At 40.9% G+C, this 264,838-nt stretch overlaps 2 protein-coding genes across 13 annotated transcripts; one reads left to right on the forward strand and one right to left on the reverse strand.

Annotated features, from left to right (window-relative positions):
- Positions 1 to 23,078: 23,078 nt before the first annotated feature.
- ETNK1 (ethanolamine kinase 1) lies at positions 23,079 to 104,772 on the reverse strand. 4 transcript variants are annotated; one of them, XM_044993389.1, is made up of 11 exons: positions 104,259 to 104,772; positions 91,796 to 91,948; positions 91,020 to 91,182; positions 72,776 to 73,106; positions 49,881 to 50,140; positions 48,428 to 48,568; positions 47,699 to 47,841; positions 38,972 to 39,055; positions 35,241 to 35,401; positions 31,873 to 31,946; positions 23,079 to 30,805 (listed from the first exon to the last, which is right to left on the reverse strand). In XM_044993389.1, the coding sequence occupies exons 4-11, from the start codon at positions 72,929 to 72,931 to the stop codon at positions 30,733 to 30,735; spliced, it is 1,092 nt and encodes a 363-aa protein (XP_044849324.1). In that variant the 5' UTR covers positions 72,932 to 73,106; positions 91,020 to 91,182; positions 91,796 to 91,948; positions 104,259 to 104,772; the 3' UTR covers positions 23,079 to 30,732. The 4 variants fall into 4 exon arrangements, with proteins under 4 accessions (XP_044849324.1, XP_044849335.1, XP_044849345.1 ...); XM_044993400.1 differs by lacking the exon at positions 104,259 to 104,772 and adding an exon at positions 103,761 to 104,149; XM_044993410.1 differs by lacking the exon at positions 91,796 to 91,948.
- On the forward strand, positions 103,537 to 223,908 carry C2CD5 (C2 calcium dependent domain containing 5). 9 transcript variants are annotated; one of them, XM_044993309.1, is made up of 28 exons: positions 103,537 to 103,886; positions 104,307 to 104,410; positions 113,706 to 113,792; positions 116,496 to 116,667; positions 118,755 to 118,850; positions 120,175 to 120,330; positions 128,024 to 128,219; positions 129,743 to 129,952; positions 130,902 to 131,053; positions 137,806 to 137,891; positions 151,954 to 152,062; positions 171,812 to 171,926; positions 176,082 to 176,270; positions 178,145 to 178,336; positions 188,333 to 188,519; positions 191,573 to 191,737; positions 194,707 to 194,847; positions 195,956 to 196,019; positions 199,787 to 199,848; positions 200,789 to 200,887; positions 201,352 to 201,441; positions 203,650 to 203,737; positions 205,350 to 205,436; positions 214,592 to 214,642; positions 215,645 to 215,746; positions 216,677 to 216,867; positions 219,694 to 219,840; positions 222,458 to 223,908. In XM_044993309.1, exons 1-28 carry the CDS (start codon positions 103,868 to 103,870, stop codon positions 222,584 to 222,586), a joined length of 3,486 nt encoding a protein of 1,161 aa, XP_044849244.1. In that variant the 5' UTR covers positions 103,537 to 103,867; the 3' UTR covers positions 222,587 to 223,908. The 9 variants fall into 9 exon arrangements, with proteins under 9 accessions (XP_044849244.1, XP_044849271.1, XP_044849312.1 ...); XM_044993336.1 differs by having other exon boundaries at positions 103,538 to 103,886; positions 176,082 to 176,177; XM_044993377.1 differs by lacking the exon at positions 129,743 to 129,952 and adding an exon at positions 135,317 to 135,511 and having other exon boundaries at positions 103,538 to 103,886.
- Positions 223,909 to 264,838: the final 40,930 nt, after the last annotated feature.

Raw genomic sequence — 264,838 nt, forward strand, 5'->3', positions numbered from 1 at the left:
AGGGGGGAATATCTCCCAGGAGGAGATGCTGCTCAAGCAGCAAGAGGAGCCCAGCCTGAAGCAATAGATAGCCTTTCCTTTTCTGCTCCCTTGTATGGGGATAGACTGACACTACCAACCTGATATGGGTGAGGGGCCCTGGAGGGCTGCTCCCAGCCAGCAGCTTGTGGCAGGACTTGGGGACTGCAGCCAGGGACTAGAAGTGATTGGACCCAGGAGTGAGCTGAACTCCTGCTGGGAACAGAAAGATTGCCCAGGATTAAGCGGCTCCTGTAGGGAACCCAGGGGCAAGAAAAACAGAGAGACTATAGCTGAGCCCAGGCTGAGGGTTGGCCCACAACAGAGTGAAGCTGAAGATGTTTGTAAAACATTTGCCATTGCTTAGGGAGGACAACAGAATAACTATGCTGTGACATCATTCTAGCAGAATTATGAACAGTTCATTTCTAGTATGAATAATGCTTTTTCTACAGGGACAAAGCATGGAATCCTTTATCAGAGCCCTACCTGAACAGAAGTAGCACTGGGACTTTGATATCCGTGAGGCAGAACACATAGGAGCATGTCTAACAGTTTGGATTTTTAAATATGAAACATTCAAAGCAATTAAAGTTAATGTCTGAGTTCAGAGAATAGTGAAAGTACGTTATGGAGACTAGCAAAGAAAAAAATGTCATGGGAAAAGGAGAAGCACCATATGAAAATATGGAGTACCCAAAAGTGTGGGAGCATACAGGAGAGATGACATCTGTCCAGCCAGTGGAAGGGTGTGCAGGAAATGTCAGACTAATGGACAATGGGAGTGTATCTGTAAGGAATAAAGGAATCAGGGAGACTGTCCGTGCAAAGCTGAATGAAACCTATTTCCTGGGATACGAGTCTAAAAATAGTGTTTATAAACAAAACTGAGTAAAATCGAGACTTTGTCCTACATGAAATTCTGATATTTCAATTTTCTGTTTTTTCCCCAATCAGAAACATTTGGACATTATAGATTGAAACAAAACCAGGGCTGTCCTTAGGCATACACAGCATACGTGGCTGTGTAGGGCACCCAAAAATTTGGGGCACCACTGGGACAGCAGGTAAGAGGTGGATCAGCTCCCGCACACCCAGCATGTGCTGCAGTCTCCTTAGGCAGGGGCTGTATGCACCAGCGCACAGAGTCAAATGCACCAGCGCAGCGCATTCTGCGTGAGGGAGAGGTATGGGGGTCTCTGCAAGGAACTGTGACTCTCCGCTGCCCAGAGGCAGGCTGGGTGGCTTGGTACCCTTTGCTGCCTCCTCCCCCTACCCTCCGGCTGCGAGTCCAGGCTGCCGTACGAAGCTCAATGTGTCAGCAATGGGGGGAGGGTCTTCTGGGGGTCCAAGGGCAGGGATGGTCACTGTGTCCCAAGTCAGGCATAGGGGCACAAGTTTAATACTGCATAGGGCCCCATAAGTCCCAAGGGCGGCCCTGAACAAAACTTTGACATTCCTGAAATCGAAAGGTTTTGGTTTGATTTATTGAACTGATCCAAAACACTTCATTTCGAGTCAGAGCAACATTAAATTGCATTTCCCCATTGTGGTGCATAGCCTCAGGGGAGTGGAAATTCATGAGTCTGATGACCCCATTCTCCTCTTTCGGGTAACTCCCTGGCCAGATTGTATTTCATGATGAACCCAGAGTCATGTGACACTAATGATGCACCAGCTTGGTCAGAGGGATTTTGTGTTGCATTTCAGAAGATGTGGTTCTCCAGGGAGTCTGTCCCACAAGAGAGAATTGGGCCCTGAACTGTAAAGCCCATGAATTAATGTGCTGATAGGGAAATGAACTTTAATGCTTTGCTGAATTGATTTGAAACAAAACACTTCAGTTCAGTTACACAAACCAAAATATTCAGATTTGGACTGAAATGACTTGAAAACAAAATATATTGTTTCCATTTTCTAAATAGAAAATAAAATTTTCAGCAAAATTGAAATGTTGATTTTGTGAAAACTACACTTTCCATTAGAAAAAAAAATCATTAAGGTAGAAAATTTCCAACCAGCTTTAATGAATGGGCTTGGATAACTAATTTCAATAGTCACATTAATATGATCAAATATAAGTTAGATTTAGGGTCAGAAATGACTGATTTGTAAAGAAAATTCTAAGGAGATAATCCCTAGCTTTAAACTGGAGCAGTCCAGGGTAGTGCTCCATAGCCCAAGGAGGAAGAATAAATTCAATTCAAAGGCATATTAACAGAACAAGCAATGAGTGTGTTTGACATCTTTATTGTGAATGAGGCCACTGCAAGTAGCCTGCTAGACTGAACCAAAGCCATTGGGATGGGGCTTACGTAACTGATAATGGGACTGTGTTCATCTGCTGTCCTGCGGGCTAAGGGAGAATTCCTTTACCTGTGAGATTAGAGTAGTTTGTATAGCCACTGGGACCAGCCCCTAGAGCAGGGGTGGCCAACCTGTGGCTCCGGAGCCACATGCGGCTCTTCAGAAGTTAATATGCAGCTCCTTGTATAGGCACCGACTCCGGGGCTGGAGCTACAGGTGCCAACTTTCCAACATGCCAGGGGGTGCTCAGTGCTCACTGCTCAACCCCTGGCCCTGCCCGCTGTCCACCCCTTCCCGTCCCCTCCCCCGCCTTTGCTCCTCCTGCCTCCCCCCCAGAGCCTCCTGCACGCCACAAAACAGCTGATTGACAGGGCTGCTGGTAGGTGGGAGGCACTGGGAGCGGTGTGTGGAGGGGACTGCTGACATATTACTGTGGCTCTTCGGCAATGCACGTTGGTAAATTCTGGCTCCTTTTCAGGCTCAGGTTGGCCACCCCTGCCCTAGAAGGATACACAATCGCACACACTAGGCCACTGTATTACAATGCCACACACATAAAATCTTCATTCTCCCTTATGCTGGGACACAGAAGCAGTAACAATGATAACAAATATTTATACTATGGTAGCATCAAAAGCCCCAGTTGGGATGGTCCTCCAATTATGCTGGATGTTGCACAAACTTAAGAAAGACAATCCCTGCTGTGAAGGCTTACAATCTAAAGACACAAACAGATTAAGGGTATGGAATGGGGATACAACATACAAGCAAATGAATAAGGTGAGAATTGATATATCATAGCCTTACTATCCACTGCTCAAGCATTTACAGGATGTAGATCAAAAGGCGTCTCTGGATTATAGAAAGCAAAGTAAAAAGTATGTTTCAAAAATAAGTTCAAAGTAAACTAAGCCCAAAGATGGAGATTCATATCTACACCTTACTGAAACAAGAGGAAGAGCAGCCTTCCCCAGGCTTCTGTTTGCTTAGAACACCCTCCTTTTTGTAGATTAATCAAAGAAGAAGCCTCACCTAAACAAGCAAGAGGATGAAGTACAAACACAAGCAATGAGGGGAGATGAAAATTTACCTCTAGAAAAATTTGCTTAGCGGTGAGGGGAAATTTTGTTGTTCCTTTCAAATGAACAGAATTATCCATTCTTCAAGTAATGTTTTCTTTCTGTATCAAATAACAACACGTTTTTCTTTGAAGAGTAACAATCTTTTTAAAAAGCAATCATCTTTGGGCACAGATCAAGCATGGAAAAAATTTAGCCCAATAGGTGAATATGTCAGAAAGTTGTGGGCATTAAAAAAGGTCTATATTTATATATTGGAAACTGGTTTTCAACCTTAGCTAAAGCAGATGCAACCATCTCTCTCTAAAATACCGCATAAAGCTATCAGGACCCACAGATTTCACCTTAAGCTTATGAACTGCACTTCTACTCTACATTTTTTAAAAAGAAATATTTTTCTTCTTTTGAAGTTTCTTGATTATGGCTCCCAGTCATGTGATCCTATCTTGGACAACTGCAGAGCCGACAAACATTCCTAGACTAATTAAATAGAAAATCTCCTCCATTTTGTAGCTTCCATCTGTCATGGACATTTAAAAATATTGTTTTTACATTAAGCCTCCTGGCACCCATAGCAAGTGTTTGGCAGTACTGCTGTTTAACTTCATGCTATTCATCCACAGTTTTTGTTTCCTGGGACAGGACCTCAAGCCTAAAGGGCAGAAGAAGAAATTGTGCTAAAAATACTACACATAGACCCCAGGTCTGCAGCTGACTCTGCACCGGCTGAAACCTGTGAGCCCTACTAAAATAATGAAATCAATAGGGCTATAGGCATCCATGCAGGCCCGGCTACAGAACTGGGGCCTAAATGTGGGATACGTTTTAATATTTCAGACACTGGATTGTTGGGGGTTTTTAGACATGCTGTGACAGAATTACCATGTCCTGAGGCTACCAGGTCCTGTGACCCCTATTTTACATGAAAGAAGCTCATATACCTATTTGATCAGACTGGAGGTAAGTAATGAACATTGGCTGTCATGTGGCCCTACCTCAGCTAACTGAAGTTTACTTTGGCAATCAAAAGAGGGCAACAAGCAAATGTAATTGCAGTATGCATATGTAATACGTCATCACTAATACACACAGTATACACAGATATTACTAAAATAATAAATCTCTAGTCTAATATATAAAGAAGATAGCAAAATAAATCATGGTTTAGCGTTCCAACCGTGCAAACATAAGCCATGAAATATTGAATTTTAATAAAGGAAATGTAATGGGTGTGGAAAGGGCTAAAACGTGATAGTCCTGGAGCCACAGAAGAGGCAGAGCCTGGGCGGCAGCAGTGCAAGGATTCGTGATGTCTCCCCCTCCTACTCTCTCATGTTTCAAATGTGTTCTGGAGGGACCTCCTGTAGATATACTTAGATTGTAAATTCCTTGGGGCAGGGACTGTCTTTTAGTTCTGAGAACAGCACTTAGCACAGTGGGGTCCCTGGTCCATGACTAGGGTTTCTAGGTGCTTTGGTAATACAAATAATAATTAATAACAACAATTCCAGATTCATTTAATCTCCATGTTAATTCAGGATGGAATTTTCACAAGTGTCTGTGAAGTGCAAAGTTCCCTCTTATTCCTTATTGTTTGCTATGCACCAGTCCAGGAAGGAATTCAACCCTATAACATTGGTAATAGAGCTAGTAGAAAAATAGAGGGGGTGGGTATGGAAAATATCAATGAAAATACAAAACAATAACAACAAAATCCACATTTTTATCTAAATTTTCACAAGAAAGCACTTTACACAAAAACATTCATTTAATCAAAAAGCCAATTTCCCACAGAATGACAGTTTTGATGGAAAAATTTTGACCAGTCCTAGTGGCTAGAAATCCAAACAGCCTCCCACTTTCTAAGTGTGACTCTCCTATCCCCCAATAGCAATCGTCATTTTCTCAAATAGTCCACACAATACCTATACCAAAGCTCCAAATCTGTCTCTGTCTCCCCTTCATACCCTTCCCAAGTTATAAAGAGTATTATATGAGTTTGTCCACATTATATAACTAATAACAAAGCACTGACTGCTGAGGACACACACATTCTGTATCAGCCTTTGGAATTTGTCCTGCTGGTTACATTTTCCCTGTTTATTTTATATTTGCCTACAGTTTTATTCTCTACCATTTCTTCTTTCCCTGTGTTGTGGCTCAATGGAGACAATTCAGGCAGGAAGTATTCTGAGGGGTGGGAAGTGCCCCTTTATCTTCCTGAGACATCCTCCTCTTAAAGAGGAGTTAGCAGTTAAGCTAAGAGAGGGCTGGATAAATTTGGACAGGGGCTATTTCAGATTGGTCACAAGAGCCTGGAACTATCACCCCAAAACTTAAAGACCTTGATTGACTAGAAGCCAGATAAACACTGCACTTTTCCATACAGGACGTTAGCCAGCCACCAAAGAGTCAAGAAATAGCCAATGAGAAGAGGATTTGGGGTTTTATGAAAGCTAATCCTTCTCATCTGTATAATATAGCTATCACATTGTATTCCCATGTCACAGTATATCTGAGGTGGACATTTTAACACATATAGTTGTAACCCTTTAGGCAGGTGTTGTCAGCAGCAAGAAGTTCTAGGTTTAATTCTCTAAGGGTTCCTTCTGAAAACTTAAACAGCAGCAGCTTGAGCCTGCATCCAGAAACCTGGCAAACAATATATAAACCACTCTGGGTGCCCTTGAGAGGCAATACTTCCCCACTTGCCAGTGTTAAGTCCAGAGGGTTTAAAAGAAAGAGAACTTCATTAGGGGGATGGGAGAAGTGGGGAAAATAGAATAAACAGGGTGTCTTAGTGATAGTCTCCATTCTCCTCTTACACCAGGAACTCATTAATACATTCTAGCCACTTCCCTCCTCCCAAGGTTTCCCACTCACAGTTTGTTGTCTAGGGTGGGTGGAGTTCAAGAACTCCGGCAGATCAGTCTCCAGCCTCTCAGGGAAGAGTCGCTTGGGCTACTCCAAGAGCTCTACTACCTGACCAGCTGAACTGATTTCAGCTTTGATTGATGGTTAGGGAAGTCTACACTAGAGTTCCTCGGATAGGCTGCTGATCTCTGCAGTTTCAGTCCAAGACACCTCAGTGCCGCTCACTGTTTGGAAACTGCCTCTGTCCTGCATCTTTGAAGAGAGTTCAGTGGTGTTTATAACCCTTTACATAGTCCTTGCTACCACAAAGTCACTGCTAGTAAAAGATAGAAGTCTCTCTTTAGCACCACCCAGGTTCCTTTACCCAACTAAGCCTGAACTACTGTCTCGGTCAGGGTGACCTCAGGTACATTTGGTGTAGTTCTGTCTTTTCATTTCCCAGTAGAGATAATAGCATTTCATTGCCTCCAAACTCAAAATTTCCCTGAATTTTAACCAAATGCCCCCAAACGGTGACATAATTGAAATGTAAAGGAGGTTTGATCCATTCAGTTATTTCCCCTTGCTCGCCAGCAGGTGCCAGCAGAGAGCTCCCTCGCCTATGGAGCCCCTGTCCACCTGAAGTTTTAAAACAGCTTTAGGCTGCTCATCTCCCTTTTTACCAACAGGTGTCAATAGTTAGCTCCCTACAAAGGGCTTATATAGTTTTTTTTACTTTTTTTTTTGTTTGGCACTTAAAGTCTGCTCTGAAAAGCAACTAGTTACATATAGTATTATGGGGCTCCACTTTTATTGTGTTTTACTGATTTCCATATCAAACATGCTGAGTTCACAAGTACACAAAGATTTATTTTTCAAACTTCTATCCTGGTAAACTCAGGCTGAGCACTAAGCTGCAGGTCCACACAGGTATTTAGTTTCCTACGTTCACTGATTTCAGGAGATCTGAGCCTATGTTTTTGTCAGACAGCGTGATGATTTAAAAACAAAGCATCCTTTTCATGCATCAGTAATGAAAGTTTTGTAGGAAAAATTAGATCCGCCATCATGAAAACCGTGCTTCAGTGGGTTTTCACAGGAGTAGCAGAGTGGAGCTCAGTAAAAATTCTGTTGCTGATATAGAAGAACATTTAAAATTCAACTAGCTCTCTCTCAGCTATGCTGGCTGTTTTACAATGAGAACTTGAGCTCCAATTTTGCATTTCATCTCCTTTAGCTGCCCAGAGTTGAATTTGGCCACTTGTATTATAGGTGGCTGCTTGACTTATACACCAACCTCTGCTTTGTAGCGCACATAGCTCTGCCAGACCTTTAACAAGATGCCATTATTGTTAAGTCTGCCTGGAGAGCTGTGACACATTAAACCAAGCGATTACATCTCTACTTGACTTCTACCCCATTTTCAGACAGGAAACAACACGCAGCAACAAGTTGAAGGACTGCTCATGTTCCAGGGAGGAATCCCACTCATGTTGTCCAGATGTGACACCACAGATGATCTCCTGATACATCTTTGCTACTGCAGTTCACTCAGTCATGGAGAAGAGTACTACTGGCCCTTTACCATGAACAGATGATCAGTGCTTCCAGGGAACTGAAAACTACTTTCTTATAGAGTGGAAGCATTAGTGGGAAAGAGCCTAACACACTAAGTAAATTCAAGAGTCTACCACAGCACCTGACTCACTTGATCAAAGATCCTGGGCTGAGTTCCCACAGTCTACTCTCTGGCTTGTCCAGAGTTGCTGTAACTATTCACCGGATTGGCCTGGTTTCTGTCCCACTCTTTGACAGTGGAGCAGCATGGAAAATGTTGACCAAAAAAACAAGCAAAATGTTCTTCTACGTTCTTTTCTTTTGGAAGGATGGGGGGAGGGTGTCAAAAATCAAAAAGATTTTGGGATCTGAAGACCAAAACATTTCAGCCAAAAAGCATGTTTTGGGTGTTCAGTTTTTTCCTTTTTGTGAGGAGTTGTGCTTTTTTTGAAGGAAAAAACAAACCTGAAAAATTGAATTGAAAAAAGCCATTTCCCACAGGAATTTCCATGTTGACAAAAAAGCTATTGACTGGCTCTGTTGGTGTGGCTGGAGCTGTGGTACACAAACACTAACTGTTGGTAAGAGCAAAATGACTTTACCCTAAGCATATTTGGGACACTAAACCGGCAAAGCAAACCAGCATCAGCTACAGCATTATACAGCGATGCTTTCTCTAATGCAGCTCTTTTGTCATCAGACAGATGCTTCCAACAGCTCCATGCAGCTGTAATCTCTTGTTTATTCCTAACTCTATTGTCACGTTAAAACATGAGTTATTTCTAAAAGGCTTGGTTTGTAGGTAGGTATTGAATTCCATACCCTACTGCATCCTTATTTCACTACAGCAGTGAGGCCATAATGTGGAAAATATCAATAATTCTGTGGTCAGTTTAGCCTGATTTGCTAGTGGTTACTGGGACCGTTCTATACGAGCAGGAAAAGAGAAGGCTGTGGTCCCATGCTGACCACATGTAGGAAGACTGCCAGCACCAGCTGTGCAGTGATGGATTTGGAATGCCACCATCTTATGCTGACTGAACAATGGCATTATTTGCTTGTGCATGTGCTGATATTAAACCACCCTGCACAAGGGCGGCGGGAAGAGAGAAAGATTGAAATAAAGAACCTACACTTCAGCCAGAAAATGCAAGAAAATACAGAGTTATGGCTGAAGCCCTGTTTTTAAATCGCTGACAAGGTTAGGATGTGCTGCTTGGAACAGAGCATTATATGGTTCTAAATATAAAGCCAGTCTGCAGACTATTGAGAGACCAGTGCAGATCCATATTTTTGCTTCTTCTATCCAATTCCATTCAGATTCTTATGCACTAACCTTGGTACCTAAGTTCCTCAATAAAGGCCAAAATGATGGCAGAAAAGTTTTGGAGTCAGATCCTCAGGTGGTGTAAATCAACATGTCTCCATCCATTTCACTGGATCTTTGCTAATTAACATCAGCTGAAGATGAGGCCTTTAATTTTAATTTATTGATTATAACAATTTTATTATTGCAAAACATTTCAAAGTTAGCTAAGCTGCATTTTTCAATGGAAAATGGTTCAGTCAACATTTTTTTGGCTGTCTGTCATTAAGAACTGGCTAAGTGACAAATCTCAGAAGTACTTGTTGATGGGGAATCATCATCAAATGGAGGTGTTATCAGTTCAAGGCCTGATGCCATACAGAATTTTCACCAGTGATCTGGACGTAAATCTAAAATCACTGCTAATAAAATTTGAAGATGACACCAACACTGGCAGAGTGGTAAATAATTATGGGGGCAAGGCAGTCATACAAAATTATCTGGATTGCTTGGTAAGTGAGCCCACTCAAACAAAATGTGTTGTAACACAGTCAAGTGCTAGGACATACATGTAGGAACAAAGAATGCAGGCCATATCGACAGAATGAGGGTATGAATGGACAGCAGTGACTCTAAAAAGGATTGAAGGGTCATAGCGGACCAACAACTGAACATGAGCAACCAGCGTGATGCTGCTGCAAAAGGGGCTAGGAGGACGATCAGCAAATATGCATCTAACTGTCCATGAATTCTGAAAGCTTCACGACTTTCAGCAGAAATTATTATTAGTATAAATGCTTGTGGTTAGGGCACTGGAGTGGGACTCAGGACATCTGGGTGGGGCTGGCCAGATAAAAACAGCTCTATTTGCGCAAAAAAAAAAAAATTCAAGGTTTCAAAATTGGTTTCATTCTGATGCAGAATGAAACTGAAAACTTTAAAAAAATTTCACAAAAACAAAAAGAGAAACATTCCAGAGAACCTCAATAGTCTGGTAGGATAGGGCATTCCCCTGGGAGTGGAGACCACATTCATGTCCCTGCTTTGCCTGTCTGAGCAAACAAATATGTATGCCAGCTATTTAATGCAGGCAACCTGGCATACATATTTGTTAACAGTGCAAAGCTGTATGTGAATCAACAAAAATGTCCCCATTCAGTCTGGCAACGTCAAGAAAAAATATATGAATATTTCCCTACTGAGAACTGAAATGAAATCACTCAAGTAAAATTTAACGTATTGCATATTTCTGGCACTTAAAGTACTTTTCAACTTGCAACCTCCTAACACAAGCATATGACTTTTAAAGTGAAGTAGCCATAAATCAGCCTACTGTAAGACACTCCTTACAGAAAGCCTGACATGACAAATGATTACACTGGCCTTGATCTCATCAATTTAGTGATGCATTTCATTTATTTTTCTTTTAATCTGAATTACTCAGTCTCCTCCCCCAGCTCCCTTCTCCCACCTCCCTCTTCAAGGACTCAGTGACATGGACTAGGCAGTGACAGGGAATATTTACTGTCCCACTAAAACCGAATATGCATTAACCAGCACCTCATTGTAGTCTCTACCACCCATCCTGATCCACAATCCACTGAAGTCAGCGGTATGCCTCTTGCTGATTCTGATGGGCCTTGCCCCCAAATACTCTTGGTTTGCCTTCAAACTTTTCACGTGGCTCTTACTGGTGTGTGTTTGTTGCCTTTCCCCATCTCCCTCCAAACATAACTGACTCATTTTAAATAAGTAATGTCCAGTGGCGAGGTTGAATGGAAATCTTCAGGCTCACACCAATCTTTTACTGCAGAGCATAAATACCAATGTCTGGTTTTTATTTAATGGGCAGTTCTGTCACTAAACGTGGGGTTATCCTGCAGAAGTTTTGAGGCACATTCCAGTAAGAACTTTAAAAATGTGAAGGAAAAATGACAAAATAACCTAAACTACAGAATCCTGGGTAGCCAGAAGTATTAGTGTAACAAGTGCCAAAATCAAGAGGCTTCTCTGTCCCCAACATTTAGAGATAAAGGGACATCTTCCCAAGTGGCTACCATTTTTGGGTGCCCAATTCAGGACACGTTAATATTCAGTGGGTTCTCAGCACTTTCTGAACATCAAAGCACCCAACCACCAGGGTACCCAAAATCATTAGTCACCTTTGAGAATGTAAGCCAGAGAACCACCATGAAATTAAGTAATGTTAAATAAATAATTTAGTTCATTTATTAATTTTCCCCCACCTAGGGTGACCAGAGAGCAAGTGTGAAAAATTGGGACGGGGGTGGGGGGGGTAATAGGCACCCATAGATGACAAAGCCTCAAATATCCAGACTGTCCCTATAAAATCAGGACATCTGGTCATCCCACCCCCACCTTTTTTTCCTCTGACTCATTCTTTTAATCTTTGTGCAAATTTCTCTTCTCTTTCATTTCCATCTACTCTTTTCTCACTACACTCTCCTTAGGTCTTCTTTCCTTGTTAGAGAGCAGCATCTCCATTTCTCACAAAGGTTCACTCTACCTTTTTCTTCACCCCATTCCTGTGGGGATGTTGCTGCCCAGGATAGGAAGGCAAGCTCCCTTCTACATATGCCTTCCCTAAGCCAGCAGCTAAACCAGTTGACCAACATTTGTAGTTACAAAGGCAAAAATGAAGGGAATAAAGTCTCTTGAGTCAGCATATAAGATGCAGAAAGTCAGGAGGGACAGATTTTTTTTCCTCGCTGTGGAGCATTGTAGTTAAATAAAACCAACCATAACGAACCTGTTTGTTTTAACCTTCTGAAATCATGGGTACCAGCCACTATCTAAGAGGATATCATACAGAGTGGGTCACTGATTTGATTTATCATGCCAAATCCCATGTACATCATGGGAGAGCAAGGCTTTTGTTCTAGAAGTTTCTCAAGTAGCATTGACAGTCAAACCCACATCACAAAGTTAACACGTTCATATAGACAAACTAACAGTAGATTACAGGGTAGTTAGGGGTGAACCTCAGATGATCTGTTACTGATAATCATTCATGGGCAGAGAGGCTTTTCTGAATGGACTAGGGTGTGGATAATTGGGCTGGAGAACAGCCCTTCTGTGTTTTGACACCCCCAGCTTCAGAACCCAGAAATGCAAAAATTATTTACAAAAATAAAGTTATTCAACCATTTTAGAACCTGAAAAAGGTGCAGCTCTAAAAACGCATGAAGGCTCGTGCTGGAGGTCAGGTGAGCGGAATGGCTCCTCTCTAATTGGCTGCGCCAAAACCCTGCCTTGCAGCAACCCTAAACAGTGTGTTATTAGGCCCAGCTTTATTGCAGACCAGCTCACTCAACTGTATATAGATACAGCCCAAAGGGAAAACAGGGCAGCAGCTGCTAGAAGGCTGAGGCATGAGGCCAACTTTCAGAAGAGAATCTCAAGTATTTAAAAGGTCAAGTAACTGGTTAGTTTCCCTCTTTACATAGCCTTTTTTGTTGTTTTATTGAGAGAATATTGCGGGGGGAGGAGGGGAGAATATGCTGCTGTTTTTATAGTGCAGCACAATTGGCAAACCCTCACTTTAAAAAAGTGTAGGTTGTAGCATGCATGACTAACAATTAATGATGCTCATTAAAAAATGAAGTTCTGGTGAAATTCATTAATGCTTGGCTCAAGTCTTGCTAACAGTTACGCAACATTAAGAGCAAGGCAATTACAGATCTTGGCAGCAACTTGTTGAGAGATAAAATAATACCTTTTCCTGTTAACTCAATGTGGGACATGCTGTATTGCAAAAATAGGCTGGGTTGGAAAGCGACTGGAACAACAAGACACACTAACTGCAGCTCCATTGCCACCTGGGGGTTAGTGCTGGCGTTTGCGCTCTCAAATGCCATCAGCTTCAATGGCAAGGAGAAATAAGGCTCTCAAAGAAAATAGCTGGTTTAAAATAAGGGCTGGTTATAAACCAAACTATTTAGAGAGGGAGATAACTATGTCCTTCTCCTGCCCTGTTTCAAGTGCTTAAATATTACAGGGGGCTGCCTAACATTTGAGGGCTTTGAGAAAAAATAAGTGTAGAAATTTTCATCCCAAAGGCTCCAAAACCAGACAAGAATCTTTATTTGCATAGCACCAGAGAAAGCTTCTGCTGGGACAAAGGGCAGGCAGATGGAGAATGCAACAAACTCAGGAGCCAGGGAGGAAAAAACTTGGGTGTAATCCCTTTCTTTTATTAAGAATTCCATTGTTCATACATAGCAGGAAGGATACAGATGATTATGGTCTCATCCACAAGACCTATAAAAGAGCTGCACGGAAAATGGAGTCCATGCTTACTGCCTGAGTGCTAGTTTACAGCTAAAAAGATTTCTCTCCCTAAATGCCAGTGCTACAAAGCCAAGCTGTGGGGAATATTTTAAGAGTTCCTACTTCATCCCCAGTAATAGATATTGATTCTGAAATGAAATCTTAGTTAGTACATCTGCCGATGCACAAACCAAACAGACTCCAACTCACTCTGCTGTAGCTGCACTGATTCTGCTGTGCTAACAGAAGTTAAACAGTACGTCAGCTTATTTGTCACTCAAATAGATGGCTCTGAATACAATTAGGGAGCAGTTCTGCCAAATAGCAAATGAAGGGTTTTTTATTTTTATTTTTTGCCATAGCTGCCCAAACATTTTGTAAATATCCCGTTTAAATTTTGAATATAAAATCTAGTATATGTCCCTCTGCTCTCCCCCTCAAACAGAACAAAAAACCAAGCTTCATCCTCTCAAGGAAAATCCTTAGTGTTACAGAAATCTTTTGACATTGTGCCCTGTTCATATCACTTTATCACACAGATCACAGCAGTTACTAACTGAACTGCCCTCACACTGTACCTTTATCAAGGTACCTCCCCCAACTTTTGGCTCATTAAGGGCTCCTGCATTTTGTGTGCACCTAAGGGTATGTCTACACTACGGGATTACTTCGATTTTACAGAATTCGATTTTTGGCAACAGATTGTATAAAGTCGAGTGCATGTGGCCACACTAAGCACAGTAATTGGTGGTGTGCGTCCATAGTACCAAGGCCAGCGTCAACTTCCGGAGTGTTGCACTGTGGGTAGCTATCCCGTAGCTATCCCATAGTTCCTGCAGTCTCCCCCGCCCATTGGAATTCTGGGTTGAGATCCCAGTGCCTGATGGGGCAAAAAACATTGTCATGGGTGGTTCTGGGTACATGTCATCAGGCCGCCCCCTCCCTCCATGAAATCAACGGCAGACAACCATTTCACGTCTTTTTTCCTGGGTTACCTGTGCAGACGCCATACCACGGCAAGCATGGAGCCCGCACAGCTGACCATCGCCATAAGTCTCCTGGGTGCTGGCAGACATGGGACTGCATTGCTACACAGCTGCAGCTTATTGCCTTTTGGCAGCAGATGGTGCATTAGGACTGAAAGCCATCGTCAGCATACAGAGATGGGAGTGATTCAGCCAGGTCATTTCCCATCTTCTGCCAAGCACCCAGGAGATGATGATGGCTAGTAGTCATACTGCACTGTCTGCTACCGGCCAAAGATGTAAAAGATAGATGGAGTGGATCGAAACAAGAAATAGCCCAGATTTGTTTTGTATTCATTTGCTTCCCCCCTCCCTCTGTGAAATCAACAGCCTGCTAACTCGGTGGACATAGTGTACTTAGATTTCCAGAAAGCCTTTGACAAGGTCCCTCACCAAAGGCTCTTACGTAAATTAAGCTGTCATGGGATAAAAGGAAAGGTCCTTTCATGGATTGAGAACTGGTTAATGGACAGGGAACAAAGGGTAGGAATTAATGGTAAATTCTCAGAATGGAGAGGGGTAACTAGTGGTGTTCCCCAAGGGTCAGTCCTAGGACCAATCCTATTCAATTTATTCATAAATGATCTGGAGAAAGGGGTAAACAGTGAGGTGGCAAAGTTTGCAGATGATACTAAACTACTCAAGATAGTTAAGACCAAAGCAGATTGTGAAGAACTTCAAAAAGATCTCACAAAACTAAGTGATTGGGCAACAAAATGGCAAATGAAATTTAATGTGGATAAATGTAAAGTAATGCACATTGGAAAAAATAACCCCAACTATACATACAACATGATGGGGGCTAATTTAGCTACAACGAGTCAGGAAAAAGATCTTGGAGTTATCGTGGATAGTTCTCTGAAGATGTCCACGCAGTGTGCAGAGGCGGTCAAAAAAGCAAACAGGATGTTAGGAATCATTAAAAAGGGGATAGAGAATAAGACTGAGAATATATTATTGCCCTTATATAAATCCATGGTACGCCCGCATCTCGAATACTGTGTACAGATGTGGTCTCCTCACCTCAAAAAAGATATTCTAGCACTAGAAAAGGTTCAGAAAAGAGCAACTAAAATGATTAGGGGTTTAGAGAGGGACCCATATGAGGAAAGATTAAAGAGGCTAGGACTCTTCAGTTTGGAAAAGAGAAGACTAAGGGGGGACATGATAGAGGTATATAAAATCATGAGTGATGTTGAGAAAGTGGATAAGGAAAAGTTATTTACTTATTCCCATAATACAAGAACTAGGGGTCACCAAATGAAATTAATAGGCAGCAGGTTTAAAACAAATAAAAGGAAGTTCTTCTTCACGCAGCGCACAGTCAACTTGTGGAACTCCTTACCTGAGGAGGTTGTGAAGGCTAGGACTATAACAATGTTTAAAAGGGGACTGGATAAATTCATGGTGGCTAAGTCCATAAATGGCTATTAGCCAGGATGGGTAAGAATGGTGTCCCTAGCCTCTGTTCGTCAGAGGATGGAGATGGATGGCAGGAGAGAGATCACTTGATCGTTGCCTTTTAGGTTCACTCCCTCAGGGGCACCTGGCATTGGCCACTGTCGGTAGACAGATACTGGGCTAGATGGACCTTTGGTCTGACCCGGTACGGCCTTTCTTATGTTCTTATGTTAACCCCAGTTCAATCCTTGAGGGGGCCATTCTGCCTTTGTGGATTTTAATTCCCTGTAAGCCATGTCTCAGTCGCCCCTCCCTCCATCAGAGCAATGGCAGACAACCGTTTCACACCTTTTTTCAGTGCAGACGCCATACCATGGCAAGCATGGAGCCCGCTCAGCTCAACGCAGCAGTCAAGAACATTGTAAACACCTCGCACATTATTGTGCAGTTTATGCTGCACCAGAACCTGGAAAACCAGGTGAGGAGGCGGCAACAGCAGCGTGGCAATGAGAATGATGAGGACATGGACACAGAATTCTCTCAAAGCGTGGGCCCCGGCGCTTTGGGGATCATGGTGTTAATGGGGCAGGTTCATGCCGTAGAACGCCGATTCTGGGCCCGGGAAACAAGCAGAGACTGGTGGGACTGCACAGTGTTGCAGGTGTGGGACAATTCCCAGTGGCTGCAAAACTATCGTGTGTGTAAGGGCACTTTCATGGAACTTTGTAACTTGCTTTCCCCTGAAGCGCCAGAATACCAAGATGTGAGCAATCCTCACAGTTCACAAGCGAGTGGTGATAGCCCTGTGGAAGCTTGCAATGCCAGACAACTACCGGTCAGTCGGGAATCAATTTGGAGTGGACAAATCTACTGTGGGGGCTGCTGTGATGCAAGTAGCCAAAGCAATCACTAAGCTGCTGCTACCAAAGGTAGTGACTCTGGGAAATGTGCAGGTCATAATGGATGGCTTTGCTGCAATGAGATTCCCTAACTGTGGTGGGGCGATAGATGGAACCCATATCCCTATCTTGGCACTGGACCACCAGGGCAGCCAGTACATAAACCGCAAGAGGTATTTTTCAATGGTGCTACAAGCATTGGTGGATCACAAGGGACGTTTCACCAACATCCACGTGGGATGGGCAGGAAGGGTTCATGACGCTCGCGTCTTCAGGAACACGAGTCTGTTTAAATGGCTGCAGCAAGGGATTTACTTCCCAGACCAGAAAATAACTGTTGGGGATGTTGACATGCCTATAGTCAGTGGTGAGCTGGAGCCAGTTCCCACAGGTTCCCAAGAACCAGTTGCTAAAATTAGACCTCTGTGGAGAACCGGTTGTTAAAGGGCCAGGGAGTGGGCAAAGAACTCCAGTCTGCGGGCTGGACCATCCTGTTGCTCCCAGGATTCCCAGCTGGGGAGGCTGAGGCTGCCCCAGCCCTTTGCCCGCTTCCCCCCAGCTGCAGCGTGGCCAGCCGCCGGCACCAGCTGGGCAGCTCAGCTGAGCTCTGGAGTCGTCCTGCTGCCACTTTTTGAGAGGCCCAGCAAGGTGTGGGGGGGGGTCCTGCTGCAAGCTCCAGGGCTGGCCAGAGGGGAGGGGGCAAGTGGAGCAATTGGCCCGGGCCCTGCAGGGGCCCCTGGCCCCACAAGGACGTCTCCCCCAGGCCCTCCCCTGCTTCCCCCACCCCGAAGAGCTGCAGCATGGCCAGCAGCTGGGCAGCTCAGCTGGGCAGCTCAGCTGAGCTCTGGGCTGCCGGCAAGGTAAGGGGGCTGCAAGCTCCGGGGTCATGGGGGGGGGCAAGTGGGGCAATTTGCCCTGGGCCCCTGATCCCACGAGGATGTCTCCCCCTAGTCCCCCCCCAGCCCCCGCAGAGCTGCAGCATGGCCAGTGGCTGGGCAGCTCAGCTGAGCTCCTGAGTCGTCCTGCTGCTTTGAGCTGCCGGTAAGGTAAGGAGGGAGGGGGCTGCAAGCTCTAGGGTTGCCGAGGGGCAAGTGGGGCAATTTGCCCCAGGCCCTGCAGGGACCCCTGGCCCCACTGGTATGTCTCCCCCCCTCTTAAATCAGAACTTTTTATAGGGAACCGGTTGTTAAGATTTTGGCAGCTCATCACTGCCTATAGTTATCCTTGGGGACTCAGCCAACCTTAATGCCATGGCTCATGAAGCCATACACAGGCAGCCTGGACAGTAGTCAGGAGCTGTTCAACTATAGGCTGAGCAAGTGCAGAATGGTAGTAGAATGTGCATTTGGACGTTTAAAGGGTCGCTGGCGCACTTTACTGACTCGCTCAGACCTCAGCCAAACCAATATTCCCATTGTTATTGTTGCTTGCTGTGTGCTCCACAATCTCTGTGAGAGTAAGGGGGAGACGTTTATGGCAGGGTAGGAGGTTGAGGCAAATCAGCTGGCCCCTGATTACCCTCAGCCAGACACCAGGGCGATTAGAAGAGCACACCAGGAAACGCTTCACATCAGAGAAGCTTTGAAAACCAGTTTCATGACTGGCCAGGCTGCGGTGTGAAAGTTCTATTTGTTTCTCTTTGATGAAAACCTGCCCCCTTGGTTGACTATTCCCTGTAAGCCAGGGGTCCCCAACCTTTTGAGGACCAGGGACCGGCAGAGGGAGCGCTCGTCCCGCGGCTCAGCTGGACCGCCCGCAGGCGTGCCTGCGGGAGGTCCACCTGCTCCGGTTGAGCTGCCGCAGGCATGACTGCGGACGGTTCGCTGGTCGCGCGGCTCAGCTGGACCGCCCGCAGGCACGCCTGCGGCAGCTCAACCGGAGCCGGTGGACCTCCCGCAGGTGTGCCTGCGGGCGGTCCAGCTGAGCCGCGTGACCAGCGAACCGTCCGCAGTCATGCCTGCGGCAGCTCAACCAGAGCCCCGGGAGCAGCGGACCTCCTGCAGGCATGACTGCGGAGGGAGCGCTCGTCCCGCGGCTCGGGTAGACCTCCCGCAGGCACGCCTGCGGGAGGTCCACTGGGTCGGTTCGCAGCCCGGTTTGTAAGAGGCCGCGGACCGGTACCGGGCCGCGGACCGGGGGTTGGGGACCCCTGCTGTAAGCCACCCACCCTCCCACCTTCAATCACAGCTTGCTTGCAAAGGAAATAGTGTCACTATCATTTAAAAACCATGTATTCTTTATTAATTGATTATAAAAATAGGGAGATAACTGACAAGATAGCCCGGGTGGGGTGTGGGAGGAGGGAAGGAAGGAAAAGGCCACTTCAAAACTTGTTGAATGACAGCCTTTTGCTGCTTGTGCTGTCCACTGGGGTGGAGTGGTTGGGTCCCCGGAGCCTCCTCCTCCACATTCTTGGGCATCTGGGTGAGGAGGCTATGGGACTTGGGGAGGGGGGAGGGTGGTTAAACAGGGGCTGCAGGGACACACTGTGATCCTGCTGCCATTCCTGAAGCTCCACCAGACGCAGGAGCATGTCAGTTTGATCCCACAGTAGCCCCAGCATTGCATCCTGACTCCTCTGATCTTCCTGCCACCACCTTTCATCTCAATCGTCCCTCCTGTCCTCACGTTTGTCCCTCCTGTCCTCGTGGTCATTGGCCGCTTTCCTGTAATGTGATACTGTGTCCTTCCACTCATTCAGATGAGCTCTTTCATTGCAGGTCGACTGCATGATCTTGGAGAACATTTCATTGCGCGTGCATTTTTCTCGCTGCCTAATCTGAGATAGCCTTCGGGACGGAGGCTTAAAAAATTTGCAGCTGTGGGAGGGAAAAAAGGGAGAGAAGTATTTAAAAAAGATACATTTTATAGAACAATGGGTATACTCTTTCATGGTGAACAACACTATTCACATTACATAACACATGTGATTTCGGTACAAGGTCACATTTTCCTTCTTAATATTGAGTGCCTGCGGCTTTGGTGTTAGAGATCACAGACGCAGGTCCACGCAACAGAATTCGGCTTGCATGCGGCCATGGTAAGCCATAGTCTTTTGGCTTCTGCAACCTTCATAAAAGCAGCGCCCTCCTTTCCCATACCAAGCAAAGCCTGTTGAGTGCTGCGGTTTTCTTGTTCACGTGCAGCAGCAGAAACCAAAGTAACCCCTCCCCATCCAATTCTCTGGGATGATCGCTTTACCCCTCCCTACACCACGTGGCTGGCATCAGGGAAGATCCCTGCTAGGCAAACGTGAACAGCTCAGCGCCAATGCCTCTCCCGCCCCCACCACTTGGCTAACTGTGGGGAGGATTTCTTTTCAGCCACAGGCAAACAGCCCAGTAGGAACGGCCACCTCTGAATGTCGCCTTAATTAAATTCCCGTATTTCAACCAGGTTACCGTGAACAATATCACTCTCCTGAGGATAACACAGCGAGATAAAGATGTTGCTTGAATGCCAGCAAATACCAGGACCATATGCTGCCAGGCTTTGTCATGCAATGATACCAGATTACTTGCTACTAGCATGGTGTGGTAAAGTATCCCACCATCGAGGACGGAATAAGGCTGCTCTCCCCAGAAGCCTTCTGCAAAGGCTTTTGGAGTACCTCCAGGAGAGCTTCATGGAGATGTCCCTGGAGGATTTCCGCTCCATCCCCAGACACGTTAACAGACTTTTCCAGTAGCTGTACTGGCCGCGAATGCATCCCAAGTCCTCAGGGCAAATTAATCATTAAAAAACGCTTGCTTTTAAACCCTGTTTTATATTTACAAAGGTACACTCACCAGAGGTCCCTTCTCTGGCTTCATGGTCTGGGATACCACCTTGGGAGACTATTTCAGTCAGGGTGAGAAAAAGATCCTGGCTGTTGGGGAGAACAGTGTGCTGTGTGCTCTCCTCAAGCTCCTCCTCCTCCTCATCTTCCCCGTCCGCAGAATCCTCAGCCATGGCTGAGATTACCCCCCTCCTCAGAATCCATGGTCAGGGGTGGGGTAGTGGTGGCGGCCCCCCCTAGAATTGCATGCAGCTCAGCGTAGAAGCAGCATGTCTGTGGCTCTGTCCCGGAGTGTCCATTTGCTTCTTTGGTTTTCTGGTAGGCTTGTCTGAGCTCCTTAACTTTCACGCGGCACTGTGTTGAGTCCTTGTTGTGGCCTCTCTTCATCATGGCCTTGGAGATTTTTTCAAATGTTTTGGCATTTCATCTTTTGGAACGTAGTTCTGCTAGCACGGAATCGTCTCCCTATACAGCGATCAGATCCGGTACCTCCCCTACGGTCCATGCTGGAGCTCGATTCTCGGACTGCATGGTTACCTGTGCTGATGAGCTCTCCAGACTGGGCAAACAGAAAATGAAATTCAAAAGTTTGCGGGGCTTTTCCTGTCTACCTGGCCAGTGCATCTGAGTTCAGACTGCTGTCCAGAGCGGTCACAATGGTGCACTGTGGGATAGCTCCCGGGAGCCAATACCATCGAATTGAGTCCACACTAACCCTAATTCGAACCGGCAATGTCGATTTCAGCGCTAGTCCCCTCATCGAGGAGGAGTACAGAAATCGATTTTAAGAGCCCTTTATGTCAAAGTAAATGGCTTCGTTGTGTGGATGGGTGCAGGGTTAATTCAATTTAACGCTGCTAAATTCGACCTAAACTCATAGTGTAGACCAGGCCTAAGACACAAGTTTGGGGAAGGCCTGCTCTGCAGAAGTGGGCCCTCATTCTAGCAGATTTTTAAAGCTTCCTCTGGTCCACGATGAAACTCACTTTTAGTAAAATCATGGAAGTCAATAGAAGACAAGGCACAACTGAAGGATTATAGAAAGCCATGAGGATTCCAGACGAGAGGAAAAAAAATCAGTTACTGATTTCATAAAGCCCTTTCATGTGTAGATTTAACTCTAGTACTTAAGTTTATTATTAAACATAATAAACTTTAGTTTTAAGTTAATAGTTTATACTACTTAGAATAAAATGTTGAGTTTATAAAAGTTACCCACTAGGGAACTGCAATATCACTACATTTGCAGCAAAGAACTGGAGGTAGTAAATGGTTTGTTCAGGTCAATAAAGGCCCAAGTGAAGCTGACAGTTGATAATCTAAAACCATTTACCTCTGAGTATTTATTACCATGAGCATTATTATTGTAAAAGATGAGGGGAAATTCATTGTCACGTGAGAACAGTTAGGCAGCACTCCTTTATTGTATTCCTGTCACTGATTTGCAAATTGCATTTCAGAACATTAAACAATTCTCTCTGCGTGGTAAGCCCATTGTACAGTGGGTACAGCTGCAACTATAGCATTCACTAGTGTGAACATACTACCACTACTTTCCTAGTTCAAAGAAATATTCTGAGAGTTAATGTTCTTTTTGAGATCAGATGAAGAAGGGCAAATAGAATAAAATATACATTTAAATTAAGTTTAGTGTCCACTGTAGGGTCATATACACAGCTCAAATACTGGACTTTGCATTTTTTAAAGACTCATCTGTTTTTTATATCTCCCCCTATTGGCTATACATAGGAAGTGTCAGACATTATTTCAAATGTACATGCATCTAATCGGAGGACAAAATGTTTCCCTCTTCAATCTTATTCTAAATATAAATCCCATTGACAGCAGTTGGCATTGCATGTACAACATAGAAAGCAGAATTTGGCTCAAGGAATAGTCCCCCCCCCCCAACCGCATATGTTCATTGCAGAGAGTTTGATATAAATAATTTGGCCACAACTGAAAAAATCATGCCCCATTTTTAGGATGGAACAATGACAGGGTGTTATTTGGTGTGTGAGGGGATGCCTCTCCAGTAAGATGATGTCAAGCTGCATTTTAACATCTCAACCGCTATTAGAGCCTCGGAACACAAAGGGCCAAGATTGTGTCATCAGTTTGGGCAGTAATCCCTACAGATATCAAAGGGGATTTAACATGGGTCTGATTTTTTTGGTGATAATCCAGCCCTAAATATGCATAGTAAAATCTACAGCATGTTTCTTGGAAGGTAGTTAACTATTGTATGTGCACTAGTCAGTTGCTTGACTGCTATTAGCAGCAGCGGGAGTTATGTGGTTCATTCATACCTTCTCCACTCCCTCCCCCTTTTAAAACATGTACTGGTTAATGGCCCTAGCAATGTTTAATTTGTAAAATAGAAATGTTAATAGGCTTATAGTTTTTGTAAGCCAAGTACCAGCCCCAGGGAATATTTATTTCCAGATGAGTCATGAACACCTGGAAATGGGTGTTTATAATAGAAATATGTAGTCTCGACAATAGTTAAAGATAGCAGCATGCGGTAGCTCAGGTGAGAAGCAAAATCAAAATATATGCTAATAATGCAGTTAGAAACCAGCTTTATTGTTACAACCAGTTTTAAATTATTTACACAATATAAATCTTTGAAAGATACATTCCTTCATTTAATCAATGGTAGAAGGCCTTTATTATAACATAGCTCCAACAACGTTTCATTCAAAAGAAACAGTTCACTCCAGTGAAAACTGATGAATGAACAGAACATATGTTAACTCTATGACAAAGAAATGTTGTTTTTTAAAGATTGGGAGCATTTTATTCACAGGACATATGACTTAACAGAAACCTAAAAATGAGAAAACAATGAAAAAATGTTGTGGAACAATGAAACGACATTGGAAAGTATTCCTATTATCCCATAGTCCTATCTTTGCAAGTGTTACAGGGCTTTGGATAGCTGGCTAATACAAATTTGTGAACCAACAAATCTACTTCAAGTTATATTTGTTTAAGATACTGATACATTCTCAGTGCTGAGACTAATCAAAGCTCTTATGTACAACACTGCGTTACACTACCACAGACTGTATCTGAGATACACAAATGAAAGAAGGGTCATTGCAACAACAACAAAAACACTTCTGACTGAAGATTTCACAGCGCTCAGAAGAAGTAAACAACTAAAATTGTAACAAATTATATTTTTTGTTTTCCAGTTTATTTTGTGAATTTGATAATATTGCGTTTGGTAATTTACACTTTTCCCCCCTGTAAGTCAGTTTCACATTTCATTTTGTGTGCGTTTCTCCCCAGTTGTGTGAAAAAAAAAATATATACATATAAAGATAAGTGATTTTAAAACAAAAATGGTCGGGGCATTACATGAAACCACAACTCCTATCATTTTGCAAACATTAAGTTAATGCTTACACCATCCATGGGAGACATGTAAATTCTTCTCCATTTTTACAAGTTGAGGACACTGAGGCAGAAAAGCTAAACAGCTTTCAAAGGCCACAAAGGGAATCAGTATCAATTCCTGAATTAGCTGGTATTCATGGCTCTCAGTCCCGTGCTCAGACCATTCCTCTGACACTACAGGACTCCTTTCGATCAACTTTTCTCTTGACAGTGAATGAAGAAGCTATCATTAAAGCATCTGAAGTAAGAGTATCTTCTAGACTATTCAGCATTTTAAAGAATCAAATACTTCATATTATGCAAACTAGCCAATTATGCACAGACAAAAATACAGTACAATACAGTTTTAGAAGATTCCCTCTGTTACTGTAACTAGGAAACTGAAAAACTACACAAACAGCTCATTTGGTAAAGCCACTTGAAGTCAGACAATGGAATTTCCAGTCTCATCACACCACTAGAGCAGCACCACACAACTGGCACGTGAAAGCAATTTACACATTTTCTTTTCCATTCCAGAGGTCTGTAGGCCACAAGGTTAGTCATATACCCTCTGGACTTGTGCGGTTCTACCACCTTGAAGAGCCTCCCTCATTCTAGCTGTGCAGTTAGCAAAAAGAACACCTACATGGCACAAGAACACGGTCAGCCTTTTGTCATATCCTTCATAACCAGCATCCACAGTAGCAAATGTATAAAAAAAAATCCGCTGTGATAATGCACACCACCAGCACTAGAATCTCTGGAAATATGATCCAACTCTTCCTGTTCAGCAACTGTAATTACATCCTGCATGGTATGAGGAATGGCGTAGGACTAGGTGCTAACTTTGCAAGTACTAAACTGGTACATTTTTAAGAGCCTTTAACAAAAAAGCATCTAAGAACCCATTAATCAAAATACAAAACATTAAAACCCACTGAAGAACCCAACTCAAATTCACAGCCAGGTAGGATGCAGCCAACCTTCCCGATAGCCTTCAAAACAAGCCTCCCCAACAAAAGGAATTACATTCCAACTGGTACAAAGAATGAAGGTTTTACCAGGAAATTGCTGTTCTATTTCGTGACTATGTCTATTTTTTTTTTAAAGTTGTTTTGGTGGGAAGGAAATAAGGGTATACTTTAACGTCTCTTAACCACCAACCACCTTCTTAAAGAAATCCAGACTTCATCATGCTGGAATGAACTCCCTTTCCTTTATAAGCTGATCCAATCAATAAACTGCTTAAGTATAAAGAGATCAAAAAACAAAAGTCTAAACACGTGCTTCAATTGGATTATTTCCTCTTTCCTGTATTTATTCCCTTCCCCTCCAATATTGACCTTTTGACACTTAGGCCTTTGGGATCTAATTACCATCAAACAGCAACATTGAAGATCCTAGACAATATTAACATATATACCTTTTAAGTGTGTATGTGTCTTTTGTCTGGTATATTTCTATTTGATAAACAGGATAGAAGACTTGCACCAAGATGTGTTTGTGAACTTGACAACCAAAATATTTGAATACTCCTACCCTCCATATTTTATGTACCAATGTTTTCCAGCAAATCTATTACACATAGCAGTGGCAAGAGGCTCAAAGCTCTTCTGCTTTCACTGTAGCTAGCTAAAGAACTTAGTTTAAAAATAAGATCGATGGCAGTTTATATATAACAAGATGTTCAGAGAAGCTGGTGTACAGAACTTTACACTTCACTTCTGAGGTTAATTCTCTAATCTCCAGGGGACTGCCTAAACCAGAAACTGATTATGATACTAAGTTTTTATTTCTTTGTATGGTGGATACAGTGGCCATTAATTATTTGAATAAGGCTAAGTTTGATGGGACTAGTTCTGGCTTGCAAACAGTGAAAGGATACTGCATCAAGAAAAAAGGAATTACTGTCCAAGGGAATTCAGTTAATAGATTACAGTAAGCACTCAAAGGGAACGAAGATACCTGTAGGTTGCCATAACTTTCCTTCAAAGTTGAAATACTGGCATCAACAGCTGATTATTTTATTAAAAGCGGTACCAAGTCTGCTTCAAACTATTGCTTTTGTTCAACTCGCATGCAAGACATGAATAAACTGTTTAATTTTACTACAAGTCCAGGGAAGGCTGCTTTTACACTGAGAGAGAAGTTGTGTACTAGTCCTGTATTTTATCCATCTAGGCTTAGAAAGGATTTGGTGGAAGAATGTACCCAGCGGACACCAGTTTCCATAAATATGAATGGGCTACTAGTTAGTTGGTACCTTAGCTAATGTAGCATTCTGGAAACTGATAGTCAGAAGTATATTAATGATTTGACCTTTTATTATACATACACAGTTGCACAACACTAATTAATCCTCCTGTCATTACACAGCTTATGTACGCTGGAAACTTCTAATTTAGGAATTTGTCTACATGTTCCCTTAACAAACTTCTGTCATCACAGGAACAATATGTCTTAAAGAAGTGTACTTAAAACTTCCATGTGTGTTCAGCAGATACTACTGGCTGCCAATGACACATGATGTATGACAATATTTAAGATGTGAGTATCCGATTTAACAGTTTCCCTATGTTGAAAGACAATACATTTACCACTAATTAGCATTTTTCATTTGCCTTGTTACTAGAATAGCTCTTCCCCACAACTAAGCGTATTACTATTCATTTATCCTCAAAAGCAAGGGAACATAAAAACACATGGAAAGACAATGGCGGCAGTAGACTATAATGGATACCTTATTAACATGAAACATAAATATGCTCTATTAAAGGTAATGTATGTGATTATCACACAACACAGATGCCTTGAATATGGTCAATTTAACAAAAAAGTCAGCACACACAAAGTTGGACTTTTTTCTTTACATCAAAATTTCTACAAAATAGGAGAGAGTACAATGCAATACACAAGTCCATAAATGCAAGATACGGTACAATTCACATTAATTTACAAATGGTTATTTACACTGTTGTATATACATATCCAGTCAGACCCGGTTAATGTGAGTCAGTTTGACAATTCCTTTTTCAAATGCAGAAGAACACTAGATGAATGAGTTTAAAATTACATGACACTGGTTATTATTTAAAAAGCTCTGATGCTTAAGTGTCTTATTAAATCAGACATGGATTAACCTGGTCTGATTGTAGAAATGTGTCAGAAGAAAAAAATTCACACAATTCTGCTTTACAAAAGCAACCAGGCCACTATGGTCTATTGACTGATGCTGCACATGCATGAATGCCATTGCTAACAACCTTCTTTATATTTACAATATAGGTTTAACTATACAGTAAAAGTTCTTAATTTTGGCATTCAAGCCTTTAGCTTAACAGAAAGGCAACAGAGTATCTTCTTGGCAACACAAAGCCAGGATGGATGTTTCTAGAGCTCGGAGACATTTTCCTTCTTTTTAAATAGCCTCAAATTACTAAGAATGAGGAAATGAATTAACAAAACGGGAGTTCCCTATTTTGAGGCTTCAATTGTTCACCCATGTTCAGGCAGTAGGGTATTTGCAGTGACAAACTCAAGTTTGCACCCTGCCATCCCACTTGAACATGTTTGCAGGATACCCTCTAAAGGAGAGGAAATTCTGAGTAGTTATGGATAAAACTGTTGAGGTGTGAGACTCCAGGTGACTGGCATTTCATTTTGGAAAAAGTAACTACTTCCTAATAACATCTCTCATGAACAACCTGATCTAGGAATTTGAAGTTTGTCGCATATGCTAGTCTTAAATGGAAGCCATTGCACAGCCATGTTTTCTAAAATGGATTTTAATGTGCAATATGAAAATGCAAGTCTCTACTATACTGCAAAGTCTCCTATTATAACTTTGCGATCAGTCTCGTGCTGCTTAAAAATGGCTCAAAGATTACTGTATTTATAATATCTTTGCCTCAAAGTGTTTTTGAGGTCTGTGAAAGGAGTTCGGTGAAATTTAGCAGCTCAACATGACTGAGGCTGAGATCCAGTCACAAAAAGCTTACGTTCTTTTCCCCTGCAGAGATTATTAGCTGCACTATATAAACAAACACCTCCTTTAAAAAATTACAGTACAATTCCAAACTGAAATAGTACCAGCACAGGAAGAGCTACTAGGGCAGGGAGACAATGGAATTTGTAAACTGCACAGGAGACACCCTAGCTCTGCCCTCTCCCTCTTGCAGAAGGAATGATCTGCAGTGTCACCCTCTTTTTACCTGAATGGTTAGCCAATTTTCAAGTTCTAGCAGGCAGTTTCCAATAGGAGGAGAGATTGATGATGTAATCTGGTATTTCTTTGATGCCATCCTGTTTGTACATTCTTTGTAAAGTCCTGCTTCCCACAATAGGAATCGAACAACAGCTGTTTCTTTGCTCACAGAATTAACAAGCCTCTTTCAGCCAGCACTTTACTCAAGAAGCTCTCATTCAGCTGTTTTCTCTGGGTCAAACTACCAGGGCTTCCTTGGACCTTGTGGTTCTCTCATCAGAGAATATGGGACACCACTCTTGAGTAGCCACAGAGTTTGAAAAGAATTAGGGCTAATAAGAGCTGGACTGTACTTCAGAATAAACAGACACGGCTGAATATATTTTAAAACAGTTCCCTTTGGGATAGTTAGAAAGGGGGATCTGGTAAGTGTTCCAATTTACCAGGTTAAAAATACAATTCTGAAAGCTCACTCTCCAATATGTATGTGTTAACAACACCAGAAATTAAGTTGTCACTTTACTCTATCAGGAAAGGGGTTTTTGTTGTTTTTATTTTGAAATAATTTTTTTCAGGATCCAACACTGGTACTCACACTAAATAGCACCTTAATCCAGGAGATGTCTTGCTGAAATTAAAGGGACAACTTATGGACCAAGATACTACTAAATGTGGGTAAGTGTGGCAGAATAATACTCTTTGCGAAGAGAGAACTTTTCAGGTACAAAGATTAAAAAGCTGTTCCCTGTCTGTCACTTTCAAAGCTCTAGCAACATCCTTGATAATGCTACAGAAGGAAATGCCATTTCAGTTGGTCAGTTTTATTTAGACTATGAAAAGAATCTGTCCAATTTAACAAACTAGTTTAGTAAGTACTAAATAAGACTTACTCACTTTCAAGTTTTTTTTATGAAAAGTTTATCCATTTATATTAAAAATTTAAGAATGTGATTGATTGTAAGAAATCCACAGTTGGAACCCCCAGGTGATAAATGCAAACTAGTTTTAAGGAATAAAACTTGCTTTTGTAAAATAACAGAACACTATTTAAAATGGTGTATACGGCGAAAGTTTTTCATCCATGTCATTGCTTTAAGCATTCTGAAACAAGCTATGCTTTTGTAAAGCCCATTTGCATTTGACAATATGCTATAAAGCAATTTTGAATAAATATTCTTGCCGAGTCTGCAATTGGCTCCCCATAAAATCTACTCCCTAAGGTGAGTGTGTGTTTGCACATACTGTATGTGCATACACGCAGACTTTGTACGTGTGGGCACTTCAGTGACCAAAAGTGCAAAGTTTTTTCAGAGTAATAATCAGAATTGATTGACTGCTCAACGACACAGCAATTTCCAAGATTTAAAGCATCATCCCCTCTCTCAACCTCTCTCAACATACAGTCACAAAGTAAACATTTTCTTTTCAATTCACATTTTGTACTTCAAACCATTCTTGGTATAATAGCTTTTTAAAAAACATTGAGGATGATCAAAGCCCCACTGTTCAAACCTCACACATTTCAAGAACATGAGACTTTGGGCTACTAATATTTTTGCCATTAGTACAGCAAGAAAGTCAGAAAATGTAACAGAATCTATAACTACTGGACCTAAGTATTTAAAGACAAGAATCCAAGCTGGAAAGATGAGGAAGGAAGGAAAAAGGTTTAAAATCTATGTATCCTTTAACTGAAGTGGTATTGTTTTGCTCCCAAGAGCAACAGGGTTTTAAACTCAAGAGTCTATCCTGCTGCAGTATTATATATATAGTTCAGAACATAGAAGAGTTAAAAAAAATTGAAGATTTATTCCCTTCCATAAGGAATTTCTTGAGATTTTGGAATAGTGGTCTTTAAAATAAATGGAAAAATTTAACAAACAAGAAACTCTCCCATACAAGTTAAGGTTGGTATATTTCCTGTCAGATACTATGCATGTTCCTAAATAATCAGGTGGCGATAAAGCCTTCAGATTTCTACTATGTAATAGTAGCAGAAGGAAAGTCAAAATGCTGATATTTAACCCTAATAAGTAGATAGGCCTTGCTATAAAATGTAAAGTACTGTGATGTGGAAAATTGCTTTTATCCTCAGCTTCCTTCCCTCAATTACGTGGTACCAGTGATTGGCATTTCAAGAGTAAATTACCACTACTCATTTTTTTTTTGTATACAGTTAAAGATTAAGATTCTCTACTGACCATGTACAGTCTTTATATAAGTTAATGTCACTTCAATAAAATAAGTTGTGAAAAAACAAGTCCTTTGGAACAGTTTCACTGCCTGAACTCAACCTTTACAGAAATTGATGAAAGCAGCAATGGAATCATGTTAAACTCATAATAAATAAATCACATACAACATATGTTAAATTACTTAGGTAAGGATTAAATTGCCATCTCTACAGCCTTATAGATTTAGCAAATTTCTAATCCATTCTATATCAACAGTAGGTATGCTCTTCTTATTAGATTTAACATTAAGACTTGTTTAGAGGCATCATTTGTAAAGCAAAACAACCAAGTGAACATTACAGAACTTAAACAAAATGTTTAGCTTTTTCGGTATCTGTTCTCAGAAAGGATTTTAAGGATTGCTTATCCACTTGAGGATAACTGAAGTTCTTCATTACTCGGGAAGCTTTAATGCTGTGACCTCTGGCTTCATTTTGAAATACTGGTTAAAACGAACAATTGCGTACCTATTAAAAGGACAGAATTGAAACAAAGTTACAAAGAGCTGAGAATTCCTTAAGAGTCTGATCATGTTTATGGCAAGAGTCTTGAAATCTTATTGTAAAATTTCACAACAGCAACATGCTTTTGTGGAGTATCATGTGATGCTTTTGTTTAGTTTATTGTGCCATCTACTGGTTACTATCCAGTGTCTTTTACATTTGAGAATCTTATGACTGATTCACTAGTGTGTTTCAATACCACATTCAAGCGAACAAAGTATGATCTTAACATATTATTTCATCAGCTTAGTCACAAGTTATTAGTCTGAGTCATATTAAGTATGAACTATGCTAGCATCTTAACTGCTACAGCAAAATTTCCAAAAAGATGCTCAATTTTGTCATGATAATAGGTTCTTCTTCATATTGCAAGGGGCATTCATTTGACAATTTTAAACATTTTTCTTTTGATGAAACCCTACAATAACATCAGCTAGTATCTCAAGAAAGGACACTAAAAAGAAAAATATTCAGAATTTATTAGACTAAATGTCCCTTGCTATTTGGAAGGAAGGATTTTTATTTATTTTTTAAATAGGAACAGATCTCCTGGTTCTTAAATCCAAGCTCCATTCCTTGCTCTGCCATAAACACAGTGTATGACCAAGAGCAAGCTTTTGTGCCTCTGCTTCTCCCACACAAATGCCACCTACCAAACACATGCTCGTGTGGCTTAATCCATTAATAATTGTCAAGTGCTTGGATAATGCATGCATGGAAGACACTATATACTGGAGTACAAGAATTTTTTTTTTTTAAACAAAATACAGGGTTAACTTTTTCCCCACAAAAAGCAAAATAAATAAATTTTAAAAATCCAGACTTATGGATGAACTGACATTACCCAGGCATCTTGATTGTCTTAATAGAATCTCACTATAAAAATAATTGTGTACTGTCATCTCTGGAGCATCCTGCTTGAACATATTAACAAAACAGGATCAATTCACTCAGACCTAGTGTAGTTCTGAAAGTCAGGATTTCAATGGAGGAAAATAGATTAGCTATTTATAGACAGTACAGTCACTTACCCTAGAAAATCAAAGTCAATGGTGGAATATTTGGCTTGAATCAGAGCCCACAATCCCCAAAAGAAATGAGAGGCCTAAAGAGAAAATAATTGGTGAAAGATTATTAGCTTAATGTTCTGTAAAGCAAGTATATGTTAAAAGGAATGAGCAAAATAGTCTGAAGGACTATTCTATAATTACGAAAAGAAAGCCAAAAATGTTATTTTATAATTAAAGATTTTGTTCTAAAAATGTAAGTTTTCTGAAACCAGATACCAGCAAGTGTTATAAACCCTAATGCTATCAATGAGATGTGTAGAAAAAACACCTTGACATGGGAATCACTTTCTAGAAAGGGTCTTGTTCAATAGCGTTAACAAATGACTTATGCTTCAGTTTGATAAAGAGAATTCCAGCAGCGTACAACCATTACAAATCTACACACTTGTTTGATTGTTTCAGATATTAGATATTATTTGGCACCAGAATGCTTCACTTTCCAGTGCTGCTAAGGAGACTACCCATTTAAAACTCAGCATTTCCATAAGTTTCAAATCTATTCTTCCTGTTAAAGTTTAGATAAGCAGTTTGTAAGCATATGTTCAATGTCAGACTGAGGCTATGGATTACATGAATTATACGGTTGCTAATGTGTTTTAATAAACATTGAAACTTGTGTGTTGTGGCCATCAGCTTCACAATCCCCTTGTGAAAGATGCATATGATTTCTGGACCACCCATGTTGCAAGTGACACTTCATACCTCTATTTATGTTCTGTAAATAAAAGCTTACAATAATGACCTAAATTGTTTCCTGAAGCATCCACATAATCCAAGTATTGTACTTAAATTCCTTTACTAAGGCTGTACAGTGTGAGTGCACATCTGAAAATATCTCAAAGCACAGGCATGTTAACATCTCACTAATGCATTTATTTAAGTTTTGATGAATTTGTCTAATGGTAGCAGTTTGGAGTTTTACACTAATACTCATTCATTCTAGTTCCTGTTTTTTCTAACATGACCCCACACATTAATGAAGTTTAGTCAACATTAAAGGAACCCTTATTTTTTAACTTTTACAGTATTTGTACAACTTGTGTGGTCTACAGATCGGTCTTAAGCTGTTCAGTAAACAGAAACACCCCCCTACCCCCAGCATTAATATGTACAAAGTTTAGAGCTCATGAAACAATGCTATATAGTCTGTGGGGGGGAAAGAGTTATATAGCTGCAAATCTAGCTTTACTAATTGAAGTAAATGGGACAGCTGAATATAATTACCACGACTGGTACTAACAGCGCTAACAACAAATGAGCAGTATTTTCTAATAAAGACTCGTCTAGTGGATCATCCTCTCGGAAAGCCAACCAAAATTCCTCACTGTAACTACCAGCCTTTGCCAGAAAATTGGAGAAGCCATGTATAGATTAGTCAGATATATATGGGCCAAAAAGTCAGAAAGAGTACTGGAATCATAAGGCCATACTAGCTGTCCAGAGTTGCACATCCACTGGCATACCAGGCATTATAACTACACTTGTAAAGACTTTATTTTAGCCTAAGTAAACGCAGGGTAAGAGGCACTACTGCCATAACACCTCATGCCGTCATCTCCTATACATAGCATGAACACGCCTGGACAGTACTTAAACTGGACCAGGGATAATTTAGAGCTTTAAGAAGTGGTGTTGGGAAGTCAGTTCTAAGCAATATTCCAGCACTGTGATAGCAGATACAGCTTTTCAGAGGCAAATCAGTGGAAGGAGAGGAAGGACGGAAGAGCATCTAGGACCAGAGAGCCAAACATTCAGCTTCTTGCTATACATCAAGACATGAGTGTCCTATGTACAGTCTTCAAAGTATGTTTGATGCAAAGAACTTCAGTGTTCCTTTTATTTTTCAAACACAGAATTTTGGTCTTTGACAAATTTTATTTACTGTAAAGTCCTATATACACACACTTACGCTACAAAAAAAACCCCAAAAATCAACATCAAACTCTTGAGGCAAAAGGCACATTAAACTTTCCTCAACATTTACAAACCAGAGTGCTAAAATTATAGAAAAATGAAAAACTGATGTTGATTTGTTGAGGAGGAGGAATAGCTCAGTGGTTTGAGCAATGGCCTGCTAAACCCAGGGTTGTAAATTAAATCCCTGAGGGGGCCATTTAGGGAAGTGGAGTAAAAATCTTTCTGGGGATTGGTCCTGCTTTGAGCAGGGGGTTGGACTAGATGACCTCCTGAGGTCCCTTCCAACCCTGATATTCTATGATCAACCTTTCAAACTATCTGATTTCAAACTATCAAGTTAAACCTTAATGCTATTTAGAAAATTTCTATGGAAGAGACACACTTACTGCTCCAGATACATGTTACACAGTTCAATATTCTATTACTCAGATTCTTCGATTCTCAAATTAAAAATAATCTAGGATAAGGCCTGGTAAGGCTCATTTCACTACATATGGGGTCAGTTCAAATCCTGATATCTATTCCTCCAAAGCCAGGAGGACTGGGGTGTGTTGAGAATATATCATGTCAGCCCACCTTTATTGGCCAATATGAAAGATCCCTCCATGACTTAGGCCTGGGCTACACTAGCGGGGGGGTGGGAGGGGGTTGAACTAAGATATGCAACTTCAGCTACGCGAAGTCGAAGTATCTTAGCTCGACTTACCTGGCCGTCCTCACGACGGTGAATCGAGCGCCGCGGGTCCCCCATCGACTCCGCTTACTCCTCCTGCTGAGGTGGAGTACAGGCATCGATTCGGGGATCGACTGATCACATCTAGAGGAGATGTGATCAATCGATCCCCAATAAATCAAACACTACCCACTGATCCGGCGGGTAGTATAGACGTATCTTTCTTCCTTGAGACTGAGAAATCTCTCAATCAAATTGACTTTACTTACACTACTGCTTGAGGAAAGCTATATCCTATGAAGAACAGTTGCTCCTCCACAGAAGAGGATTAAACAGAGGAGTGAAAGGAAAATCTGCAGTGAACTTAAACGTGTTGCTTCTAGATGATGGATTCTAGTTGGCTTTACCTCATCTCAAAGGCCCTGCCCTAGGGAATAAAGCCACTAAATGTATCCAGATAGTAAAGGCCTAGCAGTGAGTCCATTCACTTTCCAAAGATCTACACTGAGTTAGTCTAACACATAAACAAATAGAAATTGAACAATATTCATTGCATAATGGTTTCCATCAGTAATAGTAAGAAAAGCTGACACTTATATTGTATTAAAGATTTCCTGCAGGTATTGCATAATCTTAAAACTGCAAGTTTCTTGGGACAGGGAACTCAGTTTTATTTGGCTGGAAAGTGGTAAGCATACCTGGGGTGTTGTATATACATTAATAATCTTGAGAAACTTACCAGTGCAAATTGATTGACTTGCACATATAGGATTTCTACCTCTTTCTCAGTAACATCTGTACCGAAACCTTTATATTCCTTGTATGCCTCAAGGTAAGATCTCAGCCACTGCTCTTGTAATTCTCTATCTGGATAAAGGCTGTAGTCTACCTCACTCACTCCTTCAAAAACAAAAAAAACAAACAACAAGAATTAACATTTTTATTTTTTTTAAAGTCGGACGTTTGACTTCACAATTATAAATGACCTATGTTTTCAGAAACTTTGCAAATGTGTACCATACGTAAACTAAATATGAACAGATTCGGATACGCATATCAGTGAATCGTTTTTCATTTGGATTTGAGGGATAAAGAGGACACGAACATTATGAAAGTTTCTGTGCTTAAATATTTGACCATTGCTAGCATACATGTATACCTGTGGCCTGGTATAATCTGAACATCAGCAAGTTACAATTGTATGAGGAAAGTCCCATGAAAATAAAGCATCTGTATTATGAATTTTTTCCCCCAAAATCTTCCCAAGGAAATTCAAAGAGGGCTATAAGTTCTAGTGAAAGAAGAAAATAGATTTGCATGCAATCTGAATCCTTGTTATAAAACATGAGACATTCAGGTATACTTATATTTCATCACAAATTAAGCTAATGTTTCAGAAAGAAGTGTATTCCTTACACAAAAGGAACCTACTCAATCACGACCCTATTCCCTTTCCTTCTCTCTCTTTGGAACTGTGAAGTTTCATTTGTCTCTATTGTCTAACCTTCTCATCATCCTTGATCCAAACCCTACAATTTTGCCTTATATACTACTGCCTCTGCCTCAACTCCGCCTCCGCTGAAATCCTCCCCCACACCTTCCTCTGTCCCCTTGACTAAGTCCCCTTCTCAAGTCCAAGTTCTCTGGAATTCGTATTCTGCACATGGTAAAATATACTCTTCTGTATATAAGAATGACAACACAACTCTCTTCCATTTCAGGATCCAGTTCAACCTTTTTAAAGCCCTCCTTGGATTTGCTCCTGTTAAGTTCCTGACCTTTGTCAATCTCTGCTCACCCAGCATTAGCCTTATGCAATATTTATTCACTGGTGGTAGAAAGTGGTTCTCTGCATTTTTTACCATGTGTTAAAAACGTCTCCCTACAGCACTCCTTCACCTGAAATCTTGCCTATACCTCTTCAAGAACAACAATGGGCAAGATTAACTCTAAAGTGTTTGGGGGACAATTTGTATAAAATACTCAACAAAACAAATTGTACAAACAGGTTCCAAAAAGAGTAAGCTACATTGTCATCAAGGAATTAAGAATTTTGAAAGTGAATTACCATGACCACTTTAGAAGTATACAACCTGGAAAACACTATGACAAATAGATCAAGATTACTTAAACTTTTTGTACTGCATTTACATTGCTGTACTGTAATCATTATGGTGGAATTCCCCACTACAACCCCATTCCCAAAGTAAATAGCATACAGGGTAAGGTATGTCAGGCACGCCTATTTAAACTCTCCAAGATGAGAGTACTGTAGAGGGACATTCAATGAACTAGACTTGACTAGATAAGCCACTTTTTTTAGCAAGTATAGTCTTTCCTATGTTCTTAAACCTTAACTTCTCCCTATCACACACAAATCTGCACATTAGCTTTGATTTCTGTTCTGCTCTTCTCAGTTTGTCAAAAATCAAGTTAAAGCCAAGACTCAACTGCAAGTTGTGCAAGGAATCACAAGACTGTCATTTGGCAGTAGAGGTTATTACATATGAAGGCCACTGTGAATTTTCCACACCATATCTGCACTGGGAGGGAAGGAGCATCAGTGCCCCATGATATTGTTTTTAATACCACAGAGAAAGGATGATCTCACAGTTAAGGCAGAACTCAGGAAGTTGGGAGTTCTAGGTCTATTTTTGGCTCTGCCAGACTTCTTGCATGACTTTGACAAAGTCACAGCCTTCCCACATCTTAGGCTATGTCTACACTACACAGCTTTTATCAACATGGCTTTGTCACCACAGCCATGCCACTAAAAGTCGCACGTTGTAGCTGCTGTTTGTCGACTCTCCTGCCAACAAAAAACTTCTACCCACAACGAGCGGTGTTTGTGCTGATCACACTGGCATTTGCCGTAGCAAAACTTTTGTCTTTCGAGGGGGAGAGGGGACTAACACCTCTGAAAGACAAAAATTTTGTCGTTCAATTGCCAGTGTAAACATAGCCTAAGTTCCCACAACTGCAAAGTAGGGACATAACTAGCCCACCCCACAGAGATTTTAAGTTGAATTCATCAGTGACCGCAATACATTTTTGTGACACTTTCCTAGGGAGCCCAGGACTGTGAGTGACCTTGTTATCTGCTTGCCACCAGCGAGAACAAGATTTGCCTGTGCTCCCTGACCTCACCAGTCTGTTAGGAACCCAAAATATTTCCTCAGGCTATGCCAGCTCTTACTTTGTCTTGCAGGTTATCAGTAGGTGCACCCCAGCTCCCAAGCTCCACTGAAAGAGTCCCTCTGTAGTATCCAGCCCTTATCATAGGACACTAACAGAAATTACCAGCTAAGATGTTCCCAAAGGATCAGTGTATACCCAGGTTGACTGGTACAACTCAGGATCAGATTCTTTATAAAAAAAAATCACAGAACTGAGATATAGGCATAGTGAAACAATCGTAAGTATATTATCAAAGATTAAGATTTAAGACATAAGGCTAATAAGTGGAAACAGAAATGGTTACATATAAAACAAAATATAACACGCTTCTTACTAGACTAAACTTAACTTTAACAGGCTAACCAGCTGTCTAAAAGCAATCTTATCTCACTCAAAAGCTATCTTGAAGAGTTTCCAAACAGGACAAGTTGGGATCCTGTTTTCACAAACGTAACTGCTCTGCCCGATTACTTGCTCAAGTACAGGATAACAGGGTGCTGTCCCTGTCCCCTGTTATACTCCAATAAACCTTTAAAGTGTGCAAGACAAAGCTCTTCCCCCTCCTGCTGTTCCTCTATTTTTCTTAAATCTCACAAGCGTCTGTGTGCATTTGGCTCAGACTGGTGATTGTGGATAAGACAATACTCAATTTACATTTCAAACGACAGATGGATAAACATCTCAGGTCTGGCAAGAAACCAGTTTCTCACTTCTCCTGGAGAGTAACCTTGCTACAAAACTATACAGGCTAGTCTACACTGGCAGTGCTTTAACGTGCCTTGTGTAGTCGTGGCGCAGCGCTGGGAGAGAGCGCTCTAAAATACACCACCTCAACAAGGGGCGTGGCTCCTAGTGCTGGGGCACTGTTTACACTGGCGCTTTTCAGCGCTGCAGCTTGCTTTGCTCAGGGGGGTGTTTTTTCACCCCCCTGAGCAAGAAAGTTGCAGTGCTGAAGAGCGCCAGTGTAGACAAGCCCTAAGAGCATATTTTCAGTATACAGACATATCACACCATTTCACACCATATGTGACCAGCAAGATTCGGACTTTCATTTGAGATCTTATGTGACAATATTTAGGGATAAATGTTATAAAACAATGTGTTAATGTGTAGTGAGTTTGACAGGCCTATGGGAGTTGCTATTACAGAACAGTGAAGCCTTTGCCAGTTGGCACTGAGGGGTTCATTATGGTCACAGTTTTGAGATCCTCAGATGAAAGGCACTATATAAAAGAATAAAAGACTCACTGTTTTATTACCAATTAACTTTTAAATGGGCAATTCATTTTTTACCTGCAAACTCATTGAAATGATTTCCAATATCATAAGCCAGGTAGTTGTATCCAGAGTACTCATAGTCAATGAACTGTACATCACCTATATGAGACACAAACATGAAAACGTAAGAATCCATAACCAACAAACCAATGCCCTAATTCAGTGCTGTCCCTAGACATCTGCCAACATTTCAGTCTCACTGTTTGTGCCCATTTGCATGCACTCTTGAGACACTCCAGGGTAAGGCTGTGAATTTTATGGTATGAGCTTCACTTGACAGAAGATATACAGTCTGATCAACAGCTTGCTTCAGTATTTTACTATGTAATTTAGAATCAAAATAGCTATTTCAGGTTTCCATTTCTACCACAGGAGGGCGTCAGTTACCTTAGAAACTCAGATTCCATTCTAATGAGAAATACTACATAAAATGACTCTTTTAGTTCTAACAGTAGCTAGAAATACAGATTACTTTCTATCTTTTTAACTAGCAGAGTTATAGGTACAGTATAAGTAATCCAATCTACTTTCTTGACAAGCAAGTAGTGCAACCTGACTACAGAATACATGTAGCGCGCGCAGTCATTTTTTGCAAGACAGCCTCAAAATTATTCAACAATCTTCTGATTTTGATGATGGCGTTATGAATTTAGTGTTATTTCAAGCAATGGCATGCCATGTTTGAATACCCATCTCAAAAACAAAGTGCCTGCAGATATTAAGTAACAGAAGCCTTACAGCATAAAGTAAGCGTGGACAAAAGGAATAGCGCTACCCCAAATGCTCCCTTGTTGCTTAATGGCTTTTTACAAGAAGTTTATCTGGCCAACTGGGAGGGCAGTTGTGGGAAGTGCATCACATCCAGATTGTATGGCTTTTGAGTCTCCTCTGGTAAATCCATTCCACAGCAATAGTCAAACGGACACCTGGAAGTCAGGTTTTAATATAAGCTAGACAGGATTGCTACTGCTCTTGCAGTCTCAGAAAAAAATATACTATAAACTACTATAACCATCTGAGTGCAGGGGGTATATATTTCTGACTACTCAATAGTACCTACCTCAAACGTGTTCAGATTTAAATTTTGTATTCCTCCATATTGAGCATTAATAACTACTAATGGTCATTCAATTAAACTCTATTCCTGAAATATATTGTAACTATTAAACTCCTTCCAAGCTGCATGATTATTCCTCTATAGGTATCTAGTCGTGCTGTCTTTCTACAAGCTTACCCTTGCTAAAAGGTTGTACTACAAATTTCAGAGACTCTGAAGCAATTATTTTAATACATATTAAGCCATAATAATGAAGCAAATCATTTTACAATTACTAATGTTAACTATTCTCTCTCGAAGCCAAAACTGAAAGTTTAATCCTTGAGCAAATTTAACGCTAATCTTAAATTAGAAAAACATTTTAAGTTTGATCTGAATTATAACCTTTTAGGAGATATGGGGAAATATTTTAACCCAACTACATTGCAGCTGTTATTTCCTTAAAAGACTGGAGGAGTTTAAAACTGGACATTAAGGACAAGTTAAAATGTGTTATAAGTATCCATGAACATGCATCTCCTGAGTTACCTTCTGCACAGATAGAGTGCTTTGGTAATTTTTGTCAGAAACAGCATGCAGCAGCAAGTATTAAGTATTAAGATTTCAATCAGTGCCATTACACGTTGCCACATATTTATTTACTCAAATGTATAAAATGTGTTGATAAGCACCCATCCTTTAGTCTAGGTATCTATCTCATACAATTAACAGATGATAAATATAAGAAGATTACTTAAATATTCACCAACCCCGCAACCCTCACCTCATGCTTGGTGGGGGGGGGGGCGCAAGAGGGGGGGTGGAAGAGGAGGAGAAGTGGGCTTTGCAACCTGCCTGGAAGGTTAACTAATATGTTCCCGGTCAGACCAACCCAGGGAAGTGACTAAAGCAGAGCACCCTTCACAGAGAACATCCAGCCAGCAGTACATAAGAGGTTCCCATGACTTAAAAGCTGTTAAAAGTATTGAAAGCACTGGAAATTGATTTTACAAGGGCTGCAGTCCAAGATCTCATAGCAATGTCACAGCTTAACTGGAGTTATCTGCGTGGCAAGTCCATGTAACAGATAACATGTTTCTTGCTGGTTCCTTAATAGTGCTGTAGATTTAAGCACATATAACCTCTATAGCTCATCTGTTAAATATAAACCAATAAAAATGCACAGCCCAACCCTGGTTAATGTTTGTTTTGTCATATGATTGAATTAGCCAGTACAAAATCCAATCATTTAAAAAGTCTCTTATATTCAGGATTTTGCATATAAAGCAGATAAAAATAGCAGGTAAAAAGCCTGCTTGCAAAGTGTCAACTTAAGACATACTTTAAAAAGTTTTTTTAACTCAAAGTTTATCTCAGACTGCAGTGCCATTATTTTGATTATAGCTAGCCTTTATTTAAAAATGTTATTTCCAGTTATAGTTAATGGTTTATAAAGTAAGAATATGAAGCTAACAAGATACAGATGAGGCTGTTACCAGGCTCTGTGCTCTCCTTTGGGGGAGGTGCACGTGAACAATTGATGCGATAAACCTCCAGTCAGTGCGTTTAAGTAGCACGGTGCACGCCGCCACATGGCAGCAACAATGGCATACCTAATCTGTAGCAGACGAAGAAAATTTGGCACACTCACATTTGAAATGACACAAAACTTTAAAAAGAAAAGTTCTGCATTTTACTGCTCTCCTTTTTCAGACCCATTCTGCAGTGGAACTCAACCTTAAATTTAATTTTTGCAACAAGTATTAAGGTTAAAGATGCACAGTTCCCGTCAATTTTCTGTGTCAAGAAAGTATGAACAGACAGGATCACTTCATTAATTTTATTATAACATTTTGCTATAAAATAAGGCAGATGATAAAGAGAAAGTGAACTGACTTGTATGATGTTATCACTGCATTCTTTCGATTAATTTATGTTTAAAATTATAGGAATACACTCTAAGAATTAGTAAAGATGAATTCATCCAGAAGAGCATACTAGTTCCCAGTATGATGAACTTTGAGCTACTAGGAATTTATTAGTCTTTTAGATTTTTAAAATGTCTAAGTCTACTCCCATTGACTTCAATAGGAACAGCTAGGTCAATGCTGACTACTACTAAAAACTCCTCCCTAAAACAGAAATCTAATACATGAAGTACACTTGTGGAATGTGCAACCTAAAAAAGTGTTATATCATAATTGTGTACTATTGTCCACTGTGGAGTTCATCCAGACAGAAGATATTTCAAATTGAAGCATACAGTAGTTAAGCTCTCAAATTCTCCACTCTATATCTGAAAGGCAATTACATGTATTTTATCCAAGCTTTAATGCTGAAAGCTACATACTATTTCATTGTTCATATAAAAATGAATGTATGATCTGCAATGCACATGTCATGCGCGCACACCTAATTGGAATCGATATGAACAAGCACTCGAAGAAGAAATTGTGTTTATTAACTGAAATCAGAGGTTGAGTGATCCACAGGGGATTTGCTGACAGTCTTCAAGCAGATGACAGTCAAGAAATGATGACTCTCCTGTTTCTAGCTGCTCTTTATTGCACTATAGATAGTTCAACAAACTTTACTGCTCCCCTGACGTAAGCCACTGCTTTATGAATATTATGTAATCATGAACTGAAAAAGAGATAATTTGTGATAGTAAATGTGAATGGAGGTGCCCTGCAAGATAATCTCTTTATTAAGAGCGAGTGATACTATGAAAAGTAGTGAGAAAGCCTGAACTAAACAAAGCTTAATGTAGCAGGGTGCATCACCTTGCTGTGATGAGAACGTCACTACAAAACCCCCACCATAGAACAGATACCATCTCCGAGATGCACACAAAAATACGTTCACCCAAAAGTTTAAAACAAAAAAAAGCAGAACACTTAACTTCGGCACCTAGTTACAATGACCTGATTTCCAGAAGTGCTGAATAACAACCGTCAGTGGAATCTGTTAAGCGGTCAGCACTTTTCAAAAGTCAGGCCGCTTATGTAGGTGCCTAATGTTAAGCTATTTTTAAAAATATTTGCCACGATTAAGAAAAGTGAGGAGTAACTGGAGATATTCTAGAAGTGTTGGAAAGAAATCTGATGCTGACAAGCATTAGTAATAAGGTATCTGAGCATACTGGGAGAGTCTAGAAGAGACTTTGGAAACTCCTGCTCAAGTTTAAAAAAAAAAAAGTCAAGAGCATCACGACAAAAGGGTTATAAATAAATGCCTTCCAACTGTCAGTTACTTAAATTTAAAACCATAGTTCACACATTAAGATATATTCAAGGGCAAGAAATGAAGTGCAACTGTGAGCTATTTCTTTCAGAGAACAAGTCTTCTAGGCAATTATAAATCTGTTATGTAAGGTAACACTATTGAAACTTTTCATATCCGGAGTGATTAAACAAAGCAGCAAGAGGCAGATTTATCTGAGCCACAGCATGAGCAAATTCAACTCATCAAATGAGTGATGTACTCCATTTAGCCATGCTAGTGTTCAACATTTTATTTCAGTTAAGACCAAAGCAGACTGTGAAGAACTTCAAAAAGATCTCACAAAACTAAGTGATTGGGCAACAAAATGGCAAATGAAATTTAATGTGGATAAATGTAAAGTAATGCACATTGGAAAAAATAACCCCAACTATACATACAACATGATGGGGGCTAATTTAGCTACAACGAGTCAGGAAAAAGATCTTGGAGTCATCGTGGATAGTTCTCTGAAGATGTCCACGCAGTGTGCAGAGGCAGTCAAAAAAGCAAACAGGATGTTAGGAATCATTAAAAAGGGGATAGAGAATAAGACTGAGAATATATTATTGCCCTTATATAAATCCATGGTACGCCCACATCTCGAATACTGCGTACAGCTGTGGTCTCCTCGCCTCAAAAAAGATATACTGGCACTAGAAAAGGTTCAGAAAAGAGCAACTAAAATGATTAGGGGTTTGGAGAGGGTCCCATAAGAGGAAAGATTAAAGAGGCTAGGACTCTTCAGCTTGGAAAAGAGGAGACTAAGGGGGGATATGATAGAGGCATATAAAATCATGAGTGATGTGGAGAAAATGGATAAGGAAAAGTTATTTACTTATTCCCATAATACAAGAACTAGGGGTCACCAAATGAAATTAATAGGCAGCAGGTTTAAAACAAATAAAAGGAAGTTCTTCTTCACGCAGCGCACAGTCAACTTGTGGAACTCCTTACCTGAGGAGGTTGTGAAGGCTAGGACTATAACAGTGTTTAAAAGGGAACTGGATAAATTCATGGAGGTTAAGTCCATAAATGGCTATTAGCCAAGATGGGTAACGAATGGTGTCCCTAGCCTCTGTTTGTCAGAGGATGGAGATGGATGGCAGGAGAGAGATCACTTGATCGTTGTCTGTTAGGTTCACTCCCTCTGGGGCACCTGGCATTGGCCATTGTCGGTAGACAGGGTACTGGGCTAGATGGACCTCCAGTCTGACCCGGTACGGTCGTTCTTATGTTTTATGTTCAGTCTCTTTTTGGAAAGAGGGTTAGATGTTCCAGTTTAAGAATTCTTAAAGCCATCGGTGACAAAGTATGTTTTTTCTGTATGTATATATGTCAATCTTTTTTTAATGTCTAGCAAGTTTTAAGACCCTGTGTAGACTGGAAATTAAGTATAGTCTTTGAAAGAGTGGAGTTAAAAAGTTGGGATAAACAATGGTCGGATTATCTACTCTGAGCGAGCTAGTGTAAACTGACCACCTGTAGCTTTTTAAAATAGTATGATTTATATACTACATAGTTTGATTACACTTGGCCTAAGCATGACTAGACAACATGCTGATGAAAGTGCTACAAACATCAATGGTGAATTATGCATTCTGTTTGTGCGGGTTTAGACCCAGACTCTTTAGAGAGCAGATCAAGGTGATATTGAAAGGACTAATATGAATACTGCTGCATAATCTGAACTTTTATCTATCTTCCTATATTTAGGCCAGTAACAACTCCAGAAAGCGAACTGCATCTTTAATATTGTTCTCTGTGCTCTTATTAAAGCAGCTTCAAAGAAGAATTCATTGAATGCCGATACTTAATTTTTAGAGTTTTTTTTTTTTTAAATGATCTTTATTTGGCTGAACATACTTGATCTGATTCATTTTTATTTGCAGTTAAAGTTAAAGCTGAGTTTCCACTTCAAAAATAAAGATGAAGCTCCTCCTTCTAAGACTGTATTACGTAACACGGGTTTATAAAGTTTTGCACTGTAAAAGTGTATGGTACAAAATACACAGCTTTCACAATATACAAATACTTATTTTGCAGATGGCATTGAGGTTTGGTTACTATAAGAATAGTACCTGTTGTATCTCGGTATTGCAGAGTTCTTACAACAACGTACATGATGTGCTGCAATATTCAAGCATGTAAGCTTTAATGGACACAGTCTAGCTATTGCATATACTTTCAAATCTTTTCCCATTCAGTTATTTACAACCAGCTCGAAGCCTAAGTGCTTTACATTCAGATTCCTCCCTCCTCCCCACCTTGTCCCCAAACACTAAACACTCACACACTGGTTATTGTAGGTTTGCTCAAAAGTGATGCACTGCTGGCATTGTTTTTTTCCTCCACTCTGTTTATAAAAAAGAGAAGCATATAGCATTTGTTTTCAAAGTGGGAATGTTAAGCTTATCAACCGTGATAGTGAACATTTAACTGAATTATAGTTTTTGTTTAAGCATTTTACCCTAAAGCATGGTTCTATTATGAAAAGTGACTAAAAATAGTATCTTTTCTCAGTAGGTCTGATCTGTGTATTCAGAATCAGATCTGTTTACTTTAGTGACAAAAATAATTTTTACCCCCTTTTTAATTGTTATTAGCACTGCAGAGTCAACAACTGAAGTTTTTTCCCCCCCTTTCAAAAACCTCAACAAAATTGCTTGCTAACTCCTACTCAATAGTTAGAACTAACTCAATAGTTAATTAAAATTAATAGACTTGCACAGGTATCCAAGAGTATATACTGGAAGGTGATGGTGCTGCAAAGGTGTAGCTGATGGCTACGCTAGCCTGCAGAACATATAGCACTAGTATTTATGTGCAAGAAGGAAAGACCAAACTCAGAAGAGAGGTCGCATATATACAGATTGCAGCTAAAAGATCTTTTACTGGTACACATCGAAGGAGCACAGTTGATGTAGAAATGATGTACACAGCCACTTTTCAAATCAGAAACAACTTCAATATTTATTTTGTATCAAATATTATGTGAGTTGTAAAGCACATAAACTAAGACACGAGGCCTCAATTACTGCTGAATGTCTGATAGAGAACACCTTAAATGCTGTTCACATTAATTTTAATGATTTCAAACAAATATGTTGGCTTTAGTGATAAGCTAACTGTCAATTAAGTGATAAGTTACAAGATAATATTAAATTACTCAGACAAATCTGAAATTAAATACACCTCTACCCTGATATAACGCAACCCGATATATCACGAATTCAGATATAACGCAGTAAAGCAGAGCTCCAGGGGGGCAGGGCTGCGCGCTCCAGCGGATCAAAGCAAGTTCAATATAATGCGGTTTCACCTATAACGCGGTAAGATTTTTTGGCTCCCGAGGACAGCGTTGTATCGGGGTAAAGGTATACTTCTCTTTAAAGAGAAAGTCTTCACTATCTCAATTGTAAGCTTCCCTGCAACTACCAACATGCTTCTACAAAATTAACTTGTTACTTTCAGTTCAGCTCACAGACTTCTGGGGATTTGGGTTGAGGTATGGGAAATTGAGTTATTAGTCTCGTTAAAGCATTTTTCTGCACCATAATAGCCATGTTTTCAATGTCCCAAATTTACTGTTGGTTCACCATGTTTGCCTCTTGAATGTATCATTTAGTAACCGAACCTCAAACCACTAAACAACCAAACCTTAAAAGGAATTAAGGTTTTCTATGAGAACTTTTGATAGTTTCTAGTTTTTTGGTTTTGTTTTGTTTTTTAAAAACAAGGATTTCTTTCAAGGGTTCAAGTATTTACAAGATCTGAAAATAATTAACAAAAATTTGATTTGCCATTTCCAAGATAAGCCTACTCCCTCTCTCTGAGTTAAAAAATAATCTTTACAAAAAAATCTTCAACATTATGATGCCTGTGTACCTCATATGCAGGATATAAACTGAGCCATTGAAAGTAGCATAAGTATCATTATGATACTTCACCCTGGGGAACTCCTCCTTGGCACCAATGTATCTGACAAATCAGAACAATACATTGATAATACAAAGTAACCTGGAGACATTAGCACCTAAGGTTGTTGAATGCATGACAACCTTTTATACATGTATATGAGATTTCTATTAAATTACAAAGACAAAAAGACAATTTGATAGTTTGAAATCCATTTTTACAGACTAAATCATTACAGTGAAAATAATATAAAGATTTTTTTCCACATGCTAAAAACATTTTAGAATTAAAATTATGGTTATAGCTGCTAAGACAGTTCATATATTTATACAAATACTGCTACCATTACATTGAACTTTGATTTCAAGCAGCAAATTTACTTCACTTACTACCATTAGTAAAAAGTCATAAGTGATTTAATGAATTTGAATTATAATTCTACACCCGCCCTAAGACAATTGCCACAGAATACAAATACAACACAGGTATGGAATGAAACATTACTTACTGCTGTGTTCAATACCTACCTTGTTTCTCGTTGTAGATAATATTCTTACACAACAGGTCATTGTGGCAAAGCACCACTGGGGATCCTAGATTTGACAGTCTCTCCTTCATCCAGGCCATCTCCTCCTGAAGGATTTGAGGACTTGGAACATCACTTAAGAACCTTTTGGGGTTCAAAAAAATTGAAAAAGTTTCTCTTCTGAGCATAGTGTTAATAATATAGGAATCATACAGAAATTTATACATTAGTGTACTTGGTCAGTTATTTTCTGTATTCCCATTATTTCAACACATAATTGAGTAAGCCATCTTAGTCCAGATTTCACTGCTCACACTTGTAGTGAAGTCACGGAAACATAAGATGGGAAGAAGGAAAGAATTCCTACTACTTTTCCAAAGGTGACGTCTTTAAGAACAACTTGGCTCTGAGACATGACAATATCATAGTCCTAGTTGTGGGAGAACACAAGTCTAGTAATGTGTACTCTTTTCAAGTGGAAAGGAAAAAGCAGACTTAGAGGAAGAATGTGGCTAAAAAAAATAGAAAGGATGGTCAAACCCATCACTTTATCCTGCTTCTTAGAAGCATTTACAAGGAAATTGATATGGGGTCGGGGGGTACAGGGTGTCTAAAAACACTCCAGTTATGTTTTCCCCCCTCAGCTGGTTAATAAGGTATGTGATGAAAACTGAGACAATTAAATGAGTTATTAAAAAAGTAATCAAATATTTAATAAAATAACACTTGCCGTTTATTTACTTCCTCATCTGTAAATTCTGTAGGTATGAGTGAGAAATATTTCCCCATCTTCAGCCACATGTTAGATTTGGGGATCCATCCATTGTGTGCATGAATAGCATGGATTTTAGCAAGCTGCCTTGCTATGAGTCTGTAAAATATAAAGGTTACTGTATTACTACATTCTTACTTTTGAACTAGTTACAAACAGATTGCCAAAAAGCATTTGGTAGTTAATTATTGCTTTCTTGACATTTAAATCTCTTTTTTTAATATTTGTCTTATTGGTGACTTTTTACTTTAAATTTAAAATTTCTTCACGGAATACACAGGTCACACAATTTCCTTCAAAAAGTTTGTTTCCACAAAACATATATGCTTTATAAGTGAGAGGAGCAAGGGAGTGTGGGAGGCAGGCAGGATGGCTAGAAAGAGCTAAGCACTGGCAGACAAAGCTCAACAGCACTTCCTTACTCCTAAAATGGTATCCTGTGGCCTGCTGGAGGAGGAGGGAGTAGACTACCTACAAGACCCAAGTCCGATCCTTCCAGACTGGATGGGAAACACTGAGCTATAATGGCCACCTGGAGGGAGAACACTAGATTGTTGCAGACTACATGCAGAAGAGCATTTGGACACTAAAATGTGTACACAGTCAGTCACCTCCATAAGTTCTTCTGTGTATGGTTATCAATAGCATGCTCCACATTGACAACTTTCCTGCATAAGGAGGGGCCCTACCAAATTCATGGTCCTTTTTGGTCAATTTCACGGTCCAAGTATTTTAAAAATTGTAAATTTAATTATTTCAGCTATTTAAATCTGAAATCTCATGGTGTTGTAATTGTAGGGGTCCTGACCCAAAAAAGGAGGGTTTTTTTGGGGGGGGGGGAGGTCCACAAGGTTACTATATGGGGGAGGATGCGGTACTGCCACCCTTACTTCTGTGCTGCTACTGGTGGCGGCTCTGCCTTCAGAGCTGGGCAGCTGAAAAGTGGCAGCTGCTGGCCAGGAGTCCAGCTCTGAAGGCAGAGCCACCATCAGCAGCGCAATGCAGAAGTAAGGGTGGAATGGTATGGTATTACGACCCTTACTTCTGCATTGCTGCTGGCAGTGCGCTATCTTCAGAGCTGGGTGCCTGGGCCAACAGCCGCTGATCTCTGGGCGCCCAGCTCTGAAGGCAGCGCAGAAGTAAGGGTGGCAATACCGTGACCTACCTAAAATAACCTTGTGGCCCCCCTTCAACTCCCTTTTGGGTCAGGACCCCCAATTTGAGCAATGCTGGTCTCCCCCATGAAATCTGTACAGTATAGAGTAAAAGCACACAAGAGACCGGATTTCATGGTGGGAGACCAGATTTCACGGTCCATGACGTATTTTTCATGGCCATGAATTTGGTAGGGCCCTAGACATTAGTTTCCCAAAATGCATTCTAGAGTTTTAATATTTTTGAAGATGTTTACCTGAATATATCTGGACTGCAGACGTGCTCTGGATCCAGTGCTTCTCCCTGCATGAACTCGTAGCATAGACCATTACTGAAAGTACAGTAGAGTTGTGGCGCACAGCCATGGGCCTGCAACACCCGGAAACTTTTCACTTCCTCATCTCGATCTACTAACAGCTCGGTCTTGTTTCCATAGATTCTAACTAAAACCACATCATCCATTGCGTCACCCACATAGCAACCAATAAGCTTGTTGGTGATTCCATCTGTGAACAGCTGCAATGTAAAAATAATGCGTAAGCTACTCAATGATTCTATGTTTGCCCATTTGTATGTACTTCGGAAAGTTGGGTGGAAGTTTTTCCACTTAACGGATCACCCTTAATCCTGTGGATTTTTTTAGTGAATTATTTGACTCACGTTGAACAGAAACAACTGTTATAACCAAGATATTTGCTAGTCCGTACATTTTAAACAATGTTTAAAAAACACAGAAGTGGAAAACTAAGTACTGTGGAAAGATGCATATTTCTTTTTTAAAGGGCATTTCAAGGTATTTTCTGAGTAACAAGCCATAAGGAGAGAGACAGGAGAAAGACACTAGAATTAAGAAATGCTATATACATCAAAGTAGGTCTGTAATGAGTTTTCAGATAAGCAACTGATTTGAGATCTTTCAGCAACACAACCCCCCCCCACCAAACAAAACAGGATTTCAGGACATTTTATTGAATTTTTCAAACAAATAAATAGAGCTAGGCAGAGACCAGTAATTCCATTTTGAGGAGAATTTTAAGATTTCAAAATTTGGTTTTGTTCTATGTCAGGACAAAAAAACCCTGTTACTTACATCTAGAAGGACTGCAGTTACTGTAAGGTGTTGTCCATATACATTCCACTTTGGGTGTTCATGTACCCCAGTTCAGATTGTTTTGGTCAGCAATGTCTCTGCTGGGGCCCTGCCTGCGCCTTAAGTGTCCTTATGCCTCCCACCTGAAGGATGGCCCCAACCAATGCAGAATGCTTGTGTTTTAGGACTCTATTAGCAGGGAAGGAGGGCAGGTCACAAAATACATACAGACAACCATTCATTCAAGTGCTTGTCCACATTATATTCCGCTGCTGTTAACTCAAGCAGCAACCTAGATCATAAGTAGTGGGTGATAGGAGACTACCTGAACTATGACTATAAGACAGCCATGAAAGAGTGAGCATCAGATCTCGATGCTGCTATTATGGAGTGATGTTGGGTGAACATACGTACTGAATCGCAAGTACTTGTCTTACATCTCCAGTATTGGAACACCCATCAAAGAGCTTCAGAAGCTGCTTGAGCTCTTGTGGAATGAGCTGTAACACTCAATGGAGGGTCTTTGTTGGCTAAATAATAGCCATATTTAATGCAAGTAGAAATCTAAAAAAGTCTTTGTGCCTGACCTTTCATCCTATCTAGAGGATATCAAAAATGGCTCAGGTCCTGTCAAAGTAGAAGGCAAGTGCTCAAAGTACATGGAAAATGTGATGCTTAGCTCCCCTTTGCTGGAATGTGGTTTGGGAAAGAAAACAGGCAGACATATTACCTGACTGTGATAGAAGTCAGGGGCTACATCCGGCAAGAACTCTGGGTGAGATATCAAGGTGACGCTGTCTTTATGAAATTCTGTGCATGGAGGTCCTATCGAGAGTGCTTGCATCTTCCTCACCCTCCTAGCAGATATTATTGCTACTAAAAAGGCTGTTTTGATCAATAGATGAAATAGAGAACACGCAACTAGAGGCTCAAAATGGGAGGCATGCGGACACTCAAGATATAGGTGTGACCTCAACTGACATGGATGACAAACAATAAACAAGTGCTTGGGGTAAATGTGCACCAACATGGATAAGCACTTTAAGAACCACCAACCATTTTCAGAATTCTCCACGAAAAAGGAATTACGTTTTTCTGTCCAGATCTACTGGGATCCCCATTGCCAGAGCAGGCTGCTCAGCAGGCTGCCCTGGCTCTGAAGTAGCCCACCTGGCGGGAGTTGTGTGGGCAAGCTGGCCAAAAACCAGGCAGACAGGTTTCCAGTGGAATCTCATCAAAATCAACAGGGTTACGTGGAATACTTCGTCTGACAAATCAGCAAACTCTGGCAAGATGTTTTGCTGACATTTATAATGACTAACTCTATAAATAAGGCTTGCTTCATTAAATCCAACTCTCAGGGAAATGTAAGAACTGTTTGAAAAGTAAAACTTTTAAATTCTCAGGTGACAGGCCTAGTTTTAGAAAAAAATCTGCACAACAAATGGAAAAGCAATTGGAAATAGGATTTTACCATGAATACAGAACAACTTAGTGCAAAGTTACTGCAATTTTAAATGAAAAAGAGAGGCAAGAAATTTGAAGTCATGGGCCCACAGAAACCATAATCTGTATGTATAGAGAATTTTGTATTGCTGTTTATGCCATTACATTTATATCTTCAGTTACCCCCACCCCTCAAAAAAGTCCAGTTTACCATAGTTAAGCTTGCTACAATAAGCATTGATAGAAAGGTTTTCGTGAATTTTTAAAGTGAAAACACATTGGTCTGAATTCCCCTGTAATTTTTGCAAGCCACCTTTTACACCATTGTGCAAATGCAAAAGTTACAAGAAAACTGATTACTAAGCTATTTCATTTTCTAAGATGAGCAAAGTGCAAAAAAGAGTAAAGAGCCAGCACAAGTGATGTATACTAATCAAAACTAAGAGTTTACGTGTTACTAATAACAACTGACATTCATTTTAAAACAGTAACCTGACAGTGTTCTCCTTACAATTTTCCATTTTAAAAAAAAGCCTTTACTCTCATACTGGTTCCCACATTCAAATAGAGGAATGCAGCTGCATACTAATGCATACTACTTTCCTACACAACTGTGGTGCTCCACATGTGCGTGTTGGTATGTACACTTGAAGCCCACCAAAGCACAAAAGTTTCAGCCCAATAAGTAATTTTCTCAATATGTTCCAAGTGCTTGGAGAAATAACCGTTTATAAAGCAAGTGTCCTCTCAAACGTCAATACAGTATCTCCAGAACACTACAATAAAGTGTTAGTTGAAGACTTTACAGCTTTCAAAATGAACAGCTTTACTTAATTCTGAGCATTGTTTCAGAATAACTAAAGGCAGAACCAACCTTACAATACTGTATGTTATAGCAATATGCCTTAGAGACTAGATTCTTGTACAATTTTTTAAGTGGAAAAAATTAGGGCTGTCAAGTAATCGCAGTTTTAATCGCATTGTTAAACAATAGAATAGCAATTGAAATTTATTAAATATTTTGGATGTTTTTCAACATTTTCATAGATATAGTATTCTGTGTTGTAACTGAAATCAAAGTGTATTTTTTATTATAAATATCTGCACTGTAAAAATGATAAACAAAAGAAATAGTATTTTTCAATTCACCTCATACAAGCACTGTAGTGCAATGTCTGTTGTGAAAGTGCAACTTACAAACGTAGATTTTTTTTTTGGTCAGGTAACTGCACTCAAAACCAAAACAATGTAAAACTTCAGAGTCCACTCAGTACTTCTTGTTCAGCCAATTGCTAAGACAAAAAAGATTGTTTACATTTACAGGAGATAATGCTGCCCGCTTCTTATTTACGTCACCAGAACATGAGAACAGACATTTGCATGGCACTTTTGTAGCTGGCACTGAAAGGTATTTACGTGCCAGATATGCTAAACATTCGTATGCCCCTTCACACTTCAGCCACCATTCCAGAAGACATGCTTTCATGCTGATGGTGCTCATTAAAAAACCCCGCATTCTGCCATATATTTCATGTTATAGCAGTCTTGGATGATGACCCAGCACATTATTCATTTTAAGAACTTTTGTTGTAGATTTGACAAAACGAAAAGGTACTAATGTGAGATTTCTAAGACAGCTACTGCACTCAACCCAGTTTAAGAACCTGAAGTGCCTTCAAAAATCTGAGAGGGACGAGGTGCGGAGCATGCTTTCAAAAGTCTTAAAAGAGCAACACTCCACTGCAGAAACTGCAGAACCCGAATCACCAAAAAGAAAAATCAACCTTCTGCTGGTGGCATCTGACTCAGATAATGTAAATGAACATGCGTCGGTCTGCACTGCTTTGGATTGTTAACCCAGAACCCGTCATTAGCATGGATGCACGTCCACCTGAATGGTGGTTGAAGCGTGAAGGGACATATGAATCTTTAGCACATCAGGCACATAAATGTCTTGTGATGCTGGCTACAACAGTGCCATGAGAATGCCTGTTCTCACTTTCAGGTGACATTATAAACAAGAAGCGGGTAGGATTATCGCCTGCAAATGTAAACAAACTTGTTTGTCTTAGCGATTGGCTGAACAAGAAGTAGTACTGAGTGGACTTGTAGGCTCTGAAGTTTTACATTGTTTTGTTTTTAAGTTCAGTTTTGTTTGCACATAATTCTACATTTGTAACTTCAACTTTCATTATAAAGAGATTGCACTACAGTACTTGTATTAGGCGAATTAAAACAAGACTATTTTGTTTTTTTACAGTGCAAATACTTGTAATCAAAAATAAAGTGAGCACTGTATACTTCGTATTCTGTGTTGTAATTGAAATCAATATATTTGAAAATGTAGAAAACATCCAAAAATATTTTTATAGCGTGATTTTTTTTAAAATCACTTTACAGCCATAGGAAAAAAATCAATAGGAAGGGCAAATCTAAATTTTCCAATTCCAAAGGCCTTTGTGCAACCACAGATCTAGCAGAGTTGGGAATTTTAATCCAGATTTTTAAAGGTACTTAGAAAGTTGCTCTATTCAGCATTGCAATGCCCAACTAACGTAGGAGACAAAGTTTCATTTTCAAAAGTGACTTATGCACCTAAGTCAATCAGTCACTGCAATGCTCAGTATTGCAACATCCAGATTCCTTTAAAGTCTGGACCTTTGTACCTTTAAAAAAAAAAGTAAAAATTAAAAAAGGCAGGAAAAATACATTGTCTCTAAAGTTAAGAGATTGTTGTGTTTTCCAGGTCAGGTATTATCTAAATTCAGAACACAACAAAAGGATTATAAATGGACAAAAATGAAGAAAGGGAAGAGGAAGGACAATGGTTACAATAATGAGATCACATGATTACTCTAAGGTGTGTATGTCTTGATAGTTAATTAAATGTCTTTTTTTAATCCCCTTCTTACAAGTGATATTACATAAACAACCTTAGATTCGTTTGCCGTTTCACAACAAAAATTTCTAAAATGCAGCCTATTTAGTTCCGTATACTGAAGATGAACTCCCACCCTACGATAAAATTATAATTAAGGATGAGATGTACTGTTTGCTGGAACAGGGAAAGAGAAGCCATAGCCTAGATTGTTTTCTTATAACTCATTTTCTTATTACTACAGACATACTGTAACTACCAAATTGCATGGCAGCACTTCTAAATAATGAGCAGTATCACAGACAGTACTGGAAGATGCTCTAAAGATGTGGTTGCTTGTATAAGAGCAGCCTCTGTCATGTTTCAGCAGAATCTGAGGGGATGCTCTGACAGCAAGCTTATCACAAAGCTGCAGATATATAGATCCGCATGTATACAAGGGCCACACCTGGGTGGGGAAACTGCATGCAGGGCCATGAATGTAGGGCTGGACAGGGGGTGTGGTGCACAGGAAGGGGCTCAGGGCAAGGGGCTGCGCTGCAGGGGAGGTGCAGCGGGGGCTCAGGGCAGGGGGTTGGGGTGCAGGATCCGGGTTCAGTCCCTGCAGCCCCGGGATTTGGGGGGGGGAGGAGGAGGAGCACGCAGAGGGCATTCTGAGAAGGGCAACAAAACTAAGAGGCTTGTTGGAACTTAAGTAGGAAGATAAAAAAAAATTATATATAGTGAGGCTAAGTAATGTCCAAAATGGGACACAACAGACTACAATTATTTGAAGGGTATAAACACAGAGGACGAGGAATTACTTAAGGCGGTATAATTAGTACTCCTGGGGGAATTCTGTGACTGTGCGCTCGCAGAAAACAGCCCCTCCCCCCCCGCAGAATTCCTGTGCTTCCCTGTAGAAAACAAGGGGGGGAGGGGAAAAGGGGGAGAACAGGATGAGCATGGGTACAGTTTTCTGGGGAGGTTTGCTTCCTCTCCGCCCCCCCCCCTCCAAACAGAGGTGAGGCATGCGCAGAGCTGCCTAGCTGAAGGAGGCTGTGCCTGGCCTCCGCTGACTCTGCGCCTGGCCTCCGCTGACTCTGCAGCTGAACGCCGCCTCCTGGGTACCTAGTGCCAGTCGTGCTCCCCTTCTGTGTGCTGGGAGCCTTCCTGTTTTCTGAGCAACACTGTATGCGGACGGTGGGTCTGGGAGAAATGAGAGGGTGAGGGGAAGAAGGGGGGTGGAATAGGGCAGGGGAGGCAAATGTGGGAGTGGAGGGAGGGGGATGGAGAAGAAAAGTGGATAGGGGAATCGCAGGGGGTGGGGGAGGAGCGGGAGCCTGGCATGCAGCATCCCCTTGGCAACATCTGGGGCTTCCCTGTTAAGCAGGCCCATCGAACCCTCACCTTGAGAAGCCCTACCCCCTACATCTGGACCTCTCCGTCGAGTCCCCCACCCCATTGATCCTCAACAGCTGCACCTGGACCCCTACCTCATCAAGCCCCACTCCTCCAGCACCCAGACCCCCCGCCGAGCCCCATCTCCCAACACCCAGATCCTCCCCCACCACTGAGTCCCAACCGCCTTCAGCTGGATCCACTGCAGAGTGCCATTGCCCCTGCACCGGGAACTCCCCCAACGAGCCCCTTTGCATTCAGATCTCCCACTGAGCTGCCAGCACCCAGACTGCCACACACAGAGACCTCTCACCCCACACCTGGATCTTCCCACACTAAGCCCCTCCACGCTTGGATCCTGCTGGGCTGAGCCTGCTCTCCCACACCTGGTGTGCCTGGTACAGAGGGGTGCTTCTGGGGCAGGCCCAGGCCTTGTACTGTGTCAGGATTGGGTGCAGCCTCACTGCCAAGTCCTCATATTGGGGGAGGTGAGGGCTTCAGGGTGATCTCTCTCCTCAATGCAGCCAGTGGCTTGTGCTCCCCACTGCCATGCTGGAGCCACATTTATGTATTGACAAATAAAATTGGCAGAATTTTAATATATTGTGCACATAATTTTAAATGTTTTGGCATAAATTAATAACAGGATGAAAACAAGAGTGGCATTTGGGCGGAGTATCAAGGAAACTGGCAGTGAGATATGTTAGATCATTGACATGGTTCTCACCTAGATGGCATGAGATGTTTACAACCATACTGGAAAACCACCAAACACTGGAAAAGTCTACTGTAATCCTGCACTGGCAGGGTAATAGACATCAGAGAAAGAACAGACCAAGAAACACATTTGTTCTGGTGCACTGAGATGGATAAAACACTACTGGAACCTTTCTCTCGTCATACGAGAAGCCGTGGGGAAGAAAAAGGGATCAGGGTGGAGGGGGAAATAAAATAAATAAATAAAAATTATGTTTACAAATAAACCAGTTTAAAATTGGATCTGAATTTAAAACAAACTATGTTAAGGCCTAAACTTATAACTTTTAAAACATTTACATAAAAAGTAAATATGCTGAATCCATAAGCCTCTATCTAAAACATTGTGTGTTCTATATAAAGAAAGAATCAGAAGGAAAACATTTAACTTTTGCGGTCAAGCTATATTAATATAGCACAACTGGTCAGATACCGCATTAACGGCTTGTTTTGTTTAATAAAATTAAGTTGTATATGCTGTTCTGTGTTTAATTAAATTCCAGTTACCATCCTAATGCAGCTTGACAAAATCATGAGCAAAAAGTTAATTATCTAGTAAATAAGCTATATATCATGCATCCGATGAAGTGGGTATTCACCCACGATAGCTCATGCTCCAATACGTTTGTTAGTCTATAAGGTGCCACAGAAGTCTTTGCCGCTTTTACAGATCCAGACTAACATAGCTACCCCTCTGATATAAAGAGCACAATAGTAGTCAGATATCAGCTCTGACACACAACAGCATAAATTCCGTTTATGTTACTGATAAAAACAAATTCAGGATAAATTAGAATGAAAACACGGCAACAGATTTTAAGTATGCATTAGCAGGAACACTACTAAGTCTAATGATTTATTCCAAACATTTCATTACATAATGCTATTTTAACTATATTAAAAAACACATGTTTAGTCACATGAATGTCCAGAAGATCCCACAATACATGAGGAAACAGTCTGTGTTGACATTAAGACAGACCAACCGACCACAAAGGTCTTCATATTGCTGTCCTCAGTCTTCTGAACTGCTATATAGTTTTCTCATGAAGTATTTCATACCTATTGTGTATTCCTGCCCCCCAGTGCAAGTCTCATTAATGTTAATGGAAACTACGTACATCAAGGAAATTAGATCTTACCACCTGATAATTTAGAAATTCCACTCAAGGCCCTTATTGGCATCTATTTGTAACATGCTGCTATAAATAATTATTTGCAACCAGAAGTCTTTTAGATTTAATAAGCATTCCTCATGAGCTCTTGTTTGACAGTTTTAGAGGTAATTTTCTTGTCCATCTGAATAATACTTTCCATTTTGTATCATGAAATGAAAGTAAAAATTAAAAGGCTGCAAAACTAGTACGAACAAAAATTAAGTGCATGGAGACAAAATGCATTTTATATACAAGTTTCTTTCTTTAATCATGATGTCCCTAATATAGTATTAGGAAAAGTGTCATTTGTAAACAAACAAGAGATTTTAAAATGAGGTGCAATGAGGAAAAAGGATTCCATGGCAAAGAAAAAGCATGAGATGGGCATCACAAATGAAGAGAGCAGTCTGTGACTAAGGAGAGACACGTAAGGAACAGAGGCCTACATAGCAATGCAGAATGATCAAGACAATGCATGGCCTAGTGTGGGATGAAGTTGAAAGACTTCACAGAACGTCCTGTCCTGAATACCAGGAAGGAAGTTCCAGAGGTATATTCTGAAATAGGAAAGTCGACGTAGGTGACAAAGTGGATGAAATGCAGTTGATGCCTATAGCAGATAATCTGGCAGGAAGATTCTGGATCCCTGGAAGTATTTTAGTCAATATGAGAAATTAAAAATTTCAGCTGAAGGCCAAGATAAAATCTGACTGCTTTTGGAAATAAGTAACAAGTGGGCTCACGATACCACACAAGAAATGTGTTGGGGGAAAAGAGTTTGAAGTAGAGCTGTTGATTTAATCAGTTAACTCACATGATTAACTTAAAAGATTAATTGCGATTAATTGCAGTTTGGATTTTTTTTCCCCTACATTTTCAAATATATTGATTTCAATTACAACACAAAATACAAAATGTACAGTGCTCACACTGTACACCAACGTGAGGAACCTAGGTAACAAAATGGAGGAATTAGAGTTACTGGTGCAGGAAGTGAAACCGGCTATTACAGGGATAACAGAAACATGGTGGAATAGTAGTCATGACTGGAGTACAGGTACTGAAGAGTATGTGCTGTTTAGGAAAGACAGAAATAAAGGCAAAGGTGGTGGTGTAGTATTGTATATCAATGATGAGGTAGACTGTAAAGAAATAAGAAGGGATGGAATGGATAAGACAGAGTCTGTCAGGGCAAAAATCACACTGGGGAAGAAAGCGACTAGAGCCTCCCCTGAGATAGTGCTTGGACTGTGCTACAGACTGCCGGGATCCGATTTGGATATAGATAGAGACCTTTTTAATGAAGTAAATACCAATGGGAATTGTGTGATCATGGGAGACTAACTTCCCAAATATAGACTGGAGCACAAGTGCTAGTAATAATAATAGGGCTCAGATTTTCCTAGATGCCCCGCTCCGTGCAGCTCCTGGAAGCAGCGCCATGTCACCCCTCTGGCTCCTATGGGTAAGGGCACCCAGAGGGGCTCCACACGCTGCCCCTGCCCCAAGTACCGTCCCCACAGCTCCCATTGGCCAGGAACCGTGGTCAATGGGAGCTGCAGCGGTGACACCTGCAGACAGGGCAGCGCGCAGAGCTGTCTGGCCATACAGGAGCTGGAGGGGGGGTTATGCCGCTGCTTGAGGTAAGTGCTGCCAGGAGCCTGCACCCCTGATCCCCTCCCGTGCCCCAACTCCCTACCCCAGCCCTGATTCCCCTTCCGCTCTCTGAACCCCTCAGTCCCAGCCCAGAGTATCCTCCTGCACCCCCAACCCCTCATCCCAGCTGGAGCCCTCACCCCCCCACACACTCCAACCCCTGACCAGAGCCTCCCCCACACACCTTGAATTCATTTCTGGCCCCACTCCACAGCCCGCACCTCCAGCCAGAGCCCTCACCCCCAATTTCATGAGCATTCATGGCCAGCCATATTATTTTTATACCCAGATGTGGCCCTTGGGCAAAAAAGTTTGCCCACCCCTGTTCTAGATCCTCTCCTTGTATAAGGGACAGACTAACATTAAAGCACAGCTCAAAAACAAAAACAAACAAAAAACACAACTCAAAATATTAAGGTGCCAGTTTCTATAAGTTATTTTTCCTGATACAGTGATTTAAAAAAATACTTTGAATTTAAGCTACAGTGCAACAAACCATGTTTTGTAATTTTTATAATACTATGCCATGAGTGAGTGAGCCATTGGTGCATAGGGCCAAAGTCCTTGTCAAATATAATACACCCAAGCTACACAGTAATGGTCTAGGAATGCACACCCTGATGTGGCTGATTTTTTTAAACTGAGACTACAAGGCATGTGTAACAGTTGCTGCTCCATCTGGTCATATTATGCAGGGTTTTTTTTAACTGTAGGCAATTAAGGTATTCATTGTCAGGTGATCAGAAAGTACATGCTAACTCATCCTGAAAGATATCATTTGTTGCATAAACAAGATGCCACCACGGGTGTGTCATTTAAAGCACACCTTCGGTCATTAGTGCTTCATGAAAAAATGTTCTGTTTAGAGGTGATTCAGATATGTTTTCTATTTTCTTCTCCATTTTTCTTCAGTCATCTTTATCAAAAGTATTTGAAGGCAGCCATCACTATGATATTTAAGTTCCTGAAGCAAGCCACAGTCCCTTTATAAGTAATATCTAATTCCTCCACAACAACTAACTGTGCTGCCAAGAAGGGCATTATGACTAGGGATTATAGAAATCAGTTTGCCATGGAAAAAACACAGCATGTGTGTTTTTACAGAGAATCTTCGGTTTTTATATTTTATGAAAAAATTAAAACATTAGGGCTGCCAATAATCTCAGTTAATGCATGCGAGCAACGCAAAACAAATTAACTAGATTAAAAAATAGCCATGATTAATCTCACTGTTAATACAATAATTTAAATTTATATAAATATTTTGATGTTTATCTATTTTCAAATATATTGATTTCAATTACAACACAGAATACAATGTGTACAGTGCTCACTTTATATTATTTTTATTACAAACATTTGCTCTGTAAAAATGATAAAAGAAATAATATTTGTAAAAGTCACCCTAAAGACAATTTCACTGAGTTTGGTGAGGTCAAATTTCATGTTGATAGTAATATGCTGTTCTGTAGATTACGTTTGAAGGCAGACAACTGTAGAACACATGGAAAGCACTAAACTGAATGAAAATTAACGAAAACAAGGAGGCTAAAACAGCATGGCCATCAACAGAAGCAAAAAACAATACACTGTGTCTGGTTCATTCTAATGACTGATGGCACTGGCAGGCTTCAAACTTGCTTAAAACTGTAAATATATCAATAAAACACGTACAACTGATATCTGTGTGTGTGTATATATGTAGTGACTAAGGAAACTAAAACACAGCATTTCATTTTAATTGTGGAAAAACATGGATTTTTATGCTGTATCAGATTTTGGAGGGGGGGGGTCGGAGGGGGTGTTAAATCACAAAAAACTAGGATCCCTGATTATGACTTAAGGCGATGGACATACAGATGAACACATAGCCTATAATAATTTGTTCTCATAAAAATGTCCTTAATAGTAATAAAATGGGAAATATGATCCATTAGTAGAAATGTTGCTATTTAGAGTTTAGATTTCCCAGGAGACATCAGCAGATCTTCAAGTGCACTGCAAGGGACAAGACCAAAAATATTACCAACAATCAAAACAAAACATGCTTAATATCATATTGCAAGCTGTTTAAAATGTTTTAGTATTTCATTGATATTCACTTATGAAAAATTAAAATGAAAGTCTTTAATTTTTTACTATATATAAGGGCTGTCAAGCGATTAAAAAAATTAATTGTGATTAACTGCATTGTTAAACAATCAGAATACCATTTCTTTTAAATATTTTTTGATGTTTTCTACATTCAGATATACTGATTTCAATTACAACAGAATACAAAGTGTACAGGACTCACTTTATATTTTTAATTACAAGTATTTGTACTGTAAAAAACAAAATAAATAGTATTTTTCAATTCACCTAATACAAGTACGGTAGTGCAATCTCTTTATCATGATAGTTGAACTTACAAATGTAGAATTATATACCAAAAAAAGGGCACTCAAAAACAAATAAAGGTAAAACTTCAGCGCCTACAAGTCCACTCAGTCCTACTTCTTGTTCAGCCAATGACTAAAACGAACAAGTTTGTTTACCTTTGCAGGAGATGATGTTGCCCGCTTCTTGTTTACAATGTCACCTGAAAGTGAGAACAGGCATTCTCATGGCACTCTTGTAACCGGTGTTACAAGATATTTATGTGCCAGATGCACTGAAGATTCATATGTCCCTTCATGCTTCAACCACCATTCCAGAGGACCTGTCCATGCTAACGACAGGTTCTGCTCGATAACAATCCAAAGCAGTGCAGATTGACGCATGTTCATTTTCATTATCTGAGTCAAATGCCACCAGCAGAAGGTTGATTTTCTTTTTGGTGGTTTGGGTTTTGTAGTTTCCACAGAGTGTTGCTCTTTTCAGACTTCTGAAAGCATTCTCCACATCTCATCCCTCAGATTTTGGAAGGCACTTCAGATTGTTAAGCCTTGGCTTGAGCGCTGTAGTTATCTTTAGAAAACTCACATTGATACCTTCTTTGCGTTTTGTCACATCTGCAGTGAAAGTATTCTTAAAATGAGTAGCATGTGCTGGGTCAGCAAGACTGCTATAACATGAAATATATGGCAGAAAAAGGGTAAAACAGAGCATGGGACATACAATTCTCCCCCAAGGAGTTCAATCACAAATTTAATTAACACATTTTTTAAACTAATGTTATAAGCATGGAAGCACGTTCTCTGGAATGGTGACCGAAACATGAACGGGCATATGAATGTTTAGCATATCTGGCATGTAAATACTTTACAATGCTGGTTACAAAAATGCCATATAAACGTGTGTTCTTGTTTTCTGGTGACATTGTAAAGAAGAAGCAGGCAGCAGTATCTCCTGTAAATGTAAACAAACATATTTGTCTTAGTGATTGGCTGAATGAGAAGTAGGACTGAGTGGACTTCTAGGCTCTGAAGTTTTACATTACTTTGTTTTTTAATGCAGTTATGTAACAAAGATTGCACTACAGTACTTGTATGGAGGTGACTTGAAAAATACTATTTCTTTTATCATTTTTACAGTGCAAATATTTGTAATGAAAAATATATACTTTTATTTCAATTACAACACAGAATACAATATATATGAAAATGTTGAAAAACATCCAAAATATTTAATAAATTTCAATTGGTATTCCATTGTTTAACAGTGATATTAAAAAAACTGATTAATTTTTTCGAGTTAATCGTGTGAGTTAACTGTGATTAATCGACAGCCCTAATATATATACAGACACACTTTGCTGTCCCCATTCTACTTTTTAAACTTCAGAATAAGCCTGTTTAATAGAAGAAAATTCAAAATAGTTAGGCCACAGCCAAAATACTTAAAATCTGAAGCCAGACAATAGCCATAACACACACCAGGAAAGCTCCAGAACAGAAGAGGAACACAGATGAAGACAACCAAGGAAAGGAAGTAGTGGCCCAAATCAAGACAGACAATCAATCCCATGGGTGATGGAAGGAGAACAAGGAGGAACAGGAGTACAGGTGGCATGGGGTATAAAATAGAAAGAAAAAAGTTATTTCAGTAACAAAAGTAGGAACCTTACTAGCAGAGTCCTGGCTTAGGTGGTTGTACTTGGTACCTACAATAGAAGAATTACATTCTTGTGCAAACTATCAAGCCTAAAAAAGCAAATATACTGATGAATGCAAGTAATCAAGCATCGGTGGGGGGAGGGGGTAGCTCTATGAAGTAAGCGGCAGATCCCTATAAATCCTGAAGAGATCTAAGACACAGATGCTTTCAAGAAGATCTAGAGGAAAGTGATGATGACTTCATGATACAAGTGCTTAGGGCCTTAGATAGGTGTATCAGGTATCATGTAAATCTAAACAAAAAAAGTGTGTAAATAAATCCATCATTTTGATTTACATTCATTGATGCTTGCTGTTAGAGAGTTCAGAAGATGAGAGGCTTTCATTGACATCCTCACCACCCTATGCTGGAGACATGAGGGACACTGCATTGAAATAAGAGAAATGGTGGATAGATACAGGAGGAGCTACCCACTGCCCCAGAATGTTAAACTGAGTGGTGGTAACAAAGGTAAAATAATCAATTAAATCTTCTAAGGCATCTCTGTTATGAAATGATCCAATATTTATGGCACAGGTCTTCGACAAGGGGTATTATGGGGATTTTGAGTTGGCATTTGTCAGAAGGGCAAGTGGAATTTCCATATTGGAACAGACCCATGGATCCATCCTGAGCGAAGGAGGTAGATCAGTCTCCTGTACTTATTCTATCCTTGGTCTCTGTCAAGATTGGTAACAAGGATTTCACTTGTGGTGGGACACCTGGAAAGCAGATGAGATGACCATCCTTATGTTACATAGGCCACCAAAACCAGTGACAAAGGTTTTCTCATTACTAATAAGGGAGTGACCGAACAGCTGAAGGCATTAAAGAACTTAAAAGGAAAGTGGCAAGATTCACTCACTCAAACAACCACACTGTACAAAGTCTAGGAGGTGAAAAGTTAATACTAGACAAGTGAAACTTCAAGTTTCCTTATGAAGTCATTATCAAATTATCATCTTTTCTAAAAGTCTATAGTTTGTTTCATCCTTAATACTGACTGCAGCCAACTTCAGAATGAAACAAGGAAGACCAAAATCTGCTGTTAGACCAGCAGAACAGGAGAGAATTTAGCTTAAGCAGCATAAATTTTGATGACACTGCTTTGGATTATTGTAACCAAGGCCAATGAAGCAAGAGGAAGAGCAGTCTTAAGTATTTGGAGGCAAAAATAGAAACAGTTCCATATTGCTCCTAGCTTTTTCCCAGGTGCCACTCTTCTTGTCAGATTTAAACACAACAGCCACATGAAGAAAAATCTTTAGTAGAGGAGGACTTTGTCTTTCCATATGCTGCTGGCAGAAAGAGGCAGTTTGATCATTTACTTTGGAATTCTTCCCTGTACGTGGATAGGGACACAGAGAAGCAATACAGAATGATTATTTCCTTATTTCGGAACCAATTCTGTATTATGCAACACTTATCACTAGGCTTTCTGATAAAATTAAGTACCCATTCTGAAGCATTACAGTGCATACATATAAATGGTTAAGCAGGGGTTCTCAAACTGGGGGTCGTGAGGTTATTATGTGGGGGGTCGCGTGCTGTCAGCCTCCACCCCAAACCCTGCTTCACCTCCAGCATTTATAATAGTGTTAAATATTTTTCAAGAGTCTTTTTAATTTATAAGGAGGGGGTCACACTCAGAGGCTAGCTGTGTGAAAGGGGTCACCAGTAAAAAAGTTTGAGAACCACTGGGTTAAAGGATTTTCCTCCTTTGCCCAAATGTTAAGCTAACAATTATTTAGAAAAAATAATTTTAAATGGACACACTAGTATAATATTTATAAATACAACTAATTACAAATCTTAAAAGAAGGAATGATTAAGCAGCAGCAGACTATTCTAAAACGCAAGGCAATTGGAAGACACATTAAGTAACTTGGAATGGTTTTGCCCACTTCACTTTACATTCTTGCAAGTAAAAGTTAGTAAATTTACTAAGTTAAACTTTGGACTTTCTACCCTTCCAACACACTATACTGACAGTATGAATATAAAGAGCAAAGGTGGCTAGATGTAGAGTTCAATTATGAGAAAACCCACATTACTGACTAGTTCTGTCCACTCAACAAGTTCCTAGGCTACTCTGCCACAGTCCTACTACATTTCAGACTAGTCAAACCTGTATTCCACTGAATATATATCTCCAGCATTTATTTCTTTGCAAGATGTGTGGTCCTTCTCTCTCTTCTGTCCCAGTAAAGCCAATGCAGACTTCTACCTCAAAATCTGTTTTGGTCTAGCACCCCACTGCACTGATCTTTGGAGCGGAAGTTTTTGTATGCACATTCTCGCTTCTACTGTTACTTGTGTGCAACATTTTAAAAATATACTAGACTGCAAAAGAAAATGATGACTGAAGGAATCTCAGTATGAATAAAGTTCTTCAGTTGCACAAAGGCACAGAAGAACAAAATGACAAAATCTGCATACCTATTTTTAAGACCACGACTTTTCTACTTGGCTGAAAAATAATTTCCATTAGTTTCTTAGAGCAATTTTTATAGTTGTCTAAATATATATTTATTACATTAGTTATAGCATGTTCATGCTCAAAAGAACCAAGCATCAGTCTATTGGGGGTTTCATTTTGTGAACTCACAGCTTGGAAGAGAGCCAGAAATTATGAATGTGCTATTCCACCGCTATAAACAGCGCTAAAATGTTACCAAGAAAAAGGGTCAGCTTAAGCAATAAGGTTTCAGTTTCATTTACCTGTTCTCCTGTGCAAGAAAACAAATACATGAAACTGAAATGTGGAAAGGCAACTGGACTTGATGGTGTGTCTAATTATTATTCCTTTGGGACAGGAATATAGAAGTGGTTGCTTGTCATCTTTATCTCTTGCATGGAGACAACGCAGATACCCAGGCTGTGGAGCAGACAAGTGGCTGCACTACTCAAATCACATAAAAAACCTTGACTCTGCAAAGAGCTATCACCCAATAACCATATATTACTCAACCTACAAGCAATATGAGAGGATTATAATGCATAGAATATCACCAATAGTGGAAGGGTAGCTGACTGATGACCAAGCTGTTTTCTGCTTAGGATATTCATGCTATGGCAAAGTTGCAAACCTAACCCAATACATCTAAAATGGTTTAGAATCTTGTTCATCTGTCAGCTGCTGATGAAACTGCGAACCATAGTGCACGTCTACTGAAATTGGCAAGAACTCTGAGAAATAGCAAGATGGTCCAGGTCATCTCCTCCCTGCTTGAGGATAGACTGTTAAATGTTGAGGTGGCTGGTCAAAAAATTCAACAGCATGCTCACCAGAATGGACTGCCCCATGATTCTATCAGCCTTGCTGTTTAATGTTTACACAGAATTCCCTCAACATATGAAGATTAATTTATGCAGATCTTTGTATCATCACCCAATCAGAAAGATTTGAGGACACTGAGTGCATTCTAATTGGCTCTCTGAGCGTACCTGGAAAATATTATATCACATGGTTCCTGAATGCCAATCTTAGCAAGCCCCAAGTGTGCACCTTTCACATGAAAAACCCTAGCCATGCAAAAACTTCAGATATCATAGGATGGAACAATACTTGAGCATTATGAGTATCTGGTGTACCTTGGGGTCACGGACTGAATGCTGACATTCAAAGAGCATCAAGAAGCTAAACGAAAAAGGGAATTCCAGGAGTTGTGTACTGCATAAACTAGCTAATAAAAAAGGGGAGCTGACCCCCAAAAAGTCTGAGCAACCAGTCTCACCCTGTGTTACTCAACTGCGGAGTACTGTGGTCCAGCATGGTCATGCTTCAGCCACACATACAAAATTGATACTGAACTCAATCGATCCTGTAGGATCATCACAGGGACTTTGAAACAGACTCCCACACGGTTGATATGCTGCCTCCAGGGGACTGCATCACCATCAGTGAGGCAGGATGCCTTCAGTAAAAAGGAGAGACAAAAACAAGTGCATGATCTAAGACATCCACTGTATAGACACATTCTACCACCCAAGAGGCTGAAATGCAGAAAGATCTTTGCCCTGAAAATCTCTTACCCCAAAATACCACTGTGGAAAGTTACAGTGAAACAAATTGAAGGGGAATATTGATCATCTTGGAGAACCTGATTCCTTTAGAACTCCCTCACTTCCCCCCAGGCACTGACACTGTACGAACATACTGGTGTACTCTAAACTGAGACAGAGCTGGGGTGGCAAAGATTGGTCATAATATGACCAAGTGGAAGCTGAGGAATAGCCCCAATTGTGAATGTGGACAGTCTTGGCAAATACTTCAACATTACCTGATGCACTGCGCCCTGTCAACATCCTGTACTCTTGAAGATAAGCTTTTGAAATAAGTGACACAATCAGGTCAAACATAAGAATGGCCATACTGGGTCAGACCAAAGGTCCATCCAGACCAGTATCTTGTCTACCAACAGTGGCCAATGCCAGGTGCCCCAGAGGGAGTGAACCTAACAGATAATGATCAAGTGATCTCTCTCCTGCCATCCATCTCCACCCTCTGACAAACAGAGGCTAGGGACACCATTCCTTACCCATCCTGGCTAACAGCCATTAATGGACTTAGCCTCCATGAATTTATCTAGTTCTCTTGTAAACCCTGTTATAGTCCTAGCCTTCACAATCTCCTTAGGCAAGGAATTCCACAGGTTGACTGTGCGCTGTGTGAAGAACTTCCTTTTATTTGTTTTAAACCTGCTGACCACTAATTTCATTTGGTGGCCCATAGTTCTTTTATTATGGGAACAAGTAAATAACTTTTCCTTATTCATTTTCTCCACACCACTCATGATTTTATATATCTCTATCTTATTCCCCCGAGTCTCCTCTTTTCCAAGCTTAAAAGTCCTAGCCTCTAATCTCTCCTCATATGGGACCCATTCCAAACCCTTAATCATTTTAGTTGCCCTTCTCTGAACCTTTTCTAATGTCAGTATAACTTTTCTGAGATGAGGAGACCACATCTGTATGCAGTACTCAAGATGTGGGAGAACCAAGAATTTATATAAGGCCAATAAGATTATTCTCTGTCTTATTCTCTATCCCCTTTTTTATGATTCTTAACCTCCTGTTTGCTTTTTTGACTGCCGCTGCACACTGCGTGGCTATCTTCAGAGAACTATCCATGATGACCCCAAGATCTCTTTCCTGATTAGTTATAGCTAAATTAGCCCCCATCATATTGTATGTATAGTTGGGGTTATTTTTTCCTGTGTGCATTACTTTACATTTATCCACATTAAACTTCATTTGCCATTTTGTTGCCCAAGCACTTCGTTTTGTGAGATCTTTTTGAAGTTCTTCACAGTCTGCTTTGGTCTTAACTATCCTGAGCAGTTTAGTAACATCTGCAAACTTTGCCACTTCACTGTTTACCCCTCTCTCCAGATCATTTATGAATAAGTTGAATAGGATTGATCCTAGGACTGCCCCTTGGGGAACACCACTAGTTACCCCTCTCCATTCTGAAAATTTACCATTTACTCCTACCCTTTGTTCCCTGTCTTTTAACCAGTTCTCAATCCATGAAAGGATCTTTCCCCTCTTATCCCATGACAACTTAATTTACATAAGAGCCTTTGGTGAGGGACCTTGTCAAAGGCTTTCTGGAAATCTAAGTACAATATGTCCACTGGATCCCCCTTGTCCACGTGTTTTTTGACCCCTTCAAAGAACTCTAATAGATTAGTAAGATATGATTTCACTTTACAGAAACCATGTTAACTTTTGCCCAATGATTTATGTTCTTCTATGTGTCTGACAATTTTATTCTTTACTATTGTTTCAACTAATTTGCCTGTTCTGTAAATGCCGGGATCACCATTACAGCCCATTTTAAATATTAGCGTTGCATTAGCTATCTTCCAGTCATTAGGTACAGAAGCTGATTTAAAGGGCACGTTACAAACCATAATTAATAGTTCTGCAATTTAACATTTGAGTTCTATCAGAACTCTTGGGTGAATGCCATCTGGTCCCGGTGACTTGTTACTGTTAAGTTTATCAATTCCAAAACCTCCTCTAATGACACTTCAATCTGTGACAATTCCTCAAATTTGTCACCTACAAAGGACAGCTCAGGTTTCGGAATCTCCCTAACATCCTCAGCCGTGAAGATTGAAGCAAAGAATTCATTTAGTTTCTCCACAATGACTTTATCATCTTTAAGTGTTTCTTTTATATCTCAATCGTATAGGGGCCCCACTGGTTGTTTAGCAGACTTCCTGCTTCAGATGTACTTAAAAAAACTTTTTTTTTTATTACCTTTTGAGTTTTTGGCTAGCCGTTCTTCAAACGCCTTTTGGGCTTCTCTTATTAAATTTTTACACTTAATTTGGCAGTGTTTATGCTCCTTTCTACTTACCTCACTAGGATTTGACTTCCACTTTTTAAAAGATGCCTTTTTGTCTCTAACTGCTTTTACATAATTGTTAAGCCAGGGTGGCTCTTTTTTAGTACTTTTACTGTGTTTTTTAATTCGGGGCACACATATAAGTTGGGCCTCTATTATGGTGAAGAGTGTCCATGCAGTTTGCAGGGATTTCACTCTAGTCACTGTATCTTTTAATTTCTGTTTAACTAACCTCCTCATTTTTGCATAGTTTCCCTTTCTGAAATTAAATGCCACAGTGTTGGGCTGTTGAGGTGTTCTTCCCACCACAGGAATGTTAAATGTTATACATTATGATCACTATTTCCAAGTGGTCCTGTTAGAGTTACCTCTTGGACCAGATCCTGCACTCCACTCTGGACTAAATGGAGAATTGCCTCTCCCCTTGTGGATTCCTGTACCAGCTGCTCCAAGAAACAGTCATTTAAAATATTGAGAAATTTTGTCTCCGCATTTCACCCTGAGGTGATATGTAACCAGTCGATATGGGGATAATTGAAATCCCCCACTATTATTGAGTTCTTTATTTTGACAGCCTCTCTAATCTCCCTTAGCATTTCATAGTCACTATAACTGTCCTGGTCAGGTAGTCAATAATAGCTCTTGGGTGCAGTTTTGGAGCAACAAGCTATGATGATCGTGGGCAAGAACAAAAATATCCTCAAAAGAATATTTTTCTTAAGATTCAACCCACAAATAACAAAAGCAAAATAAGGAACTGTAACAATTTTCTTTTCCATTCTTAAAAACCTGAGAGTTGTTTCTTGCACAACTGACCAAAACATGTTGCACTGTGCAAGGATTTAATGAAACGGAAAGGGTTTTTAAATCTTTAAAAATTGCCCATGGGGATCCTCCACTCCTGGAATAAGAATGCCATGTTGTTGCTTGTTGTGAGTGCACTTATCCCAGGAAGCAATAATCTAGAAGAACCACTGTAACTATTTAGTAATTAACTGTTCTTTAAGCAAAAACTAATGTTGAAATTGCCTGCACGTCCACTCTAGTTATTTTCAACAAGTATAGCTGTTATACATTAATCTTTAAATTTACAGCTGATACTATCTGATATAATGCATGTTTGCCAAATTTATTCCCTTCTTAGGTAATTTAAAATGATTTCAGTCGAATTCAGATCCATTACTATAGAGCAGTCAGCTTTTACGGAGATTTATTCTTGCATCTGTTTCCTTGGGGAGTGTCACTAAAATTAAGTAAGAAATTTCCACACATTAACAACATTTGGAAACTACGATTTGAAAATGTGTATCATAAATGCCGTAATATACTCAGGCTGCAACTAGCAACCAGAGAGGCGGCGAGTGTTAAAACAAATCTCCAGCAAACTCCTGAGGCTAGATTAAGTATATTCTAGAAGCATAAGCTTCAGTAAGATTAGCTGGCCCCAGACAAATGATTCGTCATACCTACGAGTAAAGGCCATCTAACTCACTCAACAGGCCAAGTACTGGATTTTTTTAAATCCAGAATTAGGAAAGAGGCTAGGCAGGCTCAGTTAGCAACTTGGTTTTAACCCAGGGACGATACCCATCCACTTATCAAAAGGGTGAGATAACCAGCACTGAGCCAAAACACAGAAACCTTCCGATATCCGTCTAACCGGCCGTTTATTTTCAAGCGTCCTGAAACTGAAAGCGTGTGACGGGAGAGAGACTTGGCAAATGGTGGCGTCCGCTACATCCTGCCTGCGGCTCGGCGCTGGAGGAGGGTGGCTCGGGCCCCGGCTGATGAGCGGCCTCCTTCCTCCCTCCCTCCCCACCCACCCTGCGCGGCTCCGAGGCGCTGGCACCCGCTCGCCCCGCGCCCCGGGCGGGCCGGGCAGCCGCAGCCAGCGGGAGGCTTTGCACAGAACCAGCCCCGCAGGCCGGGGCCTTTCCCAGCCGGGCCCCTCCTTCGTGAAAGCCCCGCACGAAGCGGGGGCTGAGCCACGCGCGCCGGAGGGGCCTTTTAAACGCGACGCCTGGAAGACGGTCGGGGGGGGAGGGGGGGACAAAAAAACCCTCCGCCAGGAAATGGGCGTGTGGGGGCGGGGAGCTGGGGGGCCGATTTGGGGGAGAACGGGGGGGGGTCGGCGCGGATCGGGGGGCTGGTTTTGGGGGGGGAGAAGCTGGGGCGCCAGGAGCTGATGGGGAGGGGCCGGGTCCCGGGGAGGGGTCGGCGCTGCACCCACCTGGCCGGGCTCCCTGGCGAGCGGGACTCAGCCCCGGGCCCGGTACGGGGGGGGGATTCCCCGCGCCCCCAGTGGCCGCCCAGCCTCGGGCCGGGCCCCCCGCTATCCCCCCCCGGCCGATACCTGCAGCGTCACCTCCTCGGGGCTCCACTGGGGCCGCAGACGACGCAGCAGCTGCAGGGCTCCGTCGCGGCAGCCGGGCCCATCCACGTCGCTCAGGGCGATGTCCAGCTTGGGCACCTCGGGCGAGCCGGGCGGGACGTGGATGTAGTTGGCCATGGCGGGAGGGCGGGCGGCGCTGGGGTCCGGCGGCGGCGGCAGCGGCTCGTGACTCTGAGCGGCGAAACCTGCGGCTCGGGCTGGCGCTGCTGGTGCTGGGGGAAATTTCCACTTCGGTCCCGATACAGCGGCTGCGGCTCCGCCTCCCCCGGCTCCGTCTGCGGCGCAGGGCAGCCTGGGAAAGTGGTGGGCGGGGTCATCTCCCGGGGCTACAGCGGCCCCTGCGCCCTCCCGCTCCTGCCCTGCCCCCCCGCCGTCCAGCCTGTGCCGCCCGCAGCGCCTCCCGCCCGACAGTGCCACCCAGAGCCATCGCCCGGCAGCTCCCCCCATCTCCATGTCTGCCTCTTGCCTTCCCCACTCCCCCGTCATCCCTCCCCATCTCCATGTCTGCCTCTCTCCTTCCCCACTCCCCCGTCATCCCTCCCCCATCTCCATGTCTGCCTCTTGCCTTCCCCACTCCCCCGTCATCCCTCCCCATCTCCATGTCTGCCTCTTGCCTTCCCCACTCCCCCGTCATCCCTCCCCCATCTCCATGTCTGCCTCTTGCCTTCCCCACTCCCCCGTCATCCCTCCCCATCTCCATGTCTGCCTCTTGCCTTCCCCACTCCCCTGTCATCCACCCCCCATCTCCATGTCTGCCTCTTTCCTTCCCCACTCCCCCGTCATCCCTCCCCCATCTCCATGTCTGTAACTTGCCTTCCCCACTCCCCCGTCATCCCTCCCCCCTCTCCATGTCTGCCTCTTGCCTTCCCCACTCCCCCGTCATCCCTCCCCATCTCCATGTCTGCCTCTCTCCTTCCCCACTCCCCTGTCATCCACCCCCCATCTCCATGTCTGCATCTCGCCTTCCCCACTCCCCCGTCATCCCTCCCCCATCTCCATGTCTGCATCTTTCCTTCCCCACTCCCCCGTCATCCCTCCCCCATCTCCATGTCTGCCTCTTTCCTTCCCCACTCCCCCGTCATCCTCCCCCATCTCCATGTCTGCATCTTGCCTTCCCCAATCCCCCGTCATCCCCCCCCCATCTCCATGTCTGCCTCTTTCCTCCCCCACTCTCCCGTCATCCTCCCCCATCTCCATGTCTGCATCTTGCCTTCCCCACTCCCCCCTCATCCCTCCCCCATCTCCATGTCTGCATCTTGCCTTCCCCACTCCCCCGTCATCCTCCCCCATCTCCATGTCTGCATCTTTCCTTCCCCACTCCCCCGTCATCCCTCCCCCATCTCCATGTCTGCATCTTTCCTTCCCCACGCCCCCGTCATCCCTCCCCCATCTCCATGTCTGCATCTCTCCTTCCCCATTCTCCCCCGTCATCCTCCCCCATCTCCATGTCTGCCTCTCTCCTTCCCCACTCCCCCGTCATCCTCCCCCATCTCCATGTCTGCATCTTTCCTCCCCCACTCCCCCGTCATCCTCCCCCATCTCCATGTCTGCCTCTTGCCTGCCCCACTCCCCCGTCATCCCCCCCCATCTCCATGTCTGCCTCTTTCCTTCCCCACTCCCCCGTCATCCCCCCCCATCTCCATGTCTGCCTCTTTCCTCCCCCACTCTCCCGTCATCCTCCCCCATCTCCATGTCTGCATCTTGCCTTCCCCACTCCCCCGTCATCCCTCCCCCATCTCCATGTCTGCATCTTTCCTTCCCCATTCTCCCGCCCCCACACACACCCATCTCCTGGGCTGCACCTTTCCTTCCCCACTCCCTCATCATCCCCCCCCCACATCTCCCAGGCTGCATCTTTCCTTCCCCACGCCCCCGTCATCCCTCCCCCATCTCCATGTCTGCATCTCTCCTTCCCCATTCTCCCCCCCACACACACACACCAATCGCCCTGGATGCATCTTTCCTTCCCCACTCCCTCATCATCCTCCCCTCTCACCCTCCCAGTCTCCCTGGCTGCATCTCTTTCTCTGCTCCCTCCCTCCCCCCAATCTCCCTGGCTGCATTTCTCCTTTTCCTCTCCCTCAACTTTCTGGCTGGGTTTACTCTCTGCTGCCCCCAGGGAAATTTTTTTGTGTTCTTCTTTAATGAATAACCCATCTACATAACATCCATCTTTTTACCTGCCTATATCCATATGAAGCATCCAAGGAAATGATTAATGAAAGCAGTTCATTATTTTATGGAAAAATCAAATGCAAAAGATTAACCCTAAGGTATAAGTCACCTTGCCTTTCACCTCTTAGTTTAGCTATGCTTAATGTGAGGTAATTTACAACAGAAGTGAGAACACCATATCTGTGTGGAACAAAGGTCAATTTGTGGTTAAAGGAGGGACATTTGAAACACCTTAGTTTACTTTGCTGTTGTCCTTCTGCATTATGTTCATTTTTGCCTCTAACATGTGTGCCATTTTTCAAACTTTATTTTTCCCTGAACATAAGTTATTTTCCTAACCAACTTTTTCCCCCTCACTCTTTTCTCTTTCTGTAGTTTCAACTGTAACTGTGTGCAATAGCATTTACAGACTTAGGCTTAGATCCTCATCGGTTTGTAGGCTCCTAGCTTCCATTGGTTTTAGTGGAAGTTAGGAGCACAAATACTTTTGAGGATCTGGGCCTTAGCCAACCCTAAAAGCCTCTTCCAGAGAATTTACCCAAATTTAAACATCTGCCTAATAATCACCCTACCTCTCCTTAAGTAACATGGAGTAGTTATGCAATGTGAACCTTGCTTTTGTCAAGGTTTACAAGCCAATTTGAGTTCGTTCCATGCCTTTATGGGTTGGAGTGCACATTTTCAAAGCCAGACTCTCTACCACAACTTGACTCTTTCCCAAATTAGAAAAATTATGCTTTTGGAACCGGTAATCCTGTTTTCCAGCTGACTCTGATGTTATCCTGTAAAGATCACCATAAACAGCAGTCTGCATAACAGTTTCAAAATTAATGATTTAGAGAAACATATATAGGAATTGATCAGTTTCCCAGTTCTTGTTACTATTGTAAAGCCATGGACTATCCCAATGCACCATCTTGCAGCCCAAGGCAGTTTTTCCTAATTGAGGCAGCAGTAGGTTCATTTTAACAGGCCAGGGCAAGGAGAAGCCAACATATACTAACAACATAGCATGTCCTATTTTAATAAAATTTCAGGACAGGAGCAATTACAACACAGTTCATAAGGTCCTCACCTCTGGACCCTCCCATTACCTAAAGTTTGCACAAAAAAGTCTCTGAGTCTAGTTAGGCTGCTCTGAAGCTAAAGAGAAACCACCACCCACTGCAGCCTACATGAGTTCTACTCCCTTCTGTCTTGCTCAGCTTCCTGATCCTGTATAAATACCCAGCTCTAGGCTGAGGTTGGCTGAAGCTACTTGAAAAACTCACGTGAAAAAGTAGCATATACATCTTCACAATTTTATTATAAAGCATGTTTATTACAGCAGTGACTAAGGATCAACAAAGAATAGGGCCCTGTTGTGCTAGGCAGTATACAAACACAGAGTAGTACAGTCCCTGTTGACAGACTCAAGGTACTTTCTTTTCATCATGCTGGACCCTAAACCTGGAACAGCCTCTTTGTCAACCAGTAAGTAACTTCTCCATCCTCTTTTAAATCCTCTTCTTAAATCTTGCCTCTTTTCTTCTCATCAATAATCTTTGTAATCTCCCTTCACCTGAAGTTTTGTTCTTACTTTTCTCTAGAGTTTGTATTGTGTTTATATTGTAAACACTCTAGGGCAAAGATATATTTGTCTATACAAAACATATAAACTAAATGGGCATCTGCTGTGTTTTAAGGGACAACTTAGTGTGTGTGATTTAATGTTATTTGTGTAAACATCTTATTCCATGTGATTGCCTATTTTCCATAAAGTCCTGATAATACATTGAGATCCTTTCAGGGTTGCAGTGGTGGTAACTAGATAGACATGGGCCTGAATCAAAATCCTAAATCCAAACACTTCAGAAGTCTGAGTAATTTAAAATCCATATCTAAATGTCATAGTTTGATTACTGTTAGACTTCTGGCCTGCCCTTTTGGTTACTTCTAAATACATCCACTCACACCTTGATTTTTTTTAAAATGTTTCCTGCCCTTCTCCAGCCCATCTTTTTTTCATTCCTCCATTTTCTCCATTATTCCTCACCATCATTTCTCTTCAGTTTCTCCTCTTTTTCTTTATATCTATTTTCTAAACTCAAAACTGGCTTTAAATTTACGCTGTAAGAAAAACTTTTTCTTCTAAATGACATCAGAACAGCTTTAAACATGTTTGAAAAATCTCATCCTTCACACACACGAAGGTTCCTCTGGAAATGATGGTTGCATGAAGTCATAGCACTTGTTCACAGGCATGCAGTGCATTACCCTCTTCCTCTGCTCAAGCAGATTGGTAAGGTGACAAAATAAAAGTTGTTGCAGGGCTTAAGAGCAGCATGACATTGGCATGGCATGACAAATGTCAAAGGCTGAACGTGCCAGCTTGCTTACATGAGTTCTTAATTTCAACAAGAGGGTTCATTCTAAATCAGGGATCTTGTCCTGCAAACTCTGGTCCTGGTGCTTGGTATCATAAATAGCCCCAAGTTCAGTTGTTGATTATGAGTAGTCTCATTGACTTTGCAAAGTCTCACTGACTTCTCAAAAGTTGATTGTGAGGATATTTTAAGCAGAAGGGATACTGTGAAAGACAGCATGAGAGATCAATTTGTTTGGGAGGTAGGGGAATTGAGCTTCCTCTTGTTAAATATTTACCAGAAGATCCCTTGTTTTCTAGGTGGTATATAGACGAAAGAAGTAAGAAGTTTATATATAAGCATAAAGCCATGTCCCCCTACACTGTACCTGATTTTTGCTTGGGAGTGTTTGGGGTACTCCCCCGTGTTAAATTGGTTAAACTAAAGTTGTGGCTTGGCCCTTGGCCCTTAAACCCATCTTTTGTGTGCTGTGTATATGTAATCTCTGCATGTCCCAGTCAATTTACAGGAAACATTTCCCACAAAACTGGGGTATTTGTCTTAAAGCTTCTAAGGGCAATTTCTTTTGGTTTTTAGCCTAGTCCCAGTGGCCACTACTACAGTCTCCAACCTGTGAAATCTATAAATAAGGACATTTGAGGAAAAAAGTAATGGCACTCCACTGAACTTCACTGGATTAGAGGAGTTTTCCTTGGAGGGGCAGAGAGAGAAGATGATTAATATTTTTTCTAAAAAATAAAGTCTGTCTCATCTAAGCAGCGACACTGGCATGTATGGTAACTATGTGACTGGCTTTTGGTCATAACTTTGCCACTCTCCTTCCCTTCCTCTCCAACTATTCAGAAAGGACCTATGTAAGCACTTATGCATTCTGCTCCCTCCCTCTGCTCATTATCTTTCCTGCTTTTAGGTTACATGACCCCCAACAATAAACATCTGGGTTGTTTTTTGTTGGTTTTTTTTAAAGCAGGCCCAGAACTGGTTTTAGCCTCCCAGACTCAGTTCTCCTGGCTGTTTTCCAACATCCGATAAGGAAGAAATTGCTTTAAAGACAGCCCAATACACAAGATTTGATTGTAGATGGTAAGTGAAGTTTAACCTTTGTAGCCCCAATTAATTATTATAATAATAGTTTGCACATCTGAGGACCTCAAAATGCTTCACATACACTAACAAATTAATCCCCACAACATTTCTGTGGGTTATGGGTAGAGAAGTATTGTCCTAATTTTACAGATGTGGAAACTGGGTCAAACAAAGGTGACCCTGACCCTAACTTGTTATTAGGTCACACAGCAAGTCAGTGGGTAGAACTGGAATAGAACTGTGGGCTTTGACTCCCAGTGCAGTACTTTAGCCACAAGGCAACCTCTCTCTAAAGAACATATAATCTTTATTGATTATTCAGCATCTGTTGCCTATGTCAAGGCAACTCACATCTCTGTACTAACATTTAATTCTCTTACTCAACTCCTACACTTATTATATTGATTTCTAAAGGGCATAGTACCCTAGCATCCATATTGATTTGCCATCTGTAATTCTAGATGCACAGGGATATTATAGCTTTATGATCACTTTGATTGTTCTTTATGATCAAATTTTGATCTTGTTAAATACTAACTTAAAATATATCATTTTATAACTATTACATCTTGTCTGGCTATAATTGTCTCCAACATGGATGCTGCAGGATCCCTTTTCTTGTATAAATTGCCCAAAGGTTGTGGATTACAACTCATGCAGGTACATTTTACAAAAGATACATATGACAGCAGAATAAGACCTTGAACTCTTTGCAGTTTTATGATTTAATTTTGTAGTAGTATAGTAAGTGCCAATAGGATTTGAGACCAATTAAATGGTTCAGTTTTGGATCCCCTATTTCCCAATCTTTTTAGCATAGCTGATCCAATAACTGTTATGTTGAGCCAGTCTCAATTTCTCCTGGGCATGTCAAAGATCCTATTACACACTCAATATCCAAACTCCAATTTTTGTTGCTCAGCTGCCCAGATCTAAACAAAAACTGTGGGGCTGATACTTGTAACTCTAAGCTTTGCCCTGTTAGCTTTCCCACCAATTTCCTGAGCAGGGTGAGGGACTTTTGCTAGACATTTGTGATGCTCTGTCCTGGCCAGCGTTATATTCCCCATTTTTGTCAAGTTTTTGTACAGTACCAGCATTTAGCTGAACGTCTTCCACAGTAGAATAAACTTTCCTACCAAACACGTTTAACTTTTTTGAGTCTTTTGATTTTGGGGTTGCATCCTGATGTCCTGCCTTTCTCTCTCATTGGCAGCAGATGCCACTGGGGGCAGGGGATGGGAGTAAAGAAGCTCATAACTCTGGGAGGGTACATACATCTTCCACTCAGTCCTCTTTGAAGTTGGGAAAAGAGATGAAGGTGTCTGCCACAGTCCCTTAACTGCGTCCATAATGGCCTCATTTAGGGTATGACGATCAGCGGATAGTGATTGATCTATCAGGGATCGATGTATCACGTCTCGTCTAGACACGATACATCAATCCCCGGGCACGCTCCCCGTCGACTCCGGAACTCCACCAGGGTGAAAAGTGGAAGCAGAATCGACAGGGGAGCAGCGGCCATCGATCCCATGCCTCGAGGATGCAAAGTAAGTCAATCTAAGATACGTTGACTTCAGCTATGCTATTCTCATAGCTGAAGTTTTGTATCTTAGATCGATTCCCTCCCCTGCTCCCTAGTGTAGACCAGGCCTTAGAGTCAGAGCCACTCTGGAAGGACCTGCACTGGCTAAAATATTGATCAAGCGGTGAGAGGATTCTTTTACTTCCTCCACCTGTATGCTGAGATGTAAAACAACCCTCTTTAACAATTCCTGGTGCACCATATAGTCATCTGGGGGAGGCAACATGCCCCTCGTCCCAAGACTGCATCATCAAGGGAGAAGGAAGAGAAGGCTAGCACTGGCTGCGGATGCTCTTCCTCCCTTTCTGGAGGGTCCTGTTGAGCAGGCTCTTGGAGTTCAGTACCAGGCATGGTAATGGACTCAGGAATGGGTGTTGCCTGATGGGTAGGTACTTGAATGCCTTTCTGAGGTCACCGAATAGGAGTACCAGGAAAACGATCTAGAAATTGTGGAAAAGCCCCACGGATTCCAAAAAGGCCACTGGACAGGCATGCGCTCCCCCCCACCAACCCTGTGACCACTTGGCCAACCACTCAATGATATTCCTGTGATAGGATCCATGGAAGGCTGGAAACGTTTGGAGGAGGGGTAGCGAGAGCAGCTCTGCGGATGGGAAACTTAGTACCTGACCTCTGATGAGAAGAGATCCTCTCTCAATAAGCTGACCAGAGGTGCAGTTCCAGATGGTGCCAGTGACTGGTGTGGAGGTGGAGAGGCCCACAGAGAAGCGAACATTGCAGGTTTCCCCTCTGAGGGTACTGAATGGCGAGCTGTCAGAGGTACATGAGGCTGGCCTGGTAACAAGCGTTGTAGTGATGTTGCAGGTTCTCCCATGTCCACCAGCACCAATAGCATCAACTCTTGCACTGCCGGTGATACCAGCACCAATAGAGTCAGGAGGTCCCTGGCACCTGCAAACATCTCCAGTGACCAGTACTGAGATGGTGTTGGTACAGTGTGGTGCTGCCGATGTGGAGGAAGCTCCTTCTGGCTCTGGACTTGACGTTATCTGCCTAGGCACTGGGCAATGGTGGCATCTTCTGCAGTACCAAAGCAGAGGTGTGCTTGGGCTTAGACCACACTCTACTCTTCTCCTCATGCCTAGCAAAGTTCGGTGCCAGGGATCTTCCCATTTGGGCAGTCTGCTTCTTATGCTTCTTCTTAGGCACTGGAAATGGTGAGCGGTGTCGGGACTCAGGTACAATAGGAGGAATGCTCCTTATCCATGCCAAGTCACTCTGATGATTTTGACCAACATTGCTCAAATGGAGGTCTCAAGGCTGCCTCTATGAGTAGAAACTTTAGCCTGGCTTCATGGTCTCTCTTTGTGCAAAGCTTAAAAGTCCTTAAAATTTGGCAACACTCTCCAATATGAGCTTCCCTGACGCACTTCAAGCAACTTGAGTATGGACTGCTCACGGTCATCATGACCTTACTGAAGGAAATGCCAGGTTTGAAGCCTGGAGACCAAGAACTGGGAGTCAACCAAAACCCTGAGTTGTCTTTAAAAAAATCTAACTAAATATTAATTATATGCAATAAAAAAGAACACAGTCCACTGAGAGAACTTGCAAATGCAAGAAGAGCAGTTCCAGCAACTGTCACAGGTGGGCTGCTCTCTTCTCACTTCTCCTGCTTTGCAGAAAAGGGGCAGGAGGCTCAGGATCAGCTGGGCCTTTTATACTGATGCCAGCGGCATGCAGCAGCAGAGGGCACTTGAGCCATACTGATGGATACCACTGACAGAAAGAAATTCCAGCAACTGTGCATGGGCACATGCACCTCAAGAGTGGAATGCACATGTGCAATCACTCAAAAAAGAACTTTTACTTTCTTCTTTCATTTTGGTAAGTAAAACCTACTTTAGTAGCAATGATCTATCTCCTCTTCATCAAGTTACTAAGCTTTTTTTAATTTACAAACAAAAAGTACTCTAAAAGGCAATTTATAACCAACTGTGCACTCTCTCATTAGTCTTACTATTCCAGTATGAGCTTGGGACCAAGCACTGTGTAAGCATTCAGGGAGAGACAGCCTGCCCCATATTGCATACAATCTATATAAATTAGCCATAGGATAGATAAGAGGGAAAATAGAGGCACAGAGAGGTGAAGTGACTGGCTACATAGCAGTCTAGTGACAGAGCCAAATATAGAACCCACGTTTTCTGACTCCTGTGCTACTGCCCGATCCACTGGACTATGTTGCCTCTCCAGTTATTATGGTAAAAATGTATATTCTACAACTGGGGCTTCTTTGTGCTGGGTACTGTACATATGCAGAAAAGGGACAACTCCTGCCCCTGCTTCATTATGATGATTTTCAGTCAAACTTGCAGAAAGCCCACTGGATGGAGACTTGTTGAAAGTACATAACTGCAAGCTAATGGCTAATGATTCCATGTTGTTATGAGACGTTTTGCAGCATGAGCTTTTGTGGGTGAATGCCCACTTCGTCGGATGCAAGACGAATTTCACCCACGAAAACTCATGCTGCAAAACGTCTGTTAGTCTATAAGGTGCCACAGGATTCTTTGCTGCTTTTACAGAACCAGACTAACACGGCTACCTCTCTGATTTTGTTATGAGTCATGCTGTCTCTGGACCTCTCAGCATTTGACATAGAGGACCTTTTTTGATCATGACAAAAAATGATTTGGAGTTTTGTGCATGACCTTGAGCAGGCATGAAATTTATTTGGCTAATTGCTTGGCAATAGTTTCACTAGGCTTGCATGATTTAGAACCTGCTTCTTTCCATAGTGGGGTTTCTCAGGGATCTGTATTATGTTGTCTGCTATGCATTTACATGATCCCTCCTTGTGTTATTATATGGAAACCTGAAGTACACTTCCATTATGGACAGGTGAAGCTGGTTGAGCTGCAAAATCCAGTTGTTATGTTGAAGAATTGCCACTTTGAGATCTGTTATTGAGTGACCAGAGAGATTGAAGTGTTCTCCTATTGGTTTTTGAATGTTATGATTCCTGATGTCAGATTTGTGTCCATTTATTCTACGCAAAAGACCTCAAAGTGGCAATTCTTCAACAAAAAAACTTCAAAAACAGACTCCAACGTGAAGCTGCAGAACTGGAATTAATTTGAAAACTAGATAGCATCAGATTAGGCCTGAATAAAGACTGGGAGTGGTTGGGTCATTACAAAACCTAAACTTAATTTCCCCAATACTAATTTCTCCCTACTGTTACTCACACCTTCTTGTCAACTGTCTGTAATGGGCCACTCTCTTACCACTTCAAAAGTTTTTTGCTGTTAATAGATTTATCTTGTTAGACTAACCTAACACTTGGTAAAGCACCCCCATCCTTTCATGTATTTATACCTGCTCCTGTATTTTTTACTTCATACATCTGATGAAATGGATTCTAGCTCATGAAAGCTTATGCCCAAATAAATTTGTTAGTCTCTAAGGTGCCACAAGGACTCCTCATTTTTTTTTACCTAAAACTTGAGTTGACCTAACTGTGTCGCTCAGGGCTCAGAAAAATTTCAGGCATTGTACAACATAGTTAGGTTATCTTAACCCCCACCGTAGATGCAGCTAGGTTGACACAAGAATTATTCTGTTAACCTAACTGCCACCTCTTCAAGAGGTGGATTTAGTATGGCGATGGAAAAAACACTTCCATCACTGTAGTAAATGTCTATGCTACAGTGCTGCAGCTTTGCCACTATAGCACTTGTAATGTAGGCATAGCCACAGAAAGTCATATAGCACATCTCATCCTTCAGTCCTCTCTAAGGCAAAATTCTCCATGAAGTCAATGGGAATTTGGCCTGAGTAAGGACAGAAGGATTTGGAGAACAGTGGGTTAAATTCTGCTCCCAGATACATAAATATACCCCCAAAGTGATTTGCATCTGTGCAGATGAGAGCAGAACTTGACCTTGTGTATTTTAAAAGCTGCAGCACACTGATTTCAATGGGACTACCTACCTGCTTACAATGATGTTTCTATTTAAGTGCTTTGCTGGATTAGGTTTTAAGAGTCTAATTCATTTCCTTTGTAGCTAAATTAACCCCTTGAATAGGAATTAATGTAGATTGTTTTACTAATGTAGCCTCCCTGTTTCTCAAGTTTGGGTTCATAAACTGCATCTTGCTTCTTCTTTGGCTGAAATGCTGTCACTTTTCCAAGCTCTTGATATTTATTGCACTAGTTTTTTGGAGGAGAGAATGCAAAAACTGTATCTTGTTTCTGCCTGATGGGTATGAAGGCTAGTTTGAAAAGACATCACTCCTTTTGGATCTTTTAATGAGAGAAAAAAGAATTAATTCTAGTAAAACTAATGTCCAGTAAACTTAGAATAAATTAAAGGAAAACATTTTTCACCTCTCATAGGCCTGGGGAACACACTGCCCCAGGTGGTTTGTTAAATTCTGTGGCTGGATAGTTTTATGGCTAATAATAACATCTGCAGTTACTGTACACAGCACCTGCTAAGATAAGGATAATTAAATCTCATTCTTTCAGTACATAAACTAATCTCCACAGAAATCAGGTGGGAATTTTTTCTCCCAATTATTTATTAGCTGCAGCAGTGCACATCTGCTTAGGTTCATTATAGGTTTTTCACTTTCTTTTGAAGCATCTGGTCCTGGACACGACTGTAGCAAGTGAATAAATGTGATGGATCTGGTATTTTGGTCTCCTTAGTGGAAATCTTACAAGACCCCCAAAACCTTTGTTAATTTCACAACTAATCTATCTTTGTACACTGTCAGTCATGGAATGTTACTTTATTCTGGCTTCTTGAAGTAAGCTCCTTGCTCCAGAAAGGCTTGCTCCCCCCACCTCACTAGAGGCAAATGCAGACCTATTCTGAAGGTATAGGGAACTAAGACAGATCCTGTATTTAAATATAAAATAAAAAAAAATCCAGGGAAACTAGTGTAACTTTAATGGCATTACCTCTGATTTATACTGGTATACATGAGAGATGAACTAGGCCCATGGTTTTTAGCTCAAAGCACGTTTGTGTCAACACATCAGTGCACAGTGCCAGCTGGTTGTATATTGCACAAGGTCTTCACCATCATAGCTGAGGCTGCCTTACCCGCACCTGTGGGCTGTGCAGGGCCAGGTGCCGCCACAAGCTGGACAAGCAGCCTGGCCCCGGAGGTGGTGATGGTGGCAGCTGCTGCTGTGCTGCCTCCTTGCTTCCACTTAGGATTGCCACCTTTTCCACAGATCAAAAAACCCAGACATCAGGGCTTGTCAAATGGCATCTGGACACACAAGACGAAACCTGGACTGTCTGGGTGAAAACTGGATGGGTGGCAACCCTTCATTGGCCATAACCATATAACAGTGAAGAGAACAGGATGGATAACAGTTTAGTGCAGAAGTTTTACATTATGTGTACGGCCAGGTCTACACTACAACTTACATCGACGTAACTGCATCCCTCGTGGTATGAAAAATCCACACCTACGAGGGAAGCAGTTATACCAACCTAACCCCTAGTGCAGACAGCGCTGTGTTGACGGGAGGGCTTCTCCCATCGACATAGCTAACACCTCTCACAGAGGTGGATTAACACCAGTGCAGCTGTGCTGCTGCAGCGTTTTAAGTGTAGACCTGTCCTAAAATAACGTATGTAATAAACTTCAGAGAAAATGGCTCGGTTAAAGGAAAACTACCATTCTGAAATTGTTTAAGGGTCAAATTCTCTAAATTATACTGGTGTAAATAAGGATAAACTATTGACTTCTAGTGGAAGCACACAAAGAATTCGTTGTGAGAGCATTATATATATTCAAAATAACTCGTAAAACATTTATGTATACATACATACACACACAAGCAAATAATTTTAGTGCAAGCTGATTTTTCTATAGTGCAGTGTGAAAATTAGAATCTATTTCTACATTATGTATTCAGAACACATGATTCCAATCTCCATTTTGAAGACCAGAGAGAGAGACAGTTCTTCTGAGACTGATGCAACTTTACAGTATCTTCCCTAATGAGCTTGCTAGCTGTTCATGTGCCTGCTGGGGAAATCCTGATCGTCAGGGAATTATTTAGTTCTCAGTGTCATTGTGCACTCTATTCCAGTTGTTTAAGGTGATACTGCATGTGGTACATATTAGCTTTCACTTTCTATGCTTTCTTTTCATAATCACATTTCTGTATAATCTTTTGCTATTTAACGGTTAAAGTTGTTATATATCTTTGTCTGGATAAAAGTCACATATACCTTAAAAAATGTAACTGTGATTCCTAGATGTGACTATTACTGGGTGGCTTGCTTGTGGGCCTGAGGGGCTGGGGCTAAGCCAGCCCTGATTACTGAATGAACCACACCTGGGTTGAATCAGGCAATCCTCATATAAAAGAGCAGGAAAGTGTAGGGAAAGGGTAAATCCAGGAGATAGTGGTGATGTCTGTAGAAATTGCAGGGAGTAAGAAGACTCCTGAGTTACTAGGGAAGAGCAGGAGAGCTCTGTCTAAGCAGGGGAGAGAGTGTGTGAGTTTGTGTTTATGTTGTTTTTGGATTAATTAGCAGAGAAACACTGAATGGGGGTTGAGGCCTAGAGGGCCAGAGTGAACCCAGAGGACTCAAAGTGACCCCAGAGGGCATTTGTTTGAACTCCCTGTAGGCTGTGAGTTCTTAAAAGGGCCAGAAGAGGAGGAAAACATAGGCAGGATGCTGTAGAGTGACTTCTAGCCATAAGGGGGCACTAGGATGGTGGCCAGCTGTATTACAGTGACCTTGAGGAATTCTGTATCCCTAATTGCCTTTTCCCCTACAGGAAATGGAGTATGTTTTAACTGTGAACTTGCCCACCACCCCTACAGAAATCAGAAAACCAATGCCCATGGTTACACCAATTTTGTATGAAGTGAGTAGTAGTAAGTAATTTCATATAAAATGCAAGTATCTTCATGCAGCCACTTGGTAGACAATGATGATGATGGATATTAAAATGTTGTAATTTCCCCATAAGATTTTAATTCCAGCACAAATTGTTCTAGGGGGGAGGGATAGCTCAGTGGTTTGAGCATTAGCCTGCTAAACCCAGGGTTGTGAGCTCAATCATTGAGGGGGCCACCACTGCTGAATTGCCATCAAATCCACAGGACTGGCAGCCCTCCTACAGGCATACCACCAAAGGCTGCCTGACTGCCACCCTCACAGGGACCAGCAGGGCACACCCCACCCCCCAGCTTGCCACCCCAGGCACACACTTGGAGCACTGGTGCCTGGAGCTACCACTGTAGTGAAGGCAGGGGGCTGGACTCAAAGACCTTTCAGGGTCCCTTCCAGTTCTACAAGATAGGTATAGCTCCATATATTATTACCAATTTCCTGCAGAAAGCACTGCAATGATGGTCTCCCTAACTGAGATCAAATGTTACTGGTACAACTTCCCATGTCCTATTTCAATAAAAGATGTTATTGTTATGGTGAAGGTTGTGTGAAACCATTGAAGCTGGTGGGTATGATAGCTGCCCTTTATTAAAGATAAATGCAAAAAGCAGATGAGTTCCTTTGTGGAGTAAGAAGCTGAAACAATAAGAGCCATTGCCAAAAACACAAGGCCATATGCAAGGCTGGTCAGAAGCTGAGCTATGTGGGTGGAGGGGTTAATGTGGGGGACTGGCTAGTGTTTGGTGGAGGTGTATATATCTGTGGGCAAAAGCAGACAGCAGGAGAAGCCAAGTGGAAGCAGGGTTTTTTTGGTCAGAGAGCTGGCTGGAAAGAACCTTGAAAATATCAGCAAACTGTCTCCTGCTGTAGGATTTTCTGTACATTCTTTGTAAATAAACAGGCTTGCATCAAATAAACACCTAACTCAATCATTAACTTCTCCTAACAGAAACATCCCACAACACCCTGAATATTGATTAACTGCATGGGTCAAAAAGGGTGAAACTATATTCTAGTCATTCTTTCCTCTTGCCTTAAAGATACAGCATATCTTGAAAATGGAAGGACTGAAATATTGTGGTCAGAGCAAGAGGCACAGTCAAGAGTTATAGACACTATTTCCTGATTCTGCCATTCACTTACAGTGGGGACCTTGGGCAAATCACTTAACCACTCCCTACCACCATTTCTCCATCTGTAAAAGAGGCATGATGCTTACTTCCTTGCAAGGGTAACATGAGAATCCATTTTTTAGCAGTTTGGAATCCTTGGATGAAAGATCCTGTATAAAGTGTCAATCCTGGAAATTTTATTCATCCCAAACTCCCTTTGGTTTAGATTTAAATTTTGGCTCTTAAGCGCAGTAGCATTTTGAAAAGAGGAAACATCTAGCATCTCATTTCCTCTTTTTTTTTTTTTTTTTTTGGTCATCTCTCTCTGTGGTATCCTTTCCTTTCTCCATTTCCTGTGAATGAAATGTGTACTGGAAAAATTCAATATAGTAACAGATTTTTCATTTGAGTTCGATACTGATAAGGAAAAGGGGAAAGATTCCACTCTTTCACCACTCTAAATCTGGAGTAATTCAATTGACTTAATTAAAATATAATGAAAGCCAAAGTTCTGCTGTTCGGTTATACTGTGTAAATCTAGAATGGATTATCTAAGAGTAGGCTGATCGTAGAATTTAAAGTGAGAGCCATTTTGTCATTTAGATTAGTGATGTATAAACCTCAGATGTACTGAGAATTTGTTGTGAACAGGAATCCAAAAGTTAATCAAGCATTTGAACTTTATCTGAACTTGTCTGGGCTGGATATCTTATCACTCTTTCTTGCAAGGTTACCAGTACTGTCTGCTTCTTGCTTATTATGAAATAATAATAAAAAGACCCTTTAGGGATATGCGAGCATTTCTACTTGCAGCTTTCATTGAAAATGAGACTTGTATAGGGTTCAAGTAAACACTTAAACAAATAAGCAATAAATTGGACACCTCAAGGGTTTGGTTTTGGTTGAATTTTGAGTGAAGATTTAGGCTGGCGGTAGTGGTCTTTTTTCCCCAACATTATAATTTAGCATCATTTTTGATAAATTAAACAGATTTTTGCACACATACCACACACAGAGAAGAGAGGAGAAATCTACTAAAGCAACACAATGTTAAAGAGAAGGCCAGACATATTTAGTTGCATAGCTGAGAATTGAAGCTAGAGATCTCCTTGTCTCTCTTTCTCTTACCAATTTGAACATTCACTTCAGTTATCATATCCAGTATCTACCATTTTCTTCAGCACAATACTATAATTTAGATATTTTAGCAGTAGACCTATACCCGCTTAATCCATACATGCTTTGTAGCTGTGTCTATCCTTATTCTTTCAATCCCTAGTAATTACTCAGGGTAGATTCTTTCTGGCCCCTATGCTAGTGTACAGTGGATGGCAAGGGCCCAAGGAACCTTCCATTGTCCTTGCACAGCCTGTGTAAGGGGTGGGCAGAATTGCAGTTCCTACTCTCTGGGAAGCATAAGGACTGCTCCCTCCCTACTTCCCTGTGCTCCCCAAAGACAGCAAGGAGGAAGTGAGGACATGACTCCACTCTTCACACTGGCCCAAAGAAAAGGACCAATGAAGTGAAGGGATTAGGTTGCACCCCATACTGGGTATAGCTTTTCTCCAGCACGTTAGTGAGCTCCTAGAACCGTACTTCTTCCTTGAGGCAAATGCCTCTTTAGCTGTTTCATCTGAAGCAGTGTGCAGCTGCGGATCACCGCTTCCTATGTGCTGTACCTTAAAGGCTAAAGTCACAAATATTTGTTTTTAATGTCTCATCATGACCAGTTACATCTTCATACCCACCCTCAATCTTTCATCAAAGCACACCTAGTAGAAGGAAGGCTGGAACAATGTATCCAGTCACAATTTGAATAATTGTATTCAATATTGTTGCCTCTTTTTGACCTGAGCAGCTACAGTACTTGAATTACAGACTCTGGGGATGTTCCAAAGGGGAGTAGAAATAGGTGACAGGTATTTCTTTGATGCAGCTTTATTGACAAAGAATGTACAAAGTTTGCATTGTAGAAGGAGCCAAGAACAAAAGGAGCAGTTTCTTAGTTTAGCTGCCAAGCCTCTTTAGCCAACAGACCCAAACGTTCTCTCTAGGGTCACACTGTGCTCACAGGCTAATGAGGCTTTTTTACACCCCCCACCCTTCCCCTTTTTTTGGCCTCTGCCTCTCCGTCCCTGTTTTTGTTTGTCTTCAGTTTCTGTGTCTTCTCCCTTGACCCCTACCCCAAACAATACTCAGCCAAAAGCTTCTGGGCAAGTTCACACCCACCTTTTGCCTTAGGAAGGGGCTTATGCTTAAGTAAATTAATTGAAGGGTAAATTCACACTTATCAATCTCAGTGGGATTTTAACTTAATTTACAAGGTTTTATCCAGCTCATAACAACATCTTCCAAAAGGTTTGCAGGCATGATTAAATTACAAGAAACATGATACCTCTTCCCTGCCTTACCCAATACAGGTTTATTTGATACCTATTAAGGCTAAAATGCTCTGTATGGTGCAGTTACTCAAATACATCCATGTAAATCTATTCTAATCCAAGGGAAGCAGTGAACATTAGCCAGCCTCCTCTCTCTTAAATCTAGTGCCTACTGATTGCAACTGTAGCAGTAGGGAATAGGAGAGAGGTGGTCTCTCAGGTAGGAAGGCACCAAATCACATAGATCTCTATAGATTAAAATCAATATGTTAAATTCATTCCAGAAACCAGTGGGCAGCCAGTGCTGGTAGATGTTCTACTCAGAAAGCACCAATTTGTTAATTGTGGGAGACCTGAATATTTCACCATCTTAAACTTCCAGATGGATTTAGAATGTAGCCCTATGTATAGTGCATTACAGGAAATCAGTCTTGAGGTGCAAAGGGAATAGGTTATAATTACAAGGTCTGCATTTTAACAAGACAGTCGCCATCTTCTTGCCAAGTGCACATGGTAAAAAATATTCCTGGACACTGCTGCTCTTTGATCATGCAACACAATCCCAGGTTATGAAAATAAATTACAAATAGCAGGTACACACCCTCAATGATAGGTGAAGTAATTGTCATCACCATCCCTTCCCCCAACCTGCTAGTATCACTTCACTCTTTTATATGGCTTGAGCTTCAGCCAACTATCTTCCATCCATACTCCAGTCTCTCTCAAACATTGGTTTGGGACCTCAGGAACAGCTTCTGGGTCAGCTGCAATAAAGATGAAGACACATCAGCAGATATTATAATGAAATAGCTAATGTGTATATAAAGTTGTTTGTGCATAGTGACAATGCTGAAGCCCACAAATTAGTTCCAATAAAAGATCGTATTAGTTAGTGGCCACAGATTAATGATAATGTATCACATGCTATATAACTACTCCTTTTTAATCCACAAATAGTAAAGTTGTAATAATATTTCAAAAAGGACTATTTAACAAAACAAAACAAATCCTTGACTGCATATTGTGTTTTCATTATCTGGGACCCTTAACATAGGAGATACCACAAGAAAGATGTTTAGGATGTTATCTGCAAAAGTTCATGCCCTTTTAAATTTGTAAATCAATGCTGTCATGCTTTTTTCACACACACAAAAAATATCAAGGGTAAAACAATATAAGTTCTGCTCAAAATCCACAAAAACAGAAACATCTGAATTAAGGCTAAAACTCTGCTCTTAGTTTACCCTGCTGAGCTAGGCACTGAAGTTCATGTGGTATTTAGAAATCATCCTGGTCTCAAAGGATGATCTGTGGTTAAGGTGCTCAACTGAGAGTCAGGAATCAATACCTGGCTCTGCCACAGACTTCTTGTGTTACCTTAGGCAAGTCACTTAATCTTTCTGTGCCTCCATTCCTCAGCTGTAGTATGCGAATAATAATACTTCCCTCCTCATAGGAAATACTTGAGAAGTTGTCAGTTACTATGGTGATGGAGGTCATCTAAAAGTACTTGGAAAGAAGATACACCACCTAGACACAAATAAGAGAGTTAATGCTTTTGTGGCCATTGATTTCAACTGCATGTATTTCTAGCAGCAGACATCATGCTGGGAGAATCTCAGTCGCAAAGTAAAAGAATTAAGAATGGCACATCAGCCTTTGCTCTGAGTTTCCTACCCTTTCAGCTTTTAGATAGATTTAGTGTTTTAACCTTAGCTTCCATTCTTTACATTTAATGTAAAAAAATGTTATGAGAGAAAACAATCTCATGCAAGTGTTTGATTGGACCATTTCTGAAGCTTCATAGCCATGATACTTTCATATTGATGAGTTAAGGACTCTAAAACAAACAACTTCCTTTTTCAATGAAGTAGATGCTTTAACATTCTTCTACAATCATTAGATTTTGAGATGTCTCTACTGAGGGATGTTTTTTAAATTGACTCTTAAGGGCATACACTAAGGTCCTTACCCTTGACCACCCAGGGATTCCATCCTTTGTTCCATTCTTTTTTTTTTTAACTTGGTAATCTTTCTTCTTATTGTATGCATTAATTAGGAATTGTCTTTCATGTTAGTAGAAGCTTTCAGGTAATCATCCTGGATTTGTCCATCTGCTTGATCCTTTGGTCTTGGCTGGTGGCCTATTCACCTTTAGTTTTGGTTTTAATATTTTGTATGTTTTTTGTAAGCCACTTCAGTAATGTCAATCATCACCTTAGAGAGGTATTAAATGTGATAATATTATATTCCTGTTTAGGCTTTTGAAGCAATCCTACTTAATGATGTTTGCTAATAAAATCAAAGTAGGTGTCTACCAACACCACTGTCAAATGGTTAGATAGTCCAAGATCATGCCCATAATTTTCCTGTACAGAAAAGCAAAGGAAGAAAAGATCAGGACTGATGAATGAGCATTTTTCATATTTTGAAAGCAGTTTGGGGGACACTATGCTCATATTTCAAAGTGCTCCATAAATTTCTGTTAACAGGGTCATGTGTATCAATGAACATAACTGTGCCAGGGATGAATTAAGACTAAACAGGAGAGGACAAGCATGGATATTATCCGGGACCCAGGAAGGAACAGTGAGACCAAGGATCCTGCCTTAATCTGCCCAGTAACAAGGTTTATACTGTACAATAGTTTGCAGTTAAGATGTAAGCGTTACATAAATGCCAAGAAGTGTTTACAATAAGAGTTTGAAGCATTGGGTAGCTAGTAGTCAGGAAGGCAGGCTAGATTAATTCACAGTAGCTTAACATGTGCCAATAAGTCAGATCACCCATCTCCTCCTTTCTTTCCACCATGTATGTGATATATCTAAAGCTGTGTCTACCCTAGAATTTTCTGCAATGAAAAGAGGTGTAGTGCTAGTGGGTCTGCTGGGTAGTGGGTTCCAAACTCCCCCTCCCCCCACGCCTTGCCTGAGCATGGAGATGTCTCCTATCATCTTTGGGGAGGCAGGAGTTCATCCAGAAATCACTATATTGTTATCAGCTTTATCAACTGCAGTCACCTTGATCAGCAACTAAGAGTCCCACTGCCAGCATCAGTCATTGGTCAGGGACATCCCTTCCTCTTTGGGCTCCAGCTCAACCTCACTCACATGCCGAGGATGCCCCCTGGGTCAGCTCCCTAATGTAGAGTTCCGATTCACAGCCTGCTGTGTCCAGCAGCAGCAGCTACGTTGCTCTCTAGCCAACCTGCACCATGTCAAAGTTAGACTCAGGACTCACAGTTTGTCAGACCACTCTGTTTTATTAGCACAGCGCTCTGCTAATAACACCCAGATAATGTGAGCGGCCATGCAAGACCCAAACAGTCTTATTTATACAGATAAAAGAGCGGGAATTAAACAAAGGGACAAAGAGAGCAAAACAGTAAAATTAACCTGGGGCACAGCATGCATATCCTACTTCCTTACTAGCAGCAAAGAATCCTGTGGCACCTTATAGACTAAGGCTATGGCTACATTAGCGCTTCAAAGCGCTGCCGCGGCAGCGCTTTGAAGCGCTAAGTGTAGTCAAAGCGCCAGCGCTGGGAGAAAGCTCTCCCAGCGCTGTCCATACTCCACCTCCCTGTGGGGAATAACGGACAGCGCTGGGAGCCGCGCTCCCAGCGCTGGGGCTTTGACTACACTGGCGCTTTGTAGCGCCGCAATTTGCAGCGCTGCAGAGGGTGTTTTTTCACACCCTGCTGCAGCGCTGCAAATTTGCAAGTGTAGCCATACCCTAACAGACGTTTTGCAGCATGAGCTTTCGTGGGTGAATACCCACTTCTTCGGATGCAAAGAAGTGGGTATTCACCCACGAAAGCTCATGCTGCAAAACGTCTGTTAGTCTATAAGGTGCCACAGGATTCTTTGCTGCTTCTACAGAACCAGACTAACACGGCTACCCCTCTGATACTTCCTTACTAACCCTTATCGATCTAAGGCTAATGCTTCACCAATTGCCCTACGTTAATGTCTGTATTCCTGACACCTGGATTGCAGCATTCCAGCAATTTTGCTTAAAGGTACAGACAGCATTTCTTTAATCCTTTCTATTTTTACAATATAATTCATTCTACTTTCACAACCACCAGTGACACAAATGGCATCATACATCCATCCCTCATTGCCCTTTCTTCTTCCCAGGAGCGTCTGCAAGAGGACATCACCCTCCCTCTATTCCACCAGGGATTTGTGATGAAGGGGCCAATTTTTCCAATTTGCTCACTCCCCCAGTCAAAGCTTCTGGGGCAGGCTTTTCAAAGCACTGCTCCAGAGGGGCGTCAAACACAGTTCTTTCCGCTGTCTTCCCCAACTGGTGTTTTCATGGTATGATGTATCAATGCTTGGTTAAAATAAGTGTTGAGCTTTGTTGATCTTTTCTGCAGCAGCAGCAGGACACTCACATTTAACATTAAATTGGAGGGGGGGGGTCAAACGTGTATAATCTGCTGTCAAACACAATTGAAGATTCTAGTATAGACAAAAGCCTACATGAGATATTCCGGTGAAAAGTTGTGACTGGCTGGAGACAAGGCATTGCAAACCAGGGAGTCATGTCTGACGGCTGAAAGTGAAACCTCATTGAGTTTCCTTGATGAATGCTTTTTAAAACATAATAGCTTGACACATCTTGGCTATTCCAGAGGAACACAAGAAGCCCACCCATCATATGGATCTTAAGAACAGCATTAATTGTAAGTTTTAGAATGCAGAGCCTTATTGTTTAGCTTATGAGCCAGCTAAATCTCTTTAATGCTCTAAGAAATAGCCTGCATAACCTGTAAAGCGTCATGCAGACTACAGATAAAATTGTATGTACAGCCACTCTACTGAAAAGAACCTCCCTCTGAAAAAAAACAGGACTGGTTGTCGTGGAAAAGGGGGAGCAAGTTTTTACTCTTGCTGCCCAAGCTATACTTGTGAGCTGGATGAACAAGGGCTGTCCACTTTTCACAAGCACTACATTGTTTTGAAGCTGGGGTGTCATCATCTTTGACCCTGACAACACTTTAAAAATGTAAAACTTCAAGGCTAGTAATACCCCCATCCCCCCCCAAAAAAAGAATTGGGGGGGAAGGGAGAAGGAGGCATTAATTTTTGATTGAATTTACGATAGTGCAGAAAAAGTAAGCATAAAGTACCAACAATGCTAAAGACAGTAAAGAAAAACCTAGCAAATGTAGAATAGTTGTTTTAGTTTGACATATTGTAATTCTCATAAAAGGGTTAATTTCTAGACATTTGTCCTGAGAAGTTGCAAGGGCAACAATGTTAAAGGATCACCAAACAACTAATGAGAATGTATTTGGATGTAAATACTGTTAACATAGTTTCATATGATGTAATTATTAATATAGGTGTTAATTACTGAGAGCTTTGGAAATGTGAAGGGCTGTATAATGGCTATTATTAGTGTATTGCTTGTAATGTCCTTGTTAGACTGTGTGTGCCTGTGCATGGAGAGAATTCAGAACTAGTCTCCCTTGTTGAGAAAATAAATCATCTCTCCAGCCTTCCCATTTGTATCACTGCTCTAATTCAACTGTTCATAAATACAGTGAAAAACAAAATATTAAGTACATACAATATTGTTGTTTGCCTCATACACAGACATAAGACTACAGAACTAGTTCAACTCCTATTCAGCTTCAATATGAAAGGGAAGATAGAAATCAAATTAGTTGTTTACTTATCTACTTATCTTCAAACTTTTCTGTGTTATCTAAAAACGTGAATCTTGTTCCATAAGTAAATATTGATTTATTAAGGCAATCTACTTATTTTATAAGGGTGTAGCTTTTGTGGTTCAATTCTTTAGTGTGTGAGTGGGTTGGTGTATATATAATATTTTGCAATAGCTAACAATATACATTTCCATGTTAGTGAATCATTTTTTAAAAAAAAATCACAATTCTTTGTTCCCCATTCCTACAGGGAAATTGGAATTAAGTAGAGTGGATAACCACAAAACAGAATATTTGTTATTTTATGGCTCTCCATCTTTGTAAAATGCATGGTATGGGCCTAATCCAAAACCTACTGAAGTCTTTCCATTACTTCAATGAGCTATGGACTGTGCTCTAAGAGGATGGGAAATAATCATCAATATCACGTGAGCCTGACTCAAAGCCTGCTGAAGTCAGCAGACTCCCATTGACTTCAATGGGCCACAGATCAGGACCTAGATGCAGGACAGATTATCAAGATAGAATTTTTAGCACGGCTTTGGAGTGAAGTCCAGAGCTGGAGTGCGGACCAGTAGGTTTTTGCCCAGAGCTGGAGCGCAGACCAGTAGGTTTTTGCTCGGAGCTGGAGCGGAGTCGGAGCAGAGCATTTCAAAAATTTGATTGCTCCAAATCCCTGATTTTTAGTATAGTATTGTTCTGTTTGGGTCCAAGTGAAAAACTGATCCCATTTGTTATCCATTTAATAAGATATTCCACATGAGCTGACCAGAAATACAATTGTCTATCTGGAAAATTGAGGGGCCTCCTTGTTTTTTCTCTAAACATAAAGGTTTTCTGTTTTTCCACAAGAAGTCAGTGAGTTTTAATTGATTTAGTATACCAAATAAATATTCCCACAGATTTAAAAGCCAAAGAAAAGCATTTATTTTTATTAGAGCAGCTCATCTCATAAGTATTATAGGGGTATTTGCTCAATTATCTAGATCTGTCTTTATCTGTTGTATCATAGCTTCAATATTCAACTTTTGGAGATTTCTGAGATCTCCAGAAACATTAAGGGAAATTGTGAAGTCATTCTGTATTCTATTCTTCCATAAAATAAAGCTTCTGATTTGGGAACATTTGATTTTATATCCTGAATATGGATCTTAACAATTTTCTCTGTTCCATTCATTTGGAAATTGATTAGAATGGACTTGACAAATAAATTACTGCATATAAGGCTATTTTATTATCCTTATTTTGATTCCATAAAGATTCACAAATTCTTTTAAGGCCAGGAAAGGCCATTCTGGCAGGGGTGGCTCTAGACATTTTGCCGCCCCAAGCACGGAGGGTCCGCTGGTCCCGCTGGACCAGTGGACCCTCCGCAGGCACGCCTGCGGGAGGTCCACTGAAGCCACGGGACCAGTGGACCCTCCGCAGGCAAGCCGCCGAAAGCACCCTGCCTGTCACCCTCGTGGCGACTGGCAGAGCGCCCCCCGCGACTTTGCCGCCCCAGGCACGCGCTTGGAGCGCTGGTGCCTGGAGCCGCCCCTGCATTCTGGTCATCTAGTTTGACCTTGTGCATAGAAAAGGCCATTGATTTTTTTAATTGCTGCATCAAGCCCAATTACATGTGATTGAATTACAGCACATCCAGTGATGAGCTGCCAAAATCTTAACAACCGGTTCCCTATAAAAAGTTCTGATTTAAGGGGGGGAGTGGGGGAGGGGCCGGGGCAGGGGGAGACGTACCTGTGGGGCCAGGGGCCCCTGCAGGGCCTGGGGCAAATTGCCCCACTTGCCCCCCCCCGGCAACCCTAGAGCTTGCAGTCCCCTCCCCTCTTACCTTGCCGGCAGCTCAAAGCAGCAGGATGACTCAGGAGCTCAGCTGAGCTGCCCAGCTGGTGCCGGCGGCTGGCCCTGCTGCAGCTGGGGGGCAGCGGGGGAAGGGCCGGGGGAGCCTCAGCCTCCCCAGCTGGGAATCATGGGAGCAACAGGATGGTCCAGCCCGCAGACCAGAGTTCTTTGCCCACCCCCTGGCCCTTTAACAACCGGTTCTCCACAGAGGTCTAATTTTAGCAACCGGTTCTTGGGAACCTGTGGGAACCGGCTCCAGCTCACCACTGAGCACATCTCTTGGAAAGACATCCAGTCTTGATTTAAATATTGCAAGTAACGAGAATTTACCACACTGTCAGTAGCTTGTTCCAGAGGTAAATCACTATTAAAAATGTGTACCTTATTTCCATTTTGAATTTGTCTAGCTTGAACTTCTACCCATTGGATCTTGTTATGTCTTTGTCAGCTACATGAATGAATCCTATATTAAGAGAAATCTTCTGTCCAGGTAAGTAGTAGCCTCACCATCTCTTAAACTTTTATTGAAGCTAAGTGAGCTTCTTCATTACAGATCAGAAACCTCAAGGGTGAAATCCTGGACACACTGAAGTTGATGGCAAAACTCCCACCAGTATCAATAAGGCAGGATTTCACCATGTTTTCTGATCTAATAAAGATGATCTGGTGTTTCAACACTATATCATATCAAATAGATGGAGAAAAAATGAGCACTAAATAGTGGTTGGGGCTTTGCCCCCTTCTAAATTCTTGAATGAGGGCACAAGGACCGAAACAGTGTGTGTGTGTATGTGTATACACAGACCCAGTAGACACAGGATTTTCTGGATAGGTCATATACTGAAAGCATACATATCACTCAGGATGGAGGTATCTATGCAAGCAATGCATAAAGAATAATAATAGATTTTTAGATTATAAGTCTGTAGCTTTCACTCCAGCCTCATTCAAAACTTATGTAGCTGTGTACAGAAACAGTAGGGTTCAACCAGAAATCACCATTTCTTTGGAATACTAGGTTCCCTGTGCTGATATAGTTGACAAAGGGCTTTTTCACAGGATGTCGCTAACCAAGAGACTGTTAAGCACAATAAAACTAGAAACTGAGCCAAGATCCTCTAAATGTTAACAAGCAAAATTTACTCTTGGGGGAATTCTGCACCACTGTGCATGTGCAGAATTCATGTTTCGAAACAGATTTTTTTTTTCTTTGCAGAAAATACATTCTGCCAGAGACATTGCAGTTACACCTTTCATCCACTAGGGGCTGCTGTGGCACCAGAACAGAGGGCAGCAGTGGACAAGGAGGCGGGGAGGCTGTGTTCTTCACAGCACCCTGACCGGAGGACATGGGATATGGGGGCGCAGACAGAGCACGGCACACAGGATTGCTGGGGCATCACATAGATTGGGCTTCAGAAGAGCTGGGGGGGGCAGACTTGGGTGGAGGCATAGGAGCTAGTGGGGTGAAAGCATTGAGCCAGGGGCTGAATGGCAATGGTGGTGCAGGGAACATGGGGACAGGGAGAGGGAGCAGCTGAGTGGGGGTGCAGGGACATATGGGGCTGAGAGGAAGAGGGTGACTGAGTGTGGGTGCAGAAACACATGGGGATGTGGGGAGCAGGGTGCAGGGACTCATGGGGACAGGGAGAAGGGGGTGGCTGAGTGGAGGTGCAGAAACACATGGGGATAGGGGCAGATGTACCTGATTGAATGGGAGAGGCTAGGGATCAGCCAGGGTCTGCATGGCAGAGGCTTCCCAACTTCCTAACACCCACCTCCTCCAAAAAACCACCCCTCCTCTGTATTTCTCCCACCCACAGCCAACAACCTTCCAGATTCACTCCCAGGATCCTTCCCAACAATTACTTCCCGCTACCTGATCTCCTCTGTTACCCCGACTCTCCCAAGCTTTTGCACTGTTCCTCAGGGGAGTGGGAAATATGTTTCTGTATTGTAGTTTAAATGAACTATTACTCAGAGTTCTATATAAATATGCCTAGTAAGGCTATCTGTCAAAAAATATTTCCTGAATATTTTTGGTTGTCTGTATTGTTACAGACATAGGTGCTGACAGGTATTTTGAAATAAATTACCAAAATAACTGAAACTGGCATGACTATATTATGATATTTTGACAAATAAAATATGCAGAATTTAAAAATATTATGTGCAGAATTTTTATTTATTTTGGCACAGAATTCCTCCAGGAGTAAAAATTGTTTTTAGACAAATATTAGCAAGATTCTGCTTTGAAAGTCTTAGGCCTTTTCTTGATGAGTGAAAAGAATGTTTATCACTACTGTTAGCTTAAGGTGACATGACTGAAAAGCCCTCTTACCACTTATTCAGATACAGCTTTGAAGCCATGTTGTAGACTGGGGGTAACCTTGGCTACAACATGACCTACTAATAAAGCTTCAAAACACTTCAGTTTGCATTTTAAAAAGAGAATTAAGAGGGCATTTCAACTCATGGGAGCCAACATGATTCAAACACATTTTTTGTTTTGTCTGGCAAGATGTACCCTTATGGTGCAAATGACCGTAATTTATTTGGCTAGTACTGCCTCCAGCTATTTCCTTATCTATCTATCTATCTATATATATAAACTAATACAAATCACTGAGTTTTTTCGTTCAGTGGTTTAGAAGTTGCTTGCCCAAATATGAATTGGTCTTTTATTGAAAAAAACACAAAACAAAATAGACAGGGAATTGACAACAGGGCCAATAGTCCTTAGGGAAATATCTTCTCATTTAGTAGAGACCAGCTTTCCTATAGAAATGTTAAGCTTGCCTGTAGAATTTTTTTTGCAGGGATATAACTTTCAACTAAATTCTAGATGATAGAAAAATAATATCTTTCTGCAGAATTTTTAATTAAATTTTAGGTATTTTAGCATAATTTTTATAAAACGATTTAATTTCCACAAAACCTTATTAACGTCTTTTAAATATCATAGATTGTATGTTGCATAAGGGCAGTATTTATAAAAATCAACTGTGTCATATAATTATATAGAAAATATACATGCTGTGACAATAAATATGTATTGAGTATAAGGGTCTACAAGAATTCTTAAATTGATGATGCAGGAGAGTTACTACACACAGGCAGCATGGAACACCAGACTAGGATTCGGGGATATGGATTCTATTCCTAGCTCTGCCATTTCTTCACTGTGTGACCTCAGACACTTCAGAAACAGTGGGTATGTCTACACAGCAGTGGGGAGGTGTAAATTCCAGCACACACAGATATACACATGCTACGTGAAGCAGAGCTAGTGCACTAAAAATAGCAGCGTAGCTGTGGCAGCGGCTCACGCTAGCTGCTCAAGTACAATTCCACCTGACCACCTGGGGATGTAGTCAGGTAGCTAGCCCAAGCTGCCACCACCATACTATATTTAGCATGGCAACTTGAGAGGAGCTAGAACATGTATGTCTACCCAGGCTGGGATTTACACTTCCTATCCGCTGTGTAACACATAGTTGCACAGCAGTGGTATTTTACAACAATATATATAAAGTGCCTTGGGATCCTTTTGGGATAAAAAGTGTTATGTACATTTAAGACTGCATTACATGATATCAGAAACTCTGAATTTTGAAAATGAGATAGAAAATTTCATTCAAAATAATTCACATTTTGGCTCTCTTATTTATTGGTCTACATGGCTTTTGGTTCTGTTTAAGAAATCTGGAGCATCCCATAAATAACTTTTTTTAAAAAATCCATAGACATACAATATTGCCAATCCTAAATGTTCAAAAAATCATGAGATTAAAAACCTCAATAAATTTTAGAATGACAAGATGGGTGAGGTAATATCTTGTATTGGACCAACTTCTGTTGGCGAAAGAGAGACGCTTTTGAGCTTACACAGAGCTCTTCTTCATGTCTTGAAAAGGTACTCAGTCTCACAAGGTGGAACAGATTGTTTAGCATAAGGAGTTAACTTGCAGTAAGACTCATTCAAGGTGAAGTGGTCAGTTAATACCTCTGCAATCATAGGATAAAGGAAGGTTAGGGGGTTAGATTTTTGTAATAAGCCATAAATCCAAGTATCTTCAAAGTCTATGATTTTTAGTGTTTAGCAAAGTTATCAGGCTCATCTTATGAAGGTGTTGTGCAGGTTTCCTTTGAGGATGGGGACTGAGAGGTCCGATATGGAATGACTGTTTTATGCAAAAGTGTCCACCCGCAGGTGATATGGTATTTGTCTTTTATCATTTTTCTATGTTAATTCATTTGACAGCATACTGAATATCTTGTTGTATGTAAAGTAAATAAGGTTTTTAAAATGTTTAAGAAGCTTCATTTAAAATTAAATTAAAATGCAGAGCCCCCCGGACTGGTGGGCAGGACCCAGGCAGTGTGAGTGCCACTGAAAATCAGCTTGTGTGCCATAGGTTGCCTACCCCTGGCTTAAAACAAGCCCAGGCAAAACTCTCCAGGAACAGCTCACACCTCATCAGGGCATATATGGGACAAACGCAGCCCAGCCTCACAGGAACAAAGGACACTGACCTAAGCAGCTGCAAAGGATCTGTTGGACTCTCCAGTGAGTCACCTCCCCTTCCCTTGGTCCGTTTGGGACTGCAATGAGGTAATGCCCACCTGACCCTGAAGGGACGGGGGCAAAGCCAAGTGGGAAGAAAGAACATGATAAAAGGGAGACATTTGCCATGCTGGCTCTCTCTTCCACCACCATCTACAGACACCACCACTAGGCAACTGAAGTGCTGATCAAAGGGGAGAGCCTGGCTGAAGGGCAGCCAGACAGCCTGTGGTGAGACACATGTAAGGGCACTAAAAGTGTTAAGATCAGCTTAGAATGAGTTTTGCTTTTATTTCATTTGACCAAATCTGACTTCTTGTGCTTTGATTTATAATCACGTAAAATCAATCTTTTGGAGTTAATAAAATTTATTTGTTTATTCTACCTGAGGCAGGGCATTTGGTTTGAAGTGTGTCAGAGACTCCCCTGGGGATAACAAACCTGGTACATATCAATTTCTTTGTTAAACTGACAAACTCATATTAGCTTGCAGCATCCAGCAAGCATAACTGGACACTGGAAGACGGAGATTCCTAGGGTTCAAGTATCAGAGGGGTAGCCGTGTTAGTCTGGTTCTGTAGAAGCAGCAAAGAATCCTGTGGCACCTTATAGACTAACAGACGTTTTGCAGCATGAGCTTTCGTGGGTGATGCATCCGAAGAAGTGGGTATTCACGAAAGCTCATGCTGCAAAACGTCTGTTAGTCTATAAGGTGCCACAGGATTCTTTGCTATTCCTAGGGTTGTTTCTGGGACCGGAGATGTTGGGTAGCGTCATTCGGTTGCACAATCCAAGCAGCAGCTGGCTAAAAGCGCCCACTCACCTGGCTGAGAGCAGTTTACATGCCAGAGGCTGTGCGTGAACAGCCCGGGAGTGGGGGGGTCTCACAGCGGAGCAGGGTAACACTGGCTCCCAGAGTCAAGGACTGGAGTGACCTAACAGCTCACACCAGGGGAACGTCACAGATGGATAAAAACTGACTGGATCTTCTGGGGTTTACTTCTGTGGCACCCACAAGCCGAGACACCGCTCCCGGCCTGGCATTTCACGGGCCCTAGGGGCAGCGAGGCTCTTGTGCTACCTGTGCTACCAGCATGCGGGAGGCTTAGGGACAGCAGCGGGCTGGAGCCGAGCTCTCTCTGCCCAGGCGCACTGGGACGGGTACCCAAGCCGGGGTCCCGGGGAGCAGATACGGAGACATCCTTCCCCACCCTTCGCTTGGCCTGGCCGCATCCCACCCTCCGCACCTGCTCGCGTTAGTGGCCTGGAGGCTGAGCCGTGGGATGTTCAATCGATGATGCGGCGTTCAAGCACATCGCCTGTCTACCCAACGGCGTTAGCCCGAGCCTAGCTCATGGCCGATCGACGATTCGGTACTCGACACCATCTAACTCAGTCCGTGCGTAGGGCGGCCGCCATTTTGGTTTAGAGGAGGAGCGGTCCCCCTGCTACTCCTTTCTGCGGAGCACGCCGGGAGGAGGGGGAGGTGAGCGGGGCCTCGGCATCATACAACGGTGCGAAGCAATAACCTTCAATAACCATTGGGCGCGATTAGCAGGTTCTCTTTTAGTATCGCCCAGCAACGCCGGCGCATGCGCCCGGAAGACGACTTTTTCTCCCAGTCGGGCTGCATAGAACGTTGCCACCCCCCCCCCGGGCTATGCGCACGGGCGCTCCGAATGGAGGGGAGTGAGGGAGTTGCGTACCGTTGCCCAGCTTCGCGCATGCGCACGTCGCTCCCTTACCGTTCCTTGGGACACAAACGCGCTGCTGTTGTTGTTTTCTCCTTGCAGCTGGGGGCAGGAAGATGCCGGGGAAGCTGAAGGTCAAGATCGTGGCCGGGCGCCATTTGCCAGTGATGGACCGAGCCAGTGACCTGACTGACGCCTTCGTGGAGGTGTGGGGGAAGGGCAGGGGCGCGGGTTGCTGTTGATCTCTGGGGCGGGGCGGGGTTGTGCCTCGTGCCTCCCACCCCAAGGCCACGCGCCTGTGCGGAGCTGCCTGCTGCTCCCGCGTGGCCTGCGGAGCTGGAGGTCTCCAAGCACCTGCTGCCGGATTCACCTTGCCCAGTCCTGCCCCCCCGCACGGTCACACCTCGGTGTTCCTCCCTGAGCATGGGGCACCCACCCGGTGAAGCCTGGTTGTCGCAGCTCCCATCCCACCCATCGCTGTGTCATGTGGGTGGTGGCAGAAGTGGTGCCCTAGTGTGTCACCAACGGGTGATGCTCCAGCTCAGTCTGTTGATGCCCCAGTGGGCCACAGCGTTTTGTTGTCATGCAGTCAGTGTGTCATCCCACATGGTTTTTGTGATGTGATATCCCCGTGTCACACCGAAAGATGTGATGATTTCGTGAGTCCTGAAAGTTTTTTGTTGCCTGTTTAAAAAATGTGCAAGTTCGGCTGCAGGATGAGACTGATAAATTCAGGATGGCCCTCGACCAGAGGGAATGGACTGACATCTCTGCCTAATCTTTTGGCTTTAATGTGGTATTGATCTGAACAGTGGCTTTAAAAATGGGGTTGTAGGGTTCTAGGCCTCTTATCTTCTCAGTAGTTTCTAGGTTAGTAAGAGGATTTGTTCTTTTAACTGTCAGCCTTAGGGGATAGCTCAGCGGTTTGAGCATTGGCCTGCTAAACCCAGCGTTGTGAGTTCAATCTTTCAGGGGGCCATTTAGGAAACGGGTAAAAATCTGTCTGGGGATTGGTCCTGCTTTGAGCAAGGGATTGGACTAGATGACCTCCTGAGGTCCCTTCCAACCCTAATATTCTATTATTCTAACTCTAAATGCAGTATGAAAGGCAAATTGTGTATGGTTTCTGGCTCATATCTAAGGCTAAGATTTAGTCGTGGATATTGTTAGTCCTTGTCAGGTCATGGGCAATAAACAAAAATTCATGGTCCGCGATCAGTCTATGACTTGTACTATAAATATGCCTGACTAAATTTTTTATTCTCCTAGGGTGCTGTTGTTCTGGGAGGGTCATTGTGGCACCTTAAAGACTAACAAATTTATTTGGGCATAACCTTTCGTGGGCTAGAACCCACTTCATCAGATGTATGACGTAAAAGATACAGGAGAAGGTATAAATACATGAAAGGATGTGGGTTGCTTTACCAAGTGTTAAGTCAGTCTAATGAGAGAAATCAATTAACAGCAGGATACCAAGGGAGGAGAAACAACTTTTGAAGTGTTAAGAGAGTGGCCCATTAGAGACAGTTGACAAGAAGGTGTGAGTAACAGTAGGGAGAAATTAGTATTCGGGAAATTAAGTTTAGGTTTTGTAATAACCCAGCCACTCCCAGTCTTTATTCAGGCCTAATCTGATGGTATTTGCCTTCATGTTTAACTCTTTTAAATCTATGAAATTATTTTACTTTTATAGTTTGTTAGTTTCACTTTTTAGTTCCTAGTGCCGCAATGTTTGGATTTCAAACATTGCATATGTATGATTAATTTATGAACAACTATTTCTATGGGAGTTTAGAACAGTTTGTGAAACATTATTGTTGGTTTTATACAAGCCTGTTTTTGCCAAATATTGGGACAAATTTACATTAGTGTTTGTTTCACTTAGTGGAGAGTCTTATATGTTTTATGATATTCCCTAGTAACAATAATTTCATTAAACTTCATTTTCAACAAGGAAGGTAGGAATAAAAAAATACTACATATATTGAACTTAGCAAACTTAATAATGTTGCTGAAAGCCTTTAGTTTTCTTTTTAATAATTGTATGCTTTAGTGCTTGGTTTTGTGATGTCAGTGTACAGTTGATGCTAGTCTTTTGCTTTTAATTTCTCTGAGGATTTGAATTAATAAAGCGAAAAACCTGGAGCTATTGCTATTCCTTGTGCTCACTTTACAAATTACTTAGACTTTGCAAGCAGAGCTTTTAAAGACTTTTATCTGTGGGTGTTTGGCATGTTTTCTTCAGCAGATGAACTTGTACATTTGTAAAAAAAACATGAGTACTTGTGGCACCTTAAAGACTAACAAATTTATTTTAGCATGAGCTTTCGTGAGCTAAAGAAGTGGTGAGCTTTAGCTCACGAAAGCTCATGCTAAAATAAATTTGTTAGTCTTTAAGGTGCCACAAGTACTCCTGTTTTTTTTGCGGATACAGACTAACACGGCTGCTACTCTGAAACTTGTACATTTGTGTTACTACAAAGCTGTGCAATTAACTACTTGTATGCATCTATGTGGTACATCCATTTTAATTGATAGAAAATTGATTTAAGGTTTCACTGCTCAGTCTTACATTTTCTTAGAACCATAGCTTTAGTTATTTTAAAATCTGTTTTAGAAGTATTTTCTGTTTTCAGACAAAGCCTATGCCACTCACTAAGTCTTTTAGTTAAGTCTGATCTTCCTGTGAGCTTTGAATTGGCAGACCCTGCACCCCTCTCACCCTGCCCGTGAAGCCCCATTGATAGGCGTATGGGTTTGTCTCTACAGAGCTGACTGTGGGAACAAGACCCAATGTTGTGATACTGCATTTATTTACAACTACTGTACTATCAAACAAAATTTGTTTTGAGTTGCCATATAGAAAATGTAGTAACAATATGCTATGCTTTTTTTGGTTTTCATACAAACATTTCACACAGAGATATAGAAAGAGCTGTTTAGACCATTCACAGTGAAGATGAGCAGTTTGAATTAGATGTAGACAACATTGTAAAACCATTGAGGGAGTGAATTGTAAGTGATGACAGAGTAGTGGAAGAGGAAGATGAGTTTAGCAGTGGCCTATTGCAGTGGTCCTCAAAGCCGGTCCACCGCTTGTTCAGGGAAAGCCCCTGGCGGGCCGGGCCAGTTTGTTTACCTGCTGTGTCTGCAGGTTTGGCTCCTCCCTCGTCCCGCGCCGCTTCCCGCAGCCCCCATTGGCCTGGAGCGGCAAATTGCGGCCGGTGGGAGCCATATTGGATGCGGCAGGTAAATAAACCAGCCTGGCCCGCTAGGGGCTTTGCCTGAACAAGCAGTGGACTGGCTTTGAGAACCCTGGCCTATTGGATAGACAGGGAGGTGACAAATGAGTCATGTAAACTAAGGCAGTGGTTCTCAAACTTTTTTTTTCCGCGGACCACTTGAAAATTGCTGAGGGTCTCGGTGGACTACTTAATGATCTTTCCAAATGTTGTTTGTACTGTTAGCTAACTATTGTAAAGTGCTTTGGATAAAAGTGCTGTATTAAAAAAAACAACCCTTAATAATAATTAACATTTTTTTGTTCTACACATAAAACTCATATTTTAATAGCAGCAGTCTTACCTTTCTAATGCGATGGATGTGCCCCTCTCGCCCCCACTGCAGCAGCCCCAGAACTGAAGCTGGGAAGGAGGGCTGTCTCTCTTTGGCAGCCGCAGCCCTGGAGTTGGGGAAAGTCGCCTCTTTCTCTGGCCACAGCCCTGCACATCCCATATGCCCCCCACCCCCTCGTATCACCCCACTGCCCCCTCCCATCTACCCCCATTCCTCCCAAGGCCACCTCACCTTACATGTGCGTCTTCTCCAGGGTCCAGGCACCTAATTAATGGAGCCATGCCTGCGCGGCTCCACTAATTAGGTGGATGGCCATTCATTCTCTTGTGTGTGGTTGCCCAGCGTGCACCTTAGAGGGAACTATCCACGGACCACCTGAATGGAGCTAGCAAACCACTGGTGGTCCGCAGACCACAGTTTGAGAACCTCTGAACTAAGGAATAGGAGGTTGTAGTAGTTCAGGCAGGAGATTACCAAGACATGAATGATGGTTTTGGCAGTAGAGATAGAATTTGGCGAACTTCTAGAAGAAGAAATGAAGATTTAGCAATAGCATTGAAAGGCAGGAGGAGGAAGGAGAGAAAGGAGTTGAAGATGGCATTGGGGTGGTTGCTTTTTGATATAGAAAGGATGGTGTAATTATCTGCTGTGATGGAGAAAGGAGTGGGGTAAGGGCTTTGGGGGAGGTGGATTCTTTCTTTGCCATGTTTAATTTGAGTGGGTGGGCATCTAGGAAGAAATGTTAGCGTGAACTCCTGGGAAGAAGCCATGGGTAGGGAGGTAGATAGGGCAGTTGCCAGTGGAAAAAATGGTGACTAAAATCACAAGAGCAGATATTATTTAAAAATAACAAAATATACTTATCAGAATTAAACACAGCTGTTTGGAATAACAAAATAACCAGTGTGACAACTGATATTCCGAGTTTCAGTTCAGTGTGACTTAAAACAGCTGAATTATAAACCCTTGAAAAAAATTGGCACTATGTCTTTAAACCACACTGTTAGTAAACTGAAACTCCAATAATCAATAGAAGTATAGAGAATATTAGTTGATATTCCAGTGATAGGTACAAATATCTTGCATTCACATGTCCATGGTTGCCCTTTGTCCCTGCTTTTTGGGATAATTAGTATTATGGACAGGTGAATGCTGTCTGAAAAGAGAGTTATAATGTATCTTACTGCTGAAGCAGCAAAGAATCCTGTGGCACCTTATAGACTAACAGAAGTTTTGCAGCATGAGCTTTCGTGGGTGAATACCCACTTCTTCGGATGCAAGCAGTGGAAATTTCCAGGGACAGGTGTGTATATATAAGCAAGCAAGAAGCAAGCTAGAGATAACGAGGTTAGATCAATCAGGGAGGATGGGGCCCTGTTCCAGCAGCTGAGGTGTGAAAACCAAGGGAGGAGAAACTGGTTCTGTAATTGGCAAGCCATTCACAGACTAACCAGACTAACACGGCTACCCCTCTGATACGTATCTTACTGCTGTGACTTTTGTGTTGGATTGCGATTGTATCAGGAGTATAGTTCCAGAGTAATCACTTTTAATTATTTTGGAGCATAGATTTGTGGAGATAATATATTTACGGTCCGCATAAGGGTGGATTTGATTTACTTCACTAGTCAGGAAAACTTTAATCATGGATTTCTACATAAAAGTGCATTCTTATTGGTTGTTATAACCTTAATACATATTCTTCACAACTCAGAGATAGATGTAGGTTTCATTTTTAGAAGGTACACAGTATACATTTTTAAAGTGATTTATTTTGAAAACTTTTCAGATTAGTTTTACAGCTGTATCAAAAAATGAATGATTGTTTGGTTATTTTATTTACCAAAAGTAATTGAAGCAGGTATTTATGAAGTCTTTGGGAGGTGAACTATCTCCAGTTCAACAGGTTAATCATTAATATTGGAGGATTTTCTTGCCATGCTGTATTAGGAGGAGAACATCATCAGACAGACATTTACATTGTTTTATTTAACTAAAACAACAACGTTATGTATTCTGGATTTTTTTCTTCAACAGCAAACATACGATATTTTAAGAAAACAAGCATATGAATTTTTGAATTTAGTAAAACATTCAAGTTTTTTAAAATCATTTGTTTTTGTTTTGTTTTTAATTAAAATACTTAATCTTTATTTTAAAAATTTCATTTAAATCGACTATGTCAGCTAGGTCAACATGAGAAATTTAAAATATTGGCTTCTGCAGCTAACTCAGTTGTCTTCACCTTCATTTTCCTGTTTATTCATAATCTGGCAAAGAAAAACAAGCTTTCCTGCTTTTTCAGATCCCAAACGACTTCTCAATTTGGAATGAACTAGTCCAAAGGAAGAAAATATTCTTTCTATACTGGCAGAAGAAGCTACTGCTGTAAAAAGTGAGATTATTACTTCAACAGTCTCTGAATCCAAGTGCTTAAGTGACTTCCACCAGCTCACTGGTGTGACTTCCTTTAAAACATCATCAGCAAACATATATTTCTTGAAAGGTTCTCCCCTAGCTCTGAAGTTTATTATAGTTGGCATTATGGAGGGATGATTGCTGGATGTCCATGTCATAGCCCACTCCTCTTCTTCAGCAGTTAAGGTTTGAGCCTACTACCGAGTATTGAGAATATTTGCAAGAAAATGAGCTGGAGATAGCGCTTGTCCCATTCGTTTTTTTAATGCTTGTAATTTAACTCTGTCACTGCATATTTCTCTTTTTAAGATCTCACTCAGTTCCTTCCAAATTTCTACAGCATCAGCAATAAAAGAGTTATTTCCCTGTGTTTTGTTCAAGGCCACAGAAATAGGCTTCAGGGTACTTAGCATGTGTTCAATATTTCTCTTAAGCCCAATGTTGAGAACTTTGGCTGTGACAGTGCCATCTGGATACATTTGCAGCATTGTCTGTGACCAAGGAGTGTACTCGGTGGTTTGAGCATTAGCCTGCTAAACCCAGGGTTGTGAGTTCAATCCTTGAGGGGGCCATTTAGGGAATTGGGGTAAAAATCTGTCTGGGGATTGGTCCTGCTTTAAGCAAGGGGTTGGACTAGATGACCTTCTGAGGTCCCTTCCAACCCTAATCTTCTATGATTCTGGACATTTGAATTGTTTTTCACAGTTTGTTACAGCTTTTACTGCTACTGCTTGTCAGTATTCTGTGTGTATGCATTTCCTGATGTATCAAATGTGCTTCTTCCATTGTCACACAAGCACATAAAACAGGATCATTGTGGACATTGCTCCACCCATCAAGACTCGAGTTAACAATTTCACACTCTAGACCAGGGGGTGGCAACCGTTCAGAAGTAGAGTCTTCATTTATTCACTCTAATTTAAGATTTCGCGTGCCAGTAATACATTTTAACCTTTTTAGAAGGTCTCTTTATATAAGCCTATAATATATAACTAAACTATTCTTGTATGTAAAGTAAATAAGGTTCCAAAATATTTAAGAAGCTTAATTTAAAATTAAATTAAAATGCAGAGCTCCCCGGACCGGTGGCCAGGACCTGGGCAGTCTGAGTGCCACTGAAAATCAGCAGGTTGCCTACCCCTGCTCTAGACCTTTTGCACACTGCTCAATTTCTTTTTCATACACTTTATCCAGCAATTTGCCTGCAACATCTGCTCTGTTGGGTGGACTGTATCCTGGTCTTAATGACCGAGCGATGTTAATGAAGTGTGAGTTCTCAATCAGACGGAAAGGAGAGTTTGTTGCATAAACAAACTGGGCAATTTTTTCATCAATTACCTCTTTTTGTAATCTGGTTCTTATCACAAATTTGTCTATGGTTGTTTCTGGATGATGGAGATTTTTTTTTTTTCCTTTTTGCTACAGTTGATATACTGTGGCTATATGACATGCATGATGTGATTGAAACGCTATCATTGGCAGATAACTCTGAAAATATAGAAGATGATAGTGATCTTGAAGGTGGATAGTCTTCAGAATCCTGTATGTTGAGGATGGATTCTCCTAAACAAAATAAGTCAATGCATTTATTTAATTATTATTACCATACAGCTCATTTAGTATTACTCATTGCATTCACTGATACTCAGTACTACTTTAAAGGTGAAATAGTAAAAGGAAGATCTGCCTATTTCAGCGATTTATTTTTTATCACAGCTACATCTAAAATGATAGTACCACAGAGTAACAACTATATATTTTGCTCAAACATGAGAATTCAAGAATAGTCCAGAATGAAGACTGGCATTCCTTAAGAAAGAATATGAAATAAAAAAGTTTACCAACCTGAAGATCCTGGATGTTCAGACATGTTACTTTCATCGTCTTCAACGTAGCTTCCTCCTGAGAAGGAACACTTCTAATGATGTTGTTTCATTGGGGCAGCGAGATCTTGCATTTCTTTGTTGCACTTTTTGCATTTTGCACGCATGCCTCTCTTACCCACAGGTAGAGGAACGTCATTAAAATATTCCCAAACTGGGTCTCTTTTTACGGCTTGTTGCCATTATAGGTTTTCCTATAATGGTATGGTAGATCTCAAATCAGTGAAGGCTACACTCAGAAAGACCTCAAGATTCCTGGAATATGCTGCTCAAACAGTTTCACTTTTGTTTCTACTGCCTGTCCCTCCCTTCTCACATTTATCTCCAGACTTCACCTTGTCCAGATCTATTCCTCCCCAACAATCTCCTATTCAGTGAACTTTTTGAAACTTTGCACTTTTAGAGAGAGGTAAGGGATTGACTCTGTGTACACAAATTTGCAGAGAGACAATAGCGTTGAGGTCTGTTATTTTTCACCTCTATATATTATTTATTTATTTAAAAACATTTTTGCTGTTAACAAGCATGTTATCTCTGGAGACACAAATCCACAGTTTGAGAACTGCAAAACTAAGCATCTTTGATGCTATCTTCTAGACCAGAGGTGGGCCATATCCGGCCCGCGGAACTGTCCTGCCCAGCCCCTGAGCTCCTGGCCTGGGAGGCTCGCCCTCAGCCCCTCCCCTGCTGTTCCCCCTCCCCTGCAGCCTCAGCTCGCTCACTCTGCTCCCGGCGCAGTGCTCTGGGCAGTAGGGCTGTGAGCTCCTGGGGCAGCGCAGCTGCAGAGCCTGGCCTGACCTGGTGCTCTGTGCTGTGCGGCGGTGGCGGCGTGGCCCGTCTCCAGCCGGGCGGTGCGGCTGTAGCGCCACCAGCCACCGGTGCTCCAGGCAGCGCGGTAAGGGGGCACGGAGCAGAGGGGGTTGGATAGAGGGCAGGGAAGTTTGAGGTGGTGGGTGGGGTGGGGTTGTGGATAGGGGTCGGGGCAGTTGGGGGATGACAGAGGGTTGAATTGCGGCAGGGGTCCTGGGGGGGGCAGTCAGGAAGAGGGGGGGGGTTGGATGAGGCGGCAGGGGGCAGTCGGGGGCAGGGGTCTCGGGAAGGGGCAGTCAGGAAGGAGGGGGGTTGGATGGGGTGGCAGGTGGCAGTCGGGTTTGATGGGGCAGAGGTTCAGGGGGGCCGTCAGGAATGATAGGAGGGTTTGGATGGGGTGACAGTGTTGTGTTCCAGTTGAGTAACAAAGCCTCCTCTGTTTTAAAAATGCTGTGTGGTGCCACTGTGAATATTTCCTGAGGTGCATTAGTTCTTGAAGAGTGTACAAGTCGTTAACCAGGAGTCTGTCTAAACTGGACTATCTGGAAAGAGCTCATGCTGTGAAGCAGTAGCCCCGAGTCTCAGTATTGGAGGCAGTGAGGCTGCATGGCCTACTGTGAAGAAAGAGTCAGATGCCTGGGGGGTCTGACACACTAAAGGGGTTCCTCCAAGAGACTGTTTAAAAGCTGAGGTATAGCACAGATCCTGTGGATCTGTTTCAGTAGCTAACTAGCAATATACTTGGGAATAAATTACTAAGTACTAATAAATGATATTCTTTTATTTGTCATTGAATGTTTGCTTGTATTTTTAGGTAAAATTTGGAAATACCACGTTTAAGACAGATGTGTATCCCAAATCCCTCAATCCTCAGTGGAACTCAGAATGGTTTAAATTTGAGGTAAGTCTTTTTGTAAAATGTCATCTGTGTATATTTATATGGATATTTGATTTGGAATGTTTTAGTCAAATAATTCTGGTCTCAAAATAAAATGTGTGCGTTTGGGAGTCAAAGTATTGTAAAAATAGTTGGTAATATAGAAACCTCTACTTCAAACACTTCTAATGGTAGCCTTCACTTGCAGGAACTGTCCCATTGACTTCACTGAGAATTGTTGTGTAAATACAGGTTTGCAGGGTTGGCTCCTTGGATTTTTACCAGTTGAACCGAGCATTATGCAGTTGACACTGTAGTTCTAGAAATGGGTGAAGTTGAAATAGGAAAACAAATTGTAAGATGCTAATTAAATAGGCTTCTTTCAAGTACCCACATAGTTAATAAAAATGCAATAAACAGGAAGATTTTAATTTGAATATGAAAGTGAGTTTGCTTTTGGAATATGTTAGATATACTAACATTATAGTGATATTTCTTTATCAGGCATCACATTTTAAAAAGTTAAAAAATTATAAAACATTGTAATGTTGGGGCCTGATTGCATAAAGCATTGTATTTTCCGTACTATTTATCAAGCACCCTGAACTATCACTGTCTTCAAAAGTTGCTATGAGCACTCAGTACTTTTCAGGAGGTCTTCTTCAACTCGCAGAACCATACCTGTTTACTTTAAGCTGAATACAGCAGCATCATAGTTGGCTTTTGACATTCTGCTCTGAATAAAACACTTGAGTTGCATTCTTCTTGTTTCAGTAATGCCAAAATAAAAAGAGAAAACATGATTACACTTGAATGGCATAGCCAATGGTATTTAACTGTTTAAAAAATGATTACCCTGTAACGTACTTACGTGTTAAGTAGTGTTGGGGAATGTCATTCGAAGATAACATGACATAAATGTCTCTATTGTACTTATATATAGTGAGAGAGTAGTTGGTAATATTATAAATATTTAAGACAGATATAAATTAGTGGGATCAAATAGTGTTTTCCATGGTGATTGCTAAGGTGTAGTAATGTGATGTGGAAGCATACTTTAATTCAGCTTTCACTTTTATACAGTAACTCCTCACTTAATGTCATCCCGGTTAACGTTGTTTCGTTATGTTGTTGATCAATTAGGGAACGTGCTCGTTTAAAGTTGTGCAATGCTCCCTTCATCGTTTGGCAGCCGCTTGCTTTGTCTACTGCTTGCAGGAAGAGCAGCCCGTTGCAGCTAACCGGTGGGGGCTTGGAACCAGGGTGGACCAGCAGTCCCCATATTAGCTCCCCCTGTCAGCTCCCTGCTCCCCTAAGTTCCCTGTGCAGCAGCTGCCCAGCAGGCTAGCAATTGCAGCTGTCCCTCCCCCCACTACCATGTGCTGCTCCTGCCCTCTGCCTTGGAGCTGCTCCCCCAGACTCCTGCTTACTGTGGGGGGGAGGAAAGGAAGAGTGGGCGCTAATGTCAGGGTGTCCCCCTCCCCCCTGCTCCTGCTCCCCACTTACCCCCTCTTCCATAGAGCAGCGGGGAGCACACCAGGGCTCAGGTCAGGACTGAGGGAGCTTGCAGAGCTGCGGTCTCAGCAAGCTGATCTAATTAACAAGGCAGTGTACTTAAAGGGGAAATGCACATATATCCCTCCATTTCTGCTGCCTTGGAGAGAGAGAGAGTTAACCCTTGAGGGCTCAGCCAATTGCTAGTTCATCATTTAGCAGTAAGGGAAATATCCCATCCTCTGACTACTCCTCCTCAACCAAGCTTCACAATCATCATCACTGTGTACCAGTATTACATTTTTGTTTAAAACTTATACTGTGTGTGTGTGTGTATGTGATATATACTTTTGTCTGGTGAAAAAAATTTCCCTGGAACCTAACCCCCTCATTTACATTAATTCTTATGGGGAAATTGGATTAGCTTAACATCATTTCGCTTAAAGTTGCATTTTTCAGGAATATAACTACAGTGTTAAGTGAGGAGTTACTGTACTTTGATTTTGGGGATTTGCTTCTTTGGGGGTGTGAGGAAGAAGAATTGGCTAAGCATTGTGGAGTGAAAACTTATTCTGTGTAACAGAAGTTTCTAAATTCTGTCTTTTTTGCATGGGAAAGTGTGTTCGGCTGAGAAATGCAAAAGAACAGCATTGAAAAAATGATAGCAGAATTCCACATTTCAAAGATTGGAATAACAATAACTACTTTAGACATTAGTAAAGTTTTATGTCCAGCTTACTGAGTTTTTCTGTAGGATGCATAGAAAGCCTTTTACTTACTTATCAACCACTAACCAGTTCAAAAACGCAAAAACACTATGTAAAATCAACGTCAGTACACATTTTTATCTTTATCATGGTGTGTAGTACAGCTGTTGTAGTTGAAGGTGTGAGAGTGCCTATTTACGTTTTTGATGCTTCCTGTCAAAAATAATTTTTGGGGGTAAAGGGAGTGTGTGTGGAGACTATGAATAAAAACGATTAAATGATAGTTTTAAAAGTGTGTGTGATTCATGCCTTACCTGCCTGTGGCTCTGCTGTCCTTTAGTAATGTGGTCACTTTGGGGAGAGAAGAATCCATGAGTGTATTGTTTGTATACAAGACACAATAGTTACAAATTTTATGTGTAAACATATTGTATATAACTAAACTCTCATTCTTTTGTTTTCCTCAATTGTTTTCCTGCAAAGTTTCCTTGTATTGATTAAATACTGAAGTTTTATGCATTTCTAGGTAGATGATGAAGACCTACAGGATGAGCCCTTGCAGATCACGGTTCTTGATCATGACACCTACAGTGCTAATGACGCCATTGGCAAAGTGTACATTGATATTGATCCTTTGCTCTATAGTGAGGCAGCTACAGTTATCTCTGGATGGTTTCCAATTTATGATACCATACATGGTAAGCCTTATTGACTTTTTTTAAAAAGAAAATTGTTTTAGACAGTTTCTTTGAAAGGTGGAATATCTTCTTTTTAAGGATGTCTTCAGCAAGTTTGTAATACCCTAGCATTGCTGCCTGAAGTGCTGCTCCTTTTGACATAACTTGAGACACAGCTCCTGTGTAGTCTTTACAGTCTGGTAAGTAAATATGTGATTTAAAACCAATGACAAATTACATCGTAGGATACTTTTCTTTTCCTTTTTTTATTGCAATAACAAGTATACAGTACAGTTGAGATGTCTCAAATTATGTCACAGAAATTTATTATTGGAAGGTAGCATCTGGCAGAATGTCCTTCATGAAATTTCAGAAAAGTGAAAAAATTGACAGAAAATGATTTAAATGGTCACCACTAAGGTAGTTAATGCTTAAAAAACCACCACCACCACCAACTCAAAAAAAAAACAACCCAACAAACCGTTGCAATTACCAGGCCATTGCTGAAAATGTGTATTTTTAAGAAGGCTATCTGTTGTGTGTTCCTTCTGGTATGTTTGGACAAGCTTTATTTGGGATGAAGGGAGAGGAAGTGACAAATTTTCAACAGAAAGTACACAATGAAATTCCCCTTTCCCTACAAAAAGTATCTTTCTAGTCCTACATGCATCTGTTGAAAATATTTTAGAATTGGGGTGAAATGGAAGTTAATAGGAATTTTGCCATTGATTTCAGTGGAGCCAGGATTCCACACCAGGAACAGAATATAAGCATAGACTGTAGAGTTTTTGTTGTATAATGTCCTTTTTTTTTTTTTTTTTTTACTACTTTAAAAAGTTTTACATGATTGTCAATTTACAGCCAATTATTGTTCTCCACCAAAAATTGGTTATATGAAAAGAACTGGTTTTGGAGATTACTGATGTAAAAGTCTGATACACAGTATATCACTGTCTTTACATTGGAAAATAAGCAAAAGGCTGAGTTAGATTATAACAGTGAAAATTTAATGGAGTTCAGACAGATGTTTGTGCATTGGCCTGCTAAGCCTAGGGTTGTGAGTTCAATCCTTGAGGGGGCCATTTAGGGGCCTGGGGATTTAGTTAGGGATTGGTCCTGCTTTGAGCAGGGGATTGGACTAGATGACTTCCTGAGGTCCCTTCCAACCCTGATATTCTATGATGTCTGGATTTGTGGTCATCGTGAATATGTGAAGAAAAATATATGAAGATGCTATTGTGATGGACGTTCTGTCTGTACCAGTGTAGACTTAGTGACTTCTGAGAGAATTGGGTCAGGAGGCCCGATAGCAAGAAGGTCCCATTCAGTCATTTACATCTAGTGTTTTTGTTCACTTTTTTTTGTACGGTGATGTCTTCAGCCCATGAAAAGCTATAGTGATGTGAAGTGGTATCGCACAAAATGATTTTGATAGTCAAGAAAAAAATTAATAAGAATGAGGAACAGCTCAAGATTGTGAAGTAGGCACTGTAGGTAGGAAGAGAAAAGAAATCAAAGCTGATGATTGTACACTGAAGAAATATAGCTTTAGTAAAAAGTTTATATTATGGCTAAAAAATTAATCTTTGTTTGAAAAACGAATTGCCAAAATAATAGTTCTTTTCATGTTGCAAAAACATGAACTAATTTTCAGTACACCATTGTGAGTAGGTATTATAATTCTGAAATGAATACTGGGTACCTTGACTAGAATGGACTGTGGAGAGTAATTCTATTATGGTCTTGAGACCATTTTTGAAAGGAAAATTCTAATATGGGGTTTGAAAACATTGTAAGAGAAATATTTAGCTTCAAGTTCTTTGGAGAAAAAATATATTAATATTTTGATTTGTTATGGAATATACAACAGCAGCAAAGAATCCTGTGGCACCTTATAGACTAACAGACGTTTTGCAGCATGAGCTTTCGTGGGTGAATACCCACTTCCTCGGATGCAAGTCATATGGAATATATGATATATGGAATATACCTAATTTGAATATATTTGACACTTTAATTATTAGTTTTAAATAGTTGAAAAGATTTTATTCTTTCTATTTCTTCTTTCTGATATAAATTTCACCTTCCACCCCTTTTTTTATGGACAGGTATCCGTGGGGAGATCAATGTGGTAGTGAAAGTAGACCTCTTCAATGATTTAAACCGTTTTAGGCAGTCATCCTGTGGAGTCAAATTTTTTTGCAGTGAGTAAATAAATAAATCAGTAAATTGTTCTCTTGTGTGGCAATGTGTTTTTTTAATTAATATTTATTTTTTATTTATATATATATATATTTTCAATATAAAATACTGGACAGCTGAGAAATTAAATATTCCCAAATTAAAATAAGTGTCTCTTCTAAATAAAAGTATGGATTCATCATTGTTAATTGAGTCTTGTGCTCTGTTATTTGTATCTTCTTTGGAGGTAACATTTCTTGAGGAGAGGAAATGCAAAGTGCATTTTTTTTCCTTCCATCAGTCAGAAAAAGATGTTATTTTTCTTCAATAAAATGTTTATTCACAGTAGTGACACAAATCATGCTGTATTTGCAGTGAAGCTGTGAAAATATGTAGTTTTCATCATCCTCTTATCTTATCCTCTAATTGTTAAAATGTTTATTTTCTGATAGAATGAACCACAGCAGATTTTGACTAGCCAAGTACCAGGTCATTTATGTATCAACAAACTGATTCATGGCTTGATCCAAATCCTGCTGAAACCAAGAGAGAGTGGAAAACTCATTATCAGCAATGATCTTTGTATCAGGGCCCTTATTTGATCTATTGTATAAAGCCCCAATTCAGCAAAGCTTAAGTCGATGTGAGTTAAGCACAGGCTTAAATGTTTTACTGATTTGGGGCCTAATAGTCCAGTGAAATCCCAAGACACATTTTGAGGCCCAGATAGTCCTTGGTACAAGTCTATGTGATATGCCAAAACTAGTGAAAAATAGAGTTTTGAGCAGCTGCAGGTGTGTGTCATTCTTTTCAAGGCTGCTTTTTTTATCTTTCTAGTTTCTGTTCCCTTTCCCCATTCCTCAACTCTCCTTCAAGGCCCAGTCCACATCGCACTAAAGCCAGTGGCAAAACAAAAAGTCTAATTTGAATTCGGAATTGCATTATTGTTTGGTTATATAAGACCATCTGCAGCAGACCATTTCTTTTTTTAAGCAACTCCTTTAAAGTATCTCAAATTAATTTATTCATCTAATATTTTTTTCTGGTTACTTAAGATGCACACATTCTCAGCAAAGCCTGTTTGTGAATATGTGCATGTAACGTTACTTTGTGTGCATATTCATAGGTGTACTATATGAATGTATATGTTGAAACAAGGGTACAACTTCAGGCAGTAATTCCAGCAGGCACCAGTAAGATTCTTAGTAAAACTCTTTAGGTATGCTCTAAAATCTGTTGTGAAGAGAATCACTCAGATGGCTATCTAGGTGTATTTTTTTTATAATTCCCATTTAAATACTTCACTTCTAGACTTGTATATTACATATTTATGTATCTTTTCAACAGCCACATCTATTCCAAAGTGTTATAGAGCTGTAGTAATTCATGGATTTGTGGAAGAGCTGGTTGTTAATGAAGACCCCGAATACCAATGGATAGACCGAATCCGTACACCAAGGGCATCAAATGAGGCTAGACAGAGACTTATTTCACTAATGTCAGGTATTAATAAATGAATTCAACTTGTAATATTGATTTGCTGCTATTTTTTAAAGTCTATAGTTATTTATTCATTATTAAGGGAGAAGATGTGTATATTTAAGTTTTATTTTAGTTGTAATTTATTGACCTTTATCAGGGACAGTCACTGATGGCCATGCCCACTGTCGGTTCTGCTTTGGTGAGAGCCATGTGCCAGACTATTGCTCAGTTTGTCGGTCATTCTCAGTGAGGAAAAGGAAGTCCCAGGAACACCTGTTCAAAGCTATACCTCCTTGAACAATCCATGAGGGGAACTTAAGACACCAAAGAGAGAAGATCCTATTTCTAGAAGATCTGACTCTGCTGAGTCTCTGTCAGCCTGTGCCGCCATCAACTGGCACGCACCTCCCAAGGTCGTTATTGACAGAAGATCTTTGACCCCACCAGACAAAGACCCAGCATTGAAGACCATTTGGTATTGGCTACCACCGTGGCACCAAAGTCTGGTACCATCTTCTCCTGGCAAGGGGGGTTTGACCATTGTGGAAAAATCATTGCTTACAATTCCTTTCTCTCCATAGGGAGAGAGCTAAACCTTTGTTATGCATGGAACAAAGTGCTATGCCCACTCACCAAATAGGGGAAAGTGATGCCTGCTAGTTTTCTGGTTTGGTACTGAAGAAGCATATAGGCCAAATTCAACACCCATGCCTGAAAATGCCACTAACCAGCAAATGTTGGTACCAACATTGACATTGGTACTATCAATGGAATCCCTAGCGGTACCTCCTGATTCTAGGTTGGAGAAGTTAACCACATCCCTGGCACTGTTGTCAGCACCAAGGTCTCCACTCTTCGCACTGGTGCATATTTCTGACCTCAGGACTGAAGTCACCTCATAGGTTGGCACCCTCTCAATGATGTCCTTTCTTCATCTGGGATACACCCTTTCTCCTCTATCCAGTAAGGAGCTGTCTCCCCTCACATCACACAGGATACCTCTGCTGATCAGAGTAATTTTAAAGTTCCAGTGCATCCATCTACAACATGGCAATAGCCTGGTCAAGCCCACCTCAACCAATTTTACCAATATACCACTTTGGCACTATTGGGAACATTGGAGACCTCCTTTGGGGAAATCCAGGAGATGGTCTCATTCCTATCATTCAAGCCCCTTTGGCATCTACTTCCAGGTTATGGGTGTGAGTGACAGTCAAAGTGATGATGTCCATGGTGGTTGAAAAAGAAGGGTGCGGGGAGGGACTGGGGCAGAAAACCAAGAGCTTTGTTTCAGTTACGTTGAGCTTGAGCTGCTGACTAGACATCCATGAGGAGATATCAGAGAGACCGACTGAGATTTTTAGTTTGGATAGAAGACAAGAAAAATAGAGATTTTAGTATTTATAGGGGCTGTAATTGCTGCAAAATCATGGAAGGCATATTTTCCCAAGGATAGATTTCTCTCTCCTTAGAGGATAATCACCATAATCAAATCAAATCCAACTACAGTAAGAAACTGCCTCAAACTTCTAGGCCACACATCTACTTGCTTGTACGCAATCCCACTTGTCAGACTTAACCGACATTCCTTACAAGGCCGGCTAAAGTCAGTATCTCACCCTGCAAGACATCAAATGAGCATGCGGGTTGTGGTCCTAGCTCTCATCTTATCAGCACTGAACAAGTGGGTAGACCCTAAGAATGCCCTTCATCACCTCGCTACTATAAAAAAAGTGATCATAGATGGATCAGATTCCAGTTGGGGCACCTATTGAAGACCTAACCACCAAAAATCTTTGATTATATTCTGCATTTAATAAACTCTGGACTCTCATTCAGTACCATCAAAGTCCACCTTGCAAAAGTCTTGGCATACCACCCTGTCATACAGTCATGCTCAGCTTTTTCCCCCAACACCATGGTTCTGAACTTCTAACTGGGTTTCTGCACATCTTCCCACTAGTGAGAGAGCCTTCTCCAACCTGGGATATCACAGACAACAACATCTCTAAGAACCACAGTTATTATTAGGTAAATAACTGTTTAAAATTACTGTCACCCATGTCTTTCCTCAGCCTTTCCACCTCATTTTTCTGTTTGCCACTTACTATGTCATGTTAAATTTAGACTGTACTCTCTTCAGAACAGGAGTAATGTCTTCACTTGTTTGTGAGGGGCACAGCACATTTTGAGATACCAGAAAAATAATATTGTGATAAGACTAATACATTTCTGCACAGTGTTTTTTGTAGATGTGATTGATATATATAAAGAGGCAGTGTGTGCAGCATTAGAATAGAAAAGGCACTTAGTGGGGATCTAGTCAGTGTTGGTCAAATTGTAATTGTGTCCTATTTGCTTTTTTAAAATTTAAACTACGTTGTGGGTGAATATATGAATTAATCAGTCTTTCACCTGTTAGGATATGGCTCATATCCAGTTTCTGATTAGAGCTGGTTTGATGATTTCAATTCATTTCCTCTGGGATGACCATTTACATCATAAAACGACCATGTATCATTTGGCACTGTTGGAATTTCAAAGGTCATTTTGGATTGCCCAGCCAAGTGAAAGTCCTTCTCAAAACGTCAAATGTAGCTAATGAGGTGTGAAAACATAGGACTAAACTGTTTGCTTAGTGGTGGTCTTTGGCATGGCTGTGGTGTAAAACAGCCCATAATAGTAGCAGTCTGTATTGCATAATGTTTCATAGTGCCATCAACAAGCTACATGCTATAATGTATGTGGTTCAGATGTACTACTACTAAGGCCTGGTCTACACTAGGACTTTAAATCAAATTTAGCAGCGTTAATTCTAATTAACCGCTCAACCGTCCACACCAGGAAGCCGTTTAATTCGACCTAGAGGGCTCTTTAGTTCGAATTCAGTACTCCACCCCGACGAGGGGAGTAGCGCTAAATTCGACATGGCTATCTCGAATTAGGCTATGTGTGGATGCAAATCGAACTTAGTAGCTCCGGGAGCTATCCCACAGTGCACCACTCTGACGCTCTGGACAGCAGTCGAGGCTTGGATTCTCTGACCAGCCACACAGGAAACGACCCAGGAAAATTTGAATTCCTTTTCCTGTCTGGGCACTTCGAATCTGATGTCCTGTTTGGACATCGGGGCGAGCTCAGCAGCACCTGCAACGATGCAGAGCTCTCCAGCAGAGGAGTCCATGCAATCCCAGAATAGAAAGAGGTCCCCAGCATGGACAGACCGTGAAGTCCTGGATCTGATCGCTGTGTGGGGCGATGAGTCTGTGCTTTCGGAGCTGCGCTCCAACAAACGGAATGCAAAGACCTACGAGAAGGTCTCCAAAGCCATGGCACTCAGAGGATACAGCCGGGATACAACGCAGTGCCGCGTGTAAATCAAGGACCTGAGACAAGGCTACCAAAAAGTCAGAGCGGCAAACGGACGCTCCGGAGCCCAGCCCCAGACATGCCGCTTCTACGAGGCACTGCATGCCATTCTAGGTGGGTCTGCCACCACTGCCCCACCAGTGACCGTGGACTCTGAGTATGGGATAGTGTCGACGGGCAGTTCCTCGGCGATGTTCGCCGATGGGGAAGATGAGGAAGGGTTTGTGGAGGACGACGCAGGCGACAGCGCTTACAATACCGCTTTCCCCGACAGCCAGGATCTCTTCATCACCCTCACATTAACCCGGACTCAGAATCAGGGGAAGGATCAGTCGGTAAGTGCTATAAACATGGAAACATTTATTTTTTAAAGACAGGAATAAAAAAATATATAAAAACTATATAAAAACTTTTCCATATAAAACTATATAAAAAGAAGGTCCACACATATAGGGATGGAACAGAAATCCTCCTGGGACACTTCCACGAAGCTCTCGTACAGGAGCTCGAAAAGCCTCCGCAGGAGGTTCCTGGGGAGAGGTGCCTTATTTGGTGCTCCGTGGAAGCACACTCTTCCGCGCCAGGCCATCGTAATGTACAGCGGAATCATTGCCTCCACCAGCATGGCAGCATACGGTCCTGGTCTGTGCAGGGATTCTAGCAGCATCCTCTCTCTCTCTCTCTCTCCGAGTGACCCGCCTCAGGGTTAATAATCAGGGTAATCTCGTTCGGCGACTGCTGCATCTAATTAGGGCAATTAGTGTACTGTTACTATTTTGAATGCTTGACTTTTACTTTGCATAGCAATGACCTTCGTTTAACAGCCACGTGTTGGAGGTCGCAGAGGAAAAGCATACAGTGATCTTTCCCGGGCACAGCCGCGAGGGGCTGGAACAGGGTCAGACTTTATGCTTTCCAGATTGCCTTCAGAGGGAGGGCACAGCTATCCATTAACTGTTAAGCAGCCTATAGTGTAGTGCTTACCAGGCCTGGCTGCTACACGGATTCAGCTGTACCGCCCCGCTTGTCCGATCTCCTGTGCAAGACCGCAGCCAATGAAAGCGTATTCCGAAATCTCGAACTTGTCCTGAGAGCTCGTGAGACTAGGTTCCCTGTATGGTCTTGTTCACAGAAACTGACTAGACTGTGTTCAGTGTTCGCAAACATGTATCTTTTCAAGGAAATCACTTCCTTTTTCCCATCACACAGCTGCGGCTCTTTCACGAACTGCCCCGGCATCCCCCTCACAGAGGCTGGTGCAGATTAGGCGGCGAAAGAAAAAGACTAGGTACGACATGTTCTCGGAACTGATGGCTTGCTCCAGAGCCGAGGCGGCCGAACAGAGACAGTGGAGGGAGACCCTATGTCAGCACCAGCGCTCACACAGCGAACGGGAGGACAGGTGGCGGCAGGAAGACCAGCAGGCGACTCAAACGCTGCTTGGGCTAATGAGGGAGCAAACGGACACGCTCCGGTGCCTTGTAGATGTTCTGCAGGACCGCAGGCAGGAGCAGAGAGCCCCCCTGAACTGTATCTGCAACCGCCTTCCCCCGCCACAAAGTCCTGTCCCCCCCTCACCCAAAATCACAAGAAGGAGGGGCGCTAGGGGCCGTGAAAACTGTCACTCCACCCCAGCAGAGCGCTCATGTACCAAACAGCTCTCATGCCATAAATTTTGAGAAGTGCTTCCCTTCCTGGATCACCCAGTCCCAAATCCAAGTTTCATCCCCCCACTGTGTAGTTGAGTATTAAGAGTAGTTTGTTGTTATTCACTGTTTCCGTCACGTTTTCCTTGTCAGAAGACTTTGTGTGAAGGGGGGGAGGGGTTTTTTAATTGCATAGGACAGCCTCCATTACCAGGGTACAGACTTGGGGGCAGGATCAACAGCAGGACACACACAGACTGCAGTCACTAGGCACCAGGGTCAGTCTGTGAGGTGTATGCTGCCCCAGGGTCCTAGCGCCTGCCATCCACAAATGGCAAGGCAGGCTGCCCTTACCATGCCCTTCCACCCTAGCCACGAGCCTCTCCGATGCCCTGAGCCCCAGCAAGAGCCCTCATCCACGGACACATACTCACCCTTCCCACACACCCCTCACCCCTTCCTACGCCCCAGCCCAGAGCCTGCATCCAAACTCCGTCCCAAAGACGGCACCCCTCACCCCTTCCTGCACACCCACCTGCAACCGTCCTCCCCCCAGAGACCGCTGTAGGAGCAGGAGCCTGTCATTCCTCTAGTGTAGAAGCGGTCTGTACATCAGTGCACACCGTACCCACCACAGTCCGCGTCCATGTTTCAACCCTTGAACAGGAATTCATAATAAAAGAAAACTTTGTTAATAATCAGTGTTCCATTAAATTTATTTTAAAACGTGTGTTGGAAGGGGGGAAACCTGGAGAATGGGGTATATAACCGCAGATCGAAGTCAACAGTCACTGAAACAGGCTCAGGTTCAGCTTCTCTGTAAATCAACTGGAGAGTCATAGGTTACCCTGCTCTCCGAGGAACCTAGCTTTCAAAGCCTCCCGGATGCACAGCGCTTCCCGCTGGGATCTTCTATCGGCACGGCTGTCTGGCTGAGCGTAATCAGCAGCCAGGCGATTTGCCTCAACCTCCCATCCCACCATAAAGGTCTCCCCCTTGCTCTCACAGAGATTGTGGAGCACACAGCAAGCAGCAATAACAACGGGGATATTTTTTTCGCTGAGGTCCGAGCGAGTCAGTAAGCTCCGCCATCTCCCCTTGAGACGTCCGAAAGCACACTCCACCACCATTCTGCACTTGCTCAGCCGGTAGTTGAAGAGCTCCTTCTCACTGTCCAAGGCGCCTGTATAGGGCTTCATGAGCCAGGGCATTAGCGGGTAGGCTGGGTCCCCGAGGATCACTGTAGGCATTTGCACATCCCCAACCATTATTTTGTGGTCCGGGAAGAAACTACCTGTCTGGAGGCGTTTAAACAGACCAGAGTTCCTGAACACACGCGCGTCATGAACCTTGCCCGGCCACCCGACGTAGATGTTGGTAAAACGTCCCCTATGGTCCACCAGTGCTTGCAGCACCATAGAAAAGTAGCCCTTTCGGTTAATGTACTCGCTGGCCTGGTGGGCCGGTCCCAGGATAGGGATGTGAGTCCCATCTATAGCCCCACCGCAGTTTGGGAATCCCATCGCGCCGAAGCCATCTATGACGACCTGGGTCACTACCTTTGAGAGCAGTTGCTCAACGATTGCGTGGGCTACTTGAATAACAGCAAGCCCTACGGTAGATTTGCCCACGCCAAAGTGGTTCGCTACTGACCGGTAGCTGTCTGGCGTTGCAAGTTTCCAGAGGGCTATGGCCACTCGCTTCTGCACAGTCAGGGCTGCTCGCATCCGGGTGTCCTGGCGCTTCAGGGCAGGGGACAGCAAGTCACAGAGTTCAAGGAAAGTGCCCTTACGCATCCTGAAGTTTCGCAGCCACTGTGATTCATCCCAGACCTGCAGCACTATGCGGTCCCACCAGTCCGTGCTTGTTTCCCGGGCCCAGAATCGCCGTTCCACACCATGAACTTGACCCATTGCCACCATGATCTCCACTGCGCGGCGTACCCTGCTTTGTGAGAGGTCTGCGCCACTCTGTGACTTCCTGTCCTCACCGCGCTGACGGAGCCTCCTCGCCCGATTTCTCAGCAGCTGACTGTGAAAGAGGTGGACGATAAGGTGCGAGGAGTTGACAACGGCCATAAGTGCAGCGATGATCGCAGCGGGATCCATGCTCGCAGTGCTGTGGCGTCCGAGCTGTAACCGACTAGAGAAGGGCGCGAACACATTTCCCGCCGGCGCTTTCAAGGAGAGAGGGCGGGAGTGACGGTTGAATGATGACAGTTACCCAAAACCACCCTCGACACATTTTTCCCCCCAGCAGGCATTGGGGGCTCTACCCAGCATTCCACTGGGCAGCGGGGACTGCGGGAAGCTATCCCACAGTGCACCGCTTCCAAAGTCGACGCTGGCCCCGTTACTGTGGACTCAGACAGTCGAATTAGTGTATTAAGTGTGGATACACAAATTCGACTTCATAAGGTCGAATCCACAAATTCGAATTAAGTAGATTCGAAATAGTCTTGTAGTGTAGACGTACCCTAAGATAACAGAATTAAGAGCCTTCAATTTGCAGGAGAAGGTTGTGGCCATGTTTATGGTATAGTCATGTTTGATGTTATCTATTAGCCAGTTTTCCTACCCGGAAATTATTACAAATATGAAGAGGGTCAGATCCGCAGAAGAGAATAAGAAACATTCTCTTTAACACATTTGCCCTATATCTAAGTGAGATGTCCGTTAACTTGTATTTATTTTTTGTAGGTGAACTTCAAAGGAAGATTGGCTTGAAGGTACTTGAAATGAGAGGGAATGCAGTTGTTGGTTACTTGCAGTGTTTTGATTTGGAGGGAGAATCTGGACTAGTAGTACGAGCCATAGGAACAGTCTGTACCTTGGATAAAATAAGTAACACAGCATTCTTACCTGCATGTAATTCCCCATCTAAAGAAATGAAGGAGTAAGTATGAGTTAATAGATTGTAATGAAGTGAATTTCATTTCTTTTCATATTCATTCAGTTTTACATATCCAGTGTGTTTTCCCAGCGTTTATTTCTCCTTTACTGTTTTTTCTTGTCTGTAACTTGGTTTATGTTCTGCAATTTTGAGAAGATGGACATTAGATGTTGCAGCAGTAAATCTTGACGAGAAAGATATTTTTCTATTAATTCCATAACTCTTGCATTTGTGCAGTCATAGCGTTGCACATTCCCGTGTTGTGAGCCGCCAATCTCTAGCTGGTAAATAGTTTGCACATGCAAATAACATATTTTTTGTTCATGGGGATCTTTCACAATACTATGCATTTCTTAAGGGATTTCTGTTTTTAGCACTTTGAATGTCTTTGCTGTATATTCATTTAAGAAAAGATAAGTATACTTGAGTTCAGATAGTTGAGTGGCTCAGGAGATGCAAGGACATCCTTGAAGTCTTTTAATCATTTTAGTCTTTTGTTTTTCTTTGTAAGCAAAACAAATTGTACACTGACTGAAAAAGGTTTCATGATGAGGAGTGTGGCCTAATTCCAGTTGTTCACTTTGGCTAAGTCAACACAACACAGTTTGAATTCAAATTTTTAACAGGAACAAATCAAATAAAATTAGGAAAATTCCAGAGTCATATTATTCTGAGGGCGGAAGCATTTACAGTCCTCAGTTGCCACTGTGAATACATCAATTTATTTGTTATGGCATCTTATGTATATTTTACACAATTACTAGATGAAAAATAGAGTACAAAAAAGTATATTCTATGTCACATGTCCAGACATATATTGTTTGAATTAGGTCATTTTATTTTAGTACACTAGTCTTGTAATTATTATAATGCAATCAGAGCACTTTGTATGAGGCAGCAACAGTACCACTGTAAAACTTCCCCAGCAGTGGGATCCAGTTATTGGTCTTATTTAGAATTATTAATTTAATTTGTATTGACTTGTGAAACATACAACCATCATCACAGAGCTTCTGGGCATATTAACAACATTAAAAACACAATTAAAAACTACACACTGGCTGCAATAGCTAGCAATTTAAACATCACCCATAAATCAGTAGCATTCAATCTTGAACAGACGACAGAAAACATTATCTTAACCCATGTATGTGCAAGGTTGTTTAGCAACTTGCATGCTGTATTTTGATAAGGTTGTTTTAACCAATCTGTATGGTCCTGCCCAGAAGTGTGAGTGGGTTTCAAGACCAGCAGATTCTACTCACATCTTGTTATTATCTTTATTAACCGTAGCCTTTAATGCCAAAGATTCAATAATATGTTAACAAGTTAGTACTTAGCTGTTCCCCTGCTCCTTTTGATTTCGTCTTGACTCTTGCATGCTAGGAATTATAACTCTTAGAGTCTGCTTAAAGAATAAGAGATCTCCGCTAACTAGCACTCCCTGAAATCATTTTTAACATAACTTTGCAATCTGTTGTATGTATTGTTTTCTTTTCTTCCACCTTGGCTGCAAATTCTCTCAGGTCTCCGCTGGTTCATCCGCCAAGCCATGGATGCCGCTCGACTCACAACAGCCCAATTCACACTGCTTCTGGCTCACGACTTACCCAGAACTTCTCTCTGTCTGTTCCCACTCTCATCTACACTGGTACGAGACTACTCAGACTCAAGAGCTGGGGAGAGGCAGGCCACAGGCACAGTGGTCGCAAAGTGCAGGCAGGCAGGCAGTGTAGGCAGGTACCACCCATCTTTTCTCCCTCTTTTTCTCACTGGGAGTCCTTCTGCTGTCAGTGGAGAACTACTGCTATGTTCAGCTGCTGAAACAAACTCAATAGTACTTGGAAGAGTGTGTGTTTCCTCAAAGTCTCTTCCACAGAGCTATACTTCTCATTTCCTTTAACTACTTGAGATTACCTTTAAAAAAAAAACAAAAAACCTACCTCGCAAAAATCATACATCTGAGTCTTTCTTACTAGTCATAATAGGAAACCATGATTGGGCTTCAAATTGCTTTCAAGTGTAATCCAAATGTTACCTGAATTTTTAAAGCGTTAGGAAGGGTTTGTGTCGCTTTGTGGAAAAGACAGTACTGGAGAACAGGTAAGGCAATCTGCACATAACTGACATGTTTGTCAATACAGTTGTATTCCTTAAGGTTTTTCTCTTTGCTTTGTTTTTAGCTGTGGGCACACTGCTGATGCTATAGGATAAGGAAACATTTTTTTTTCTTAAAATGTGTGTGTGTACATAAATATATGTGTGTGTGTGTGTGTATATATATATATATATATAATATTATATATATAAACACAAATATAGTTTGAGATCATTTTTTCTTTAATAATCTAACTCAACAAGTATTGTGTAGTTGAACATTTTTTTTTAAAGCCACGTATTTTGAGTTTTTTGTTTTCTTTTGCATGTATACTTTTTTCCCCCCTTGGTCTGACATTTCATGTCTTTTATTTGGCTTAACTGTTTTAGTGCAGATAATCAGCATCTATCTGTAGAATGCTGAGTGGGTAAACATCATTTCTTTGCTTTTGGCCTCATCCCCAGCAACACACTTAAGGAATAACTGCTGGCCCTACCCCAACCCCATCCTGGTGTTCGGATCATGCTGCTGTCAGCCAGGTCCTTTGGCACAGGATTACTGAATATGTTTCCACCTTCTTCTGGCAGGATTCCTTTCAATGAAGATCCCAATCCCAATACTCATTCATCAGGACCCTCCACCCCTCTGAAAAACCAAACCTATTCCTTTTCACCTTCCAAGTCCTACAGTCGACAGTCCTCTTCTTCTGACACAGATTTGAGTTTGACACCCAAAACTGGTAAGGTGCTTCCACCCACTCTTATTTTTTTTGTTAATTTGTATTTCTGTTTTATCTTTTCATTCAAACCCTTTTTCCTTTTTGGCATGTAAGTTATCAAAATGATGTGGAAATTGGATATTTCAAATAGCGCAATTAAAGCATGAAAGCATTTGCGTAGTGCACTGATTTACTGTACTTTGTTTTCCAAAGCTTTATAACCATGCCATATAGGCAATTTCAGAGTAGCATTTATAATATAACCATTTAGAAGCATCTCAAAATGTTATAAAGAGAGTCCTAAGGAATTGTCTTTTTCTTTTAATTTCCTCCACTTCAGATTATAAATTATGGGGGTACATTTTCACCATAACATGATGGGGAAACGAGTGATCAAGTCTTACTAGTGTATGTGATTTTTCTAAGACTAATCTTCTCTGCTGAAAATGCATCCATATTTTTGTGTAAATCCCACATGTCTGTTTGCAAATTGATTCTAGAAATACAATTGCTAGTGTCTATTGAACTTCTTCAGGGTTATGGAAGTGGCTGTGGTAAATCAAGTATACACTGTCGTGTAATTTTTTAAAACTAGTTTTAAAGGTTATTAAAGAACACCTTTTTAAAAGCTTAAAAATATTTTTCTCAACTGGCTTTTCACAATTTAATTGGACGCTAATTCCTCCCTCCACCCCCTTAATTTCTTATGGAGCCCAACAAACGTGGCTCTGCTACAACAGAGCAAAAATACTGTAGGCCCATGTATAAAAGTGTGGCTGCTGTTTTAAATGTTTTTTCTAAATATGATGTTTAAAAATAGTATTTGAATCTGAGAACGTTCCCATCTCCCTAATCATGACAGTTTTAAGGTATGTTACATTTTTTGGACTCAGTTATTGTACTTGATGGGTGTCTCAGGAATACTTCAGATTCAAGATTTACACATGGAAATAGGTTGTAGATTCTCAAGAGTTAATTTTTCAAACTTAATCCAAAAACCTAAAAATAAGAAGCTATCAAATTGCAACTCTCCCTCTTCATTTTTTTTTTAAAACCTTTTTTTGTCTTTTCTTTCTTTCTTATATTTTATGTAAATAGTGTTTGTCTTGTGGACAACCTAGGGTGACCAATTATGTTTTAAAGAAACTGAGAGCAAGTGTATTTAAAAAACAAACAGGCCAATATTTATTTTTAAGAGATACCACCCTGCAAATTCATACATTTGTATTATTAAATTCCTGATGATTGTTTGAAAACATACATGTTATCTGATTAAGTTCCAGGATAGGTAGCCATCTTAGTAGACATCCCAAAGGCACAGGAGAGTGATAGTAGTCTGCAGTGAAATTGAGACATTTCTGCAGTAGCTACATTAGATTCTGATCCTGCACCATGATCTGGATGGATGGACTGTTTGCACCTACACTGAGCCCCATTGAAACAATGGACTCTGTGTGGACACGAGTGCATCTGTGTAGATCAGATTGCAAGATAGGGGCCTTTGTGGTGAGGAATTTCCTAATATGTCGAGGAAGCTGGGCCATCTTCATCAGCTTCAGTTTTTTGTTTTCAAAGTTAAGCTAATAGCAGTCAGAAGAACAGCCATACTGGGTCAGACCAAAGGTCCATCCAGCCCAATATCCTGTCTTCCGACAGTGGCCAATGCCAGGTGCTGCAGAGGGAATGAACAGAACAGGTAATCATCAAGTGATCCATCCCGTCACCCATTCCCAGCTTTTGGCAAACAGAGGCTAGGGACACCATCCCTGCACATCCTGGCTAATAGCCATTGATGGATCTATTCTCCATGAACCTGTCTAGTCATTTTTTGAACCCTGTTGGCCTTCACTACATCCTCTGGCAAAGAGTTTCAGAGACTGACTGTGCGTTGTGTGAAAAAGTACTTCCTTTTGTTTGTTTTAAACCTGCAGCCTATTAATTTCATTTGGTGACTCCAGTCATTCTTTTATTTGCTAGGGCAGTATCATGTAGCTGCTATCTTTTGGCAATATGTTCAGCTCTCTGTTGCCAAAATGTGTCCCAATCAGAAGGCTTGCTTGTTATGTCTAAAAATTTTACATACACACTGAATTTTGAAAAAATAATCACTTAACAACATAATATATAATATGTTTGAGTCACGTTTCACCTTGACTTTTGTGACTCTTCAACTATAGTTGTTCTGGGAGGAAAGCATAATAATCACTTTATAGTTAGAATTAATTCAGGGATATAACTATAAAATATCCTTAATTTTGATAAGAATTAGTCATCAACAGAAGGAGAGCGAATACTATTGAATGATATAAATTGTGTTAAATATTTTCTTCGTTCAGGTGGCAGTTCTAAACAGACTTTACCAAACATGTTTGTGGTGTTTTAAAATAAAAAAGATAGCATTGTTTTCAAGGATGGCACTAGCATTTTCTCAAGGTTCTATAATCTAAATTAACAACTCAATACAACCCATACGTAGGACACGAACTGTTACAGGATTCTTGGCTCATCAACCCTGATTAAAGCTTTGTCCCTATAAAGGATACTATTTTTAAAAAAAAAGCAAATTGAGACTTAGACTAACTTGGTTTAGTTTTTCTTTTACTGCTTTCTAAAATAAGTTTGATCACTGTTTACTGAAGTAAGTGTAGTATGGCTGAGATGATGTGGCTCTAGTTTTACTTAATGAAACCTGTTCTTACAGATTATTTTAATAAAGTTATGTTTGGCCTTGTCTCTCAGTTTTTTGGGGAGTTTTGCTTAGTAGAGGGTGTCTTGGTGTCAAAGCTCTTTATTCTAGTGCAAGGGTCAGCAACCTCTGGCACGCGGCTTGCCAGGGTAAGCACCCTGGTGGGCCAGGCCAGTTTGTTTACCTGCCGCGTCGGCAGGTTTGGCTGATCGCGGCTCCCAATGACCGTGGTTCGCCATCCCAGGCCAATGTTGGTGGCAGGAAGCAGTGCGGGCAAACTGTGTGCTGGCCGCGGCTTCCCACCGCCCCCATTGGCCTGGGACGGCAAACCGCGGCCAGTGGGAGCCATGATCGGCTGAACCTGCGGACGTGGCAGGTAAACAAACTGGCCTGGCCCGCCAGGGTGCTTACCCTGGCGAGCCGCGTGCCAGACGTTGCTGACCCCTGTTCTAGTTCATGACGATGATCTGATTAATGGTTTGGCACATATAAAAAGATCTGAAATTCAAGGTGTAAACTACTCAAGCCATCTGAAGAAGGGAAAATTGGGATTTTTTTTTTAAGCTGTCTGAGCAAGGAAGAGGAATAGAGTATGACTGAGGAAGCAATGTCAATATCTTGACTTCAAATTGAGACTTTAACTTTCATAAGAAGCACATATACCACAACATTTAGGTATTTATACCATGATATAAAGAGAGAGAAACTTGGATTTGCTTATTAGTCTTCTGGGTTGGAACTGTTGGAAGAAAGATTACCACCATTTCTTTTATAAAGTAGAATGTGATGATACAGTGTGGAATGGGCTGTGTCAAATTCTCTGTAGTAAAAGGTGAGAGGAGGAGTTTCAAAATGCACTGAGAAAGTTAATTCTGGTTTGGAATTGGAGACTTCCTGTTGTGAGTAGTGCTACTTTTCATGTAATTGTAAACTAACAGAAGTACCTGACTGACAAAAGTTGTTACATATTACGTGTGTAACATATATAATATATTTTAATAAGTTTGGGTTATGAGAGAGCGAAGAATTAGTATACATGTGGAGGAAATTGAGAAGATGGGCACTCCTTTTTTATGTGGGAACTAAGTAAATATGTATGTATACACACACCATTATAAGATTTAAGACTTTAAAAATTAAATTTTTAGGTTTCTGGATAATGGTCAACTTAAATTCATAGAACTTTTGGAGAAGAGAAGCTGTTACCATATCAATTTTCCTTAGGCATGTTGGAAGGGCTGTTTTGAATAGATTTTATTTAGAAGTATTCATTTTAAATCTTTATGTAAAATTTAATTGAAATATGAAATAAATACTCAATTACTTTGGCTCTTTAATAAAACTAAATACATTTAAAAACAAAGTTAACAAGTTCATACTCAGATTTTTGATAACGTGCTTCTAATCCACACTGTGGTGCTAAGTTGTCATTTCATTTCTTTGTATGCTGGTAATAGCTTTTTCATATGCTAGCAGTATATATCTGTTCATTTGAAAAAAAAGTCTGTTTTGTTTTTGCTTCATTTTGCTTTCCTCCTCCTATTTCTTTAGTCATCTTGTGAATCTACATCTTTTCTCTCTACTACTTTCCTCCACAGCACCTTCCCCACAGGGGCCTAGGATTTTCCTGTTTCCTAGCTCCCCTACTCTGTCTTGTGGTTCCCCACATCTTAACAAGTCCTGTCTCCTCCTCCCGGGGTCTAGCCTTAACCCTCTTCACTCTAGCCATGTCAGCCCATTTGTTCTGAGGAAAAGTGTCTCTTTCACTGAAGAGCTGCTTCTGGCTGCTTCTGGTAGGATCAATCTATAATCACCTTTTTTAAAATGCCTTTTAAGAAATAAATGGAATGTTGTTGTTAGTCAGTTAGGGGGCATTTAATACCTAGCCTTCTATACCTTTTAGTTAAAATAGTCTCTGAAAACTGCTGGCTACATGACTATTACAGGATAATTTTTTTTCCACCTGGAGGCTTGCAATAATTTCTAGAGCCTCTTCCTTAAGTTGATCAATATTTGAAACAAATAGCCTACCTTATATTGCAGAACTCTTTCCTTTTTCCAAAAACGTCTCCACTAAATATTGGTAATTGGACTTACTACCATTAGACAACTACTGAATACTGATATTCTTTTCATTCTCTTCATTATAATAATGTTCCTGTATTTTAGATGGAACAAGCACTCCATCGTCCTTACCAACTCAATCATATTCTTCTGTTGAAATCTGACCATCATGTGGCTAGCAACCATATTTATTGTACTGTTAAAATTGGTTTGTTTCATTCTGACTGTACACAAACTTTGTATTTGTACTTCCTCCTTTTTATGTTTCATTGACAGAGATCACTAGATTGTCCTGTTAAATTAAATACTAGTAATCACTGCTTCTTTTCTACAGATAGTGCTTTGATTATTTTATGTTTTTTAAGAATGTGTTTCATCTCAACAAATATTCTTCATTTCATGTCAGTGTGTTTTTAGTATTGTATAGTCCCTTGAAAATGCTATTTAGGTCTAATGCAAAATAACATAAAATAACTTAATTTTATTAATGGGACTATACAGATGCTAATCTTTGTTTCCTTATCCAAGAACAGCTAAAAATATTTCATTTCCTGTATATAAATAACATTTTAGACATGATAGCATTTGTCAGTTTTGAAATGAGTGAATAAATGAAGTGCCAACAACAACAGTCCCTGAGTTTGTTTAAAACAAAAAGTCCTCACACATTTACATGGAAAAATATCTTTCCTTCTTTATTGTTACTGGATTTTTTAGCAGAAGAAAGGGGACGGAAAGTAGCAATGTATTGTCTGTTTTAAAATAGCAGTTAAGGTAACTTTAAAAATATTCCCTTCAATCATAACTTCATTCGCCTTGTTCCTGATGCTTTTTTTTAGTTTTGTCCTTCATTTTTATTAGTATTTTCATTGATATCTCAGAGTATTGAAAGGTATAACTGCTGATACACTGAAACCAAATAAATATCGATTTAGTTCTGAGGCATGTAGGCAGATCTGACTATAAGAAATATCAGTGAAGTATGTTCTTAGGTATGAAATACCACCAAGTGAATCTGATTCACCAAAATTATGATTATTGTAGGAAAAACACAGCCTTGGTATATGTTTTCTTCCTGGATTTAGTAACTGCGAAGCAACAAATGTCTTTTAGCAAGCAAATCACAGATAAATTTGGCAGTTTAGAATGCTCAATAGTAGTCCATGGCTGATCTGAATGATTCAGATGAGTCAATGTACTCTACATAAATGTTAGACTGTCCTTCAATTCTAAGTTACAGTATCTTTTTCAGAGTTAAAATTTAAATTAAAAGATGTACATTTGTTATATGCTTGCCCGTACAGTTTTCTCTTTGGGCCAAATTTTATAGTGCATGAGTAGAAGTTGTGTATATGTGGAAACTGGAGGTTTGAGCCCCAACTCATGAGGAAAAATGATTGAGCTACTCTGAAACTGTATGAACCTCACAACATGGAATCTTTTTTTAACTGCTACTGTAAATAATTCTTGGACACAGGTCCATAGTTGGCTTTATAGCAGAAATCTTGGCCAATTGCACTAGTAGGATTACTTCTAGTTTAGCACTTTTGAATTAGGACTGATCCTGCAATACTCACTGATGTGAATTGCAACTTTGGCTGTAACTGCTTGTGAAAATAAGGATTATGGAGCTGATCCTGTGCCTATTGAAACTGATCGCAAAAACACTCTTGCATCCATGGGAAAAAGATCAAGCCATACTGTAGAACTAAGAGCTGCAAGTTCAAGCCCCTAGGCCCTTATTCTTATTTACACTAAGGTCCTGTACACCCCTCTGACACTGTAAAGGGACTTGAAGTGCAATTTATGTTCACTCTAATGCCCCTTTACACTGGCACTAAAGGGAAATATCGTATAAATGTGAATAAGATCCTTAGTCTTCAGTGTGCCTGATTGGTAAAAATAAACTTTCAGAAGTTTCTAACTATAATTTGTATCATAGGTTTAAAAAAAAATCAGAGACTAATAAATACAGTCCATAACTTGTTTCTCTGGATGTTATTTATGTGCTGATTTTCTTTAGGAATGGGCAGTGGGAGTGCTGGAAAAGAAGGGGGACCATTTAAAGCTCTATTAAGACAACAGACGCAGACAGCTCTGGAGCAAAGGGTAAGGAATACGTGATGATCATATTTTATACTTTATATTTCTAATATAAGCCTAGTGGAGATTTAACTTTTAATAAAGGTAAATATTTCCTTTTGACAGAATTATTTTGTAAATATTTGTTTTATTTTGCACCTGCCAAACTTAATAAACCTCTGTTAAACACATTGTTTACTAGCCCTTTTTATAGACAAATTATATTGATTGTAATATTAAATATATTACTGAAACAACATGAAAAAACTGAAACAAATAATTCTAATCTGCCCAATAATGAAATGCTGTAGTTATTGTTATAAGACACAGTGATAACAAAAGAGAATTGAGTGTTTGTTTAAATGCATAGATTATCAATGCAGCTGTTATTCTTAATTGAATTTTGGCAAAAGACGACTTTATTTATTCAGAAATATTTGGCCAGATTTAAAGATGCTGAAGAGGAGGCTTACTTAATTTATAGAAAAAAATGGAACTGGTAGCATGACTTAACCCCTATTGTATTATATGAATGGGTTTTATTTTTTAGTTATCTTTTATAATAAATCCCAAACTATAAAGCATTGCCATTAAAATCACTATTAAGGAGTATTGGATTAAAAATAACCTTCTGCAGTGTTCGTTAACACTGTGCATTCAATTAAATTTATCTTTCTTCTTTGAGTGCTTGCTCATGTCCATGCCAATGTAGGTATGTGGTTACCCTGAGCACCGCCTCCGGAAAGCTTTTCCCTCCAGTGGTATCCATTGGGTCGGCTCTGGTGCCCCCTGGAGTTATATGCTCAAATAGTGTTATAAAGGGTCCCGCCGACCTGCAGTCCCCTCATTTCCTTCTTACCAACCGTGACGGTTGCTGGAATTGCCTCGTCCTTGCACTCTGGAAGTACTCTCTCAGTGGACTTTCTAACCTCATTGTATATTTTATCTTTATTCTTAGTAGTTAAATTTCAGATTTTAGATAAATAATTAGGTTAGCAGAACCCCACTCAATGGTGTTAATCCCTTCTCAGCACCAGGGTATGTCTTGGTCTCTGAGGTTTAAGCCTTGTGCTTCTTGCCACAAGCCTATGCCTGTGAATGACCCCCATTCCAGCTGCCTTAAATGCCTGAGGAAAGCTCGTGTATGGGAGTTCTGTAAGATCTGCAAAGACTTCAGGCCCCATACCAAAAAAGATAGACACTAGGCTCAGATTTATCCTCAGGGAGGCAGCACTATGACCTCCCTTGGAGCCGGGTCACTCAGAGTCTGCACTGAGTACTTCAGCCTCAGTAAGGAGCACCCCCCGCTACTCTGTAGGAGACTCAGCACTATTCCTTATCAGTGGCACTGAGGAAAGACACTCCTGCTTCTTGAGAGACTTGACACAGTCCACCATCCCCAGTGCTGAAGAAAAGTGCTCCAGAGGGGGAACCTCGGCACCACTCTCCATCACCGGTGCTGGGAAAGAAGCAGAAAAAGACTGATAGAGGTCGTTCCCCAACCCTGAGGTTGGTAGGGGAGAGACATACTAATACAGTGTGACCCATGTCAGGCCACTCTGTGGTTCCAACAACCCTTGCGGCGCCATTGACTCAGGCCCTGGAATGGGTACCGTTGAGTCTGGTACTAATCAGCTTTCCACCGCAAGAGAGCCACCAGAGTTCCACTGCCCTGGTGGTACTGTCAACGCCAGAGGAATTTGCAGCAGCGAGAGATTTACTTCTCTACTGGTACTGCCATCCCCAGCCATACGAGAACTGTCAGTGGCAGCGCTAGCGGGAAGGACCTCCACAGAACTGAGGTCTCAGGTGCCTTCAAAAGAGAATCTGGCCATGATGGCCCAGCCCCAGTCACCTCCCTCACGGCACTGGTCGGCACTGTTCCAGCTTGGTCTCTGGGAAGGGAATCTTCAGAGACAGACTTGGAGGTGGAGTCGTATGTTTCTCTCAGGAGCTGGCTGTCACTACAGCTGGCACTGTCCGGCCATAGACCTGAGTCAAGGCAACCCACTCACAGCTTGGCCACAGGGACAGTGGCAGATGCCGAGACAGTGTCCTTTCTGGAAACCCTCGGCTTTCCCTCTGATGCAAGGGTCACATTCCAGAAGGTCATACTCTGTGGTGTCAGAGTCCAGAGTGCCTCCACTGCTCTGCTTTGAGCAAAATCCAGGCTCTGGTACAGAGACTGGTGCTGAATATCAAGATCCAGCACCACCAGACACATCTTGTGCCGAGGGCGAAGAACAGTGTCCTCTAAGTGTACAGGCATCCTTCTCCTCCTTTCCAAATGAGGCTGTCATGGGAGCAGACATAGCACCCTCTCAGGTCAACTACAAGACTCATCAGGAACTCCTTAAAAGAGTGGCTCAAAACCTGAGGATCCAGATAAAGGAGATCAGGGAGTCCTCCCATGCGCTAGTAGACATTCTAGCAGCAACAGACCCTTCAAGAGTGGCATTGCCCCTGAACAATGCTATTAAGGACCCATCAAGGCATTGTGTCAGACCACAGCTTCCCTTCATCTGACGGCAAAGAAAACTGAAAAGAAATACTTTGTTCTGACTAATGGGTATGAATTCCTTTATACACGCCCACCACTGGGATCTTTGGTTGTATCAGCAGCGTAATGACAGTCAGCAGGGGTCAACCCCCAAGGCCAAGGACACCAAAAAAATTAGACCTCTTCAGCACAAAGGTCTATTCAACAGGTGGCCTCCAGCTAAGGATCACAAATCAGCAAGCACTCCTGAGCAGGTATGATTTTAACTCCTGGGACTCATGCTGAAATTTAAGGAGTACTGTCACAGGAGTCCAGGTGAGAATTTGCAGGCAAATCTATGGCAAAGGTGTTCCTGCAGGCAGCTGTGGATGCAGCGGACTCTGCAGCCTGATCCATGGCCTCAGTGGTGGCAGTACGTCGAAGCTCTTGGCTTCAATCCGTGGGCCTACTTATGAGGTTCAACAGACGTTGCAGGACCCTTTGGAGGGTACATCACTTTTCTGAGCAGACAGACTCCAAGCTGCATAGTCTAAGGACTCGAGGGCCACCCTGAAGTCCCTAAGGCTTTATACACCGGCACCCTCAAGGAAACATTATAAACCTCAGCTGGCCAGTCAGTTCTTTCCGCCACCTGCCTGGCAAGACCACAAAAGGAGGAAGAGCAGGGGCTTTAGGAGAAGACCTCCGCTGCAATCCTTTTCTGCGCCTGCTCCCTGCAAACACTCTGTGGCATCTAAGCAGACCTTTTGATGGGATGCGTGGGGAAGACATATCAGGACAGAACTTGGATCCAACTTCCCCAGTTTTTGTGGACTGTTTATCCCATTTTTGTTGGGCATGGGCCTGTACTGCCTCAGATTGCTGTGTGCTACTCATGATAGCACTGGAATACACTCTTCAGTTCAGTTGTGTGCCCTCACTCCCCGTCCCTCTTCAGGGACCCTTCTAGCCCAAGAGGTGCAGTCGCTCCTAAGGGTGGGAGCCGTGGAAGAGGTTCCACTGGAATTAATGGAAATAGAATCCCCGGCCCCTTATTTCCTAATTTCAAAAGTCAGTGGCAGTCTCAGACCAGTTCTGGACCTGTGAAAACTCAACTTATTCATAAAGAAACTAAAGTTTCATGTGGTCTCGTTGGCTTGCATCATCCCCTTCCTGGGGACTGGTACACTGCCCTCGATTTGAAGGACACCTACTTCCTTGTCTCAGTCTTTCAGGGACAGAGAAGATTCTTCTGGTTCATCGTGAATCATGTGTACTACCAGTAGTGGTGCTCCCATTCAGCCTGCCAGGGGCACCTCGGGTGTTCACAAAGTGCATGGCAGTTATTTCAGCTTTCCTGAGAAGACAGGGTGTCGAAGACAGGGTTCCACAATGACTGGCCGGTCACAGGTTCATACCAAGATCCAAGTGGAGCCCAATGTAAAGTTAATACAGTCAACAATCCAGGACTTAGGTCTGCTAAAAAATGTGCAGAAGTTTACTTTCTCCCCATTTCAAAGCATAGAGTTTATTGGGGCGATTCTCAAGTCGATCCAAGCCAGAGCCTTCCTCCCAGAAGCATGATTCCAAGCAATAGGGATGCTTATAGAGAGCCTTAGAAATCGCCCCATCACCACAGCCAGAAACTGCTTGAAGCTCCTGGGCCACATGGCATTATGCACCTATGTGATGCAGCATGCGAGACTTCGGCGCAGATCTCTCCAGGCGTGGCTGGCATCTGTATACTCATGGAGCTGACACCATTTAGATGCAGTCATTGCAGTTCCTTCATCTGTGACTGCCTCCCTCCATTGGTGGCTAGACTCGCTGGCAGTGTGTGCAGAAGTCCCATTTTCAAGACCCCAACCATCAGTGTCTCTTGTCACAGATAGCTCAGCATCAGGCTGGGTTATTCACTTGGGGTCCCTCAAAACTCCGGGCCTCTGATCTCCAGAAGAGCTCTTGCTACATATCAACGTCAGGGAGCTCAGGGCAGTTCGTCTGGCCTGCCAGGCGTTTCAGCCCCATGTGGTGGACAAGTGTGTGCCAGTGCTCACAGACAACACAACGGCGATGTTTTATATCAACAGGCAGAGAGGAGCACTCTCCTTTCACCTGTGCCAGGAAGCACTTCTGCATAGCCCACTCAATCCACCTTGGGGCCTCCGATCTGCCAGAATCACAGAATGAGCTAGCAGATCACTTTAGTAGATACTTCTCCAACCACCACGAATGGTCCATTCGTCCAGATGTTGTGAGAGTCACTTTCCAGAGGTGGGGAGCTCCCCAGATCTGTATGTGACAAAACACAATAGGAAATGTCTCCAATTCTACTCCTTATTGGGTCACAGCTCCAGGTCCCTCGCAGAGACTTCCTCCTCCCTTGGACGGGTCATCTCTTCAACACATTTCCTCCCATTCCTCTCATGCACAAGGCCTTGATGAGGATCAGAAGGGACAAAGCGGGAGTCATCCTGATAGCCCCTGCCTGGCCTCGCCAGCATTGGTTTACCATGATCCTAGACCTTTCAGTGGAAACACCAATCCATCTACCTCTGTTTCCAGACCTAATCTTCCAGGACCACGGCTGCCTGTGTCGCCCGAATCTCGAGTCCCTCGTCTCTTGGCCTAGAAGCTCCATTGGCTGAACCCCTCAGAGCTAGCATGCTTGGGCCGGTTTGTGAGGTACTTCTAGGGAACAGAAAACCACCCGCTAGAGCCACTTACCTGGCAAAGTGGGAAAGGTTCTTGATCAGTACGTAGAAGGGTGTCTGACCTACGCAATCAACAGTGCCATTCATTCTAGATTACTTACTTCACCTGAAACAATGGCTAACTGTGTCATCTATTAGGGTCCATTTGGCTGCAATCTCAGCTTTTCACCATGGGAGATTGGCTGTTCTGTATTCTCAAACTCCATCTGTAGTTGGTTTCTTAAGGGCTGTGAGAGATTGTATCCCCAGGTATGGCAAACAGTCCCTCTCTGAGATCTCAACTTGGAATTGTCAAGACTGACAGGATCCCCATGTGTGTTGCTGGCAATGTGCTCTCTGCTCTACCTGTCCTGGAAGGTGACCTTCTTGGTAGCCATTACTTCTGCCAAAAGGGTCTTGGGGATTCAGGCCCTCATTTCAGAATCACCTTACAGGATATTCTTCAAGGACAAGGTCCAATTGCATCCACGTCTGGCTTTCTTTCCAAAGGTGGTTTCACAGTTCCATACTAACCAGGATATCTTCCTACTGGTCTTCTATCCGAAACCACGTGCCAACAGAGAGGAACAGAGGCTCCATGTGCTGGACATCAGACGTACATTAGCCTTATTCATAGAAATAACTAAATCATGTCAGAAATCCACTCAACTATTTATGGCCATTGCAGAAAGGATGAAAGGTCTTCCAGTCTCAGCCAAAAGAATTTCATCATGGGTCACTTCCTGTATTTGCACATACAACGACCTGGCAAAGATCCCAGCCCTGATGGCACATTCCACAAGGGTCAAAGCATCTTCAGAAGCATTCGTGGCACAAGTTCCTATCCATGACACTTATGGAGCTGCAACGTGGTCATCACTTCACACTTTTGCGTCTCACTACGCCATCACCCAACAGGCTAGAGATTATGCTGGATTTGGCTGAGTAGTGCTATAATCAGCATGCCAGTAAACTCTGAACCCGATCTGCACAACTGCGTAGGAGTCACCTACACTGAAATGAACATGAGCAAGCACTCAAAGAGGAAAAAGGGGTTATTAACCTTCCATAACTGTTGTTCTTTGAGATGTGTTGGTCATGTCCATTCCAAAACTCCTCCTCCTACCCCTCTGTTGGAGTTAGCCAGAAAGAAGGAACTGAGCGACCTAGGGCTCAGCGGGACCCTTTATACCAGCGCTGTGAGTGCACGAGTCCAGGGGGCACCAGAGGTGACCTGATGGTTATCACTGAGGGAAAAGCTTTCTGGTAACGGTGCCTGGGGAAGCACATACCTGCATTGGAATGGACATGAGTAATACATCTCGAAGAACAACAGTTACGGAAGGTTAGTCATTGTTTTGTTGTTTGTTTGTTTGTTTTTTAACTCTGAAAATTGTAGAAATGCATGGGGGAAAAAAAACAGGTGTGTGTATTTAACTGTCAGATTTTATATATATAAAATACACACTCTCTCTCTCTCTCTCTCTCTCTCTCTCTCTCTCTCTCTCTCTCTCTCTCTCTCAGTATAATATATATATATAGAATGTATTATATTGCAATTGTCAAAACATATTTCATAATTTAACACTGGCTACACCTACACTAGAAGTGCTACAGTGGCGCAGCTGTGGTGAAGATGCTCTAAGCCGAAGGGAGAGAGCTTTCCCGTGGGCTTAATTATTCCACTTCCCATCAGATGTGGTAGCTATAGCATTGTCTACCCTGGCATTCAGGTCAGTATAACTTATTTTGCTCAGGGGCGTGGAGTATTCACACCCCTGAGCAATGTAAGTTGTACCAAAGTAAGATCTAGTGTAGACAAGGTTACTATCCAGAGACTCTAGAGGAATAGAGAGTGGAGACCAGTTTTCATTTAATAAGGGCTTTGATCTATCTGAACTACATAATTGAAGCCAAATGTATGTCAGTCAAAACCAGAAATTATAATGACATATATGAAATATACTTTTTTTTAAATGAATAGCTACTTATATGAGAAAGTGGATGATTGTCTTTTCATATTTTGTTGTCCATTGCTAAGGAAGGATCGCCTCATAGGTTCTGTCGAAGGCGGGTATGTTTCAAAATATTGTGTGACCTTTTTCTTTGAGCTCTTTTTTTCTTGTATTGAAGACTTTTTTCTAATTTTGAACAATCATTTTAAAATCGTGTTTTCTTTTTTGCAAGGTTTTGCCAGATTTCTTTGCGATCTTGTTGATGTGGGGTTTTGATATTTTTTATTTTAATTTCAAGAACGTTTAGCTAACCAACATACTTCTGCTTAACTAATATTTGGCATGATTGTACATTTCACTTAAAAATTTCATTTATATTTTAATACAAGAACATAGCTTTTGCTTGTAATGCTTCAGTTTGAAAATAAACTAACACTTTTTAAAAGCTTTTCCCTGAGTGCCCTTGTTTCTGCTAGCATATGAGATATTCTGTGGCTGTAGATCTATCATTTCAATAAAAAAGTGTCTGAAAAACAAGATTTTTAAAAGATCAAGAAAATGCCAGTCACCTGTAGCGTTTCAGTGTGAAAGTTTGTTTTATTATTTATACTGTTTTAATAACACATAGCTTTATAATTTCTAGTGAAGAAGAATCATATTATAAAAAGTAGGGCTGTCAAGCAAGTAAAAAATTAATCGTGATTAATCGTGCTGTTAAACAATAATAGAATACCATTTATTTAAATATTTTTGGATGTTTTCTACATTTTCAAATATATGTCCCTTCATGCTTCTACTACCATTCCAGAGGACATAGACTTTCTTTCTTTCTTTCTTTGGTGTTGCGGGTTCTGTAGTTTCCACATCAGAGTGGTGCTCTTTTAATCTGAAAGCATGCTCCACACCTTGTACCTCTCAGATTTTGGACAGCACTTCAGATTCTTAAATCTTGGGTCAAGTGCTATATCTATCCTTAGAAATCTCACATTGGTACATTCTTGTGTTTTGTCAAATCTCCAGTGAAAGTGTTCTTAACATAAGAACGGCCATATCGGGTCAGACCAAAGATCCATATAGCCTAGTATCTGTCTACCAACAGTGGCCAATGCCAGGTGCCACAGAGGAAGTGACCCTAACAGGCAATGATCAAGTGATCTCTCTCCTGCCATCCATCTCCATCCTCTGACAAACAGAGGCTAGGGACACCATTCCTTACCCATCCTGGCTAATAGCTATTTATGGACTTAACCACCATGAATTTATCCAGTTCTCTTTTAAACGCTGTTATAGTCCTAGCCTTCACAACCTCCTCAGGTAAGGAGTTCCACAAGTTGACTGTGCGCTGCGTGAAGAAGAACTTCCTTTTATTTGTTTTAAACCTGTTGCCTATTAATTTCATTTGGTGACCCCTAGTTCTTGTATTATGGGAATAAGTAAATAACTTTTTCTTATCCACTTTCTCCACATCACTCATGATTTTATATACCTCTATCATATCCCTCCTTAGTCTCTTCTTTTCCAAGCTGAAGAGTCCTAGCCTCTTTAATCTTCCTCATATGGGACCCTCTCCAAACCCCTAATCATTTTAGTTGCCCTTTTCTGAACCTTTTCTAGTGCCAGTATATCTTTTTTGAGGCGAGGAGACCACGTCTGTACACAGTATTCGAGATGTGGGCGTACATTGATTTATATAAGGGCAATAATATATTCTCAGTCTTATTCTCTATTCCCTTTTTAATGATTCCTAACATCCTGTTTGCTTTTTTGACTGCCTCTGCACACTGCGTGGACATCTTCAGAGAACTATCCACGATGACTCCAAGATCTTTTTCCTGACTCGTTGTAGCTAAATTAGCCCCCATCATATTGTATGTATAGTTGGAGTTATTTTTTCCAATGTGCATTACTTTAAATTTATCTTAAAAGGAACAACATGTGCTGGGTCATAGTCTGAGACTGCTTTAACATATATGACAAAATGCGGGTAAAACAGAGCAGGAGCCATAAAATTCTCCCCCAAGGAGTTCAGTCACTAATTTAATAAATGCATTATCAGCATGGAAGCATGTCTTCTGGAATGGTGGCCAAAGCATGAACAGGCATACGAATGTTTAGCATATCTAGCACATAAATACCTTGCATTGCTGATACAAAAGTGCCATGCGAATGCCTGTTCTCACTTTCAGTTGACATTGTAAATAAGAAGCGGGCAGGATTATCGCCCATATGTGTAGGGGTGAAAGTAACTTAAAGGACTTAACAGTACGCAGGAGTCCTGAGCGGGGGCGTGGTCTCAACTGGAGGAGGTGGGGCCTTTCAAGATTTAAAGGCCCTGGGGCTGTGGCTGGGAGACCCAGGGCCTTTAAATCACCCAGGAGCTACCAGCTGCAGAGGTGGCTGGGAGCCCCGGGGCTCAGGGACAAATTAAGGGGCCCAGAGCTTTGGCTGCCGCGGAGTTCTGGGCCCTTTAAATCACTGTGGGAGCCCAGCCGCTGCTACCCCGGGGCGGCAGGGCTCGGGCGGGGATTTAAAGGGCCCAATGCTCCTGCCACTGTGGGGACCTCTGGGCCCTTTAAATTCCCGCCGGAGCTTGGCTGCCGGGCTTGGGTGGGGATTTAAAGGGCCCTATGCTCCTGCCACTGCGGGAAGGCTCCGGCTGCTTCGGGGAGCCTCAGGCCCTTTAAAGCACCACTGGAGCTCTGGCAGCGGGTCTCGGGCGGCACTTTAAAGGGCCCGGGGCTCCCCGCAGCGGCTGGAGCCCTGGGCCCTTTAAATCACCACCGGAGAAGCTAGCCCAGTCTGGCACGGCATACCGGCTCTTGCCGGTACACCGTACCATACCGGCTTACTTTCACCTTTGCATATATGTAAATAAACTTGTTTGTCTTAGTGGTTGGCTGAACAAGAAGCAGGACTGAATGGACTTGTAGGCTCTAAAGTTATACACTGTTTTGTGTTTGAGTGCAATTATGTAACCAAAAATTCTTCATTTGTAAGTTGCACTTTCACAATAAAGAGATTGAACTACAGTGCTTGTATTAGGTGAATTGAAAAATACTATTTCTTTTATCATTTTTACAATGCAAATATTTGTAATAAAAATAATATAAACTGAGCACTATATACGTTGTATTCTGTGTTGTAATTAAAGTCAACATATTTAAAAATGTAGAAAAATATCCAAAAATATTTAATACATTTAAATTGGCATTCTATTCTTTAACAGTGCAATTAAAACTGTGATTAATTGCGATTAATTTTTTAATTGCGATCTTTTTTTTAGTTAATCAGGCGAGTTAACTGCGATTAATGGAAAGCCCTAATAAAAAGGGTTATATAAGATTATGTTTTTAGGGATAGAGCAGATCATGTGGAATATTAGTTGAGTATCGTAACTGTGATAGTATTCTACTGCCATGAGCCTTGGGTTTGAGATGCCTTTAGCTACACAGTTCCCATCTTTCTGCAGCATAAAAAAATGACTCTAGGGCAGGTAGAGAAGGAGAGTTGTAGTTGAAAGGGTTTCAGGAGCTTATAAATTGTCCTACATATGTATAAGATTATATACCTAAATTGTAAGTACTGGTTAGTGTTGCTTAAGATGGCATTAATGTGTTGCATTTAGAAAAACGTGTCACAGTAAATTTGCTATGTACATTGTTTCTTTATATGTTGGAAGTGCAGAAAAGTCTCTTGTGGAAATGTAGAGTCTTTTAGGCTACGTCTATACTACCCGCCCGGGTTGGCGGGTAGCGTTCGACTTCTCGGAGTTCGATATATCGCATCTCATCTAGACGCGATATATCAAACTCCGAACGCGCTCCCGTCAACTCCGGGGGATATCTGTGGCCTCCACTCGAGGTGGGGGGCAATGTTGCGTTCCCTGTCTCGGTGGCATGGTGGCTGGATCAGGCCTGGGACACAGTGCCAGCCTGTCAGTCAGTGCCTCCCTGTGGGCCTCTTCTCTTCCCCATGGCAGGGAGCTGGGGCCTATCCCTGTCACCCCAGCCCTGTCACCCCTCCCATCCCGGCCCTGAGTACCTGTGGCAGGGCAGTCAAGAGGTGCTTGACGGCTCCGCTTACCTGGTGGGCCAGGGCGGGGCAAACAGGAACCGGCAACTGTGGATGCAGGGGAGGGATTAATTGGGGTGCAGAAACCTCTTTTTCTGAGCTGCAGTGTTTGGTACGCAAGGAAAAATCCAGGTCATGTCTGGGAAAACCCAGATGTATGGGAACCCTAATCTGGACATTTCCACTTGTTTTTTTAGGGATCATATTGTTGGGTTTTTTTACTCAAGTAACCTGAACTTCAAAACAACAAAGATTTTGATGGAGGGATAGTCTTGGTAACTATTCTGCTGTGAAAATATATAGCTGTCTTGTATTATTCTCTCTATATACACATATATTAATTTTTATATTATGTTTTTAGTGACAGGATGTATATTCGCAGTAATTGCAACTGTAACACAGCTTTATGTACAAATGTATATACTTTGTACATATTTTTGTACAAGTGTCTGTATCTATTTCTATATAAGGGCTTGGCTACACTTACAAATTTGCAGCGCTGCAGCAGGGTGTGAAAACACACCCTCTCCAGCGCTGCAAATTGCGGCGCTGCAAAGCGCCAGTGGGCTCCCAGCGCTGTCCGTTATTCCCCACAGGGAGGTGGAGTACGGACAGCGCTGGGAGAGCTCTCTCCCAGCACTGGCGCTTTGACTACACTTAGCGCTTCAAAGCGCTGCCGCGGCAGCGCTTTGAAGTGCTAAGTGTAGCCACAGCCTAAGACTTGGTCCTCTTGCCGCCTTCTCAGTGGACAAACTCCAGATGACTTTAATGGTGCAGTATTAAGCACACATTTCTTACAAAGGGAGCTAAATGCTGCTCTCAGTTTCACCTGTGCAATCCTAATGATTAGAACTTAGACTAGCACCATGTTACAAGTGATGTACTATTTGTTTTAATAGTATGTTATGGATTATCCCTGCAGAAGAAATGTCAGGAGACTGTAGATAAACTAAAAATTATCTTTAATAAATAACTTTATCAAAAGGATTTTAAAAAGACAGAAGTAATTTATACATTAAAAGCATAATTAAGGTCTGCTTGTTTTTCAGTGGTGGGTAAGCATAATCTCTTTTGGTGTTTATAGTTTACTGTATTAATATAACCTAAACATGGTATGGCCTTAAATTTATTTTAAAAACCCTTTAAAATGCACATAAAATAGAAATATTTTAAAATATCATGTCCATTCCTCAATAGAAAAGCTCTTCTGCCAGTTTAGTTATCTAGCATCTTTAGTGTTTAAAACCAGTAAAGTTTAACTGAGCAAACTGTCAGTTATCAACATAAAGTTATTAAGAGATAATATTATATAGATTGATATGGAATTATGTTGGAGAAAATAAATATCAATATACTTTTCAACGGTTCACATTCCAGTCCTTGTGTAAAGCCAGAATGAAAGAGATTTGTGAGGGCACTAGAAAGATATTGGTGGCCGGGAATCTTCCCCCTTGCAGCCTACAGGGCTCTGCATGGAGCATCTGCACACACTGTGTTGTAGTAGTGGCTGCCTGGCTCCTCCTTCCACAAACTGTTGTAATCCACTGGATCCCAGCAGGTTCCAATCCCACTGTTTGTACCCTGACCAGTCCTCTGGCTTGTCTATAAGCAACTGTATATGGCTGCAGAGTCACTCTTTGTAATCACTCTGCTTTCTAATGCCTCCATACAACATGCAATATTTTTGATCTTCAGCAATACCCTAGGGTTTGAGTCTTAATCATTTTTTTTAATGCCACACATTGCCTCAGGAGATTTGATAGTCTCTCTTTAAGCTGCACTTTGTCAGTTGACTAGAATCTGAGTGGAATGCTTAATTTAGGCAATCGCTTTAAAATTACAATATTCTTTTTTAACACTTAATCAGCCATAAAAACTGTATGAAATAACCATTGTTGCATGACTCATTTATTTTCTTGCCTCTCTGCTTGTAGAATTGGCAGATGGAAACCCATCTCCTTTCCCCCATAAGTATGCTATATTTCAGTATATATGTCTATAATTATAAAATTAAATCTGTCCATCTTGGGTCCATCTCATTTGAATGTGAGGAATTTATTTCACAGCACATACATAGTTTTTCACAATGTCAAGCCCTTAGCCTTGTTTCTCAAAGAGACTGTCTTGAGTAGGACGTCTGGACATGGAGGAGTATTGCTTTCTCATTTTTGCTGAAGATAGTGTAAAAAAAAAAAAAGTCTCAGGAAAAGAATTTAGAATGATTGGTGACAGTGACTATTTCTTAATCTAGTAAAGAATGGTCTAATAATTGTACTTCAAAATCTTTCACTTTTATTTTAAAGACGTGAATAATTTTTGTTTTATCCAGAGCCATTGGTGCTGTCAGACCAGTCTTTGTTGGCATTTGTGTTAGATGCACTTTATCTAATAAGGCACTCTTCATGCTTGCAGGAGCAAAAATCAGTTCCTCTCAAAATTTGGATACCAAAGTACCCTCAGTTGTAGCAGCCAGCATTAAAAAGTGCAGAGGCATAAGTAAGTTAAATACTAAGCCTCATCACTTCAGAAAATAAATAACATTTTTATTTCACTCTTTTAGTGTACCTTTAAAGAAAAAAAAAGCTAATGTAGGCTTTGTAAAGTCAACATTTTAATAAGATTTGGGTTGTTAATTAATATCCGTACCCGAATGCAAATCTATGGGGGAAAAGTAATTTTACTGCTTAGAATACTTTTGCTAATACCACATTGTGTTGGATACTTAATGGCATACAAGTGATATAGTGCATAATAAGCTTAAAATAAGTGTTTTGCCTAGTGTTAATGCTTTGCCTGTATTTCAAGGAGCATAATAAATTACTGCATGTTGATTGGCAGACAGCAGCGTTTTACAGATGGTCACCTGCTGTTTATATTTTTAATCCTAACAGGAATTTCCCTTTTTTACCTTGACGGCCTTTCCACCTGGCTTCCTTGTCCATGTTGGTGGTGTGGTCAGTGCACGCTCTGTGAAGCTTTTGGACCGCATCCACAATCCTGGTATGTTAATTAAAGAAATCTTTTTTCAGTCATGTCTCACTGTGACCTTGGATTTCTGTTTGTTTGTTTGTTTGTTTGTTTGTTTGTTTGTTTGTTTGTTTGTTTGTTTGTTTGTTTGTTTGTTTGTTTGTTTGTTTGTTTGTTTGTTTGTTTGTTTGTTTGTTTGTTTGTTTGTTTATACTAAAACAACGTTGTAGTTTTCCAGTTAAGAATGAAAATTTGAAAAATATTAGTCATGCGGGAAAAAGATTTTTAGTGAGAAACTCTTCAGCAATTTTTTCTTAATGTTTTTGGTGTAATGAAGCAGTAAGGGACTATGAACCTAATAATGTAGAACCAGAATTAATGCCTTTGGATTTTGAAGCTGTGGGTTAATTTTTGGCCAAGGTTTAATGTTAACTTTGATGCAATTCTGAAATAAAATGTTTTATGTGAAAGCCACGAAAGCAGATTAAATCCTTCATGTTAACTTTAAACTTTTGTTTAATTTCCAGCAGCTTTAAAAATCTTTAAGAATTGGCCACAGTTTAGCTCATCCAGTGTTTTTGACTCTTAAGTGATATAAACAGAAACAACTTTTTATTTTGCAGCAAGTGAAAACCTTAACGTAATTTTCTGTAGATAATTTTTCTTTGGAAACTCCAACGCTAATGCCTTTTGCATGCTCTATTTCTGGCATCAGAGTTAAGCAGCTCTTGGCTGTTAGTACTTCATCTTGGTATTATTCACTGAATCAAATGGAAAATATGCCTAAAAATAAAAGATTTGAGTTGGTCAGTTCCCCTGAAACAGAGGCAGATTAAAGAAAAATAGCATCTACTGTGGTTTGGCATTCACTAGCCAGGAGTAATTAGCTTTTAAAATTGTTGCAAATGCATCTTTTTCAGGCTTCAGGCTTCTTTTTTTTTAATCTTTTACTTGTCATTGACACTATCTATGATTTCTGCAAATGGGTCTAGATAACTTTAAGACTCAATAAAATGTGACACAGAATGTGAAACAAAATCCATGAGTCACATAAATGTAAGAAAACTATTTTTGAGGGTTTTTTGAAGTACCTAAGTACACACGTTTTCTTTTCCCTGCCTGTAATCGTCTAAGGTTTTGTTTTATTCCTATGTATGCAATAGTTAAAAGATGAAAAGAAATATCTTAATGCATTAGAAGATAAATATACTCAATTTATGTATGGCCTCAACTCCCCTGACTTGCAGTTAGCTCGGGGCTTTACATACTTACCTTAAATGTGATACTAATAAATCCTTGGCTATTTTATAGTGTAATAAATTATCAGTATACTATTCTCTTTATAAAAACTTGTGTGTGTTACTTATAAGCCTACATCAGAGCAAAAAGCATTCTTAGAAGGAATGGGAAAGATATCAACTATATTCTGATATTTTCTGAAATAACATCTTGCACTATGCACATTTTTTTTTTTACTGACTAACATTTGATAACAGACTGCCTGAAAGCAGGAGAAGAACTGATGGTAGATGCATATGCTGATTAAATAGTTTCTGTTTGCACACGAAAATGGCTCTAGCAGCATCTGCTGAAGAACTTTGATTGCTTCTGACCAGTGAATGTAGGACTCACAATCCATCAAATTCAGTATCATGCCTAAGAGAGAGAGAGAAACAATTTGGAAACCCCAGTAACTGGTGTGGGAACTATCTTAACCAGCTTTTGAGTCAAATAATAATTTGACTCAATTCCTCGCAAAGGAAACACATAAGCTGCCAAGTAAATAAACAGGAAAATGTAGAAAAGGAAAGAACATTTAAAGCGGTTGTTTGAACACAAAACAGAAAAAAAAAATCTGGTAATTGCTATATACTGTACACTTGATCATGCCGAGTGCTATAGCATGCTCCTTACTTTCTTCCCTTTCTATTTCAACCTCTTATTAACTCTGCTGTCTATGTCTTTCCAGTTCCTGTGGAGTGGTGTTGTCAATTGTGTTCTTGTTGGTAGTGTTTTTTTTCACTGTTCTGCTCCTATAACTGATCTACTAATTTGCTGTTTTGAACTCAGCCTTTGTCGGAATTATGGGTAACACAAGATCATACAAACTGCTAGACTGGAATAGTTTCAATTCAGGTATTTTATTAGTCATTCAGTACTACATATGCTGACAGAAATTATGGCAGCTCAGTGAAGTTCTTAGAAATGTTTTGGATCATTAATTAGGTTAATATTTCAAATTTAAATTTGTTTAGCCACCAAATAAATCAATGTCTAATTGTCAGAATATTCTTTAAAAAGGTTTTCCATACATTATCAAAATGCAAAACAATGTTTTATTATAAAATAGTACTGCTGGAATTATTTAATATGAACCTGAAAAGTAGTTGTTCAGTCGATTTTAGTGGTTTTTGATTTAATGTGACAGTTGAAATCAAATCATAAACAAAGTTTTTTTGGGGGAAGGGAGTGGATTCTTGTCTACACAACCACTTCTAGCCCAATCCAGCACTTCTTCCAAAGACTTCAGATATTGGATGAATATGTTTGCTCAGAAGAGATCTAAAAGAAGAGACTTTGAGGACAAACTTAGTACTTAGAAAGTAAAGGGTAGGGGAGCAGTCCAATGTGTGTAGTCTCATAAGTCTTGTTTTGTAAACACATCAAGCTGACATCCCTGATGGTAACTGTTTGGTTTTGATTTATTAAAAATTCAATGGAAAAAGTCTTATTCTCTTGTAACTGTGGGCCCAGATTCTGCCAGGTCCATATATGGGTGCATAGTGCGAGGAAGAGTGGCCTTCATAAGGTCTAGGTCAAATACCAGTACCTGTGCTGGGGGAAGTGTAGGGACTACTCCTTTCATATTCTTCTGGAGGCATAAGATGCCCTGGAGAAGGCAAAGCCAAGGCTTTTCCATCTCACATACTGGCCAGCAGAGCTTGCCAGCTGCTGTGGCTTTTAGAATGGGCCACATAAAAGGATGTAGTGGTGAGCAAGCAGCCTCTGAGCATCTGAGTGCTTGAGGGAAACATTTTACCTCCTGTTGCTATGCTTAGGGCAGTGCAGCTCCATGCCATTCCTTATTATGGGCTGTGCGTAAATAGTACAATCTTGCCTGTAGATGTCAGTGGACCTGTAATATTTCCAAATTAATGAATCCACTTTGAGGGGCTCCATAGAAGAAGAGAAAGAACTTGGTAGAGTAGAGGAAGCACCACCAGATAATGGAAGAAAAACAATTAGGTAGTGTAGGAGCAGAACTATGACAGGACAGAATCTAAGACACTTGTGTAGATCCAGTGGGCTGAGTTGATCATGTCAAAGGCAGTACTGAGGCCAAACTGAATGAGAAGAGTCATCATCAAGTGAAAGGAAGTTGTTGATTAGAGACCACTTTCCATGTATTAAATTATATATTGTTTTAATGTTCACATTTTTGTTTGTTTTGTTTTTATTTGTTTGTTAACACACTTTTATAACACACATTTCATCTTCCCTGTCGGGAACTGCTCCAACAGAATCTCCTTAACTCCAGTGACATGAAAGACAGACAAAAGGAGAAAATAGTGTTAGGAAAAAACCTAGGGATCCCTATCTTCATAGCCCCAAAACACCTCTTTATAAACTTATTTTTGATGTTTGAAAATCCTCCAGAAGTCTAGTTTTGCATTTGAGGTGATGGGGAGATAGCTTGACTGGGTTTTGATCCCATAGCTACAGTAACTAGACACATAAACAGAGGGTTTTCTTTCACAGTCATCAAATTTGTAGTGTACATATGAATTGCATTTCATGTTGCCATCTGGTGTTCAAAGGTGACAATGGAAAATTCAGTACAACAGAAAATGGCATAACATGTTCATAGCTGTCAAACATCAGAACATGTAGAAACAGCAAGATTTTAAGTGTGAGCACTTGTAGCCTTTTCCTTTAAAAGCTCTGATTTGAGCTGTAATATTTGTGTGTGCTGGTGTGACTATTCAGAGTTAAGGCAGCTGTCAGAGGGTTATGTGACTGGAGTAAGAATCCTTTCTACACCTAAATGGACCTTCGGCTGTCCAAAATTAGTTAGTAAAATTTGTGGGTTTTAACCTTTTTATATTATTTAATAAAAATGATAATTTTCTACAGACATGTTTTGGAGGGTTGAATCTCCCTTTCATTTTTATGGCTAATGACAATGTTGTTTCAATGTTTATTTGTACATCAGATGTACCCTAAAATTAATGAGATTATTTTTTTGGAAATCTTCATTACTTTCCTTACAGATAATTTTGACTCAGTGGCTAGATTATCTGGCAGATATTAGTCATTTCTTTTGTTTCATTGTATGTTTAGATTCAAGATTTATAATTCAGTAAACTGTGATTTAAAAAAGAGACAATTTATTTAGTTTTAAAGTGCTTAAAGTGATTCTGTTATGAGCTAAGTACCTGATTTTAAAACTGTCCTTAAGTTAAAGCTTTGCATAAATACTTTGGGGGCCAAATTCTCTTTTCAGTGCACCAACAAAACTCTATTAAGTCAGTGTAGTTGCACCATTATGACAAAGATCACAGTTTGTGTTTGCATAATTAAATGGAAAAGTGGCAGTTCACTGCTTTCACATTATTGCATAAAATCACTATTCATACACACGGACTCTTTAGGTTTGGAAATATGGGACCTGATCAAAGGCTTCTGAAGTCCATGTGAATTCCCTCATTGACTTCATTGGGTTTTGGATCAGACCTAAGATAATAGAGGATGATGGGGCAATGGTGGAAATATGTGCAAGCCTCAAAAGGACAATTAGAAAAGAACTAGAATGGGCCCAGCAGAAATCATTGAATATAAACCTTAGAAAACTTTCAGGAAAGTGTAGCTAAATGTGCAGTTAAAACTACCCACAGGCAGTTTACTTATGCAACTAGAACTGAGATGACAGATAACCCAAGGTCTTATTGACCTTGGCAGCGTTACAGAAATGACTCTGTAAACATTAACGATCCTTGAATAATTTTTCCAATCTATTAGACATAACAGATTTTCCTTCCACTTGTTTTTTTATCTGCTGTTTTTCTGCTTAATCTCTATTTTCCTTTAAAACAAATATTTATAATGCACAGTGCAAGGTAATTTCCACTCCAGATTTATCTTAACATGTTAATGTCCTACCCTTAATTTTTCTAGAGATACTGTAGCTATTCAGGCTTGTATTCCTTGTCTCTTGAATAGAATTGTGGTTGACTCCACTAGACAATGTAACTCTGACTTTATGCAGTAGTACTTTATTCAGTGTTTTTAAAGAACTGCAAAAGATAGTTCGCTTGTTAATATATACTCACTTAGGGCCTGATCCAGCTCTCATTGAAGTCAATGGAAATGCTTCCATTAACTTCACTGGGCATTAAATTTGGACATTTAGAGGATCCTTGCCTTTTTTATGCAAGAGCATTCTGTGGCACCAACAGCAGTGATTGTGAAGTCTTTGAATCAGAGGGGTAGCTGTGTTACTCTGGATCTGTAAAAGCAGCAAAGAGTCCTGTGGCACCTTATAGACTAACAGAAGTATTGAAGCATGAGCTTTCGTGGGTGAATACCCATGCATCCGACGAAGTGGGTATTCACCCACAAAGGCTCATGCTCCAATACTTCTGTTATTCTATAAGTTGCCACAGGACTCTTTGCGGCTTGTGACGTCTTTGTGAACATAATGTGTAAAAGCATCAGGATCTTAAACATGCACAGGAAGTGCAGAGGTGAACAAATCCATCTTATTTCTGTAGCTGTGTGCTGATGTAAGTTGCCTCTTTCTTGCTGACTACTGTGTATAGTGTTCTTTCTATACAAGATTTTTAGAATTCCTATTCTGCATTGGTGTCAGTAGGAGAAGCTGAGTCTCTCAGTGTTTGCAATTCTATGTATAGTCTTCATAAAATAGTTTTAGGATTGCATGTTTCTGATTCCTGTCCCAAACCCATTTGTTATGTCAAACCAACAGAGTAACAAGCCCTGTGGATTGGGGAAAACAATAGAAGAGAGCTATCTTGACTTTAGTAAGGCTTTTGATACTGTCTCATGTGACTTTATAAGCAAACTAGGGAAATATAGCCTAGATAAACCTACAATAGGAGGATGAATTTCTCATTGGAAAACCATACTCAGTAGTTATCAGTGATTCACAGTCAAGCTGAAAGAGTATATCAAGTGGGGTCCCGCAGGGATTTGTCCAGGGTCTGGTTCTATTCAGTATCTTCATAAATTATTTGGCTAATAGCATAGAGAGTGTGCTTACAAAGTTTGCAGATAATACTAACCTGGGCAGTGTTGCAGGCTCTTTGGAGGACAGGATTAGAATTCAAAATGATCTTGACAAACTGGAGAAATGGTCTGAAATAAATAGGATGAAATTCAATAAGGACAAATGCAGGGGACTACACTTAGGAAGAAATAATCAACTGCACAAATACAAAATGGGAAATGATTGCCTAGGAAGGAGTACTGCAGAAAAAAATCAGAGGGTTATAGTGTATCACAAACTAAATATGAATTAACAATGTAATCCTGTTGCAAAAAAAGCAAACATCCTAGGGTGTATTAGCAGGAGTATTGGAAGCAAGACATGAGAAATAATTATTCTACTTTATTCAGCACTGATAAGGCCACAGCTGGAGTAAACTGGAGTACTCTGTCCAGTTCTGAGGACCACACTTTGGGAAAGATGTGGACAAATTGGAGAAAGTCCAGAGGAGAGCAACAAAAATGAAAAAAAGGTCTAGAAAACATGACCTATGAGGAGAAATTGAAAAAAAAAATGGGTTTGTTTAATCTGGAAAAGAGAAGATGGAGGGTAGACATGATAGTCTTTAGATAGGTAAAAAGTTTTGAGGAGGAGGGTGATAAATGGTTCTCCTTATCCACCTAGGACAGGACAAGTAGTAATGGTCTTAAATTGCAGAGTGGAGATTTAGGCTAGACATTAGGAAAAACTTCCTAATTGAAAGGATAGTTAAGAACTGGAACAAATTACCTAAGGAGGTTGTGGAATGTCCATCATTGGAGGTTTTTAAGAATAAGTTAGACAAATGCCTGTCACGGATGATCTATAATATTTAATCCTGCCTCAGGCCTAGCCTACACCGAGGGGTGTGGGGGGATCGAGCTAAATTATGCAACTTCAGCTATGTGAATAACGTAGCTGAAGTCGACATACTTAGATCGACTTATTGTGGTGTCTTCACCGTGGTGAGTTGACTGCTGCCGCTCCCCCGTCGACTCTGCCTATGCCTCTCTCCGAGCTGGAGTACAGGAGTCGACGGGAGAGCGCTCGGGGGTCGATTTATCGCTTCTAGACTAGATGCGGTAAATTGAGCCCCGCTGGATCGATCGCCGCCTGCCGATCTGGCCGGTAGTGAAGACGTACCCTCAGTATAGAGGACTGGATTAGAGGACCTATTGAGGTCCAGACCTACATTTCTGTCAGTTTCTGGTTATTAGATGTTGAAATACTTGGTTAGTGTTCATTTTTATGGTGTGCACTTAGTTGGGTTTGTTTAATCTTTTAGACAGAGCTTGTATGTAGTTGGTTTTACTATACTGTTTATATACTAAATACACTTAAAGCCTGTCCTCTACTCTCCATATTATTTATCTTCTAACAGAGATGGCTCTATTTTAAGGTAATGCTGTCATTTGAAGGTGTTTTTAAATTAAACTATTCATTGTACCTGGATGATAAAGCAATAGGTGTATGGTAAATTAGGTATCTTTCTTCGGTAACTAGTTGTGCTCCAAAGCAACAGTTGCAAACTTTGTCCCTGATATTCTACTGAGAACTACTACTCCTGTGCCCTTCTGGAGATTTGTGCTAGAGGATCCTGATGCAGAGGTGTGGGGCCTTCAGCAGTATCAAGTTAATAACTGAAAGTCTGGAAAAAAATGAGAAGAGAGCTAAATATTTAAGTCTGGCACTTAATTTGGACCTGGTCCACTGAGAACAAGTGTTTTTGGCTTTTTTAACGTTGCAAATGTAAACGTTTAAAAATTACATACTGGTCATTCAGTTATCATTACCATTTTTTACATTCATTGCTACAAATAATAAAATACGCTAACATTTCTGCCTTAAACCTGCAAGAAATCAGCAGAAAGTAGAATTTTAAAAGTGTTTATATACAAAACATACTTTCAGTGCTCTTTTTAAAATTGTTACTTGTTTATCTCTATGAGGATCTGTATCTTCAGTACTGTTGCAATCACACCCTGTAGCAGTCTCCTTGAACTCTAAATTAGAAGACTATCTATTCATGTCTGCATTGCTGGGATTACTGGGGCTAGATTGTTTTAAAATAGGTAACAGTAACTGGTTTATTCTAGCTAATGCTGGTTACTGTCAAACCCTCAGTAGGTAGATAATGTAGGATTATTTTAGTAGCAGACTGCTTGCCTGTGTTAGAGCTGGTAATGTTGTAAACAGATTATTTACTTGAACTGTTGCCAACTGATGGAGAACTATCCCTTTGAATTTGTTTGTATTACTTATGACTTCCAAACAGACTAAATCATACTTTGTTCTGTCCAGGTGATTCCTGGTTGTATAATGCCAAGGTAGAACATCTTTTGTAATTTGTAGTGCATTGCTGATGTATGAACTGTTGAGCCTTAAGGGCAGTCTTTTTTTCAGTGCCAGCAGTCAAACTGTCGTCTTTCCCTTGATATTTGGAACATTCTGCTTAGAATTCTAAAGTTAATGTAGGTTAGTTCACAGCTGTGATGTCACACCAATGACCAATAAAAACTACCACCTATTTTAAGTATTTAGAAGGTGTCTATCACTTTGGTATCTAAGCATCTGGTCAAAAACTGCTTAAGTGGCATTCAAGGAGCACGTGCACTGGGTGCTGTTAGACTGTGGAGTTGGGGTAGGGCAGTAATAGTAACCTTTTTGGAGTTTCAGGCTGGAGAGAGAGTCCATCATTAGGCAGCCCAATCAGGGATGAACCCAGAGGCCAAATTTTGAATTTAAGGGTTATAATTTTATTTTAGGTTATGATACTTGCAACTTCCATGATAAGTTCTAGAACCCCTTAATAGAACTATAGTTCCATATTTCATACTTGCCTGCTCTTAAACTCAGTCCTTTTTACAAGTATACACATACATATTAGAAAGTCCAGAGATTATGGAGATGCTAATTGCTTAAGCTGAGTTCTGTTTTACACTTAACACAGAGAATCAACTTCTTTGTTTTGTATGAGAAATATATTGTATGTTCTGCAAGTATACAGCACTTACTCCTTCAATAGAGAATTAATTTTCTGGGAATTTACAAGTAAATCAATTAATTAGTTTGAGTTAAAATTGATTAAACTAGGAGCTTTAAGAAATTAGACACCTGTCAGTCTTTTGTTAGTCCTAAATGAGAATAACAATTGAATAACACAGATACTCAAACTTTTTTGTGCATGAATTATATTTGAAGAAATTAGGTTATAATTCAACTAAGTTATTAATGATTGTTGTATCTAACTGCTGTGATTATGTAGAATATAGTTCAGCAGCTCAGGTGCCTTAATTGGGGCCATTGTGTCATTAGCGATAACTAAGCTAATTATCATGCTTCCTCTACACCTGATTTGCTTGTAGCAATTTTTTTGTTGTAATGACTCAATGATATGAGAAATACTAGCCACATGTGTCAGGAGTTCTTAATGGATAGATTTACTTGGCCTGTCGCTGTTCTCTAAAGATTCTATGATTGCGTATTAACATGGATATTTGGCTTAAAAAGCTCTGTGTGGTACTGCTGCTGGAGTTGCTTTATGTTTGAGACAGCACTGCTGAGGGAACTGAACTAAGAGCACAGAAGGTTCCTGTAAAGCTTGGGACTCAAAAAAGCTTTCCCTGCCCCATCTTCACATAGTTCTCTAAACCAGTATGTGAATTTCAAGGCCAGATTCACCACTGTGATTTGGCTGCTTTGTGCTACTCTGGTAATGCGAAGCAAAAGTAAACCCTTCTTAAATGGTTGGTGGGTTCTGGCTGCTTTGCACTGCATTGGTGTACTAGTGCAGTGGTTCTCAACCAGGAGTATGTGTTCCCCTGGATGTATGCAGAGGTGTTTCAGGGGTACATCAACTTATCTAGATATTTGCCTAGTTTTACAACAAGCTACATAAAAACACTAGCAAAGTCAGTACAGATTAAAATTTCATACAGGCAATGATTTGTTTATACTACTCTGTATACACTGAAATGTAAGTACAGTATATTCCAGTTGATCTATTTTATAATTATATAGTAAACATGAGAAAGTAAGCAATTTCTCAGTAATAGTATGCTATGACACTTCTGTATTTTTATGTCTGATTTTATAAGCAAGTAGTTTTTAAGTGAGGGGAAACTTGGGGTACGCAAGACAAATCAGACTCCTGAAAGGGGAACAGCAGTCTGGAAAGGTTGAGTCACTGTGTTAGTGAATCTGCCCTTAAAATTTAAAACAACAAAAAACAAACAAAAATGTAAGGGTGATTCTACTTATCTTCAGATCATTAGAAATATTGCGTGAGGGTTTCTTGTGTAGTTTTTGTACTGGAATTTTTAATTTTTTTTAAAATGTGTAGGAAATTCCTGACACAAAATCTGTATTCGAGGGAGTTAAGGTTGGGAGAATATATCAGTAATGTAAGGGTAAAATACATTATAGGGACTTCGGAAATATTTCCAAAGCAAAACATTAGAAACCTAGGAAATTAAAGGAATCAGAACGTTAAGATAAAAAATGCACAAGTCATTCAAACAACATTAATTGCCCTGTAGTGATAAAACTGTGTCTTTAAAAATCACTTTTACCTGATCTGGGACCACAAATGCTAAAAAATACCTTGATCATAATTGTAAACATGATATTGCCCTTAACCTTAATTCTGAATTTTCTAGGTTTATAATAGCTGGTTTTCAGAATAATTACAACATCCCTATAATGTATTTTACCCAAAGATTAGTGTTACTTATTCTCAACCAATTCTATTTTAATGTTTTTTTGTCTGGGAATAAATATATTAGGTAGGTGCACTTTCAGTTATACATACTGTATCTTTTTAATACAGTACTACATGTTATTAAGAACTTTCTGATGTTCTGTTTGCCTGAATCGTTTGGGACATGTTAAACAAAAATGAGGTGTTGAATGTTGTCCTTCACACTATTACTTGAATTTTTATAATTCCTTCCACTCAAGGGTTTTCAAAGCACATTTCAAATATTTAGTAAACCTTTCAACACCTTTGTAAACTGGTATTCTTTTAGGGCAAACTGAAGCACAAAGAAGTGATTTGCTGAAACTCACAGAGCAAACCTGTAACAGAACTGGAATTAGAACTACAGAGTCCTGCCTAGTAAGAACTACTAGGCTCCTATTCTAAACACTATTTTATCTAACTTAATCTGTCACATTTGTAAAAGTACCCATTACTGTAGTATCTACGCACTAAATAGGATTTAAGATTTAAATGTGGGTGATGTACTCTCTCCCCATGGACTTAAATGTTTCAATTGAGGATGGGGGATAATTTATTTTGAATAATATGTTAAATAGCTTCGGTGCTTTATTTTAAACACAAGCTGTCTGTTATATATTCATGATTGAAGTCTGATTTATGTGGAAAGGGATTAGCTGTAATTCACCTAAGGGTATGGCTATACTTGCAGCTGTACAGCGCTGGGAGTTAAACCTGTCTTCGTACAGCTGAGTAGGGAAAGCGCTGCAATCTGTCCACACTGACACATTTGTAGCGGCATTGGGAGCAGTGCATTATGGGCAGCTATCCCAGCGTTCAAGTGGCTGCAATATGCTTTTCAAAAGGGGTGGGGTGTAGTGTGATAGGGAGCATGGGGGAGAGAGAGTGGATTTTTGGAGCCGACACTGTGTCAGCTCCCTGCCTTGCAAATTCCCACCTCCCCTCCCTCCACCCCTCTCTCACTCACTGAAAGCAAACAGCAGCTGTTTGTTTTTTTTCTCACAGACCAGATAAGCAGCTGCTGGCTGAAATGGACCAATCCCCCCCCCCACCTCTCTCTTCAAGCAAACATTAGCTGTGGGCCTTCCAAAGGGAGCCCCCCTGCCTGCCTCTGCTCATTCACAGCAAACAGTAGTTGTGTTTGTTTTTTTGATAAGCAGCTCCCGGAGCCCGGAGTTCACAACAAAACAAGGAGAGGAACCTTCACTTAAAAGGATTATGGGGAGTTTCCGGAGGTCAATCACTGGTTTACACTGGAGCATCAGCATCTCAGCCACTCTGCAGCAGCTGTTATTCCTCTCGGGGAGGGGGGAGTACATGCAGCGTTGTAGCCACGGAGATACAGCGCTGTATGTGCCTTGCCAGTGTGGATGGGGAGTGAGTTACAGCGCTGTGGGCGGCTTTATTGCGCTGTAACTCTCAAGTGTAGCCAAGGCCTAAGGCATAGAGGATTTTCCCAATTTGTTTCTAAAGAGTTACTAATACTCTAGCTTTTAGAGCTAAATCACTATATACCAATTAAATTTCAGAACTATTGTTCTGAAGCTTCCAACTTCAGATGGAAGCTTTGTGTAGATGGTTACCACTCTTAAAATACTTGTTGTACTTCTGTATGCATGTTCCAAAGTTTCACAAGTGCAGCCCTTGTACTGAGTTTTTTGTTCTAACGATTGTTCTTACTTCCTGTGAGTGTCAGTTATCCATTTGAGAGATCAGTAAGATGAAAAAATATGAATCATTGAAAGGAAATGTGATTCTATTTCAGTAAGTGGTATCTATGCCAATTTAATTTAATTCAACATAGCTTTATTTTGTATAGCATCTTTCTTACAGAATGAATCCCAAAACAATTTACAAAGTTAAATAGTACAAAATAGCAGAGGGAGAGGGATTGTAATACAGACAAGGGACAGAAGATGATCTCCTTCTTGTTCAGCAGCCCCTAAAATAAATAAGAGGATGGTGAAGTAAGAATTCACCATATTTAACCTTAAGGAATGCTAATTTAACTTATTGGCTTATTTATATTTGTATTATTCTACTGTAAACGAGCCCCTATCCAGTTCTCTGAGTGTCCTTGCAATCTTTTAAAAATACACATACTTCAGTTACCTCAAGATCAAATAAATTAACCTAGCAACGACATAAATATAACAAAAATAACTAACTTCCTCACAAAATGCTCATCAGACTTATATAGGTCTGGGCAGCAGCGGTGTGTATCACTTGTCTCTTGCTAATTGTGAGAGAAAACATAGGCCTTCCAGTACACCCAGAAACTAACAAGCTTGGGCTTTTACAGACCAGCAGGGGAAGCAAGTTCCAAAGATTTGGGGTCCTAATGGAAAATGCCCTGCCGTCCATCCCCTCTGTCGTACCAGTGGAGTTTCATTGCAGGTACCTTCCCTGATGCAACTATGGCAGGACATTGCAGGGCAAGAGGTGGTATCTTAGGCCCCCATCCTGTAAAAGCTTTCATACAAATGTAATACACCGTGAATATCCCCATTGAAGTCAATGGGACTATTCACAGAGCAGAAACCAAAGCATGTGTATCAATCTTTGCAGGATCAGGGCCTGGTTGTAGGCCACTTTAGGGTTTTATGGGTTCATACCATAATCTTAACGTCAAACTTGAGACCAACAGGCAGCTGGTGCAGGTCAGAATACAGGTTCAATGTGTTCACAAAAAGACAACCTGTTTAACACCAGTAAGTGAGCCAGTGAATTCTGGACCTGCTGCAGTTTCTGGATGATTTAGCCCCATGTAAAGGTATTGCAGTAATTTAAACTTGAGATGACAGGCATGGAAGATAGTTGCAAGGTCTGCCTCTGGAAGAAACAGATACAACCTCTTAATCATCTGTAGGAGGAGAAAAGTTGACTTGGCTGTTGCAGCTGCCTGACTTTCAAGTAGCAGCTAGGGCTCTAAGATGTTCTTGGGCTGGAGACCAGAGGGAGAGTTCCTGTAAACAAAACAGACATTTGTTTCCCAAAAATGCACACTACAGAATACACTATTGCATTGTATTGGAAATCCTCTCCGGTATCAGAGCAGCAGATAAGCTAACTGCTACCATAAATGGAAAAAGGAGTGACCATGCTTTTATCCGGACCATACTCTAGACGCAGGATCTCTTCCCCCACACCTCTACTCTTCCCTCTCAAGCCCAGTTAGGAGGATTTGGCAGAAAGAAGTTCTGAGAGGTTTGGGCAAGGGAGTTCAAGTTACAGAGCAGAAGAGAGCCACTCTGTCCACCTCTACAATTTTGAGGTTACAGTAGCCCTCACTGCTACTGAGTCCCTGCCCCACAAGGGTATATGGTGGTGGATCTGCATAATGAAAGATCCAGAGGTTGATTCATAGAATATCAGGGTTGGAAGGGACCTCAGGAGGTCATCTAGTCCAACCCCCTGCTCATATATGCTTTTGAAAGATATAGTTACTCTCCCAAGCTCCACTCTTTTGAGACATCAGCAAGAAATGCCACTTTCAGTAGATTGTGAAAATCCTTCATAATAGCCTTGTTCTTCTCCTTTCTTAATGCTGACATTCTAAATTTTCATTATTAGACTTCAGAGTTAACACACAGTTGAAATTAACTGCAGCAATTAATACTTCATAGAGCTATTACTTCAGGCTGTCTGCAGATTCTGCCCAGACATCTCTGCATCAGTTTACATTCAGTTGATATTTTGATGGCTATATTTGCAATTTAAGGATTTACAGACTTAATTTTCTTTAAAAAGTTTAAATTCTCCAGTGCAGAATCCTAGAAAATAGTACTGGCTCACTAATTCTCTGAGAGCTGGTCTAATTTAACCCCTGGAAAGAAATACGGGTCCCATGCAGGGAAGAGCCCAGAAATCTGGGCTCTGGAAATATACTCCCCTTTGCCACCCAGAACAGTAAAACTATACAGTTCTGCTCTGTCTAGGGCTCTCCATTCAGGGAGATGGGGACAGGATTTTGTCCTGTGTCTGTATACAAACTAATAGAGACCAAACTTGCATTCTAAAGTAAAGAACCGAAAGCTAAATTGACTGCAATTGGAACTGATTGGAAAGAACATTTGGGGTTCAAGATAATAACTTTATAACAATTATGATGCATTTGTTTGCACTTTCCAAAACTGTTCAATAAACAGTAAGTTTTAGACTTTTCAGTTGGAGCAGGATTTAGTTTGCACCGTCTCTATGAAGAATACCTTCCCATGTACATCATTTTTCAAATCTTTCAGCTCTAGAAACAATATGCTTGTGCTTCCACTTAGATATAGGCATCATGCTGATGTTGAGACATTAATAGAAATGTGTTCTTTAATAATTAAATATTCACAATATCTGGTTTACAATAAAGAGCAGTTAATAGCAATAGAATTTTTTGCAAACGTTTTGCTTAAAGTTTTAGAAAACCCTTGCTAAACTATTTAATAGATTTGCTAGAAAAGCTTGTGATGGAGTGCTATGTATGCTTGCCTTTGCTTTCACCTAGAATTCAGGGCCATTACTTTCTGTAACCATTTCAGTGAGCTGCCATAGTTTTCAGTCTGTACTGTCACCTGATCCAAGCATGCGCCAAAAAAACCACCGTTTCTGGCTATTGTCTGCTGAATCTGCTTTGCGAACCCTTAGTTCTTTAAGCTTTTGCTTTAGCCAAAAACAAAACAGACACCCTTTTGGAGTGTACTGGACACATGCCATCCTGCTTCCCCTAGCTCCTTTAATGTCTATGTAAATCCTTAGCTTTACTAAACTTGTAAATGCTACAATGGCATCCTCATGTGGAATTGTGTGGCTCATGTGTCAAAATAAAAGGCTGCTTGTGGTGAATATATTTGTCCAAAAAGTATGAATGCCTACACATTGCACTGCATTCAGTGTTTTGTATCAATTACTATTCCAATGTCATGGTGTCTGACTTTAATTGTATAAAATTATTTTGTATTTTAATATGCAAAGGTAAGTTTGTGTATACTAAATGTTAATACATAGTGTTTTATATATTTACAACTATGTAAATTATCTTGGTTCACGTTATCTTACCACATTTTGAAGAAAAAATTAGCCCTACATTTAAATGACATAAAAAGATCTCTTCATTCATATGCACTTGTTGACAAACATGGCTCCTGTGGGATTTCTTTTTAATCTTGTGCAATGGCAATTGGTTGACTTTTATCAATGGTATTGGGCCTGGTCCTGTTTCCCATTGTCTGTAATGGGGAAAATAGCTTTGACTTTAATGGGAGTGGGATCAGGCCTATTACATTACTGTGGATTAATAGTGCTTTTACTTTACATCTTACTATTCCTGACATGTTGACCAGAATCTGGGAAAAGAATAAGTGGTAAAATGTTATCTGAGCCCTCTACAGGTAAAAGAAATAGCTGTGAGTCTCTCGGGTACTGAGACTGCATCCTCCTCCCATATCATATACAGTATTTTAAGGTGAAGTGAGTTGAAAAATTGTCCAGTAATCTTTTAGGAAGCTCACTCCTAAACTTTGTAATCCACATGTCCAAAATCTCCGGGGGAGGGGGAGGGGGGAGAAATGATGAGTGGTACCAATGTGGGGACCCGTCATTATTGCTGCTTTTTCTGGTTCTCTTCGTCCACTTCCTTCTCTTTTGGTTTTACCACCACCCCATCCTTGTTTGCGTCACCTTACTGGTTGCATTTGTATTGCTCTTTTTTCTTCTCATCTTTTTCTTTCCCTGTTTGTTTTTTTCTCCTGACTGTTCAGTACTTTCTGTTTCCACCTCCTCCCCCCACCTTTTTTTTTTTTTGCACTTTTTTTGTCTGAGAGTAAGCAGCAGCAGTAGCTGTCAAACTAACACTTTCCATATTTAAGGCTGCAGAGGGAAACTGATCAGCATTCTAGTAGATCCTTTTGTATCAAAGTCTTTATGCAGGGCTGCAAAAAGAAACATATTAGGATCATGAGATTCTAGCCTCACTCCCCCCTTCCCCCCCTTTTTTTTGGCAAATGTTTCTCTTGCAAAGTCGCAATGTTTTGGAGGACTGTTTCATCAAATGAGTCTAGCTAGATACCTGTTGCCCACCCTTAACTGATCAGGAAGTATAGTGAGTAGCTAATGTAAGTGCTTTAGTTGCACTGGGCTCTTGACTTGTTATAAACTACAACATTAGTAAACTTAGTTATGTAATAGACATACACATTAATAACTGAATTACTTGTCTTGATTGGGTGTAGGTAGAGGGGTCCCTCCTGAGAATTTTACTACCTTTTGGCACTTGCATCACTGGGAATACCCCTCAAGCCAGAGAGAGTTAGGGATTGCACTCTTCAGAATGTGTGTGTTGCTTTTTCTTCTACATCTGCCTCCCATTTGGCTGGCATTTGTAGCGCTTTCCCTAGAGCAGGGGTAAGCAACCTATGGCACGGGTGCTGAAGGCGGCACGCGAGATGATTTTCAGTGGCACTCACACTGCCCAGGTCCATTGGTGGAGCTCTGCATTTTAATTTAATTTTAAATGAAGCTTCTTAAACATTTTTAAAACCTTATTTATTTTACATACAACAATAGTTTAGTTATATATTATAGACTTATAGAAAGAGACCTTCTAAAAATGTTAAAATGTATTACTGGCACGCAAAACCTTAAATTAGAGTGAATAAATGAAGATTCGGCACATCACTTCTGAAAGGTTGCCGACCCCTGGCCTGGAGTTTGAAAGGACTGCCTCTCTAGTGTTCCCACCATCTTGACAGGTGAAAAGCATGGGACCTCATTGAGGGTTTGAGTGCAATTTCTCAGTGTAGGCCAGATTTTCTGTGTTCAAACTTGCAGTCAAAATAGCTTTTAATAATGACATAACATTCCCACTAGTGAGAGCATAAAAAGCTTACATTGATGTCGCTGAAAATTTATAACCAGTGTATTCACTTCTATGATTCTAAAGATAAATACACTAAGAACAGTATGTGGGTTTTTACTAGTAAACACAATGGAACCTGCTCATAGTAAACTAGGTGTAATGAAACTTGGTATATCATTGTCAGTGAAAGTAACAAATTCCTTCAGCATGTAAATTGCAGTTCTGACTGTAGTTAATTCCTATGAAGAGTGAAATTTGTGTGTGTGTATAACATATATTTATTTTACTCTCTCTCTTCACTATAAGATTTCCCTGTAGTTAATTTTTTGCTGTTTAACAATTTTCTTTCGTCTGAGGAAGCCTGCAGAGTTGTTACAATGCTATAGATGCAGGTGTTAAAAGTCAGGAATAATTGGAGAGCATGATGCAAACCTTGGCAAAATATACTGTATTTCCCCCCCTCCACCCCGAAATATCCTTTAAAGCTTTTGTTATAGAAGAAATAATTGTTAGTTTCTATTTTACATCTGCAAAAGTCCAATTCTAAAACGAAAGCTGAAGTGTATTTTAAAATAAATACGTTTTGCACAATAGTATTTTGGACTTAATTCACAAATTTCCAAACAGCTGCCTTTTTAACTTTGTGCATTTATGTTGAATCTCAGTCCAGTCATGGGCCTAATATGTGATGTATGGGTATTGCATACCATATATACAAAGATTCGCCATGCTGCACTTGTAGTAGAGCATTTACCTGGCCAGATCCCGGTATGGCTGAGATTTTGGAACTGGTATTTTAGGCCCTAATCCTGCAAAGAAATCTGTATAGGCAGGTGCTTGTGCCTGTGCAAAGTTTCATTGACTTCAATGGGACTCTGTAATCATAAGGGTCCACATAGGCAGATTCCTATGCAGCATCTGTGTATTTAGTGATTTATTAATCATATTTTGTTTATCAAAAATTTAAATGACTTTTAGTTATAGGTGCTGCAGACATAGCAATGCGCTCTTGAAAGAACAGGGACCAATTTTGCAGAACCTACATCAGAACTCCTATTGATTCCACATGTAGAGGGTTTGCAGGATTAGAGTCTTTGTTTAAAAAGAAATTGTTTTGCTATTTAAAGTAAATTAATGTTACTCAAAAGCTTTTTGGTAACATTTATTACTGCATTTGATTGTCTAATATAAGAAGCATTCAGGAAGTGTAGTTGGTAATTTTTTTTAATTCTTTGGCCTTACCATATATAGATTATAAAATTAATCCGGTTAATAATATCTGGATTCTAAATAAATAGTTTTTGAGAAATAAGAGTTTTAAACATACCCACTTTCCTTAGCACAGAGATCCTGAAAATGCAGGTGAGATGTGCACTGCAAAGCTTTGTGTTGGCCTGTGACATACTCTTTAATATGGAGATGTATTCAAAAGAGAGAAATCTGCTTGCAGCAAGATAAAATACAATAATTTGTTTTCACAACCTGCAGCTCTGTATTAAAGATGAGGGTACCTAAAATCTACATCACTTTATGCAAATTACATGTAGCCCTCAGGCTTTTGGCAAGTTAACAATGTGACCTTCGAGTGGGTAAAATTTGGTGCAGAAGCTACAACATTTTGGTTTCTGCTGCTGCAGGGACAGCAAAAGAACACAGCTAATCTAACAAATCTTATTTTTACTGGTGAGAAACAAGGAAATAAATGAAACACAGCCATGTTTGCTTTTGCTCAATGAACAACATAAAGAAGAAATATTGTTTGCTAATTGGGAAAAGGACAAAATAGGTAGGGGAAAAAATTCAAGGTTGCGAGTCTGTTACGACAAATTTAAGAATTTAAAAACAACATTTAATAGACAGTTTAAAGTTTAATCACATACTACTTTAAATTGATGTGCTGCAGAATAGTGAACTGATTTATACTTTGTCTTTCAGATGAACCAGAGACACGAGATGCGTGGTGGGCAGAAATCAGACAAGAGATAAAATCCCATGCCAAGGCATTGGGTTGTCATGCTGTAGTGGGCTACAGTGAATCAACTAGCATTTGGTAAATCATGATGATTTGATTTTCTAAATGCCATAGAAAATAATTCTGTACCATTTTCTAAGGATTAAAAATGGAGATAGAGAGCGGAAGACAGATGTTGATAGTGTGTAGCATACCAGCTTTGAAGGGTTTACTAAAACATCTTTCATCTTAGGTTTCAAACTTGGGATAAACAGCTGTGTCTTCACATGTTTTTCACATGTAATTCTATAGCCATTTTCATAACTATTCCTTAGCATGCTCCTGCTAGACTTTAATCTACGTATTTGCTTTTGACAGTTAATGTTAACTTGTCTAATTCTCAAGTTCACTAAACTTTATCTGCCAGAATGCCTGGACATTTTACTTAAATATGTTTTATAGTTATACTTTATTGTCAAGGAATGATTGATAATTCAGAAGTAAAACAGACACTTTTAAGGCATGGAAGCAGGGGGTCCTTCTCTAGGGATTGCTCATAAACTGAGCCAGATAATCTTGCCTCCCGGAGCTGGAGGACTGCAGGCTGAGTGTTCCTGTCCTGAATCTCTCTTTGGGATTTACTGACCATGATTTTTCTACTCTAGTACCATACAGAGAAAATAATGTGTGTAGCCTTTTAGGCTAAAATTTGAGGGATTGCATTTTTCCATTCCTGTGATACAGTAGCAGCACTTTCCTGGACAAAGACGTTAAACTAGTCATAGTAGTGGCTTCATTCCACAAGTCTAACATGTTCCCCCAAATGGAAAAGACAGTGGGCCTCTCAGAGATTGAGCCATAGGGAGAAGTTAGGTTCAACTGCTGTGGCTCCAATAGCTATGCTAGGCTGTCTCCATCCACCTGGAATTCAAGGGACACAGAAACAGAGTAGCCCTATTTATTTGAAAATACAACAACATACAGACATCTCAACTAAAAGCCAGAACTGCACTGACTTATCCCACACTTTGAAGGGTAAGAATATCTCATCTACCTTCTGTATTTAAGTGATTTATCATAACCTTGGGGAGAACAATATGGAATCCTTGTATCTGCTTCCAGCCTCTCTAGTCCACAGAAGGTCACATCGCACTCCAGCTCCAGAAAGCAACCCTGAACAGAAATCCTGCTATCAGCCAAATACCAGGATATTCAAGTGGAATCAGTTACAGAGGATCAAGGAGAAGAGATCCACTTTCTCCCAAGGAAAATCAGGAAGAGCTGATGATTGGCATCACCTTCATAATACCACAGAGGGAAAATTACCAGATACACGTGAGCTTGATGGGCTAAGAGGTCTACATAGGTTACATAGACATTCAAGCATCCGAAGAAGTGAGCTTTAGCTCACGAAAGCTCATGCTACAATAAATTTGTTAGTCTTTAAGGTGCCACAAGTACTCCTGTTTTTTTTTTTTTTCAAGCACCAAGGACTCCCTTGTCTGGCTCAGTTCAGGTGATCTTCCTAGTCCAAGACAAACATGTTAGTAATTCCACACATTGTTAAAGCAGTATCATTGAGCAGGCGGGAAAGGAATAGGAGCAAAGCACCCATAGAGATGGCTCAAGTGCTATTCAATATGGCAGAACCAAACATCTAAATAAAAGTACATTTGAAAGGGATCCTAAATGTAAGAGCTAAGTGACAAAGCTAAAACAAGGAAGAATAGAGTCTCGAAGTGGAGGTTTTCAGTTGGATAACTAGGAACCTGGGATGACTAGAATTGAAACTTTCACCTCCTCAGAACATCAGGGTCTGAATTTTCACATCAGTTCAATTACTAGGTCAGAGATAAAGATATTTGACAAGAATTTTTCAATGCTAAACTAAGTTTGAACATCTTTATTAAAAGTCGCATGGGAAAGAGCACTTTTAGATGAGAACTTGTGCTGGGGTTTTTTCTTTTCCCCCCAACTCAAGTAAACACCACAGTTCTGTTTTTTTGTTTGTTTGTTTGTTTGTTTTAAGCCTGAATATGGATCCAAGCCCCATATTTGTGATGTTTTGACATCCTTTTTGTCTTAACGTTTTGAAGGTTGCCTCAGTGCTTCTATAAGCCTGCCTATTCATTTATGTCTAATGTGGAGTTGCAGCATTGTTTGACAAACTCTTCTCAATGGTCTATTTGAACTATCATTCTATGTTCCGGATCTTAAGTTGACCTTCAAAGTAGCTTTTGCCTCGGCTATGATGATGTTGGAACTAAGTATCCCCTCCACAGAGGAACTATATCAGGGTAGGCAACCTATGACATGCATGCCAAAGGCGGCACGCAAGCTGATTTTCAGTGGCACTCTCACTGCCTGGGTCCTGACCACTGGTCCGGGGTGCTCTGCATTTTAATTTAATTTTAAATGAAGCTTCTTAAACATTTTAAAAACCTTAGTTACTTTACATAGAACAATAGTTTAGTTATATATTAGAGACCTATAGAAAGAGACCTTCTAAAAACATTAACATGTATTACTGGCATGCAAAACCTTAAATTAGAGTGAATAAATGAAGACTCGGCACACCACTTCTGAAAGGTTGCCGACGCCTGAACTATATTGTATATTTTAAGGATACAGTTGTCCTTAGACTTTCCTGCTGGTGATGCATAGATCTCAAGAACTAATCCTGCCATCCATTTGATCCCATCCTAGCCACCCGAAGGAATAAGCAATGTTAAGATTTTGCCCTTAAGGAACAAAACCAGATGGAAAATCAGTCTCTATTTGCAGTGACAATGACAAGCTGCAAAAGGAAGAAGGCATCCAAAGAGCACCTTCACAAGATGGTTAACAGGATGCATCACTGCAGTATATAAGATGAGCAGACATGGACAATCTGAAAGCATCATGGCAGTTTCCACCAGGTCCATGGCCCCGTTGTATGGTAAGGGGACTAGTGTGCTGGCCGAAGAAACGAACATCTTTAGCTTTCACAAGCTTGCCTTTTCTTCAAATTAAGCCTTTGGGAGTAAAGTTCTCCATGCTGTGGTAAAGTAGGGCTTGTAGTGAAAATGAAAATCTATTAATCTTCATTAGTCTTCTGATAAATAATATGAGTAGTTCAGTCCCATTATATTTTCTTTGTTAATACTTAATTTTGTTTTTTCGTATGGGACAGGAACATACTATTTATTCATAAATTTATAAATTTATTCATAAATCAAATAGTATATTTTACACTTTTAATTGTTGATAGGACTTTGAGTTGACATTACTTGTTCACTGATGGTGGAAGAATTAAATAGAGGTCCCCTGCTGATTTTCATTTCAACCTGATTCCATGCCTTAAACAGGAAGGACTTGAGTATTTACAGTATTGGCCTGCCAGAAATGCTGTATCTGTGTGTGGTGGTGGTGGTGGTGGTGGTGAGGGGGAGTCAGGAGGAGGAATTACAGGTAAAATAAATTAGGAAGAGTTACAGGTAAATAAGACAAATTTTTCATTCTAAGAAAGGACGAAGGGTATCTTTTTGATTTTCAACATAATGTGTTTTGTTTACCCTTATAGGCTTGGTTCACTGTCTAACATTTGTAAAATTGTAGAGACATTAAATGTTGTGTGGTCTTTGATAACTGTTTAACTTTTAAACCAAGAATAGAGTATATTATTTAGATGTAACACTGTAGTTCCTGTTCATACTTTAAAATTTTACTTACTTTTTGCTGTTTTATCCCCTGAGTTACCAAGAAGCAACTTGTCAGTGTTGCTTTGTAACTTCATTTTGACAATGAGTGGTATCAGGTGTTGGGGTTTTCAGCTTCCACGCTTAACTTTGGTAAACAGCTATACCTTGTCTGCAACATTCCCAGGCACTCTAATCTGTAGAATCCAAAAACTTTTAAATCTATATTTCCTGAGTAATCTAGTGGGCTGAGAACAGAAATGGGAACCAGGATTTCCTGTTTTCAAATTCCACCTCCTGTGTTGATTCTCTTTGTAGCTTTGGTCATGTCTCTTTAATCTATCTGCATCCAGTTCTCTCCATTTAAAATAGGTATAATACTTCACAAGATATTTGTATGATTAATTGGTTAATCTGCTAGGTATTGTTATTACTGGTACCATGATTCCACAAGGGTTAACAGTTATATTTAATTCACTGTGGCTTTGGAAGAAGCTTTTTAAATGTATGGCTTTAAAAAAAGGATATTAACATCATATTAGGAATTCACTTCTTTGTAATTCTTTTCTTTTTATAGTGAAGAGGTCTGTATTTTGTCCGCGTCTGGCACAGCAGCTGTACTGAACCCTAGGTTTCTCCAGGATGGCACCATGGAAGGCTGTTTGGAACAAAGGTTGTCATGGCAGCCTGGCTTCTTTTCCATAGGGTCAGAGAAGGGAGAGGTTGATTTTTTTCCTCAGAACCAAGATAGTTCTTCTCTATTAGGGTAGGTTACAGTGTTACAGTGCAGGATGCGGGACCAACCACTTTACTGATTTTCACTAACAACAACAACAGAAGTAATGGAACTCTGCACCAAATTAGATTTTCTGTTTTTATTTCTAACAGTCTGAATAAGGTAACATGTTTGACTACTAACCACAGAATTATAACTCAGTCTTTTTCTTTGCCACTCTTCACGTATCTTTCTTACCTTTGTAGCACACTACAAAAAAGTGACAGTCATATGATAATTTGTATAAGCCAAATCTTGGTTTGGCTGTAGTATGTGGACCATTGTTTTTGTTGTGTTCAATGGCTGTATAGAAAATAAAATACCTTTGAGTGTAAAACAAAAGTGAATAAGACAAGCATTTAAAAATGAATGTTTAAGCTGAAGATTATAAACAAAATCATAAAGGTTGATGGAAAAAGAAAAAAAAACGAATTGGCCAACTAACACAAATTGTTGGCTGTTTGACCTCTGTTTTTTGTTTGCTTTATTTTTTTTTGAGAGAGAGAGGGGCTTGCAAAATAATTATTTGAAGGCAGTCAAGATATACAAACTATTGCATGTCAATAGGACTTTTTTAGTATCTTCACTGGAATAATAATCATATATCCTTAGGAATTAGTACAGTCCAAAATATACAGTGTATCATGGTGAAGTGATACAGTTTTATCTCAATATTTAGCTTTTTCTTTTTTTCATTTTATTAGGAAGAGACTGAGTATTACCTTTCCCTGCAAATACTACTTGTTGATCAGTTCTTTGAAACTGCAGTTTTAACGCCTTTAAACAAACAAAAAAAACCCTTCCTTTTCTTTTTTCTGTCCCAACAGAACAGTTAATATACTTGTTCAACCTCTCCTTCCCCTGCTGACATCTAAAGAAATGTCAAGTTTTAATGTTAAAGCAAAATAAAAATTCAGTTTTTGATCATAATATATTTTATAAGCTTGCTGAATGTGTTGTTTAAAGGGAGAATCACATTTATTTTCAGTAATAAAAGCTGACTGATAATAAAGCAACCAAATGTGAAATATGTACAGAAAGTCTGTCTCATTTTCAAAAATGACTTAGGCTCCTTAGTGCCCAAATCTCTTTTAAAGACTTACATTCCTAAATCACTTAAGTTCTTTTGAAAATTTTACTCACAGTTCTTTGAGAAGAAAAATTACTGTGCAGGACAAAATTTTACAATGAGGCTCTTGCATAGTATGTTACAAAATCGAAATTTGTTCAGACTATATTGTTTATAGTCTTCCTGTGTTTTTGCAACAATTCTGCCTAGATATTTTGTTTCAGTTAAGTGAATAGTGAGTTTTTCTTAATACCGTAGCTCAGGAAATTCTCTATGGGTCTTTCCCTTTTTAATGAATATTTGTATTATACTGTTCTTCAGTAGGATGACTGGCATGTTTAATTTCTGCTGCTTAATTTTGTATAGGTTATTAAAACATAGTCCATGTAAGAGATTTGATATGTATTTACCCAGCAGAGTCCTTTGTAAAGGTGTGATATTCCACAGACTACACCCAGCTAGCAAGAATTAGATCTTAAAGCTATTGCAATAATATCTTAGGCTAATATAACCACTGGCCATTTGATGCTGTTGTTTTTTGATCCCTGGATAACTGTTAAGCTGCACAGATACTATATGTATCATTTTAGAGAATAGCTTGTGGCCTAATTCTGCTCTGTTACATTGATACAATCCTATTAACCTGTTGCACAGATGTAGTAGAACAGAATTTGGCTCCGTGTTTGGCTTTTGTAGTTGTATCTATAGGCCAATTTTATACGCACATGCACATAGTATTTCTTGTTAAGATGGTGAACAGATGTTTTAAATATACTTTTCCAAAATGTACTTTTAGGATAGAAGAAACTTCACCTCCAGGTTGTGGATTTTGCCACATACCATATGATGAACTGAACATGCCATTCCCTGCTCATCTCACATACTGTTACAACTGCAGAAAACAAAAGGTTCCTGATGTTCTTTTCACAACAATAGATCTGCCTGCAGAGGCAATGGTTATTGGAAAGGGATGTCTTATTCAAGCCAGGTATCTGTCAAAATATTTATTTTCTTACTACTGTGCTGGAGAACATTAGAAATTTTCCTTTTCCTGTAGTTCAACAAAAGCAGATTTTATATTTTATGTTCAATTATGTGTAGTAACTAGCAACTAAATGTTTATTTCCTGTTGTGATGTCATTAACTTTAGTTTTGTGCTTTTTATTTATACTAGTCTGTAGTACAGGGGTGCTGGAATAATTTGCATAATGGGGATGCTGAGAGCCATTGAACCAAACTGTAAATCCTATATATGATGGAAACCACTTCAAGCCAGGGGGTGTTGTCACATCCCCAGTACCCCTAATTCCAACACCTATGCTGTAATACCTACTAAATTTATTGCATTCAGCCCACATGGCTATGGAGAGCAAAGACTTGCAACTACAGAATAAGGTTGCACATGCTACATATGCTCAGGTTAAAATAATTCAAAATACTGAACCAATGGAGTAGGTCACATGACTGGTTCTCTGGTGGTTTGGTCAGAATGGAGGTCCCATAATCATACTAAGATGTAAAACAAAATTCTCCTTTGAAATGATGACTGAGGTAAAACATTATAGCCACAGAAAAAACATTTCTGCTACAGCGTTTTTCATTTAGCCCTGTTATACTGGAGAATGCAAGATCATACTGTGATTATTTCTTGTCAGAGGTTCCTAAAAGCATTACTAATTATCTTGGGTGGTTCTTTGCAAATAGATTATGATATTGTACTAAAAGATGTAACTAAAACTTAAGATTCCATCCACGTGTTCTTAATATTGGTAAAAAGAACTTTCACAGGCGGATGTACACACCACTTTCCAGAAATGTAGTAGTGTTGGTTAGACAATCGTATATGCAGTAATAGCACAGTACAAATTGTGTGAGAGAAGGGCAGATTCAGTGTCCCTAGATTTATATTAATTTTGTTATGATACTGTAATTTCCTATTCAGTTATACAGTACTTAATTTTCATTTTGTTTTGCCATTCTAACTACTGCATATACCGTACGTACACCAATGCAGATTCCTTGACATATTGGGTTAGCTTCAGCCATAATAAATCAAATAGGGGCACCTCTGGAAAGTTACTGAGTTGGTATGAGGATGATCCTGGAGGAACTGCTATAGTTATTGCCTCAGTTTCCTCTACTGAAATACAAAAATACATTATTATCTCTGATTTTCTGTAAAGTTTAATTCATTAGGGTTTATGAATTTCATGATGTCAGATGGAAGATGCTTCTATTGAGGCAAACATTTGCCTAAGTGTTGCAAGTCTCAGAACCATATAGAAATAATGACCACATATAACTCTTATTTTATATTTCTGAGCATTTGGTGTACGACTATGTAAGGAGCTGTGATTCCAGTTACCTTCAGTTCCTTTTCTACTGCTACAGACAGAGGTTTTAGAACTACTGTTCCATTTAGACTGCTGTGTAAGATTGATATCCTCTGCCTTTTTCTTTCTCTTTAGCTTATTGGGGTGTGTGTGTGGGGGGGGGGGGGGGGTTGAAGGAGACACAGTAGCTAGTAGTAATTTAGAATAGTGCTATTACATGCTTCCAAGCAGATTCCTGTCTACTTCTGTCAAGTTCAAAGCTAATCATCTTTATGACAGACTAGAAAGAAATCCAGTTTGTTCAAATTCAACATTTTGCATCATGTGGTGGTAATATATCTATTTGATCTAAGTTTTTATATGGCTGCCCATCACTGTTGTATCTGAGCACCTTCTACATAAAATCAGTAGCAATAACAAAAGTCCATGGTGGATCTCATGGAGTCAGAATTCTATTATAATTGTATCACTTGTGGTGGAAAGGCTTTCTTAAAGAGGAAGTCTTTGCAACTTTTTCCTAAAGGTGATCAGACTCTGGGTTTTTCTGATGTCTGATAGAGAATACTTTGTCCTCAGCTTTCACATGCTTCGTCCTGGGCTTTGGGATCCGTGTTATCCCAGAAGAGCAGAGCAGCAGTGGTTCATAGATTGAAATTCAGTCTTTGATGTGGCTGGGGCTTGATCTAGTAATTGTTTTGAAAATAAGGAATAAGGCCTTAAACTGACATCGGAAGCTAACTGGAAGCCAACGGAGGGACTTGAGCACAAGCTTGAAGGGATCATAGTGGCCTGAACCATGGGGAAGATGGGCAGGTGCATTCTGTACCAGCTGGAGCCTGTACATTGCCTTCACATTCAGCTTTAGATACAGTGAATTGTAGTAATCCAGTCTGGAGGTGAAAAATGCATGGATTACTGTGGTCAGGCCCTCCTTCAGGAGGAAGGGGTGAAGCTTCCTGGCAAGTTGGAAGTGAAAGCTGGCATTTTTGGAAATGGATGCTACTTGGTCATGTAAGCATTTTGAGGAGTGAAATGGGACCCTGAGTATTCATGCTACATTGACAAATGTAGACTAGACATCTTCAATAGACGCTGGAGACAGTGTTTGGGCCAGCTTTTGGAAGTGTTTCCCCTTTCTGACCAGCGGCGCTTCAGTTTCTCCTGGATTCAGCTTGAACCAGTTGCTCCTTCATCCAAGAGATAATTTCTTATAGACTTGCTGACAACTTTTTAGTAATGGTGGTTGAATCAATTGAGAATGAGATACGTAGTTCAGTGTCATCAGTGTATTGTTGGCAACTCTCTAAGCCTGATGATGGCATCTCACTGTCTCTTCTAGTGGTCTCATGTAGATATTGAAGAGAAGAGTGGAAGGTATGGATCCTTGTGGGATCAGTTGGAGCAAGTATAGTGCTGGACCATCTATTTCTGTTATGTTTTGTAGATAAGCTAGTAGTACTTTGTGGTCCACTGAATCAAAGGCAGAGAGATCCAACAGTATGTGCATGTAGGTGTCCATGGCCATGAGATCATCTTTTAGTGATATTAGAGCAGATTCTGTTCTGTACCATGGTCTGAACCCTCCTCGGGGGAGCATCCAAGATGTTGACTGATGTGAGATGTGGTTGGAGCTTGGTGGTTACTATTTTCTCAATTATTTTGACCAGGAATAGGAAGTTGAAGAGATCTTTAGGGTTTAGTGTTGACTTCATGAGGACTGTGTGAACTGTTGCATTTTTCAAGGAATTTAAGTGTGCTTTTCTGAAGGAAGCATTGACAATTTCCATTAGTAGTGAGCATAGTTGTCCTGGCATCGATTCATTTCACAGGTTGTGACTCTAATACTATTCCAGGGCTTCTTGAGCTGTAGCATGTGTGATGGAGCCAAATTCAGCCAGGGATAGTGGGGCAGATAATAGTCTGGTCAGAAGGGTGGGATTTCCTTTTCTATTTCTTTTTATACATAAGTATACAAGTACATCAGGGACTTCCAGTGCCTTGGAGAAGAACACTTTCTGAAGGGGTACTCAGTTTTCACTTTTTTTTTTTTTAACCCTTTCAAATTTACCTTTAATAGATTTAAACTCTCACTAATTAACAAGTCTTGTAAGTTCTGCTGATGGACACTGGAATTTTCTATACCTTGAAACTGAAGCATCCACAAATACCTGTTAGGAGAAAAACTGAAAGACATGAAATTTCAGGTGGGACAGTCTTTTGAGGAGAATTTGGTTCTCTTCTGCTCCACCTTTGAGAAACATCTTGTTCTAAGCACAGTCATCAAGCTAGTAGGATGGAGCTGAGTGTACCGTAAAAGGTAGAGGAATCTGTCAGTTTGACTGGACAGTCTGATGATTGATGCCATGTCCGTCTCAGCTGCTGCAGCTTCCTTCTGTGAGCTACTTGAGTCTGACTACATTCTTTTGAGGGAATTTGGATGTTTTGGCCTAAGCAGACCATAATAATAATCATTTATTTATAACTACAGTAGTCCTTAGATATTTCAAGCAGGTTGGAGACGCATTGTACTAGTTGCTATATAGACACACATAGTAAGTGGCAGTCACTGCCCTGAAGAGTTTACAATCTAAATAGACAAAACAGTCAATCTCTTTTGATACTTCATGCCTTCGTTTCAGAACTCAGATCTAAGGGTCTGAAGGCTTTGCCTCAGTTTCATGTGATGTATTCTGTATAGGTTCTTATATTGCTTTCATCACCATAATTTTGAGTGCCTTCCAGTACTGCATTGGACAACAGGATCTTTAGGTTCTTCCTAGTAGACCTCAGATTCCTGGGTCTCCCTGCAGACTTAGGTATGAAATGGTCCTTTTCTCATTCACCTAAGACTTTGGATGTTTGTTCCCTAGAAGATCACCCTAAATATGTAGTCTTCACTTTGGATTCCTCTCTTGGGTGGCAGTTCTGCTATGATGCCACTGCAGTCTTACCCCTCTCAGCTTTTATGTACTTTGGCCTATGTGGCATCAGCCATCATAAGTGTCTTTCTTTGAGATGTTTATTCAGTATATGCTGCAGCTCTAATTTTCCCCCTGGAACATACATAAGGGGAGACCATTACCTCCTAAGCCTACTTTCCTTCTACTGATTATCCTGCAAGAGATTTGGTCAAATCCTGGTAAAAGAGGAAGAATTTGAAAATATCAAAAGCTTCAAGGTGACATAGAAGCTGGTCCTTTTCTGCTTTGTTAGTGCAGTGTCATTGCAACCTACATCTTTCCTTTTGATGACTAGCTAGTTCCAGAAGTTCTGGTTCTTCTTCAAGTGATGATCCCTATTGTATTCCATTGAGGGTTATACACATGTGCCATGTATCCAGAGCCAGATATTTTGAAAGTAGTAGTGTCCGTTGGGCTGTGCACGTGCCCATGCTCCACCTCATGGTTTCATCCAAGGTGATAATGGGCAGGGTGGACCATCTGGGCCCTTAGCACCTTCTCACCGCTGCATGGTCTGACTCAAAGTCTCTTCTGTTCTCTCCTCTCTTGTGATGCACTATTACAAACTGAGAAAAATACTTTTATTCTTGTACATAGTTAGTATTTTGTTATTTTTGTAGTAGCTTTTAGTGTAGTAATAGTTTTAGGATTGTAAGGACTTTGGGATGCCATTTCACCAGTTGACCACCTGTCCCCAGTACCCATGCGTGGGTACTGGATTACTCACTTCCTGTCCTCCCTCGTTCTTGGTCAACAATTTCATCACATTTCATCCTGGTCCAGTATCTGCCCCCTTCCCAGCCCGTAACTGGGAAGGCCAGGCTCTCCACCTCAGGAAGCACCTCATGGAGGTCACCATGAGGCCACTGTCGGATCCAGGCTGTGGGGAACCCTCCCTCCCCCTCCACCCCCCCGCAATACGTCAGCCTGAGCAATCTAAGAGCACACCACCTACTGCACCTCCCAGTTCGGTTCTGCTGGTACCAGCGCTATGGACCACTTGTCGGGTCCTTGCCATAAGGCAAGGAAGCATGTACATAAATATGGCAGTAAGTCTTCCTCCAGGTCCAAAAAGAATACTGCTCTAAGAGATCCCATCAGGGAGAAGCAACGCGTTCCAAGGCCACAAACACAATAAAAAGCTGCACAGAACGTCAGTTCCATCCACCGAGCCACATACTCCTTCCAGGTTGGTACTGCTGAAGTCAAGGGAACCTTTGGTTCCAAGACCACCCTGAGCTCCTGTTCCAACTGAGGAACTCGTCGTGCTCCCACTGGGGAAACTTGAATCAGCCCCTGAGCCTCATGAACTATTTGCACTGGCTGAGGTGAGATCTCCATGTCTTCAAGTGCCATTGCGTCCTCAGAGGGTGGGCTCCCGAACCTTAGACTTGCCTCCTTTGGGTCATGTTCCTGCCCACTCCTCTGAGGCTCCTGTGGTTCTGCTGGCACCGCCATTCAAACTGAGCTCTGATTTCTCAGCATTGGAGAACTTGGACAGGGCACAGGGTCTGCCCCTCTCGTACTGCCGCTGTGAATACCCCACAGCCCTACTAGCTCAATGGCAGTACCCTCTCTTTGCCCAGCACTGGGGTCATTGGTACAATGCTCCATGGGGCCCTCCATAGCATCTGCCAGGCTGGCTGTACTGGGGGGTTGTGGTTGCAGTATCCACGTTCCCGCTTGTAAGGAGTCTTCACTCTCACCACTTCAGCCTTCCCGAGAAGGCATTCTGAACAACTTTTGGAGGATGTACCCCTTAGTCCGACTTAGATGCTTCCGCCAGAACTGGAGCACTTCCTCTCATCATCCCTGGAAACCGCAGTTTTTTGATTTCCTCCTTGCTCCCAGATGACTGCCGTCAATTCCAATAACTGTTATGTAGGATGGCTGATGCCCTCCATATTCCACTGGAGGAAGTGCAAGACAAGATGCACCAATTGCTTGAGATGTTACTGCCTTGGCACCAGCCAGAGTGTCCCTACCAATCAATTCTTCAACTGGCCCGGACTGTCTGGCACACTCCAGCTACCTGCACACCCACCCCCAGAGAGGCAGAGAAAAGGCTGTATGTACCTCCAATGGGACCTGAGTTTTTCTTCTCTCACCTGCCACCCAATTCTCTCATCTTTCAGGCAGCATTGGAGTGGGCCCATCAGCAACACTCACGTTCCACCCCAGTAGATAAAGAGGGCAAACGCCTGGACCTTGGGGGTCACAAGGTTTTCTTCTCTGCCAGTTTTGCATTTCAAATTTCCTGGCTCTATTTGCAAACTAGAACTTCCTTACCTATAGCAAAATGGCATACTTCACAGACAGACTGCCCCAGCGGATCAAGCCCGATTCCAGGCTATCCTGGATGAGAGGAGGCTGGTTGCGAGGACAACGCTGCAGGCTGCAATGGATGCATCAGACACTTCTTTAGGCATGATGGCTATGGGGATCATCATGCGAAGGGAATTATGGCTGCATTTGTCAGGTTTCCTGAGGGAAGTCTAGACCACCATAGAGGATTTCCCTTTCGATGAGTCTCATCTCTTCAACCAGAAGACTGATGATTCCCTTTGTTCCCTCAAGGATTCCAGAACCACTGTGTGATCACTGCATTTCTACACACTGGCACCCAAGTGAAAGTTCTACCTGTCTCCAAAGCAGAAATTTAGAGTTTCCCAATTATTCCTCTAGTGGCCCTATGAGCTTCCTTGCAAACAGCAGAAAACCCAGCGACCCCATCCCTCAGGTTCATCATCACAACCTTCTGCATCTCATACCCAGTCTTTCCAGAAGTGCTATTTATGAGTGCAATTAGAGAGCCGCCAACCACCCTGCCTCATCCGTGCACCCGACTCACTCCATTTGGGGGGTGCCTATCACTCTTTTTACCACCTTGGAGTGCGATAACGGACAAGTGGATCCTGGATGTCATTCAATATGGCTATATGATCGAGTTCAAAATGCTACCTCATCCTCATCCCTCGCCCGGGCCTAACTTCAGGGACCACTCTCATGATTGTATCCTCATCCTAGAGGTAGACTCCCTGCTGCAAAGGCGAGTGATAGAACCTGTTCCCATGACACCACCAACGTCTATTACATCAACAGACAACGGTGTATAAGGTTGCCTGCACTTTGTGCAGAAGCAATTCATCTTTGGGATTGGCTTTGCCCACAAGATCCTGTTATGAGCGGCATACCTTCCTGGGACTCAGAATGTAATTGTGGACTCTCTCAGCAGAAAGTTTGTGACTGACCACGAATGGGAGCTCCACAACACTGGTCGCTAGCATTTTCGACTGCTGGGAGACTCCAGCCAGGGACCTCTTTGCCTCTTGTGCCAACAGCAGATGCACCCTGTGCTGCTCTGGGGGACTTGGTGGCAGGAAGGTGACGCACTAGTCCTTTGTTGGTCAGATAGCTCAATTACACCTTTCCTTCCTGCCATGAATGCTCACAAGATCAGATGGAAAAGAGCAACGGTCATTCTGATTGCCCCTTTCTGGCCTTACCAGTTCTGGTTTTCCCTTGTTCTCAGCATGTCAGCGTGCTCCCTACTTCCACTGCCACCTTACCCAGAACTCATGCAATAAGGTGGATGGATCGGGCATCCCAATTCCCAGACTCTTCACCTCAGAGCCTGTTTTTTGGATGAGCACCTTCATTAGAGCAAGAATGTTCATCAGCAGTACAAGGCTGCTCTCAAATAACGGAGAGGAGTCCACAAGGTGATCCTATAGGGCCAAATGGAAGTGTTTCACCTCCTGGGCTCAGTGGAAGGGTCTAGCCCCTAAGGATGTAGACATTCCTCCTCTTTTGGACTATATCCTCTCCCTAAAGACATCTGGCCTTGCTCTCAACTCCATCAGGGTGCACATGGCTGCTGTCAGTAACTTCCACCCCCCTGCTCGAAGGACACTCCTTTACTCACCCTTTGACTACCAGGTTCTGGAAGGGCTTCCTCTGAACCTATCCTCCTGTTCAGCCCATTGCTCCCCAATGGGACCTCAACTTTGTCCTCACGATGTTAACAAAGTCACCCTTTGAGCCTCTGGCCTCATGCTCTCTCTCTTCTCCCCATGAAGATTGCCTTTCTGGTAGCTATTACTTCTGCAAGACAGTCAGTCCGCCTCATACTTTGTCACCTCAGATGAAACCATGAGGTGGAGCTAGGGTGCATGTGTGGACCAACGGACACTACCTTTTTAAAAATCTCTGGCTCCGGACACATGGCAAATACATATAATCCGCAGTGAAATACAGATAGGGACCACACATCTTGAAGAACTTCCAGTTATAGGTAAGTAATTTCTTCACTGACAGAGTCCTGCATACTGAGTTGTCCTTAGTGAGAGAGAAATCAAAGAAACTTTTTGATATGTTGGAATTCCGCAAGAAAGGGAAGACTGTTCTCATAAATTTCAAAGGACATGCAGAGGTAGTTAAGAACGCTGGGTGTCACCTTCTTCAATATTTGCTGCGACAAAGTGAGCCTGAATACCTTTATTAAGGTGTGACTGTACAGTTAGTGTGAATTATAATATTTCTTTAACCACTCTGGATTGGCATCTCTGGTCACCTCAGCAATGTTAGTTATGATTTCAGAGCTCAGCAAAGAAGTATCTCAGAATTAGTTGCTTTTCAGATTCAAAACCAATTTCCAGTATAAAATATTTGTATAATGTAGTCAAACTTCAGCTCAGTGTATATTGAACTTACCATGTTAGCACTTCTCCAGTTCTATACTTATATTAGGTGTTGGTACAATATTTTAAAAGTGGAGTTATAACTGTGTTGGTGCCAGGATATGAGGGAGACAACGTGGGTGAGGTAATATCTTTTATTGGACTAACTCCTGTTGTGAAAAAAACACGCATTTGAACTACGTAGAGCTCTTCTTCAGGTCTGAAGAAAGAAGCTTGTCTCGTTCATCAACAGAAGTTGGTCCAATAAAAGATACTGCTTCACTCACCTTACCTCTCCAATAATTTTAAAGGCATAGTACAGCGTTTTTCTGTGATCAACAGAATCCTCAGGTTCCTCAGACTATGTCTAAGGGGTCTGGGAAAGGTGGTTGTTACCATAGAACAGTGCTTTAAGCCTGTGGTCGGGTCCACAGACTATGTTTAAGATTTCCAAAGGGGTCTGTTCTCACTGCCATTTGAAAGTTTTTAGGAGTCTGCAAATGAAAAAGGTTGAAAAACACTGGCATAGTGGGTGAAGCATATTCCTTGCTTTCTGAGTACATTTTTATGTATATTTTGATTACTAGAAGTAAACATGATTTCATAAAAAGAATTGACAAAAGTCATGCTTTCCAGTTTTTGTAATCTGTTTTAATAAGGGATGTTTCTTAATATTATTTAAAGTACATGTATTATTCTGCTTTATAAGTTACTTTTGTTCAAAGTTTCCAGTTTTCAGTTTAAACAGGTATTTTCCTATTAAAATATGACCGAAATTAAGGGTAAAGATGTACAGCAAATATTTGTTAAAAGCCAAAAAGCATCAATTTGATGTTGTGCTGACTTGATATTTAAAAAAAAATAGAATTAAACTCCAGAAAATAACTTTTAATGTTTTGTCAAATAAAAAAAGCCTTTTGCTCGCTTACAGAGTTTATCAGTGGTTAAAAATTAAAAGTGTTTACAAGCTTAAAATAGACTAATTCTACATATGTGACAATTCCATCAACAGGTTATGTCGCCTGAAAAAGAAAGCTCAAGCAGAAGCAAATGCAACATCCATCAGTAATCTGTTGCCATTTATGGAATATGAAGTACACACCCAGCTAATGAATAAACTTAAATTGAAAGGAATGAATGCTCTGTTCGGTCTGAGGATTCAGATTACAGTGGGTGAAAATATGCTGATGGGCTTGGCAGTAAGTGTTGCTTTGAATGCATAAATTTGAATTCCTCATTCTATTATATTCTGTTCTTCTAATTTCACAAAACCATTTGTGCCAGTTTCGTATGATGGTGGAATTCTGGACAAATGGAGATATTTAAAAAATATAGTTTTATTAACAAATGAGATGGTGGAAAGGAAGGAGACCGCCACCTTCTTGTTGACAGATCAGAGTAGACTTGCCTTGAATACCAGACACAATAGACTGAACTCTCTTGAAACTGAATAAGTAGATGAAAGTATCATAAGTACAGGAGGCTTTCCCCAAAATATGCTGAGGAAAAATCATAAATTCCTTTAATGGTTACTGTCGAGATCTGTTTTTATTCCATGTTCATGGTAGATGGGATTTGCCCTCCCTGAGTATTTGTAAGTCTTTGGTTATCACCTAGGAAAAAAGAGAAATCTCCAATACTCCAGCCTATTGCCTCTGCTTGTAATATTGATGGCCTCTAATGCCTCTATTACTTTTCATCTAACTATTAATTACAAAGGAGCTGCACTGTGGTGTTGCATTAGCTTAACTCTATAAGGTACTCAACCCTTTCAACTATACCTATGATGTACTGTTTTTCATAGAATGAATTTGATGCTGCTTTTTGTTTAGTTTAAAATAAAGTATGATTAAAAAAAAAAACACCCCCCCCAAAATGAATTTTGGAGACCCTCTGTGCTGTCCAGACTCTTATTTTTCACTAACGTTTTATAAATATCCTCCGCGCACACACAGCTTATTGTATTTGTTTTTAATTCCATGCCCTCCTTTTTGGGGGCTTTCTGATGGCAGAGAAGTAATGACCAGTAGGTTTAAAGTGTTCTAGGCCTAATTATAAAATGTTGCACCACTGGCATCTATGCTCTGCATGTCATGTGTGGGGTTGGAATAGCCAAGCTTAATTCTGTCTCTGCCGAAACATCTTAGTGAACAGATGGGCCCTGAGTAGAGGCTCTCAAGCTCTCTCCATCCTGACTGACACTTCCAATGTCAGTGACACTTCCAATGGTTCACTTCCAATGACACTTCCAATGGTTCACTTCCAATGAGAAGTTGGGCCCAGATGACCTCAGAGGCCATGTTTTTGAATGTGTATGAGTCCGCCAACTCCATTAGATGCCAAGAGGCATCACCAACACTAGCCTTTTAAAGTACATATCTGCTGAGAGAAGTCTCAAAGCTATCCGGGCCAGCAGTCGAAAACAGACAAGGATCAAAGGATTCAAGGTTGAACCTGAACTCAGGCCTCAACCTGTGCTTCGTGGGAGAGCCAACAATACGCTGAGCTGCTGCTGAGCACCAATGAATTTTGCACCAACTCTGCGAAGAACAGTGATGCCTGATATGTCTTATGTCTGATCTTGGATCAAGGTGTTTGGAACCAGTGAGAAGGTGGTGGTCTCCTTCCTTTCCACCATCTCACTTGTTAATAAACTATAATTTTTAAATATCTCCATTTGTCCAGAATTCCACCATCATACAAAACTGGCACAAACGGTTTTGTGAAATTAGAAGAACATTTTATAAGGTTAGACATCACTGTTCTTGGCACGGTTGGTGCAAAATTCCAATGGTGCTTAGCAGCAGCTCACTGAATTGTATGGTCTCCCAGGAAGCACAGATTGAGGCCTGAGTTGAGGTTCAACCTTGACTCCTCTGATCCTTGTTGGTCTTCGACTGCTGGGCTGCCCTGTGTAACGCTTCCATTAATTCTGTGTCTGATGATAATGGCACTGATAAGTCACATCACTGGGTCAAGAGTATGTTAGGACCGGCTGAACTCCCTGATGTTTTTGTTTCTCGGTCTTACTTCAACTGTTACATAGATGTAGGCACTGAATCACACTAATGACACTGTAATGATTCTGAGTTTGAAGCCATTGTTGCTGTGAGCATGACTTGGGCATTGGCAGCGATGCCATGTCCGAGTTGTCCTTGCCTTTGTATCTCACATGTGTTAGCTTCAGTAACTTCAGTGGTGTACATACTAGTTTATTATACATCTACATCCAATACCCAGGTCTGTTCAGCAGACTGAATGTATACTTGGGATGAAAAAGTTAATGGTAAAATCATAGTAACTGATTTTACCTGTATGTATGTGGTGATCCTACGAGTTGTCTCTTCAGATTCATTCCAAATCTCCATAGTAGTGAAGCGAGAACCTCATTTTGCCTGTCCTCAGAAGTGAAAATGTGTATGGTGAAACATATTTTCCTTTCTTAGACCACTGTCTTGACAGATGTTCTTTGTCAGAAATTTGAATTTTGTTAAGAAAACAGTTGAAATAACTTAGTCCTAATGTGATTTCAGTCTTTTTTTATTAAGTTGGTTTATTTAAAGAGCCTGTAAGGTTCTGGCAAATATCTATCTGGCTTTCACACTGTAGAAATTCTTACGAAATAAGCCAGAAAACCTTCCATTTTCTGTTTCATTTGAATAATGAGCGAAAGAGATGCTTCAGTAATCTGACTAGTTTATATACTTATCTGTGACTGTAAAGACAAATTAAAGTCCTAGATACTGGGAAAATTTGATTTTCTAACTTGTTTATGCAAAATGAGTTAATACTAAGGTCTACATCAGCTATTGAAGTTGAGAATGAACTGAATAAATGAATATTTAGCACACTTATTGTTGTATTGATTACTGGTCACACATTTTTGGATATGAAGCCTTTAGAAAAGAATAGAAATTTCTATTCCTATTTGAGATGAGCTCTTGAGTCAAGGAACAAGATTTTCCTTAAGGAAGTGTTCCAGCAGATGGGGAGAAAGGTGTTGCAAGGCGTATTGTTTTGAATCTACAAACAATAAAGAGGAATTAATTTACCACAGTAGCAGTCTATGACATAAAGATACAAATTGTACTGGTGAATACATTAAAATCCTGGGCAGTATTGAAAACTATAAATATTTTAACCCAGTAGAAGTAAAATTAAACATTGAAAATAAAACTTTATAGGGCATATTTTGTTCTTGAACATCTTTGTTGTTCTCTTACTGACTTTTTTATTTATTTTTTTTATAAAGTCTGCCACTGGTGTGTATCTGACAGCTTTACCGACCCCTGGTGGTATTCAGATTGCTGGGAAGACTCCAAATGATGGCGCCTATGAACAGCATGTTTCTCACATGCAAAAAAAAATAAATGATACAATAGCAAAAAACAAAGAACTTTATGAGATTAACCCTCCTGTAAGTAAAATTTGTACAACTCTCAAAAAGGAGAATTCTATGTCAAATGCAGTTCATACTAAACTAGTATGGTTACTGATCCATAACTGAAGAGGTTTGATTTGAGTGCATGGTTATTTATCAATATGAAAATCCCTGAACTCTCTCTGAGGCAATCAGAGCAGAGATTTATATAATCACCGTATTCCAGATATGTAAATCTCTCGGTTCTGAATGTCTGAGAATGTCTTTAAAATTCCCCATTCATTTGACCAAATCAGATACAGCTTTTTAGGGATTAGGGAGTTCTTAGCGCCGTAGCCAGTTGGAGTGTAGCTGTGGAAGGCTAGAAAACATCTTTCATTCTAGTAGTCTGCATGTACTCCTTGTTAACTTGGTAATAACATATCCTTTGGCTTAGAGCTTTGAGCTCCATCTGTAGTTGTAGCCTCATAACTGGAAAGCACACTCAAGCTATCATTTAAATATATTTGTGGAGTAGCTAAATATTAATATGGTATTCCATGGTTCTATAGCTAAGGATACGTCCATACTACCCGCCGGATCGGCGGGTAGCAATTGACTTCTCGGAGTTCGATATATCGCGTCTCATCTAGACGCAATATATCGAACTCCGAACGCGCTCCCGTCGACTCCAGAACTCCACCACCGCGAACGGCGGTGGCGGAGTCAACGGGGGAGCCGCGGACTTCGATCCCGCGCCGTAAGGACGGGTAAGTAGTTCGAACTAAGGTAGTTCAACTTCAGCTACGCTATTCGCGTAGCTGAAGTTGCGTACCTTAGTTCGACACCCCCCCCCCCAGTGTAGACCAGGCCTAAGAGTCCACTCTAGTCTCAAATATGCGTAGCCTTCTAGGCTTCACAAGCTAGCTTCACAAGCTAGCTCCACTGCAGACCATAAAGAGAGAGGTTAGTCTGCGCAGAGAGCCTCCTGAAATCCTCTATTCTTACATGCTAGGAGTTGAAGAGCAGTGAAGGGGAGAAAAAAATAGTATAAATATAATTCCCATCTCTGTCGCTATGCAGTTCTGTAGCTGCCTGGATATTCCTATAGTCCTCCTGCTGGATTTAGCTCTTCTTTAGTCCTAAAATAGAGAAGGGACAAGTCCTGGCAGACTTAAAAAATATGCATATGAAGCAAAAAATATCCTTAATTTTGTATGGAAACTGGGAGCATCTATCGTACTCTTTTTCCACTTTGATCCTTCCATTTACATCATTGGAGAACAATACTGTGGGAGACTTCTGCCCCACACAGGTATTTTTTCATAATATGACCTGTAGGCTGGCCAGTAGCTGTCCCTCTTTCTTAGAACAGTAGGAACTCACTAGTCCCAATACAGAAGTAGATTCCAGAAAGGGAAGTATGGGAACTCTTTGAGATTTTTGGACTGTGAAGGGGCTTAACCATGTCTTGTTTCTATGGCTAGCTGTCAGAGAGGATCACATCCTGCCCAAGAACCAAGCTGGGACTCTGGCAAGAGTGGCATTCTTGTGCACATGAATCAGCACTAGGTAGCCATCCCAAGAAGGAAAATTAATCTTTTTTTCAAATAGTTATCTTTACATCTATGTAGCTGGAGGTGTCATTGACCACTGTGAGGCAGAAAACATTGAAGTTGCTTTCTGCTGAATAGAGCCCCTAAGCCTGTATCAACAATTCCAATGTAAATCCCATTTTTCTGTGATTTGCAGCTGCCACAAAAAAATTATTCTAGGTTGAAATGCTCCACACAAAGTTCTCTCTCTGCCTCTATCTGATGGTTTTTTAATGCATCCCATTCTCCTTAGTAACCGAGGCTGTTTATGCTACAAGCGCTACAATGGTACCACTGCAGCATAGGCACTTCCTACATCTACAGAAAAGGTAGTTAATCCACCACTCTGAGACAGTAGCTAGGTTGACAGAAGAGTTCTTCTGTCAGCCTTGCGGCATCTACACTGGTGATTAGGTCGACCTAAGTACCGTGCTCAGGGTGTTAAATTTTTCAGCGTAGACCAGACCCGAGTGGCCTCTAGGTTAATTAGATTGGCATAGTGAGGTCTCTAATAGGTGTCATGGAGTCTTCGGCTCTTTGATTACAGGAAGCCCTCTGCATTACACAGCCTACATATTTTTTTTCAATAGACCAGAATCACTTCACCTTCCCCAGTAAACTCAGATGGTCTTCAGACGATCCTTAGCAGTTTTTTTGTACTTAACTTTCCTATTATAAGAACAGAAATAAGTAAATATGGAACATCTCATATAATCCTCAATGTATCCAAAAAATGTTGAGGTGGAATGGATGCAATTACTTTCAGATCTGGTTCACATTACTCATCATTGATAGGGATAGCATTGATATATTTTATTCCTCTCTCTCAGTTTGATGCAGAATATGCAACATCTCAGTTCTTAAACCTGAGGGGAAACTGACTGGGACAAAAAATTAAAATAAAAAATGTACATTGTGAACAGGTTTTTTGTCTTAAACAGTTAGACTTCAGCGGTCCATCTCTCATTGTTATTAATAGATCTGACATATTTCTTAGTCACTGCATTATCTATGTGTATAATGAAAAATGAGTTTATTTCACTGTTTGTCATTACTAAGGGATATTGTATAAAAACAGAATTTTTATATATACAACTCTCTTTAAGTCACCACAGTTGGCTGCTGTGGAGCTAATTCTTACTCCTTTCCAGAAGCAGTAATCCTGTCTGTGGTATAAGTAGCACAAATGACTGAAATGAAGGAAATAAATCCTGTATGCATATATCCCTAGTAGTGATAAAGAAATTTCTAAAATAAAAGGGCAGGATGGAATTAAAAACAGAAAATATGATTTATATTGTCCGCAAAATTACTTCCAAGTAGAATGATTTTCAGAATGTTCTGGGTCTTAAAACTATGTGATGGCAAGGTGTCAAAATAGTTTTAAGACATGGAGTACATATATGAATTTTATTGTAATACTGTTTTCAGGAGATACCAGAGGAAATCATAGGATCTCCCTTTCCAGAACCAAGACAGCGTTCCAGGCTGCTAAGATCTCAGTCAGAAAGTTCTGATGAAGTTATGGAACTGGACCTTTCACATGGGAAAAAGGATGCTTTTGTCTTGGAGGTAATATCCGTGTCTATGATGCTCCTGCCTTTCATCTTGAAAAATATATGGAAAATAGATAAAGGACCTCTTAATTATTTCCAAAGTGTCCTGAGTTGTAGAGCAGCTCATTAATTTTTGTATCAATAGAAACTCTTAATTGAAATTTGAAGCACACCTCTGTTCCTCTCTCCTGTTGTTCTTGAGCACATCTGCTCTCTGCATATGAACCACATTCTAAAAGATATCCTCCTCTTGGTCATCTTTGTCAAGCAGTACCTAGAGGCTAGTAAAAAGAAAATGGGCGATTCTTTTTCAGCTACATAAAAGACAGGCCATCATCACTGATAGGAGCCTTAAATATTTTGTATGCTAGCACCTCAGCATTCAGTGTTGTATCCTGAAAATTACATTATTTTTGTGATTATTAATACAATTTATTTATTCTTTGAGGCTCCTATTATATTGTCTTTTTTTGTGTCTGAGGAGCTAGAATTCTTTGTATCTAAAATTTTATTAGACTAAATGCCTTTCAGAAAACAGAAGAACCTGGAGTGCTCTCGCAGGTGAGGAGGTGCATGTTATAACTTAATATTTGAAGTGAACTTGTTTATTCTAAAGTTAAATTGCTTTTTAATGAGCATATATTTAAATGAATTGAATACTTGGAAGTACTGTGAGAAGTGTAAAAATAAATTGTTTTGTTTCCCTGAAAGTGCTAAATCAAAAATTCTTGAATTTTAAACTTGAAAGTGGTGGTCAAATGATAATTATACTAAAACTTGAAGAAATGGAATATTATTTTTTATTTTTTTTAAATCTTGATTAGTTGTTTTGTATTTTGTTCAGTTTGTCTCTTTATTGATCCAGCTCATCTTTTTCAGAAGTAAATATGAAATTTAAAAACTTTGGTATGGTTTTTCAAAACTGGGTATCTAAGTTTGGGCTAAAGCTCTTTATTTAAGAATCGAAATAAGTTAACTGATTTTCAGAAGTGCTAAGTACCCAGCAATTCCCAAATTATTCATTTATTTAGGCATCTAAATAAACTCGACTTTTGTATCTAGTAACAACCTTGTTGTAGTATTTTTGTCTTACTGACACTACCAATGTGTGTTATTTGTTTCAGATTGATGATACAGATGCAATGGAAGATGTACATTCTTTACTGACGGATGTTCCACCACCTCCAGGTAGAGTAAACAAAATTCTCATGCTCTGTGGTTAAAATTAATAATTGTATGAACTTCTGACAGTCCTTTTCACAATATGCTGGATAATAGAGAATTGTTTTACCTCATTCAAGGTCAGAATTGGAAAAAAAATTCCTTGAAATGCAATATTGTGGGTCAAATCTCACAGAGGACAAATGCTTTGTCTCTGTTGAGAATGTGCTGATTGTAACCTGAGGCAAGGAAGATTGCTTTCCAATACACTGTTGTGTGCTGATCACCTTTTTGTATCATAACTGGAAATTCAACATAGTAGTCATTTCCTTGTAGAGTGAAAAGTTTCAAAATTCTTGTGTCTTTTGCACTAATAATTCAGTATCTGTAGATTGTTATATTCTGAATGGCTGAAATGTAGGTAGAGGGTTCACTGAAAGTAGAAGTATTGAGTCAATATATTGCTGCATGTTCGCATTAGAAAGGCTGCCACCACCTTTAGCAGACTAAAAGCATGGAGCAACTCAAAACTTACTATCAAGACCAAAATACTAGTGTACCAAGCTTGCATCCTCAGCACTCTCTTGTATGGTGAAGAAGCAGGACAACTTATGCTCATCAGGAGAAAAGCTTAAACAGTTTCCACCTATGTTGTTTACGCCTCATACTCAACACCAAATGGCAGGATAAAGTCACCATCTCAGAGGTTCTTCGAAGGGCAAAATTACCAAGTGTCACAGTCCTGCTCATGCAAAGATGATTGCACTGGCTGGGCCATCTGAGTAGGTTTGAAGATGAACGCATATCCAGTGACATGCTATACAGGGAGCTATCAGAGGGAACAAGAACAACAGGATGCCCCAAGCTTCGCTATAAAGACACATGCAAGTGAGATATGAAGGAATTTGGAATTGATTCTGAGCAATGGAAAATCTTGGCAAGTGATCGTAACAAGTGGTGCCATCGTCTCCATCAAGGTATCAAAGGCCATGACAGGAGCTGGCTCCTACAGCTTGAAGAGAAAAGAGCCCATAGGAAGCAAGCAGCTCCCAACCAAGATACATACACTTGCAATAACTGCTAAAGATCATGCAAATCTTGGATTGGACTATTCAGTCATAGGAGACATTGCAAACCATCTACATCGGTGGTCACCAACTGGTAGATTGCAATTGACTGGTCAATCCTGGAGCCTCTGCCTTTTGATTGCAATCTCCATCTGCTAAAAGTCTGGTGGAGCTAAGGCAGAGGCTCCCTGCCTGCCCTGGCCATGTGCTGCTCCCGGAAGTGGCCAGCACGCCCCTGAGGACGGGGACAGGGACAGGGATCTCTGCTCCTGCTTGCAAGTGCTGCCCCAGCAGCTCCCATTGGCCGAGAACAGGGAACTGTGGCCAGTGGGATCTGCAGGGTTGGTGCTTGCAGGCAGGAGCAGCACGCGGAGCCACGTGCCCCTCCCGCAGGGGCATGTTGGCCGCTTCCGGGAGCAGTGTGGGGCCGGGGCAGGCAGAAAGCCTGCCTTAGCCCCGCTGCGCCACCGCCTGAGGTAAGTGCCACCCGGTGGAAGCCCACACCCCAGCCCTGAGCCCCCTCCCAGAGCCAGCACCCCATACCCCCTCCTGCACCCCAACACTCCGCCCTGAGCCCCCTTCCAGAGCCAGCACCCCACACCCCCTCCTGCACCCCAACACTCCGCCCTGAGCCCCCTCCCAGAGCCAGCACCCCACACCCCCTCCTGCACCACAACACCCCACCCTGAGCCTCCTCCCAGAGCCAGCACCCCACACCCCTTCCTGCACCCCAACACTCTGCCCCAGCCTGGAGCCCCCTCCTGCACCCAAACTCCCTCCCAGAGCTTGTACTCTTCACCCCAACCCCCCTGCCCCAGGCTCAGCCCAGAGCCCCCTCCCACACTGCTAACCCCTCAGCCCCAGCCCAGAGCCCAGCCCCCTGCCCCAGCTCGGTGAAAGTGAATGAGAGTGGGAGAGAGCAAGTGACGGAGGGTGGGGGGGATGCAGTGGGCGTGGCTTCAGGGAAGGGTGGGATAGATCCTGGGTTGCACTTAAATTCAAAAAATTATCTTGTGTGTAAAAAGGTTGGAGACCACTGATCTACATCATAGTCTGCAATTCTCTCACATACGAAAGGATGCCAACAACAGCAGAATTGATGCTAGAACTTCATATGAGATGTTAGTGGTCTATATGTCTATTATTTAGCAACATGGTGGTTGTTTTAATAATGTATATATTGCATAATGTGCTTCCTACTACAAGATTGTGATCCTTTCTTCTTTGGAAAAAATCATTCCTACCTTTTTATTCTCACTTGTAAACAATCTGTTTGTTTGTTTGTTTCTCTGGTTTCAATGTCTCTTTTCCAAGAACTTGTATTTTCCTTATATTGTTTGAAACAGCACTTATTTGTTTTCCAGAATTCAGATTGGTTTTCTTTTTTCTGCTTTGTTATGCCAATCTCCATTAGTTCAAATTTTCTTTCTTCATGATACAGAAATGTATATTTAAAATAGAATTCTTTAAGACCAATTTCCTTACTATAGGATCCAGCAACCAAGAATACATTGCTCCTCACGGAACTTCAGTACTCAGGGCCCCAACTACATTATAAACTTCATTTCAATAGCAAACAGCTAGTTACAACATACTCACCTTTTAGCTTTCAAGAATATCCTTGTAGAAAATAATGGCAATTATTCTTCATAGATGTGAAACGTCATCTTCATGTTGTTACACATAGACTTCTTTTGTCATGCCTTCCAGCTTGCTTACTTTCATGATATCCATAGTATCCACTCATGTATGAACTTTGACACGCATTGCAGGACTTGTTCTAAGTATCTTTTCAGTATAGCTTTCATGAAATATAGTTTTATTTGAAAGCCACAAAAATGTTATTAAAGATACCATATTTTGATCATATTTATATAACAATCAAACAATGGCCACATTTATGAAAAAGAATCCTGGTGTGGAAAAAAAATCAAGCATTTCCAGAAGTAGTCATTTGTTATAATTGAGGATTCTGTGTATATTATGCAAGTGTGATAAACAGATTATCCCAGTGATTATTAAATTTCGCAAAACAGATTTTGAATCTCCTAAATAATTAGGGCTGTTGATTAATCGCAGTTAACTCACGCAATTAACTAAAAAAAAAATTAATCATGATTAATATTTTTTTAGTTATCACACTCTTAAACAATAGAATACCAATTGAAATTTATTAAATATTTTTGGATGTTTTTCTATATTTTTTAAATATTGTGATTTCAATTACAACACAGAATACAAAGTGTACAGTGATTACTTTATTTTTTATTACAAGTATTTGCACTCTAAAAAACAAATGGTGAAAAGAAAACTTTATAACACTTTCTCCTGACTTGCTGTGCAATATCCCATTTTTAGGTTGCATACTCTTCTGGGTCTGACTGTCTTGCTTTGTGAGGCATTTTTTGTCAAATGAAAAAAGATTAATAATATAGACATTATAGTAATGAAGCTTTATACTTTTAAGTATTTATTTACTAATGCTTCACATTTTTGCTGCTATATAGGTTTTTGCAGAAAATATATTTAATCTTTGTTCTATATTATGAAATACCTTATGTTTAGAATGCTGGTATATTCCTATAGTGCTGCTGTATGTTTGTTTTTAAATTTATTTATAGCAACATTTGAAAAAAGTACTGCAGAAAGTTAATTTAACTTTTGCCAAACTGTGCACTACTTCGTGCACAGCACATAATATAATTCTGTGAGTATTTTCTTTTACAGGTTTTTACAGTTGTAACACAGAAATCATGCCTGGCATAAATAACTGGACTTCTGATATACAGGTAAAGTGGCTTTTAAAAACAAAAAGACCCTTTAAAACCAAACTTGTATACAAATATACTGTTGACATTGCAATAGATTTTAGAGTAGTTGTACTCTGAAAAACGAATTAAAAATGACACCCCCTTACTCAACGTATTCATTCCTTTTGTTTAAACTGATATAACTGAGTTGTGACAAAAATACATGTTTATTGCTTTATACTCCCATTGCATTGCAGAATCAGTTCAGCCAAGAAAGTGTGAGTTGTATTGTGCATAGTCAACAGAATAGTTTTTAGAAGATCCACTTAGGCACCTGGGCAATTCCTTTCAAGGTAAAGGGGTTGCACGGGTGTAACTATGGGTATGATTTGCCCCCGAGAACTTGGTTTGCTGTTGAGTGACATGGTAAGAACCTGGGCTGGCTTTCAAAGTCCCAGATGAGGTTGAATACCTAAGCTTATGTTTGTTTTAAAGTTGTATTTTTTTTGAGAGAGACACCCTTTCTGTCTCTGTGACATGCTCTCACAAAATATTAATGCTAGATTATATATATATATATATATATATATATATATATATATATATATACACACACACACACACACACACACACACACACACACACACACACACACACACACACACACACTTGTATGTGAGGCAAATAAAAAAATACATTCCCTTTTTTCCACTGCACTAGTTTGTCACTAATTATTTTATATATTGATATACAGTTCTTTGTAAAAAAAAATTTTTGTTTGTAAAATTTCATAAAGGACAAGTACATTCCTCCAGTATCTGATCATAGACTGTCATTTTTGTTTCTTCCTCTTTCTCATTCACCGTGACCCCTAATGCTAATTAATGTCTTTAATCAATTGCTTTGTTCCCACTGTTGCAACATATAGATTTAAAATTGAGGAAGATAAAGATATAAACTTTTATGTTTCTGCTTCAGATGTTCACCTCAGTAAGAGTATCCAGGTTAAGCAACATTAACCTGACAAATCAAACACTTAACAAGAACTTTAATGATCTCTGTGAGAATCTGCTTAAGGTAAGAGTTCTAGTTTCCAGATGTATGTATTTATTTAAATAGAGGTAACATGGAATTTAGGTTACATTGCAAACAACACTTTGTATTTTCTTTAGACTTGCCTTTCAAAATTATAGACTTGTTTTAGGTTGCATCTATAATTAGTTCCTGAGCAGCTGGAACTAATATTTACAAATATTTAAAATGCTGGATATGATGTTAATAGCTCCTGAGACACATCAAATGAGAATAAAATCTTTGACTTAGCATGTTATAAAAATAACAATATTAAGCTATTGCACAGAGCAGACAACAAACCATAAACCTTTAAACCTCAAATGAAATCACTAATTGAGTCTCAAATAAGAGAAAATAATAGGGTAATTATTTTTACTGCAAAAAAGAAATCCAGACTTTCCAGAATAAACCCGATACAGAATTAACATTTTTTTAGAATAACACAAATAATGTTTTGTATTCAACAGAGTCTGTATTTCAAGCTGCGATCTATGATTCCCTGCTGTCTTTGCCACGTAAATTTTACAGTGGCTCTTCCAGAGGATGAAGTAATTCAGGTAACTAATTTTGTTCATTTATTATTAATGCCACTTTGTTTTCTGATTACATTAGATCTTGCAAAATAAACTAGATTAGATTGAGTCACTAGTATGCTGAAGGAGCTTTAAGGAAGAACTATGTGCCGCAAAATGTGTTGTTCATTCAACTGTTCACACTCTCCCTCTGATTATTCATAGATTCTAGGCTGGAAAGGACCTCGAGAGGTCATCGAGTCCACTCCCCTGCCCTCATGGCAGGACCAAATACTGTCTAGACCATCCCTGATAGACAATTATCTAACCTACTCTTCAATATCTCCAGAGATGGAGATTCCACAACCTCCTTAGGCAGTTTTATTCCAGTGTTTAACCACCCTGACAGTTAGGAACGTTTTCCTAATGTCCAACTTAAACCTCCCTTGCTGCAGTTTAAGCCCATTGCTTCTTGTTCTATCCTTAGAGGCTCAGATGAACAAGTTTTCTCCCTCCTCCATATGACACCCTTTTAGATACCTGAAAACTGCTATCATGTCCCCTCTCAGTCTTCTCTTTTCCAAACTAAACAAACCCAATTCTTTCAGCCTTCCTTCGTAGGTCATGTTCTCTAGACCTTTAATCATTCTTGTTGCTCTTCTCTGGACCCTCTCCAATTTCTCCACATCTTTCTTGAAATGTGGTGCCCAGAACTGGACACAATACTCCAGCTGAGGCCTAACCAGTGCAGAGTAGAGCGGAAGAATGACTTCTCGTGTCTTGTTCACAACACATCTGTTAATGCATCCCAGAATCATGTTTGCTTTTTTTGCAACAGCATCACACTGTTGACTCATATTTAGCTTGTGGTCTTCTATAACCCCTAGATCCCTTTCTGCCGTATTCCTTTGTAGACAGTCTCTTCCCATTCTGTATGTGTGAAACTGATTGTTCCTTCCTAAGTGGAGCACTTTGCATTTGTCTTTATTAAACTTCATCCTGTTTACCTCAGACCATTTCTCCAATTTGTCCAGATCATTTTGAATTATGACCCTGTCCTCCAAAGCAGTTGCAATCCCTCCCAGTTTGGTATCATCTGCAAACTTAATAAGCGTTCTTTCTATGCCAATATCTAAGTCATTGATGAAGATATTGAACAGATCCGGTCCCAAAACAGACCCCTGGGGAACCCCACTTGTTATACCTTTCCAGCAGGATTGGGAACCATTAATAACTACTTTCTCAGTATGGTTATCCAGCCAGTTATGCACCAACCTTATAGTAGCCCCATCTAAGTTGTATTTGCCTAGTTTATTGATAAGACTATCATGCGAGATCATATCAAATGTCTTACTATATGAAACAAATGCCTTACTTATATGAAACAGCAGGTTATTGTGCTGACAGAATGCCATCTTTCCAATGAAATATGGAATAGAAGGTCCTGACTACTTGCCTTTAAAGGCGCTCTATGGCACATACAATACAAATATGGCTGCTTAATCCATCATCCTTTACAAATTCTAAATTTGGTAACTTTGTTTTGGCTACCTAATTTTTTCTTGCAGTTTCAAGAGGATGCAGTATATTTCTTCACTTTTAATACATGGTGTGTTTTGTTGGCGTAAGCTACTAAGCAGCTCCTCTGTTTTCAATGAGAGTGACTTCATTTCTGTGGCCAGGGAAAAAATTCCTTTATATTCCTTACCTACCTCACAAAGTACAGTGAGACTTAACTCATATTTATAAGATGCTTTGCAATCCTCTGATGAAAGGCAAAGAATTGATGAAAATACAAAGTCCTAATTATATTTTGGTTTTGTTGATACACATTTTTTTTTTTAAACTTGGCTCAAACATGTTAGGTGGATCTTTGGACAACAGATCCTAGCCAATATCAGCTCTTAGACCATCTCTGCCATGGAAGGTTGTTTCATATAGTATCTGCTGTGTTTCTTCATTCTAGCAATGACTCCCATTTTGTTAGCTTCCAATTGCTATGATTAAGGGTCTTAAACATTGCCATTAATGGGTTATGGCATTTCATAGGTATCTCTGCTCACAAGACAGCACCTTGAATATAGTTAATAAAAATGTAAGTGCTGCTAAAAAATAAACAACTTATTTCTACTTCCAGTAATGTGCATGATGTAAATTTTCCCCATAGCTGAATGTTAATTTTGGCAAAGCTTTTGGAAGATTGTACAAGAGAGATTTTATACTAACAATATGTACTGTATCTTTTGATTGCAGGTCACAGTCACAGCGGTTGCAATAACATTTGACAAAAATCAAGCTTTACAAACCAGTAAAGTCCCTGTAGAAAAAACATTGCAAAGGGGTAAGCATTTTGAGGGAGGTGAAATTATCATTTCTTGATAATCATTTATATAGGAAAGATGTTTACTGTGTAGTGGATGATATCATTTTTAGTTTATCAATTCAACCACACACTTCTTCACTGGAGAACTCTCTCTAGTCAACAGACCTGTAACTATATGAAAGAAATTCTTAGCCTTATTCCATGCTCCAGTTTTTTAAACAAACTTTTTAATGGATTCTAAAGAATGAGTTGCCTACTCATGCATTTTTCTGCTGCCACTGTGCTTTGGAAAAAAGGACATGTTTATCATGGAATGCTTGTGCTTATTCTTATAAATTGCAAAATCTTTTCACAAGATTTTAGGAAATTCATTATTCACAATTCTTAGAAAACTAGGCTAACTGACTTTTTGGAACTCTGTGACATGTAAAAACATTCTGAAGGGAGTAGAGAAGATTTATGCAATTTATGTATGAGCTTGCTTAAGGAGCATGCATGCTAAAGTGAAGAAGAATGCATGTTGTAAAGAAATTTAGGTAGACTTTATTTAAAATATTAATGATGGAGGTTGATAATGGGCTACAGAGCAATGGACCTCAAGTGCACTGGTTTAAATCTAGATCAGTTCAATAGTAACTGAAAATAGATCAGTTCAGTAGCCTATGTGAATTAAACTGATAATTTCAGTATGGTTCCTGGCACTGAAGTGTTAAGTTCAGGTCACAATTGATATCGTCTCTGCAAAAATGGACTGAGCTTGGAGGTTTGAATTCTTTTCTCATCTCTAGAAATGGCCCTTTGAAGCTAAGTTTGAAAGCATTCAAATCATTAACTGGCGGGTTGAGGGGGCTTTCTTCTGCCTCTGTGTTATTAATCTTGTGTGGATAGTGAATGTAAGTGTCCAGGCCTATCCAGCTTCTTTCACTAGCACTAAATAGATCAGTGCTAGGCAACCTATGGCAGGTGTGCCAAAGGCGGCACATGAGCTGATTTTCAGTAACACTCACACTACCCGGGTCCTGGCCACCGGTCCGGGGGGCTCTGCATTTTAATTTAATTTTAAATGAAGCTTCTTAAACATTTTAAAAACCTTATTTACTTTACATACAACAATAGTTTAGTTATATATTATAGACTTATAGAAAGAGAAAATTTTAACATTTTTAGAAGGTATTACTGGCACGCAAAACCTTAAATTAGAGTGAATAAATGAAGACTCAGCACACCACTTTTAAAAGGTTGCCAACCCCTGAAATAGATAGAAGAACGAGGTATCAATAGGAATTTTTAATTAGATAAAATATAAGAGAAAACTACTATTGGATACAATTAACTCAGTTAAGGCAGACCTAAAGCACTTGGGTTGGTTTTCCTAAAATATTCCTATTTAAGTCAAGCCCTATTGAGTGGAATTCAGATTCTGTCCAAGTAGTTTTGCAGCTGTATTTATTAGCAAACGTCTAATTGCTTATCTGCATTCAAAGTCCATCACTATGTATTTATGTTGATTAAATGTGTTCTAGTCAGTCCTTACTAAATTAAATCTGTAGTGCTTATTTATATTGGCAAGATTTTGGGTTTCTGGTTAAATATCTGTTTAATGTATGTGTGTATTTCTTCTTTGTTGAAGCCTCTACAGACAATGAAGAGCAGCTACAATTTCCACTGGAACTTTGCTCTGATCCTCTTGTTTCTCAACCATTCTCACCAGCTAAAGGTTGGTTAAATGAAAAGAAAAAAATAATCCTATATGGTGTTCCACTCACTCGCTCCCTCATTGCTGGTGGAGTGTATTCTCTTGAAAGCAGCTATGTACCATGCTTTGACATTCTGTGCTACCTCAGATGTAATGAAATGCTCTGCCCTTCAGTCAGATTTCTCAAGCATTAGATAAGAAGGATTGGTTAGCACACTTCTCTGCCCTTTCTTTGTCCTCTCACTTGTTACTTAACAAGAATTTTCTCCACCTTCTGCTCCATTTACTGTATTTAAATCATCATAAGTGGAACCTTTGTCCCTGTGCAGCATTTAGTTTATTGGACTTCTGTCACCCTGTCCCGTGCTGCCTTGTTTCTTCAAGTAGCACATGTAAAATGACTGCCCACAATACCAAATTCAGAAATTCAAATAACGTTAATAAAATGCATCTCTGAGTTTATTCGTGGCAAAGAATGTTTTATCTTGTGAACTTTGACTGTTGGGCTGAGAAGAACGGCTTACGATTTTCCTTGAACAATTTTTTAAATGAAGGGTGTTCATTACTTAAGAGGGAGCAAGTGAAAGGAAACTTAAGTTTCCCTGACAAATGGCTATTATATTGCTTGTTTAGTGGTTCTTTCCATTGTTAAACAGCTATTGCATTCTACTCCAAAGGTAGCTGCTTTTCAATAATGGACGAAGTGTCTCCTGTATAAGTGTGTTAAAGGCCAGATTGGCAGCTCCTATAAATCAGTTCCATTTACTTCAGTATGTATAGTAGCTGAGACTGTGGCCCAAATTGTTTTGGAATGAAATAAGATTAGTAAACGAAGGAGATCATTGTTTATTATGAACATTTTTTTTTAATGGTTAGAGAGCTCCCTCTTCTACCTGTTGTATAACATCACATATGCTATAAAAGAAGAGGTTTCACCATTGTTCTGCACGCTCCGGCAGATCAAAGCAAGTTCGATATAAAGCGGTTTCATTTATAACGCAGTAAGATTTGTTTAGCTCCTGAGGACAGCGTTATATCGAGGTAGAGGTGTGTATATATATAGAGAGAGAACGGTGCCCTTTCAAAGATATAGTTTATTTAATCCAAAGGTGGAACATGTTTCTGCAAATTAGCCTCTGCCTTAGCATCTTAGCTGGGGGTAGGGAAGCAGAGGGTGATGGGGGAAGGGGCAGAGTTACCCTTAGTCCATCAACCCAATTTAAGTCCATTTGCATCCTCCATCCAGGCTCTTGCACATGGGGCCCTTTTGACCCAGGGCCTCTTATCAGCTGAGGAAGGGTTCTTCATCTGGGTTCAGGGTACCCAGAGAGTTTAAACCTCAGCAAACCTTTTCTGGAACAGCATATAATTCCTCTGTGATCTGGAGTTCTTACTGTTACTTGTTGAGGTCCTCCCACTGGGACCAGGTTTTGCAAGGGCTTGGCATTCACAGGTCTTCCCTTTGAGATCCTGTTCCTGCAAGTAGCACTCTTCCTTGGTTTCCTTCCCTGGTGAGCTCCATCACCCTGGGAAGCCCTTTGCTTTGGAGCATTTCTCTGAGCTCTGACTTCCTTTCTGAGCCATCATAACTCTTTATAAAGCCAACGTGTTCTTTAACTAGTTAATTGCCACTCAGCTAGTTAAGCAATTCTCTTTCCCCAGGTGGATCTGGGTTTGCTCATTCTCCTTAATGGATTCCACAGTTAAGATGGATGCTTGACCACCCCCATCCCTTAAGGGCCAGCCCCCATGATAGATAAGCACTGGAACAGATTATCTGGAGAAGTTGAGGAATTCCTGTCATTAGACGTTTTTAAGAACAGGCTTGATATATTTAATCCTGCCTCAGTGTAGGGGATGGACTAAATGACCTCTTGAGGTCCCTTTCTCTCTTACGTTTCTATGATTCTGTGAAAGGTCTGGTATACATATACAAATTCTGTGCAAAACAGAGATGCTTCCCTTTATTTTAAGCTCCACATGGATATTTGAAAGTTATCTTCTTTTGTTTTACTAAGGCATTGGGTATTATTTAGCCTTCCAAGTATTCTGGTGTCCATCGGTGAATGCACTAGGATCTCTCATGCCTTTGAGAGTCAATGCTTTAACAGTTCAGCTAGTTATACAGGAAGAACAGTTGAAAACCCCGGCATAACCATTTCCACCTCTGGTTTTTTTCCGCTTCAACTCTCTTTCCCCAACTGTAATCACAATGAAGGGAGAAGTGAAACCTTCGTCATTTGTGTGGCAGCAGGAGACCATTCTCCAAAGATTACATTCAATTTTTTGGTAACTGGCTCTCTTAATTCTCCATTAAATTAAGCATGATGACATCCCTGATGTGACACTTTCTTGGTTTCCATTAATTTATTGCACAAACTAGCCGCCTTTCAATATGGATTTCAGTGTTAACTCACTGTAGTATTAGTGAGTCTTCAGTATCTTTTCACTCTATTAATACTAGAACACTTATTTGCATACTAGCCACTGACCAGTAGAGGGTAGTCTGTTCATATGTAAGTAAATCACCGGTGTCAGCGTTCTTCACATTTTGTTATATTGTACAGTACACTGTTCTGGAATCCTTTAACTAGACAGTTATTTAATCTCTTTTGACTGTTTACATATAGGCACCAGGGTCTCAATGTAATTATATAACTATCTCAAAAGTAAATTAGCTACTCTGATGATAATCCCCCATATTTTACTTACTGTTCTGTGAGATTATCATTAGCTTTAATATACTGGCACAGAATCTTTTGGTATATTAAGCACTAATGAAAAAAGAGTGCTTTTATCATCCCTGCAACAGAAGTCTGCAAAGACTCATATTCACATAATAGCCTGTAGACTTTTATATATTATCTCATTTTAAAGCTTTCATAATACTCTTTATGGCTTCAGTATGATGTTGTTACTACTATTACCACCGCCACCACCACAGTACATTAAAGGGACACACAGTCAACTTGATCTAATGTTGGTAAAGTAAAACCTAAGATTAGTATAACTGAAAAGTTAATGCAAAGAACATGTTTCTCTCTTTTTCACTTTTAAATTGTTCATTTGGTGGCATTTTTTGTATATCTGATTTCATTGTTTTGTTGGTCAGTTGTTTGTCCTATCTCACATACTAGCTTGATGGCAGTACTCTCATGCAACTCTGTGGCAGGGAGCACATGCTCTTTCCTAGGCCTTTCAAGAGGATGTTTACTTGTAACAGCAGCAGAGTTTGGGTCCAGAAGACTGAGTGAGGCCTTTTTCCAGAGACCCATCACATGTTCTGAGGTTCATAGCAATCTGTGGACAGTGGGAGCCCCTTTCAGTGCCTGGAACCCTAACAGAGTTTGGGCACCTTGTTCTTCCTCCCCTATAATCCTGAATGTGTCTGGTAGCAATGGGAGCATGGAAGTGTGGCAATTGAGCCTCGATCTTCCCTGCACCAGGTTAGGGAGCAACAGCAGCCAAGGAAGGGGTTGTGAAGCCCTCTTCTCTACTCAGATCTCTGAAGAGTAAAGGAAGAAGGGGTCCTTGACTTATTGGGTCTCCAGTACAGGTCCTGGAGTAGTTTAGAAGTTGGGAGGTTCGATGCTGTTGCTGAAGATGCTGGCCAACAGACAGGTATGTGAATGGAGGGGCAAGAGGGGGCTCTTGGTCGCACCCACTCTCCCTTGCTGTGAGACTCTTTAGAACATCAGCAGGGAAATAGGAGCATCTTTATACAACTTTAAAAATAGATTTAAAATACATATGTTCTAGCATTTAAAGGGTGATAATTCAGAAATGTGAATTTCTTAAAATTAGAGAATTTTTTTTAAATGTCAAGTTGAGTGCCCTGTTAAGGTGCAGCAGATGTTTTAAAACCGGCACAAGTTATATAAGTAAATAACAGAATATTAGTATGAATTCAAGTTACTTTACTATTATTGTTCTTATATTTGAAAGAGAGAAAAGAAGCTATGATCAGTGTAAATTAAAAAAAATCCACAGACCTAGTAGTCCCAGAAATTGTATTATTTATAATTTGATTTATTTAAGATAGACTTTCTGTACTAGCTCCAGATTGGTTCTGATAAGACTGTCCTACATTATGAAAATTACCCATTGCTGACAATGGGTGTCAGTAATGAGTGCAGCTGAATGAAAGTTGGAGCACGGTTTAACTGCAAGTGTAGGCAAAGTCAGATTGTGTACAAATCCTTTTCAGAAAGAAACATGATGTGTCCAGGTCTAGACTTGTAATTAAACTCTGTTTCAGTACCAGTTAAGCTGCACCACTGCTAACAACTCTAGCAAGCAGTGAGTATTGTTTTGTAGACAAGACTATTGTAGCTCCATGTGGTGCTGTGCTAGCTATTTCCTTTAGCCATTCTGAGTAGCCAGAGACCAGTGATAACCCATTTAGCTGTGATCAGATTTTAAAAGTGCTATTTGTTATAACTATGACTGGTTTTTAACAGACTGGAAATGCAGGTTTCATAGGAGAGACCTGGATGACTTTTGTAAAAGTGTGGCGAGACTGTCAGATGAAAGTACAATAGTTTTGTTGTTTGATAACTACATCTTGATAGTGCAAGGACAACATAGGTGGACTTGAGCTCTCCACACATGCTGACAGAGTCTGCCCACATGGTTTTCCTTGCAAGATCTGGGCCTTAGCCTCTGCAGCATTTACTGTTCGGTAAAAGGCCCTGGTTTAAGTAATCTTAATAGTAGCCAGGTTACCAACCCTCTCGATTTAATCATGAATCTCATGGTAGTTGATAGTTTTACTTAAAGCCCAGTTCCTGGAATCCTGTGATTACATGAGAATCTCTGCTTTCATTTTTAAAGCAGTAAGTTCCTAGACCTCACGATTGTGGAGAAAAGTTTGGAAATGTGACCTGAATGCACCCTGAAAGCTTAGGAAGCAAAGAGAGTCCTAAATTTATTATTTTTTAAGTAGAGAGTCGCATACTCTGTTGCTTATGGTAGTCTGAGCTGTACGCCCAATGAGCGAGACTCGCATATTAGGCTGTGGCCCTGGTTTTCCTCTCAGATCAGTGGGAATCAGCCTTACAGACCGACAGACAGAAATGCCATCAAGTTGAGTGGAGGGCCTTGCTTCACTGTGCCAAAACACTCATGGATTTTTAAACTATTATGACTCTTTGGCGCCTAGTTCATGATATTTGAACTTTGGGAGTTGGGCAATACTAACAGTTCAGACTTTTACTGAGTAAATTATATATATATATATATAAAAGGAGGAGAGAAAGGCTGTACCTTGTTTCCAGTATCTCATCTGAGAGTCACAATTTCTTTTAAAAATCAGCAAAACGTGGGAGGCTGAATTCAGTGTAGTCTCTCAAGTAGCCATTTGTAGATGAGTTCAGCTAAGCAAGCCTTTCTTCTAAAATGTTTTATGAAGTCTTCTGTAATTTGAGCAGAACACTTCTTGTGCTCTCGAATGTAGAAGAAAGAGTGAGACAGATCCATGATATCTATTGAGAAGGTATTGGATGTCTGACAATTTCCCATTAAGTACTAACTCTTTAATGCTTGACCCCAGAGTCAGGTAGGACTGAGTTAATATGTTTCTGTGTTCTACCGTTAGTGTTGTCTTATTCCTCAAGGCTGAGTAGGAAATTCCCTAGGCTAGAAACAAGTACTGTATAACTAAGCCCCTTCGTTTTCAGTTTAAACCAGCGTTTTTTTGAAAAAATCCAGGGTTTTAAAGTAAGTATTCATTTTTTCTCCTGATTTTCACCCTACTTTTGTATCATTCAAATATATAAAAAATAACTTGTTTTATTAGAAAAATACATTGCATGAGATATATGTATTATGATAATACACAAGTTTGTGTGTATACTGAAGCAAGGCTATGTAATAGTCTAGAAAATACACACAATAAACAAACTCTGAAGTGCGTACGCATCTGAACATACTGATGAATTTCACGCCCTCCATGTACACATTTCAAGCTGTTAGTTGATAACAGTTTAAAGGTCTGAAACTCTAAAATGGGAAGAAAACAAAAATCAATGTCAGAATACAATTCAGAACACAAGGAAATACTTGAAGGTTAAAACAAAAACCGGAAAAAAGGATGAAGTTGAGTGTATGCTCTGCAAATGATGTGGCCCAATTATGAAATGTAAATATTTATAGGCTGATAGTTCTAAGTCTACAACAGTAAACTTTATTAAAATGAAAAGTTTTATTTGTGGATTAGAGAGATATTGTTTTCTTAAACTCAGAGGTGGCATTGTGTTTTAAGTTTTATTTTAGTTCTGCAGCAAACCACATTGAATTCCATTCATCAAAGCATTTAATCTACTGAATACTTTTCCCCCCGTCCTTTCAGCCACCAAAATAAACCCCGGCATTTACCCATAAAAAGTAATAATTTTTTTTTGCACCAATTTTCACCTGTTTTTTTTGTTGTAGTAATAAACACCGATAAATTCCTGGGAAAAATAAAAACTGAAAACGAAGGGCTCTGTATATAACAGCTTGTTATATAGTATACTACTGAAAACATGGTCTAATCTCAGAGGTGAAAGAGACCATCTCTCATAACAAAGAAAAAAAAAAAGAAACAAAGAGCAGACATGACTATATTTCATAGAGCAACAAAGTCTATAGAAAAATTCAGCAAAGGTGAACCATGTGGAAAAGGCACATCATGGGGATACAGACACAATGTATTCTGAGGCTGCTCATTTCTCAGGCATGTTTAACGATTGTTCTTGTATAATTCATGTGATAAGGAATGCCTTATAAAATCCATGGGGAATTTGTTGGAAAGTACTAGAGATAATCTTGATAGGGAGGCTGGAGTACATTGAACAAGTATATGAACCTATGGAGAGAAAGAGAAAGTCCTATGGTCTTCATGCTTGTTGCATTCCTTCCCCAAACAATTTTGAGAGCTGTGTAAATGTCTTGATGTATCACATTTTTTTGAGTATTGTTGTTACTTATTGAATAAAATGGGATTGGAATAAAGCAGTAATAAGTTGTGTAAAGGCTTTTAAAGCCTAGTGGGGAGCCTTCAATGACTGGATCTTTCCGTGAGGGAATAACTGGTGATTTGGTCCCAATATATTAGCCTATCCAGTATTTCTTATCAAGCTTGAATAATTTGATAGAAGGTAGGATCCTCCTGAAACAGATCCCATTTCTGAGCAGAGAAAGTACTCTCAGCTTAGTATAAAAATTGATTATAGCACTAAATTTCTTGGAGGTCACTGGTTATGTCACCCTGATTCCACAGTTCATTGCGTGTGGGAGTATTGCTGTGCCCATGTGAACCTTCATTGACTTCAGTGGAACTCTATTTGGGCACTGCAGCCTGCCCACATACAATAAATTGCAAAATTGGGGCCTTAGATGGCCTTCTTGCTTTATTTTGGGGGGAAGGAATATTCATCTTGGCCTGACTTTTTTTTTTTTTTTTCCCCAAAATGTGAACAAAATTGCTCAGTTATTTGAGTTTCATGGAAGTTAAAACTGTCTCTCTTCAAATAAATCATCTGAATTTTATGCACTAGTAATTGACTTAAAACATTTAAGGAGGGAACTGATTACCCCTATGTTTAGGTTGTCCAACACTTTCCATTATAAAAGAATTTTGCGACCTGGTTTGAGGAGTTTTCACACCTCTATTGTTTACAGCAGGCCTTTGAAATTTTGCACACAAAAAAACCTAGCTCAAACTAGGGTCTTTTTGTCCCATGAAATTCGTTTGTTTTTGTTTTTTTGGTCCCATGAAATTCATTTGTTTTGTTTTTTTAAAGACCTTGGTGGGCATTTCTTAAATAACAATATCTCATAATTTTGGCATCTCAGTAGCTATAGCTGTTTACCCAGATCATGGGTACCAGCATGGGAAGGAGCAGTTTTCACAGAGCTGTTACTTACCTCACCCTGTCTTGCCCACATGTATGGGTGATGAGTGCACTCTGCCCCAAAGTAGCGAGCGTTACTGTCATCATTCTGTGGGAAGTATGCTGTGCCAAGTATAGATCTGGTTCAGAGTACTTCCTAGGAGCCATGGGGAAACTGGAAGACACATTATGTTTCTGAGCATCAATTTCTGTCTCCTCCTTCAGGGATAGCACAGTTACGACCTGCACGTAGCTTGGGGCTTGGAACAAAGCCACAACTAAGTCCATAGGAAGTGCGGTATGCCATCCTCCCTCCTTGCTAATAAAAACCAACATAAAATTTTTTTTGAAAGCTTGCTCAGTTTCAGGTAGCTGAGAATGAAAAATTCTATTATTACACCTCTACCTCAATATAACGCTGTCCTTGGGAGCCAAAAAATCTTACCACATTATAGGTGAAACAGTGTTATATTGAACTTGCTTTGATCCACTGGAGTGCGCAGCCCCGCCCCCCCCGGAGCACTGCTTTACCGCGTTATATCCAAATTCATGTTATATCGGGTGGCGTTATATCAAGATAGCGGTGTATTATGTAAAAACCTTTAAAATAATGTCTTGTGTGTTGGAACAACCGTAGCCAGTTCCACATCAACAATTCTAACAAAGTTTGGAGCATAGTCAAATATAATTTAAATATCTTAATTTGGATTAGAGTATTGCATTTTTACTGCTCTCTCCTCTATGTAACAGTCGCTGTATGCATATCCTCTATGCTCTGCATTTATGTGCACCCAGTCAACTGGGTTAACTATTAATCTGCTCTATTGCATATATAGATTGTTATATTCCTCCCCAGCCCACTGTAATTTTTTATCTAAATTATACAGATTAGGTTCACTTAAACTTTCTTCATAAATCACACTGTAATACTTTTATAATTTTGTTTACCCATCTGCAGATTCTCTCTTGTTTTTGTCTTTTTTTGTTAGCAAGTTGCTCTAAATAGTACCCAAGTACTTCTGAGTGCCAAGGAGTATGTATAGTTTCATATCATAGTGTGTTTTAGATTTAATGGTGAAGTTGATTGATTGTACTATGCTACAAAAGTACATTAATCAAATCCACATAGAGTATAGTTTCATGTTTGTAATGAGACCCTGAAACCACTATAGAGGGGTTTTTTTTCTGCCAGTTTAATCTCTAAAATCCTTTAATAGAAGAAAAAAGATCCTTTGTACAACATATCTGTGCAGTTAATTTTGTTCATATGTGACATGAGTGGAATTCGTTTTGTCTTACTAGAAGTCCTGGAGAATGCAAGTTCCCACACAGGTATACCAGCTGCACAGAGAGGTGAGTTTACTTAATTTAGCCATAAGCCAGCACAGGGTGGACATTCCTGGGCCACTGATCCACACTTTGGATTTGTCTTCATTCACCCAGGAAGTGTTTACCGGTTGCCTAGGAACGCATGCTCTGCTATGGCTTATTGATATCAGAATATGTTTTTTAAAAAATCACAAGAGATAGTTAAGATTATTTGCACTAATTAAGAGAGTCTTTCTGCATATAACTATATCTGCTAGAGAAGTAGTTCCTCAGAGAAAAGTTTTGTTGTTTAATTCATTTTGGCTTATTTTAATGTTAATTTGTATTCCTTTGTTTTTACAGAGTAATGTGCTAATGATCAGTTATTAACAGGTCCTTGGATGCTTGCCAAAGTGTTCTCAAGACCAGTTTCAGGGGTACTAACCTACAAACAAGACAGTGTCATAGCAGAAAAACAAGCCTTCAGTTTTAATTCTAAAATGCCTTTTTTGGGGAAAAGTAATGCTTCAAAATGAAAATACTTGCACGTTAAAAATTGAGAGGTTGTTCCAACTCATGACTTTTACCCTAACCCAAACCATATGTTTTCAAGCTGAAGGCAGGGGAAGTGATTGATAGTTACATCCAGGAACTTTAAATTCATGATCAACAGCTCCTTGTGAAAAAAAGAATAGGAATACAAATTAAGATTAAATAGAGCTAAAATAACATTAAGAAACTAAAACTAGTTACTTAAGGTGAAGAAGCTAGAACAAGGTGCGATGATTTTATTTACACGTGTTTCCAGTGACAAAGTCACAGTCAGTTGGTTCACAGCTGTGACATCACCAGTAATCAGTACACTGCTTTGGACAATATAGGATAGGGCTGGACATTTAACTTTTCCTTTAAACAGACGTGAAAGGGATATTCATTCTTCCTCCGATACAGAAAATTGCTTCATCAAAAGGATCACTGAGGTGGGCAAGAGACGTCATCCATATTTTTTCTTTGTTTTTTCTTTTGTTTTTCTGTCTGTGTTTTCAGCAACGTCAGTTGATTACAGTTCCTTTGCAGACAGATGCAACAGCTGGATAGAGCTCATTAAACTGAAAGCTCACACCATAAGGCGTGGATCAAATAAGACAAGTAGGCGGATGTTTCTACCACATTATGATAATCTGAGACATATCTCTGATTTCCCAGTGGTGGAGGGTGGAGTTTCCTACCCAGTAGTGGCATTGCAATTCAAAAGCACAACAAATATCCAAGCGCAAAAACTGCAGATGCTTTCTAGTGTCTGTTTAAAAATAAATTAATTTAGGAATTATGAGTTAATAGTTTAAATGCAGAATGCAGTCTTTCTATGTCGCTTACTAAAAAACTACTCTGAAACCTACTAAAAAACAGTTACCAATAAAGTATATAGCTATAAATAGGCATGTTAATTGTATAACACATATGCATACACTCTGTGGGTGTAGGTGTATGTATAAACTTGGAAAATTTTTGGTGAGAAACAGGTAGCAATCATGTAGGTGACAGTCAAACCAATTATCACTAAATTAGCAACTCGTGAGTTATTCTTCAGTAGTTCTTTTGTTGAAGATCTGTCTGTTTTACTTAAATTAGTAAGATTACGGTTATCTGAAAGTTGACAATGAAGAATTTTTTAATGGAAAATGCTGCACTGGGGAAACATGACAACTTTCACACTCTTCCTGTAGTAATTTGTTCCTCCAGCAGATATTTATTTCAAAATGTTGGCACCTTTTTTCCTTTACCTTCACTGATAACTGATTGTTGTATGTGCAGCTGCTAGCCTCAATGTTTTCTTTTGCAGGAATGCCACTCTTCCAAATAAATTCCATTGCAGCTTTTTGTCTTTTTGCATGCATTGCATGATAATTTCCTTTCTTTCATGACATGGCTGAACATCACAGGCAGCTGAATATAATCACCAAGCTATTTGGAAACCATAAAGAAGAGTTGTTTTGTTTTAAGAACACGTCACTGATCATACTCAATAGTTACTTTCTTTTCTTTTCTTTTCTTTTTCTTCTTTTCCACCTTTTTTAGCTGCTTCTCTTGACAAAGCAAGTCCACTGGCTGAAGGACACTTGCGTCACCGTTCTGTTCCATCATGCACCAATTCTACTGTCTCGGTTGTTAAGATGACACCTCTTTCTTTTATCCCTGGGGCAAAAATAACCAAGTATCTTGGGATAATCAACATGTTTTTTATTCGAGAAACCACTTCTTTACGTGAGGTGAGCTGTATATTAGGACTTTGCACTTTTTTGTGAATTGATAATAACAAAGCTAAATGAGTTTACTGTCTGAATTAACTGTATGTCACAGGAAGAGAGCTGACTTTTCACAACTTAGGCACTGTGTGCTAAGCGACTGGGAGTCACATAAAGGTGATCCTCTTACTTGTTGTTCCTCTCACATTATAAAAAGGGCTGCTTCATTTGTTTATTCTTCAAATTGGTAGGAAGAAGTGTTACTCACCCATGTAGACAGTAAAATAGCATTACGTGTTCAGGGAGCTTACCAGTGGTCCATTATCATTGGTGGCCATTTTGGTATAGGCCAAACACAGCACAGCATCCAGACAAAGCTAAAACCAGCAAATGGAAAAATGTATATCCCTTTGGCATGGGGAGGGGGGGATAGCTCAGTGGTTTGAGCATTGGCTTGCTAAACCTAGTGTTGTAAGTTCAATCCTTGAGGGGGCCATTTAGGGATCAGGGGCAAAAATCTGTCAGGGGATTGGTCCTGCTTTGAGCAGGGGGTTGAACTACATAGCCTCCTGAGATCCCTTCCAACCCTCATATTCTATGATTTCAGTGGCTGTTGGAGCTCCTTTGGGCCCTAAAACTGAGATTTGCTCAAATGCTAAAAACCAATTCTTAGTTAAAGGAAAAGATCAATGGTAAGCTTTCAAAGCATGTATGGTTTTTGTGGTTCCTTACTTAGTCTTATGCAAGGATTCACAAATTACATATGGCCATTTGAACAAGCAGCATTCCAAGCCTTCCCAGCCACATACATCTGAGCTGCTTCAGGAATGCCGTAAATGTTTGAAAAGCCTGCCACTGTGTATTAACCAGTGGAAGCAGCTTAGTGTTAGTGGCTATCCCGTAGAAGCTTTGGACAGCCAAACTTCACATTTGAATCTTGCAATTTATGCCTTGTAATTTACATATCTTTAAAATTTAATTGAAAACTACATGTCATTTTTCAAAGTGATATATGATGTAACTTAATCTGTCACCCTAAAGTCTTAGTTTCTCTGTGCCTCAGTTTCCCCACCTGTATTCTTCAGGACAAGGATCCTTTTTTTTAACTGTTTGCATAGTACCTAACACAATATTGTCCTCGGATGGAATGTAATACAGTTAGATAATCATAATATATAAAAATGGTTGTAATTATATCCACTCTTGTAAATTATTTTGAGCATATGTATAGTATTTTCTGTTTATTATTTATTATGATGGTTTAGCAGTTCCTTTATGGAATATGGAGTGGTCCAAGGCCCTTTAACACTTTCAGAGGTGTTTGCAAAATTCTGGGTTTCAAAAAGTGAAAGGTGCCACATATCTGGTTTATCCTGTGTCATTTAGATACTGCAGTGTACATGTAGATATACAAAATCTTTTCCTTTCTCTTTGTATCATTAGATTATTATACCCATTTACTTGGATCATTATTCTATTGATCTTTTTGCACTGATGCTGAAATCTGTGTAGATTTAGATTTTGACAGGGTATGTCTGATGCAGATGATAAACAGGTGTCCATATTTTGGGTTTCTCACTGCAGTTGACTTTCTTTAGGGATGTATGCATGGAAATATTGTGGAACAATAAAAATAATTTTGGCTTTTTATCAATTCATCATCATATATTTCCTGTTTTCTGGCTCCTAACCTCTTTACCAGTGGGTGATACCTCCTTCTATAGTAACTGGGGCGGTCAAAACTTGTCATTTGGGTTTCTACAATTAGCTGTGCCCGTTTTGCTGCTTGCCAGCGGTGCAGAAACAGGTGTTCCTGCCTTTCATCTTCCATTCCTAGCTTTTGCAGCTATTTTGGCTCAAACACTACTGACTTCAGTTTCTTTCTTCAGTCCTTTCTGTCTTCCTTCAGGGTGGCTATTAGTGGAGACTCTTCTCCCCGCAGGAACCATATGTGGAGCAGTACACTTCAGTGTCCTCTCTACTCCTCCTCCCAATTTAGTTGGCATGGCACAGCAGATAAACAAGCAAAAAAAAAACACCTTACATTTTTCAAAATACGCTCTACATGTGAGAAATCCTATTGGGGTCAAGAGAAGGAAAGCTCTGTCACAACTGTTTTGGCTCAGGGACCTCATTCAGCCAGGGGGTAGAACAGAGAGCACAGCTCTGTGTCTGGTTTTCCTTCCACCACCTGCAGGAGAGACTGTGGAAAAAGCAGGCTGTCATCAGCAGGTGTTGGACCACTATGACAAAAACTGGGCTGTAACTGGAGTTCTTTAAGATGATTACACAGATTCACATGACTTCTCTTAGTTCCTGTTTCTTCAGGAATGTGAGTTAGTGGAAAGAATTGAGAGGCTGGCCTTGCCTGCAGCTCCATGTGTTGTTTCAGATCAGAAAAATCCAGTCCCCTGAAGAGTATGCCCACAATTCCATACAGCCAGTTTTCTAGGGGGTCCCAACAAAAATGTGGACTGTGCAGGAGTGTCCTAAGTGTGTGGGTATATTCAGGTGATGAGTTTGAAGAATTCTAGTTGCAGGTAAATAACCTCTTTATTCTTTTCTTGTTTACTCATGTAGCAGGATTTTTTCATTTGTTTTTCAGCAAATGCTCATTCACCCAGAAGCAGGTGATGCATAACTCTCAAAACAAGTTCAGTCTTTATATTACAGGGAAGTAAAATTTTACAGGTCACTCTGTACAGAACAAGGTATTGCTCCTCTAAAATATTTACCAATCAGCATTCATTGGAAGGGAATCATTTGAAAGGAGAGAAACATAAGTAAAATATCCAATGCTGTTTAGTGACAGTTACATAAAACCCACTTGTGTTTGTTTTTTCTTTTTAGGAGGGCGGAGTCAGTGGCTTTCTCCATGCTTTCATTGCTGAAGTGTTTGCAATGGTGAGGGCACACGTTGCGGCTTTAGGGGGAAATGCAGTTGTCTCGTACATAATGAAACAGTGTGTTTTCATGGAGAACCCCAACAAAAATCAGGTAAATTGTGATTGAAATGACAATTTTTCTGACAATTAAAGACCCAGCTGATGTCATATGTAACCAGTCTTAGGCCTGGTCTACACTAGGCGTTTAAATCGGTTTTAGGAGCGTAAAACAGATTTAACGCCAAAACCGTCCACACTAGGAGGCACCTTATATCGATTTTAATGGCTCTTTAAACTGGTTTCTGTACTCCTCCCTAACGAGAGGAGTAACGCTAGTATCGGTATTAACATATCGGATTAGGGTTAGTGTGGACGCTGATCGACGGTATTGGCCTCCGGGAGCTATCCCACAGTGCACCAGTGACCGCTCTGGACCGCAATCTGAACTCGGATGCAGTGGTCAGGTAAACAGGAAAAGACCCGCGAACTTTTGAATATTTCCTGTTTGCCCAGCGTGGAGCTCCGATCAGCACGGGTGGCGATGCAGTCCGAAATCAAAATAAAAAAAAGAGCTCCCGCATGGACCATGCGGATGTGATCGCTGTAAGGGCAGGCAAATCCGTTCTATCCGTTCTATCAGCGCTCCGTTACAGAAGATGAAATTCAGAATCCTTTTTAAAAATCTCCAGACAGACGCCATAGCAGGGACTCAGCGCACTGCAGCGTGACAAGCGTAACGGAAAGCCAAAGAATCAAATGGATGCGCATGGACTGGAGGACTGAAGCTATCCCACAGTTCCTGCAGCCTCCTAAAATTATTTGCATTCTTGGCTGAGCTCCAAATGCTTCTAGGGTCAAACACAGTCCCCGCGGGTCAGGGCATAGCTTGGCAATCTACTCACCCACCCCCCACCACCCCAGAAGCGAAAGGTAAAACAATCCTCTGACTCTTTTACATGTCACCCTATCATTACCGAATGCTGCAGATAGACGCGATAGTGCAGCACTCAACACCAACATCCTTGCTCCCCCCCTGTCATGGGCGGCTGATGGTACAAAAGGATGGAAATCCATCCTCATCATCAGCATAAGCTGATTGTACAAAATGATGGAAATCCATCCTCATCATCAGCCTCAGCTGATGGTACAAAAGGACTGGTAACCGTCCTCGTCATCAGCCTATTGGCCCTAATTTTTTCTGGTGGATGGATGGTGCAATATGGCTGGTAACCATCCTCATCATAGCAACAGGGGGCTGAGCTCCATCAGCCCCCACCCTTCATGTGTAAAGAAAAGATTCAGTTGCCCCTGGACTAGCAGTGGGATGCTGGGCTTCTCTCCTACACACTGCTTAATGTCCTGTCTGGACTATCATAGCAGCTGGAGGCTGCCTTCCACTCATTTCTCACTAACAAGTCAGTGTGTCTTATTCCTGCATTCTTTATTAATTCATCACACAAGTGGGGGGACAATGCTACGGTAGCCAAGAAAGGCTGGGGGAAGAACGGAATCAACAGGTGGGGTTGTTACAGGAGCACCCCCTGTGAATAGCATACAGATAATAATTTCTGCGGGCTCTGACACAGAGCAGGTGGTTCTCTAGCACACTTGCCTATATTAGGCAGCACTGATTCTATTTTTAGATACCAAAAAGGAGGGATTGACTCAGGGAGTCATTCCCAATTTTTGCTTTTGCGCCCCTGGCTGATCGGCCAGGGGCACTTATGACAGCAGCCAATGGTACAAAACGATGGAAGGTGCAATATAGCTAGTAACCACTCTTGGCTTTTGCGCCCCTGGCTGATTGACCAGGGGCACTAGCAGCAAATGGTACAAAAGGACTGGTAGCCATGATCATCCTCAGTTCCAATTTATGGAAGGGTTTGGATGGTGCAATATGGCTAGTAACCATCTCTGCTGTCATGCAAAAGCAAAAGCATGCTTGTGTGTAGCGCTGCTGAATCGCCTCTGTGAGCGGCATCTAGTACACATACGGTGAGAGTCACAAACGGCAAAACAAGCTCCATGATTGCCATGCTATGGCATCTGCCAGGGCAATCCAGGGGAAAAAGGCGCGAAATGCTTGTCTGCCGTTGCTTTCCCAGACGAAGGAGTGACTGACGACATTTACCCAGAACCACCCGCGACAATGATTTTTGCCCCATCAGGCACTGGGATCTCAACCCGGAAGTTCCAAGGGGCGGGGGAGGCTGCGGGAACTATGGGATAGCTACAGAATAGCTACCCACAGTGCAACGCTCCAGAAATCGACGCTAGCCACGGACCATGGACGCACACCACCGATTTAATGTGCTTAGTATGGCCGCGCTCCACCCGATTTTATAAATTCTGTTTTACAAAACCGGTTTATGCAAATTCGGAATAATCCCGTAGTGTAGACGTACCCTTAGAGGAAAATACCCATGTAGGATGAGGTTATTCTAATCAGTCCACAAGGAGGAGTAAGTCGCTTTTTTTTTTATTTTTTTTTTATAATAGTTATGTGGACTGAGGAGAGATCTAGTGGGCATAATCTGACCCAGTAGGAGGTTTTTGATTTGTTTGGGGTTTTTTAAAATTTTTATTTTAGAATTAGAGTTAACATATCAGAATGATATGGCAAGAACTTAGGTGAATGAATTTAATTGATTTTAGTGTTAAGTCCAAAGGCTGAAAATATGCTCCATAAAGGATATATTTAACTATTTAAAAATTATCTGTCCTTCCAGGCACAGTGTCTAATAAATGTCAGTGGGGATGCAGTGATCGTTGTACGTGAATCTGAATTAGAAATGGTACCAGTGCAACCATCTGCTGCTGTCTCTCAACCTGCAAGTGCTGGAGATGTCACGACATGAAGCCAGAAGAAATGGAATGGCTCTGCCCAAAGTAAAAAGATCTCTGCAAAATGTGGGAATGTTTAGCTTTACCGCTTCAAAAATCAGTAATTCTCCAAAATATTACAGTCAGCTAAATCTGAGACAATCACTAACCTTTGTCCATCAGCTTTACATAATAGCCAGGGTAGTGTTTTATTGGCAAGTACCCTGTAATTCCATTTTTTTTTCATTACTAGCCCCTGTGAAATCTAGACAGAAGATGAGGCATTGATCTAAAGGAATTCCATAGAGCTCCTGAAATAAAACAGGAACTTACCTGTGTCTTTTCTTTATGTAGTTGTTTGACAGGGCCAGAACAAATAATAACTGAAACAGTATCACATGACTTCTCTTAGTTCCTGTTCCTGTTCCTATCTGAGTCTGATAATGCTTGTTCATGTTAATTTACTCTTAGTTAATTTAAGAAACAAAAACTGGAAAATAATTAAGAAACTGGAATCAGCTGCCTTTGAATGAGCAAGAGATCATGAACTCATTTAAAAAAATATTACCAAATAAGCAATCGTCTGATATGAAGTCTGTAACGAGCTTTAGCTCATGGAACTTTGAGAGGAAAAAAGCACCAGAAATGACTGTCTGAACTTAGCAGCATGCTAAAATGTTTTTCAACTGTTTGTGAACTAGTGAATATTTTTATTGTACAACATATTTTTTTATTTTAAATGTTCAATGTTGTTGCTGCTTTGTAAGCATAACTATGGTAAAACAAAATAAATTATTATATCTGGTTCAGGTATTATAAGTTCATTTCAATATTAACATTTGTACAATGCTTTTTTTGGCGGGGGGGAAGAGTCTGCAAAATAATGTCTTAAACTACTGAAGTCCAGTTTTTTAGGGCATGATCTTGCAATATTGATATAGACAAAGTCAGAGAGACAGTCACTTGCATATATGGAGGCAGAATCAGGCCCTCTGTATTTTGCTATTTGGAAATGCCTGGCTAACTTGGGTAAAAGAACAGTTAAAATATTTTTATGACATTAACTTCTGCAAGTCAGGTTTCCTTTCAAATACTATAATTGGGAGATGATGGGTACTGCAGGTAAAGGAAACAATCTATTTCCAGCAAATCTTTTGAAGACTTTGGTAGAATAATATAAAGACTGACTCTTTAGATTTGAAGACATGTTCATGGAAATATGTGTTGACAACATCTAATATGGAACTTGAATAATGTGTAAACTTGAATGTAAATATTCTGTGTAGTCAGACCCAAATATCCCATTGTATATGAGCATGAAAATCATATTCCTCTTTGTACAATAAATTTCTGTATAAAACCACTGGATTTTTGTTTGTTTGTTGTAGGTCAGCATATAATAGCTACATGCTTTTGGAATGGCCTGGCAAACTCGTCTTCAAATATAAAGAAGGGTAGAGATTAGTAATCTCTTTAACAAGTTTTTGAATTGGGTGCCCTTAATGGGGAGTTTGGTCATCAAGCTTAATTACATTTTGTTAAATTCTGTGGCAGCGATCAGTAAAGTTTCTCTTAGTTAGGGTATGTCTACACTTGCAGAGTTTTTGCGCGGTAAGTTTCACCAGTGATAGGGAACCGGTGAAAGTAAAGCGCTGGTTTGTGTATTCACTTAATTCCTCAAGCGTCAGATTGTTTATATTAACAGCACTTCCAGCGCCAGGAGAGCAGCGCTCTAGGGCAGCTTTCCCACAGTGCAACTCTCTCCAGTTTGATGGGTCTTGTGGGAAGGGGGCAGGGTGATAGCAGGGCATCCTGGGTCCCTGCACAGCCCTCCTCTCCCCAAATACTGATAAGCTCCAGTAGCTCAGCATTGCTCCAAGCAGGGGATCGCTTGCTCCCTGGAGCAGGCATTGTCACCTGGCCAGATAAGTGAGCACTTGCCAAGAAAACAGGAAGGGGAGTTTCAAAGTTCCCGGAGCTTTACAGAGGGAGGGGTGTATGTCTGTTTACTTGGCAACAGAGCAGCAGAGCTGCTGGCTAGAGTGTTCACCTAGGCACTGTGGGATATCCTCCGGAGGCTAAAAGCTATGTAAACAGGAAGACGTGTCTTCACTTGCACATCAACGCAAAAGCATCACTGGGAAGCGCTGTATGTCTCTCGTGGAGGTGATTTTCTTTTTGCGGTGAAACTTCTGAGTTTCTGAGTCATTGGCAAGTGTACATGCTCCCATGGTTTTTGCACAAAAAAGGGACTTTTCCCGCTTTAAATGGCAAGAGTAGACATGCCCTTAACATCTAGAGCAGTGATACTCAGAACCCAGTGATTCAGGAGCCAAATTAGTGATCAACATTACCCAAAAGAGCCACAGTAGTGTGAATTCATTGTTTCATTTACTATTTATATAGATATATAATCAGTTTCACAGCAAAATGACTGACCAAGTATTATTTTATCAACTACAATTGATTAATAACATAGTAAAAGCACCCTGATTGGTTAATAATTAAATCTCACAGTGATCTAATATGTGCTGCAAAGAGCCACAGGAGACACATTAAACTAGTGGATAGAAAAATGAAAGTGGCCTCTACTCACTTGACTGGCTGTGAGTAAACCAGAAGTTGACTTGTGCCAATTTGCTCCTTCATATGAGTACAATTGATTGGAATATTTAGATTTTCAAATACAATTTAGCAGGATATTTTTATAAGGTGTAATATGTATGGCTGCATCTACTCTACATCTTCCCTGTGGCATGATTTGACCTCTAAACATTTCCAAATCCCAGTCCCTGTCATAGCCCAGGCAGTGCTCCCAACAAGGCTATTCAGCGTCACAGCGTAATTATGCAAATAACAAGGCATGGGTTTATCATACTAGACAGACTGGAAAAAGGTTAAATCTTGATCCACAACCAGTTTAAAAAAGTCATTTGACAGTTGTAGGGTTCTCTAAATGTTTTCTTCTCATCTTGAAGTTATTTCAAGAAGAGAAAACGTTTTCACATTGTATGAACATTTTACAATAGAAGAAAATTATTTTCTTCAATTGAAGTGGAAAGATGGTATCTCAACTGTCCCCATGGGCGCCTCACCAAATCAGAATGGCTATCCCAATGAGCGACTTATATAACAAAATATTTCTGTTAAAATTGATTAGATGGGAGATTGGTAATGACAGATGAAGCCTTTTACATATAGATCATTGGTTAGAGTCCATATTGTCTGTGATCCAGTGTGCCTGGGGTAGCCCTCTCTGGAAATGCCAAGGTCAAGGCAGGCTGCAAAAGGGAGAACAGATATTGGTGGGTAACACTGAAAACTCCCCAACCAGTCACCAACTGTGCTGCTAATTCTCCCACACTGGTTATTAAGAAGCAAACAAAGGAATCACCCAGCCCCCTTTATTGCATTCCAGTTCTCTGGCTCCCGATCAGCACCTAGGTCCAGTACAGTGAGAAGTTATTTAAAAAACTGCTCGCCCATACAAAATGTTCTTCTGACCTCAAAAGGTCAGCCACATTACAGTACCAGGTCTGTATAGGTTTGGATCTTACCCAAAATACCACGCTGCCAGCCAATCCTTTAGTATCTAAAACTGAAGGTTTATTATAAAGAAAAAAGAAAGAACAAGAAGAGAGATGTTAAATGGTAAAACCGTCACATACATACAAAGACTTCAAAGTCCATATATCAGGTTCCTAGCCGTATTGGTGAGTTTGCTGGTTTGAAAGTCCCTCTGGAACACATCCACAGCTTGGATGGGTCATTCAGTCCTTTGTTCAGAGCTTCAGTCTGTAAAAAATATACTCGAGGAAAGAAGCAGGATGGAAGATAAGAAGCAGGATTGAAGACAAAATGGAGAAGATGCAGCAGCCTTTTATAGTCTTGCCATGTGTCTTGTGCTTCCATTGTCTCAAACACACGTTGTCCAGCACATGGCTTGGAAGCCATAGAATTCTGTCCACAGGCAGCCCCTGCATGCCTTGCTGAGTGTATGCCTTGCCTTCTGTCATGGGGTCAGTTGTATAGCTGATGGTCCTTAATGGGCCATCAAGCAGGCTAGGCAGTGCTGATGCCAAACTGTCTGGGGGGGTGTCACCTAGAAGCATAGCACAAGTTTTGAAATACAGACATACATACATATCTATAACTCGTGATGCAAACATATAAACAAGATAATCATATCTGGCAAATTACAACATTTTTGCTGATATTTAAATGGCCTACCTGGCACAACTCATTGCAATTTTACAATATTGATATGCATAATATCCTCAAGTGTCCCCTAGATTCCATACTGCGTCCTCCATCCAGTTTGGCAGACAGATTAGGCCAAGTGGCCAGAGAACTATACTTTCTTCTCAAATTGGTCCTTCCAGGGTTGTGAGGAACTTTGGCATACAGTGTTGACAAGTTGTCCCAGAAGACTGGTAATTCATATCTTCCCACTTTTATCTTCACTGAATCTTCCACCTACCCCATTATGTCTGGAATCTTTTTCCTGACATTCTTTATCATGCCTCCAAGCTCTCGTTGGAGTCCCTCCTCCCAAGTCCCACTTTTATCATAATGATTAGAAATCCTAATCTTTTGACAAAGAATAAATGTAAATTTTTTAAAAATTTCAAGAAAAACAGTGAAACTTGTATGTTATGTACTAATCATAGAATCTCAGGGTTGGAAGAGACCTCAGGAGGTCATCTAATCCAACCCCCTGCTCAAAGCAGGACCAACCCCAATTAAATCATCCCAGCCGAGTTTTGTCAAGCCGGGCCTTAAAAACCTCTAAGGATGGAGATTCCACCACCTCCCTAGGTAACCCATTCCAGTGCTTCACCACCCTCCTAGTGAAATAGTTTTTCCAAATATCCAACCTAGACCTCCGCCACTGCAACTTGAGACCATTGCTCCTTGTTCTGTCATCTGCCACCACTGAAAAGAGCCCAGCTCCATCCTCTTTGGAAGCCCCCTTCAGGTAGTTGAAGGCTGCTATCAAATCCCTCCTCACTCTTCTCTTCTGTAGACTAAATAAACCCAGTTCCCTTAGACTCTCCTCATAAGTCATGTGTCCCAGCCCCCTAATCATTTTAATTTGCCCTCTGCTGGACTCTCTCCAATTTATCCAAATCCTTTCTGTAATGGGGGGCCCAAAACTGGACGCAGTACTCCAGATGTGGCCTCACCAGTGCCGAATAGAGGGGAATAATCACTTTCCTCTGATGGGATTGGGATGATGAAGTGGGATTCCCTCCCACTTCATTCTCTATTTGTCTGTTCATTTAGTTTGTAAGGTCTTTAGGGTGGGGACCCTGTCTCCTTCACATTCATTAAAAGCCTCATGTAGTGTTAGCACCATATAATGGTGGAACAGTGTGGGGAAGATGACTCTAACAATGTGCTGTTGATAAACAGAGATGTTCATTTTAGTGCTGTCAAACTGACATTTTTCATAAGCAAAAAATAAACTATCAACATTCTTATGGTCTTTATATATAATCTAGAAATAGAATATTTCTGATTGGACTAATATTTTAACATCCAAGAGCATTCTTTTATAGAAAATACATGGAGAGAGTGTGTGTATAATAACCTTATTTAAATACTAAAATAGATTTTTATATATCAAAATGATTCTTCCATATGAATATTCAGAGCCAAGACGCAAGCTACAGTACTTGATTTATCTAAAATGTTCTCTGTGTCCATCAGCTGATTTTCCTTGCTGCAAGTTGTAAGATGAGAAGAGGTTTAGTGATGGCACTCTTCTTTCGTCCATTTTTGGAGATGAAATGAATTTGGCACCTGTGCAAAATTTCCTTTTATTTGAAAACGTGAATCATTTCAGTTGGGGTTGTAGAATTTGACTTCCTTTTTACATCTTGAATTGTGCAGTTGAAGGTAAAATTAAAAGTTTAGCGAAATGTGAATTCTGCTTTACTTTTCCAAAACAAGAATAAATCCAGCAAGGATGTTGTCTTATTTTTAGACAATCCTTGTTCTGTGTTTGATACACTGCCCAGCAATTCACTTGCAGTTATCTATTCCTCTTTTGCTTGCTGACATTATGCAATGTCTCCTCTTCAAGCATGAACAACTTTTTAACTAAATTCATGCTCTTTTACACACTAGATAGTGTGATGCAGTTCACAGCCCCCACAGGAGACTAAGGAAGGAAAGGAAAGCCCCTACCCATCAGCAGCTGGCAAGCATGCTCCAAATGGAGGATCTCCTTAAAAGGGCACACCAATAATCAAGCTGGGGAGGGGATGAAGGAGGCCCTGTCTTGTTCCGTCCAGTCCTGAGAGAGCCAGTTTACAGCTTCTGGAGGCAAAGCAATCCACAAGAGAGGGTTTGAGCAGGGGCTAAAACCCAACCAGGAGGAAGGGTCCTGTACTCTCTCTCACACCCTAACCCCCCTCCCACACTCCACACCCCTCAATCCCAGCCTGGAGGCCACTCCTATACCCCAAGCCCCTCATCTCTGGCCCCACCTCAGAGTCTGCACCCCCAGCCGGAGCCCTCACCCCCTCCCACAACCCAACTCCATGCCCCAGCCTGGTGAAAATGAGTGAGTGAGCAAGGGTGGGGGAGAGCGAGTGGAGGGAGGGGATGGAGTGAGTGGGGGCGGGGCCTTAGAGAAGAGGCGGGGGCAGGGATGTTTGGTTTTCTGCAATTAGAAAGTTGGCAGCCCTAATTTTGAGGTATTTGATTTTTCAGAGAAGTGTTTAGCACTTGCTGAAAATCAGATGCCCGTGTGGTGTCTCAATTTGGGCACCCAAAATCACTAGCCTCTTTTGAAAATCCTAGGCAAGGTATTTTCACTATAAGTGGAGTCTCAGTGTACTGTAGTCACTCTATAGTGATTGTTGTAGAACACTAGAGCCTCATCTTCACTCTGTGGGAGACCTACAGAGCACTAGCAGCAGAGGTGCACTGTACTCTGCTTGAGAAACCTGGGGACAGCATGTGTCATGCTTCCCCTGCCAGGCGCTCACCAGACTGCTGTGAGGGGAATACAATCCTCTGTATCCCTAGGTGGTCTAAGCATCTGGAGTCCACCCACTACCCCATCGATTCCACACTACCCAGTCTTGGGAGCTCTAGGTACACACGTGGACTTCAGACCCTTTAACAGTCCCTCCTGAGAGCTAGAAGCAGCTGTCTAGCCCTTGGGGAGAGTTCGGACTTAAACACCCTCTGCCTGGAATCCCACAGAACATGACACGCTTCTGGTTTACTGTTTAACTCTCAGGAGGTACATGACAGTTGTGAAGCAAATAGCAGTTAGTTTTCAAAGGATTTTATCACCATTGCTCTTTTATACTTAACAGATAAAGAACAAGAGAGTACAGATCACATAGAACACAACTAGCACCCTATATTCAATGCCCCTCTTCCTTTGAGAAACCATCTGTGTCTAGAAAAGCAGGCAGGGCCTCCTATACCCACATGCTGTATTGCTTTACCCTTCTCTTGAGCTGGATAAAATATGGCCCAAGACCCCAAATTGAGCTGATCCTCCCTTTTTATACTTTCCAGTGTCCTCTGTCAGGTGATGCCCTTGCAGCTTCCCCAGGTGATTACACCCCTGCCAGATGACTTCATTGTCAATGTGACCTCTCCCCTGACAAGGGAAGGATAGCTCAGTGGTTTGAGCATTGGCCTGCTAAACCCAGGGTTGTGAGTTCAATCCTTGAGGGGGCCACTTAGGGATCTGGGGCAAAATTTGGTCCTGCTAGTGAAGGCAGGGGGCTGGACTCAATGACCTTTCAAGGTCCCTTCCAGCTCTAGGAGATTGGTATATCTCCAATTATTACCTTTACCTTTAAGCCACTGCTCCTGGTTGGGAGCCAGCCAGACTGTTGTTTAGAGCTATTACATTTCAACAGGAGAACACTCAATATCAATGATCCTCTTTTGTTATTATTTTGCCACCAGCCTTTGGAATTTCAGCCCAACCCGGAGGCAAACACACCACCGAGAAGGCAAGAAGCTACCCTTTCAAAATGGAGTTTGCAGCTGGGTAAAGATACATCCAGAGAGTTCATGATTTCATGCAGAATTAATGATTTGTACAGACAAATTCCCCATTTCATTGCAGCATGATACTCTTCAGTGTGGGAGAGAGGAGCACCAGCAGCATAGGGAAGTACACCATGATCCATGTAGCAAAGTGGGGGGCGGGGGAAAGAGAGCCATCCTGGAAGAACAGCCAGCAGTGGGGTGAGCCAGAGTTGTTCCTAGTGCTTTGCACTGCAGGTGAGGGGGCTATAGCAGTGGAAAATGCAGCAGCCCATGGTACTGAAGCCAATTAGATAATGTAGCAGCTGGGGAGGAGGAAGCTGCCCTGTACAGTTCCTAAAGTTTTCCAAAGCTGGGACTTGCCACACAATGTAGGTCTAAAATGCTGCACAGTAAACCTGGTCTTGATACTGATCAGTCCTTTAGCTTCTCATTAACTGCAGATCGTCCACCTCTGCAGCTTCCAGTTAATCCCAGCTGTGCTTGTCTCTGCCCAGTACCAGGAACTGGCTATTTTCTTTACAACCCATCCTCTGTCTGAATCACCCTGAAAAGAAGGCTATTACTTTTACCCTAAGCAAGCCAGCTCTAGCTTAACTGAAGGGATCCTCGACTAACTAAATTAAATGTTCTCCTTTTTGCTAGAAGATGGGAAAAAATTTTCAAGATACCTCTGAGGTACGGGCCAAGTTGCCTGTATTGTCTCCTCCTGAGTTCTTCTGATAAAACAATGCAAATCAAAAACAGGAGAAACTCACAAGCAGGGATAGTTGCAGTGACTCCAAAGAGAGGGAACAAATGAATGAACTGTAAGTACACTTACACTAGAACTTAATTGCATTTGTGCACATTCCTTCCCTTCTTCTTTCCTGAGTTTGTATCAGAAACAATCCCTAAAGAAGAGATTATGTTCAAAGGAAAACTTCCACCAACAGCTTGGAAAGTTCAAACACATCAATGAGCTCAGAATATCTGAAAGTCAGGTCCCTTGTTTAGGTGCTCAAGCATGGATTCAGGTGTCTGACTAATCAGGAAATCTTAGCCATTCCCCCCCCCCACTTTTATAAGTAAATAGTTGTTGTAACTGTACTTGTGACTGAATCACAAAAGCTGCTCAGATCAGCGAGCAGTATTATATAGAGTGGCCCCTGCTCTTAGCTTAAACATTGAGCAGAGCACAGTATAATCGGGAAGTATGCAACTTTAAAATAGAATTTCAGGTCAGCTGTCTGCTTCTCTGACATCCCTGCTCTGCTCCACTCTCAGCACCTACAGACTGTTGAGGATGTGGGAGCTAATGGAACTTGAAGCTTTTGTTGACTCAAGGGGCAGGTCTACACAGATATCGGCTCCCATGATATCCACTGCTCATCTCCAACCTAGTGATCAAGGTAGGAGACAAGTTGTGTAGAAAACTCCTCTAGCTCAGAGTCCCAACCTGCCCTATTCCTGGGCTTTCAGGAACTGGTTCTAATTCTTGGAACTATGCCCGACCAGGCTTTGTCTCCAAACCTTGTAAAGGTGGTGGGTAAATTACTTGCCTTTCTGCCTCAGTATACGCATCTGCAGGGGTTTGTGAAGTTTTATACTTTTGAAAACATTTTAATGTGCACAGAAGAAGGATGCTATGGAAGAGCAAAATATTATTCTCATTGTAATCTATTGATTCCTCTAGAGTTGATGTTGGCTATGGCCAAGCATGTATTGCCTTATTTGGTTTATCCTAGAACATTAAGCCTTTCTAGATCTGGCTTGATTTCATCAGCCTGAAGGGCATCAGAGAACACAAATAGCACATCTAGCAACTTAATGAGAGATCCAAGTGTAAGGAGAAGGTAGACACCTGCAATATAAAAAAGGCAAATGCCAAGTGTGTGATGGTTCTGTGACTGTGTTGGCTATGGACAGAGTGCTTCTTTTCAGCTCTTAGACAGTGATACATGGAAGCTTTCTAGTCTGAATCACTAAGGATTTTATTGGCAAAACTCTTAGCAAATAATAGTGTACTACAGTGGCGCTCAGTGGGGGGCCTGAGATCATAGCTCTGTTATGCTAGGTGCTGTACAAACACACAATAAGAGACAGTCCTTGCCCCCAGAGAGTGTATACTGTAAATAAACAAGACAGACAAAGGCAAGGAGAAAAGAAGTATTATTACCTCCATTTTATAGATGGGGAAATGGAGGCACAAGAATTCTGATTGGCCAAACAGGGATGTGAGTTGGGAACTGAATCCCATTCCAGTGCCTTAACCACAAGCCCCTCCTTCCATGTAACTTACATGAGGGGTAACCAGATGTCAAGTTTCAGGCACTCTCTTGCGGGAGGAAAATGTGAAGTTCCCAATTTCTGAAACTCTGAATCCTTTATTCCAAATACATTCTGGCTTCCTTGCCAAACCTAGTAAGTCTATAGGGACTCTGCCTGGTATAATAGAAATGCCCAGGCATGCTTTCCCTCTTATGCACTGTACATTTCAAAACAAAACGGCTGTACAACAGGATACTGTGCTAAAAATGATACCAAGTCTGCTGAATGGAATGGTCTGTGATATTGCATCTGCTGTCGTTCTAGCTTCTTGGTTAATACACTGCATGAAAAATGGAGCTTATAGTGTACTAGCTAATAATTTACCTGAGATTTGAATTTAATGCATAGATCAGTGAACACTATGTATATGTGTGGGAGCCAGGGCTTTACATTGTTTGCATGTATTATGTAAACTGTTTTCATGTGTCTATTTGTAAATGTTTAATATAAGCCTGTGTGTTACCACTAGATTGCTAGCTCAGCAAATAAAAATGTGTAGTGCTGTGTATATAAACATGCCCTTAAATTATGGGTTGGGAAGCCAGTGTTTTTTGTTTTGTTTTATTTTTAAGATCAAGCGCTGTATCATTTTAATCAAGGTAAAACCTTATCTAGAGATCTTGGGGAACCTCTGAAATTTTTGGATAATTGGAGCTTAGGCACCTGGGAGCTTCTGCTCTGAAGAACTCAAGTTATATCAGACTGAAAAACTTCTAAGCTTTGAAGAAATGGAGTTCTGTTCTGCACTCTAGACTCGGTGAAGCCAAGTGGAGGCATAGCTGCTGGCAGCTTTAGTTGCCCCACAGACAGCACAACTCTTCTTCCTGTTGTCTTCCATCCCCTGTCCAGCCTCCATTGTGCTTCCTGCCTGGCTGGCACCCTCCTTTACCAGCATCCTGTCTTGTGCTGCAGGTTCCCTGCTTGCTGTCTTTGCCCTGGCCCTGAACTACTACTGTTCAGCTGCTAGGTGCCATAACCAAATTTTGGCTATTCTGGAGTTTCAGTGAACTGGAGTTTGGTTAATGGGTGTTGACCTGTGTCTGGTACGTCCTTTGGGTGGGACAGACTCAATAGTCAGTCGGCCTTTTCCATCACTAACGTCTGTGATCCCCGTTACTCATGTGTTTGTACACTTGAAATTATACATTACCAGATGTACACCCCTGCCAGCCACTGGGATGGCTAGGGAGAAAGACTTTGGTGCTGTGAAAGGGGAAAATGTGTATAGTGACCTGGCTGGAGGGCAGAGGCAGCAGGAGCCTGTGGAGTGAGAGGGGGGCTGCAGATTGAGAGAGGAAGAGGATGGCATGCAACCATGGGATGGGGTGTCAACCTCATGAGCTATTCCTAGTCCCCAGAGTGACCAGGAGGATGCACCATTCTAGCAGTGACTGGAGCATCCTGGCACAGGGTTCCAGTCAGCCAGTTGTTATAGGGAGGTAGGCGAATTTTGATAGTAGTGGAGAGAGGCTGGAAAGGGCGGGAGAATAAATGGAAGGTAAAATAGAGAAGGCAAATGAGGAAAGGCAGAACCCCTTAAAGAAAAAGGGCAAAATGAATGAGATGAAACATCTAAAAAGGAAAAAAAATATAGAAAGTCTAGTGTCTGGAAAACAGCGGTTAGTGAAATGATAGAAGAGAAAGTGAAGTTTAGGAAGAAAAAAATGAGTCCCTAGCCAAAACAAACATGGAACATGTTAAAAATACAGCATTGCTGCAGTAATAATAATACCTAGCTTTTAGACAGCACTTTTTGTCAGTGGATATTATAGTGATTTACAAAGGAGGTCAGTACCATATCCCCATTTTACAGATGGGGGAACTGAGGCACAGAGGAGACATCACTTGCCCAAGGTCATTCCACAGGCTAGTGGCTGAGCTGGGAACAGAACCCAGGTCACTTGAATCCCAATCAAGTGACCTACTTGGTTAAATTAGCAGACTTGGCAAGTTGCCAAGGCTCCCTGGTTCCTCATCTCATACATTCATCTTAGATCCATTCATTTCACCCTGTAATAACTGTACAAAACACAGATGTCAGTAAGCCGGGATCTAGTTCTTTGCTTCATGCTGTATAATGGAAGGGTGGTGTCTAACACAGCCACTGCTGTCCAGGTTTTATCTGAAGAGGTCCCTGATTTTTGCATGTATGACAGAAAACCAACTGGATAACTTTGCACACCTCTGCATAAGGCAAGGAGGATGGGAAGGTGATGTGACTGTGTTTCTTATCTTCCATGCCACACTTGTGTGTGTGAGAGAGAGGTTAAGGTAGGGCTAGTGCTCTTGCAACAGTTGCCCTACAGAAGCCCGAGTTGAGTGTGTTCAATTTCTCAGTGGAGTAGTATTGGAGTCAGAGATGATTGTGCCTGGTGACTTCACTATCAACCAGAGGATGGTTCTGCTGTGTCAGATCAGTATTTTGTGACATGAGATTGTCCCAGGAGTATGTTATTGTTGGCTTATCTCATAAAGTTGGCCATGTATTTTGTAATAATACACAAATAGAAAACATTTCTTTTTCAGAGGTTTGAAGGGCGCACATGCTGGATGCATAGCTGGCATATTTTATTGATGTTTTCTCTTTAGCAGGCAATGGAAGGTCAGTTGCCACTCACTAGTTATGCACAAAGCAGTGGAAAGAGCAGTTATTCCGAATGACTTGGAAAAGCTACAAGATAGGTTCCTACAGATGTGGTGTTCACTTAGCTGTAGATGTGTGAATGAACAACACTTGCAAATATGTGTGTTTGTGTGTGTGTGTGTAATAATGAGTTTATGTATTCTCTTCTCTGGTTAAATATTGCAACTATAGAATGAGTGGATTAAGATAAGAGGATGTTCTGGCACATGTTACCCCAGTGTTCCTAGAGCACTCTGGAATGCTGGTAGGCAGCTTTTCAGTTTCTGAAGGCTCAACCTATGTATATTACAGACAAATAGGTTACTTGGTAAATATGAAACACATCTACCATAACTGTACCCATTTAACAGCTACCCATTCTCTATCGACATAAAGTGGTTTGTTTTAAATTACTACCCACTGGGATGAGACAAATACTCGTGGAGGCACTATTGGTTTGTACACTCAGGGCGATATTGCAGCTCCCTCTGCCTTGGTGCGCAAGAAGTGGAGGAGGAAGGAACAAACTGTCTTCCCATTTCACCTCTTGCTTATTTGCTTGTGAACTAGCCACAGTCTTGGTCTTTGCACTCCTGACCCCACTGAAGTCAAATGGAGTTTCTCCATTCACTTCAGTGGATGTTGAAATCAGCATCTGGTGCACAGATACTGGGAGCTTCTCATTCCATGCCCATAATCATGTACGCTGAAAAAGCCAGGCTGGCACAGAGAAGGATGTATGCTGTTCCCTTTCAAGGTCTCCTGCTCTGCTGTTCACTCCCACCATGTTCCAGAAGGCATTCTGGCTGGGTCAGCAAAACTATTTCAGCAGGCTCTGGCTAGAAAAGTTATGATACACCCTGACCTTAGTCCATATACAGCACTGATAATTGTATTATGTCCCTATTATTGTTTGCACTGGTCATTGACTATGTTATGAGGAAAGTAATCGCAGAAGGCAACCAAAGAATTTTGTGGACAAATGATAAAGCACAATTGGAATGACCTTGTTTTTGCTGATGACATTGTCCTTCTTAGTTCAACATATCACTTAGTGGAAGAAAAGACCCAGCTGTTGACCAACATAGCAAACAAGTTGGATTTGTTATCAAAAGGGGAAGACAAAATATATGGCTATGAATGTCCCATAAGCAAACATCAAAATAAATGGAGAAACTCTAGAAGAAGTAGGTCGTTTTACCTATCTAGGGAGTCATATGTGCAATGATGGGAACACCATCCTAGATGTCAAGCAATGAATATCAAAAGTAGCAAACAACTTTCATAAACTTGAAAGACTTGGAAAAGTAGTCAGAGTGGCACTGATACAAAAATATGAATTTTTAATACTGCCATAGTGCCTGTCCTTTATGGAGCAAAAATTGAAAACAAGATCAAATCATTCTGAAGTATGATACTCATAAATGGCTGTGGAAGATCTTCAGAATCCACTGAAAAGAGTTTCTTGCAACATCAGACATTCTAGAGTAAACCAACCTAAAGCATCAAATATAAGATGATGATGGATGTATTTAGGATATGCTTTAAGGATGCCACCAACATGATTTCCATGACAAGTGATAATATGGACACCACCTGGGCAGAGAAATGGAGGGTGTCCTAGAGAAACATTATGCAATTATAATAGAGAAAGAAGCAAGATCCATCAACATGACACTCAGAAGCCAGAACTGTCCAGCACGAGACCAAAATAAATGGCAGAAACTGGTGGACTCCCCACACACCTGAGGGTGCAGGAGGATAAAGATAGAGAATATCTAAAAAGGATTCCGTTTCTAACTGGAGAGAGGGTATTTCTCCTTGAATACTTATTGAGTTCTGGCCTAAGCTTCTGACAAGTTCTCTAAAGTGTGGTGCATAGTAATTCCTCTATTCAGAATTGTTCTTTTTGGTTTACTTGTAGCTTTTCAACAGACAACATCTGATTTTACTCTATGTGTAGGAGGATAGGGAACCACGGAAGATTTTGTTACGGCCTAGCTTAGGCAGTTCCGCTTTCTCAGCCTCCGGTTATTGTAGGACACGGCATGCTAGTTTCAACCTGCCGTAACCGGCTGGAATTGCTGCGTGGCAAGCCCCTAGGCTGTTGGCCAAGGGGGCGGCCCGGGAGGGTGGAAAGTCCCTATTGCATTATGTATCAGCTGGTTTGCTGCTGTTTATATAAATATGAGCATGGTTTGTGTTTGCTTTTGGACTCCGTACCAGGCCGAGCTCCAGGGTGCTGGGTTCCCCACCTCCGTGACAGCAACGCTTGGAGTCTCCGTTGCGGATGTGTCACTTTACCTTCATTAAAGCCAATAATTCACAGTGTGTGTAAGCCTCGTTCTTACAGAGCACCCTAGGAGGGCCTACAGCTCCCCTGAAACCTAACACTATGTGAATAGAAACACAGCGCTCTTTAAAGTGTAAGGCCTTGTCTGGAAACAAACTTGCTCCAGTTTAACTAATGGCATGGGTTTTTTAGACTGATTTAATCTGGTGCAAAACCCTGTGTAGATGCTGTATTTTGGTTTAAGAGTGGCCCTTTGGATTTAGCTCAAATGAGTATGGAATGGAATGACTTAAGCTAAATAATTTAAGTCGCTCTGAAATCAAAGGGTTTTCCCACCAGTAAATTATCCAGGGTTTTGCATCAGTATAATCAGCTTTCACACTCTTTAAGTTAAACTGGTACCACTTTCTTATGTAGACCAGCCTTCAGATTTGGTCCTTTTTGGAATGTAACATTTTTTTGATGTTGTTAAATTATTGTTAAATTTTTTATGTTGATTTCCCCCCATTAATCATTGGAGCTTACCTTTAAACGGCTGAAGATGTTGTGCATTCATGTGGAGTTTGCATTTTCTGTGCAACAGAATGCTGAGATCCAGCTTCCCATTTGATTATTTTTAAATGTTATACATACTTCCTAAACTGACGTTCTAGCTAGTTCAAAGAATTTAATATTTTAAAATAACTTTCTACAGAAAGTTCCTCTCAAGTGCCCAGGCTAATATTCAATATTCCATACAAACTCTATGGTCGACTCAAAAGGTTCTGATTGTAGGATCAGGACAAAACTTTTATTGGCTTCAGTGGGGAAGATTAAGTGTGGGACCAAAACATAGTTAGCACGTGATTTTGATGGAATTGACTTCTGACGATTTTACTGTTCTCTGCTTATAAATGTGGCAATTACACTGTATGCAAAATGAAATAATTTGAATGTGGCCTGTGTATGCTCATTTAATTCCACTGCTTAAAATTATAGCTTATTCTTCAAACCAAAAGAAAAGGAGAGAAAGAGAGAGGGGGAAAAAATTCAGAGGGCAGTTTTTTGGCTGTAAACCATATAACTTTTTGACAGAATGAACTACAGAAAAATTTAAAGACATTCAGGTAGTTATTTGTCACACTCCTGCTGTTTGGTATGAAATAAATCTACTGCTAAACCACAGAAGCTATTAATTATTCTAAGCATCTTGTGTCATACTTCCTAAATGTCTGGGCAACTTCTTTAAAGGATCTCAAATAAGTTATTTCCCGTCAAAGGAATTTCTCTTAAGTAAAAGCCAAGGAACATGAGAAGATTAGCTGTTTATGCTATATACTTTATAGTTGTATGAAAAGGTAATGCCTTTACAGCCTGTTAAATTAAATGAGACACTAATTGCTTTACTATGGCACTTTGAAATAGATGTAAAATCTTTTGAATCTGCCCATTACTGATATCTGAGCACAGCTCTCCTATCTCCACATCCTCAACTTATGAAAAACTTCTCCAATTGACTAGAAATTTACAGTTCCTTTTTTGTCAAGTATTCAAAAGAGTTCTGCATTTCCCAAATCCTCTTCTATAAGGGCCAGATCCAGCATCTCTCAGTGTTAGACCTTACTGGGCTTCTCCAAGGATGTGTCTGCACAATGGCAGCTTTTGCCGAGGGGTTGTCTAGAAAAGGATGAAAGATGTATTTTTAAAATGTTAGCAAACTCTACCAGCTAAGTGTGTTACAATACAACGTGCCCAACCTACAGTGGGTTTTTAAACCCTTTCCTAATCTAGACAAGCCCTGAGAGATTCACAGCTGGGGCGGGGGAGGTGTTAAAGAGTGGCAGATATTTGTATTTTTCAAAAAAATCTGAAAACTAATTTTATTTACTCTGAACATTTTGCTACCAAACCCTGTCTTGCTGAGCAAAAGGCAGCAGTGGGGTGGGTGGGTGGATATTTTAGTTGTGGTAGCTCAATTGAGTTAGAATAACTTGATTTAAAAGTCCTGTCTAGATGCATGCTACTAGGCCTGGGCAGCAGGTAGCTACAGCATTTGGGGAGGCTGGCCTGAGTGCTGGAAGCTCTCCTGGTGCTGGGATCATTGCCTTGCCCTGAGGCCAGGGCCTGTCCCTGTCCCTGCTCTGCCCACGCTCCGCCCCAGGCCCTGCTCATGCTTGGCCCCCTCCTCCAAGGCCCCCCCACCTGCCGCTCGCTGAGTCACTCCACTCCACCACTCCAGAGACCTGTGCCACTCACTGAGCCCCTCCTCTCCTCCACACCACACCCCACCCCGAGGCCCCTGCCCCTCCCTGAGCTGAGCACTCCCCCTCGCCCATTGTGGAACTTGAGCAAGTACAAAAACTGGGGGAGGAGCATTCACTGCCCCCATGTACTCCTAATTGCCACTTCTGCTTACCAGGAATGTGTTGAAGGATTCTGGGCCAGGTGGAGGTGGCAGGGGGATCCTGGCCATTGCAGTCTGTATTGCTCAGCAGCCACCCCGCTTAGCTGGCATTGCCCTGAGGGCAGCATGGTGGTGCTTTCTGCACACTGAGTGAGCCAGCCCTGCAGTGACTTGGAAGGGAGGGAAAGTCGCATCCAGTGACTGCATAGAACATAAGGCTGGCCTGGTGTCTTGTCTTGGGGAGCCCTCCCACAGAGGGACTCAGTGAGCACCAGGTGGCAAGGGCCTTGGGGAAGGGAGGGACTCAGCAGGTGTTGAGCAGTGCAGGGCTTGGGGGAGGAGAGGAGGAACTTGGTGGGGTCTCAGGGAGAGGCAGATCCACCAGGGGGAAGGTCTTGGGGCAGAGCAAAGGCGGAACCATCACAGCCCAGGTGTCCATGCTCTCACAGGCAGCAGCTTGGTGGCTGCACCACAGGGGAGGCTTAGCCTCCCTTGGCCTATTATACCTTCTGCCTATGCTACCAGGTTTGAAGCTGTGTTAGCTGGCCTTGTTTTAACCAAGATAGGTTACCTATCTCATAGAACTGGAAAGGACCCTGAAGGGTCATTGAGTCCAGCCCCCTGCCTTCCTAGCAGGACCAGGTACTGTTTTTGCCCCAGATCCATAAGTGTCCCTCTCAAGGATTGAACTGACAACCTGAGTTTAGCAGGCCAACGCTCCAACCACTGAGCTATCCTTCCCCCATGACTTCAAATGTGTTAGCTTGACTGATACAAGACCCATTAAGTCAAAGCTAATGTTACCTTTTGCCATCAAGACAAGGCCTAAGGTGTTAGGACCAATTACTGCAGTTCCCCTTTAAAATTAATGTATGTGCTAATGTGCTAACAAAAGGACTATAAACATTAACATAGCAGGGCTATTTTAAAATAATCCAAGCATGACAAATCACAACTGGTCCTCAGGAAGCAGTTCAATTTGTATGACCTTGTTTTCTTCAAGAACAAAAGAATGGCCATACTGGCTCAGACCAGTGGTCTATCTAGCCCAGTATCCTGTCTTCTAATCAATACCAGATACTTCAGAGGGAATGAACAGAACAGGTAATCATCAAGTGATCCATCCCCTGTCACCCATTCCCAGCTTCTGGCAAACAGAGGCTAGGGACACCATCCCTGTCCATCCTGGCTAATAGCCATTGATGGACCTATCTTCCATGAACTTATCTGGTTCTTTTTTGAACCCTGTTATAGTCTTGGCCTTCACAACATCCTCTGGCAAAGAGTTCCACAGGTAGACTGTGTGTTGTGTGGAGAAATACTTCCTTTTGTTGTTTTTTTAACCTGCTGCCTATTTCATTTGGTGACCCCTAGTTCTTGTGTTATGTGAAGGAGTAAATTACACTTCCTTATTCACTTTTTCCCCACCAGTCATGATTTTCTAGACCTCTATCATACCCACTGTTAGTCATCTCTTTTCCAAGCTGAAAAGTCCCAATCTTATTAATCTCTCCTCATATGGAAACTGTTCCATACTCCTAATAATTTTTGTTGCCCTTTTCTGTACCTTTTCCAATTCCACTATATCTCTTTTGAGATGGGGTGACCAGATCTGCATGCAGTATTAAAGATGTGGGATTTATATAGAGGCAATATATTTTCTGTCTTCTTATCTACCCCTTTCCTAATGATTCCCAACATTCTGTTCACTTTTTTTACTGCTGCTGCACATTGAGTGGATGTTTTCAGAAAACTATCCACAACAACTCCATGATCTCTTTCTTGATTGGTAACAGCTAATTTAGACCCCATCATTTTATATGTATAGTTGGGATTATGTTTTCCAATGTGTATTACTTTCTTCTTTTCCATTCTTCTTTCCTTCTGAATTATTGAGATGGATGGAAATTTAGTGTCTTTGATGAAATATCTGAAGCCTTTTAAGTAGCCTAAATATCATTCTGGAATTTGAGATCTGCTTTGTATTCCACTACTGCACATGCAGAATTGGAAGCTAATAAGTCTTTCCTTCTGCATTCATGTAGCTGTCTGAAGAGAAATTCAAGGTGAACTTCACATTCCTGCAGTCTGAATGAATCAACTAAATAGCTACCTGACTCTTTGAACAGATGATCCTTTGTCTTCATAAACATTCATGTCTAAGCTGAAAGAATGAGCAGCTACCATTAGCATTTTAATTCTACATATACAACATTAAGGTTAGTTTCAGGTGACATAATTTATTATTAGAACAAATCAAAGGGGGTTGCTTGCAGCTGAAAAACGTATGTTGCCCATGACAAGTGATTCCCATTTATTCAATGAATGCAAGTTTTTTCACATAATGCAGGCAATGAACTTCAGTTCTGATATGCTATATCCCTGCTTTTCCAGACTCTGGCATGGAAATAACCAATTTTCTGATGAAGGGCTTAGCTGCAAATCCATCATTATTTTTACTTCTCTCTGTCATTTGATCAGTCAACCATTCATATATGCTTAAAATTGTATATTACAGATTCAACTCTGGTGTAACCTCATTTACCCCAGGACTGATTTTGTCCATTTTACTTCTAACAGGTTGTTGAAGTGATTATTTTACTGATCAAGGGTTTAGGCAAACTTGTGCTCTGATTAAGAGAATTGTGAAAAATGGTCAATTCAATATTTTTGGACTGAATTTAAAAATATTCTTAATATTTGCACTATTTTAAAATGATCATCTATGTCAAATATGAATATATGGTCAGCTGCATCTTTTTGAAATTGACAGAGCTATGATTGTTTATTCCAGTTGAGGCTCTTCCTCAATATATAGAAGATCAATGTAAAAGCTACAAGACAATACAGATTTTTGAAGACATCTGAGTGTCCTTTATGCTGTAATCAAACCAAGATTATTATTACGTCTCAATAGGAACTTGGATCCAAACAAATATCGCAAATCAGCATGAGAAAAGCTTCCTACACAGCACGTTCTTTTTGTGGTGGAGCTATGTGCAAAAGAACTGAATTTTTCTGGCCTTCGTAGTGAAGTAAGGCTCATCATTTCAGCCAGGCATTTGCTTCACTGTGGGGCCCTTTCTGGCTGGCAGGGTGGAGTAATAATTGAGACGACGGCTGTTGTTGCAGCACTGTTGTTTGGTTATAATTTTTTTAATATTGTTTTGAATATATGCAATGCAACACACCCACATGCCTCAGGTTCAAGAGATTTGACAGGAAAATAAGTTCTTTTAAAAGTACAGATTAAGTACTTGCTCTCAGTTTGGAAAGTAATTGTTCAGTGTGACATAATCACATGGGAACGAGCTACCAACTCTCTTCTGATTCTGTTCTAGGAGATACAAATGGTGCACTCCACTGACAACCAAAGCTATTTTGGGGCAGATTTAATTCATATCCTCTGTTTGAACATTGTAATTATGATATTAATTTTCATCATGCTGCCTTCCTTCCTGAATACAAATATAAGTGCCAGAAACAGAAGGCTGAGTTGGCAGCCAATGAAATAGACTGAAGGCAAAGAAAATATGTCAGACTTAAAGTAATTTATAGACAGGCAGCAGGAAAGAAGGAGGTAAATGTAACCTAACCAAAGCTAATGAACAGCAGAGCAGAGCAGATTGCTGTCTGATTGTGCTGCTCTTCCCTGCCCCTAAAACAAATAGAAGGGATTATGAAGAGAAGCAGAAACTAAATTAAATCCAGGTCCCATTGCTATTGCAGTCTGTTAGCGAATTCTTTATTTTTTTCCCCTCCCCAAAATAGTTTTCTTTTATGTTCTCTCTGATTCTTCTGCAGAGGTGAGAAATACAAATGTTTCTGGCCAGTGGTCATTCTCGAATACATTCACAAACTCAAAATTTGTTGGGAGAAATAGGAAACTATTCTGTAATAGGTGGGTTTAAAAACTAATGGCAGAGGTTGAAGCTGCTTGGGGGTTTGGATTGTTAGAAAGTCCCGAGGGAGACGGATTAGTAAACAGAATATGTAGTGATATGGAACGTTAGAGAGAGAGAGAGAGGCATGACCTAGAGGAGAAATGACACAGCTGGCATTACTTCTGGGTGTCAAGACCGAGCATAAAAGTTTCAAATCTACATCACTTAGGAGCCAAAGGGTTCCATTGATTTTTCAGTTGGACTTAGGCTCCTAAATCCACATAGGTGCTTTTGAAAACTTTACCTCTGCAGTTTTGGCTCTAATAGTTTTCCAAGACAGTGAGGTGGTGAAACACACACAAACATTTATTTGATTCCAGAGCTCTGTAATTTATCACATGGAGTGCACATCCACATGTCATTTTTGTATGTAATTATATACATGCACCATTGCATCGTATGGCAAGATGTGCACATGCCAAATTGCTGTAGGAATTCTGATCAAACTATAGAATGTAAGCCTGGGCCAGGTCCATTTGTTTGAATGTCAGACACCAATACTGACACTTGAGACCTACTGTAGGGTAAATTAATGGATTGGTAGTAACAATTCCTGGCTGCTCACAGTAACGTCAGTGCAGGTCCCAGAATTCCATTGTGTCCCATAAAGCTGTTTGACCACATTGAAATCCAGAAGGAATGGAGTGAAGTTTCTGGGCTTACTGAAGATGTCTGGGCTGACATAGCTAGTAGCTATGTTGGCAAATATACTGCAATCAGGATATGGTACAGTATTCTTCAAAAATAATACAATTTAGACAAACAGGATCCTTTAAGAATACTTTAAGTTGACTGGCTTGTGTTTGTAAACTTTACAAATATCTGAATTATTTTTTTCCAAACAGTATTTATGTGCCTGGAAATGCTAATAGGTTCTTAGATCTCAATCATTTTGTTGGATGGGTTGATGGGGATGTCAGACTGGTTTTCATTTCTGAACCATCTCATTGAATTGCCGGATTTCATCTTGCCTTCCTGTGGTCTGGAACATGGACAAAACACAATTCCTTTTGGAATGGTGGGAAGTTTAGATGCCTGTCTTGCTTATAATTATAGAGTTGCCATTGGCTTTGAAGGATAAGACTCTCAAAGCAGTGAAGCAACTCTTGAAGACCTCACTTAACTCAATTAAGTTTCCAGCAACTATGTACTAGTTTCAAACTTGATACATTTGTCCAATGTTCCTGAAAGGTGGTGGCAGTGCAGCTGCTGAAACTTCTGAACAGTAACGAATTAAATGAAAAGTTGCAGGTTGGATTTATTAGGGACACTACATGAAATTGCCCTGGTCAGTCATAGTGCTCTCACAAAGGGTAGAGATTGTCAGGGTGGAAGTATTGGAAATATCAGCAACATCTGCTGTCGTAGATCATAAGACCCTGTTGAAAGTGTGACCAGAACTGTACTGAATTGCTTCTGGTCATACCTGAAAGGACAATTTTAGTGCAATTGGATGAATTCTCTTTGACCTGTACTTGGAATCTCTTTGGATCACTTGTGGTATTCCCCCCAGGAGCTTGTCCTGGATCAGTTGCACTTCAGTGTCTATACATTCCATTTGGGAGGGGTTTAGTCCAAAATTTTCAAATGACCACTGATTTTTGGTGTGTTTAGTTTTTGAGTATCTACCTGGAAACACCATTAGGCCTAATTTTCAGAGGTGCTGAGCAACAGCAACTCTGATAGACTTTACTTAGAGTTGTAAAGTCAGCACTTCTGAAAACCTGGCCCACAGGTGTCTCAAGCTGAATACTCAAATTGAGGCATTAAACACCGTATCCATGTTTGAAAATTTTGGACACTGGGCTATTGCTACTACTCAGATGAAAACCCAGTTATATATGTCTCAGAGCCTGAACATATAGGATGATCAGCAGTAGCTGAGTAAACCTATAACTGCAATGCAAGGCTAGATAGCAAGAAATAATCTGACATGAAATCCTAGAACTGAAATGTTGCTGGACTGTAGTCCTTTCTCTTGCACTCAATGATATATCAGGGCAGGCCTTAGCAACACTGTGGTTGGATTCTTTGTAGACCAGTTCAGCTCTTCCTACGTAATATTATTCAAAGATATATTTAGAAATTCCAATGTGATGGAGAGACTGCTGAGACTCATCAAGCCCTCGGATCGCTACCCCTTCCTGCTTCTCCACGTGGACACCAGTGATACTGCCAAGAATGACCTGGAGCAGATCAATGCAGACTACGTGGCTCTGGGAAGGATAAAGGAGTTTGAGGCGCAAGTGGTGTTCTCGTCCATCCTCCCTGTGGAAGGAAAAGGCCCGGGTAGAGACTGTCGAATCGTGGAAGTCAACAAATGGCTACGCAAGTGGTGTTGGAGAGAAGGCTTTGGATTCTTTGACCATGGGATGGTGTTCCAAGAAGGAGGAGTGCTAGGCAGAGATGGGCTCCACCTAACGAAGAGAGGGAAGAGCATCTTCACAAGCAGGCTGGCTAACCTAGTGAGGAGGGCTTTAAATTAGGTTCACCAGGGAAAGGAGACCAAAGCCCTGAGGTAAGTGGGGAAGTGGATACCGAGAGGAAGCACGAGCAGGAGAGCACAAGAGGGGAGGACTCCTGCCTCATACTGAGAAGCAGGACAATCAGCGAGTTATCTTAAGTGCCTATACACAAATGCAAGAAGCCTGGGAAACAAGCAGGGAGAACTGGAAATCCTGGCACATTCAGAGAATTATAATGTGATTGGAATAACAGAGACTTGGTGGGATAACTCACATGACTGGAATACTCTCATGGATGGATATAAACTGATCAGGAAGGACAGGCAGGGCAGAAAAGGTGAGGGAGTTGCATTGTATGTAAGAGAGCAATATGACTGCTCAGAGCTCTGGTATGAAACTGCAGAAAAACTGGAGAGTCTCTGTATTAAGTTTAGAAGTGTGAGCAACAAGGGTAATGTCATGGTGGGAGTCGGCTATAAACCACCAGACCAAGGGGACGAGGTAGACGAGGCTTTATTTTGGCAACTAACAGAAGTTACTAGATCACAGGCCATGGTTCTCATGGGAGACTTTAATCACCCTGATCTCTGCTGGGAGAGCAATACAGTGGTGCACAGACACTCCAGGAAGTTTTTGGAAAATGTAGGGGACAATTTCCTGGTGCAAGTGCTGGAGGAACCAACTAGGGGCAGAGCTCTTTTTGACCTGCTGCTCACAAACAGGGAAGAATTAGTAGGGGAAGAAAAAGTGGATGGGAACCTGGGAGGTAGTGACCATGAGATTGTCAAGTTCAGGATCCTGATACAAGGAAGAAAGGACAGCAGCAGAATACGGACCCTAGACTTCAGAAAAGCAGACTTTGACTCTCTCAGGGAACTGATGGTCAGAATCCCCTGGGAGAATAACATGAGGGGGAAAGGAGTCCAGGAGAGCTGGCTGTATTTTAAAGAATCCTTGTTGAGGTTGCAGGAACAAATCATCCCAATGTGTAGAAAGAATAGTAAATATGGCAGGCAACCAGCTTGTCTTAACAGTGAAATCCTTGCTTATCTTAAACACAAGAAGGAAGCTTACAAGAAGTGGAAGATTGGACAAATGACCAGGGAGGAGTATAAAAATATTGCTCAGGCATGCAGGAGTGAAATCAGGAAGGCCAAATCACACTTGGAGTTGCAGCTAGCAAGGGATTTTAAGAGTAACAAGAAGGGTTTCTACAGGTAACAACAAGAAGAAGGTGAGGGACAGTGTGGGCCCCTTAATGAATGGGGGAGGCAACCTAGTGACAGAGGATGTGGAAAAAGCTAATGTACTCAATGCTTTATTTGCCTCTGTCTTCATGAACAAGGTCAGCTCCCAGACTACTGCACTGGGCAGCACAGTATGGGGAGAAGGTGACCAGCCCTCTGTGGAGAAAGAAGTGGTTCAGGACTATTTAGAAAAGTTGGATGAGCACAAGTCAATGGGGCCTGATGTGCTGCATCCGATGGTGCTAAAGGAGTTGGTGGATGTGATTGCAGAGCCATTGGCCATTATCTTTGAAAACTCATGGCGATCGAGGGAGGTCCTGTATGACTGGAAAAAGGCTAATGTAGTGCCTTGGATTAGGGGAAAGCAGTGGACGTGTTATTCCTTGACTTTAGCAAAGCTTATGATACTGTCTCCCACAGTATTCTTGCCGGCAAGTTAAAGATGTATCGGCTACATGAATGGACTATAAGGCGGATAGAAAGCTGGCTAGATTGCTGGACTCAACGGGTAGTGATCAATGGCTCTATGTCTAGTTGGCAGCCGGTATCAAGCAGAGTGCTCCAAGGGTTGGTCCTGGGGCCGGTTTTGTTCAATATCTTCATTAATGATCTGGAGGACGGCGTGGACTACACATTTAGCAAGTTTTCAGATGACACTAAACTGGAAGGAGTGGTAGATACGCTGGAGGGTAGGGATAGGATACAGAGGGACCTAGACAAATTAGAGGATTGGGCCAAAAGAGATCTGATGAGGTTCAACAAGGAGAAGTGCAGAGTCCTGCACTTAGGACGGAAGAAGCCCATGCACTGCTACAGACTAGAGACTGAATGGCCAGGCAGCAGTTCTGCAGAAAAGGATGTAGGGGTTACAGTGGATGAGAAACTGGATATGAGTCAATAGTGTGCCCTTATTGCCAAGAAAGCTGATGACATTTTGGGCTGTATAAGTAGGGACCTTGCCAGCAGATCGAGGGATGTGATCATTCCCCTCTATTCGACATTGGTGAGGCCTCATCTGGAGTACTGTGTCCAGTTTTGGGCCCTGCACTACAAGAAGGATGTGGAAAAATTTGAAAGAGTCCAGCAGAGGGCAACAAAAATGATTAGGGAGCTGGAACACATGATTTATGAGGAGAGGTTGAGGGAACTGGGCTTATTTAGTCTGCAGAAGAGAAGAATGATGAGGGATTTGATAGATGCTTTCGACTACCTGAAAGGGGGTTCCAAAGAGTATGGGTCTAGACTGTTCTCAGTGGTACCAGATGACAGAACAAGTTGCAGTGGGGGAGGTTTAGGTTGGCTATTAGGAAAAACTTTTTCACTAGGAGGGTGGTGAAGCACTGGAATGGGTTACCTAGGGAGGTGGTGGAATCTCCTTCCTTAGTGGTTTTTAAGGTCAGGCTTGACAAAGCCCTGGCTGGCATGGTTTAGTTGGGGATTGGTCCTGCTTTGAGCAGGGGGTTGGACTAGATGACCTCCTGAGGTCCCTTCGAACCCTGATATTCTATGATTCTATGCATTCATTTCACATCCAACCTCAGAGAGCTGTTGTATCTTTCTAAAAATGCAAATATATGAAACCAAAACTCCCAGTTTTCCAGCAAAGAGTTTCTCTGCCTATTCAGCATTTCTCAGGTTTGAAACTCAGCACAGGAGAAATGCAGACTTTGCAAAACCTTTGACATTTCTAATTACTGTAACTGCAAAATACAGACCTAGTATTTGTTCTAATAATAAGTCTAAGCAGCAATCAAGTTCCCAGTCGTGGGAAGTATTTTGACAATAAGACCTATGCATAGGCAGGAGTTATGTTTTGTTTTAATAAGAATTTCAAGTTTTTGTCAGATCTCTTAAGCATAAACATTTTTTTCTATTAAACATCTTTTATTGTGCCCACCACTTCTTTACACAGGACCAAACTATGATACCCTTACTCATGCTTGGTAATACCTTACTCTGCTAATAGTTCCATTGTTGTCAATGGGACTTCACCAGGAATCCAGTACTACTTACTCACTGTGAGTAAAGGTATTGAAATCTGGTTGATAAGGTGAAACTCTCCTCTATGTAGAGAGCCAGCACAAGGTATATATGCAGTGGCACCAATTCAGATATTTCTTGTGGTTGTTGGGGAGTGACAAATTCTGGTGTGTGTCCCCCAAATAGGGACCTCGTTTCAGTCCCCACTCATCTCTCCCCTCTTTATCTGTAGAAACCCCAGGTCTACCTTGGCTGGGGAGTCTTTCCTCTTTTACCCACATTGTGTATGAGCTGGTGCCAACAGGAGTTGAATTCTCAGAGAGTCCCCTGTGCTCCACCATACAAGAACAGGCTCCCTGTGTGCCAGGCAGATCACAACATCATTTGGCTCAGCCACTTCTTCATCTGGGTGACCGGGCCAAATTTGAGCGGTGTCCCAAGTCACAATGCCACTCACTGATTATTTTGGCCTGGCCATCTCTCCATCTGTACAGAGGGGCAGCTGGGTCAAATTTCAGAGGTTTTGCAACCATGCAGCAGGAGGAATGCTTTGGCAATGGCCGTACTTATTTTGCACAGGACCACTGCTTAAAAGCAGTCAGGTTGTATCCCCTTGTCCCCCAGCTCTGCAGCCTATGGAACTTGCACTTAAGCAAGTGCAAAAACCTCCGCCAATTGGCACCACTGATATATGCCACTTAAATCCCACTTACGTTCTCACAAAAGTGCTGAAATTGAACGTAACCGGTGCACTGGCCTTGTGTTGGCCCTGCCTGGGGGTGGATTTCCCGCATACTGAATAGTATCTCCAGTATGATCTGCTATATATTGCCACTTTTGCACCTGGAAGGCCCACCATAAGGAGTGATGATATAGTGAAATCTCCATGTTACATTCAGTCCTAACATCCCCAGCAGAGAGGTCAAAGACTGTGCTGATCAGTACCAATATCTGCTGTAGACACCTGTCCACTGGGAACTGGACTGAGACTATCAAAATAATTTCATATAGGCCACCAAACAGCTGTCAATTAACTCTCTAAACCTGGGGCTGCATTTAAGCCAGTGGCCAGCTAAAAAGAAAAAAAAAAGTCTAATAGTAAACAAAAAATCAGTGGGAAGCAGAAAGGGGGACACAGAGCTTTGGGACTTCAACAGCGACTTCAGGAAAACCACCTCCCAGGGGCAGCGTACTGGAGTCAAAACAGAGTAGCTCCCAACTCACTCAGAACCATAAAGCCTGATGGTCCATCTCTGGGTACAAGTCTATCAGCAGCTACTCCTTAATAAAACAAAAGCATTTTTAAAATGCACACTTACGGTATTTTTTTAATGCCACTTTATATGGAGTTATTTGAACTGTTTGGGAAACACTAGTTTTAAACACCAGCCTCTGTTTTTGCACCACAAATTGTTCTTCAAAAGAACTGAGTTTAGTTCAGGTAATTTTATTGTCTCAATGCCTGATTGAACCTACAAAATCAGTGACTTAGATATCTAGAAGACAATAATTGAACCACTGATCTTGGGGGCAAAAAAGGCAGAGGTCTGTTTATTACTGGGCTAAAGATTTTGCGATTAGCTTCCATTCTCATATGTCACCAACTCTTCCTTAGCCGCTCCTGACCCAGAATTATTATTTGTGTGTGGTAAGTCTGCAGCAGCAGTTATATATATGGAAAAAGCTGTTTGCTGATATTACATCTCCCACAAATCTATACATACATTGAAATGTATATTGTGTCTCCAAAAAGGATTTGTTGATGTTTATTTTCCCAACAGACTTATGTTGTTTATTAGACTTTTATACCACCAGCTGGTCTAATTAATGATTTGTGAAACTTGCCTCTTCTTGTCTCAGCTTTATCATGTGACCGACTTTACAGACTGGTGTTTTGTGAGACAAAGCAATCCGTCTTCCTCTTTCCTTTTCAAAGGAGAAGCATCTCATTTCTTTGTCTTGAAAACATTTGGAAAGCCTTTCTGTACAACTACCTGTACAACGGAGTGGAAAAAGTAGCTGTGTTCCTTCAGAGAAAGTGTTGAAAGTGCGGACAGGCCTGAACAAAATATATTTCCAGAATTGAAGTAGAGTGGGTGGAGTCCAAATGCTATCTCATCTGGTAGGAATAGAGCGATCACCACTACTGAATGATACCCACGAAAGAAATAATTAACTCTCCAAAGCCTCTAATAGACAGACTGAAGTTCAGCAAAGCACTATAGAAGTACTTTACTATTGGCCCATGACACTAAAGTTTGCAGTAATGATAATGTTTTGGGCCAATACTACAGAACTTTTGGATGCCTCAGAATCCCTGGACAGCCAGTGAATATCCTGATGTAACTCTTCTGTCTTATTTCACTGGGTAATTGTGTTGTGACTCGGCATCTTGTGAGGGAAGGAGTCCTCATAGGTGTCCTGTTCCTAATTGACCTTCCAATGTTTTATTACTATTATTTAAAAGTGAACAATCCCTAAATACCTAGTGCCAAGCAAAGACTCACTCCCTTGTAATACGGATTTTAGAAAAAACACAGAATCTAGTGGTTGTACACAAACCAGATTACCTGAACTTGACTGGGTAGGGCTGAATCAAATCCTAGGTTAGAGCTCCTTTCTGAATAGTTATTTTAATGCTTTTGGGGTTTTGTTGTAGTATTAATTAAATGTCAGGGCATCTAGACATTTGTATAAACATCTTTATTTATTTTAATTTAAATAAATAAATATGCACCGTTGGTGCCACTTACGGTATGTATTTAAATATATGTACATATTTGTGTGTGTATTTTATGTGCATAAAATATATTTTTATATATAATATATGTGGAGGCAGGAAAACAAATATTGTAAAAGCTGTGGCCAGCTGAGACTTCACAGTTGTCACTAAAGCTGGTAGCACTGAATATTTTTCACCATATATAATTTAAATGTGTAGCCCTCTTGTAGCCCCACTTGTAAATCAAGCCAAACTTTTACAATTACTGTAACTATCTGTAGGTATAAACCATTTGATGAATATGAACAAATTCCAGTCTTTGGATTGTCTGTGAATGGATGGCAGACACTTTTTGAACAGAAAAGTAGCGAATGACAAATGTATGATTTTTCAGAAGAATACTCATCTGTGTGGTTTTGTGGAACTTTGTGCAGCTGTGAACCTGTTCAGAAATACCATACTTAGCATTTGTCCCAGTATTGGTGCAGACTGGATATGACCCCATAGGTTGTAGAGCAAATGCAGTTTGTAGTAATCACTTTTCGTACTATTAAGCTACGTCAAGTTGTCCTGACTGTGCTTCACACCTTGGCCATGTGAAATTCATAGCTGTGATAGGAAGAGAATGTAGAACATTATCCTCCAGAAACATAGTCCTCTACCACTGGAGATAAAAGTTGCTGACAGATGGCCGGAGAGAGGCAGAATAACCCTGATCTACGCCAGCCTCCATCCTAGATGTGTCTACGTGTGTGTTTATATTAATTTGCTGTATTAGCAAGGGAGGGTGGAAGGAAGAGGGGCAGCGGGGAGTCCTGGCAGTCCTTCCCTCTTCACTAGCCCCAGACTGGCAGTAGCTGGGGGAAGGGAAAGCCCTAAAATTCACTGTCAGCAGTTTGGGGGAAAGGGAGCCCTTCCGTCTACTGATTTGATAGCACAGGAAGAGGTTGGGAGACAGTGGGGCCTTGGAGGGCTAGCCTCCCTTCCAGCTTGGCTGTTGGCACTGGAGCTGCCCCAAGGGGACATAGCCAGTTCAGTGCATAGCTGTGGTATTCTTGCCATAGATCCTTAGGCTCTATGGGATTTGAAAGTTGCAGTCCTACTTGCTACACAGAGGCTCAAACCCTTCTTTGGGTGGGGAATTGTGGCTGAAACCCCTCATATTTAAACACACTGAGATCCTTGCAGACTTCTGCTCTGGGTTTGACCATAGAAGAGAATAGTGCATGGCCTTTAACACAAAGCTACAGGTCACCATGCAATCACCTGTCCACCAGTCTGAGGAACAGTGAGGGAACCTCTAAGTCCTTTATGAAAAGTCATACCTCTCCGTAATGACTACTAGAGTTCATTCATTGCATAAAAGATACAGCCACAATGTAAATGAGCTCCCCCTGGCTTTTTCACAGAAAGCTGCATCCTGGTCTTTTAGAAGAATGAATGTATTATATTCCCTTCTAAATCAAACATGACCTTCACATGAGTAGACACTCTTAAACAATGCTAAATTATGAATGATGGCTCGGTGATAGCAACTATAGTGAACAGAGACTGAAATCTCATTTAATGTCAGACATGAGGTCAGAAGCTGTCTGCCTCCCGAAGGGAAAAGTAGCTCCACTAGTAAAATAGCTGCCTACTTCTCGCTAAGGCAAAGCTCATGTGTGTTTATGGGTAGGCATTTTAAGTTATACATCTATTACTACAGTAAGTAATGGATAGGATCTATGTCATAGTACAACCATAGTAGCTTGGGTGTAATGGTACATGTTAAGTACCTTGTACAAAAATAGCACCCAAGTCTGCAAACCCATACTCATGTGCGTAGTGCTTATCTTTGAGAGGGATCCCACTGACTTCGATGCAGACTGTTTGTCAGTAAGGACTACTCATGTAAGGGTTTGACCATTCCAGTTCTTAACAGTATGAGTATGACAGCAATTTTTTTTAAGGAAATAGTCTTCCTGGAGAACTGGAATAAATATGTCTTACCACCAGTACAGTGAATGTTTGTGTGCTGTCCGTCTTTGAGTTTATAACTATTATTTGCAACTGATCTCTTTGTTTGGAGGGAATGTCTCTTCCAGCCTTCAGAGCTCTGCAAATTAATATAATAAATATTGCAGTGGCAGCTGGTGGGCTGAAATCAGATTCCTCTCTCGCTGCCCCTAATGTGCTTAAGGTCATACTCTTTGGGATATATAATAATTATACCTCCTTCGCAGACACCCCCACTGGTTCCAAGGCCAGATGTTTTCTTGTGTTATCCCCAGTGTATCTTGCTTCTCTAAAACCTTTGTAAATAAGGGAAATGGGTGATAAATTGCAATTTAAGATACACAAGCCTCCAGTATACTCGAACATACACACACATTATTAACTCAAAATTAAAGATTTTCCAGTGCATTTTCAACTACACCATCTGTTTTAAAACAAACAAAAAAAGAAGGGAAATCTCCGTTTACGCACACATTAATATCCAGGCCAACCTCCAGTCACGTACCTTAGCACCTGAACACATGCTCAGATTCCATGGCTCTACAACAAATTCACTTTCTGTCCGCTCACAAAGCACCCATCCAGTTCTACTCAAAAGTATCTTAACTCAGACCCTAGCTAGATGAAGAGATATTGCCTACAGTCATATTTTGCAGTGGGAGAGTTGGTGTGTTAAATTAAATGTGTTAAACTTGTTGTTTTGAAAGTGATATGGCAGATTTGGATGTCTGCATTGTGAGTGATTCTATCTTGGATTTCAAAGTGAGTTTGTTAGTGTACAAGGCAGGGAATGAGACAGGAATTCCACTTCTCAGCCCTACCCTATGCCCTGATGGCATGCAAGTTCTCACACATATGCATTTTACACAGTCTTTTTGGAATATGTTAAACCCAGGGCAAACATCCCAGGGCTGGAGACCTAGGGAGACAGTGTTGGAGAATAGAAGTTCTCCATGAAGATTTCATGTTCTGTAAACCTCCACGGTGAAAAATAAAAGTTAAGGTGAAAAAGTCAAAAGTTTGCATTCTTAGTTGTATATTTAAAAAAATTGCTCTGTGTGACCTGCTGCTCACAAACAGGGAAGAATTAGTAGGGGAAGCAAAGGTGGATGGGAGCCTGGGAAGCAGTGACCATGAGATGGTCAAGTTCAGGATCCTAAGACAAAGAAGAAAAGAGAGCAGCAGAACACGGACCCTGGACTTCAGAAAAGCAGGATCCCATAAGTTCCCTGAGGGAGTCAGCGGGGAGGGATAGCTCAGTGGTTTGAGCATTGGCCTGCTAAACCCAGGGTTGTGAGTGGGGGAGATTTAGGTTGGCTATTAGGAAAAACTTTTTCACTAGGAGGGTGGTGAATGGGTTACCTAGGGAGGTGGTGGAATCTCCTTCCTTAGAGGTTTTTAAGGTCAGGCTTGACAAAGCCCTGGCTGTGATGATTTAGTTGAGGATTAGGTCCTGCTTTGAGCAGGGGGTTGGACTAGATGACCTCCTGAGGTCCCTTTCGACCCTATGATTCTATGCTTCTGCTTTCCTGTGGAATGTAGCCCTGTGTGAAATGTCAAGTATGTGACTTTTGACAGTGCTCCTTAAAATAATCCATATATGAGATTGATTTCAGGGATAACTAAAGAATTTAACGACCTCCCTAAGTAGAAAGCTAAACCCAACCCTTCACTATGAAGGCACTAGAGCACTTCTGTTATATACTTAGGTTCCTTCAGTAAGATGACTTTTGAGAGTAAGGGAAGCAAAAATTGAATCTATATGACAGACTTAGCCTGACATTTAGTGACTGATCTTACAGCACCAATGCAGGCAAAACTCCTATTAATTTATGGTTAAATGCTGCGAGGTCAGGCCCTTTAGAGAATGCTTTCTTTAAAGATCTTTTGATCCTTTCTCTCATTTTACCATATTGTACTGTGTGTGTTTCTCCCTTGCCTCCCTGCAGCTGAAAATGTTACCATAAATACTGGTACACTTGTTTAATATTGTATGTGGCCATAATTGTAATTCTTCCTCTCCAAGAGGATTATATATGAATGTCTGTCATAGCAAGGCCTTTGAATGTCTTATCAGTCTGAATACACATCTGCAAGTAGTTTTTGCAGCTCTATGCAGAGAAATCTGATGGAGGAAGAGTTGGTAGACTCTCCCAACAAGACTTTGTGTGGTCACAAATATATTTGTATGCCTTGTAGTAGCAAAGCTATTTCTAAGATGGCAATTTATTGGAGTAAATTAGTAATTAAAGGGCAAGAAATACAGGAACCATTCAAACCAAGAATACCTAATGGTGATATAATGCAAAAATTCATCCATCACAGCAAGGTATTGTTTTAGATGAAGAGATCTGAATATTTAGCTGCTGAATACTTAGCCAGGATACATATTCACTGCACCTATAAATCCTCTAAATACATTTCAAAGGATACAGTTATACATTGAACACTAGCAGTTTTGCCCCATCAGTTTGTTAGGCAAAAATCCTTAAAAATAAATAAAAATAATTAATCCTTTACTACAGGGCTGACCTTACCATGAGGCGAACTGAGACGGCCGCTTCAGGTGCCAGACTGGGGGCGCCACTAGGACCCAGAGTGTAGAAAATTGTGTCTGCTGCTAGTGCATATGTATTCTCTCTGCTTTAGATGCACAGAGATGGTGGAGTGCTGTGCTGGAGGAAGGAGAGCACAAGAGACATAACAGGCAGACAGGAGAAAAGGTGAGAGGGAATAACAGAAAGCAGCAGGAACTGCAGGGAGAGAGAGAAGGAGGAGACTCTTATGCACCTTTCTAGCACCCCCAGGAGCCTGGACTGATTAACACCAGCTTCTCAGGGAGCTTCCCGTTTCCTGCTGCTTCCCTGAGGAGAATAGGCAATCAACTGAAGTAGTAGGAGCCAGTTAGGCCCTTAAGATGCTGGTATCTTCCCTCACTCAGGCCCTGCTACCAGCCTGCTTATTTGTCCCCTTCAATTGAGAGCCACTATAGCTGGCACAGAACAGCAGTCATGAGTGAAAGAAGAGAATGTCCCTCTGGGGCAGCATTCATAAAAAGAAAAAGCAAAGGAAGCTTTTCTGTCTAAGCAGAAAGGAGTTCTCCTGAGATACATAGACACAAATGTTCATGGTGATGCCTGATCTCCCAGTTGGTGAGAGTGCAGGTGACCTGGAAGCTACTGCAGCATCTATATCTCCATCTCAAATGGACGTAAGCGTGCACATTCCTGAAGAAAAGAGTAGATCAGAGAAGAGTGTGATGGAGGTGCAAGAAACAGCTGTTGCTGAGTTTAGTTCCTTAAGTCTAGATGATCCAGGACTGTGGACCCATTTGAACAGTAGCCTGAGGGACTTCCTTGTACTGCATGGGCCACAGCAAGTGAAAAACTTCATGTTCCCCAAAGAACATGAAAACAGAAGTTTCCATCTAACACATTACTGGTGTGAAATCCCCAATGGTGACAAAGTGGAGAGACCATGGCTTATATACTCAAAAACCCTGAATGCTGCATACTGTTTTTGTTGCAAACTCTTCCAGTCTAATGTTCCAGGAACAAAGGACTGGAAAAATCTGGCTATAAATCTGGCATGCCATGAGAAGGCAGCAAATCACCAGAGAGCATTCCATAGGTGGAAAGAGCTTGAGATGAGACTAAGGTTAAAGGCCACCATAGATGATCAGCATCAAGAGAAGATTGCATCAGAGTCTCTTGACTGGCAAAATGTTCTGAAAAGGCTCACTGCCATTGTGAGAATGCTTGCTACCCAAAACCTAGCACTGCGTGGCACATCAGATCACCTGTATGTGCCACACAATGGAAACTTCCTTAAAATTGTGGAGCTGATGGCTGAGTTTGATGCTGTACTCCAGGAGCATCTAAGAAGAGTCACTACCCAAGAAATGTATACACAACTGTACCTTGGAAAAACACTTCAAAATGAGATCATACAGTTACTGGCAACAAAAGTCAAACAGAAGATTGTGGCAGATCTGAAGTCAGCAAGATATTACTCTGTTATTCTGGACTGCACACCTGACATCAACCACATGGAACAAATGACTTTAATGGTGCGTTTTGTAACAACAACAGAACCTAGTGAAAATGTCCCTGCAATGGTGACTGTCAGAGAGCATTTTCTAGAATTTATTAATATTGATGATACTACAGGAGCTGGTATGACAAATGTGCTTCTTAAAAAGCTAGTAGATACGGGAATTGCGATAGCTGACATAAGAGGTCAGGGCTACAAAAATGGTGCCAACATGAGAGGAAAGAACAGAGGAGTGCAGACACGGATCCGAGAGTTAAACCCTTGAGCCTTTTTTGTCCCATGCAGTTCTCATTCATTGAACTTGGTGGTCAGTGATGCAGCATCAGCTTCTAGTGAGGCTGCTGAATTTTTTAATGTAATTCAAAGCATTTTTCTCTGCATCAACTCATCAATGGCAAATTTTGAAGCAACATCTGGGAACATCGTCTCTGACACCGAAACCACTGAGTGCCATACAATGGGAAAGTTTGAGTGGAGGCGAGAGAGCCTATCAAACATCAAATTGGGAAGATAGATGATACCATAGTTGCCATTATGGAGGATAATGCTATGACAGGAACTGTCCGTGAGAGAACAGTGGCAGAGGGAAATGGAATCACCAGAAACATACATAACTTCAAATTTCTGTGTGGCTTAGTGTTGTGGCATGACATACTTTTTGAAATAAATTTTGTAAGCAAGAGACTCCAAGGTGTTAACTTTGATATATCTGGAACAACTGGACAAAGCAAGTCATACCTACAGTCTTACCGGTCAGATGAGGGATTTCAAAACGTTCTGAAGAGTGCACAGAAGTTGACAGAGGAACTTCACACTAAAGCTATTTTCCCACCCATTCAAGAATGCAAGAGTCACTGAAGAAGACGACATTTTGATTACGAGGCTCGGGATAATCCCATAAGAGACCCCAAACAACAATTCAAAGTTGAATTATTTAACCAGGTGTTAGATTGTGCAATACAGTCAGTTGAAGAATGTTTCATGTAGGTCAAGGAACACAGCAGTATATTTGGGATGTTGTATGATATTCCAAAATTCCTCACTATACCTGAAGAAGACCTATACCAGCAGTGCAGGGCACTAGAGACAGTGTTGACACATGATGACATGCACAATATTGATGCAAGTGATGTAGGTGATGAACTGAAAGCCCTTTCAAGATACATTTCAGCAGGATCAACTCCAAAGGCTGTTCTGGAATATATGTGCACAAATCAGATGACCACCCTCTTTCCAAATGCTTTTGTTGCTCTGCACATACTTCTAACACTTCCTGTAACAGTTGCCAGTGGAGAATGCAGCTTCTCCAAGATGATGTTAATAAAAACACATCTACGCTCCACAATGACACAGGAGAGGCTGGTTGGCCTTGCAACCATCTCGATAGAGCATGAGCTGGCCCAGACTGTGGACCTTCAGGAAGTAGTTCAAATCTTTGCGACCAAGAAGGCATGGAAAGCACCACTTTGATTATTCAAATGGATAAAAATGCCAGTGTTTACTATGCAGACAAGAAAAGTTACATTTGCTGTTTGAAAGTTAAGTGTTACTTAAAATTTTTGAACAAGGCATTTTAAGTTGTTAGTTCTCCTTTATTGGGATAGGTAGCAGAGCAGTACCATGAGAAGAGTAGAACAGGAAGAAGGCAGAATTGAGACCTTTCAAAGTTTTGGCCCAAGCAACGGGCCTGGGAGCATCATTTGAGCTTCCCGCCTCAGGTGCCAAAATGTTGTGGGCCGGCCCTGCTCTACTACTTGAACGCTAAAGAGTAGACATCAAGAGGTCATTGCATAAAGCAAGTTCTTTTATTAGGCAGGCAGAGCTGGGTGCACTTAGATTACTGAAGATTTGCATGGAAGTTGAGGGGAAAAGCCCCCATCCTCTGTGTGTGTGTGTGTGTGTGTGTGTGTGTGTGTGTGTGTGAGAGAGAGAGAGAGAGAGAGAGAGAAGGTACCTAAACATGAGCTTAGGATACTACCTGCAATCACTTGCAACCTTTTAGAAATTCATGCCAAGATCTTTTAAAGCAACTCCACTTCCACAAAGTAGGGATCACACTGTGAGTAGCCTGGAAACTGGCAGGATACTATTGTTCTCATAGACACATAACAGTTCTCCAAAAAGGGCCATATTTTTGGAGTTCAATGTACCCACCCTATACACACTCACATCATGAATCATTAGAAAGCTTATTTTATGTTCATTTAGATGAGGTATGATGCGGAGCTGACAAGTGATGTTGTAAGCCTGTAGGTGAGGTGAAACAATGGTATCCAAAATGAGTGTCATCTTTTTTGTTTGTTTGTTTTTTTGCACAGTTCGAGAAACACTGCAACACGATTAGGACTACAGATTTTACTGTGAAATTCAGTACCTTAATAGAGTGTTTTATTGGTCAAAACTACCAAATGACAATGTATTAAAAGATTTTTATAGATTCTGCATGGGCATTTTTTTTTCTCCAGAAATGATGAAAGTGTTTAGCAGGTGGCAAAAATGGCAAATAACGTTTTGAAGTATACTAACATTAAATGTTTTCACATTGCATATTCTTAATTGTCAAAGCATCTAACAAGTGACTATTATAGTTTTCTATATTTTCAATTGAAATGTTCTGACCAGATCAGTGTCTCACTGACAGTTGTACACTAGTAGCAGTATGTAACATGCCCATAATTTGTACTGCACAATGAATAGATATAAATGTATGAGAATTCCTAATGTAATGCTTCTCCATTTGTAAGTTTTTGTACATATAATGTAGCATCTAGTCTACCTGGTAGAAGGTTTTAACTTGTTGTTGCCTATGCATGCAGTACTAGCCTTTGAAATATTCTAGAAATTAGCTTTTTAATTCAGTGTCACTTATGCACAGGTTGATATTAATGTTAGAGATGACAATACCCAGCTTCATATTGGGTTACAGACAAAATGCTCACTAAACAAAATGGCAATGTTAATACTAATAAGTAGATCTAACAATATACTTTGGGAATGTTACCTCTACCCAAGGTACACCATGTGAAGATATTGAGGATACAAGTCCTCCAAAGCTTTCATCAGAGAAGAAGAGTCTTCACAAACCTTGAAAAATGTGCTTATTTGTCAAGAAAATTGCAAGAATGCAAAACTGTCAAAAGCCACCAGCGCTGGACAGAATTCTGTGTTGCTGGCAGCAGTAGCCAGGAGAGATGAATTGTACTGGTGGCTATTGAATGACTTTTCTAGTTTAGATGGCATGCCACCAATACTCTATCACAGGGATTGCTTCAGAGATATACACACAAGTCCCATTTGGCATGTCAGAGTTGTATTGAACACAAGATGAGAAACTTGACAAAATAGAAGCATTTGAGAGAGCAACCAATCTAAGAGAGGAGATGATGACATGTGCAGAACATCTGTGGAAGATGTGATTGCAAAGGGGATGCAGTTTATCATTCAATATGCTTTTTTTCCCCTACATCAGTAAAATGAATCTAGTTAACGGCAACAATACATTGCATTTTATCAGCTGATTGAAGAGAGAGACAATGGTCTTATGTATGATAATAAAGCTCTTCTCCTGTCCAAACTGCTACAAAGATATAAAACCCTGCTTCCCTCAGATGCAGAAATTGCAGGCTGTGCCTGTAACAAATTACAGGCAAGAATAGAAAAACACTATGGTTCTGTAATTTAATTCCATGCACAGCATGGACAAGGCAAGTCTACTATTGTCCTATGTAGTGCAATAACATTAGCTGACACTATCCAAATTGCTAGTAACCTGAAACAGAAACTTAAGTCATCTAAACTTTTGTGGCTGCTCTTCTGGTGAGTGAATCTGATGAACAGCTTTCAAGTGAACAAGTTTTCTATAATTACGCTTCAATCCTTCCGTCTGAAACAGGCAAAACAATAGTCTCAGAATGTTGTCCAAAGGTGATTGTAGTTTAGAGGTCAGTTACTTTTGTGAGCCAGTTGGTAAAGGAGTCTGTCCCTTAGTGGTTAGATAATGAGGCACATAATTCAGCCAGCAATGAGTAGCCTCCTTCAGAAGAAATTCAAAGAAGGTGCCTCTCAGCTGCAGAGTATTTAATATTTCCAAAATTATCACGCTGCTGTACATAAGCCTTCCTGCACAACTACACCATGAGTTTGGGTCACATAGTTTCATTGACATACTACGCCTTCATGAATTCTGCATCAATTATGAGTTGAGGTGGTTCATCACTAGTGCTGAAAAAAAACAGAAGTAGAAAGACTCCAGTGAAGTATATTCATTCCAAACAGAATCGTATCAATTCACGCTGGTGGAAATCTCATCCATGAAGGAGATGATAGAGACATAAAGGTAGAGACCTTTAATGGAAAGAATACCTTCCAATCGATGGCTACGGTGGTATTTCAAGAACAGCCTGCAGTTAGTCCAGCTTCACAAGAAATATTTCTGAAGCATGGGAAAGAAATGTCAGTTACTCTCCCTGAGCAATCAGTGTCTTATCCAGTCTGCAGCCTTTGAAAAATCTAGCCCATATCCAGAACTGACTTGTCATGAAAAAGTACTTGAGAAAATAAACTCTTGTCACCGACAAATGAACACTATCAGAGATCTCTTCTGGTGTCTTTTAAGACTACTACCTTGTGATATCCTACCAATATCAAATGTGGTTGATATTGTCCACATTTCTGGACTGGTTTCAACCAGAAGCTTGCAACAAAGAGCACCTACCCAGCAGTTGCATATGTATCTACTGTGGATGCCAAACAAGCTGCCATAGCCACAGTCTATACTACAGTGCTGAAATGTAAGGTAATGTCAGCAGCTCTATGCTGTTGCTCTGCAAGTGAAATTGTTCTCTGCAGTGAACTTGGTACAGATGTGATTCACCTGGGTGGTTTTCACATCCTGTGCTGTTTTATTGCATGTAGTGCGAATTTTTGGGGGAGAAGCAGGATTACTAGAACTTCTTGTTGATTCACAGTCATATCCAGCTTGTACTGCAGATCAAATGCTTGCTGGTAAGCAAAGCAACCATGCTCTGATGTGGCTCATCTTCAGTATTTGAGGTTCTGAGTGCTCTGAAACGTTATTCATTTGTTAAATGGGATGAACCTGTTGGAGGCATTCATGTCGTTCTAGCATTTGTCAGGCAACTTTTGGCTAACACACAGAAGTGTTTAAGTCTGAAGACACTAAGTCCTTACAACATGTTATTAAAGAGACTGATGATACTGTAACTCAGCATATATTAACATTATTGGAGGAATTTCACCCAGTTTTCTACATTCAAGTTCTGGGATCAGTTTCTCTCATTTTCCTGAAACTTCTGTACACACGGATATTGAGGATTTTGGCTCTTAATGTAAGTAAAAATTGTCTTTATTTTACAACTTATCAAAACTATTTTAAAATACACTGACAACTGTCCTTAGGGAGCAGCAAAATAGTTTGCCTTGATAAAAGTGCTTTGCCTCTAAAGATCAAACACAATTGTATGAAAAACTTAGAGAAGTTAATTAAGAGAGTGTGGCTGCCTCTTAGAGATGGTCCTTAATTCAGGTTTCCCAATGCCGCTAGCTTACTATGTTGTATCATCCAAAAATATCTTTATAGTTGCTATGATGTCAGAGATTGGCAATCCAGCCCGTTTCTAGGATAGTGGTTTGAATCTAGCAGACCTCAGCACTGACCACAAAACACTATCATCTAGTTTCCATACAGTGGCATATGTGAGATGGAGATGGTGGAGTCAGTCTAATTCCTAGTGGCTGGCAGTTTGTGGGAGGTAAATAACTAAGAGAGTCTCAGGTTGCTAGTAAAAGTCCATGCACAACTGGTATGCTTTGGCTGGCTAGTGTAGCTTGTCTTCAAACTGAGAGTGATATGTGGGGTAAAAAAAGAGTGTGCCCCCCTAGGTATCAAACAGGCTAGCATTGGAAAGGGGCAAAAACGTGTGTGTGTGTGTGGGGGGGAAGAGGAATGACCAGGCTAATCCACATGAAATCGAGTCTCTGTTTGTCCTATATTTTGTCATTCTTCACGGCTAGCTCTAGCCCTGGAGCACAATATGCTGACAATTTAGTTGTATGCAGCTAGACAAGTCAGCCGCAAGGGCGTGCTGAAGAGCGATGCAGAATGAGGAGCAAGATGGGAGGTGTGATGTAGGGCTTTTCCCACTTCGCGGTACTCTGGGGGCTGGGGAGGATGGACGCTATTCGGGCGAGACCCCTGTATAAGAATGGCCCCGGCTGACATTTT

This window comes from Mauremys mutica, chromosome 1 (genome assembly GCF_020497125.1).
Source record: "Mauremys mutica isolate MM-2020 ecotype Southern chromosome 1, ASM2049712v1, whole genome shotgun sequence".
NCBI lineage: Eukaryota > Metazoa > Chordata > Testudines > Geoemydidae > Mauremys > Mauremys mutica.

What these genes read in the sequence shown, in the direction of transcription:
- C2CD5 (XM_044993309.1), top strand. An exon ending in CAGGCAGGCAGGCAGTGTAG is followed by an intron (nt 129,953 to 130,901) that starts GCAGGTACCACC and finishes TTCTTCTGGCAG; the next exon opens with GATTCCTTTCAATGAAGATC. An exon ending in GGATGTCTTATTCAAGCCAG is followed by an intron (nt 178,337 to 188,332) that starts GTATCTGTCAAA and finishes TTCCATCAACAG; the next exon opens with GTTATGTCGCCTGAAAAAGA.
- ETNK1 (XM_044993410.1), bottom strand. Translation starts at nt 72,931, where the DNA reads ATGGCCAACTACATCCACGTCCCGCCCGGCTCGCCCGAGGTGCCCAAG. An exon ending in TGCAGTCCAGATATATTCAG is followed by an intron (nt 48,569 to 49,880) that starts GTAAACATCTTC and finishes TATATTTTACAG; the next exon opens with ACTCATAGCAAGGCAGCTTG. An exon ending in ATTGACTTTGATTTTCTAGG is followed by an intron (nt 30,806 to 31,872) that starts GTAAGTGACTGT and finishes TCCTTTTAATAG; the next exon opens with GTACGCAATTGTTCGTTTTA.